Source organism: Cyprinodon tularosa, unplaced genomic scaffold (genome assembly GCF_016077235.1).
Source record: "Cyprinodon tularosa strain WSP-4 unplaced genomic scaffold, ASM1607723v1 ctg53, whole genome shotgun sequence".
In the NCBI taxonomy this organism is placed as follows: Eukaryota; Metazoa; Chordata; class Actinopteri; order Cyprinodontiformes; family Cyprinodontidae; genus Cyprinodon; species Cyprinodon tularosa.
The window spans coordinates 1,299,271-1,528,944 of NW_024039263.1; the positions used below are offsets into that span (position 1 = coordinate 1,299,271).

Sequence of the window (229,674 nt, forward strand, 5' to 3'; positions counted from 1 at the left end):
TGTTTAAAGTTTGCTGCACATCATTTTGAAAAGCCCATAAAATACTGGGAGAACATAGTCTGTTCAGACGAGAGCAAAACTGCATAACAAACATCATGTTTGCAGGTTGAAAGGCAGTGCCCGAAAACCCCACAGGGAAGTTTAGAGGAGGAACCGTCGTGGTGTGGGGCTGTTTAACTGAGATCAGGATGAATGGAAAAAAATATCCAAGAAAAAAATCTGCTGACAATCACCAGATTTATTATGAAAACACGATGGATATTTGAGCAGTTAAGACAATGATCCCAAATGTAAAGAGAAGGAAACTCTCAACTGGCTTCAGAGAAAGAAAATAAAGCCCAGCCAATCACCTAAGTAAGCATGTGTAATATAACACAAAATGTCATTTTGGTTTCTTTCTATGTACTGTATAGTAGGGCTGCAACTAACAATTATTTAGTAAATCGCTTTATCTGTGTATTTGTTTTTCAAGAAGACTTTATGAAATTAAACCATATGAAACTCAAACTTTTCCACTTGAGGAGTTCTGGATAGAACGTATTGAGAGAAGAATTACATTTTTAATCTTAAATGAAAAATGTTTTCATATCTTTTTTACAATATTGGTATAATTTCTGCTCTAATTTGGTGACTCTGTCAGCTAAAGGCACGTTTTAGAGTCTCCATTCTCCAGGAAAGATTAACGATTACTAAATTAGTTAATAATTATTTCAATAATTTATCGATCACAATTAATCCAACTAATTGTTTCATCCCTAATATAAAGATAACTTGGGTTGTTACAAACACCTGGTGAAAATGTAGTGTTTCTGGGATGTCTGTATTTTAAGGTTCAGACTTTCATTTATTTTCAAACTTTGGAATGTCCATCGCATGATCACAAGGGATCCAATGTAAATATTCTTTAAGAATACAGATGCTAATAAATCTGTAACACTTTTCAAGTCATCAAATAAAGTACTAATTCAAAAATGTCCATTATTTTAAATGTTTTGAAGTACTGTGTGAGGTATTGTTAAGATTTGTACGGCAATAAAAAAACAACACTTGATTCTTTTTTGCCTGTATGCTGCTTTGGAGTTGTGGGAAAGATTAAATGATTTTTTAAAACTGAAAAAAATATAATTTAGAATTGAACAATTTGTATGATCCTGATACAGAAACTTTGAACACTATTAGAAGTATATATATATTTTTTTAAATAACTGTATTAGAGGTTTTCACACAGCTCAACTAAACACAAAAATATAAAGCTATAGGAATTTGAAGACTTTAATTTGAGAAAAGGTTTCAGAAAAGAGGAGAAAAGCATAATATTTAATTATCTTAAAGCCAATTTCAATTAACTGTTGCAGACTCTTCTTTTACAGCATAAAGTGGTATGATATAATGATAAATGAAGCGCTAAGAAAAAAGGTGTAAAATCTGTGAAACTAGAATAGTAGATTTAGCAGAAGAAGCCTCCCTCAGGTTAAGAGCGACAAAACAATTGCTTTAAGAGTATTTCGAGAATGTTTATGGGCTGAGGAGTGTTGTCTCAAATCTAGTGAACATGTTACTCAGTTTTCACACAAAACAAGCAATTTTAAAGCTAAAACTGATCTTCATCAAAGACCTGAAGGCTGCAATAATGAATATAAGAAAGTCAGAGATGGGAAGTAACGAAGTACAAATACTTCATTACTGTACTCAAGTAGATTTTTCTGATATTTTTACTTTACTTTACTACTTATTTTTATGGCGACTTTTTACTTCTACTCCTTACATTTTTACACAAATATCTGTACTTTCTACTCCTTACATTTTTAAAAATTGGCTCGTTACTTTAGTTTTGAATCATTTCAATGGAGTTACCGTCATTATTTTTCACGTCATCATTACCAAATTCAATCTAATTGGATGGGAATCTACGTTGCATTTGACGCACCACTACAAGATGAATCGACAGATTCGGCGGTATTCATTGGCGGCAAATCATTGCAGCTTGGTGGCGGTGGCGTTAGCATAGTAGCATGGACGACGAGATGATTGAAAATGAACACAACGGAGATCTAGTCCTATTGGCAGACATCCATTTAAAATGTAGGCAACGGCATGAAAAAAGTGGTTTCTACTTTTACTTTTATACTTTAAGTAAATTTACAAGCCTGTACTTTGTTACTTTTACTTGAGTAAAGAAGTTTAATCAGTACTTCCACTTTTACCAGAGTATTTTTAAACACAAGTATCTGTACTTTTACTCAAGTACGGAAAGTGAGTACTTTTGCCATCTCTGAAGAAAGTGAGCATATGTATTCAGCAGTCCAACCCCTAAAGTCCATCTAGCAAACAGACTGCACACCTGGTTGAATCCGAAATATGAAACATATTATCATGATATTACTCCTGGCTGAGTTGCAGTATTAGGCTGAAATGAAGCCTGTGCAAAGCCGAGGCAGCACATACATCTTTATCTGTGTCCACTTACAAAAGGTTATCTTTCATATTGCTCAAATGCTACCTGATAAATGTCCTGGTAACTCTCAATATTTCCACGGCGGGTGGCACATTTGTCATCGTTGGGATGGCGGGCAAAGTAGGGCACAGATGGGAACTTCTCCCCTGACGGTGGCGTTGAAGTATGAGCTGCAGGTCGGAGCAGACGAGCACATGTGATTGATAAGCCTGCGTGTGCCTAGGTTTTAACCAGAGGCAGGCAGAGCTCACAGCCAGGGCCTGAACCTGATGAACTGCACTGAATGATGCGCAAAACAAAAAAAGTTACACAAAACTCTACTTTGTATTTTTAGTTGTGAAAAGCAATTCTTTTAATGCAAAAACAGTTGTATTTTAACCTTTAATTAGTGAAAAAACTGCATGTTTAGCAAAAACACACAATCGTCAACTTTGTGGTTTTGATAGAATAAATAAATGTGTGGTTTAAACTAGTGTTGCAGCATAAGTTAAAAAATTAGAAGTGACAATTTTCTATTTATTAACAGTTTCAGTCCCATGTATCAAAGTTTTAGAGTACCTAGCTGTTTTGATAATAACAGTGTGTTGTAGCTGTGCAGTGCAGGGCACATGGAGGGCAGTTCCATTTTACAACAATGCAACATTGAAAATATTCTGTCTGGAATAATTTTCATTATTCCAGACGGATTCATTTTCTGAATATAAACTGCGTTTTATTTTGAAAAATGACTGAATTCTCCCCGTTACATCTGCCTATAACTAATTTCTGAAGTATGTCGGCCATGTCACCATTGGTCGCATGATATCTCCCACTGTAAACTTCCAACGTCTCAGTGCAGCTAGACAAGGTTAAGGCTTCCACAGATTCACTGCTATCGTGAGTAGTTAGTAGGCTGTTTTTATGCACTGTGCATTATTTTAGAGATATGTTTAGTGTTACCATAGTAACCAGAGAGTACTACAGCTGCAGGCCGGTCCCTGAAAACATTGTCTGACTTTAAAGGTTGGGGCCACTGCTGTAGATGCTGGGATGCACCGCTTGAAAGTTACTTAGTGCTGTTAAAAGGAGCATTGCACAAATTAAATGTGTTTTTTTTTCTTCTTTTCCATGCATGCCCTTCTAATTGCCAGACATGTAAAGTGAGCTTTCATTTGTAAATACTGACACTTTTACAGACATGCATGTCTCGAAATGTACTCTATAGGCTCCATTAGTCAGTTAGTGATGGTGATTAAGGCCAAAAATCTGTGGCCATGACGCTGCACACCAGGGTAGTTTACGGCCCAGCAAATCCCAAAGATTTCCAAAAACAGGATGTGAAGATGTGTCAAAAAAAAAAAAAGACCAGAAACACACAAGAGTAGGAAAACTAAACTTTTGTCTAATGGGAGAAAAAGGAGCAAAACAGACTGATTGGAAGCTTTCAACAAGGACGGAGCTGAAATCTGCACAGAAAATGGTCCTCGTTTTGTAAAAACATGATGCTCCATCCACCCCGTGTATCCACCTGCGTAGGGAAACAGCATCGTCCATGCTTGTGCACAACAGTGGTGTCACTTCAGCTTGTTACTTGAGAGACTAAATGTCTGCAAAGACAGTTATGCAAAAGTATGTTGGTCAACTACAAAATAATCCAAATAAATTATATTGAATGTTGCGTTTATAAAGACTTAAACATATGAACCTTTCGACTTGGTTACCATTCAATTGCATTACACCCAGCACACCTTTCAGAGAGCTACACCGTTAAGACCCAGCCTGTTGTATTTCTAAGGCTTTTCTTTGTAATCAGAAAAATGATGCCAAGGACTGTAAAGGTAAGTTTACCAAATCCCAGCAATTTCCTGCAGACTGCAGGCTGTTTGTTTTGTTCGCCGTCTATTCAGTAGTGCTTCCCCAACCCCCACCCCCCTCCACACACCGTATTGACATCTACCATCTGCTGCAGAGCCCATTTAGATCTTATATACCTTCCCCGCTTTGCATTTACTCAGCTGACAAGACTTTATATTTTGGAACTAAAGATGCTCGGTTATGATGCTTCACGCAACCTGAGATGTGTGCCTGAGGCGGTAATCAGATGAAAACATGACAGACAGACACTTGGAGAAAATATTTTATTCAATAATGTAAGAGAAGAAGAAGAAGACAGCCTCTGATGAGCAGCACCTATTCAGTTAAAAAAGGAAAACAATCCGTAAGAAATAACAAAAACAACAGACAGCAGAAAAATTGGCTACAGAAAAACAACATTTTTTAGTCACTTTAGATGTTTAAATGTAAAAAGCTGGACATTTTGAAGGTCCAGCTGTATAGTACTGACTAGAATAAAACTGTCCATTTTCTACAGAGGTATTTCTCCTCCAAAGGATATGTCAGAGTAAGGATACAAATGCTTCTCCAGAGCCACATTATCAAGCCTTGGTATCTTAAATAGATAAAGTGTAAAAACAAATTTAAACATCTGATATATATGAAAAGATAAGTGTTTAATCAGGATAAATTGTCAATTTTTATTGCTTTTCTGATGATGAGTATTTAAAGGCTTTGGAGTGTTTCTCACCTGCTGGTTTCACCGTTGTTTTGGACCCTTCTTGCTGTCGGTGTTATTTGGTTTCGGTCTCGCAGATCTTGCAAATTGCTGTGAATTTATAGTTAAGGTCCATCAAAAGTTCCTTAAATGTGTATGATACTCTGTGCATCAACAGGTCTGTGACTAAAGTTAGCGAACTTCCCTTAAAAAGTGACATGCTTTCCAGTAACAGGTCTGAGGTGCTTGAAGGCAACACCCCACCAACCTGAAAAAACGTGTTAGTGCAAGTTTTTGCAGTAAAAATGATCATTTGTTTCAGAAATATGAAAGATAATTTTTTTTAGGTCATCCATAGGTCACATTTAAGAAGTTAAACACTTTAGTATATTTAAAACAATAAGTAGAAAACCTGGGGTGTCAGTTTCATGCAGCTGCAGATCTGATATGAAACAGAACCAAGAACTTGTGCTCTAGACAAGCTTGCACGATACTCCTATTAATTTTATTCGAGGAAACGGTAGCAGCTGTTTCCACAGAAGGTTAGAGGACCAGTGGCCAACACTGACCTTATGAGAGCTCGTACTTCTTGTTTTCTTAAGCTGCATTGGTTGCACTGTAACAACCTCTGACAACTGCACATATTAATAACGCTGCCACAACGCTGCTGTTGAATTAAGTTTTCAGGTAGAAAAATAGAGCGGGAGCAAAACTGAGTATGTTTGTGCTTTATTCATGTATCTATTACAAAGTATTAATCAAACCCATCAAAGTCATCATCCTCTGTTTCTGAATAAAACAGCTGCGCTAAATCAGACATGCCAATTTCCCCTTCTTCGCTGTCAGAGTCACTTTCCGTGCAGCGCGGCTCCTCAGAAATGATGCCGGCTTTTGTGAAAGCTTGAACAACAGAGCCAGCAGACACGTTAGTCCAAGCATCTACAATCCATCCGCAAACGGTGGCGTAACTTGCCTGGCGCTGCCTTCCACTTATCCTGAAACTGTGGTCTCCGTCTGTCACCCATCGCTCCCACGCCGCTCGCAGCCTTACTTTGAACGGCCGCTTCACACGTCGAGCGGTTGAAGTTCCTTTGTCAGACCCCCCGGGATAACAGCGTTCATTTGATTCACCTTTTTTTTCACATCGGCTGTGAGATGGGCACGCAGCGATGGTGATGCGTGGAAAAAAGCACCTGGTCTCCTCACATACACCTGCCTCAGCCACGCTTTCATCATCTCCTCATTCATCCAGCCCTTTTCATTTGCCTTAATATCATATGTCATCAGAGCGCTGTGTCTGTCTCGCTGTCAGCTCCCAGATCAGCTTCTCTGATTGGTTGATGTGGCGCGTCCAGCAGCAAAACTTCAATTTTTCCATCTCGAGCAGCAGCAGCGCGTTGGCAGATGCTTAAACGCTCCTGCTGCTCAAAACGCGCTGCAGGACCTTTTGCTGCGCCTATACGCGCGTCAACCATTGACTTTGCATGTAATCTCGCTGCTTCTGCTGCACCTGCTGGGTCCGGTTCACACCGATGTCGAGCGGTTGAACAGCGAGCACAGCGTTAATTTGTTTCCCTGTGTTTTTCACATCAGCTGTGAGATGGGCACACATGGAGTTACATATTAACAGCGATGGTGATGAGTGGAAAAAAAACACCTGGTCTCCTTACATTCAGCCACTCTTTCATCATCTCCTCAATGAGGTGGTCTCAAAAGTCGCAGTTACAACACACATAGGGTGCACCGCACCAAAGGGCGCACCACACATTTTGAGGGAAAAAAAAGACGTTTAAGTGCGCCTTATATTCGTGAAAATACGGTAATTTTTTATTTCTTTTGCTGCTTATTTGTTAATAAATGATATGAAGTACATTTATATATGTGCTAATTATTTTTCCTTTTTCAAACAATGTTTATTTCAAGGCTAAATCCTTAACTTACATGGCAAGATACAGCATAAGGTTCATTCATTAGACAGTTGAACCAGATCGGTATCAGATAATGGCTGATATGCTCAGCCCAGGTATCGAATAGGAAAAAACTGGATTGGTGCATCTCAAGTTTTAGTTTCACTTCCAGCCACTTTATCTTGGTAATGCATGCAGGGTCAAGTTAACTACCAATCTGTGTACTTATGAGTGTCAGTGTTTAAAAGAACGAGTGGCTAAAATTGGTGAAAGTGAAGCTCTGAGTGGTCAGTATGACTAAAGCTCAATATAAATACAAAATTTACCACTTTGATGATTCCAATTTGTATTTTCAGACTACTTCAGAGTATTTCTAATTTTATTAGCGCTATGATTTCTAGTGGAAACTGTTCACAGTAAAATCCAATTATTTTTAGCCCTTAAATTCATTTTGTTCTTATTTGGAGTCTCAGCAATGCAGAGGAGTTCAATTTAGTCTCTTCAGTGCTTTTTAAATACATTTCTATTGTCTTTGGTTCATATTGTTTCATCCTATCAGTTTTCTCTATCATGCCTTTGAAACAATTAAGTTGCAGTATAGTGATGAATTCAATTGAAGGGGCAGTTCGGAAGGTTCTGGGTCAGACTCGGTTAGAACATGTAAAGCTTGATAGGAAAGTCTTCCGTTGTTAAATTTTTTTTATCAATTTAGAATTTAAAGTTCTCCTTCGGTAAAAGATAAAGTTATCTCTGTGCCATGAAGGTGGGAGGGTGAGACCGCACTAAAAAAAGCTGCTCTATGACTTAACTCAAAACAGAGCAAATAGAGATGATTGGCTTAGATACAATAAGGAGGATTTCATTATCGCGGTTCCACTTTATATAAGTCACAAATGAGTGATTTAGATGAGAGAAAGATTTAAAAGTTTTATCTATCCATCTATTTTAATGATTTTATCTATTTCAACCAAATTTAACACTAAACGCTCTTGGTTACAGGACATGGTTTCAAGTTTAAATAAAACCCAAATGAAAGAAAATGACATTATTAGCCTATTTTTCAAATATAACATTTCAATAATCTGTTGGTTTGTACATTTTGGTTATTTATTAACTATGTTTTTTAAATTGAAATGCAGGACAGCTAAACAGAAATACGCCAACTTTGATAACGGATTCAAGTTTTATGAAGCTTTTCAAATTTTCATTACAAAAATCAAAGGAAACCTACGTGAGAGGCCAAATAATAAAGTGAAAAACTGTGAAATTGAGGGAAACACCCAAATTATGTGGCATGCATCTCTATCCATCTCCCTTTACCCTGGATAAAACCAGCCCTAGCAGTGCAGACACCTAGTAACAAATTGTGGAAAGCTTTTATCTGCAAGAACAGCCTGAAAACTGTGATTCCTTTTCTACCAATTGACAAGTAAACTAGTTTAACTCATAAAATCCAAACAAAATAAGCTGAATTATGTGGAAAACTTTCTCGATCAATGTGAGCCCTGCATTCCTTCTTAAAATAACCCAGGTTTTAGATTTAGAACGACCAACCCCTTCAACTTTGAGGAAATAACTAACATTCTGCAAATAAAGAGCATTAGAATCAGAAGCCTTGCTTCGTGCGGCAGGTTCAAAAGTTGATGCATAATTAGCTTTGAGAAAGCAGGAAGAGCAGGTGGTGGTTCAAAGCTTCCAGAATCAATCCTCACCCTCCTGAAAGCATCCAGGGTAACAGCAAAAACACATCTGTGAAGGGGAGGGCTCACTTAATAAACTAAAATACTTCACCTGTTCCCTGGGATGTTTTGATAAACACACTAACTATGATCAACTGTTTTCATTTTACCTGGGCCACATGTAAAACATGCTCTCAGTTGCTCTTTTTTTCCCCCACTGATGAAAATGGGGTGGATTTGAACTGCATCTAAACCTTTTCACATCAAACAGAATGTGTTTTTTTTTTTTTGGTGTGTCTGCGTGCCTTCACAACAAAAACTAATTAAACTTTTACCAAAACACAAAGCCTGCAGTTACACTCCTTTTAAAAAGCCCCTGTTCTCGTTTCATCCTGCGAGAGGGGGATAAAAGGATACGACGACGAGGGGTTTGTCGTGTAGAACGAAGCCGTTGGTTTCCCGCAGGGCTTTTTCTGCGCTCAGCTCGTTTGGGAGTCCTATGAAGGCCTGGCCTTTCATCCGTCCCTCCTTCATTAACACAATGTCAAACCTGGGGAACAAAGCAAAAGCGGGGACACATCATTATCGCGCCGCGTCTGTGGCCCGTCCGGCTCAGCGACATGCCGCGCCACATTCGCTGTGACACGGGGAAAATGTTATCTGCTTTTGTGAGCACATAAAACCCAATGGGTCTGCGATGCCCAACAACCTGCGGGCTTTAAATCCGAACCATTGATTTCTACCGAAGACAAGCAACTGGAGGCTTTAAAGTTTATTTAGCATTCAGTTCAGGATCTGCAGCTGATGGGCGTGTGTCCTTTCAGGCTTTTTTTCTCTGGAAGCAGTTCATAAAAACACCCTTCCACCTCAGTAAATCCTGGAAATCACAGCTGACAACAAGCTTTCGGTAAAATAAACACTCCGCCTAATATCACACCCAGTCTGCTTTAATAAACATCTCATTTTGCATTGAATGTTGTCACTTCTTTGACTTCTCAGGGTAGAAGATGACCTGTCAAATTAAAAAAAGTAGAGCTTTAATATGATCTGTGGTAGGTCAAATGTAACCCTTTGTAATAAATAAATAATTACATTATTATTTATATATCAGGATTTGCTGCATCAATGCGGCGCAGCATACAGACGACCAGCCTCTAGTTCTGCTGAGGTTTTGCCTTGAAAGCGGCCTTCAGATCTCCGTGAGGTTCAGGCCAAACTAGTCTCTTAACCCAATGACATGGAAAGTCCTCCCTCACTGTAGAATCTTCCCATTAAAGCATTTCTTTCTTCTGAAATTAGGACTTTAAAAGACTGAGCAGAAACCTAATCCTGTTTATGTGGATCCCTCACCTGAGCATAGTGGCTCTTGATGTGCATCCTTAGTCTAACCAAACCTTCCTTGCTGCTGATGCATGTGATCCAGCACCTTTTGTTCCCTCCACTCAATTTTCTAGGAACAGTCAGCAGTCTTTCTCTTGAGTGTTGGATACAGACCCAGACTAAATGACCATTTAGAGGCCAGGGAAACCTTTTCAACGGTTCTCAATTAGATAAGATTTGACGCAATAATTTTTTTGTATGCAACATTTTTTTAAACAATAATTTAATACTCTGAGATGAGCTCCAAAGCAGATCTTCAGGTGTTGCAGAAGCCTGTCAGTTATGTGCTGTGTGTGAATTCAGCAGCTACGTCCAATGAAGACCAGATTCGTGGCTGACAAATGTAGCCTTCTTTTTGCCTTTTTTTGAAGGGCAGGACCGGGGTATCCTCCATAGCTTTGGGTATCCCATGATTCATTGCAAATCCAAGCAGGCCGACGGCTCCGTGCTCAGAGGAAAAAGGGAAATGGCGCAAAACAGTGATGAATACTGGAAGTGCAGTTTAATAAAATACAAGTATGTGAATATATTGGTCTTAAATTAATGAAGATAGTTAATTGAAATGGTTATTGAGTCACATATGTGGTGTGTTGGTTTATTGAAAGGTCTTATCTGTGTAAACGGGTTTGGCTGATATTTCAGTACAGATGCCAATATCTTTGCAGTGCGGGGGCTATAGATCTGATATCTGTGATGACGGTACTGCTGCGGAAACTTCTCAGAAATAATAATTTGCACACAGAACAGTAGTTAGAAGTTTAGCAGTGACAGCCAGATAATGCTGGACCTGTTTGAATCTCCTTCCACTACCTCTGAGGGACCCAATCAAGGTGGAGCGGGTCCTTGGAAGATGCAGCCGATTAAATCGCACACAGCCTTTGATATATCAGGTGTGTGGCAGTGAGGGGAACTCTAGTGTGCCTAGCAGAGGTACCTGAGTACCAGAAGGTCTGTCGCGATAATCAATAAATCAATTAATCGCACGATAAATAAAAACTATCCACGTCATTTAATTTATCGGCTATATCGTCTCTGCCTGTGTTTTTCTCTTTCTACTGTTGACCCTGGATGAAAAGGCTTAACTCCGGTGCTATCCACTGACCCCTCCCCTTCCTCATTTTAGTTCATTTAATTGCTAAAGAGATGCTCCCATTTAATATTGTTGAAAAGCTGGCATTGAGTTTTTTATTTCCACTGTGGTTTTATCTTGTGTTTAGTTTTTATTCAAGTGTATTTTTAGTTAACAGAGACTGAGAGTCCATTTGATTTTTATTTCTCTTTTTATTTTGTTAACCAGTTCCAATGTTAAGTGTTCTGTTGAAAGTGTGTTTATCTTTGGCAGGAAAATGCATGCATTATTATGTCATTTCCATTAAATCAGTGTAAAAAGGTTGTAAAACAATATTATCGTTTATCGCAATAATTTTTGAGACAATTAATCTTTCAGCAAAATTTGTTATCGTGGCAGGTCCAAGTACCAGGATTAAGAACTTCTGCTACAGTCTAAGGTGATTGGACTGCAAAAATCTGACGAGTTCTACATTTTATCTAATCACAGTGCAAAAAACTGAAATCTAAATAAGTCATTTTAAAGTGCATTTTATCTTGAATTGAGCAGGTAAGTTAAGACACTTTAACAATATTTCATATTTCAAATCTGTAATATCTAATTATCTTACTTTAAGAGTAAAAATACTCACTCCAATGGCAAATCACCTTATTTACCGACTAATGACCGATTAAGGGTAAATACACTTATTTTAAGAAAAATTCACTTATTCTTAAATAGCTTTTGCAGTGCATAGTCAATTTATTGAGTGAAAGTTTAAGTGATGTGCACTGTCACAGAGAAACCATGAAATTATGATATAAATGATTATTAAGTATTATATAAGTGTATATTCTTAAAAATTTCAAAATTCATGTTTAAATTAAATAAACAGATTTTTTTTAGTAATAGTTTAATTTAACTTTAATACAGATATTCATATTTATTTAATTAGTTTGTTTTTTAATCGGATTGATTTACTATGTTTTTCTAATAATGTATAATAAATAATATATAAACCAAAGGTTAGTAAAAGCAAACCTGATCCTCGTCTTGTTCTCGTTTCTCACAGGAGTCTGGCCACGTCTATATGAGATAGTGCTGATGCAACAACATCAAAATGTCCCTCATGATCTTGGTATCGGTGTGGATACTTATTAAAAACGCACGCCACAGTCAGCACAAATTACAGGAAGCTCTCAGGAGGAACTGAATAATTGCCGGAGACAAAAATAGCTCAAAGAGGAGAAAAACTGGGTGCGATGGCGCATGAGAAATAAATCTTAAATGTTTACATACATGTTTCTCTCGGCCTCGGATGACGGGTTGATGTATCTCCCATAGATGTAGCGCAGGTCCTGGAAGAATCAAAGACAATCAGCACTAAAGTCATTTTGTCAAACAAAAATCAGCAGCATTTAGATTTTTTCTTGCAAGAAATGAAATTAACCAGCTTTGTTATAAAAAAAATGTATATTGGTGGATGTTTGGCCAAAAAAAACAAAACAAAAACAGATGTTCAGATTTGGAATAACTATGAAAGTGGGTCACAACACAACAGCTGGACCTACCTTCTCCTCCACTTGCTTTGCGATGTTTTTCACGTACAATCTGCAGGTCGGCTCACCAGCTTCATAATTTTTAAAAACAGACATCCTTTTAATCTCTGAGGAGAGAGGAAAAAAAAAATTGATGCAAGGTGAATGAAAAAAAAAAAAACGTGTATAAAGGATCACAGAGCTGCCCAATTCAAAGTCACTGCATCTCAAACGCTCAATGTTTTATTAAATGTGGGATGGAGGCCTGAGCTCTGCAGTGCCTGAATCTATAGGTCTGGGTGGTTTCATTTGTCTCTTCTCTGCCTGGAGGCTGGAAATGTTTTCCAGACAGGTAAAGCGTTGATGATTTGCAGCTGTTATTTAACGATGGTAATAATGAGCCGCCGCTGATCACATTCCCAGCATCTCACAACAGATACAAAGAAACTTCACCTTTTTTTCTTTTCACAGAACAAAACAAAAAAAGAGAGAAGTTCTTGCTGATATTAAACTTTCACCAGCAGCTCCTCCTTCACTGAGAGATTCAACCGTCTCTAGTTTTTACGTTTGATTCCCCCCACCCCCCGTTTTCACTTTTTTTTTTAATTAGGTGCAATGTCTCTGAGAATAACTCCCAGATTATTCTAATATGCATTTCAAACAAACTACAGCATCCTGGGTTTGTTGCGTCACCTCCAAACAGAGAGTGTGAGGAGGAAATTAGAGCGTTACAGCTGTTCTGTAATACCTACATGAAAGGAGGGATATTGTCATTGTGGGCACGTAGACATATCCCTCCAGCTTCTGCTAATGTTTATTGATTTTAAAGAATTTTGCTGCCCGTTGGTTTTATTTTTTGTCTGTCTTCAATAGCTTTAGATGAGTTCTCCTTCACATTTCAGCACGTCACCACCCAAAAATGTAATTTATTTATGTGTTTTTTACGTGAATAACCCCTTAGCGCTCACCTTTTTATAGCTTGTGCACAAACGTACTGCATACCCAAATGCCAATTGACCAGTAAATAATTATGATAACATTATCAATCTCATAAATAACATAAAATGTTGTTATAAATGTTTGTGATGTATCTCATTTGAAAGCTAAAGTCTGTTGGTTTCTGGAGCTATGAGAACAGACTCTGTAAACTTGAGATTTTTCTTTGAACATGTCCAAAAAAATAAATAAATTGCTTTCCCTTAAAATTTCATATCTATGGTATAAATCCTAGTTGACCTCCCAAACTCACTATAGATATTGTGGACAACAGCTGTGTAAACATGTCAGAGCTCTAGTCATAAGCATTGTGAACCGTGACCCTTTTTGTATGCAAAAGGACCATTCAGCACAATGGATCCAAATTGGGGCCAAAAGTGCCAAACGGGATTATTTGAATATTATGGCTACTGTATTTTCAGGACTACAAGCCCGTACTTTTTTCCAATGCTTTGAACCATGCGGCTTATAAGAAGTTGCGGCTTTTCTGTGGAATTTTCCTTACCTCCAGAGGGGGGAGTCAAAGTTGGAAATAATAGAATAAGGGCTTATTTTCATTTAGCACTAAAACATGCTAGCAGCAGGTACAACGGAGAACAAATGCCCTGAATTCACACATTTTGCCTTTTATTTGCCGCATTAAAGCTGCCGAACCAATGAAGAGACTGGGCTCAACTCCTATAGAGCTGAAATAAAGAGCTCCATCTTTTAGTAAAAGCTCTTACTTCTGCCGAGCCAACAAGCTAACGAGAGCTAGCATTCTTCTTCATTCCTACTCTAGGGGGTATATGTAGAGCTCCCCCTACAGGTTTCATGGGAGACAGTTCAGTAGATATCAGCGTCTTTTAGCCCAGTGCAACTTATATATGTACGCATTCAGTTATTTCAAAAAATTTAGTGGCCGCGGCTTATAGTGAGGTGCGCTCTATAGTGTGGATACAGTAATTTGACCATAAAACACACGTCTATGTGTAGCTTTGCATAGATTATCATTCAAACACTTTCTTTTATATTTTAAATTTTTGAGCATATCCAAATATTTCCCCTTTCCTCTCACTCCTTAAGTCCATAAATAAACACTATTTTTCAGACCTCCCCTACACTTTGCCAAAGCATTGCAAAACTCATCTTATTGGCTAACAAAATATGCCAAACTTTGGTCGGTCACTGAGTTAGCTAGTCCAGAAACACCACGATTATAGAAGTGTGCTTCCTTACATGAAGGATCATTCCAACCCATTCTGCTAGATTCGGGAGCCAACAGATTGTGGAAAAAGCCCATATAAGATATGCTGGACATATCCTTATATTTTTACTTTTTCTTGGAAAAAAATTTACTTTGGAGGATTTTTACAACACTGTAATTTATTTTATGGGAAATACAAGTGGACATTACTTTTCTGTGGCATAAATGAGCTTATTTATAACAGGACAGAATGTCTTGTAGAAATGCCAGAAGACGAAAACAAGGTAAAAAGTGAAAATTACGACTTCTAATTTGATCAAAGATTATTATTGCCATTTGTGGTGGATGGCTGGCTTACGATTAAGATAATGGTCTTTTTTTTTTTAGGACCGCCTGACCCTAAAGATGTACAACATGTTGGGTTTTGTTTAGAAACAAGCCTGTTGCTCGATGTTGTGAGGTCAAACTAGGGCTGAAACAATTAAACGGATTGTGATTAATCGATTACTGAAATAATAATCAACTAATTTAGTAATCGATTAATTGTTAACTGGAGTATAGAGACATGCCTTTAGCTGACCTAGCAACCTACCTTGAGCAGCAATTATACCAAAATTGTAAAAACGTAAACAATTTGCAATTAAGGTAAAAAAGAAAAAAAAAATTATATTTTTGTCTATCAATATGCTGCATGCTTAGAATTCCACAAGTGGAAACATTTTTGTTTTCCCTGGTTTAAATAATTAGAACATGAATAAATAATCGTTATTTACATTCCTAGAGCGTCTCGCGATGGGAGTAACGGAAACAGGAAGTAGAAATTGGAAGAAAAAAATATTTATCTTACATCTTTTCAAATAAAGCTCTGAAAAGTGTGGCATGCTTTTCTGATCAGCTCCCCACATTAACTTGTTAAACTCTGCTTTTGATACCAGTTCAGCAGGACCACCTTTGCTCATTCTTTGGAAAATAGCTCAAGCTCTGTCGTGTTAAATTAAATAAATACCAGCCACTGTTTTTACCATCTCTGGACAACCGGCCTTTCTCCAGCTCCCTCCTGGAGATGACATCCGACATGAGATCCTGTTCGTCGTCGCTGTTCTCTTCTTGCTGCTGGTTGGTTTGAGCGCTGGGGTATAGCTTCCCAAAACCCTCAGCCAATGTCACTTCCTGATTGCCGCTGCTGGGGATGCTTTCACTCTCAATCTCACCTGCTATGAAAGGAAAAGCCACAATTAGTCCCATATTTTAGATGCTGACATAAAATAAATCACTGTGCTGTTGGTATGTAAAAAAAAAAACAAAAGAGAAATTAACAAGAAACAAAAAAAAATGTTTTCCTTAAAAGTAGCGGCATGGAGAAATCTTTTTTTGCAGGGAGGGGATGCAGACGCACGTGGCAGATAGAAAAGGGCAGCGAGCCTCTACAAATCCGCAGAGGAAAAAGGTTTGTCATATCAATAAGGTGTGCGAGCGTCGAAGCACAGAACACTCTGGAGCTTTTCTGATAAACACTAGATCACTGCTGTCTAACTTATAGTCATCCTTATCAGCCCCCCCACCTCCCCTTTTCATTTGAATAGCTTGTTTATCTGTCTCCCCCCACCAACATCCTCCAAAACAAGACTAATCCGAAAAAGCCACCTGTCAGAGTTTATCTTTCCCCTGCCTCCAGGAAATCCTTTGTACACGACTTTGAGATCTATTTTATTTTTTTAGGGGGGTGAAGCTGAAGCCAAAGAGAGAGAGAGAGCAGATAAGGCAAACAGGGAACCCCACAGATGACAAAAGACACAGATTGTACCCTCAAAGGCTTTTCGCTCACACAGATAATAGTTAAAAACCCTTCTGCTGAATGTTTCTGCTTTGATGCACCGTGGTGTAACACTTGGCTCTGACAACACTTGTAGCAGGGGCTTGAACTTGTGTCAACAGGGCCAACAAATCATCTCTTGGCTTGATGTGATTAAAAAAAAGAAATAACACATAAGAAAAGAAACTGGAGACTTGCAATGTCTCTCCTCCGCAGGAGATGGTGCAGACCCTTTTTAAGCTTGTCACTGCATAGAGTGATATAATCCTTGTTAGACAATTCATCACATGATTTTTACTGGTTTAAAACCTTTTACTAATAAAAATTTACCAACTGAAACAAGGTAATCAACATAGAGTTGCTACACATTTTCAATTGAATAGAGTATGTGGATGGATGGATGGATGGATGGATGGATGGATGGATGGATGGATGGATGGATGGATGGATGGATGGATGGCTGGCTGGCTGGATGGATGGATGGATGGATGGAAGGAACAAACGAACGCAGTTGGGAAACAAGGAAGGAAAAAAGGAACAATAGGAAGGAAGGAAGGAAGGAAGGAAGGAAGGAAGGAAGGAAGGAAGGAAGGAAGGAAGGAAGGAAGGAACGCAGTTGGGAAAGAAGGAAGGAAAAAAAGAACAATAGGAAGGAAGGAAGGAAGGAAGGAAGGAAGGAAGGAAGGAAGGAAGGAAGGAAGGAAGGAAGGAAGGAAGGAAAAAATTAAGGAAAAAGAGCTTGTATGCTGCATATCCGAGTTTCTTTAGCATTAGGAGCTTTCAATGTTCACATCTGAAGCTTAGGGTATAAGCTTGGTTATAAGGAATCCAACAATCCAATATGTGACAGGTAGCAGAGGCATGCTGTCAGTGGGTATACAAATTGCTCCATTTAGACTGAGCCTTAGTCCCTACTAAGGACTTCCAAAATCTGTCTTAAAAGTCCTCAGAAGTCTCTTTAGCATCTTCTGACATTGAATGGTCTGTACTTATCTATCACCTTTTCCAAGTCAGATAAGTCCTAAACACTTTACACCACATCCAGTCCCCTTGGGCACACTGATAGATGCCACTGGGCCCTCTGACCACCATCAGTAGGCAATGCTGGTCAAGTGTTTTGCCCAATGACAAAATAACTGACAGATGGAGTTTGAACCAGCATCCTATGCTATCATATAAAAATGTTGATTTCTTTTGAAGATTTTTATGACAGCAAAATAAACCGACAGGCACAGTTAAACGAAAGGACACGTATCAGGATTCACCCAGTCAATCCTTTATAGCAGCGGTCCCCAACCACCGGGCCGTGGACCGGTACCGGGCCGCACAGAAAAAAGTATATATATATATATCATTTATCGACGATCAGAGTCTGAGTGATGTTTTATTTTGAAAAATATAAAAAATTGCGGTATTCTCTCCCAATTACATCAGTCGGTGCATCTGTGCCTCTTGACACAGGTTAATTCAGTTCAAGACTCATCCTATCTATAATATCCTATCTTTGTGAAGCGGGATTTTCTGCGGTTACAGCGACCAAAACAAAGCTACAGAGAAGACTGGACATCAGGAGCGTCTGTCATTTTCTCCGATTACGCCTAGATGAAACCGGACATATAGCAGTCCGTGGTGCAAAAAGGTTGGGGGCCGCTGCTTTATAGCATCAAATTTCCCTTAAATATTTGGGTCTAGAGCTGTGGCACAGTGAGTGGCACTACTGCCTCGCAGTAAGAAGGTTCAGGGTTTGATTCCCGGCCCTGGGGTCCTTCTGCATGGAGTTTGCATTTTCTCCTGGGGCATGTGTGGGTTCTCCCCAGGTATTCCGGCTTCCTCCCACAGTCCAAGAACATGACTTTTAGGTTAATTGGCTTCTCTAATTGCTCCTTAGGTGTGAGTGTGTGAGTGAATGGTTGTTGGTCCTGTCCGTCTCTGTGTTTCCCTGCGATAGACCGGCCCACTGACAGCTGGAGAAAGGCACTAGTAACATTTGCGTGACGGAAAATAGATGGATAGATATTTGGGTGTATGCCTTTACCTGCGTCTATTAACAGTTGCATTCAAGTCTTGCCACAAGTTCTCATTTACGTCATTTCGGTTTTCTTAAGGACTGACCTGTATTTAGCTCCAATCCTCTGATTCGTTTTCGTATTGTTACAGAGAAAGGAAAAAAAACAAAACAACAGCCAACTGCATGGTGTTGCCATCACAAGGTTCCACAATGGTGATGTGCAATTTTAGCTTGTTGCTATTCAATGTTTTGTATGCTGGCCAAAATTACTCACTTATGCAACACTGGATTTCATTAGGTGGATCAAAAAATATATTTTTTCTTTATTGAGATTTTTGTTTTTTATATATGAAAAGGCTCAAATAAACAAGAACTTCCTTTAACCTGAAGTTTGGTTGTAATCTGAAAGTTTTGAGTTTTTCAAAGACACTGTACCTTTAACCAACATCCGCCTCCTTCTGTTATGCTCTGTTTGTTCTTCGGAGCTGCACCCATTTCTACTATAAATAATTCACCAGTCTCATTTCAGGTTGAACACAAGGAATCCCAACCTGAAGCTGCAGATCTTTTAATGTAGTGAATCCCTTGATTTTATCCATGGGAGTTATTGAAGTAAACTCGATCTGTCTGGATACTGAATACAAACCTCTCCCCTGGGTCACAATCACTGTTTTTTTATTCAATTCTGACCACAATTAAGTTTTGTTTAAAACATAAGAAAAAGAGCCTTACCTTGGCCACCAGCAGTATCAGGCTGGCCCGACCCGCCTCCCTCCACAACAGCTGCCACCTCTGGCACTGAAATGTGGAACTCGATTTTTTTCGGCCCTGCAGGGTTGGGGTTCTCAAACACATCGGAGGGCTGCAGCACCGGAGCACTGAGGGCCACAGAGAAAAAAAAAAACTGAGCACGCAGCAAAGCTGGATGATGTATGGTTGCTTTGTAATTTTTTTGTTTTTGTTTTGCTTAATCTGAGATGTTCTGCAGTCAGACAAACATGTGGCCAGGAGATGTATTTATAGTCTGGAAACAAACTCTGTGCTCTGCTCTCCAGGGAAGGAATGTGCAGGTGTGTGAAAATATGGAGCAAGGAGAAGTGGCTGAGCCACACCGGGGGCCGTCTTTAGGAGAAAGACTGATTGTCTGGAGATTTTTGGCCTCGGCTTTAACCGAGCTATGAATGAAGTATCCGGATAAATCTTGTTGGAGGATTGTGACACGCCTGAGTGCTTTCTGTGTACCTCTGAGAGTCTGGTTTGGGAATGTAGAGCAGATCCTTGATCTTTGGCTTCTTTCTTTTTGAAGCCGTTTTCGCTCTCAAGGGTCTCTTGCATGCTTGGTTGACCAGCCCCATCAAACGTACAATCCTCACAAATAAAACAAGCACAAGGGAAAGAATTGACCAACCGGGAAAACAAAACAAGCCTTCTTCATCTAAGGCAAATGAAATGTCTAAACCAACGAGTCTGACTTAGTTCAAGATGATACGATCCTCACCTCTCTTTATCCTCATCATCCTCACTCTCATATTCTGACTCTTCCTCACTGGCCAGCTCCAACTGCTCCTCTGGTAAAGGTGGATAGTCGGGGGGGAAAGGGGGAGGCATGGGAAAGGGTGGGGCGGGGGGCAAGAGCTCGAACTGCAACAAAAAAAGGTGTATGGATTAGCTTCAACTCAAACAGCAGCAGGTCTGGTTTATCAGGAGGAGAAAAACAAAGAGACAGAGGATTTTTATAGGACCTGGCAGATTCAGATTTATATGTTCAAGTTCTGTGGTCCAAAATGACATTACAATGAATGAATCATGCATTAAAAATGTTTTACTATTATGCTTTTTTTGATGATATAACAGCTAACAACATTTTTTAACAATAAATATCAAACAATCTTCAGAATGTTTTTCCCAAATCTGTTGCAGAAGTTTCTCTTCATGTTTTCACTCTTCTCTCCAGTTCATCCCAAACCAGCTCGATGGGGTTTAAGTCTGGAGGCTGTGTCAGCTGCTCCATGTTTACAGGTTTACCCACTTTTTTTTTCTTTTCTTAGGTGGTTCTGACACAGCTGGCACTTATGTTGAGCGATTACCCCTCGCACTGATTTTGCACCAGGAAGGCAGAGCGGGAATTCTAATTTCAGCTATCCCGAAAAATCTAATAAAAGGCTTAATGACGTAAGAGGGGAATATGCTTAACCAAAGGGGGTGGAACACCCGGTTTTTCATCCGTACAAAGCTAACAAACAAATCTTCTGTTCGTCGTTATATATTAATACAGAGCCTGATTTTATATGTGATAAAACATGCTTGAGATTTTCGCCTCCTTCTTAATGTTCTATATTCAATCACCTGCTTTTGCATCGGACACACTTTCACTCACAGCCAAGCTGACTGTGTCCCATTATCCTATTATCCTTCTATATCCTATATTATCCTTCCTCTGTTGTTGATTTGTTCATTCCAGCTCTGAAATAACTTGACTGACTTGATGCAGGAACTTTTTTGCCTCATTTTCTTTGCCTTAATGTTTGCTGATCAGGTGAAATGGCACATTTCTGCTCAGGGGAGTGGTGGCCTAGTGGTTAGACTGCCACTCTGGGTCCCTGAGCAAAGACCCTTAGCCCCACACTGCTCCCCGGGCGCCCCAATATGGCAGCCGCTGCTCCCCAAGGGGATGGGTTAAATGCAGAGGTAAATTTCTCCAATGTGAGGTCAATAAAGTTAAATTATTAAAAATCCCAGGTAACGTTGTGCTTCTCATCCTCGTTTTGTCAGGGCTTTGTTTACACTGGCTTGCATTTCCATTATTGCAGTTGGTGTTGATTGTCATCATTTTTGCAGCAACACACAGTCTGAAGTATGATACTGTTCAACTGATGCTCACAAGGGTATGGAACCACAATCTGTTCCAGCACTGCTTTTATGTAAACAGAGGTGGTTGTAATGAATCATAAAAGGTTAAAACACTGGTAGGAATTAGTGCCACAAGCTACAGAACAAATTGTTAACTCATTTTGTATTTCCAGATAAAGGCTCTGAGTTTTTCACTGAAAGTCCCTTTCCTGAAAGGGGATTAGCAAGGAGAAACTCCTGATATCAATGCTGCACATCACCTCCCTTTTGTCCCACAGAGCTGGCCTTATTGTTGAAAGCTCACAGTTCCGAGATATGTCGAAAATCTTAGCTTGTGATTTGAGCTCAGAGGTGACCTCGTTAAAGATGGGAATCATTTGTGAAAAAAAGACTTTAAATCATCTGTTCTGGTTTTGTCATCATTCCAAAGTATTTTGGCAAAACTTTTGTACTTTTATTGTGTCAAAAATATCAATAGGATTTCAGTTATATTGAGTAAATGTCCTGTTTGGTTTTCAACAAAATGAAAGAATGAATGCAAAGAGTTTTCTTATCAATTTATTAATTATGAAGGCTAAATTTCATCTTCATAAATGCCAATTTTTGAGAAAAAAAACTGACTTTCAGTTTTTTTTATTGAATTTAAACATTATATTTTTACAATTCGACCTTCAACAAATAAAAAAGCAAAAACAACTTTATTGGCTTGCAATCAAATTGGAATTTTAGATAATTTATTGTGTTGATTCACTGTGGCATCTGTACGGAAGATGATTAGGGCCACTGGAAACAAAAAAAAAAGTTAACTGATTTTTTAAATTTTATTTCAGTATAGTATGGGAAAAAAGTCAGATTTTTTTCCCATGAGATTTAAGTCAGAATTCTGACTTTTTTTATTGTCAGAATTCTGAGATTAAAGTCAGAATTCTTTTATTAAAGTCAGAAGACTGACTTTAATCTCAGAATCCTGAGAAAAAAGTCAGAATTCTGACTTTTTTCCCATGTTAAACTGAAATAAAATTTAAAAATCAGTTAACTTTTTTTTTTTTTTTCAGTGGCCCTAATCCTCTTCAGTACATCTGGTATTTTTGTCACCTTTGGTACTGTTTTTCTTTAAACAAGATTACTTTGTCATTTCTTATTACCGGTATACTTTTGTTTTCTGTTAATGCTCCCCCTGGCAATTGGTTTTGTTTTGTGATATCTACACAATGCAGTTTTGTATTGTTCTGTATTGTAAATAATTAAGTTTATAAAAAAAAAAAAAATTATAGAAACCACTTAACTAAAATGTTTTTTTTTTTTTTTGGTTTTGGGAGGAGATTCAGAAAGTACCTAAAGAGAACTTTGAATACATGATAAGCAGAAGCTGCATTTAAGCAGAAATGTACTGGTTGGGATTTTAACCCTAAAAACAAACAAAGTTAAGACTTTAACAGCTGTCTAATACAACAGCAAGTGTCTGACATCTTAAAGATTACTGTCCATTATGAATACAACTGGACTCTTTGTGCACCTTAAGTGACAGCCTGGTCATGCATGAACCAAATAATCAAACAAGAGGTTCAGGGCAGCACTGGGGGAGCTGCAATGAGCCAAACAAACATTTTTTTGGCTGTTGTGCAGTAAACATTGCTGCACAACAGCCTGAACCAACCATCCACATAGTTGAACATAGCTATGCCAGAATCATACTGGATGGGGGGAGACAGAGGAAGGGGAGGGGGTTATTTTTTAGCAGCAGAGGCAGGGAAGCTGGTCAGAGCAGATGAATGAAGAAAAACAACAAGGAAAATCTCAGAAGGTATCCTGTTAGAAGCTGCTAAAGTCAAGGAAAGCTTTCACCTTCCTGAATACACAACCAGAGCTAAAAGCTCATGGTTTATAACAGCAGATTCATGTGTTACAGTGGCCCAAAGTCCAGACCTTGACATGAAGATGTATGGTCAAAAATATAAATCTCCACCAAATCTGATTGCCCATAATCTATTTTCTTAAACTAAAACAATCATTTTAGTTTAAGAGGCTGAATTAGTTTCTTTTTAACATCCAGTAGAAGTATCTCTAAGGTTTGTGCATTTACAAACCGAGTCCAGAATCTTACCATGGGCGGTCTTGCTGTGACGGGACCAAACGGACACGGTAAATTCATCTTGTTCATCAGATGGAGCACCTGTTTCAATACAAGGCAAATGCATTAGAACAGGAAGAGTCATGTGTGAGGAATCATAACACAGTCTTGGTTGTATAAACACGCTGCTGCTCCCAAACAGGCAGCCTGTAACGCTGGATCCGTATGTAAAACAGATTGGCCGACTTCTGCATACAAATACGGGGATCAAGGTGGGATTGAAGCCGGAGAGAGATACCTGAGGCTCAGCTGAGCAACTCGGCAGCACACTAGCACCACCTAGATGTCAAAGCAAGAAGCAGCTCTGCTCCCAGGGAAATGTTAAACCCATAACTCATGCTTCCCACTTATGGTTTATTATTAATACTCGCTCCCTCAATTGGGATATAAAAGGCAAATGTTTGCTGTTTGATCTTTAAGAGCTTGGATGGTGCTCAGAAATCTGAAGAATAGATTCCATGTTATAGTCAAATTTTTTAAACAAATCCCCCCACTCCCTAAAAAGTAAAATAAAATGAATAAAACACATGGTTGGAAGCAGACAGATGCAGGCAGCGAGCCTCTCGACATTTGCATATCAAGGTGTTGGATGAAAGATAAGAGAAAACAGGAGAAGCAGTGTTTACTCACTTGGACATAAAACTTTGGCACAGCGATGAGGGCATGTGTTATATTTGTGAGGATGCTGTTGGAGGGCGGCGGGTATAAATATTTCAGCGTGGGATTTGAATGAAATTTCATCCTGAAGGAATCAAAGAGAGAGGAGGGAATGTTAACGTCAAACATCATGAATTATCCACCAATCCGGGATCGAATAAAACTGGTGATCAGAAGGTTAAAAAAAATCTCATTCCTTTTGTGTTTTTATTGATCTGTAAACACCTTTTGGGGCCCATCAAGATCTCTACATGTGTAATCACTGAGTTAGTAATACTAAGGAACCAATGATGGGAAAGCAGCACCATCATTTTCCTTTACACTCAAAACTACTTCTCTCCAAGAACTGCAGCAATGTTTGCTACTTTTAAGAGCTGAATAAAACACGTCTTCAATAAATAAGTATAAATATTTACGTCCTTAATAAAAAATTAAAAGCAACGGGTCAGATTAAGGTGAAACAGAAATCTGCATAAATCAGTAAAACCCTGATTACTGCATCGCATCCATAAATACGACACCATACTTTAAATGAGACAGAAACTAGTTGTTTTCTTAACACATAAAAGAGAGGTCTGCTGTCTGTTGTAGGTTTGCAAACAAAAAATGAGGGTCGTTTTTAAACATCTTAAATTAAGACTTACACACACCCCAACACAACAACATATGGATCCAACACCACTTACACGTACTTCTCAACTATAGCTGTATATAATCTGTAAATCTTTTATCTGCTATTATCTGTCATTATTTATCCTTTGTTATAACCCTGCTAATACATATATAATCTATATCATAACTGCCTGTATAATCTGTATTTGGCTTCCAATATTTATTTATTTTATAGCGTCTTACAATTACTCTGTTTATATATTCCATTTATAGTCCATACATACATAGTTTCTGTGCACATGTAAATAATCCTGTATAGCACTTCTGGATAGATGCTAGTTACATTTCATTGCTTTGTATTTGTGACAGTGTAATGACAATAAAGTTGAATTCTATTCTACTCTATTCTATTCTAATTCATGAAAAACAGCATTACGTCGGCAGTAGAACCTGCCAGTCTCAGATCTGAGCCAATCTGACCTGACCTGATATCAGGTCGATTCATTTGTGCACCTCAACATGTAATCCTCTTTCTGACCTCATATTCTAGGAAAGGAAAGGCGCTATGTTCCCTCAGCAAAGACCGAATCATCGCCATTTTAGCAGCAGACGGTGCTCCTCAACACATCAGACTACCGCAGGTCAAAATCCAAGCTAAAAGAAGTGGAAGCCATGACTGAACATATGAACTCAGTAAACAACATCAAGTTTATGAGGTGGTATGCCAGAGAATAAAAGGCTGTCTTTTATGGATAGCCTGGTGTACATTAGAGAGATGGAAATGTCACCGCTGATATCTATAGAAAACAAGCTGTCAGTCACCAGATCTCTGCAACATCGAACCATATTGGTCTTCACAAGGATGGAGAATGAAGAAGAAGGAACACAAGTACAAGATGATATGCTGTGTTAAAATATCCGGAACTTCAAAGAACCAATAAGTTCAGTCCACTGAAGGAGATTTTTCAAATGTAACAGGTCGTCACAATGTCAGTTGTCAAAATGAGACATTGGTTGCAGAAATGGTGCCTGCTTATTTGCACCTGTCTGTTGAGGGACCTAGAGTTAACGCTTTGAAAAGGTGTTATTTTGACAGCCGAAGTCATACTTGTTTAGGTGTGGGTATCGAGGTACAGAGTTCTTCCCTACCAACAAAGCCCTGTGAGGCGACATCACGCTATTGAGTGATTATAGGGACGTTTTTGAAGGATTACACTGCAAAAACAATCCAGAAATAAGTAAAAAATTGCTTAAATTAAGTATATTTAGCCTTAATTTGAGCAGGTAAATAAGATGATTTGCCAATGGAATGAGTATTTTCACTCTTAAAATAAGATAGTTAGATAATATTTACTTGAAATAAGAAGATAAAATTGTTTTTTCTTATTTTAAAAGGAAATTGTCTTGTTCCATTGGCAAAGTGTCTTACTTACCTCCTCAAATCAAGGAAAAACACACTTATTTTAAGAAAAAATAACTTATTGAGATTTCTATTTTTTGCAGTGCAGAAGGTTGGTTTGACAAACCGAACTGACCAATGGGCAGAGAAGAGATACATCATCATAGGTTTTTTCCCCCTAGTGTGTTAAAGGAAAAGTGTGGTCATATTCAGAATACAAACTTCTGGAAGTACTTTAAGTATGGAATTATTGCATACTTTGTTTTCAAATTAAGAGTGATTTCATTTGGATGTTCTCTACCGGAGACATCCATGTTTGTCAAAGAACACTACTGCCACTTACCGGTTTGTGACGTCACAGTGGGGTATCGGCTGTTGAGCAAGTCCCAGTACTGTATCTGGTGTTTATCACAACGCGCTAGTATCCATGATGGTGAGGACAAGTGCACTATGCGAAGCCGAGAGTGGCGAAGCCTAAAGTTCGATAGCAAACCCTCCCTCTTCAAGTTGGCAATCCAACGATGAACCCTTCCGTAGAGAATCATGAATTTGAAGCGAAAATTCATTTTGTTTTTACTTTTACCCGATGTATTACAGCATCCAACTGCCATGCACGTGGGCATTGTTAGTTTAACTATTGTTCTCACGAATTTCAGTGGTGAAGTCCTCTCGAAATCTTAAATAATTGTTGTTGATTGCAGATGTGTCTAGTAGTTCCTATTGATTTTGCTTGTAAAGCAGGGAGAATGGTGCTAGGCTTACCGCACCATGATGTCACTGCCGGAAGATGTCAGGAGTGAGGTGTTATTATATTTAGGCAAAAATGGCCGGTACAAGACTCAGTGATCGCATCAAAAAATATTGTTTTTATTTTTTTACTGATTAACGCTAGTTTCAATAAATCATCGCGAACGCATTAGTTTTGGGTATTAATAATGACCCATTGATCATTCCTTGTTGACCGGTATTTTCCTTTAACAATAGTCCAACCAATCCCAGATATGTTCTGCTGATTTTATGGGGCTAATATCCGAAGCCAGTATTGCTTTATTCCTTCTCCATTTACAAAATAAAAATGACACATTTATATAATAAATGTTAAATAAGTCTAAATTTTCATTTCTATTTGATTGCTAATACAGAAAAGAGTGTTATTGTCAGAGCAACGCGGCAACAGTAAGGTATAGCTCACTCATCAGGAAAACAGGACTTCTTCTAATTCTAGTTGTAAAGCTTCTAATATAAGCCACTAGCAGTTTCTTTCTAAATCTCCAATGGTATATTTTAAACCCTTTATCTATCAAAGGGTTTAAACAAAGTTTACATTTTATCTGCTGTTATTTACAAATTTAAACATTCTTTCATAAAAGGTGCTTCTACTCTTTTTCTTTCTTTTTTGTGCAAAGGAAGCAGCTCTGTGAAACAACCACCAAATCACTTCAGCAAAAATTTCTTCAACACCACCAAGGTTACTAACAAGAAAAAAAAGTTATTAGGTTTAAGATAAAAGTTGCTCGAGAGGAAGAGTCTGCTGTTGCTAACATGGTGAGCCCATCAGAGAGCACCTGGCCCTGTCAACTGGCAGGACAGGCTGCCTGTCAGGAGCTCAGTGGCAGCCCGGCTATTTAATTGGACACAAGGCGCCTGACAGCTCCCAAATACACCTCTCAGATTCTCTTCCAGGTTCACTGTCAGCTCGCCTACAGGCAGGTTCTGCACAGCAAACTCACGACACCTTGACAACTGTTAAGGAACATGTGTCGTGCGTGCACATGGAAAGGTCTGAGGCTATTTTTGGGGGGGTTATGTGCTTCAGGTAAAGAGGCCTCTCCAACTAAATGATCCTTAGGTCATCCAGTCATTCTTACCCGAGGCTAGGAGAAACACCCGTCTCTATGAGAGGGATGTTTGGCTGTTTGCTCTCCTGTGTCTTCTGTTTTTCTTTGACATGACTGTGAGGGAAAGAGAAAAGTTTAAAAGCAAAACATAAGAAGTGATCATCTCCCCCTACCTGGGTGAGTTCGACATTTATTAGCTAACTAGAAAAACATACCCATCGGACACTGGGGGGTCTTTTAAAACTGTTATATTGTCTTGGCCCTTTGCAAACTCCACAACAAGGGTTCTATCCAGGATCTGTAACTGATGGAGCCGGCTGAGAGCCTATGAGAGATAAAGAGGGAGAGTGTATACCGACACCTATACAGGTTCACTGAAGACAACGTGCAGGATGGAGTCGTTTTATAAAGGTCACAAAAAAACCTCACCTTTGCTGCCATCTTTTCAGTTTTAAATGTCGCGAAGGCTGCATGTTTCTGTGAAGAGGGGAAAAAAAGGATGATTCAATCGGGCATAAAGGCTAAATTTACAACGGCCAAAATTAAAAACCTACCAAACGTCCCCGGTTTGAAAAAACTCTAACTGATTCGGCGCCAAAATATTTGAGGAGGTCCTCCTTCTCATCCTGTTGGAGCTCGGCTGGTAAGTGGCGGACCAGCAGCGTCCTGCTACAGCTCGTTTTGGCCAAGTCTTCGTTTTCCCCCATTGCTTTGTGAGCCAGAAGGCAGCTGGTAGAAAAAACAAAAACATTACTCCTCACAGACCCTTAAAACCTCACAGCTGCTTTAGTTTTTAACTAAACTCCTACTCCAATTCAAATATATTGACAGACACAAGAAGCAATGACTGATCACACACCATGAGGTCTGTTTTTGTCCATTTTGTTACATTTACCTTATTCACACCAAATGAAGACAACATAAATAAGAAAACTATGTAAACCACCCTGTCCCTCCATAAAGAGGTAACTGCCCATTAGCTGTTTACTGCCAGAGCAAGAAATAAAATAAACAGAGCTTTTCTGACTACATGAAGTACACTAAGACATCTTATAACTTAAAGCATGCTTCTTTTTAAAATTTTTGGGATTCAAGCAAATGAGAGGAGTGGTGGCCTAGTGGTTTGGGCATTGTGCTTGGATCCCCACTCCCACAGCCTGCCACTGTGGGTCCCTGAGCAAAGACCCTTAACCCCACACTGTTCCCTGAGCGTCGCACAATGGCAGCCCACTGCTCCCCAAAGGGATGGGTTAAATGTAGAGAGTTAATTTTGTTGCTTTGTAGGAAACAAGGTTACAGCATTGAGCCTTAATTGCTATAAAATTACTCTAAGAGCACATCAACAACGCCAGAAACATTGCAGTTTCCATCATTTCAGGTCAACACTCATGATTTAACTAACATAGATTAACTAAACTAGACCAATTGGACATCCGTGGCAAACATCAGATGCTAAATCTATTAATGACTAGAGGTCTATAAAATGGTTAAAATAGAGTCTGCCAAAAATAAAAACAGATTATTTCTAACCAATATTGTGATTTAATTATGGTTGTCCTGTCAGGGTTCCTGAGTGTGTGTTAGTGCGAGTTGTGCATCTCTACTATAGAGGATCTTTGTGGAGAACTTGGGTAGCCTACACAGGTGAAAGTAATCTTTATAATCATAGTGCTGGGCTTAAAAAAGCACCAGAGCCTTCATTCAGTGCTGGTTTCTTGTGTGATGCAGATGTTTTGTTGCTTCCTAGTCTCTTGCTTCCCTAAAGTATTTTTGCATGAAGTTTATTGGTTTTGTTTGGTTTTCAGTATTTTTGGATTTTGTATTTTTGCCTGTTTCCCTCGGACTTTCTTTAAACCATCCAAACTCACCCGTGCCTACTCCTCTCTGCATTTGGGTCCTCAAAACCTCAACCCAACCTGACATTTCCTTTACAATAAGCAGAAGCATCTAGATGTTTTACTCCAGGGTTTCGTTTTTTTTTTTCATGACTGTTTTTTTTTCCATGACCAAAAATTTTCTTGTCAAGAATCTCTTGTTGCTGACTTTACTGTAAGTTCTTACTTCTACTATCATGCAGGGATCTGTGGCTTTGTCTGAATGTCTACCCTAACAACTATAGAGGGCACTATATATCGGTTACACTATTTTAGATTAGTGTCCGAACGTCTAGTGGATGAACAAGTAGCAGACTTGAAATTTCCCACAGTGGACCTTCAAAAGTAGTGATCATCCATGGTCACTAGATGAGCAGATATATACCGGATTGCTTTGCGAGAGCTCTCCTTGCAAAGCAATCTGGTATATATCTGCTAATCTATGACCAGAAACAAGCATCAAGAATCACAAAATGCTTTTTGTCCCTAAATACCTAAAAACTTCATTGATAAACATAATAAGTACACAAAGTCAAACATAAACATTGAATTGATCACCTGAAACATTAGGTTTAAAAAAATGCAAGAGAGAAAAAAAGAAACCTGTAAGGAGTAAATACTTCTTTTTGTGGGACTTTAATTTTGCACAGAACGATAACAAAACAAAAAAAAAAACAGCACATAAATTGGTTTCTAAGTTGTTGCTTTCTATTTATGAACTAAGTATTTTAAAAAAGGTGATTAAATCTATATAATAATATTCAGCATATACACATACACACACATTCATATCTATTTTATATTTATTCACTTATCTTTTTTTTGTTTTTATTTCTTCCTGGAAAGTTTGTTTGGTGTGATCCAAAAGAAGCATGTAAAGATGACTGCTTAAAAGGAATGAAATGAACTTCTACAGTCATTAATGATAAAAGGCTGCATGACAAGTAAAGATGCAGTGCAGAGAGTAATCATACTCTCAGACTTTAATCCATTAATCTAAAGCATGTTCAGTGATGATGAAATCATCCATTTTTAAGAGAATCTTGCTTCTAGTCACGGACTATGGAGCGAAAAGGATTTCAAAGAATTCCAGCTGTTTTAAAAGCTAAGGAGATACCAGGTTTAAAAAGAAAAACCTTAGGGGTTTGAAAGCATAAAGGTTTTCCATCACAGCGTTTCTCTGGATTTAATCGTCTTAATGAGGTGCAAGAGAACGTGCCAGAAAGAACAACACTTTTGTTGGGTATAAGAAGGACAAAGAAAAGACTCCCTCACCTAATCCACACTATTTAGATTTTCAGGCTGTAATATTGTCAACCCCAATGTGTATGATGAAGTGATTCTGCAACTTTCAAATACAACTTCTACTTTCACTATCTGGGTGTTAATCTGTAATAATGTTTTCTTTTGAGCATTGAAACAAACATGCCGATTCCTGTCATTTATGATGTGGTAATAAGAGAGTTGTTAAGCAACTAAAAAACATCTGATTATACTTTGCTTTTTATGTCTGTTATCATGTTAAATAGAAAAATGTCACTTTAGCATGTCTTAATGTATGGACAGGACAATAATTCAATATCAATATATATCACAGTATAATTTTATCCAATAAGGGTGGTATGACATCTGAAGACATTTCCGATGTTTCGATATATGCTGCAGTCTATGGTTAAGGCATTTGTCACCAATCCGGACGCAGATGTTCCGAGCCTTCAGCACCCGATGAAGGAGAAACAGATTATAGCGTTCAGACTATGCAGGAAGCATGCTTATCAAGCAACGGCTGCACAGCTTAAAGTAAGTCACGGTAGAAAAGCTAAACGCAAGCTTTAAATAAGAGGAGAGTGGAAGCTTTTCATCACAGAAAGGAAGCCGTCCTGTGACATTATGGGATGTGTGATTTGATAAGATTGGTTTTGAATAAACCGATCCTTGCTAAGATAAATGTTTGGTTGAAATATTACTAGTGTTGTCAATGGTTGCTGCTCCCTAACCCTCTTTCAATTATCCCCTCTGGGAGGTGACTTTAATTCAGGGGCAATGAAACTTGAGGCTTGTATAATAAATGTAAATAAACAAAACGTTTGTGACATTTGCTGTTACACAGCAAGCTACTTTATCAGTTCCTAATATATATCCAAGAATGATCTTCCAAAAATGTAATCTTTAAAGAAAATGTGACTAATTTGTTTTATCAATTAATCACTAATCCCTAAACTGGGCTTTTATTTATATATTTTTAAGTGTAACAGCGATAATCAGGACAAGATCAGGGGGGTAAGACTGAGACATGGAGGGGAATCCTAATTTTTCAGGATTAATTGGGGATCTATAGATTGTGCTTTAAAAGCTAGTTAGTAGTTGTTGTTTTTTTTGCACATTTATTGTAATCATTTGTGAACATAGTCTTTCAGGTTGAGGTGTTTGTTTTCTGAACATGTGACAGTCAATCACGAAAACATAAAGTAAGCAATGACATGGAAACTGAAAGAGTGAAAAATATGAGGAGGGCGACATGATCACCCAGTAAAATTAGCATTTCGTCTGTTGGGCTTATAACTCCAAAAAAAAGTTATTTTTTTAAAACCATAGTTTCTGAAATTCTTATACTGGTGTTGAATTTTTGAGTGGGTTTTTCTGAGGCTTTTATATTAGTAGAAGAAATGATAAACTCATTGCTCCAGTTGGGGTTAAACTACTTGTTTCCAGTTTGAAGATAATCACCCATACAGTAATTATTGATAGGAGGCTCGTACCCATTTGGATAATTCAATCCCAGATGGCAGCATATATCTAAATTATATTAACAAAAACTAAATGTTAAACCATTGCCTATCAGTGCATGAAGATTAGTTTAGTTAGCCTAGTAAACTAGCCCCACCCGCCAGCGGCCTCCAGCGAGTGAGTCTAACCTCGAACAATGCCCCTGGCCCTAGAACTGGCTGGCCAATCACAACGCAGAGATGTGTTTTTAAGTTTTTGGATGCAAAGCGGGCGGGGTTTCGAGGGCACGATGACAAAGCTGCATGACGCTGAAGAAAGCACAAAAGGAAGATGGCAACAACTATTGAACAGTTCTCGTTTGACTCAGCTTTGGAATCAGTTTTGGAAGGATTAGACTAGGGGTTTTCGTTGAAACGTGAGCAGGAAGAAGCTCTACGCTCATTCATTTTTAAGAAGGACGTATTCACCGTCTTACCGTCAGGCTGTTTGTTTACACTCCCCCACCAGCTTTCTGTCGTGCTTCCTACTTCAGTCAGTTGTGCTCATTGGTCAGAGTGTTGGCCAATAGGCACAGACATGGTTTGAAAAACAATGGGTTGTTCTCATCAACAATCTTCCGATGTCTGATTCATCGGGGCCAGACTAAATTGCATCTTTCATCTCCCATTTAGTCTGGTTTATCAGGCTATAGTTTAGTAGCAATATGTTGTTGATGACAAATAAAGTTAGTTTTAGAATAGAGTATAATAGAATAGAATACAGAACCCCTTTATTGTTGACAATTGGGAAATTCTGGTGTTTAAAGTAGCAAAAAGATTATAAAAAAACAGTCACGCAAATGTAGAGCTTAGAAAAGTGTATAAGAATTACATAATAGTGAAGAGAAACAAAAATAGACAAATAAAATACTGTACTGTAAAGAGTTTTAACAATATAAAACATTGAACCTGCAGAATCAATAACCAATATACAGCTATGGACATTTTAACAGAAGTGGATATTGTAAAATAACAGCAGCATCAGAGATGTGCAAAAGCAGCAGCATGTTATTCGACTGACTAAGGTAGAAACTGTGCAAAATCAGCAGAAAGATACCAACTTATTGAGGTTGTTGGGAACAGTGGTGGTTATAAAGTCTAACACCTGCTGGGAGGAGGGATCTGTGATATCGCTCCCTGGTGCATTTAGGGTGCAGCAGTCTGTCACTGAAGGAGCTCTGCAGTTCTGCAGCGGCTTCATGCATGTGATGGGAGACATTATCCAACAAAGATGTTAATTTAGTTAGGATCCTTTTGTTTCCCATTTTAGGTCAAATTTCAAATTGCACGAATAAACAGCTGTTGAAAATAGATTTCTGTTAGCTCTGTGTGTCTTTTGGTCTGTAAGGACAACAATTTAAAGAGTCAATCTCCATCCTCCAGGAATTGCCAGTGATGTGTCCCTTAATGCTTTCTGTAGGCAACCACTACATTACAGTCCTCACTAATGGAAGCTAAAGCTCAATGGCCAGCGAGTGTGTGAGCTAGGGATGCTAAATAAAAACTTCGGTTTAGATTAGAAGAATCACCCCCTCTTCACACTTTACGTGGAGCGTAATCTTGGATACGAATCATCGAGAAAAACGGCGACGTCTCGAGGCACCACATAATAAACGAAGCCGAACAGAAAAAAAAACCCGTCCTAAGTAGCTTAGTGTTTCGGGAACCTTGAAAACGAAGCTTTAAGCTGTTAACAAACAATATAAGGTTGAAAACAGCAATTTCTCTATATTATAACTCTGATCAGGTAGAGTTAAGTTATTGCTAATGTTGCTACTTATGAATTTAAACCACATGTATAAACCGATTTTAGAAGTTTATCGAATAACAGAGCACCGTTATAACAATAACTGAAACTAGTTTAATTCTGAGCTTTAGTAATATGAAGTCATTTCATTTTGGTTGAGAAGATTTCATACTTGCCTCCAGAAGTTCTCTGTAAATAACCAGGCTTCCGGGTAAATCTTCTTCTCTTTCTTTGGGTCAGCCGATGTACTGTTCTAGAGCACCACTGCCCCCTTCAGGCTGGAAACGGTACTTGTATAACTCACGGTTCACTGGTTGAAGAAAAACAACAGGTTAAAAAATATTGTATTTTTAATGTAATTTGTGTTTCTGATATATTTAGCAAGCAGCATGTTTAACATTCAAAAATCTCCCTGGGACAACATTCAATGGTTGGTTATTTTTACAGCTTTAGGGAAATTCCTAAAACAGTTTCATCCCTGAAAAGTTAAGGACAGTGTCTGTTGGAAACCTGCTTTTCATTTCAGATATCCCTCCTTTGATTGGGTCTGCCTCAAGTCTACCCTTGCATATCTTTATGAAGATTTTATTGTGTGCATAAATCTTTTTTGCCTCTTCTACCATCTTGATTCTTCTCCTGTTGTGATGCAGTTTCTTTAGTAATTTATTTTGCATAGTGACCCATTTTTCCAACATGGAGAAAACCAGCATCAGATCCAAACCTCTTCACTTAAAACAAAAAACAAAAACAAAAAATCACTAAACCGTCCTCGCTCTGCACTATTCTCTTCGACTAGATGCCAAAAAGGCAAGTAAAGATTTAGTGCATAACAGCCCACTTCTACCCACTACAGTGCCTATAATATAACAGTTAATTCATTAGAAAGAATGATATCTGTGCCTCCAAATCCTACCACCTACCTATCAATGTTTTTTGTATGTTACCACATACTTTCCTGTAAGTGCTTGATAATTTCCTGCCTCAGCTCCCTGCTGGGGTTTATTACATAACAGAATACAGAAATAAGTGCAGTGGAGGACTGTGAAATGGATCACATCCACATGAGTCACATATTTGGATTACTTTCAAACAGTACATTTTTTATGTCCAATGTCTTGTTTCTACATGAAACTAACATGTCACATAATTTCCCCCAGCAGATGTCACCCTAACCATGTTGAAACACCAGCAGCATCTTGCAACATGTGTTGAAACATGAATTTAACTGTAATGTAAATGATAAATGTCTCAAGGTGACTAAAGTGATCTATTTCATCAATATTTCACCATTTATAGGACAAGTTACCAGTTCTGATCACTTGCATACCCCTTACAAATGGAGTCCCCCCCTTCCCTCAGTGAAGTCTAGAAGCACAAGATCTATATCCAGAGATGGCAAAAGTACTCACTTTCCGTACTTGAGTAAAAGTACAGATACTTGTGTTAAAAAATACTCTGGTAAAAGTGGAAGTACTGATTAAACTTCTTTACTCAAGTAAAAGTAACAAAGTACCGGCTTGTAAATTTACTTAAAGTATAAAAGTAAAAGTAGAAACCACTTTTTTCATGCCGTTGCCTACATTTTAAATGGATGTCTGCCAATAGGACTAGATCTCCGTTGTGTTCATTTTCAATTATCTCGTCGTCCATACTACTATGCTAACGCCACCGCCACCAAGCTGCAATGATTTGCCGCAAATGAATACCACCTAATCTGTCGATTCATCTTGTAGTGGTGCGTCAAATGCAACGTAGATTCCCATCCAATTAGATTGAATTTGGTGTTGATGACGTGAAAAATAATAACGGTAACTCCATTGAAATGATTCAAAACTAAAGTAACGAGCCAATTTTTTAAAATGTAAGGAGTAGAATGTACAGATATTTGTGTAAAAATGTAAGGAGTAGAAGTAAAAAGTCGCCATAAAAATAAGAGGTAAAGTAAAGTAAAATATCTGAAAAATCTACTTGAGTACAGTAACGAAGTATTTGTACTTCGTTACTTCCCATCTCTGTCTATATCCAGCCATTAAACAAAGATGCTGCTACATGGCTGTACATCTTATTTTGGCATTTGACCAATTAGATAAGCCCTTTGAATGATATATTAGCTACTGTAAATTAAGTTAAAAAAAAGTTAACAAGTCAAGAAAAAAAAGGTAAAAAGCTAATTGAAAAGTTTAAAAACCTAGTTAATAAGTATATATAGATTTATAAACTAAAAAATGTGCCAGGATCAGCATTAATGCCACTAAGGTTATGTTGTACCAAAAAAAAAAATGGTTTCTTTTACTCTCTGAGTGTTTTTCATGACTTTCTTATAGAAGGACTTTGTTATTTTTCCTAATATATTCGGGCAAGTTGGGATTTCTTGTTATTACATTAACATTCATTCATAAAATATCCATTTTTTTTTATGTAAGTAGGTAAAGGTAATACAGTCTTGTCCTGGATTCCAGTAACACTATTGGCTCACTGAGTGCTCTATAAAGGGTTAATAATTCCTCCCACATTTTATTCAAATTAATCTCTAAAATCTGATAGAAACTGACCACCTTTTGGCATTATATGACAGGTAATCTAATATTATAAAAAATTTAAACTAATAGTGATAGAAGAGCTGTGATTTTCTGGTCCACCCAAAAATCACGAATTTCTTCATCCTCTCCCCTCCCCCTGAGGAAAAACACCCTTACAGTTCTCAAGATGCCTCCAAATTCCAGCCCAGATGAAGCCTTTTCTTTGACGAGCAATGTGAGGGCATTCCTCGGCAGGGCGACACAAAGCCCCCTTTCACCGTAGCTTGGCTCTGAAATTTCACAGGTGATGGGAGGAACGGTGGACACACGGCCCTCCTCCTTGCTTCCAAACCATCGGTCTAATCGAGAGAGCGGTGCTCTCTGGAAAACTAGCTGGGTGCAAGAAAGTGAACTTTTTATCCGCAAATCATTAACACTTTATAATAAACATGATGTATCACAGAATGGAGAACACCTTCAACCAATTGAATGTCTTTTTGTACTTAAAACATATTTCCAATCTAATTTGTTTAAAAAAGAGTGATGAATTACTATTAACACAGACAAGCTATCCTTATCATACTTCTCAAGTAAAGCCCCAGCTTCTGTCAACATGACATTATAAAGAGTAAAGCTGCCACTAAGTGTGACATTTGCCATTAATCTCTTATCTGGAGACACTAATATTTGCTGTCAGGGGTTTAAATGAACCAATTATTGCAGTGATTTCATTCCATGTTATTTTAGGTTTTAACTGCTTATTCTACACCACCTGTTTGTCAACATAAATAAATAAATTCACCTAATTTATTCCGCTAAATAAACATTCACCTTTATCACAAATGTCAAACATAAGGACCGTGGACCAATTATGACTTTTAACAGGAAGTTATTGGGTCTTCATAGAGGCATATGTTCTTTTAAAGGGTGAAAAGGCTCTTAAAATAATTAAATAAAAGGGAGTAAAGTCATAACGCCAGAGACATGTTTTTTGTAAATAAAATCCTAGAATCAAAAGTTTTATTAGTATAGTTGTAACCAACCCTTTCAAAGACTAAAGTGGTCTATATAAAATTTATTTAACCTGTATGTTCAGACACCAATCCTATTATTAACTCCTTTGTGATCATGATTTCTTTGGTTAAAAACCCTTAGTAAGCATGTTAAGAGGAACATTCTGAATATCTTATTTTTAGCTTTTAGGATAATCCATTAAGGCGAATCTGTAAAAGGAAAAGTAGTTTCAAATTCATGTTCAGGAACAACAAGAAACATCATGAGCTAAAGCATGCCATTAACTAAAAACTATTGGCACTTTGGTGTCACTACTGTAATGCTAAACTGTGAGTTGCATCGAAGCATAGAAAAGTCAAACATCTTCCTATAGCTTTGCATAAATTTTATGGTCAACTAAGCTACATATTAGAAGAGCAACAGCCTTCTATGGGTGAAACCTAAAAACAACTGGATGTCTCTTTAGGTCATTTGATGACTACAAGGTTTTTGGCTAGAGGGGAGGTTGCTAAGGGTCATCTGAACAAACAGAAGGGGGAGTACAGACAACCAGAAATTTAACAGATTCTAAAAGAAAGCAGTAAGGAAGCAGACATTTTTTTAACTATAAAAAGGACATTTACAGCTTTTATATTTGAGGGGAAAAGGGAGAAGCTGCAGAACAAAAAATTTTAATTTATTTTTTGTAACATTTTTCTTAAAATTAATTATTTATTTTCTTTAATTAAGCAGGTAAGTGAGACAGTTTGATAACGGAACAAGACAATTTTCACTTTAAATAAGAAGAATTATCTTTTTTAAGAGTAAAAATACCCATTCTGGGGGCAAATCATCTTATTTACCTACTCAAATTAGGAGTAAATACATTTAATTTAAGAAATGTTTACTTATTTAGATAGATATAGTAGATAGAAATAGTTTTTGCAGTGTTCGGGTCAGGAGGAAAAGTAAAATATGTATATAAGTAAAAATATTTTAAGGTTTGGGAATGAACTGGTGTTTAAATGAACAACATCTGAAAGAACATTTCCAAGTCAGTTTCAAATGGACTGAAGGTAAACGGCAGTTTTGTCAGGACTTATTCTAGTAAACTAAAAAGAGAAGCTGGTGGAACATCTCAACTACCTTCTAGAGTTTATAGGGCAATTTTACTGAGTACTAAAACAGTGTTTTGCTCACTGACTGCATACCCCAATAAGACAGTAAACTCATGTCATATCCAGCTTTCCTGATCTGTAAATAGACTCTTTCATAATGCAGGGAATGAATGGGGGCTCCTCTGTGCTGGAAGGGCATGGATTTTCATTGGCCCACCTTAAAAAAACTGCTTAGAAAAACATACAGTTGGAGTAAATTGGAGCCACCATTGTGCTGGAAGAGATATGCACTGAAACATTAGGTTAGTTTATGAATGACCAAAGTTTTTCTACCAAATAACTTATTCGTACTTTGAAAGAAATACAGGTTAAGAATAAATCAGTAATTATTTATAAAGCACTTTACACACTTAAATCGTCTCAAGTGCTGAGCATGTCAATACATTTAAACAAAAAAAAACTTAAAAGTGGCATATTGGACATGAAAATGCAATTATTAGATAAAGAAAAAATGATATAAGAGTCAAAAGCTCTAAGAAGAGTGAGTACAAGAGAATAACGGAATATTAAAAAAGATGTTTATGCTGAGATGGATTTAAAGCAAATTTGAATTAAATTCAAATTGAAAATCCTCAATAACTGGCCACCTTTACAGTGAGACTGCAGTTGTCTTAAGCACGAACAGAAAAGGCTTTTTCACCCTAAGATCGAGTCCCAGGAACATCTTAAAACTGTAGAAATTCTGACCACAACCATCTGGAAATGATACATAAAGGAGATTAGATTTTTACAGTTTAATCCAATCTACATATAACCTATCATTTAAAATGCTCACACCAGTATACCACTAAGAATCTTTCCTTATTTTATGGTCGGATGCAATGCGAGGCTCGGCCCCACCAGTGGCCTTGTTAGTCTCTACAACTAGAGGCTCAAAGTGGTATAGCTCAGGGTTGCTGCCCTCTTCTGCGGCATATTCCTCTCCCCCCACCCCATTTCCCCTGTCTCTGGTAAAGATTGCAAAGAAAAACCCTCCACCTCATACATCCACTCCATTAAAAAACTATCATTACTGTGACTCTCCATGTTTGTATTGCAGTCACTGCCAGTGCTATTTCTGCTGTCAATCCTTGCTCTCCCAGAATTCCACCATCTCCTCCTCATCATCATTGACATCATCACTTATTAGTTACTTATTTTCTTGTATCCTTACCCTCTTCAGTGGTAATAAAGAATTTAAAGTTTCCTCAGTTATCAATGGTCCTACAAAACTTCAACATGGTCCCTACGGATGAAAAGTATTCAGCATGATGGTATAGTTAGACCTTCTTACTGTAGACACAAAAAAAATCTCCTGGCCATATCTTATAAATACAAGATTTTCATGACTAAAACATTTTTGTTATACAATTTTTCCTGAATTAGAAGTGTTTTATAATTGTTTTTCATTTTATTGTTAGGAATTCACATTGTTTTGGTCTTTCATTGAATTACCCTGTCTGAAAGACTTAAATCACTTAATCTGTGTTATTATTTAGCATTATCAACGAACAGGTCAAATAAACCCAGGACAAAACACAACATCTCAGCCATTTAAACCTTATCTGCTAACTTATCCATCACAGACAGGCCTACTTATCACAGTCTTAACCCTTAATAGGACACTCAGTGAAATATTTTTAAAAATCCAAATTTTATGCCAATAGTGTTATTGAAATCCAGGTCAAAAATTTATTACCTTTGTAAAATAAAAAAAATATGAATATTTTGATGAAAAAAATGAATGTCAGTGTAATAACAAAAAACGCCAACTTGCCCGAATACATTAAGACAAATAACAAATGTGCTTCTATAAGAAATTCATGAATAAACACTTCTTTTTTTTTTGGTACAACATAACCTTAGAGGCATTACTGCTTATATTGACACTTAAATTTTTTAGTTTATAAACCTAAATATAATTGTTAATTAGGCTTATTAACTTTTTAACTTTACTTTTTAACTTTTCAATTAGCTTTTTACCTTTTTTTTTCTCGACTTGTTACCTTTTTTTTTAACTAACTAACTAACCCTAACCCTTTACAGTAGGTAAAATATCATTCAAGGGCTCATCTAATTGTTCAAATGCCAAAATAAGATGTGCAGCCATGTAGCAGTATCTTTGCTTAATGGCTGGATATAGATCTTGTGCTTCTATTGTAGACGTCACTGAGGGACGGGGGGACTCCATTTATAAGGGGAATGCAAGTGATCAAAAAAGGAAACTTGCCCTCTAAAGGGTTAAAAACTTTAATCAGACACTTTCGAATGCTTGATCATTTAAAAATGAATCACTAAATCTTAACAATTAATCTGTTTGTGGATCCAAAATGTTTAAACCAGGAATCATCTTTCAGTCAACCACAGCTGACCAGACATGCTGTCTATATATTCTGATCTCAGACCTCTTACAACTAAAAAAAAAAAAAAAAAACAATACTCAAATGGATAACATATGCACCCAAAATGTTGCTTGCTTCTATAAGAAAACTCTTTTTTGGACATATTCTGTGTGGGCCCTGTCACATGTGGACACTCACTTTACATTGAACTCAAAACTTTGCTGCACTGGATTTTAATGTATGTTTTGTACCTATAGCTAAACAGTTCTTAACAAGGAGTTATAGTTGAGATGCCCGTTCTGTTTACAAGTGTTGTAATAATGGTGCTGTGTAGACTGCAGGCTCTAAACTAACCACTAACCACTCCAGGTGATCAGAAGCTACAAAGACGCAAATGACATGACTGGCAGCCATCTTTGTTTGATTAGCATTTTACAAGAAGCATTTGATAACATGTGATCTTGAGGAAATGGCAGAGTTCATCTTGTTGGTTGATAGGTAGGTTTACAATCAAACCAGACGTGCACTTTAAGTTCACGACAAAAGATCAACTTAAAAATGACACCAGGAGAGTTTTATTATCTCCTCAAACCTAATGCCGGAGCTGGTTTTAAGTCAAAGCTACATTAGTCTGTTCCTATGCTTCTTTGAAGATTTGTTTCCTTTTATCCATATAGTTAGGTTTATTTACATGACAGGTGATATTTTACAATGATCAAACGCAGCAGCAAACTATAGACGGATGTCTTTGATGGAGGTCAAATTTGAGAAATGTCACCTCGAGATAAGAGGGCAGAGAAAGAATTAAATGCAAACAGGTCCACAATAAAATATAACAAGGCAACGTTTTTGTCACCTTCTTATATATTCACGTCTAGAGTAAGGGAAGGCAGTCAGGCAGACCCACACCACAAGTTCAGGTGCATCTGGGTATGGTATTCCACCTGCCATAGAGCCATGACAGCCAGCCACAAGTGGGCAGGAGCATTGGAAGCCAAGCCCCAAAAGGCACCTCCAGTGCCCCAAATATGCCCATCCTGATGCCCTACTTCAGTATGTCTTAGAAATCTTCTACGTTTTTTTTATGTCATAAATTTCTCTATCTGTAGAGAGCAGGTGGGGGGAAGCATCAGAGATGGGGAGCAAAGAACTGGAAAAGCTCACCTATATTTTTATATATATAAAAACAAAAAAAAAACTGTTTTCTCACCCCTCGTGGGGTGGTATGTGTCATCCTCAAGCTCGGGTCCTCTACCAGAGGCCTGGGAGTTTGAGGGTTCTGCGCAGTATCTTAGCTGTTCCTAGGACTGCGCTCTTCTGGACAGAGACCTCTGATGTTTTACCTGGAATCTGCTGTAGCCACTCTCCCAGTTTGGGGGTCACAGCCCCCAGTGCTCCAATTACCACTGGCACCACTGCTGCTCTTACTTTCCACATCTTTTCTAGCTCCTCTTTCAGCCCTTGGTATTTCTCAAGCTTCTCGTGTTCTTTCTTCTTGATGTTGCTGTCGCTTGGGATTGCCACATCTATCACTACTGCCTTCTTGTGCTGTTTGTCGATCAACACGATGTCTGGTTGGTTAGCCATCACCCAGACATCGTGTTGATCGACAAACAGCACAAGAAGGCAGTAGTGATAGATGTGGCATATATATACTGTATATATATATATATATATATATATATATATATATATATATATATATATATATATATATATATATATATATATATATATATATATATATATATATATATATATATATATATATATATATATATATATATATATATATATATACAAATATACATAAAAATTAATAAATACATAAAGTAATACATTCATAACTTTGTACGCCACCTGGTCAACCCCCTAGAAACTGGCAATTAGAAGGATATGTGAATATTGGCCATGTATTTCATAGTAATATTAGATACTTATTGTTCTGTGTGTCCTGACCAGTTAATGGAAGAAGATCATCTTTATCAGCACTTTCAATTCAATTCAGTTTATTTATATAGCGCCAATTCACAACACATGTTATCTTACAGCACTTTACAGTTCACTTTCTTGTAGAAAGTCTGTTCCTGTTAGAAAAGAGATATTTCATCAAATGATTGCTCATTATTTGATAGTTAAAACAATCTTTTGAAATGGCTGCAAGAACTATCTACTACCCCCCTAATCTCTATTAAGAGGTTGAGAACCCTCAGACATAAAGCAATCAAGGTTATACAGCCATAGAAGATGAACAAGGACCCCCACTGGTTTTTCTTTTTTCAGGACAAGCCTTTACCTGAAGAAAAATCTTTGGTGTATTTTTTAAAATAAGTTCCTGCCACTCCTGGTTTGTGAAAACAGAACTGCAGACATCATAACTTAGTTTCACTTAAAAAAAAAAAAAAAAAAAAAATCTGTACATGGACTTTGATGTATTTCTGCTCAAAGGCCTCATTTAAAAGTTCTGAAAATAGTAATGCACCATATATTCTGCGTTGGCATATTCTGTCTCCCAACAGCATCCCAATCCACCGGTGCAGCTAGACTGCCCTCTCCAAACTCTTAATTATGTCCCTCATGCAGGGGCACCACCCAGAACTCACCCAGACCACATGGTGAAAGAAGACACAGCTGGATTACAGCATGCATGCCTTGACTTTTTTCTGCAGTAGAAATTATACTCCCTGGGAGAGATGTTTAGCCTTTGAAGGTTGTTTTACTTTTAGGGGACCTAAATAAAAAAAAAAAACAGTGTACTTTTTACAGTTTCTTTTCCTTTGCTCGATAAAGCAAACTGCTGCATGTGGTCTCTGTGATTATGACCCATCTAAGACAACAATATGTTACGATTCATCTGTCATGACCACAAAGGTTCCAAGAAATGCTTCACAGATGTCATGTTTATTTTTCTCATACCCATCTTCAACTTATCAGATCCTGAAGCTTAATCTTGAATCTGAAAGAAAACCAACACGGCATTGTTTTCAGAGACCGTATAATCGAAGAGCTGGATGGCACTAGAAAGAAAAGAGAGATCATATGGAGACCATTAACAGCTTTTATAGAATCCAGATTCAATCTCACAGCTTCTCAGCAGAGAGATGCAGATTCAGAGCTGAGGTCATTGTTTTCTCTTCATGTAGGGGTGCTAGACCTGTACCTTTCAGATTCAGTGCCACAGCAGGCAACTGGCAACTCTGCACTTGCGCAAAACTAGACAGTTTCCCCTCTTGTTTTACAATCTGATAGCAGACCACTGCAGACCAGCAGATTGAGAAGTCATAGAGGTAAATGTAAAGACAAGCCTAAATTCCCTCTAGAATAAATCCTACATCAGGGAAGGGATTCGAATCACATCACTTGACTCATTAATATTACAACTTTGGACTTATCTCGATAAAAAGGTCAGAGTTGTAACTTGATTTTTTCTTTTACGTCAGTGACTCAAGACTTGAATTAGACCTGGACTTAAAATACTTTATATTACCCACCCTTAAAGTTCAGAATGCCTGTTGCCTCTTACTTTACCTGTATAATCAAAAACAGGCCGTTTCTGTTTCTTTCTGTGCCCTATACACCTGTGCGAATGAGCTGTATCAAAGTAAATAATTTGAACAAGTTTAAAAAAACAACTACAATATATATATATATATATATATATATATATATATATATATATATATATATATATATATATATATATATATATATATATATATATATATATATATATATATATATATATATATATATGTGTGTGTCTGTGTGCGTGTGTTCCGAAGAGTGATTTCTTTCCGGTACGTAAACTTCAATGCAGTAAACAGCAAAAGAAATAGAATATCAAAAACATACAAGAGGACAGTCAACTCTCAAATATGTCTGACATTTGAAGTTTCTGGCTTTAGCAAACTCATCTCTTTTGCAAATGTTCAGCTGCACTAGTTTCATCATGTGTTTGTTTGTGTTTGTTTATTTACATTTAAAGTATAATTTAACTTTAATAAGTAAAAGACTGGAAAGGAATTGAAATTGGAAGTTTTACTTTATTCAGGATAAAAACTTACTAGAGACCTCATGTTCAAATTAGGAAAAGTTCGTGAAAATGCTATGAATAAGTGTTTACCATATCACTGTATTTGGAAATGCAAAAAAGGATACTGAGATATTAAATAAGCATTAGCATTAAGGACATTTCATCCGAGCACTGCATGTCTCGAGCCCTTAACATCATCAGTGACCCCTTACACACCAACCATGGACAGTTCTCCCTGTTGCCCTCTAGGAAGAGGCATCTGCAGGTCCAGCAAGAGCTTTTTCCCCACTGCCGGACTTCAACGGTTGAGACTGTAATCAAGACTGTAATCAAGACTGCATCACACTTGTAAACATATTTGCACTACCAACATGGATGCTTTTTTCATAAACCATACTACTGATTTTTATTACTACTAATTTCTATTACAGACTTTTTTTTATAATCCCTTCAACTAACTTTTGCACTATATTTATTTATTTACAAGGCACTACAGATTTCCATATCAATGCCTTTTGCACCATAACTTCAGACTGTTTTTTTTTCTCCTACACTGTTTATATTCTGATCACTGCAGCACTTTATAATTGAAATGTTCATTTCACTGTTGAAAAGCTGTATGCATCTAAATTTCATATTTATACATTGTGTATATGTATAATTTTAGAGCCTTTTATTTAGCATTTTTTCAAGAGTTAAAGAGAATGTATTACTTTCCCTTTAAAATGAAATTTAGTTGTGTAATTCATGATTCATTTTGTGTTAGTCTTAAGATTTGCAAGTAATGCAGAACTGTACAAATGAAAGACAACTCTGCAAAATTGTTAATTTGATTCAGAAACAGACACTGATCTGCTAATTCTTTTGTGAAAATATGGGTAAGTAGAGTTCAGAATGATGGATGAAAGAAAATCCCCACCACTTACACACTAAATTTAAATAAATAAAGCACTAATAAGCAGAAACATGTGGGCCTCTGACATGCAGAACTGAACAGTCACAGTGGAATCCCCTTTAGTTGAAAAGTTGTTAATCTTTTCTTATTGCTATACAAATGTGTTAAGCAGAGGTTTTACTTTTATTATCCCAGATTTGATTACTCAAGATCCTGAGATAATATGAGAATCGTCATGTTGGTAAAGCTCTGCCTTTCTGGCAAAAAAAAAAAAACAGCAGACTAAAGGAAAGGACAGCCATCTAACAGTACACCCCTTTCCCCACAAACCAAATACGTTTTTGTCCTGAGAATATAAAATATGTCTTAGTAATTTTGCGACATTAGTAACCTTAGCCATGACTTCCAAAAACTGTATTCTTTACAACTGCCATTGTGAATATTTTGTAGCCTTGGCTCTCATGATTTTGTAATTTAAGGTTAAAAAATGTATGATTTCTTTGAATATCTAAATTGCTAAAGAGAAAACACTTTAGTTCAACGGTTGACTCATGATAAAGACCACCAATAAGGTACAACACACTGATTTCGGCTTTAGACAACAGCACTTTCTAACACTGGTTTATTTTGTTCACTACATGAATTGTTTAAAACAGAAAATAAGACTTTTGTTTGTTTTTTCTTTAAAAAATTGCATTTTTTTCACCTAACTCTTCATACTGTTCACATTTCTTGTGTGTATGACTAACAATTGTTCTAATTAAAGTTTCTCTAAGATTTCCATTTGCCAGGGGCCTCTTGGGGTGGTTGTTCATTTAAGTTGACGACTATGTCCTGGATGATAGTTTAAACAGAGCTTAGAGTTTGTTCAAAGCTCGGCATGTGTTTGGTAATCTAAGCCCTCATCCACACAAGAATAACTAAGCAGTATTTGCAAAGTTATTTTGCTGTTCGGGTGATGTGTCCACATGGATCCGATGTTTCAGGAGACCTTAGACATTACTGTGTGTTAGAGTGGGAAAATAAAAAATGCTGGTTTTGTGTTCTCTGTGCTTCTCCTGTGTTCTTGTTTATTGTTTTGGGAGTGTTTCTGTGGAAATGTTGCAGCGCCACCAACTGACCTGGCAGACAATGGTCTCCTTTAGTGGTCATACATGCACTCATTTAGATGTACATTGTTTTCTAAGCTGTATGTAAAACAATAGCATGTTTGTATTTGTGTAAACAGGGTTTCATTCTGCAGTAATTTGCTCCATATGTCATGATCTTGGCACTGATGACTCGTTTAATGGTTCATTCCTTTCACCTGCCCAGCTCTGCCTTGTTTCCCATCACTGTTCATCTTATCCACCTGCTCCTGCCTCCATTTAAGCTGTGTGCTCCCAGTCATCAGAGCCAGATAAATCAAGGCTTCTGTGAGAGTTCTCTAACTTACTTGTTCTTCTGATTGTCTGATCCTGACCAGTTCTGCCATCTGACCTTTGAGCCTGCCTGTTCCTGTTTCGGATCTGTTTGCCTGACCTGTCTTTTGACTCCTGTTGGTTTCTGCTTGTGTACTGAACATGGATCTGTCTCCTGACTTCACCTTTGATTTCACCTCTGCACCTCTTCGGATCTCGGCTCTTCTGGTCTGAATCCTGTTTGCTTCTTCGACACCGGCTTGGGCTTTGTCTTCTGGAAACTCCTGCCTTCCTTCACCTGTTTGGTTCTGCTAATCAGCCAGTTTGGCACTCGCTGCATGCTGTTGTTAGCAATCCAGCTAGACTCTACTCCTTGTTCTAAGCATGGATTGAACTCTAAAAACAGAAAAATTTTCTCTAACAAACCCCTTAACAACTTCCTTTTTTTTAAATCCCCCACTGCATACTGTTTAAAGACTGCAGTCTTTCTGTGGCACCACTGAGAGTTCACGCTCCACTAAGACAGGGGACAGCTCCTACCAGTTTACTGACTCCTTGGGAGGAGAAAGTCGCATGAAAAGGCACACTATGAATAAGTCTGATAGCTCCTGCCTGTGGATCAGATCAGGAAATGTGACTGAGAAAAGATTTTAGCCGCTGCATACTGAGAAGAAGAAACCTTTGCTCTTTATTGCTAACATGTGTGCACCTAAGGCGCAAGATGAGTCTTTTAAACCAACATTTTGAAAGAATTAGGACTTTTTTTTTATTCTCTGCTAGTTGTTTTACTGTCCTGTCAGGGTTTTTTTTGGCTGGTCTCTTATTAGTCTGAGGAGGGTTAAAAAGACAAAATCAAAATGTATCATAGATGAGATAGCATATGCTTAGTGTACAGACATATGATTTCAAATGTAAGTGCACTGAGTTCTTTAACAGTTCCTTTAGTGCAGGTGTACAAATTTTTACCTGTCCTAATCAGTGGCTTCCTGCACATAAAAGGGCCTGTTATATTCACATGTACACACATAAATCCACCCACAGGCTAATAGCTGGTTAAGGCCAGGGCCACCCATCTCATGTCACTATAGGCTCTGTATCTTTCTGGTAGATTCATGTCTTTCTTCACCAGCCCTGTTCATTCTAACCTAGCCTTTTAATGAACCTGCCTGGAAAATTGCCCAGTCTTGGTTTAAAAATAGACATACTTCTACTCTTGAAGTTTGACTGCATGGTCTGTTAAAGGAAAGTGCAGCGATGTCTACTTCATTCATCCCAGAAGGCTTCTGAAGACCCTATGCCAGTGGTGAACATACAGTCCCTTGCCTTAAGCTCACAGTCATTGAAAAACATCTTTTTGTTTTAATAAATAAGGAAAATTCAGACTCAGGCTGATTACCTAAATATTCATTCTGTGGTTGACATTTTTAATGTGGCATTTTCTACTTTATGAATAAAGACATTAGCTCATCCAAATGAAGCCAAAGGGCGAAAAAGGTAATCATCTAAATCCTGAAGCATAAGAGAGTCTCATTCTGTGCTCTAGAGATAATATGGCACATAATTATAGAACCAAGACGCCTTGAATTTTAACTTTTATCAACTTAAGCCATAATTTTAGATGCCTGTGAGCAACCGTGTGTCCAGACAGGAGTACATTCCTGTCTCCTCAGACATATGCTAATGTCTGGTTGCAATATTGTTGCTTTCTGTCTCCTTCTGCCGAATGAAGCTGCTTCCTATTATAAACATCTGCTGTCCACACCAAGCTAACCTCCCTGAATAGCCTAAACCTAAACATCTGACCACAGCTGTAATAGTGGGGTTTATTCTCTATTTTTCGAACGGCCCAGTCAAAGCCCAAACCTTATCTTTCAAATAGAAATTTCTTAATTTTAATTCTACACAGATGCTGATCCTGCCATCTGATTAGGCTTAAGGAAATTTTAGCAAAATAGATATATCAAAAGATGTGCAAAATGAAACAGACATTACTCAAATACAGTGCAGTTGTATTTGTAGCTAAGATTGGGTGCAATAATACAAAGATTATTTGTAAAAGAAAAAAAAAAGATGTGTTCCTGATAGGCGAAAAAAGGGAATATGATCAAGAACTTAATAAATGCCTTGGAACAATAAAATCACATCAAACTTGACAAAAAAAGGGAGTTTATGTCGGGATTATAATCGCTGAAGTTGATGCCAGCTGCAAATGTACTCAAATTCATGCTTCTACACAATTTATATCTGATAATTTATGGTTTATGCACATGAAAACAATTTGATGATTACCTTCCTGTGCTAGATCATATAAAATTTAAGCTTTTGTTAAAAAGCAATATGTAGAAATAAAGCATAATCATAGATTTTTAGATAAGCCCTTTTAAGATTATTAAAGCAGGTTTGATCACAAAAAATGACAGGAATAAAAGGGGTTTCCCCACCATGCAAACAACATTTCTAAACTAACTTACTGAATATGAAGATTATTCACTTTCTCTAAACACAAGGGGAGCCAAAAATAATGTTGGTGAGAAGTTTGGTTGTATTAGAGGCAGGGCGAGAGAGATGGTGGAGAAAGAGCTCTTTATGCTTTCCTCTGTGCAGTGTGTGAACTGTAGCTTGCAGGAGGTGGTGTGAGCCCCTGAAAAGGCTTCATGCTAAAATGTTAGTTCAAGCAGGACTGATTACAAATATAACACCTACTTTCCTACTTCAGTAAAAGCAGTAACAAAAAGAACACCTTGAATTTTTGATGAACACAAGTCCTCTTTAGGACCCTATCTACTTTGTTTAATACTGTTATTATAATTTAAATATTTACACATATTTTTCTATACACCTATTAAATAAACAGAGCTACCTCGTTAAATAAAAGGTTGGTTTTAGCGGGAAGGCTTGTGACCCCATGTGCTAACTAGAGCATTTTGTTTGGATTGTGGTTTTATTTTAATAATCAACTTGTCAAAGAAGATAAATACAGCTGCGTGCAGAAACTGAAACACAAAAAGTAACTCAGGACGTAGTTTCAAACAAATATTGTCTTGTCAAAAAATTTGGTTTTCTTTAGCTTCTAGCTAAATCAATACCTTCCAACTCTTCATCAATGCATGATGCATCTCAGCTGCAGGTCTTTCCTTTAGGACACATTGTGTCTAATTGATTGGCAAAGCTTTGATAAGCAAATATTTAAACCACCCTAAGTGTATCTCATTAAGCATTTTCAAAGCCAATCTTTACATTAATCTTTCAAGATGGTCTGGACATGCAGTCCTTCAGGATGTGTCAATATATTTTTTTTCCCATAGAAATATGTGGGGGGAAAAAGGACTTACTCTAACGTATTGTTAGCTATTTTGACCTTGACCTGTCCTTCAGTAGCTATTAGCAGTGGTGGAAAGTAACTCAGTACATTTACTTGATTGCTTTACTTAAATACATTTTTTGATTTACTTGAGTATTTTTAGGGGGGTACTTATAACTTTCACTTCATGTCAAAGTCAAATATTGCACTTTCTACTCTTCTAGGAAGCTGCTAGTTACTTGTTCCTTTTGACTTTGGCTTAGCTTTGTAATCCGCTGTTGCTGATTCCTTTCTTGAAATGCGATTGGCCAAACTGTTTCTCACAAAGTTCAAAATTCATCCTTAAGAAGAGGTATCCTGGACTTTTTATTTATTTCACTTTTTCAAAACACCAAGGTCAAATGGCAGCTCATTAGCAGGCAAATGCAGAACATTTACATGCTGAAGAAGCATTAACTACCTCCAGAGAGAAGAACTGAAACATGTACACCACTCTTTCACATTCTACAAATGTGAACATTTTAGGGCTGGTAATATTTGTAGTTAACAAGTTGTTACCTTGTGGCCAAGTTGTTCAGTAGGATGAGTTCTCAAATCAGAGTTGCAGTTTCTTTATGGTCATAGATTATACCTTAAACCTCTATTCCATGGTGAACATATGAGAATCATGACACTGCTGATTTGCTTTTGGGAGATTTTTTTTATTTAGAAAATAGTAATCAAAATTGCAATCCTTATTTTCGTGGCATTGTTATGCTGAAGTTCGTCAAAGTTGGTGTAGAATTGGTAGCAGAGTGGTTCGAGCATCCATACATGACGTGGTTTCTAAAAGTTACAAGGTTCTTTAATATTACTCTGAAAATTATACAACAGTGTACTGATATTAGAAAATATCATTTGTACTTTTTAATACCTAAGTATTTTAAAAATTAGTTTATCCATACTTTACCTTGAGCAGATTTTTGTCCAAGCAACTTTTATTTGTAGTTAACTAAGATTTGACCATCAATATCAGTACTATTGATATTGATGTGCCTGTTTTCCAGTGTAGTCCTGTTTCTCTGCCTGTAACTGGCTGGATGTGCTCTCTTCATCCTCTGACATGGGAGTTGGCTCGAAGCTCGTCTGCCTGGCTGTGTGTTTCCTGGGGCGGGCCACCTTTTACAGCTGCTTTCTGTATGTCTGCTTCTTGACCCCTAGTCGGCCTCGGCAGATGGCCCTTCATACTCAGTCTGGTTCTACTGGAGGTTTCTTCCTATTAAAACTGAGTTTTTCCTCTCTACTGTCGCTACAAGCATGCTTAGTGTGAGGGATTGCATTCGAGTCAATGAGTCGATGCGATCAACTGGTTTTCCTTAGATAGAAATGTCATGATGGGTTCACTAAAAGCGACCCAAGAATGCAGAACACCACTGACGGACACAGGGATGAAAGTTTAACAAGTTCATTGATGCATAAGCACACAGAATATACTGGTTCAGGTTCGGGGCCTGGATACTGGTTCACCGGAGTCTGCGTGAGAGACAGTTCAGTTAGCGTTGCCAACAGAGGTTTGATTTCCTGAAGTTTACTGATTGTACCTTGAGGGTTCTTGAGGTTAGCTTTGGGAGGGTCTCTGTTGGATCTGGAGAAGAGTTCTTCAGCAGAGTCCGTTTGCTGCTTCAGCGTCTCACGTCTAATATAAACAGACCTTGGTTTAGGGTTTCCCAGCTCTAGTCCAGAGCTGCTTGGAAGTTCTCTGTGATTCTTCAGGTTTGGCTCTGAGGGTCGGCTCGGCAGGTTAGCTCTTCCTGAGCTTTCACAGAGGAGGCACAGGTTTCCTGGAAGACAGAGACAAGGTTTAGAATCCAAGCTGGATTCAAAAGTCATAGAGTAACTCTGAGGATCTAGGCTTAAGCGCTGACCAACTGGAACAACACTGCGGCGTTGAGGCAAGGTCTGAAGACAGCTTAAGTAGTGGATCCTCTGATGATCTTGATGAGCTGCAGCTGTGCAGGAGGCTCCCTCAGAGGATCCACGGCGGACTCTGCTGGAGAAAGGTGGAATTTCTCCAGCTCCCAACAAGAAAACTTTGAATCAATCAGACTGTATGATCTGGTGAACTGTTAAGAACCCCTCTTATGCTCCCCATTCCAGCCCCGTCAGTGTTGATTATTCATTCATATGTTGTAGTTAGTTGTTCATCTAATCCATAGTCAGATCAAATTACTGCTTTAATCCTTGTTCTTGCACTCTCATGTCAGTCAAACTGGCCCTGGATCTGTACCAAACATTTTAGAGAAAAATGCATCCTCCTGAAACTGTGCCTTCTTTATTTGCAATTTGATTGCCTAGATTACAAGCTACACATTACATGGGCTGCTGAATAAGACCTATTAACAAGGGGCAGGGAGTGGTGACAAAATTAATGGCTTTATTTACCTGGTCCACCATAACCTGACAATTAGTCAAAAGAAAAGGAACCCTAAAAGAAATATCTGGGCGCTTGAAGCTCAAAGACTGCACCACTATGAGCCAAAGCAGAGAAAGACCCAGAATGTCAGCCCAACAGAACAATCGGGAATGCAGTCCATTAAAGAGAAGATGCAGAATCAAAGAGAGAGGGTAGCCTAGTGAGACACTGGTGGAAGCAGCATAACCCAGGCTGAAGTTAGCAGTAAAACCTGAATGATGACCAAATCCAGAAACTGGCTGATCATAAATTGTAGCTGTTTACTTATATTTACCGTGCAAAAAAAAAAGAAAAAAGATGGCGCTAGATGGAGTTCTAATAAGCGTCCTCATGGTCATCAGAAGGAACAAAGAGCAGAGTGGCTTTTATTTTGGTTAATAGTATTCTTTGTATTTGTATGAGAAAGATTTTGCAACAGTAATTAACCATTATGCCTAAAAATCAGTTTATACTACATATTCATATCCTTTTTTTTGAAGTGTTACATTTCATTAGACCTTTAAAAACCCATGACTGTCTTTTTTACCCCCTCAAATAATTCTCAGGTTCAGCCATTAATTTATTTCGTCCATGTTAAAAAAAATACAAATAGAAACACAACTATCTGAAAGAAAACATCCATCCATCCATTTTCTTACACGCTGAATCCCAAGTGGGTTCACAAGGGGCGCTGGTGCCTATCTCCAGCTGTCTACAGGTGAAATGAAAGAAAACATTGAAATCCAAAAACACTATGTACATTTAACAGATGAAGCTTTTCTGTTTTAGGCCAGGCAGGGTTAACCAAATAATTTCCATTTATTAAGAAAGGGAGAATAGTCAGGAGCATTTACCAAAATACAGAATACAAGCACATTGATCTGTGAGAAAAGGCCTCCACACATCATAATGATTCCACCTTAACAGGTTACAATCAAGATGCTTTTTTAGGCTGAAAAACTTCCAAAACCAAACATCTTCACGTTAAATAAACTTCTAAACTCCAACTAATTCTAAACTTCAACTCCTGTACACTCTTGAAGGTCTTTTAAATTAGATTTTTTTCTTTACTGATTTCTTATTATCTGTTAACGACAGACAATGATATAATGTGTGTAAGCTGTTAATAAAAACATCAACATCTGTGACTCTGAATAATTCAAATATTGTGAATTAATTTATCAGAAGATTAGAAAACCATAACATCATTATCTAGGCTTTCTTAAATTGTGGCAGGTGTAGTGAAGGCACTCTATGAACTCTTCCTAATTCGATGAAAGGGATGAAACTGTATTCTGAAACGAGGCAAACATAAATCTTTTTGTGAACATTAAAAAACAGGCAAAAAAACAGGTTGTGCATCTTTAAATGAAGTGTCTGTAAATATCGTGTTTCCAATGTATGTAACAGCCAAACCTGACTGTATGTTTTGCAAAAAACTGAATTAAGGCAAAGCAAAACATGCTAAAAAAGTGAAACATGTTGCCATGTTGTTTGTAATGGGTCAACTCTTCAGTAAAAGTTTCCTTTATAATGTCAATGCAATTTAACTTTACCCTTAACTTCAAATAAAGATTCATTTAAGAAACAAATATCACTAAGTGACAGTTTCTAAAAGGAGATTCTATTCATGTGAAGAACCTTTTAAATCAGAGAGCTTCTCGTCAATTAAATACATATTGTCATGTTTCAGGGTGTAACACCTATGAGGTATTTCACTACTCCTGACTTCTGTATTTTTGCACCATTTCCAAACATATGTCCTGACACCATCACATCCACACAGGAATGTTACCACTGCTGACGTAACACTAATAACAGGTTGTTGGATGGATCTGACTTTCTCTACTGTGACATGCAAAAACCTGCCTCCATAAGATGAAAGCACCATCTCCCATCAAAGAAACACAAAAGCTTTAGGCTTATTTCACAGTCTAAGAACCTCAAAGTTTTAAATTCAACTACACGCTATGCTGCAGTTCATTTGGTTTGGATTTCTGAATGAAATCTGACTGTGATTCACTCATTGTCTTAATCTTATTCCAACAGGATATGAGTCCAGCAAAACTTCCAGTTATGAGCCAAGCACAGCGTTCCTGAGGCGACCATCTGCTGCAGTCAGCCTGGCATCTATCAGCTAATTCCCTTATTGCTATTTTAACATCACTTAATAAAAATAAGCTGTTTAATGCAGCATCTCATTTCTTCTGATGAATAACAGAATTGAAGTAAAAATCACAAAATGTGCTAAAACTAAGTCAGTATTTTCCTAAAAGCTTAAAATGTTATCCTAAGATTAAAATGTTTTTTAACAATTAGACTAGAAATTATTTGCAGCCAACATTTAAAAATGTATTCCCAGCTTTAGAAACTGTCGGAAAGAGAGGTTGTGGCATAAAAGACTTTAACTGGGAGAAGAGAAATAGTGCTGCTTTTAGCCGTGCAGGGCATCTAGGAGCAGCATCTGATCCTATTTGGCTGGAAATGGGCTGAGTGGCTGACTGGCTGGGAAAGATAAGATTGCAAAATAGTATAGTATCAGCAGCATCCATGCTTTGTTGGGAATGATCCAAGAGATGTTGTTTTCCTCTTTTAAAGAAGTTCAAGTAACCCTGGAATACTGTAAAACATCTGATTTATATCATAATAATAATTCTGAGAAGTGCAATATTACAAGTTATATAATTTCCCTTCTTTTGTTCAGTCATTTATCAGATCAGGTGTCTTCCTTAAGTCTTTTACACTTTTCTTAAAAAAAAAAATGCTGAATGTTGGAAACTATAAATCATATATCAGTCTTATGTTTACATTTGATCACCATGTTTACGTTTTATCACTGCTGCTGTTTAGAAATGGAAGTGTTTTGAGAGCTCTCCTGAAATAAATTTTGTTTTGTATACACTCTGTGAGGATGAGTGAAAAGCCTTATGATAGAAGAACACTCAAACCAAAATGATTTATAAAATACCCCCTTTTTAGTGTAGTACATTTATTTGTTGGGGGAAAAAGATTCTTCAATAAGACTTCCCAAATTTGGAGCCTACATGGAGAAGTATCTTTGGTCATTCCTCTCTACTGTCGAGAGATTTTGCAAAGAAGTGACTAGAGCCCTGGTTCCTCCTTTAAGTCCCTCTTTTTTTCAGCTCCATATTCATACTGGATTTTGTTCCATAGACCAGACACCCATTAGAGTTGATATGTTACATGTTTTTGCTCCGTATCCCACAGGGAGTCTCAATTTAGACAACTCTTTGGCTTTCGGACAGTGTCCAACATATTTATGCTTGAAATCTTGGTAATGCTTTACAATAAAGTACATAAATTGTAGTTAACTATTAGGGTAGGTTTTCAGAATGAATCATGTATGGATGGGTAGTTAACTAATACTTGCTAGGTAACCCACAGCCCAGCCTTATTAGAGGAATACTGGTTAATACCTGGGGGAGGAAGGGAACTAGTCAGGAATTAGGGATAGTTAGCAAGAATGTGGAATAGAGAATACAATTAAATCAGTGATCAATGGTAAGTATTTTTTTTTTTTTTTACATTTCTCCCTTTGACCCGACAGGTACAATATGTCACAATTTGTATGGAGGTTGGTTGAGGACCCAAATGCAGAGACCAGGAGGCAAAGGTGAACCTTGCTGATTTAATGAAAAACAGAGGCAGACAACCAAAAATCTAAAATACTAAGAACCAAACAATAAAACAGAAAGCATTAGGGAAAACTGACATGGGAAGCCAGAGATGAGGGAACAACAAAACAACAAGAAGTAACCAGCAGAGAGTGACTGCAGAGGTGGAGTATATAAGGGGAACAGAACAAAGGATGGTCTAATGAGCTGAATAAGGAGCAGGTGTGAGTGGAACCAAATAGAAGGAAGCCAAGAGGAAAGGAAACAATCACAAAGGGCAACATAGAGTAACTAAAGACTACTTGAATATAATGGAAAATTAACCAACGATCAACAAAACAGAATAACTAATAACTAAAAACTCAGAGTCCCAAAAGGGGAGAACCATGACATAGGGCTAGAACTGACATGGATAATTCCTCCTCTGTTTCTGTGGTAACAACACCCTTTTAAGGCTGTGTGATTCCCAATAGGTACTGGTTAACTACCCATTAGCTCGTTATTAGTTCCTTGTTGGTTGCTTTGGTAACTAACACTGGCGGTTCTAGACCAAATGTACCAGGAGGTGGGGGTACAGGGTGGGGACACTGTTTTATCATGGTTTCACAATATGTGAAGAATGAAATGAACAGTAGACAATCATTTAATATTTTAAGTGAGTCAAAAAGCAACTGGAACTGCAAATTTCAGAGCCCTGATCTGGCAAATGGGAGCTATGATCATAAGTCAATGCGACTGAAGATAAAAGTGCAGTACGCTCATTTAAAATTATTATAAAGGTTAAAAAAAATAAAAGAGAACCAAAAGGACCAATTATTTCTGTGCCAACACATATAACAATCTTTAAAGATGTAATAAACATATTACATCTTTAAAGGGGCTACCCCCAAATAGCAGATATCATTTAGACATTTTTCTTTTTTGGCTAAATCTGATCGGTCCACCATAGTCTGGGTTTAGTCCAGAAATAGTTGTTGAGAACTTGTCTGTATTTGGTCGGTCTACTTTTGACCCACTTTAGTCCAATAATAGATGTTGCAACCTGGGTTGGAACATCTTCTCAACATTTATGGCGTTTCAACAATTATGGCGTTTCAACCATATGTAGACGTTGTTTGAACATAAGTCATATTGCCTTTTCAAGGTTTTTTCAAGCAATTTTTTCTCGGCAGGCAGGATTAGTTTAACAGGGACCTGCCCACAACTGCCCCTGCTAGTTAGCAAATACCTTATTAGTTCTCTGCTTATAGATGGTTATTTTAAAAAGATGTTTTTAATCTGATCTTGAACCTCATTGGAACATCCAAGAGTTGCTATGGAGACTGTTTTACCCCAGTGTGTCTCTCTGTGCTGGCCTATTGGCCTCTGTGTTACTTGATGTTGTGTTTATACCCCAAGGGAAATAGAAATTTTGAGATCAAAAACTCAAATCAAATTAAAATTGAACTATAAAAAAAATGCTGCAATGGATTTATTTTACCAGAAATGTGTCAAAGTGTCAAGTATTTTGCCATTGTAAGCAATTATTTCTTAACAGGATATTCATCTTAACTGAATTTTTTTTTTTTTTTTATGAAATGGTAATTTTCACAAAGTAGGAAAATATTAGCTTATCTTAAAGTCTTTAAACATCTTCACCAGGTGTTATATTTATAATCTTAGGAGGCTGTGGTTTAGAAATCCTATTAGCCTGCTGTGTTGTTGGATTTCAAACTTTTCCACCTCATTGTCAGAAAAACCGGAAAGGAAAAATGGTAATAAAATGAATCATAAGAGGAATTAATGAATGTTTAATTGATTTATTAAGGTGGAAGATGACGTTCCTTATAGTTTCAATGGGATGAAGATATGAATTGAGTTTTAAAAAAGTTTAAAGATCTATAAACTGGTAGAATTCATTAAAACAATGTTGAGCAGGAACTGATCTATATGATTAATCTTTAATGAGACCCTTAACATCCCTTCACGTTATTTTTATGAACTTTGCAGATTTTAAACCTACTTTTTTTCTCCTCTCCTCACATGCGCTCGGAGCAGACTTCTGGGGGCGCATTACAGACCTAATGGGTGGACCCTGAGGAGAATTTCCAGCCCCGTGATTTGTTAATCTGTGGCTGGTTGACATGTCAGTCCCCTGTAATCTGTGCACTGGTTTGTGGAGCTTGTCCAACCCTCCTGTCCTGGGACGCACGAAGAGCGCACTTGTTTGCGTTTTTTGTTAAAGCCCTAATACCTTCACTGTGAAGGCTGGGCGCTGGGAAAGAGGATCTGGCCCTCTTTGTGGCGGAGAGAAGAGGCTGAAATCCCCCCCTCACATATGGCTCTTCGTTAGGACAGTTATTTATTCTGGATCGTGGAAGGAGCGGCAAGTAAATAAGAAGTCACCTGAAGTCTCATTCACTTTGTGGGACCAGAAATGGAGATGCAAAGGTGGTCCACAAGGTGGAAGACGAAAAGTCTGTTTATGGATTCCACTATAACTGCATTCATCACTTTAACACTGCTTCTGCAGGCTGCTAATGTCAGAGCAGGTAAGAACAAGTAAAGCAAACATTGCTGAATGTGCGGCTGAGAAGCGCCGGTGGGATAGAAACAGCGCAGTGTTTGCATCCGAGTAGAAAAAAGTTGGGAAACTTTTATTGAGCCACATAAAATGCAGTGAAAAGTGCGTTGAAGTTTACATTGTGCCCATTCTTACTGTAAATACAGCGAAACACCCTCCTGCTGGAGACATCCAGCGCGTTTTGGTGTAATGTCTCAGTGTCCAGATCGCGTATTTACGCATGAATGGAAGCGTCTGCCAAGAGGATGAAACACTTCGCTCAGTTAAATTGATCCTAAGCCGTTGGTATGTGCTTAGAAAGAGCAGGGAGCAGATTGCCTTGCTTTTCTTTTTTTTTCTTTCATTTTTTTTTGTTAAAGACTCGTTTCAGCTCAAAGATACCTCTTTGTTAGAGTGATGGTCCTCTGGGTGGAGATGTACACGGTTAGCAGGGTGGATTTCCACAAGGGATTTGTTAAAAACTTGACTTTGATGACATCTTCCAAATGTTTTAACCCAGATTATATGCAATATAGAACTCCAAAGTATTTTCGGTAGGCCATAATATCTATGAGATGCCATGCATTAAAACATTTGCTTGTAAATTGGATGTTTGGTTCATATGAACAGACTTTCTTAGACTTAGACAGATTAGGTTAGAGTCAAATTTTATTATTAATCTAATAGATTAGATTAGACTTTCATTGTCTTTTATGATCTGACCCTTTATAGGTCTTAGTGCTCAAGATGCTAAAGCTCAGGGAGAGTGGTAGGCTCATCCTGATGATGGAAAACAAAGAAAAGACTCAATAAAATTTTGGAATAGAGTTTGCAAGGTTTAACAATATTAGTAATTCTACATTTTGAAGCCCTATAATAATGTTCTTAATTTATCTCTGGGTAATTATGAGCTAAAGTGGATATAGGCCAGGCAGGATAGGTGATTAATTGAAGGTTATGATACAACCAGCCATTTTTATTGGTTCAAATGGCAATCCTTTGTGGCATGGCATTAGGAGGACTGCAAACTTCTGGATTAAAGTGCATCTTATTTGTCAGACGGATGAATGCGGTCATATGGATAAACCCTATCTCCATGCTGTCCTGGTCCTCACCAAAGCCCAGCCACTGGTCTCTGCCCCAACACCTCTACCCCCCCCTCCTTTCCAACTTCTAACTTTGCACTTAGATGTTTGGTAGGCTGCAAGACAAAGCTGGGTTGTGTGATTGGTGGGAATGCTTCCCCTCTAAGTACTGAGCACTTATTTGATGATGGTCCTTGTCACACTTCCCTATGATTTCAGAGCCTTCAAAGAGCAGGCCTGCATGTGGAGCTGGCCCACAGTTATAATAGCCACTATAGTCACATGGCTAGAGGATTATTTAAGCTTCAAACATTGGACCAAAGAGACCTATGAGGTTTAATTTAATACCAGCAACATATAAGATAAAACCATACTTTAAATGATTTAAAGAGAGGTTGCAACATTAATTAAGGTCTTGAGTTTCACTTCACATTGTATAACTGGGTTAAATAGGGAATGACATCCCATTTATGAACCCATTTATGAACCCTTGCTTTTCTTCCACTTATAATGCATCCTGCTGGATGATTGCTAGAATTGCACAGCAGGTTGGAAGTCTCACCTTTCCTTTAACTCTTCAGGTCCATCCTCTTAGCATAAATTTCAAGTATTCTGCCTCAGGGCTTTTGCTCCTCTGCCTCAGTCAGACCCTTCACAGCTCTTTATAGCAGTAAGAGAGGTTTCTGCAGGGTGCTTGCTCCTCTCCAGCAGTGTACAGACACGTTTTCTTAGCCCCAAGCTTAGATGTGCATTCCAACTGATAAAGTTAGCATTTTCAGAGACCTCTGCCTAATATGTTTTACTCAGGAAGTTCAGAGCTTTGTCTGCTTAAAATATCGAGGGATTTATAGTGTTTGACCCACTGGCCAGAGACAAACAATTTGTGCACCAGAGAAAACACATATAAGTTTCAAATCTGAGTTTAAAACAAGAATAATTAAAACCCTCTTTGTCATTCAGTGTTTCTGATTATGACAAGGGTTTACCTTTTTGCTGATTTTTGTATGGAGGCTTACATTAGAGCAAGTTGATGTGAGGAAAACCTAACCGGGAGAGAGTGGAGAGAAGGAATGCTTTGAAAAACTGGGTAGGTCTGAGTGAAGTTTCCTTGGTATGACACTAGCATAAAGCCGTCTTGTTTTAGCCGTCAGCATGATGGGAAGCTGAAGGAAGCAAAGAGGGGGAAGAGGAAGAGGGGGGATATATGAAGGGAGAAGCATTCTGAGGGAGGATGTTATTAGAGTCACAGGGAGCTGCAGGTGAAAAGGTTTCACCTGTGTTTTCTAACCAATTTACATTGCTTTAAAAGTAAAAAAAAAAAATACTGACTTCTATTTTTTCATGATTTAGTCTGATAAAATAAAAGATAAATGCTTTTTTTGGCTTCAGCTCATAAAGGCAGTGTTATTTTATCTCTAAAAAGATGTTGTTGTTTTTTTTATTGTGATCATGGCACAGGTATTACCAAATCTCAAATTAAAGTTATTTTGCTCCTCCCGTTGTTTCACACCCCTGAAGTTTATAGATTCTTGGATAAAATCAATAGTCTGATATTTAAATTCTTCCTAAAATGTCCTCTAGAGGTTTCCTTCAGCTATGTGACTGGTGTGCTTGACCCTAGGGGCAAACAAACCAACTCATCAGATGCAGGCTTTTAAAACCTGCAAACACTCATTTGGTCTGCCCTAATGGATTGGTCTGTGTTTGAGTGTTTTTCAGCACCTCTATGTGAGGTTCACAGGCTGGAAAAGGAGCCCATTTAGTTTAGGCAATTGCGAACTGTCCTTAAAAACGATAAGAATAGTGATAGGAAATTTAGCCTTGATTTGTATGATGATGATGATACTGGTGTAATCTGCTTATAGTTATCTATGAAATTGGTGATGAGTTAGGTGTCGGTTTATGCAGGCAATATCCATTTTTACATGCTGAGAGGGATATGCTTTGCAGACTATGATGTCGGTCTTTGAACAAACTGGGGATTGTAGATAGGCTTGCAGGGCTTTGCAGATTGCAGTGATGTATTGACCAAAGCAGGTCGGTTCTTGTTGCCTGCACTGTGGAAGGCAATGAGAAGGGGAACATATAGGTAAAGGAACGCAGGAAATTAAACACATACTGTACAATGCTTTGAAAATAGTGTGTGTCCTCTTTATAGGTCCCCTTTTTTGGCTTCTGCCGTTTTTGATAAAAGGGATACTTAAGAGTAAATTTAAAAAAAAAAAAGGAGTTATTCATTAAGAAAAGAAGGGGATCCAGACCATGTTGGGCTTATGTAAAAATGATTTCGCTCACATGGTAGCACCTTGGAGCAAGAAGGTCCTGGGTTTGAACCGCAGCATGGGGGATGGATGCTCTCCCCATACATGTGTGAGTACCTCGGTTTTCTCCCACAGTCCAAAATCACGACCTTCAGGTGTTTGGCTTCTCTAAATTACCCAAAAGTTTAAATTTCTGCATGCATAGCTGTCCTCTGGTTTCCTTGTCCAAGGTGTACCTTTTGCCCAAATATTACTGGAGATGGGCACCCTCCCCGTTGGCTCAGTCTGACAAGCGAGTAGAAAAAAAGCATGGATGGATTTCAAGGTTTAACGTGCTGTTTAAAGACGTGCCACAGTTTTTTAATTTGATTCAAGTCTAGACTTTTGCTAGGACTCTCCAAAGTGGAATTCCTGGTTCTGCTTAATTACCACCTTTTAACCCTGTAATGCCAAATGTATCATATTTGATACATACGGTTTCTGAAATGTTTTGCGTCTGACACCTTTTGCATAATTACAAAGAGTAAAAACTTAACTCAAAATCCTATTGTACACAATCAGATATACCTGATAACAGCCAGTAGAAGACTACACAAAAAATAATTTTGACTTATCGCATAGTAATAAATTATTAATATCAAAAATTTATTTTTGTTTTTTCTTTTTACATATTTTGTTAAAAGGCCAAATAAGGACTTCAAACCAAAAAAAAGTAATTTTCTGTTTTGTTTTATTCTTGGATCGGGCTTTAAAGGGTTGATTATTAATTACCAGCAAATCACCCAGGTTCTGTAGTATCAAAAGGAACAAACTATAGCGCTACCACCATCATGTTTAAATGTAAGTATGATGTACATCTGGATACATGCTTTACTGTATTTTTTTAGCAGTTGCTCTGGCCTTGCAGGTGCCTGAACCATGAGCTAAGATTTCTTTTTTTCTTAGGCAGGTGAGACCTGCACTGCCTGGGGTCATGTTCCTTTGTGACCTCCTGGATGAGTTGTTAATGGGATCCTAGAGTAATTTTAGGAGGCTGTCTCTACTCGTTCCATGTTTTCTTCATAATGGCTTTCACTATGATTCAGTGATGTATTATAGACATGGCTCTGTTGACCAGCCTGACAGTTATTAGTGAGTTTGTTTCTCATCACCTTAACTTCTTTACATCGAGGTATGATGCTTTGCTATTTCACATATCTTTGCCAAATTCAAGGAATTTTTTTTCCAAGTAATTTTTTGGTTTTACAGATCTGGTAATAATAGGTTCTAAAATATAAAAAAAAAATTTCCATCATGGATTATTGTCCAAAGCTTTTTATCATTACCCTGTGCGATCTCTTTAGAACCTAAAAGGCTATCCTTAAAAACAAATGATTTTGAGCTGAAAAAAGTAAATAATGCAAACCACTAACACCACCAAAGTCTTACTTTTTTTGCTTTACTCTGTTGAAGAGATTCAATGACATCCGGTGAAGTTTTAGTTTTCCTAAGTAGCAGCCTTTGAAAAGAGATGAGACTCCTTTTCCATACCATAAACTAAGCTTTTGTAAAACCGACAAAACTTCTGTCCATGCATTATAACAGTGGAATGTTAGGTATCTATTATTGTTCTTTCTTTGTTTGGTCGAAATATATCATAGGCTCTGATAAATGATGTTATAGTGAGTCAGTCTGTAGAGGTTATTCTGACAGAAGGAATAAGGGCGATGCTTCCCAAGGGTCTTTGTTGGCCTTCACAGGGGCCTCTTTATGTGAAGTTTGTTAGATTGAAGAGCCTTATCAAGGTAAACCTATCCAGGTGTGATACAACTCCAACTCTGCTGGCACATTGTTCATTATGGTGCTTGATATGATCAGACAGGCATTTAGTGTCTAAGGACTCTGTCAAGTCTTGTCTCTGCAGCTCTTCCTAACAGAAATATTTAGAACACTTGATAAGGAAAATATGCAGATTTACCTTATAACATCGGATTATTAAACCTAATGTCACTTAAATGATATGAAGGCTTTACCTTATGATTGTTTACCACTAAACAAAGATGGTCATTTTATACTTTGGACTTTTTGCTTGTTTTGTCCACCCCTTTACATTTAGTAAGGCCTGAATAATTCAAGCGTTTATAGCATATTTCAAAAGAGTCTATTTGTCCACGCACAGATTAAAACATTGTTCAAAGGAAAATGGGATGGGAACTAAACTACAAATAAAAAGTTAAAACTTTTATTCCTTTTTTGGTAAATATTTCCCCCAATAATTTGTCATGAATATTAAACTTTCATAAGAAATAAACTGCATTATTGAGTCATACTGATAGATATGGATCCTTCAGAAGCTGTGCAGTTGTATGACTGATGTTTAATTTTCTCTTTGAACAGCAGAGCCAGTGGATGTCCTAAATGTGTTAGCGTTTCATAATTACCCTGAAGGAGTATCAAAAACAACGGGATTTTGTGCAAACCGAAGGGCGTCGAAGCCGGACTCAGCCTACAGAGTTTCCAAGCAGATCCAGATCAGTGCCCCCACCACACAGTTATTCCCTGGTAAGATAAATCCTTAAAGTTTTACTTTGCCTTCCCCAGTTTCTGTTTTCCTTTTATGTAACTGAATGGTATAACCTTTATGGTTGTGTCTTCTTAATGATGCACGCAGCAGTTATGTACAATCTGAGGAAAAAGCAGTAACCCAGTTAAATTTTATTCATTGAAATGTGACTCAAGATATAAAAGTTCTAACACAAACAGTTATTAAATTTGAATTTATCATAAGCAATGTAGGTTACTCAGCCATACTCTCCTACAAGTTCACTTTTCTGTTCCATCCTTCCTTTTTTCCTCCAGGTGGTGTATTTCCTGAGGATTTCTCCATCCTGACCACAGTGCGCCCCAAGTCTGGCCTCCAGTCCTTCTTGCTGTCTATTTACAACGAACAAGGAGTTCAGCAGCTAGGTGTGGAAGTGGGACGCTCACCTGTTTTCCTGTATGAGGATCAAACCGGCAAGCCAGCCCCGGAGGACTACCCCCTGTTCAACTCTCTCAACCTCGCTAATGGAAAGTATGTGAGATCTATTCACTTTTTCTTATTATAGCTTAACGATACTCTTAACGATGGGTCTTGAATTGCAGATTAAAGTCATTTGAAGAAAATGACATACTATTAGGTTAAGATGTTGATGTCTGAAATTTAAAACAATGCAAAAATAACGTTTATATTAAACTGTTTTAACAACTGGCTCAGTATGGACCCAGTTCCAGATGTTTCACAGTTGAGCCAAAACTCTTTTCTTTTATTATCTACTACTCCTTTACACACAAATTTGTGTTCATGAAGATATTAACTATCTGTTTCTGTACTACATTCATTTTGCCATGTTAATGCCTGGTTGATGCAGCTAGATTGTAAAAGTAAAACTGGCCAATGATTTAAAAAAAAAGTAATTAATTGAATGGAGTAGTTAGACTTGCTTCAATGCTTGATAAAATGAAGCCAGCTAATCTCATGAAATTCCGTTTTTATTAACTTTCCCTATAAAACGGGGCAATTCAAGAACTACTTCCTTTTAGAATTTAGAATAAAAGCTTTCAGCTCGACTTGATTCCATCCATATTAAGGCTTTTAAAGATAATATTTAAGTGTCATATTAAAACATTTACTGGAAAGTATTTTTTATGTTCAGGGAGTAATAAAGGTATTGTGTTGTTGGGAATAGTATTACTAAAAGATCTTTTTGAGGCTTTATTTGGTCTCCAAAATTACTTTAAATTCTAACATTTTACTAGTTGAACAAATTCTTGTGAACACTCAGAAACAATCCAAATCTTCTGCTTGTTGCACCTCAGGTGCTCATGACTGGAATATCCGTCTCATCAGGGTCCTGTGAACACAAAACAAGTCAGAGACAGGAAGACTTGGATTACTGAGCCTCAGCAGAGCTGTTATGGGCAAACTGACCTCATCCATGAACTCACTGGCTCTGTTATTTTAGCATGGGGAAAGGAAGGAGGGGTCAGAAGAAAATCTAAATTTCCTTTCTGCCCCTATGGATTACCTTACCCAAACCAGAAACAGTGATTCTAACCCTGGAGAGAAAACCTGATTATCGTCTCGCGGCTGCTTTGTTGCTCAGATCTTTGCAGCTGAAATTAACCCGTTGACAGGTGGAGTTTAAAATGACTTGACACATTAGATCTTTTGGGATAAATACAGGTTATCTTTACCATATTTGTTGTTTTTTTGCATTAGTTTATCTGGCATTATGCCTAAAGTTTGAGTATTAGGTTTAGAGTGTTTAGTAAGCACTTCAAAAGAAAAAAAGAAAAGAAAGGAAAGAAAAAAAAGGACTTCTGTATTTATGGTTTTTCAGCCAGCATTTCAATAGCTTTTTTAATTTTTAATAACTACTATATATGAAATAAAGTTTTCTGCAGATGATTGTAACAACTCGTATTTTGGAGGAAGTTAAGGACAACCTGCAATAATTGCAGCCTAATTCTTTTTTTTTAGAATCATATGTTTTAAGTAAGTAGAGACACAGCATTGTTTTCAGATTGAGAGAAAAAAACACATAATTCTCACAAAGAAATGTTTGCTAAATGTGAATATGCACATTTGCACACAGAACTGTGTGGATAACTTTAACTGAAACCAATTAAGTTTGGTAGAAGATGATTTTCAAAAATGACAATTAGTATTTTAGTCTATCGCATAAAAGGTTACACATCTGATCACTTCTAAAATTGAAAAACTCTTTTGATGAAAAAAACAAACCAAACTTTAAAGGGTTAATCTGTTATTATTGTTTTTACTTTTAGTGCAATTCAGAATCAGAATCAGAAATACTTTAATAATCCCAGAGGGAAATTACTTTTGTTACAGGCTCCAGTTTTATACAATATATTTACACATCCAACTACGGTATATAATAAAATAAAGATAAAAAAATAAGAATAAAAAGGGATAAAATATATGCACATATAGCTCTTCTGTATATATATCTGTACGTATATCTATGCATATGTAAAAACTAAATCCAAATAAAATGAAAATCCAAGTAAAGTGATAAAGTGATAAAGTGATAATTACTTCTAGTGGTTAAACTTTCTCATGTTTCAGTTTCTCAACATTTCCTGTGTGCAAATGTTTAAATACTTTTACCGTATGAGCCTCTAGTTTATGATGATTCATGCCCAATATGGCCCCATTTATACAAGGTATTAGCTTTACAGTTTTAGTCCGAATAATCTGGATTTATGCTAAAATTAGATGGCAAGACAGTTATATGGTAGTTAATAACTACTTTCTAACTTTTTACACAACTTCCATTTATAAATTTAGAACTTTCCCTTTAAGTCAGCATTTGTATTCTTGCTATATAGGTGACAAGTAATCCTTTGTGCAGCAGCAATAAGCTTACAGAGTTTTGCACGTTTATTCTTCCTCTAAGCTCCATCGCCTGCATTGGAATCTGTCACTAGTTCAGCTGTTTTAAACATACTGAATGAATATTATATGAAATATAGACATTTTTAGCATAAAATTAAAAGTCTATAAGTTTTCATCCTAAAAGTTTGCTGCTGCTTGGGTCTCATCTTCAACCATAGACTAGTGTTTTGACTGCGCTTCCGGTTCTGTCAGAATAGGCCGTCCTGGATCTTGACACACACTTTCCACAATGTTCACCACGTCTGTCATGCTGAGTAACCCAGAAGGAGGATTAAGTTTGGAGTTTAATGAGTGTAATCCTGTGCTAAACAGGGCCAGAGTTTGGGGGCAAGAATGCGGCCCACTATTGCCTGGTATGCAATAGCTCAATGGCAAATGGTTAAAAAGGCAACAGAGGTGTTGGACTCACGTGTGAGCCTCAGTTAATCATCTGTTCTCATCAATATGCAAGAATAATTCCTACAAAAACTCTGAAGCATTTCTGAACCACAGTTTTTTTTCAAAATGTATTTTAAATGTAAAATCTAGTTATTCATTCACTATTATTTTATGGAAGCTCCTGCTGGGAAGCTGGAGCCTACCAGTGAGAGATGGAGAGGTGGGGTACTCCCTGGAAGGACTGCCAGTCTATCACAAGGCAAAAGGCATGTTTTTAGACTAGGAGAAAAGCAAACCTGTTTGAAAGTTTCTTTAAATGAATACTTCGTCAAAGATTTAAGAAAGCAGCTAATTACTACAGCACCATTCAGCTTGGAAAGTCAGGAAACTTCCACTTTCAAAGTGGAAATAAATGTGTTCCTGTATGCATTAAATAAATGATTGAATAATTTCCCCATTGACCTAAATTCTGGGATAGTTTGGAGGAAATATGTTCTTCAGCTCAGTACACAATGTGTGTAAACTTAGTAAAACATAAAATGGTCTGCGCTTATATGGAGCCTTTTCAAGTAAGGGGACTTCAAAGCGCTGTACGCCACATTCTGTCAATTCAATTCGGTTTATTCACCGTATAGGGCCAATTCACAACACATGTCATCTCAAGCCACTTTACAGAGACAATTCAACCAGATCCTACAGTCAGATTGGTTCAATGTTTTCATTCTAAGGAAAACCAGTTGATTGCATTGACTCATTGACTTGAATACAATCCCTCGCACCAAGCATGTCACTGTTTATCAGTTAAAATGTCACTGATGGTGGCAAGCTTGACTGTAGCCATGGCTGCCCTGGGGCACACTGACAGAGACGGGGCTACGGTACATACTGTACCGTACAGCATCACCGGGCCCTCAGAACACGATCAACAGGCAACGTGGATGAAGTGTCTTTCTCAAGAACACAGCTGAGATGAACACCAGAAACTCTCCAGTTGCAGTGCACCCTATGCCACTGTTGAGTTTGATAAAATGTTTGAAATGTGTAGGAATCTGGTTGTTTAGGTTTAAAAGGCAAGCAACAAGGGAGTGTGTTATAGTCAGAGGACTATAAGGTTGCGCCCAAATTGACATGAATAGTTATATAGACAGGATCTTTTTTTCTTACTAAATTCTAAGAAAAAGGTTAGATAAATACCATACGGTAGTGCTAATGAGAATCAGGAAAGTAGTTTTACAGTAATAAGTGTGACAGGATCAAATAACTTTATATTTGATTTGGTTTACAAAATGCTTATATTGCAATGGGTCTTTTGTTTCTGCAATTCTTTGTAAAAATGTTAAATATTGAAATGTGCAACATCCTTGTGGTGGAATCTCCTTTTGTGTAAAGCAATTAAGCATTTAATGCGGATAAGTCCTTCAGGATATTACCTATTCATATTTCCATTAAAGGAGTAGTCTAAAACAGGGGTCTTCAATTAGGGTGTCCAATTCCGATATTGATATTGGATATTGGTCTGATATTAGTCAAAGTACTTATATCCATTTCTATCAGCATACAAATATCGGAGATTTTAGATACAGACCAGTATAATTAGATTTACATTTTTGGCTAATATCAGTAAGTTACCAATGTAATATTAAAAAACTATTTTACTCATTGGTTACTATTTTATGGGTCAGTTGTTCTTCTACCTTTTGTTCACCTTTGCCATTCAATTCATGAGCAAGAGGCAGAGAGAAGTCTAAAACAGGCAGCACAGTCAGTCTTCAAGACCTAGGCTGAAGATCCCTGCTTTAAAACACTAGTCCTGAAAAATACAGCACACAAATGATAAGAACTTTATGTAAAATCAAGTTACCCACCTGACCTAATTTAAGTAGTACCAACATGTTTTCTTTCAGGAACTGAATGAAAACGGAATGATAATGATATTACTAGTTTGCTACTTATGTTTTGTCAAATCAAAAAAGACAAAAAAAAAAACAGCAACTGTCCACCTTTCCTGTTGTCTTACAAATGGGGTTTTCCTGGAGTTTTACATGTTTCTTTTTTAAGGGAAATTAACATGAGGTGCTTTTTATGGACAAAAACCATACATTGGAAAAATGTTGGGAAAAGTGTCTTATTCTGGCAGCTAAGGTCAGAGGTTTTGTGGTTAAGCTCTTAACCCTTAACATCTACTCTAGCAACCCTGATCTCTTGCTTTATCCATGGAGTCCCTCAGAGGGCCGTATGAGTTCATGTAGATGTTATCTGGGGTTGACTGTCTTAAAGCTGTTACGCAAAAGGAGCAATAAGTAAAATTGACACCTAGCATTTCAAATCAGATAAAAATTTTTTAAAGACAATTCAATTCAGTTTACTTATATAGTGCCAATTCACAAAACCTCATCTCACGGTTCTTAACAGTTCACCAGATCATACAGTCAAATTGATTCAAAGTTTTCTTTCTAAGGAAAACCAGTTGATTGCATCGACTCATTGACTCAAAGGCAATCCCTCACACTAAGCATGCTTGTAGCGACAGTGGAGAGGAAAAACTCCCTTTTAACAGGAAGAAACCTCCAGCAGAATCAGGCTCAGTGTGAGCAGCAATCTGCTGAGGCCAATTGGGGTTCAAAGAGACAGAAGCAGACATAGAAAAAGAGGCAGAGATACTAAAAGCAACTGTTAAGGCGGCCCAATCCAGGAAACACACAGCCATGCAGACGATCTATGAGCCAGCTCCAATGTCTCAGGATGACGAGAGCACATTCAGCCAGTCACTGTCAACGAAACAGGACTACTCTGAAAAACAGGCCAATCTCCAACATCTATAAACAAAGATCTTTAGGGCAGCAGCACAGCTGATGTTTGTCTCCAGGATGGAGTCACAGCCAAACAGAAACAGACGAGGCAAAGCTACTATGAGAAAAAGCAGAGAGAGCATAACGTTAGAGATTGAACTAACATATTCTGCAGAGTGGGAGAATAGAGATAGAATGAAGCAGAATGATGAAATAGGGGTCCCTATGTCCTCCAGCAGTCTAAGCCTATAGCAGCATAACTATAGAGATAGCTCAGATAACCTGAGCACCTCTAACTATAAGCTAGAACACATACTCTATAAACACAGGGCAATATGCAGAGGTTTCTTAAGAATAGTTGGGACTATTTATGGTCTTTTGTTGGTTAAGAGGTTGTCAGGTTTCTGCTCTTTTTCCAACAAGAAATATAAAATGCTTAGCTCTGTTTTGGCAACCCTGGGAACTGTTATATGACTGGTCCAGGAGCTAAGAAGCAGTAGTTCCAAGCTGTAACCCTGAGTTTGTAAGGAGAACAACTTGGATAAGACATTGTTTGTTGGGAATATTACTTCCATCCCAGGTGACATATGAGAAAGATTTTGGTGCATTTTATAGCAGATTTGTTTTACTTTTTGCTTATTTAATGCTAAAGCTAAACTACTCTGTACACCAACATAAATGAACTGTCTTCTTTCAGATATTTCCCAGGCATTTTCAGTTAATCATTGTTAGTCAGAATTGAAGACTTTTATTCTATTTAGCCTGTAATATTTTTAAATAGTAAATTACTTGGCTTTTACTGCATTTTAATTGCTTTAATTCACAGCACTTTGATTCATGGTGATCTGTACTGTAAATTTATTATTATTATTATTTCATGATTTGTATATTATGCTGTAACTATTCTGTGTTTTATGGAACCAGACTTTGATTTGAACTAATACTTGCCTGTCATTGATTGTAACCAGGTGGCACCGTGTGGCCATCAGTGTTGAGAAGAAGACTGTCACCATCATTGTAGACTGTAAGAAGAAGATCACTAAGCCTCTGCTAAGGAGTGACCAAGCCTCCATCAGCACCGATGGCATCACTGTGTTTGGCACCAGGATTCTGGAAGAGGAGGTTTTCGAGGTAAGGATTTCAGAACCAGACTGTATGTGTGGTTCAATTCTGTTGTTTCATGGGAGCTGCCTTGGAGCTCGTCTGCCTGGCTGTGTGTTTCCTGGACGGGGCCGCCTTTTACAGCTGCTTTTTGTATCTCTGCTTCTGTCTCCTTGAACCCCAGTCGGCCTCGGCAGATGGCCGCTCACACTGAGCCTGGTTCTGCTGGAGGTTTCTTCCTGTTAAAAGGGAGTTTTTCCTCTCCACTGTCGCTACAAGCATGCTTAGTGTGGGGGATTGTATTTGAGTCAATGAGTCAATGCAATCAACTGGTTTTCCTTAGATAGAAAACTTTGTATCAATTTGACTGTATGATCTGGTTGAACTGTAAAGTGCCTTGAGATGACATGTGTTGTGAATTTGGCGCTATATAAATAAACTGAATTGAATTGAATTGAATTGTTTCGACATTTGGCAAATCTGCTGTACGATTGATTCCCTAAATTTTTTCCTTTTGTTTATCACTACTCTATTACAACTATCTTTCTATACAGCTAGTCCTGATTTTGTGAAAAAAACAAAAACAAATATATAATAGAGTAGCAGTAAGATGAGGCAGAGTCAATGGCCCCATTTGTTACTTTTAATAGTTTAAAATCGGAAATTTGTCCTACTGGTGAAATCTCAAATGAACACCATTTAGTAGCTGTTGGAGTTTTTTTTCTGTTAAATAACAGCTAATAATTTTTTGTTGCTTTTTTCTATATGTTAATGTTGGTATGTATATAAATTCTTACTTTCATCACGTAGTTGGGGAATAATAATGAAAACATTAAGATAACCGAAAATCTAATTAACATTTGATTTGTTAATTAACATTAACGCCATCAGAGCCAGCGTTTCTTCACACACAACTTTGCCAAGAGAGGGCTGCTCCAGACGTTAGCCCAGGCTGCGACTAGCCTCTGAAGTCCGCTGGTTGGCACGGTCCTCTCGACATCTGAATTTTTTTTTTAATTATGCACTAAATTAGTAAATGGGCTATATAGTGACGCTTAAAAGTATAATGTTCATAAAATGTTCATGAAAATTTACTTTTATGTAGCAACAGCAACAGAAAAGAGAACTTTTAACTTAATACTCTGATCTGAGCGCTCCACTGGAAGCTGCTGCTGCTCTGGTGCATGCTGGGACAGCTGTCAATCTCAAGAATGGACAAGTCTGCCCTGATGCATACACAGTAAAGAGGGAGGGAGATCAACATCATGGGACTTTGTCCGTTTCGGTCTTGTGTTCTTCTTAATTGGAACAGTACTATGGCTGAGGCTGGTGACGTTTCACGAGCACATGAGAACGCACAATTACAGATATTGAGACATGTCCTTGGACTCAGTTATCTACAGGGAGTAAAGGGTCATTCAAACAGTTGGACATTAGGACAACCTTTGCTTTGTTTGTAAAACAATGATGGGATCTTCGATTTCACAAAAAAAACCCTAAACATCTTGTCTTGCTCGGACATGACCAGTATTTCCTGTTGTGAGCTGAATGCAATCTTACAACCTTGTTTTACTGTTGGAAAAAATATATTTTTATGGCAAATCGATGGTCTAAAGGTTTTTTTTTAATAAACTTTATATTGCCAAAACCTGACCCCGATTTAGTGTACCAAGAATGTTGGCTCACAAAGAACCAAGAACATATCGAGGCATAACCTTATCTTTCATAAGGACCTTGTAATAGAAAGTTATTCCTTAAATTAAAAATGAATGGCTATAGATGTTCATATACAATCATAACAAAATGTCACAGCTTTGAATTTATCCTTCACTGAAATGCCTTGTAAATCACCAGACTTTAGTTTTGGGTATGTTTCACCCAGATGTATAAAACTGAAATATTTCCATCAGCCATTAAGACACATACATTGATAGACTATCACTGTTCTTCTCACTGTCTCGACTTCAACATTTTTAAGGTTGTGTTTCTATGAAGTATTCTGTTTTCCTCTGTACGCACACTGAGCCACGCTGAGGTTGTTTGGACTACAACATACAGTAGATATATTACACGATATTTTAAATAACTTCAGATTAGAGCATCAGGTACATCACCGGACAATTAGATCTTGCCTTCACAAAAAATATACCTTGATTTTTCTTGTCATAACAGTATAAAGAGCAAAGGATGTAATACCTCCCAAATCCAGTCTGCAGAGACAGAATGTTAACAAAAGGGTTATAATTAGGACTTGGTATTGGTTGACCTTTTATGTTTGTATTGCCGAAATTTTTATTATTCTTTTTAGCTTAAAGATGGGAGCTAATAAACCAAATATCAAAGTGTGTTTAGTAAAAGGAAGGTCAGTGGGAGGGTTGGAGCCTCTCTTTTTGACTATAAAAAGTCTCTCTTGTCTGTTTTCTGTTTCTGCTGTTTTTAGTGATCCACATAAATTATAATAATATTATCTTTATTAAAAGCAAAGTGTTTTTTTTTTATAGAATCCAAGCTATATTTTTCATAATCCTCTATTCATGCCATACCTGCACCAGGTTGGAAGCGACCACCAAAAGGGATCTTGCTGGCATGAATGGAGGTCTTTCATTCGGCCATCAGGCCTCCCTTATTTCCTCAAACACTCCTCTCTCTGCAAGCTCAACTCCCTCCTCCCTCTGTACCCTCCCCACCTTGAGGCCTTCCCTGTGTGCCTAATGTATGAGACTGTCTATTCATGCCTAGCGGACACTGCCTATCTGAATCGGGCTCACATATATGGACATACCTGAGCCTATTCGCTGCCTTCCTGGGTTGAAATCAGTCATATGAGCTGAAGGAGCACATTGTCCTGAAGTGTTCAGCTCTGTGAAGCCTGAGCCTCCATCGTTGCCTGGAGACACATCCTAAATGCACGTAGTTTTGTGTTGGGTGCTGTCTGCTTGTTGGCAATATGTGAGCATTTTAAACCACTTTTAGCCTATTTAACAAGTAGTTTTGACCTGATATAGCAAAAGATGTAGGATTTATATTTAGTTCTGATGTCTTAATTTGTTGTGAAGTCAGATGCTTTTGAAAAAAAATCACAATAAGCATGTTAATGTAGGTGTTCTAGTTTATTTGTATACCACAATTCAGTACAAGGACAATTCAAAGAGCCTTATGTATATATATATAAAGGTAAATAGATAAAAACATGATAAAAGCAGGTACTAAAACAAATAAAACAGTTTAACCAAAACCTTGAACTAATAAGGTTGTGGTCTTAAACTAACCCAGTATTTTTATGGCAGCATCATGCTGCCAGGGAAGATGGTCAGCGTTTATGAAAAGATGCACAGATCTAAATATAGGGCACTCCTGAAACTTGCTACCGGCTGTAAATATCTTAAAACAGGGCTGAATATTCACCATCCAGTAGCACAAAACTAAAAAAACAGATGTAGATCTATAAGGGTAGAGTTAGGACAAACATAATCATCTGTTCTATTAACCCAATCAACTTTGATTTTGAATCTATGAGGTCACAAATGTTGCTGTTCCCAGGTTCTCTCAATCCAGGCGATCTGAGGTTGACCTATTTTGCAAATATAGACAGACTAAAGTTTTAGTCTCTAGTTGGTCATAACAGTTGGAGAGGATTTGCTAATGCAGTGAAAGAAAAACAGAATTGGCACAAAATGTTCACTAAAGGGTTTCTGATCAGAAATTCACACCTCTTGTTTCAGATTTTATTTTTTAAATCTTCACAATCATGTGCTACATTATGTTGCTCTTTCACATAGAATAGTAAAATGAACTAAAATACATTGAACTCTGTGACCTCATCAAGATGTTAAAGAAAACTGGAGGTATAATAATGTTACATTGAGACTGCAGCGGCCCGTTTGGCTTTTCTTGGTTTGTTACATTATAAAACCTTTTGTGCTCTCTTTTAATGTTGATTTGAATGCCGTGTGGGCTTGTCTGATAATAGATGACTGTGGTTAGACCGGAAATATGTTGCTTTTGGCAAAGGTATTGTTAAAGGACCCATGCAGATTACTGTGGGAAGCCCTGCTCTATGGTTACAACAGACAGCAGGGCTTTAGTGGAGATTTACGGATGGGTTGAATACAGAAAATGTTAGTTTATGCTGCTGCAACCTTTTACCTTTTTTTTTTATTGCGTCCTTGTATACCTTAGTAAGCTGGTGTTTGGATTAGATCAGTGGGCGTATATATAAAATAGATGCCGTAACTAATGAAGTATTTTGTTGCAGATTGTAGTTTTTTGAGTGAGCCTGTGTTTCAGTTAACCACATATAAAATTTCTCTAAAAGAGTGAGTGTCATGACCTCGGATTAAGTAAAACCTTTAGATTTTTCTTTTTATTATTATTGAATAGCAAATTGAATAGCAAATACTGTAAACTTTAACTGATGTGTTTTTTTTTTACTTTATGTCCAGTTAAATATCTGAGCTTTAACTATCAACGATGTAGCATAAAAAACAGCAGAGACACAAAGAGATTCCAGTTGTTATTATTGTAGAGTCTCCCTTGTTTTTTACTTTTAAGGTTTTTTCTTTTTTTTGTGGTATTTTTCTTTAATACTAGGACTTTCTTCCTGAGGCATATTTTTGAGTTCTAGCTCAGCTCCAAGATACCAGAGGTTTCTTTTTAAACCCCAAAATAAAAAGATCAACTTGCGGTCTCAGTGTAATGAACCCCAGGTCTCCTCCTTCACAAAACATTTTTCACCATGCCAGATGCTTGGTATTAATCTCCTGTCCGTTCTCTGAGTACCTCTTGGTGTTCTTTTCATGAATTTTCTTTTATTTTTTTGCTTAAAACTCTGTGGTATTGTGAGCTGATTCTTATTAGTTATGTGTTCTACTTAGTTGTGTCCATCTTTGCTTGTGTGCTCTGATTCTTTTCTCTTTCCTTTCTAAATAAATTCAGTGTATAAGTCTTTGTAATTACTGCTCTATTTCTATTTTAGATAAATTTTTTCTGGTGAATCAGAGAATATTTATAAATCTAATCATCTGATCACTGATTTGGACTGATCCCTGACTTCACAGACTGAGTGCAGACATGTAGCTCTTAGCTGTGTGCTAATTTGATCAGAGTTCAAGCTCTCACTGTTGTTCTTAGTGGGACACATGAAATAATGTATGTCAGACTGACTCAGAGGAAGGCTTGATCTTTGCTTTTTCGCTTGAGTTTCCCCAAAAATCCCAAAGTCACAAGCCGGCACATTTTTTACAGTAGGCCTCACAGCTCTAATACAAGTGTGTTAACTTTCTGTCTTCCCTTTTTTATGGAGAATTGCTTGGTTTAATTGACTGCCTGGTCAAATTATTTATAACTTTTTCAGATGACAACATATTTTCAAATTTAATGAAAACAGTTCATTTTGACCAGCTTACCCCTCCCTGCAGAGGAAAAGCATCCCCAGAGCATAATGCTGCTACCTCCATGGCTCACCATAGAGATGGCTCATTCAAGGCACATAAATCAATATTTTGCATGTAAGCTGAAAGTTTCAGCATCAATCTGATCAGGGTTTTTTTTTTTTTATTAGATGCTTCTTGCAAACCGCAATCCAATCCTACATTGCTTTCTTTGCATACAGACTTTGTTCTTGCAGCTCTTTAATAAAGGCCCTATATGTTACAGTAAACATGTCATAGTCAGATGTTTCTCATGCTTGAGCAGTACATTTATCTGGAGCAATATTTGCTTCTAAGCTCCTTCCAAACCATAGAAATTACAATTAATAGCATGTATTGGCGTGAAGTTGTACACTGCAAAAAACTGAAATCTAAATAAGTCATTTTTTCTTTAAAAAATTGCATTTTTTCTTGAACTGAGGAGGTAAGAGAAACATTTTGCCAATGGAATAAGAAAATTTACATTTAAAATAAGAAAAAAATGGTCTGTTGTTTCAAGTGCATATGATCTAATTATCTAATTTTAAGGGTAAAAATAGTCATTCCTTTGACAGATCCTGTTATTTACCTACTCAAATCAAGGGTAAATACACTTTGTTTAAGGCATTTTTCTCTAGTTCCTTTTTGCAGTGCATAGTCCTGTTTCTCGTAGTGGATTGTGGATAAGCTGGTGCTCAGTGAGCTTTACAAATAAAAAGCAGTGTATTCTCATTACCAGTTCGTATGAAATCGTACGAAAAGTTATGCACAGTAATTTCGTACGTTTTTGACGTTTTTTTTCGTCGTATTTTGTCGTATTTTTACGTCTTGCCTCGAGACAAGATATCCTTGCGCATGCGCATATTACGCACCATTCAATAACATAGAATTTAACATACAATTAACCCTAACCCTAAGATACAAAACAGCAAGCAACGTAGTTAGAGACATGAAGAAGTAATTATTGCACTGTTTTTCCCAGTTTTACGTCCGTCCGCGGATCTGCTTTTTTAGTCTGTCCGGCTGGGCATGCGCACTGATCTGTTTTTTCGAAGGAAAACATCAATAATGTACGAAATACTGTGTATAACTTTTCGTATGATTTCATACGACCTGATAATGAGAATATGTTGATAAAAGAGCTCTTTATTAGGTGATCAGTGGTATAGTGGTAAGAAGCAATAGAAAATCCATCAGGTTTCTGTCTGTAATTTCATGTTTCTAAACATGAAATTATGTGCTCACACTGAGACCTGAGGGCAATTTCGAGACATAATTTGAAAAGTCATGTTTATGGACTGTGTGGAAGGAACCCACAAACACATTTGGAGATAATGCAAACCTCAGACACAAAAAGACCCAAGCCCAGGTTTTTAAACTCACGACCATCTGGCTGCAAGGCATCATTGCTACAAACTGCGCTGCTGTTTAACTCAGAAATGTAAATCATACATTATTTCACTGCGCTGCAACCAGTAGTTCACCATCATTACAGAATAGCTTAAGAAAAGAGAATTCAAGTTGAGGTTTTAACGGGACAATATATTGAAAAGTTAAATTTGCAAGGCAAGGTATATAGTTATAATTGTGCAGACAGTGATTCAAGTTTCCCTTAGTGAAGTATCATGAACCTTGATGCTGACATTTCTAATATAGGAACTTGAACATTTTTGTAAAATCATGCTAGAACAAAGTGTACATTGGGAAACATTCTGGGTGGATCTGTTGGGATGTGAAAGACAAGCTGTTCATGGATGAGTTCACAGAGAAGATTTTGAGGGATACTGCTTATTTTCTCATGGAACATGCCTTAGCACATAGTTGTTACACTGAAGCACATATCAGAGAAGTGCAGGTCATTTGCATATCCATCAGTCCTATTTCCTTGCTCTGGCATGTTGCAGCTTGCTTTATTTCTTTTGGGGGGTTTATAGAGTATCTCTATTTCAGCCAGGATTTCATCTTTTTACAATGGCAGGCTGTATGTGTGCTCACATGCCAACAGCTCCAACCAAATACACAGTCAGAACTCCTCCTTCTATGATCCCTCATCAGCTGTCTGCAGAAGACACAAAGGCTCAAATACCAGCCTGCAGGATCTCAGTTCAGCCAATTAGACACTCCAAAGAACGTGTGCGTTCTTTCACCTCTGGCCTTACTGTCTTACATGGAGCTGAGTTCTTTGGCCAGACTTTTCTGGAAGGATGTAAAGCATGACTGTGTATTGCTTAAGCTAAAAAAATTTTTGATTTTTTTCTTCGCCTCTGTGGGTGCATTTTTTAAAGGGTTCTAAACAAAGTTTTTGTTTGCATTTGCTAAACAGTTTTCTTTGCACAGTCATATAAAGCTGCCATAATAAATTATTTGGCAGCTTTTAATACATCCATTAAAAAACATACTTTTAAGTAAAAAGTGAAATAAATAATAGAATAGCACCTTGCTATCTAAGAAACATTGGTACATAAAAGGTTTTTTTTGGAAGGGGGGGTGGCTGCAGCTCACTGGCAGCAGAGATAGGGACTAGCTCAGCCGTCCGTGGGTCAGAACCACTCAAAATGCAGAAGGACAGCCAGGACACGGGAGGTCTGGCCAGGATGGGAATTGGGTGTTATCCTGGTTGATTGACGGGCGGAAATTTCAAGAAAAACTCATCAGTTGTATCAGAACAGGAAGTACTAGCAAGGTTATGCTGGGCGTTATGTCCAGCTGGAATGCTGCGTCTCTTCTTGCATTAGACCAAGGTCCAGGGGGCAAAGCATGGAAAATAGTTTTTTGGTGATTTTAAAGAAGTCCCAGCTTGAAGATGTGACATCAGGGAGACAGATTGAGTCAAAACAAATCTGCAATTTCATGCTGTGATATGGGAGTTGTAGTACTGAACTGGAAAGTTGTACTTCTGATCCATCACATTTTTTATATGCTACTCTTTCATGCTCTTTAAAATCAGACATGCCATGACCAGCCTGATATTTGATAATCCTCTAGTATCATCTGTGTTTAACATGCCAAGTTAGTTTTCTTTGACGCTGATAAACGTTCTAACAACTAAAATTTATAATGTTGCTTCTAATTATTTAAACATTTATATCAATAAAGAAGATTTCACACGTCTAGCTGATTCCTTTGTTTCTGCTTTCTGCAGGGCGACATCCAGCAGCTTCTGATTGTTCCTGATCCCAAAGCAGCGTACGACTACTGTGAACATTACAGCCCAGACTGTGAAACTCCGCACAAGGATTCACTTCAGGCACAGGAACCAGAGGAAGAGGTCAGCCAATCAGGCAGCGTTAGAAGACCAATTAGTGCGCTTTAATTAACTTGAATCTTTTTGTTAATGGAAAATTCAACCTCAGAGAGTCACTTTAACCTGATGTTCATTCTAGGCTCCTAAATTCAAATCTTGTAGGACATATGGAACTTATTAAGTTCACTCACATAGATTGTAATGGCATTTAAATAGAATTGAGCAAAGATGACTGGGTTTTCAGTTCATATTCTACACATTAATCAGGAATGCAGATAATACGCTAGTATTTACCAGCTGCATTTTGCTGATTTTAAACTGCCAAAAAATTTATAACACAATTGATGTGTCATGGTAAGACATGGACCCATGCAAGAGTCCTAATATTAAGTTAAAAATGCAACTTTCTTATGTCGTTAAAATCAAAATGTTGCATAATAGGATCAAATATATTTCTTAATTCCTTTTATTATTTAGAATAGCAACAATAATTTCAAATTTGGCTACAATAACCCTGTTAATAATGCTAAAAGGTAACATTTTTTTTTCATTGTTTTGTGATAGTTATATTATGTTGAATTAATAGAGTTAAATTATGAAATAACCATATAGAAAATGTATTTGATTTGTTACTATACATACTTATTGCTCCTTATAGAGAAACACTAAAGTAAAAATTATTATCTTAACATGGCTGATGGGGGGTGTTCTATCAGTTTTTACAGCACTGATGTTTGTGTTTAGAAATTTTTCCAGCCAACATGTTGCTTCTTCTGAGCACATGAAAAACTGTAGCCATCTTTCAGTCAGCTTTCTAAAAAAATTGCAGCAACAGGTGTGGGAGGGACAGTTTTGTGTAATTCCATGTTGTATAATTCTGAGAACTCCTCTCCCTCCTCTCACTTTCATTTGCATATTATTAAAAAGATGTTAAACCACAGCAATGGAAACATTTCGAAAGGAAAACCTCTTAAAATGTTGGCACTCATTGTTATCGGTAACCGGTCCATGCCCAGTCATGACTCACTTGAGAGAAAAACACTGTAAAATAGTTTCTTCTGAAGTTCAACTCTTTTTTGCAGCTGGTTTTAAGGAAAAAAAAATCTCCATGAAGAGATGAGTGAATGCAGCTTGTAATTTTTTTTCTTTGAGGCTGTTTTTATAGGCCTTTTAAACGCTCCATCTGCTCGCATTTTGGAGGTTCAGACCAACATACAGGGTTTCAGCTATTATCTTCGCTCCAGCTTATTTAATTCAGTTACCTGGAAATTTGTTTATTTCTTCTCTGTATATCTGAACTGTAAAATGTTGTAATAACATATTAATTTTGATTTAAAATGATATCTTAACTGATATCACTTTGTATAAAAAGTGATTTTCCCCTTTTTTCTAAACATGTAACATGTTGAAGATGATATAGATTTTTATTATATTGTCTTCCTACTTAAATCGCATTCTTCATTCTTAATGCTTTTTCTAAAAACTAACACTATTTTTTTTCTGTCTTTTCTGCTGTTTTCAACCGCTCTAGTACATTACTGATGATTTAGATTACAATCAGTTGTATGATTACTCTGAAGAACCAACAGAAACCATCCCAACTGATGATGAATACCTGGGATCAAAGGTAAATGGAGAAACTGGGAAAAGAAAGCCGTGTCTGTTTGTTGTCTTTCCCATTCCTCTGTTTGTCTCAGAGTTGTGATTACATGCACACTCAGTGTTTCAAAGATCACACCATGCTTTTAAAATATGATCAAGTATCCAAAAAGAAGTCAAAGTAAGCACTTATTTCACAGAAATAAATCCTAACCATGTCTGGATTGGAGGCAGGAATCTGAGTGTACATGTCATCACATCATGTTTGTCTACTCTTCTTCTGTCTAATTTATGTGTCTGCAGCCATCTTTCTCTATTCTGCCAGCTTCAAATATGTTTTTGCATATCAGCAGGTCTTTACAAATAATGTATGCAGGAAATAATACCTGCACGATTGTACCTGGTTTAGCAAAATGCAGCTTGTCTGACATCCAAATAAATCGAACAGCTAGATTACTTGTAAGGTGCTGCTGTATGTTACAGTGTTACATGTTTGGAAGTGTTTATGTGCAACCTAATCTTTATTCACAGTATATCTAAAAGCCTCCCTTTAGACCCCCCCCCCTTAATATACTTTTTTAAAAGTAAAAAAATTTGACATGGTTTCATATTATTTCCAACCTTTAATGTGACATGTGTACAGTGCAATACATGATTCATTCCTAATCTGTGTTATATTACATAGAAGTTATATTACACATTTTATTGACTTTTTGATTCCGCTGATCTTGTGAAGCCATCTGGCTGTGTATTCTGGATAGGACTTTTAATTACTTAAATTTCTTCTGGTATAGTTAATATTTTATTGATTTGCTTGAATATCAAATTTTTTTTCCAAAAGTGACTGGTGTTTTGTATCAGTTATAGTTTTATCAATCCTAAAAGAAAAAAAAGACACAAAAAAAGAGTTACCGGTACACCGGAAAGTAAAGAAACTATCAACCTCCTCCTTTTACCACCATATTGTAATGTCATTGAGTGTTTTCTTTTTTTTTAATGTTTTCCTTTTGTCACAAATACACTTTTGGAACTGCGGTCAAAAAGTTCACATTTGGTTTCAGCAGAATATTACACATCAATTAAGATTTTAGCAATGTTTGGTTCTTTTCTTTCAAAATGTTGGTAATATCTGAGCCTGGTTAATTAGATGCAAGATGACATATTCAGAGAATATAGGGGATTGTTTTTACAGACAGCCCCCCTAGGTACCCTTTTTTATGACTGATGCCTTTGCATGATGAAACCACTCCTTTGTACCCATTTTTCAAGCCATGGATTAGTTAAAGGAGGCAAGCAAGATAAATAATGGTAAGGTAAACCTTAAAAAGTTATTTCACTTTTAATTTTTACATACCAGGTGTACCAATATTGACTGTTGAAGTTTCATCAAAATGTGAAAAACTATATTTTCTATGCAAACTTAAGTCACCAGATAAGTAAAACTGCTGCAGTTGCAAATGCTTCAGCAGTAACTCAGTAATACTACTTACCATGTAATGAAAATGGGTTACACAGCGCTGTCATTGTTTGAAACTATCAATATCAATTAGCACAGATATGCTGATTGAGCAGAACACTGTGAATTTCACAACTTTAACCCTGGTATTTGCCTTATTCTTTATGCAAGCTGATCATACAAAATTATATTAAGATGTGTTTCATACTAGTTCAATATACACTCACCGGCCACTTTATTAGGTACACCTGTCCAACTGCTCGTTAACACTTAATTCCTAAGCAGCCAATCACATGGCGGCAACTCAGTGCATTTAGGCATGTAGACATGGTCAAGACAATCTCCTGCAGTTCAAACCGAGCATCAGTATGGGGAAGAAAGGTGATTTGAGTGACTTTGAACGTTGCATGATTGTTGGTGCCAGAAGGGCTGGTCTGAGTATTTCAGAAACTGCTGATCTACTGGGATTTTCATGCACAACCATCTGTAGGGTTTACAGAGAATGGTCCGAAAAAGAAAAAACATCCAGTGAGTGGCAGTTCTGTGGGCGGAAATGCCTTGTTGATGCCAGAGGTCAGAGGAGAATGGCCAGACTGGTTCGAGCTGATAGAAGGGCAACAGTGACTCAAATAACCACCCGTTACAACCAAGGTGGGCAGAAGAGCATCTCTGAACGCACAGTACGTCGAACTTTGAGGCAGATGGGCTATGGCAGCAGAAGACCACACCGGGTGCCACTCCTTTCAGCTAAGAACAGGAAACTGAGGCTACAATTTGCACAAGCTCAACGAAATTGGACAATAGAAGATTGGAAAAACGTTGCCTGGTCTGATGAGTCTCGATTTCTGCTGCGACATTCGGATGGTAGGGTCAGAATTTGGCGTCTACAACATGAAAGCATGGATCCATCCTGCCTTGTATCAACGGTTCAGGCTGGTGGTGGTGGTGTCATGGTGTGGGGAATATTTTCTTGGCACTCTTTGGGCCCCTTGGTACCAATTGAGCATCGTTGCAACGCCACAGCCTACCTGAGTATTGTTGCTGACCATATCCATCCCTTTATGACCACAATGTACCCAACTTCTGATGGCTACTTTCAGCAGGATAATGCGCCATGTCATAAAGCTGGAATCATCTCAGACTGGTTTCTTGAACATGACAATGAGTTCACTGTACTCAAATGGCCTCCACAGTCACCAGATCTCAATCCAATAGAGCATCTTTGGGATGTGGTGGAACGGGAGATTCGCATCATGGATGTGCAGCCGACAAATCTGCGGCAACTGTGTGATGCCATCATGTCAATATGGACCGAACTCCCTGAGGAATGCTTCCAGCGCCTTGTTGAATCTATGCCACCAAGAATTGAGACAGTTCTGAAGGCAAAAGGGGGTCCAACCCGTTACTAGCATGGGGTACCTAATAAAGTGGCCGGTGAGTGTAGCAGCACACATTGCATGCAGCAGCAGCTTTATTTCATTTTTAACATTTGCTCTCTTTTTTTTAGTTGGAACTATACATGATGTCACATTAAAGTCTAAAAATGTTTCATAGGACAACAACGTGGTATTTTAAGGGGGGTGTGCAACGTTTTAATCATGATTGTATTTCTTTTAAACAACTAATTTCTTCCATTTAAATGTCCCTCCCTTGTATTTCTAATCAGATTTAATGGGCAGTTTATGTTTCAGACTGTTTATGGGCAGGAGGTGCAGCATAGATGACTCTGTACACCAGCTGAAAGGAATGTTGTTAAATGATTGTCTTGGTTTTCTTTGTCGCCGTCAGCTTTTACAGAGAAACAAACGTAGTGTCCCCATGAAAAAGAAGACAGCCAGAAAGTCTCCCAGTAAAACTAAGTACCAGCCTTCAAAGTACTCGGCTGTGAAAAAAAGTTCAGTTAAAATGTCTGTACCTAAGAAGAGGATATTTGGCTACCAGGCCACAGCTCCTGCACGACCCAGAGGCAGTACTAGGGTAATCACGGAAAAAGACCAAAATCCAATCAAGATTTACCCTGAATAACGAAGGGAGAATCTATGATGTTGGATAAACAGTTCCCTAACCTTTTCTCTGTAGCTGTAGCTTAGTGCTTAGTGAACTCCAGAGGACCCTGCCTCGGATAACCTACTTTATAAGCCTTGTTTTAACCCAGATCCTTCTTTCCTTTTCTTCCAACATGACTCAGCTAAACAATGTAGATGGAGATTACTATACATACACTGACTTCGGAAATCTAGATGATACTCAAACTCAGTCCCCTGTTGCCACGAGCGGACCAAGCCAGGTAATTTTCTCTTTCTTCTCAATCATCATCTACAAGTTATAGCCAGTGTGTGGTTCTGGGGAATGTGAGCGTGGAAGATTTTACCCTGAGGGAGTATCTGGTACGACATGATAGAAACACAACCGTTCCAATGGATTTCAGTGTCTTTGGAGTCACTGAAGCTCTGGTAAGGGACTGGACATGTGATGGACGTGGGATATGTTGCATGAGGTTGATAGTGACAGTCTGTATGTGCTGCTGCATAAACAAAGCACAAACAAAAATTGCACAAAATGTGTGAAAGGCTTTAGAATAAATGTGTCTTATTGCCGTAGAATAATTGCAAACCTTAAATAGTCTGTTTAATCGAGTACAATTAATAAGAGGAAAAATCATGTACCCGTAGAACAATGGTTTGTACCCATGCTATTAATAGTGGCCAGTCTTCAGCTAAATTCTGTACTCCTGGATACTCACTTACTCTCACTCCTCTTTAGCTTACCTTGAATATTTTCTAAATGATTCTAAATCTGTACCCTGGGGAGATTGATTTTGTGTCTTGTAAACATTTTAATTGTTAATTCTTCCATACATTTCCTATTATTATCCCATTAAAGACCAAAAAGGACCCCAACATCCTGTTTGAGTAAATAATGAATAGTTGCTTGTAATCTAATAAAGTTTTCTTCCTTCGATAGTGAAACGGGTGCAGTTCAAAATATTCTGCTGTAATAGAAGATTACTGTAGTTAACTTTAAAGGTTTTCACACATCTTTACCGGAGGCGACAACCAATCGGTCATCTGTTTAGATTTCAGCTTAAGTTTAGCAACTAGTTTTGTTTGCGATTAGCGTATATACACATTTTTGGACAATTTGTTTAAACATACTTGCAAGTAGCACCTTAACTACTCACTTAATGCCACACAAGTAATAAAGAAAAGCTACAAACAGTCAATTTTGGAAAGCTGGACTACTGCTAATGCGAGCGGCATCCATTTTTTATGTGAAAATTTTGTACAATTCTGTTTTACCAACTTTCCAGCTTTTATTTCCTATTTGACTTTCAGGGGCGTTCCAGATTAAATATATGACTTGGGCAGTTAGAAATTTCTACCTCCGAAGACAAATGAATTGAACGGATATTTGTTACACTGCTAAAAATTGAAATCTAAATAAGCCATTTTTCTTTCTTAAAATAAGTGCATTTGTTCTTGAATTGAGGAGGTAAGTGAGACACCTTACCAATGGAACAAGACCATTTACATTTAAAATAATAAAAAAAACAATTACATTGTCTTATTTAAAGTGCATATTATCTAATTATCTCATTTAAGAGTGAAAAATAAGATGATTTGCTAATTCAATTGGCAAATCATCTTATTTACCTTCTAAAATTAAGGGTAAATACACCTAATTTAAGAAAGTGTTACTTATTTGTAGCTCTTTTTTGCAGTGTATTCATTTTATACTGTTTAATACTCTGGACATTGAGAGGCACCATCCTACAAAAGAAAGTTAGGAATTCTTATCTTCTGACTATTTCTCTGAACATGAAGAGTTTTGTTGCGTGCTTATTGCTGCTGTGGCACATATTCATCCTAAGTATTACTTATTGTAAAACTGCTGTAGTTAATCTGAAAGCTTACATATTCCCTGCCGTCCATCACACCCCAAACGTTGATCAGTAATTCTGCTTATTACTTTAAATAGAACTATGATCAACAGAGTGAAAATCCTCTCACAGCCTGCTACAATTGCGCTACAGCTGCCTCATTGTTTGACAAATTAGATGTGATTATAATGAGTATTTAACATGAATTATTTGGCAGGAGGGATTACTGCCAACAAGTGTGTGGTTGAGTCTAGTTTGCTATGCTGTAAGGTTAAATCCACAGTGATCAACATTTGGAATTTGGGAAAAGGTTCCGCCAAGTCGCTGTGGTTATAGTAAGAAGCTGCCGGATACAGAAGAAGATAAGGCAGCTTTTAAGGCCCCTAGAACGTATTCATTGTGATGATTTATTACGTGACAAAATTTTGATGTCTTAATGAAACCGCTGCTGCAACAGGACGATTCCTTTGATGTGTTTGCAGACTTCAAAAGAGCGATTTCAGACATCAGGCAGCTTTTCTTTACTCTCTGCTTTGGCAGCAAAACGGCTGCATGACCAGGAAGTAAAGAAGGTTTTTCTTCTGTCAACCAAAAGGGTTTATATGCAATGATAACATTCAGTTTCTTACTAAATTTAGACCTGTTTAGTTATAAATTTGGAAATTGGTACTACCATCCAACTAAATACAATCTTTGTAATGTACCTGTAATGATATGCTTAATAATGAGTGTTATCATTGTTATGTTTATATATAAATATGCATTAAGCCTGATAACTATGCAGTTTGCTTCATAACATCCACAGTGCCTTGCAAAAATGTTCATGACCTGTGAAGATATTTAAATATTAACAGTTTATTTATATCATTGGCATTCTGTGTAATAGACCAGGACAAAGCTGTGTATAATTGTGAAATGGAAGGATTTTTGTACCCATAGCATTTCTGCCTCCATTTATAACTGCTGTTGAAAATATTCAATGGAACTAATTGATAGTGGAAGTGATCTAATTATTAATTAGACCTTCTTTAAATTTTGATGATCACACCCGTAAAGACTCAACCACAATGGAGTGAAGGGTGTTTGTCTCAGGGGCGGAATAATAATAATTTAACTTAATTGATCTCAGTTGGAGAAATCTACCTCTGCTTTTAACCCATCCCCTTGGGGAGCATTGGGCTGCCACTGCGCGGGACCCGGGGAGCAGTGTGGGGTTAAGAGTCTTTCTCTGGAACCCAGAGTGGCAGTCTGTGGGGGTCGAACTGGGTACTTGCAACCTTCTCACAGCACTAAACAAACTGCTCTAACCACCAGGCCCACACTCCCCCCACAAATGAATATCAATACAGGGCATATTTATCAGAGGTTTCTTCAAAAAAGCGAAATTATTGTTTTTGTTTGGAATTATGCACAACTTTGTTCTGTTGTATCACACAAAAAAACAATAAATATTGTGGTTGTAACATGCAGAAATGTTAATAAAATGTTCACCGGACATGAATCCCTTTTGCATGGAACTGTGAAAGGATGCATTTACCTCAGTTTCTCACCTAACATTCCCATTTCTTTAGTTGCTGATTGTTAACTCTCTTCTTTTTCGCTTGTGTAACAATCGGAAGGCTGTAAAGGAGGATTTGGTTGGTGGGTACGTCACAGAGACCCCTTCTATTGCTCCGGAGCCTGAAGCTGTAGTGGAAACAGTGGACAACCTGGACACTGGTGCAGAAGCTTATGACTCTAAGGACTATGACCTGACCGATTATGACTTGGGCAAGTTTGACAGCAAGTTGTATGATTATGGAGCATATGATGAGTATGGGGTCCTCCCATCTAAATCCCCGCCAGCCTATGATGAGGAAGTGGGGCCTGGGGTTGCTGCTGAAACAGACTTTTCTGAAAGTACAGTAAGTATCACACCCTGACCTGGTGATGGAGGGGCGTGTGCATGAACGGCATGTAAAGAAGTCTCTCTCTGTCACCCAGTGCATGAATTTCTAGCGGCTTGGTTTGGGAAATACGTCATTGTCATGTTTTATGTGGATTAAGAAAATGTTTCTGCTGTTTAGTTTGATTTGTAGAAACAGTGCATGCATCTGCATCCTGTCAAAGAATCAAAACCTTTTACAAGCTACATTTCTGTCTCAGTCTATCATATAGAAACATTCAATCACACCTCATCTGTTAACACACAACCCTCAATCAGTGGATATAGGCCCATCCTGCACCACACCCATAACATATTCAGGAAAGCCTGCTGACTGCACCTCCTCATCAACTCATCTCTCAGCACTTGGACCCAGTCCCGCCTCCTTCTCCTCTGCTATTTAACAAGCAGCTTGTGACATGTACACTCTCTTTGTTCACTGCAGACAACCATTAAATCTCTGGCACTGTCTGCAGTACAGTACCAACACAACCACTCACACACACACTATTGTAAAGCCAAAGGTAGGATTTTAATACTTTTGCTTTCTACCAAGAGTTTTAAGCTCAGCTTTCACTAGACAATAAGTACCATGTGTAATTTATCCGAATGATAAACATGTAGGAAAGCATCTCTTCTCTCTATGTTTGTTTTTATTCCTGTCGGCTGTCTTTAAGTATTTATTTTGAACATCTTCATTTTGCCAGTTTGCTTTTTCATTTCATCTGCATCTTGAGTTCACCCCACCTATTCATTAACTTCATTTACTCCTCTGCATCCTGTGAGGCAGAAGGCTTTCACACTACTGGAACACATGAAGTTCAGATGCTTCATTTAATCTGTTCTTTTCCTTATGAAACAGCCATAACTGATAAACTCTTAAATAATAACCTGGCATGTTTACATCCAATATTTACCCACAATGTTCCATGCAATGCATTGTGATCCAATGACAACTTTACCTAATCTCAAGCTGATTTCTGTTGTTTCCTTTCAGGACTAACATTTAGTTAAATTGCACTATAAAGACACGTTTCTTTGTGTTATACATTATCTATTTACTGATCTGTTTAGTAAAACTTTCCAATTATAATTACTTTTTGGGGTGTTTTAAAAGACTGTGTAAAGAATGTTGTCTTTTTTGTTTTGTTCTGAAACTGCAGGGTCCTGGTTCTGAGGCTGTCTTTGGACAGAAGGGTGAAAAGGGCGAGCCAGCTGTGATTGAACCTGTAAGGTCCAACATGTCCAAAACAATGCTATGTTCCAGGCTAAACATCTTTTTTTCATCATAAAACCAAAATATTTCTGTCATAAATTAGAGGAAATCTATGGCAACACCTTTATTTATTTATTTTTATAGCTACAGGGAATCAACTAATTTATATATTTAAACAAATATACAATACATTTTGTTATTTAATTCTGAAAAAAGCTTAAAATCATTGCTTTAAATATTGGAATACTGTGAAACTGACTGCAGTATTTATAATTATGTTGTTTATAAAAATGTGTTATTTATATTTTATACATAGATCTTAGCAAAGATATGGACCAATCATCTGAGATGTACATGTCTTCCGGCTCTGATTGAACACAATATTACACTGTTTTGTCAAATAAGCAAGTCAATCTAACAGATGCTCAGTAGCTAGCCTGAGATGGGCCGATTAAAAAAACATGCTAATAGAAATATTTCCATACACTCAGATTTGCCTTAGATGTTAGGGAGAATGTAAAAACTTTTAGCCAGCTGATCAGCAGTGGGGAGTAACAGGTAAGGGAGGGGCAGCACTGCATAAATATAACCTCTTTGCAGTCAGAGGAAACTCAGTTTACTCCAGCGATTTCTTTTATTGTTATTACACTGTCACAAGTAGGGAACATTTAACCCATTCCCTTGGGGAGTTGTGGGCTGCTATTGTGCGGCGCCCGGGGAGCAGTGTGGGTTTAAGGGTCTTTTGCTCAGGGATCCAGAGTGGCAGTCTGCTGGAGTGGGGCTTGAACTCAGAACCTCTGGATTCCAAGCCAAATGCCCTAACCACCTAGCCTGACGTAGTCCTACTCAATTCTAGTCAGAATATGAGTCTGATACTGCTCCATAGAGCTGTGATTATGGGGCGTGTTTCGAACGAACCAGGAAAAAAAATGCCTCTGCACTCAATCGGATAGACCTACAACCAATAAGAGCAACGGAGTGCGTGACGTATGTTAAGCGACGCATAGTTGTTGTCAACAAAAATCAAAGCGTGCAGTTGCACGCCTAGAATAAGAAGATGAGCCTTGATCGCGTTTCTCTGTTCCTCTTTTAAAATTAATTTGCTGTCGATATCTTCTAGAACAGACCTTATAGCAGAATCTACTCACCTCAACTCTCCAGCGGCAGCCATTGTTGTTGTCACCCAAGCGCGCTTTGGTGACGTGGTTGATTACGTTACTGTTGATCATCTGTCCATCATCGTATAAAGCCAGCCCTGACAATTTGATTGGCCCACCAGATATTGTGAAAGCATACTCGCGCTACTATTGAGCAATGCCAGACCGAACTTCCCGACCTCAAACGTCGTGGGCGGGACTAAGTTCGGAATGGCACCCGGGCTAGTAACCCCCAGGCCGCCCTTCGTAGGGGTCTTATGAAACAAACTGTAGGAACAGTATTACTCTAATTGTAGTATATTTGAAACAAAAGTACTTTAAAACCTTGGAATACTTAGGGCTGCCAATGCCTATTTCCTCACCATATACATTTTTATCCAGTGTCTGAAATGTCCTTATACATATGCAGCATAAACAAGGAAAAAGTTGTGTTTTATTACTTTACTTTTTACCTTTTTTAAGGGCATGCTGATTGAAGGACCACCAGGACCGCCTGGGCCAGCTGTAAGTATAAAAACAAACAAAGCCAGTTTAAATACATGTGGCATCTAACTAGAAATATGCATACTTACTCATATTTGACTTCCAGGGTCTACCAGGACCCTCTGGCCTTCAGGGACCACCAGGCCCTGCCGGAGATCCTGGTGACAGAGTGAGTAAACACATACTTTCTAGAACAATTCAGATTTGTTTGTGTTTGTTTAATTTAAAGTGATGTCTAACTTTCTGTTATTTGGACCCATCAGTTTTAAAAATGTCTTAAGTTTTAACTGCTCGCATGAATTCCTAAATCTACATGTTTAAAAAATTTTTCTTATCAAGGCTCTTGTATGGGGTTCAACAGACTAGTTATCAGTCTAGCTTTTAAAAACCGGAAATAGCTCAAAATTAAGCAATTGAAAGACAAGTTAGAGAAAACCTCTTTGTACACGTAAATTTTTTTTAATATATATAAATAAATAAATAAATATATATATATATATATATATATATATATATATATATATATATATATATATATATATATATATATATATATATATATATATATATATATATATATATATATATATATATATATATATATATATATATATATATTTATATAGATTAGATTAGATTAGATTAGATTAGATTAGATTAGCTTTATTGATCTTACAGCCGAGAAATTCACTGGTCACATATTGGCATAGTAATTAAAGAAGGTGCAAACAAGAAGAAGAAGGTGCATTAAGAAGGATGTTGGTTTTGGATAAAAAACGATTTGGCCGACAGAGGGAACAGGCAAAGCTCAGGACTGGTGGAGGGGGAGGAGCTTAAAATGTGCAGACTAATAAAAGGCACACATCCAGCGTTTAGAGCCCTGTGAGGCTGCTTTTGTTTTGCCTTCCATACTTTTCTCTCCAGTTAACTGTAGCAGATGTTCTCAAACACCTGTGGAGCTCTTTTTTATCGGAGCCATGCTGCAGATTATGGAAACATATGGTTATACATCCTGTCTTCATGTCCACAGCAGCACTACATGTGAAGAAATAGTTGCTGTTAGTAGGAGCAATGATGTAAAACACCTTATTTTTCAATTAACATATTGATAACAAAAGAAGACCTAACAAGACCTGCAGATTTCATGAATTTATATTTTCTTGTCTTTAATGTCAGGGTCTTCCTGGTCGTGCCGGTCTTCCTGGTGCTGATGGCTTACCAGGACCACCAGGTACCATGCTGATGCTCCCAGTAAGTCCATAACTAATAAAACCCACACAACCCCATTTACTCATAATGTTGCTTTGCTGCAAGAAAACATGTAACATAATGAGCTGTTTTTGTGTGCTGAACAGTTTCGCTTTGGTGGAGATGGTGAGAAGGGTCCGGTGGTGTCGGCGCAAGAAGCCCAAGCACAGGCCATCCTTTCCCAGGCCAGAGTAAGCAAAGCCTGCAGATCATCACCTACATCGCTTTCTGTTTAAACACAGCTGCGTGGGGGAAAGGAAAGTGGTTTGTTGGGAAGCAGAGGGGGTTGCCATGCATTTTTTTTTGGCTTTTTGAGGCTAAAAAGAGATGTGCTGTGAAGAGATGAGGAGCAAAAAAACAAACAGGCCACTGAACAGATGCACGTGTAAGACAGAGTTAAAGATACTTCATGGCTAGCTATGTTTGGGTCAGGGGAGTGTAAAAAGCAGAGGCATTAACACAAAATGACAGAAGTGAACAGCTGGAAATTCTGCTTTATCTCACATGAATGAACCATTTTGTAAAAAAAGGCATTTATAGATCATTGTAGATCCTCAATGAGGAAAAAAAAGAACATCCAACTACATTAGAAAATATAAAATGGTACAATTTTGAGGATTAATTGTTCCTTTTTTTTCCATATTTTTTAATATTATTTCACCAGAACATGACATGGGTTTGGTTTTCTTAAAATAAGCTTGGCATATGTCGCCAAGTTCAAATAATAACTGAGACCATGGATGCTTTTCAGTAATATATTTGTTCTTAAATTTACTGTATACCAAAATGAAAACAAAATTCATTCCAGAATAAAGACATTTACCTTTTGAAATAGCTAGCATTTCTCAATTTCACCCATCACTAGAAATAACCCCTATAAGATATTTTCAAAAGGTGCCCATCTGTATTTTTTTGCTGGGAGCCAAATTTGTGACATTCTTGCACCTTGAATAGGGGCCACTTTAAATCCCTCATAGGGCTACAATTGGCCCCCAGGCTGCACTTTGACACCCATGATTTAAATATTTCAGGATAATCTCCATGTCCTGCATTTATATTTTGCAAATGTATCAGAATAATCCAGTAAATTGCAGGTTTTCTAAGTTATTTAGTGTAGATAAAACATATCAAGTGGAATCTTCTACTCACTTTTCTAAAAAAAAACAAAAGGGCTTTTGTTCCACTTGCAGATAAAAGCGAAAACATATTGATTTCTAACTAATCTATCATATGTATCAAGACAAGGATATAAACATCATCAACTAATGTTGTTTCTTTTTGTTAAGTAAAAAAATGAGGCATGTCAGAACATGAGAACATTCATTTGGACATCATGTCTCTTTTTTTCAACGTACCACTTTCTATATCTACATTTGTGTATTTTCTACAGCAGCTCTGATTTTAAAATGAAAGTGTTTCCCTAAACAGATCTACTGGTTTTGTCTTTGTTTGTGACCCACAGCTGGCTATGAGGGGACCTCCGGGGCCAATGGGCTTGACAGGAAGATCTGGACCAGTGGTGAGGCTCGGATTTAAGAAAACATACATGTTTTTTCACATTTTCTTTTCACCCCTGATGTCAGCTTGGATCAATGCAGAGCAGTCAGCTTATTTCTAAGCAAATAACTTTAATTCAAAGGTTAAAAAAAATAAGAAAAAAGAAAATAAATGGATTTTAAGGTGCTTTATGTTATAATTTTAACACTTTATGTCTGTCGGTGTTCCATAAAATCTCTCATAAATTTATATTAGCGGCTCAGGGGACACCCTACTTGTCTGTTCACTTTAGCTGCCCCCTACCACATCCAGCCCCTTCATTTTTCTTAGGCCTGTTGATACATGATCCAAGAATTATTACCAGGAAAAACACCTGCGAAAAAACAGGGAGTGACTCTCTGTTCGATCTGTTCTTCTCTTCTAGGTAGAAAAACCTAAAATCTGGTCAGATCAGATGTCAATCAGTTGATCCAAAGAAATATGATAAGACAAGAACGTTATGTATTGATTTTGTATCTTTTATATAATTTTAGGGCTAAAACAATTAATCGGATTAATTGTGATTAATTGATTATTGAAATAATTGTCAGAGCAAACCACTTAGAGCAGTAATTATACCAAAATTGTAAAAAAATGTATAAAATTTTTTCATTTAAGATAAAAAAAAAAATGTTTTCAACTGTAAATATGCTCTTTTCTGGACTCAAGTGGAAAAAAGTTTCACCTGGTTTACTTTTGTAAAAAAAAAATGACTTTAAATAACCTTTTGCTATTCGATTATTGATTAATCTAAAAAATGTATGGACAGATTAATCAACTAATTAATCGATTAATAATTGCCAGTTGCAGTCCTAAGTAATTTCATATAAACTCTCAGGTGTTTAATATTTTTTTCCTACTGTTTCACCATAATCAGGGTTTAAATATTTTCTGTTATGCAGGATCTAGTAGCTGAATCAGTTTGTATATAGATGTACCTGACAGAGATGTTGAACATGATCCATTTGTTTTCACTCAGTTATTCAGTTTTAACAGTAATTTTAAAAAATCCTCCTTAAAAGCCTTGATTAATCCAACATCACTATTTATAAAATTTGCCCATAATTTATTAAATGGGAGCAAACAAACCTTTCAAATTGAGGTCATATCTTTATCTTAATGCAGGTGTTGTTGCCTAGAGTGGCATATGTTCTCTTAATAAAAAGCTAAATAATGCCATCTACTGTTTACTCAGGATTATTTAACTTTTCTTTTTTTTTCTGACTTAAATGGAGCTAAAGATTCACAAAGTGTATTTTTATTTCCAGGGTCCACCTGGACAAGGTGGGTTGAAAGGTGAAAGTGGAGACCCTGGTCCTCAGGTAAGAAAGGATAAAGAACGCAAGTGATGAATCCAAATGTCTTTCACTTTCCACTAAAAGCTACATTCATAGTCTGATGTCGGACTCTAAATGGCTCTTCTGTGTCTGTCCAGGGGCCACGTGGCATCCAAGGACCCCCAGGACAACCTGGCAAAATTGGAAAAAGGGTGAGTGAACTCAGTCACCTTTTACTTCCACACAGGACTGCAAGTGAGGCAGTGTTTTTGTTATTCGATGGGCTCAAAAGCTGAGAGGATTGTTTTCACTTCAACAAACAATTTGTTGATAAGTGCTTACAGGCCTGAGCTGCGGCCAATCCACAGATCCACAGCCTCGCAGCTTAATCTGTCTGAAAATGCCAACGCTGGGAAAGTGGCTGTGGATGAGGGACGGCAATTAGTGTCACGGAGCAGCAGCTTGACGAAGGCCAAACATTCTGACCTAATTGGATACTAATAGAAATAAACCTTGATGCAGCACTTTTAAGAATTTCTAATGTGAATCTTGAATACTTCTCATCACTCCAAATCCTAGCTTATTACATTTGCATTAACAAAAAACCTGCCTGAGTTAACGTATCAATAGCCTTGAATTTATATAAATTCTACAAAAAAAAAATTATCATAATCAGAAAGTTGGAATAACTGTCATCTTTGAATGCAACGTGATTGATATCTTTATGCTAAGGTCACACTTCATGCACACTGTAAATTTTTGTCAACCTCTGGACAGAACATGAGACTATTCTAATTGGGTATTATTAGTTAAAAAAGATTCCGTTAGAAAACTAAATTAAATTCCTGTTTGGTTTTGACTGAGACATGACAGTATTTCGGATATTATTTACACATAATGTTTACACTTCCTAACATTTCTTTTTCTAGATCTACTTCCATCTTGTTGATCTGTAAACTATTGATATGTTTTATTGATGATGTCTATTTCCCTCCTCACCACCTCTTCAAAACTCTTTAAAACTCTTTAAAAACAAATTAATAGTTTTTCCATGCTTTTGCTAAAGTAAGAGTCATATGTACCCCGTTAAAAAGGATGCTCAACACGTCATTCTCTCTTAGCAGAGATGCACTGATCCAAAATATCAGGGAGATTTCATATTTTTGATTGTTTGGAAAGATCTGCTCTGGTAATGCTTTATAGTTATTTTGATTAAAAAAAGATATAAAATAGCTTCTATAGACTTTCTGCCATGAGCAGCGCATTTATACATACAGACAAGTGTGTTTCGTATATTCTCGTTAATGAGAGTTTTACTCTAAGTTATCTGTTATGGTGTTGTTAGCATTTTATTTTATGACTAGCATGGCTCGAGCTTTTGTTATTGCTAGAACAGCAGTCATAGCTTACATCTTAATTTATGAGCTTTTTGGATGATTGACAATCCGAGTTTTAAGTTTTTAAGGATAAAACAGAACAACTTGACAACTTGCATTCTGTTCAGGCTCTGTTATCTGCTGATTGTGCTGCTTCTTCTTTATCTGAATTATAAAAAAAACTCAATGACATACAGCTTCTTTCTAAATGTATTGTTACATCTCCAAGCTTCCTGTGAGCAATGTTCATATTATAAACGTTCACCAATACAGCCAAAACGGATACTTTTAGTTTCTGCCTGCAAATTCCATTTTCAATCAGGAAATACTTCCTTAATGCATTTCTAGCTTAGACTTTTGAATTCAGTTAAATGTTTAATCCTTAAAAAACATTTGCTTGTGCTGATGTTTTATTGGGAACCCATTTTTGCTGCATGCTCTCATAACACCTGACAAATTCAGTCATTTTTATGAACAAATAAAACAAAAAATTATGAACCATCTTCAAATCGTGGCTGCTAATGGAAAAAAATGTAGCCACAAAATTTCTACCGGTGCAAAAAGTTATCCTAATAGGTGATTACATCTATTGATGATAAAGAACTCAACCTAACAGATACCAAAAATACCTCCACAGCTTAAAAAGGGTGTTTTCATGGGAAAGCATTTAAAGTGTGGACATGTTCTCTCCTTTTAAGGGTCGGGCTGGTGCAGATGGCGCTCGAGGAATGCCTGGAGAGCCAGGCTCTAAGGTAAAACACCATACAGGGGGAATTATTAACAGAATAAAGAGGAGGTCTGAGGCTGTGTGTCAGTCATGGTCATGATGTGGTTGTATTGTGTTTTCATCCCCAGGGTGACCGCGGCTTCGATGGACTCCCTGGACTGCCTGGAGAAAAGGGTCACAGGGTTAGTTCAAAAACGTTCATAACACTTTTTAAGTTTGTCAGAAACATAAAAAAATATTGTTTTTGGTTTAAATAAGTATAAAGATTAGAAGATGCTGTTCATTTAGATTAAGGATCATGTGAAAAGCTGAAGAAGAAAGAGTGCCACTGATGGATCCTATCACTCATTCGAAACTTTAGTGACATAAAAACTGTTTTCATGTGAGATCAGTCAAAGAATTGCCATTGAATAAAGTCTCCTTACTTCTGGTTTGTATTCTTAGAGGACTATGATTTAACAACGAGCTAGAGGCTGATTTTAATGTAGCTGGTTATATTTGGACTCTGCAATATAATCATGTTGAGTAACCTTAAATATAAATGTGATGAGTGAACAGCAGCAGGTATTGAATGAGAAGCAGGTCTCTGGTCCACTCACTGACCGGTGTTAATCAGCATGCGTGAAAAGATGAAATCAAAGGAGAAGGAAATACTGATAGAGGGCTTTGATATAATGCACTCTGCCTGCTAACTCCAAATCTGTTGCCATTTGATAGATTTTTTTCAACAGTTTGATGAACTGGTTTAAGGATCTTCAGCCAGTTATTCAAAGGGAAATGTCACCTTTGGATCTACACTAAATTAAAATACATAAATGGACAGTTTTATGGGTAAAATGGTGTATAAATCATGAAACAATGCCCATGTCATTTGTTAATGAATGAATGAAAAAAGCTATTAATTAAACCTGATTAATGAGACTTGTTACATACAAAAATCTTAAACTAAGTGGTATGTAGAGGTTTAGATCTGTCAGACATCAAATAATGTAGAAAATTAGCTAAAAGCAAATTAAAGATCTGATGATAACGAACCTAGAAAATACAACCATTGAGTAAATGCGAATAAATATTCAATAAACAAAAAAAAAAATAGAAATTAGAGTAAAATACTCTGAGAAAATGTTAATAAGAAAGTTTTTAAAAAATTACAGATGCATTTAATCAAAAAGTTAGATGGTTTCACTGTTAGTTATAGTCTTCTGAGAATCAATTTTAGACTGGGGACAAGCTTAGAATTTGGACTGGGAGCCTGTGAGACTTGCAGAAAATGTCCCTGCTGATTGAAGATTACCCTTAAAAAGATGAGGTTGGTAAAAAAAAAAAAAAATCAAGATTTATTCAATGTAATTAAAAGTACTTTATTAATTCCAAAAGGAATTTAAATCTAAGAAATAATAATAAAATAATTAATAGAATAAAATATGCAGTATGGGAAGATGTGGGAATTTCTTACAGAAAGCTTCTACATCTCTATCTTTATGAGGTTAAATTAATGCACAAAAAAGAGATGTTTGTGAGAATATTAAGAAAGAAATCTGCAGGAGCCTCACACCAGAGTCTCTCAGTAACATCCTCTTTCTGCTTAATATCTTAAAGTAACACAGATGCCATGCTTTCACTCAGTGCCATTTTTTTTTATATATATAATTATTGAATTATAGGCAGCGGAAATGGACGATGGTCAGAGTTTCAGCCTGATCAGTCCTGCTATTGTCTCCAGTCCTGTAAATAAAAGCAAACTCTATCAACAGGCTAGATCACTATATAACAGATAAAAAAAAAAAAAAATATATATATATATATATATATATATATATATATATATATATATATATATATATATATATATATATATATATACGAAGAAAGGTTAAAGAAAACAAGGATAACTAATTTTCAACATGAATAGTTGGACTGGTTAGGACATGTCCCCACCAATAATCTCCGCTAATTTTCTTGAGCCAAAGGTAACAGAGGTTGGGTGCAGCTATCTGTGTCCTGAGAGTTTTGAGTCATTGGCTGCTCCCATCTTCCGCCTCTCGGTTTAGCATAATCGGATCTGTCGCTTTGAGACATCTGATTTGCGGTCGCATTTCACTGTACACAGAGAGACACACAGCAGCACTCGGTGAATATTAACCAGCAGCTACTTCAATGTTTAAGTAAAAGTTAGGAGACGGGTTGGTTAAAATAATTAGAGATGTCAACGAAAAATATATTTGTTAGACAAAATTAGCTTTTTCAGCTTAAAATGGCAACAGATTGTAAGTTTATACAAGTTATTATTATACAAGTTTGTTCTTCTTTACTAGTTAAAAAAAAGCTTTGTTTCTCAGAGGAACAAGACTCCATGTAACAGGTTAAAATTAACATGTTTTCTTATTGTACAGATAGAATCAGACTGCAGAGCTGCTACATATCTTCAAATTTGGTTCTTTGCATCATTATATTAGTAAAGAGGTTCATAAATCTTTTTTAAACAGAGCACAGAGAGAAACAGGGAGAGCTGCAGATTTAAAGGGGAAACAGATTTACTGGAATATGCAACATGCAATAAAATATATCTCCAAATTTACCAGAAAGTTTACATTAAAATTATGCTATTCTATATTTAAAATGCAGCATATCCAGATTTTTCTGGATGGATGGAATTGAAATTGTACTTCTAGGGATGCATGATATATTGATTTCGGCATTGTAATCGGCTGTTATTCATTATTTTTTCACACATTAATGTTTTTGGGCCCTAAATATGTAATGCACCAAAAGGCATCTCTCTAACATATATAAATAGCAGTGTGTTATGATTTTCTTGTGTTCTCAACAACAGGAAGGCATTCAATAAATATACGTTTGAGCTCATTTTTGGAAAATACAAAAACCTAATGAAAGCGTACGGGTTGAGTAACCCTAGGTCCATCAGCCACCACCCTTAAAGTGTCCCCACCTGCTTTCATTGCAAATTTACACCCTTTTTTAGAATACTTATAGTTGTAGAATGTTAAACAAGGCTTCTAGTAATTAGTTTGCAAAAATAAACTTGTCCTCCATCTTTCTCAGGGGGAGCCGGGGCGAATGGGACCACCAGGAGCCCCAGGAGAGGACGGCCAGAGAGTGAGTACTCCATCTTTGTTCAAACACTTTAAAGTTGCCCCATAGAGGAGGGTCCCTGACAGCTTTGCTTAAATCAGCTGTGCTCCACCGCCTCAGCCCCCAGGCACAACAAATGGGAGGACACTAGGAGGAGGAGGAGAGTTGGTATTTAACCTTTCCTCCCCTTTAACTAAATACCCTAAACTGCCACACCGCATCTACCTTGAAGGTGTGAAAGCCTCCGATTCAATCTCTGTCCAATATAAAGGCAGACTGGTGTTTTTATTTTGGCTTAATTTGTCAGAAACTGCAGCAGGGTTTAACTCTGGATCAATTTGTTTTTTTGTTTTTTTCTCTTAAGGGCGAGGATGGAGAGATTGGTCCCAGAGGATTGGCTGGAGAGAGTGTAAGACGGTTTTATCCACGTCCAACATTAAACAGTGTGGCCTGCTGATTCAAATCCAAACTTCAGCCTTTGTTAGATTCAATTCTATATAAACTATTTTTGTTGTTGCTTTTGTTTTGTTTTTTCTGCTGTTTTTTAGGGTCCCAGAGGTTTGCTCGGACCTCGTGGTCCTCCAGGACCTCCCGGAGTGCCAGTGCGTATCATGACATTAACCGTCTGCCCTTGTCCAACAATTCAGCTCTTGAAATCAATATGGCATATCTTTGCTCATCTCTCCTCCTCAGGGCGTTGCCGGAGTTGATGGACCACCAGGTCCCAAAGGAAACATGGTACGCACTCAGCACCCCACTCTAATGTTCCCTTATCGGCTCCTGAGGCTGTGAATCTCTCAGGGTGCCGGCTAAGGTCTCCTGACTTTTTATTTAGATTGGACTGCCTGTGACTGGGGTTAAAAAGTGCCTGCAGGATGCACAGATGTGAGGTTAAAGGTCAAGTCCAGCACCTAGCAGTCCACAGGCAGAGCAGTTTAAGTTTAAGAGAGGAAGCAGAGGATAAGAATTTGGATTTTGGTTTTCCTCTTTTATATTAAATATACAATAAAAGTCTCAAAATCAAACGCAAGATGGAATGGTGGATTGAGTAAAATGATTGAAACTCATGTACAAAAGTCTTACCAAGCAAACTTATTTCTAACTACATATTTTCTTGCTTTAATTCATATTTTGCAAAATAGAAACCCTCCTTAGACTACAAAAAGTTAATATAAACACATATTGAGTAAATTTTCACCCTGATCTCTTTTTTTTTAAGGGCCCACAAGGGGAACCAGGCCCACCCGGCCAGCAGGGGATCCCTGGAACACAGGTAAAGAAATCAGACATACACAATCAAACATTGTAATTTTAGGGCCAGATGCTGGGATCCAGAAAAGAAGCCACAAATATGTACTGCAGCTTTTAATTGTAATTGTATTTTTTTAATGGGATTATTTAATAGAAATTAAGACCTTTTTTTTTTTTCAAAATCTCTACTTAGTCGAAACATTAAGTAGATTAATTAGATACTAAACAAATTTGCATTACATAGAGTAACAATGATGCTAAAAGCTGTTTTTAAGTGATAAAACACTTTTAAGTGATAAAAACACACATTTCTTAGCTTATATTTTAGCCAAAGGCTTATTCTCAGACAGCGACAAGCATCCTCCTCCTACACAGCCTCCCCACCTGTTAGTGCCGTCACACTGATGTGTATGCAGAAGCACCAGCATACATCAGGTCGCCCCTCTGTGCTGCACACACACAGGAGCTCATCCACAAATATTTAAATGCAACAGCTTCTACAAACTGAATTTAAATGAGCCCGCAGACAAACACAGCTACACACAGTTCTTTACCTGCTCCACTATTTAAAGCTTGAAACTCCTCAGTTTACTGAGCTTGTGTTTTTTGTTTCTTTTTGGCGGTGGTGGGGGTTAGTGTGGATTTATTGCTGCTGCAGTAATGTGCTCATTTCCACACGTGTGCGTCCTGTTTCTCTAGGGTCTTCCTGGTCCTCAAGGTCCGATCGGACCGCCTGGAGAAAAGGTATGTTGTCTTTTCTTCTTATGAATTTGCACATTTCTTTTATTTTCTTATTTAAAAAGTATAAGATACAAGTTTCTTTGCAATAAACTACTATGTGTTCAAAGTGGACATTATTACTAGAGGTTCAGCATTTGTCTGGATCGATACCATGCAAGGCAGTGATGATCTGTTCTAGCTGTAGTTGCAGAAACTCCAGTTTAATGATTTAAGCACATCTTGGTTCTGTCTGGCCCAGAGAGTTGATTTGTATATGAAATGCTACCGAACCGATTTCATTATTTTTTTCTTAGTCATCACTTATGTTTGTCTACTTCTCCTCCTCCAGGGACCTCAGGGCAGGTCAGGGCTTCCTGGATTACCTGGAGCTGATGGACCTCCTGTACGTGCTCACCTTATACCCATACCACACACAAACACATCCCCTATTTAAGGTTATGTAGTTAAGCCTCCTTCAATATATTGGTAAAGGTACATAAAAGAAAAATCACCAAAAAAAGTATATATTTGAGTAATTTTGATCCAAATATTAAAAAAAACCTTTAATTACTTTTAGCAGTTTAATGCTAAAATGAACTAACATTACCTAAAAATAAAAATGTAAAGCAGAGTGTTTCTATGGTAACATAATGACTCTCCCTCCCAACTCCAGGTTGACATTTACTGCCACACAAAGTCACAAAAACGTTTATAACTCAAGAAGCTGTTTACAGAGAGCTGTCTGCAAGCGTAATCGGTCTCCGCCAGTCACGTGACTTTTGTTGCTAAGACGCCGTCTTAGGTGGAAAAGGCGTAGTGTAAACAACCGCAGCATAGCTAAATGAAGGACTAAAGGCCCGTTTACATAGCAACCTGTCCAAGATAAGTTGTTAAATTACAGTTAACATAAGCCTGAAAACAGGGGCGGATTTAGGAAAATCGGTCTCCGCCAGTCACGTGACACTTGTTGCTAAGACGCCATTTTAGGTGAAAAAGGCGTAGTGTACTGTACCGCGCCCGAGGTAAACAATTGACGTCACTTGGTGGAGACCGATACAGGAAAAATTAAGTGAAGGAAAAAAATGTGCAATCAACAGTAATTTATTGAGATTTATCTGTAGCTTCTGTTTCCAGAGACGCTTTAGAGCGTTCCTTGACCTCCTTACTCCCTTACTTGAAAATGTTGTATTATTTAGAGATTTGAAGGGCCATTTTGGGTACAACCAAAAAGAAAAACATTCTACAGAAAATAAAAATAGAAATGTTTCTTTTTTATATGTCGTCCTATTTTGTGCTTCAGTGCTTCATGTTTTAACATGTAACCTCATGTTGAAGTTCAGGGAGTCAAGCATTTTTCTTTGTTGTTTTTTTTGGTCATATTTTTATCCCCATTTAAAAATTCAGCATGCGAAATTTAGTGATGAATACTAATAGGCTATTAATAGCATCTGTATCCCCTGTTCTGCTTTCATTTGATTGATTAAAATCCACTCATCTGTTATAGTTCTAGCGTTGTCACTCTGCAGAACAAAGGTAATGGATAAAACTATCAAAAAAAAAAAATCCATGTTTTTAAAAGCACAGATTAAATTTGCAGGAGAGCCAGGCATTTTAACATTTCTGTCTGCTAACCTGCTGCCATAAGTTTTGTCTGAGCATGGTGGACTTTGATGATGAAGTGAAACTTAGCTGGAAGATTTGAACTTAGATTTGGATTTTATAAAATGCTAGAAATATGGAGTCTGCATAAAGCTTAAAATTAGTTCAAACTTAAAAGTTGGAATTTTGTATAATTTTGGGGGGAAAAAAATATTTATTTTTACAACTGGAAGTTAGTGGACTGAGAAAACATAGCTCTGGTTTGTTACAGCTAAATTTATCGTTGTACGCAAGCTTTAACTGATTTGGTTTGACTTTGGAACCATAAATGTACACTGATGTAAATCTAAAATTGTATTTATTGCAAAGGCTAGGTACATAAAGCTTTTGTATGCTCCTAGTCAGTCTACTGACCACAGAGAGAGTATTTTATAGCTCTTGATACAAGAGCGCAACCTTTAGTTATTACAATGAGGAGCAGAGGCCGTATCCATTTATTGACATTTAACAAGCTAAAACACTCAAAACTGCCTTAGAGATTTTAAAATGGTCTCCATTAGATATCTGAGTCAATTCAAAGAAAATTATCCAAATTGCTTTCTCATATTGCAATGGCTATTCTGGCACATTAAGTGACCATTTTAATTGTAAGGACAGCCTTGCTAATGATACAGGGCTAACCACACGTATTTTGCAATAGGCAGTTGATGAAGTCACACTTATGTGTGAGAAAACCTGCAAATTTGACACTCTTACCTTTGAGACAAAGTCAATATTTACTCAGCAGCTAATTATTTTAGATGATTCTTCTAATGTAGGAATGTTTTAATTCTGGGTAAATTGAAATTAATGGTTTCAAACCAGAAATAAAAGGTTTTTCAGATGGAAAAGCATTCATTTTTAAACATTATTAAACATTTTTCATTGAGTAGCTGGCCTTCAAACAACATTAGGTGACTGTTATAAACTGCACAAATCACACAGGCCAAGGATAAATGACTGGATGACAAAGGATCTCATATATCATATATCTCTAATTTGGACACTAAAGAAATTATTAGCTATTTCGATTGTATTTAATAAAAATATTACATAACATTACATGCAGTAGACCTGGGCCTCGGGAACTTCTCAAGGATTTGTTATTATGGTCTGTTGTTGCACAGAGGGATCAGCTGAGGAGGAAAACACCCTCAGCTAACAGCTCTCCTCCTCCATGTAACACCTCCAATAAGAGGTGCCAGTCGTTTTTCACAGCTGAACATTTTCTGACGTAGAGGGAGGCTCAGAATATGACTTTCTGCTTTAAAACACCAATACTCAGCTACACACAAGTGACTGCAAATAGATCATTTAATGTTATTAAAAGTAAGAATTTAAGCATTTTTGCAAACTATTAGGAGGCATTTGGGCTTGAGAGAAATTAGCCCACCAAGATCTAAAGGCTTGTTCACAGAAAAGTGTTTGATGTTTTATTCATGGTTTCTCCAGGATTAAATTATGATTTTGAATTCAGTGCAGCTCTAACAGTTCCTACTGGTGGGAAAAGCAGATCTTAATTAACTCTGAACAGTTGCTACAAAACATCATGTTGTTCTGGGTTATGGGGGAAAAAACATTGCTTATTATTGATCATTGATTATTTAATTTCTGATTAGTTTGACATTCTTTTCAGGGTCATCCCGGTAAGGAGGGTCCCCCTGGAGAAAAAGGTTCACAGGTAAGAGACTATAAAAAGACAATTAAATTCAATTAAGTTTATTTATATAGCAACAATTCCAAACACATCATCTCAAGACACTTTACAATTCAACCAGATCATACAGTCAAATTTATTCAAAGCTGATTGTTTAGAGACATTCACTCGGAAGCAATCCCTCACACCGAGCATGCTTGTAGCGACCGTGGAGATAAAACTCCCTTTGAACAGGAAGTAACCTCCAGCAGAACCAGGCTCAGTGTGAGCGGCCATCTGCTGAGGCCGACTGGGGTTCAAGGAGACAGAAACTGTTAAATGAAACACACAGACAAGCAGATGAGCCAGCTCCCACATCAGAGGACGACGAGAGCACATGAAGTCAGTCACAGTCAGAGACAGGACTGAAAAACAGGCCGATCTCGAACATCTATAAACAAAGGTGTTGATGGCAGCAGCACAGCTGATATTTCTTTCCAGGATGGAGTCACAGCCAAACAGGAATTGACCAGATGACGCTAAGAGAAAAGGAGAGAGATCATAACATCAGAGATTGAACTAAAACATACTGCAGAATGGGAGAATTGAGATGGAATGATGAAAAAGGGTCCCTATGTCCTCCAGCAGTATAAGCCTATAGCATCACAGATGGAGAAAATATCTCAGAATAACCTGTGTATTTTGGCTGAGGTTTAAGCAAGGTAGAGCCACAGGATAAATAGATTTTTATCTGATAATTCAAGTTAAAATGATGGGTTTCCTCCTAAATATGGACCCAACATAGATCCTTGAAGTTTTACTCTGATAATTGGCACCAGTATGTCAGCTGAAGGACCTCTTAAATCTGGTAAGCTAACAGGCAGGGGCCACTGTGGAGTCGATTTGTTCATCTTCCCCACCCCAAAGATTACCTATTACAGGCAGTGTTGTGCCTGAACGCGTTCATTGAACGAAAGTTCATGAACTCGTTCATATTTTGGGCGAACGTGAACTGAACGTACTGCATTATTGCCTGATGAACGTTATTGTGAACTTGTTCATTCTGGTGTCTGTGAACGGAGCTCTCTCAGTTCAGCTCCGTTCAATAGGTTGCCAGATTTCTATAGAGTCCTCCAGGCGAAACCCCGGCTAAATCACACCGTAAACAGGCCTTAATATGTAGCGGGAAAAACACCCAATCTGGCAACACCAGCTACCAGCGTCGTGCTACAGCCGCGTGCGTCATCAAAACAAAATGCAGCGTGGAAGCCACAGCAGCATGGAGGCGACTTAAAACAGGTTTATGACCAGGTGGTCGGTGAGGATGATGGCAACAAGTTTGCCCGCCGGCTTTCAGTAAAAAAATCCGCACTTCAGTAACCTTAAATTCCTACCTCAGCCTGGTCCCTCAGTTTGTGTTAGTAAAATCTTTTTGAGCGGTCTTCAACGGGGGATCCGCGACCCCTAGGGGGTCTACGGAGGTACTGCATGAGGGTCTGCATGGTTAGTTGATATTTTTATATTCCCCCCCTGCATTTTTTTCCCCCACTAATTGAAATGTCTTTAAATACTCATTAACATGAAATCAACACACTGTAGTAAACAGATAAATGTAGGCAGAAGATGTCTTTCAGTCATCAATGCTCACATTCAGCGACACACAGGAGCTCTTTCAAGCTGGGCACCGTTTCCTTCACAACAACCAGGAATCAGAATCAGAAAAACTTTAATAATCCCAGGGAGAAATTAATTTCTTTACATTACTCCATCTGTAATAGAGTGACTATAGGACACAATTTCATACAATATATATAGTTAGGGGGTCCCCGCTCCATCTCGCCATCAGTTTGGGGGTCCTTGGTCTGGAAAACATAGAAGACCCCTGTTCTTGAGGGTTTTACTATCCATGTAACTTGTTTGTTAAACCTGCCTGGTATAATTTTCCAGGATTCCTTTTTAGTATGTATTGAAATGGAATTTCAAATGGAAAAAATTATTAAAATAAAAAAAAACATTTGCACCTTAAAGACTACTTTCCTGTTTTTCTTTTAATAATTCCTCATAAAAAAGACCATTCAAGCAGCACATTTTTCCTGATGTTTCTGAGAATATACTGTAGGGGTGAAAGCTGCAGCTGCTACTAGTGTGAAGTGAATGGACAGCAACAAAGCATTAAAGCAACAATGGGGAAATGCTGTCCCCTCAATGCTAATGTAAACCCTGGTTGGATAAGGATTCAAAACTGGATATGAAGATGAAATCTGACGCACAGTTTCAGAGTTACAACTGATAAAATAATTGCCGTCTGTGGTTCTACAGTAGGCTATGGTGTAATTGAGCAATATATGAAAAAAAAAGAACTATGAACTAGTTCGTTTTTTGGAATTGTGAACTATGAACTGAACTAGTTCATTTTAAAATGTGTGAACTGAACTTTGAACTAGTTCACGTAGAAAGAGAACTTTCCCAACACTGATTACAGGCATCCCCAAACTCGGTCCTCAAGGCCCCCTGTCCTGCAGGTTTTAGAGGCTTCTCTGCTTCAGCACAGCTGGTTATAATGATTGCAGTAGACCAAAAGCCTGTTAATCAGCTTTCAATTAAAATCAGCTTTGCTGGAGCAAGGAAACCTCTAAAAGATTGCATGTGGATGGTCGTTTGGTGCATGGCGCGTGTTTTGAAGCTGCTTATGGAGAAATGTCTTGGGCCGTGAGTAGTGAGGAAACAGGAAGCGATTCTTGTGGGATGGAAGAGGGAAATAGTGACAATGAAGGTTGGAAGATAGCAACATCAAAAAATGAGAAAAAGCGGAAAAAACAGAGATCAGTTCAAGGGGAATCTAGTTCAGAACAATCCAGTGATGATCATTCCATACATTCCACAGCACAACAAAATGAATTCAAAGTCATATTCAAAGTCGTTAATCAGGCAGACTCTTTTACAAATTGGAATCCGGTTCACTTAACAAAAACCATCAATAAACTTGTCGGAGAAGTCAGAGGTGCCAGAATTCTGTACAGTGGAGACCTGCTAATTATCTGCAGAGACAGCGCCCAGCAAGGCAAAGCAATACGGATCAACAAAATTGACGGGATAAGAGTTCAGTGCAGCTTAATGGAGAACAAAAAGTTCAGCAGGGGAGTCATTGGAGGAGTTCCTCTAAAAATTTCTGAAAAAGAGATTCTGGAAAACATAAGAGGTGCAAAAGTAAAAGAAGTAAAACGGTTAAAAACAACAAGAAACGGAGAAAGATCTGACAGTTTATCTGTGCTAATTAAATTCGAAGAAGAGCAATTACCAAGCAAAGTATTCATCGGTTACATAAGCTATAATGTCAAAATCTACAATCCTCCACCATTGAGATGTTTCAAATGCCAAAAATTCGGTCACATTGCAGCAGTTTGTAAAGGGAAACAGAGGTGTGGAAGGTGTGCAGGAGAACATGAGTACGGAAAATGTGGAAAAGAAGCTAAAATAAAATGCTGTAATTGTGGTGGAGAACATACTGCTGCCTATCGCGGCTGTGAAGCAAGCAAAAGGTCTGAGGAAATTAAAAAAATGAAATTTGAGCTCGGAATAACCTACGCTGAAGCTGCAAAAAGGATCCCATCTCAGTCAGAAAAACCCAAACCTACAGTTCAACACACAGCAAATTCCAAACCTCTAGAGAAATCTCTAAAAATTGATGAAGACTCACTTATTGTTAAAAAGACAAATTTTGTTCTTTTCATGGTAGAAGTTATTAATTGTACTGCACAGACAACAAAAAAAACGGAAAAAATCAAAATAATAGTGAAGGCTGCAGAAAAATATCTGGACATTAAAGATTTGAACTGGGAGATGGTTGGAAGTATGATGGGAGGACCGATGGGACCATCAGAAACTGGCAGAGTTAAGATGACCTAGAGTAAATTAAAATTATATGGGCAAATGTGATTTAGTATTATGTTGGTTTAAGTTACACAGGTTTTTTTTTTTTTTTTTTTTTTTTTTTTTTTTTTTTTTTTTTTTTTTTTTTTTTTTTTTTTTTTGGGGGGGTGAATCGTTTCCTGTTTTCTTGCTTTACTCCATATCAGTTGGTGGCGGTAATGCACAATTCACAAGTCTGCCAACCGCCATAAAATCCCATAAGAAGAAGAAGAAGAAGGAAACCTCTAAAACCTGCAGGACAGGGGGCCTTGAGGACCGAGTTTGGGGATGCCTCACTATTAGATTGGGATCTGAGGAGTTTGGAGGTCTTATCATCATGCTTGTTGCATGACAAGGTGCATCATTCAGTGGAGCCAACAAAGAAAATAGTTTCCATGAAAGAAAGTAGTTAGCAAAAAGACTGAAATAAGTGATGTGTTTGGCTGTACATGGGGATTACAAGTAGAACGCTGCCTAAAGCATCTGCTACTGCAGATCTGCCTTCATCTTATAGCACATTCTTGTTCCTCTTGTTCCTCCAGTAAGGTATGCAAAGGAGCCCAGTAATTTCTGTGATGTTAATGAAAACATTAATCATCTTACCTACCCATTCCTTGGATAACTTTTGCTCGATTTTGATCATCAGAGATGCAGAGAACCTAAAAACAGCTCTACTTTTACAAGATTCTCTCACTAACCAAGTCAAACTTGCTTAAATACTGAGGATGGAATATTTTTTTGGGGAATAATTTTTTGCTTTTAACACCACAGCTATTAGGGGTAAATTTTATTTTGCTGTCTAATATGTACCATTCAAGAACTACTGTGCTGAAGAACACATCATTGCTTATTTAATTTACTTTTCAGTAGTCACACTGCAAAACAAAATATTAGAAAAGTGTAAATAATTGAAATTTCCCTTTTTTTGAGATGGTATATTAGACAACTTGCTTATGGAATATGATGTTTTATGCTTATAACTCCATTATCTTATATTAAGTTCAGAATAAGTAATTATCTTAATCTAAGAGCAAACATGCTTATGGCATCGGCAGATTGTATTCTTTACCTGCTCAAATTAAGGGCAAAATAACTAAAATCTGAGATATTATACCTATTTTAGATCAGTTTTTGCAGTACATGATGTTATGCCTGATCATTGGTATAATGCCTCAGTTTCTTTAATCAACAGAAAACATACACAAATAGTTTCTGGAACCTGTTGCCTGAGTTGATTGTTGTTCATTAAAATATCAGGCACAGTAAGTCTGAATCTTGTTAAAGAAGAAAATAGTAACTATTAACAACACATGTATATTTAACAGAGATGCCGAAGCAAAGTTGTTTTGAAAAAGACAGAATTCAACTTAAGACATCGAATGTTCAAATTTTCTCTAAAATATGTATATAATTGCTGCAGGGTCCACTGGGTCCTCAAGGTCCTATTGGTTATCCTGGCCCTCGGGGTGTAAAGGTAGGATTGTTTTTGTGTTTTTAAAGAAACAGATTTTTCTTCATTTTATTATGCATTTTTTTCTGTTATTTTATAATCCTTCTCTTTCTGTCCTGTCCATTAGGGAGCTGATGGGGTTCGTGGTCTAAAGGGATCAAAAGGAGAGAAGGTACACTCTTAAGAAATAAAAATAATTGTATTGTAGGTTTTATTCTTCATCTCGGTTGTCCTTTGCTCCTTGAGTACTAAGGAGCAAAGGACAACCTTTATGGCTTTATGGTATATCCTTCCTTCCTTCCTTCCTTCCTTCCTTCCTTCCTTCCTTCCTTCCTTCCTTCCTTCCTTCCTTCCTTCCTTCCTTCCTTCCTTCCTTCCTTCCTTCCTTCCTTCCTTCCTTCCTTCCTTCCTTCCTTCCTTCCTTCTGTTATTTTGTTTTCCTTCTTTTCTTGCACAAAATTTCCCTTTTTGCTCCCCCTGTGTTCCTCCTGCTACCCTTCCTCATGCCAATTCTTCCTTCTTTGTGTTTTTTTTTTACATCCTTCACCAACTCCGTCTGCCCATCCTTTTTTCCCTGTGGTTTTTGTGGACTTAGACAACTTCTATTTCGTTTTGCACAGCTTTCAGAACATTTTCATTCCATAACGTGCGGCATGGATCAAATGTAAACAGCGAGGGAGAAAAGACATGATGCAAAAATGCATTGATATGGAAATTCAGAGCATTAAATATGTATGGAGCAAATATGCAGTATGAGTATTTTAGTAGTCACCTAATACTCTAGTTTTCACTGTATTTTAAACCTGTAAACTATTGAAATCTTAATCATAAATTCTGTATTTTTCAAATAAACTGTGGGAGAAATCAGGAAATTTGCTGCAGGAAATTTCAACATGCAGGAATCCAGATATGAGGATTGCTAAAGATGTTTTATTCTCTATGCTGTTTTTGGAAATTGCGGATTTTAAAACGACAAACACACTGGCCAGATTTCCATCAGTCTTTATGTGACAGACAGCAGAGTGAAACTCACTCTATGGTGAGAGTAAAAACAGCATAAAAGATGTGAAAAGTCTGAGAGCTGCCTGTAAATGCATTCATGTCACAGATGTTCTGTCTGACACTCTCGCTGTCTACCTGTCTGCTTTGTTTTGACTCTCCTGAGCTGAAGTGCATGTTCAGAGCAGGCTGAATGCAATGTGAGGGTCAGTCGATGAGCATCCTCAGAGGAGGGCGAGCCTTCCTTTGAAGTGACCCTCAGTCACTCACTACTGGATTTAAAGCTGTACCGCTAAAAGCTTTTTCTGTCAGAGAAAACAACCATTAGTCTCACGCTGGTCACCAGGTGGTAGAATCTATGCTGGAATTTTAAACACCTCAAACATTAAAGACTTTTACTTAATAAAAGCACCTTTATGGAGCGAGATAAAAATCTTTTATCTGACTCAAGGGTCTTTTATTTCCGCTGCTTCGGCAGGAATTAATGTGAATTTTAAACTGAATTATTAATAGTAAAAAAAAAAAGATACAGGAAACCTTTTTGAATAAAGGATATGCTTTACGTGAGATGTATCCAGTGGCTTCAGGATGCAAGTTAGTGGTGAAAACCTCTGCATTATGCAGCCGCTGCTGTTGGCATTCTAGACAAGAGGTCGGCCAGAGAAAGAAGAGGTGTCAAAGAAAAGACGGACCTGGAGTGCTCCGATTTAATATTCAAATATGTGCTATTCCATCATCTGACCTCCAGATGGCAGTGCAAGTCCTCCTTTATCAGGAGGGAGAGATGTAGTTCAATTATAGCTCTGACTTTTTGCTGTTTTAAAAACTCCTTTTTTTTATTTTATAGCCATTTTAAATAAGTGAGCAAATATTAATCTCTTCCAGGGTGAGGACGGTTTTCCAGGTTTTAAGGGAGACATGGGAATCAAAGGCGACCGGGTGAGTAGTTTGAATCAGACATCATTATTTTTACACTTTATAGGTAAAATATGACATGTAGAATTTGGAATTTCCTCTTCATGCTGAGATGTTCTTTTTCTTTCTAGGGTGAAATCGGTATGCCTGGAGCCCGTGGAGAGGATGGACCTGAGGGGCCGAAAGGCAGAGCTGGCCCAAACGGAGAATCTGGACCACTTGGTCCAGCAGGAGAGAAGGTACAGAGAGCTTAATTTCTCAAGCTTTCAATAAATTGGATTTTGCTCTTACTCATCTCATCAATGTGTCTCAGGGTAAACTTGGGGTCCCAGGATTGCCAGGTTATCCTGGACGACAAGGACCTAAGGTAAGGCAAGGAGTATCGTACCTAATAAAGCATCTTTTATTTGAGCGGGGTATAACTAATCGTATTCAGAAGGGGAGCCGGTATTACATTTAGTACATTTATGAATGCGTTTAAAGCTGAGATATTTCAGTGAATTAAATTATCTGATTTGATTAAAATATCAGTCTGTCTGAAAAAAGATATACTATTCTGTTAAAATAGGTGATTTTTAGGATCATAAACAAGCAAAAATCAAAGCACAAGCTGATATCTTCACATTTAGAGGAAGGAAAGGCTTTAATTGGTTTGATTTTACTGAACAATCCTAAAGGTCAGTCCTTAGGACTAAGTTAGCTACACATTCTGCTTTTCTGCTCAAGTATGAATGAATGAAACATTATCATGTGTTTACAGGTATTGTATTCAAAGTCCATGGGCTAGAGAAGAAACAACACCAGTTTTTATGGCCAATGTTTTAATGTATGGTTTTTGTAGAGAAGACTCACTGATACTCATTTTATCCACTACCCAAATCTCTTTGGATAGCATTAAATGAAAACATATAAAAATTTGTGTTGCACTGATGCCATTTTTGGGCCCCGATACCTGGCTGGCCAGTTTTGGCCCATACCATACCAATACCATGTGTGTGAAATCGTTCCAGAAGAAATTTTTATTACCTACCTGGAATGGATGACAATGGTTGAATACATTTTTGGCTCTCAAAATGGTATGGTGCCCTATTTGTTGGTACTCGCTGATACCAATACCACCATTTTAGTGCAGTATCGGGAACTGCAGCAAATGCACTTCTGTTTATACATAGACAAGCTTGCATTTATCAATCTGGTTGTCTTTGCATGATCTTGGAATTTTCTTGTGCATGTAAACGGTGTGTTTTAGGGGTTACATTTCCAAACTGTTTTTCAACATTTTCAAAACCAGCATTATCTAAGGGAAGGTAGAATCTCAAAAGGAAACATAAATGTTTCTCTGCTCTGATCCATCTTTCCGTTATCTGTCTTAGTTTTATTTATTTATTTATTTGTTTATTTATTTGTTCTCTTGTCTTGAATGAAACAGGAATGTTTTGACACGTCTAAACTAATTATCTTTAAACACCTTCTGAATTTTTTGTGTTTCCACTGACTCAATTTTCAGAGAGTATCTACTCTCAATAACAGCTTCCTGATTGAGGATTGCTGCTGTTAGCTTGACCTGACTGGTTGTTCTTTAAAATGGCATGTAAAATGAACAGAAAAAAATGAATGTCCAGTTTGATACCTTAAAGTTTTAGTGAGACGTTTAAAGAAAATTAGCTTTGAAAAATGAGAAAAAGCCCTCTGTTTCTGTTATAAAGGTCACTGGTTTCACATTTTGTTGCTTGAAGAATCTGACATTTAAAGAATAAATAAATGCTAACAGTTGGACACTCAGAAAGAGATCTATAATTTCAGTGAATGAATGCAACATCATTCCTGTTGTTATGTATGCACTGACCCATACAGCCTAATCCTTCTGCATGTTTCCTCCCTCTGATATTGACAGGGCTCCAGTGGATTCCCCGGATTCCCCGGAGCAAACGGCGAAAAAGGAGCAAGGGTAAGAAAAATACATCAGCTGGGTAGACTCACTGTATGTGCAGTAAAATCTGCACAACCATCCCCAACATTAAATGTGTTGCTCTACCAGAGATGGCAAAAGTACTCACTTTCTGTACTTGAGTAAAAGTACAGATACTTGTGTTAAAAAATACTCTGGTAAAAGTGGAAGTACTGATTAAACTTCTTTACTCAAGTAAAAGTAACAAAGTACAGGCTTGTAAATTTACTTAAAGTATAAAAGTAAAAGTAGAAACCACTTTTTTCATGCCGTTGCCTACATTTTAAATGGATGTCTGCCAATAGGACTAGATCCATACTACTATGCTAACGCCACCGCCACCAAGCTGCAATGATTTGCCGCGAATTAATACCGCCGAATCTGTCGATTCATCTTGTAGTGGTGCGTCAAATGCAACGTAGATTCCCATCCAATTAGATTGAATTTGGTATTGATGACGTGAAAAATAATAACGGTAACTCCATTGAAATGATTCAAAACCAAAGTAACGAGCCAATTTTTTAAAATGTAAGGAGTAGAAAGTACAGATATTTGTGTAAAAATGTAAGGAGTAGAAGTAAAAAGTCGCCATAAAAATAAGTAGTAAAGTAAAGTAAAAATATCAGAAAAATCTACTTGAGTACAGTAACGAAGTATTTGTACTTCATTACTTCCCATCTCTGTGCTCTACAAATGCACCTTTGTGAAATAAAGCTGCTGCAAGGGAACTGGAGTATACTAAACTTTAGGTCTGTTTCAAAAAAATTAATTTGATTGTTGAAAAGCAGTCCAAAGTCTTTAAGATCACTTTTAGTTCTAATATGTTATTTAAGTTCCAAAATATGTGACTGGATTTTACTGAAACATTATTATTGGTTTAAATATTATATATAGACAACTATTATCTTTAGGTTAAAGAGAGTTTTATTAATTTCCTGATTTAAATTAATATTTTAATAGAATAATCATATAATTGGCCTTAGTCTGATGATGGCTGATATATCTGTTTTAGTAGTAGCCATTACCTCCAAGATAAAGCATTCTTCTTCTTTTTTTTTTCTATCAACATTTCTGGGAATATTGCAGCTGAATTAGGATGTCCAAAAACTTTTAGTTGGTTCTGTTACAGTTAAAAAGGCTTTCATATTTCTAGAAGCAGGACATGTTGCTTGTGAGCTATATTGCCACCAGTGCAGAGCTTGCACAGCGTCGTGAGAAGATGCCAAGACATCTACATTGGCTAGAAATCTACAGAAAATACAGGGATGGATCTCCGAAGAATGGTTTAATATAATTTTCTCAAAGAGACTCTTCTTTGGCTAATAAAAAACAGAAGTAAAATAAAGCTGTACCATATCCAAAGTGTTATCCTCAGGAGCATTGTCATGAGCGGGATCAGTTTAGAGGTTGGACCCATCAGTTCACAGCTTCATGATAGCCTGCGTATTTTACAGCAGGAAGGTGTACAGGATCCATGGACTAAAGCGATAAAATGGCTGATTTTGGTCTACAAAAACTACATAGATTGTAAGCCAGTTGAAAGTGGTAAGCTGTAAACAAAATAAGACATTTTTTTGCAAAACAATTTCCATCCTGTATGCAAAAGCAATAGGCTCCCCAAATATAAACACTAAAGTGATTGATCCCTTCCTAAAGGCACTTAAAACTAATGAAAGATTTTATTCATTCTACTTAAAACTACAGAAATATGTCATAAATTTTAAAAGTCAGCAGCAAAATATTTATGTCAAAGCCAAAACCTTTGGCATCGATTGCTTATAAACTCATAATTCTGCAGCATGTCCACAGATAATTGCTTCTGCATATTTCATAAAACAACAAAGCATAGAGAAAAACATCATTAGCTCATTTTTATTCTTGGGTAAGGTATAACTTTTATTTTTCTTTGTGATGAAAAGCAGTTAAAAGTTCAAGTTGTCGCTAATCAGGAGGATGAGGCAAAATTTCCCCCACTAGATCTGAACCGTGCTTTGAATTGATTATTTTTCAAAACTTTGAAGGCTCGAAAGGTGACAGCATTGGGTTTGTTTTTTGTTTTTTCCAGTTTTGATGTAAAATCAACTTGGCATCCAAGAGCGTGCCAACGAGCAAAATAGAGGGATTTTTTTTCTTTCTTCTTTTAACACTTGGAGACTGTCTTTCTGCTTGTATTATGTCTGTGGACTAAGCAGTCACTAAGCAGTTCCACCCACCCACACACTATTCCACCTTATTGTTGGCATTTTTAAACAGCATACTAATAAAACAAACAGAAACACTTCTATTTGTTTTGCCATATGAGCTGTTTTACAACTTTCCTATTAAAATTAACTACAATCTGCTCCAGTGGGACTGAATCTAGTGCAAAATGCATGTTAGTTTAACTATATGTTACAGAACTTAATCAAGAAATCTTGTTTTAAGACAATGAAGCAAACCCGAGAGATTTCTCAACAGTATTGCAATGATATTTGTTTATTTCGGTAGGAAATGCTATAATAAATTTTATGGCAGGCAAACCTTATGGGTGAATCAACTGTTTTTTCTTTTTTAACAGGGCATTGCTGGTAAACCTGGGCCTAGAGGACAAAGAGGTCCAACGGTACGTCCTCCTCCCTCAGTGATTTATTGACTGCTTATATACTAAGCAACCATCTGAAAACAGAATAGGAGTCACTTTAATAAACTTGCTGTCTACCCTCCTCTCCTTGTTGCTTTATCTAGGGTCCTCGGGGGGCTCGAGGAGCCAGGGGTCCAACAGGCAAACCTGGTCTCAAGGTAAACATCTCATAACAAAAAAAAAGCATCTTTTTATTCAGTATTTCATCAGTAACACGACCTGTGAGTTTATCAGAAATGCTTCAGTGACCGTCTGTCGCTCCCCCTGAAGCCCATTCCAAATATGCTCATATTCAAACGAAATATCAAAACAGTATTGATGCGATGCTGTGTTTTTGCAGGGCACAGCGGGAAACGACGGCCCCCCCGGCCCGCCTGGTGAGAGAGTAAGTTTCAAACGCATGTCATTTGGTGTTTTTTATATGCAATGATAGTTCGGGTGGTTGTTTCGGTTCTCCAGACTCATTGCAGCGTCACATCAGAGGTGCAGCTGCCCAGTGGTTGGTAAACGAGCTATGCTGCTGTATCAAAGCACAGCATGAAACGGCTATAAATAGTTAAAATGCCTTTAAGCTGCTGTGTTTAGTAATCTAAGCTGAGGTTAACTAAGAAAAGGACCCATCAATCAGTCAACTGTAGGTGGGTAGAGAGCTGCTCCATACAGAGACACTTAAGACAAACAAAGCCCCCTGAGCTCAGTCACCTGTTCCACCTGCTTTTTGAGATATTTATTCTTTTGTTTTAACATTTTGTTGAACTTCGTGTTAACTTGATAACTTAGCCCTGCTCCGTAGCGGTAGCTCTGAGATTGTAATATTTACAGACCTTTGAGCTAAAGATCATGGCCGCCATCTGGCATCCCATTCCATCAGCTTGAAATCCCCTGATTACAGTGTGTAGGGTGTGTATTGTTCATTGGAAAATAAGAAATAAAGCTACAGGTCATTTATAAATGTAGACGGACCCAAATTTTTAAAGCTTTGTTTTGATTTAGATACCTTAACAGTGAAAACTACGATCGATGAGCTGCATAACATTTACAGCCTCTCCTAACTCTGATGACAAAACAGTCCTCTTAGAAAAGCACAGCCATGGTTGATGAGGGCGGCTGGACGCCATCCAAGATCAAGGACCTTCGCTGGCTTCTCCAACTGTAATACTCACAGAAAATAATAACCATTTTAATGTTTGACAGCTTCTCCACTTTCAGTCTAAGTGCATAAAGTATTACATGGGGAATCAGTCAGGGAATAGCTTAATCAAATGTAAAAAACTAAACTTTTGGCCACTTGTTGAGCTCTTGCTCAGGGTTGAATGTGCAACACAGTTTGTTTAATTCATCGTATGTTTGAAAAAAAGAAATGCTCTCTATATGCAATATTGATTTTTTTTCCGCCGCTGTCGCCGTCCCCTATCCTAATCTGCCATCCGGTGCTCTCCACATTTATAGAAACTTGGAAAGGAAAAATGAGCCTGCTGCAGTAATGTGTGTGGGTATTAGGTAGAGTCGGATTTTCAATCACAGATTGTTTCAGAGCTCTGAGCTGCTGCTTTCATCTGGATCCTTTCTGTCATTAATAACCAGAACTTACAGCAGGAAACCACTTTCCACACAAATGGATAATTTAATACCTTAAAAATAAAAATCTTTAGAGTAAAAAGGAAGCAGCTTCCAGTAAATCAGTGGAAATATAGCAAAACAATAAAATCCCCCAACTTACGGGACATTGGTATTTTTCCCTATAAATTATTCTTAAAAGAGTATAAGTATATCTTTTTATTTTTTTTGACTCCTTTATTTTTGCAACTATAAAATATTACATTATATGTTTAAAGCAGAGCAGTTGGTGTTAGCTCTGCAGGCAAACAGGTTTTCACTAATAATTTCAAACTATTTCACCACTGATATTAAGTTTGGCTCCGTTACTAGCATCCTACGTTAGCAATTAGCATCACTGGCATGTCCATGTTATAACCTGTGTGTGTACCCCACCTTACAGTAACTGTGAGATGAATTAAAAGCTCTTCTTTTTAATAAAACAGGGTTTTGTTGTATCCTGTACAACTTCCTATTCGTTGATTAGGTCTAAGGCTATATGCTCGCTGCAGTTCCTAATGCTTATAATAATATAATTTATAATTGAACTTAATTGATCTCACACTGGAGAAACTTACCTCTGTATTTAACCCATCTCCTCGTGGAGTAGTGGGCTGCCATTGTGCGGTGCCTGGGGAGTGGTTTGGGTTTAAGGGTCTTGCTCAGAGACCCAGAGAGCAGGCTGTGGGGATCGAATCGGATACTTGCAACCTTCTCAGAGCACAAGCCCACTGCTCTAACCAGTAGGCCAACACTCCCACCATGCTTAGTTTTGTCAAAAATGTAACAGAGACAAAATTCAAGCAAAAACTACCACATTTGGGCTAACCTCTTTGGAATTGCAAAGTTTCCTTTTGCAGGATTGCACATAAACTTAGCAAATCTTTACTGAAGTCACTCATCTAAACTGCTCCCATATGAGTCTCCCAACCTGCTCTGAATAGAAGTTACTCTCCATATATTGAGGTCTAAAATATCGCCGTCCGTCCATTGAGTAATGCTGCAGCTGCTGTTCATCTTGCTTTTTGCTATCACTTCCCGTCGGCGCAAAGTTGCGACAAATGTCGATTGAATGTGATAACAAAGTAGTGCTGTATCCACATTGGTTGTTTCCACTGGAGTGACATACAAAAAAATTACAACCATATATTAAAATGGTTCCAATTGGACTTGAGCAAATTGCATATGGGCCAGATCTGAGGGTTCCCACTTATTCTAAAGAGTCTGACCCAGGCACGTAATCCCATAAGATGTGTTTTCAGGGCCTACAGTGACTCTCCTTTTAGGGAAATCTAAAGTAATCACCAACATACATCAGTGAAAATTACAGATTTCTTTCAAGAAAGCTCTTTGACCATCCGTTTTTCTCTTAACCTTATTTTAAACTCTCTTTATTTTATTTAGCATCTAATCTTTAGTATTAACCTGTGAATGGTGTGTTTTTCAAATACCTTTGCACCAGTCGGGTGTAAAATTGACAAATTCATGCCATCAGACTATTTGTGGAAAAATATTATATAATTGAAATGCTCATGATGTTAGAATAGATACTTAAGGTTTACATAAAACCCAGAGACTGCACCTATATAAGAATGCTTCTAACCATAGACAGTTTGCTTTTTTCCCTAATGGGCTTTTAAGAAAACAACTCTTGGATTTTCTCTCCTTTAGTGTTGCAATAGATCTGTTTTTTATATCTATGCATTCTGTGCCATGTTTGAATCTGTTTTATGACATTTTCTGTAATCTGAATCTCAATCAGATTGATTTATTTTGTTCCCTTTGATATTTTAGATGGGCAACTAAAAAGGGATTGTTTATACCAAACAGCTTTCTTGAAATACCAAAACAAAGAAAAGATTAAACTAAATCCATGAAATTGATCTCTGCGTTCAGGTCTATGTCAGCTTTGCTATCTACATTTTAGATTTTCTCTTTCATGACATTTATTCCAAATCCCAGTAGTTGTATTCCTGGAGTTCTAATAAAGTGTATTTCTCTAAGAAAAGAAAATGCTCTGAACCTTTTAAACCTAGGTGACCGACTCAGCAGGAAAGCTAAAAAAAATTGAAGTTGCTGCACAATAAAATTCTCCCAGCAGTGGACCACTGGATTTAATAACTTACATTGAATTTTCTTGGATTTCCAGCGTCGTTCTGGTGCACTTGGACTTCTCTCTGTTTCAGAGAACTGTGACATTCCAGCACGAATCTGAAGTAAAAAGCCACATATAGCAGCTTGAACTGATAAATCAGCTACAGTAGCCCATTTTCCTGGACATTTGCATTTTTAATCAAAAGAAGGAGTCCCTCTTAGTAGCGCTACAATCTGTGATAAATTCAGCAACACAGGAGCTAATCTGCTGAAGGATCAACAGACTTTAATAAAGTCCAGTATTTTGTGCCTATGCTTCATCTTAAAGCTTGTTATTGTCAGGTTGGGTGGAGGCTTTGAGGACTCAAATGCACAGATAAGTTTTGTTTATTTAATTAAGGACTACTGGTAACTGTGGCAAAAATGCCACAAAAATGCAAAAAAAAAAAGCAACTAAAAAAAATCTAATCAACGTCAGGGAAAATACACAAGGGAAGCAAGAGACGATGAAGCAACAAAACAACAACAAGAAACCAGCAAACAGAAACTGCAGAGGTGGTGTATATACAGTAGTAGCCAATTTCCCCTCTTTCCTTGATAGGTCCTTGGCTGGTCTCCTACAATTCCCTTTTAACATCAAAAAATTCGTATTAAAATATTCTGTCATGATTTGTGGACATTAAGATCTAAAGAGAAGCATCATCTCCTGGTCAGACCCTGTAATTCAGTGAAAGGTTGGAGTCAGAGTAAAGAAATATGCAAGAGGGGGTCACTCCAGTGGCTGGAAGTGGGATGGATTCTGCTGGGAGCTGCAGGGAAGTTGGCTGCCATTCGGCTGCCGTTTGACTGGGAAGGGCCATTTTGAATGCCTGGAACAAGAAACAGAAAAGAACAAAGGATGGGCTAATGAGCTGATATGGAGCAGGTGTGAAAAGGACAAACTAGGAGGGAGCCAAGGGGAAGGAACAGGCACAAGGGGGCAATAGAGAGTAACTAAATAAATACCAAACAGACAGAAAACAACTACAGAGAGCAGAAATCTAACAGTCATAGTTTTTCATACAGTAAATTTTAATAATTATCATCTTTTGTGAAAAAAAATCTCTGTCACTACCGAAATATTTCAATTCAGAAGTTTAGGTAAAATAAAACAGATCCTTTAATCTGTTTATTGCTGAAGTGTTTGGACTAGAGGCCCTTGAAATTTCCCAAGGAGTGAACTTCTTAGCATTTCCATCTAGATGCTGATAGGCAGCTTTCAACCTTTTCAGCCCTGTGATTCTCTGTGGGCGGAGGGCAATTCTGGGATTCCAAGATGTGACATTTCAGTTGGCTAAAATGGAAGGTCATAAACTCCTCCGTCCTGACAGTTTTTACCCCTTCCACTGAGATATCTAAACTTCTTTAAAAATGTACACAATAAGACAGCTGCATGAAAGAAGATCATTTTAAATGATGATATGAGGGATAAAGATTATATTTGGACTAAAAATATATCTAAATGCTCTATCAATTGTTGTTTTTTTTACTCTATTTAAATGTAAACAATTAAAAAACACATCCCATGATAGGCACTGTAAAAGAAAGGTTAATTTTTAAGCTAGAATAATTTACTGTATTCATGTTTTGATATTAATATCTTATATGAAGAGATCTGGTGAAGCAAGGGGATAACGTGTGTTGTTAGGAAAAAAGCTTAATCTTTTTTTGCATTTTTTACATAAATCTTTTTTTTCTGGACTTTAAGTGACAGGTCAAACACAAAGGGGGGGGGATCTTTTAAATCTATACGTACCATCTTTAATAACTATACATAAAAAATAAATTGATTTTATTTAGTTGCGTCTGGGTAAAGGTTGTACTCAAATGTGTGCAACAATTCACAATTATGCATAATTCTTTTTCTGTCCATCCAGTTGAAATTCCAAAAACATATCTGTTTGTGCCGATAAAGCACTTTGACGCTGCCACAAATATTTTTTTAAGGGTTTGATGAAAAGGGAAATTACATTTTACATATTAATACATTTTATTTCGCCAAGCTTTTCTTAAAACTTGTTTTATATTTTTAAATCCAGAGTGCCACAAAATAACATAGTAGAACTCAAGCACTTGATAATATGGATATAACACAGTAACATTTCACTCAGGTGCATCTTGGTCCATGCCATTAATATTGGAAGGAGGCCAGAATTAGAGGCAGGCCTCTATTTCTATTTGATCAAAACAAAATACCAGTGGAATGAATAAAAACGAGATTTTGTGTCTCTTTGAACCTATAGAATACTAGGTTCATTTATTTAAAAAAGTACAGTTACCATAATGGTATACAGAACATTATTCAGACATCTTCCAGCAGCTGCAATTTTTCTGCAAGGCAATAAGGGGAAAAAAAGACACAGAATAGAAACTTGATCAAACTGACTGGCCAAACAAAGTTTAAAAAAAAAATTATGGAAACTGTAATGCCATCACAGCAAAATTTTATTTGAGGCAGGCTAAGTGGAAGTAGGCTAACAGTATCTTATATTTCAAGGGAAATTCAACGAAGGCCAACGAAATTCTGTAATTTTAACGCTGCCTAGTTCCACCAGACCTACCGGGAATCACATTTGTCTTTCAGATCACAACGATTGTGTAAAGCCACTACAATCTCTGTGTAAGGATGGGACTTCCCATTCTAATGGCTTGGATTCGTTAGCAAACATTGCCCCCCAGTGGTACTTGTATGTTAATATCACAAGTTGTTGACTAATTATAGCCCCAGCCTGTATACGACTCCGGCCAGTATTTACCTCGGCCGACAGCGAGACAGGCAGGGCCGTCACTAGGTTTGAGAGACATGGGTGGCTTAGCCCCTAGGTAAGATATTGCGCGCGCATAGCGCGCGCCGAAATTTTTTCAGTGCACTTTCTAAGGCGCTGTCTATAAATTCATTATTTTAAGAGCAACATACCTGGGAAACACTTCCCTCACTAATGCTACTTCACCAACTAAACTACACCAGTTAAAATGTGCTAAATTACAAAGAGTAAATGGTAGGTGCCATGCATTACTGCATAAATGGAAGAAGGCAAGTGGTTCGCCACTCATCATAATGGAAACCTTCTACAGAAGACAGTTGTCTAACCAACAGACTCCCAACATCTTCATAAACCCTTAACCTGGCCATTCATCTTTCCCCATCTCCCCTGCACCCACAACCTGTCAGGAACCCCTGTCTGCTTTGCAATAACCCTGTTTCTGTGTGTGTGCTTGGTGTGTGTGTGTGACCTGGACTTTGGCATGTCTTTCTCTACACCTGGCACAGAGAGAAACACATATGTGAGGAACTTAACAATAAATGCAGCATTATCTTTGATAGATTTCTGCTTAATCTAAAGTTTAACCACAAAATACAAGTTGCATAAATGGACAGTAGGCAATAGGCAATAGCATCATTGCAAAGAAGGATATCCTTGAGACTTTTTCACATCAGTCTGACAAAGTTTTAATGCAAATAAAGGAAGTATTTTTAAGTACAATGTATTAATGAAAACACAAAATCAACAGTATATGAAACGTACAACTTAGAACTATAGTCAACCCAAGGAAGCACTACCATATCACACAGTGTCGCCCTATCAGACTGGTGGCACATAGATATGGGAGAATTATCCTGCCACAATGCAAGAGCACATAACTTCAATTAGAGAAAAGAATTTCATCTTCTTGCACTCAAAACTTATAATGCTCACACTCAAAACATGCGCTCTCTCTCAAATATTTTCTCTTCTCTCAAAAATCTTTGTTTCTTCTCTCAGATTTAAACAGATATTTTCTATATTATCACAGATATTTTTTCCTCTCGCTTGCCTCCATCTCCGCTCTGCACGGGTCTCAGTTACGCTCTGCTTGCGGATTTGTTTTGCTCTCTCAGACTGCAGTTGGATCGTTGCCTAGCAACCTTTCCAGCCAATAGAACGACAGCCTCGGAAAAGGTGCGCTTGTTTAACCCTACGGAGTGTGCCTGTGCTACTACGCCACTTATAAAGCGTCAGCTGAAACTGCTATTTACAGTAGTTTTGTGGCTGATTGTTGTTTAGAAATAGAAAACCTGGTTTCATTTCTTAGTTTTGCCCTGGATTTTGTAGCGTTTGTGGACGCTACGTCGCTACTTGATCAAAACAATAACGTCGCTACAGGAAAGTTACTTGATAAATAAAGCAGCGACGCTACGGTCAAGCTACTTGAAAATGTAGTTAAACTAATAGCTTCGCTACATGTAGCGGCGCTACTGCCCATCACTGCTCCTGTGACAAAACTATTATAATGATGCTAGTAGGCTACAACAACATCGTGTTTTCCCACACCACTGACTTTGTTCACCATGGTAACGTAATTCCTACTGAATCAGACAAGCTATTAGGCCTATATTGTCTCTTTCCTCACTCCAGGTAAAGTGAAGAAAATGTAAACCGCTGACATCAAATGGCAAACTCACCGTATGTATCTGCACGCAACCATAACTTTCCTAATCAAGCTCGATGACTGTGTGGAGATTCAAAGGGCGCGCTGTTGCTGCACTGCACAGCTGCTATGGTCCAGTTGATGGCCGTGTACCACGTGACGTGACGCTGGACGCGGAGCCAATGAAGGAAATGAATATCCTAACGATATTAATAATTGTATAAATAATTGTGTTTGTAAATAAACTAACAGGAACTTATCTTCAGATTAACTTGCCTTCTTGGTGGCTCGTTTTCAGTGCTTTACTGCAATTGTTTGGGGTTATATGGAAAAAAAATCAATAAATAAAAAAATAACAATAAAAATCGCAAAATAATTATGGGGTGGCTAATACCAACGAAGGGATGACTTCAGCCACCCTAAAATAGGTCTAGCCACGTCCCTGGAGACAGGCCATTGTTAGAGACCCGGCTGCTAATGGAATACAGGCCAATATTAGAGGATTTACGGTAGCTCTGTATGAGTTATATTTCTCAAAAAGAAGTTGTTTGTTTTGTTACTCATAAGAATGCAGACAAAGCTCCATCTGTATTGTCATCTACTGTATACAAATTTATTCTAATAATTCTTGGGATGGCATTTATTTATTTATTTTTTTGGGAGACTTGGTTGAGCAGATTTTTTAGCATTTAAACATATTAATTTTTCTGTGATGACACAGTAAACTGACATGTTTAAACTGCAGTGTTTTTGCATAGTGTAAAAGGTTTCTGTTGTTTCTTGGCTGCAGGGACCTCAAGGACCTCAGGGTCCAGTGGGCTTTCCTGGACCAAAGGGCCCTCCTGTAAGTACCACTTGTTTGCCTTCACATGAGACGATCTCCAACAAGCCCTGTTAATTTCAGCTTTAACTTTCACAGTTTGTATCAAAACTCAGCTAAGAATAAAACCACAATGGTTGATAAGACTGTGGAGCTACTTGCAGAGCCCCGGGACTGTAAAATATGTTTTTCCATTTCAGTCTAAGCAGTAAACATGTGGTAATTTATACAGACTGCTTCTAGTTTGACTCATAGCTGTCTCTTAAACAATGAGCTTCTTTTTACATCGATATTTTCTTCATTTGTGCAGAAGAGGTCTAAGAGTTTTTTTCTTCTGAATAATAAATGCTACACTGGGAAGGATAATTAGCCCTCTGCTTATAAACAGATGAGCAGAAGAGATTTTGTGCTACAAGTATTGATTTGCAAATATCATAGTCATGACAGTAGCAGTTATTTTACTGTGTAATGCATTTCTTTCCCCAACAGGGACCACCTGGAAAGGACGGGCTTCCTGGACACCCAGGACAGCGTGGAGAGACGGTAAGGACTGAATCCATTATTATTCAGTCTCAGTCAGCAGGGGATGTTTAAAGGAAACCTCAGACTCCACAGACTAAAAACCGTGGAATCACTAAACTAGAACAGGACGAATCCTCCCAATATGTTTTCAGGGGGTTTAAGTGCAAATATTTATGTATTTTTTTCTCTTGCCACACCTTTCAGAAAAGGTCTGATTCAGTGTCGATAGTAAATATTGTTGACCAAAAATATCTCTTTTCAAATATCAAGTTAAAGAAGCTCTCTGTAAAATATCCGTTTGTCTTTAACGTCCTGCTACTACTATATATTTTGTAACCCAGGTAATAAAGCCTTACAGTGAACTCATCTTCAGTGGCAGTAGCTTTATCTTACTCTAATATATAAAACAAAAACTTCTACTTTATATGTTATGTAGTTTAATAAATTCATCATTACTTATTCATATAATTTATATATCTTTTGTCAATTCTCCAGACTAAAACCTTGATACAGTATTATCATACTAATCATTTCTTACCTCTTGGAAAGCTGTGGTTTCCCATCATTACAGAAGGATGAATAACTCTTACCTCAGGTTCAACAGATTCACTATAAATGACTCAAATCAAAATAGGATTTAACAAAGTCTGGTTGGAAAGTTGTACACTCTTATGCAATCAGTCAATGTGCAGAAACTTTTCTCTCAAAAAATATGACTTTCTTAAGCAACAGAATGAATGTTAAGTGAAAAGGGGGAAACTCTCTAAAATTATTATTTCCTTTAGTTTTGATAAAAAATGTTATTTTTACTGGTTTTGGAGATTTAATGCTGTTTTTAGATTGACAAAAAAATAATTTCTCCTATCAACTCCTCAAAATGGGATCAAGATTACACAAAATAATATTCAACTAATGTATATGTGTGTTGATGCTTATTAGCCAAGAATATTTTCTTTCCCAAACTTTTCCCAGTGGGCGGTGTGTCCTGAGCCCGTAACATTATCAATGACCCCTCACACCCCCACCATGGACTTTTCTCCCTTCTTTCCTCTGGAAAGAGGCTTTAAAGCATTCAAAGCAGGTCCAGCAGATTCCAGAACAACTTCTTCCCCAACACCATCAGACAGCTGAACTGTTGAAAAAACTCTAAATCATGTCACAGACTTCGCACCAAACCAAAACACGACATAATTGCACCATTTAAATTTAATGCTCTGAACTTCCATATCATTGCATTTTTTTGCACCTTGTTTTTTCTCAAACACTGTTTACATTTGGTCACTGCAGCATTTTAATAAATGGAAATGTCACGAGAGTTGTACAAAAATCGAAATAAAATAATAAAAGTTGTCTAAGACTAAGTCTAAGTGGTAGAAATGAATAAGGAATAACACCAATAACCTTTGTGTATATTTTCACCTAACAAAAAGATTGTTACAAGAGTAGAATAGCTCGAGTGTGATTATGTGACTAGAGCAAAAAGCATTATTTATTTTAAAGCTTTTTACCCATACCCCTTTTTATGGCTCCCATCCTTCAAAGAAAGTAACTGAGAACAACTGCAACGTTTAACATGGAATTACTTGCACCAGTCACTCCTATTGCTCCAAATGACTAATGTGTTTACTAAGTCTGAAGTAAAGATCCCAAGGACTTCTGTGTAAGAATTACCCCACAGAAGAAAAAAAAAACTTAATTCAATCACATCTTGCTGAAATCCTCTGCTCTCATCTTCGATCTCCTCACTTAGTATGCATCAGTGAGCCTTTGCTTGACGAGTCCCCGAGGACAATAAATTTCACTACAAGCTTGACAGATCATCAACTCTGTTATTAGAGCTTCCACTTCCACCTGTCCCTTTCCTGTAGATAATGTAATACACAACACACAAGCTCTTCTCTGGCTGCGCTGCATTTCGAGCCATAACGATTGACACTTATAAGGCGCTAAGGGCTGCAGATTTACGTTCTGGAGAACAGGAAGCACAAGCATCCAATATGAAAATGGATCACAGCAATAAAGATGCTTTCAGGCATCCAATCTGAGCAAAACAATCAGAATTCCAGGAAGTGCAAATCAAGCCTTGATGCCGGTGTTGATGCTGTTGCGGAGGCTGGGATGGCATGGCCTGAAGGAGTTTCATTGAATAATACATCACAGTGAACGGCGAAGTATAGTGATCAATAAGCCTGGGGACACACTGTATGTCAGCCAGGATTGGCTCCCTGGAAGCCTGGATCTAAAGCTTGCTCTGGTTTTAGGATGATAACTTTCAAATCAACTTATCCTCAGAGAATTGCTTATGGATTCAAGAAGCGAAGTGTTCAGTGATCGAATCAAACTGGAAAAGTCAAGTGAAAGTCAAAACCAAGAAGTTAGAGAGCTCAAAGCTTTACAGTTTGCTTTAGTGTCATCACTGTCTGTGATTCTGCTTAACACATCATCAAAGATTTATTCATGTCAGCCAGTTTACTGAGGTGTTCTATGTGAGAATGGCAGCCCTTATCAGCACAGATAAAGGTAGAAAATGTTTGATTAGTAAACTAGGACATTAATATTTAAGTACAACTCATGTTGCTCCAGAGCCTTGTTTCATCAACATATAATATTTGAAAATGCGCGGTGTGGCGGCTGCGCTGAGAGGACCAAGGAGAGTAAGGTGGGGTTAAGAAGTGGGCGACAGCGACATACTGGAACTTACAGCAACACAAACATGGAGAGCAGAGCAGTCCCACTGAGGATAGTTTTGCAATCGTAAATGGTGGAGGATTTCTCTCTAAAGTTTTGACAAGACACAGAGGAAATAAGGGAAAGAGAGGAAGGTTCTGTGGAGTCAAGCAACCCTGATTAGTACCATTTGGCTCCGAGGTGCCGTGTGGCGGCTCCTTCTTCCCACATGTAGTGATTCTAGTGGAGACCGTCAATAAATATGTAACCCTTAATATAAACAAAAATGTCTAGAGGCATTAACACATTTAGACTAAACGGACACTTATTTTCTCCAATTTTGATACATTTTATAATTTTTTAAATATGATTTAGAGAAAAATAATTATTTTACTAGGCTGGTGAGTGATGCAGACTTTTTTTTAATCCAATTTACTATTTTTTTTTATATTGTCTTAATTAAGAAAAATAAAAAAAATAAAATATATTTTCTTTTAATTAAGAAAACTCCTGCTACCCAGGGTAGAGCTACTGCTATCGATTTTCTATGTAACCTGGCATACCCAGTTACCCAGTAGTAACCCTGTTTAAACCTGAGGAGGCAACAGACAGATTTATACACAAAAGCCTGATTTCAATAAGTTTGCAGTAGATTGTCAAATAATACCCAGTTCAGATGATTATAAGACATCTGTATAAACGGCTCTTTGAAAAGATACAACTTTAAATTTGACAATTTTTACGGTATTACACAGACTTTATGCATTGTTAAGATAGCTCAAAACAAAAAAGTTCATGATAATAAATCTGAAAATGATACATGATTTCTATGTTTATTTGTTTATTTTTTTCCACATAATTAAAACAAAAAATGATATAAGAAAGAGAAAGTTTGTAGTAGAAACCTAAACAGGCTTACTGTTTTTATAGAGCTAGACACAAATGAACCAGTTATTCTTTCAGAGCTCAAGTTGATAAACAAAATCTTCAAAATCATATTTTTTCATTGAAAGAAATATCACTTTCTGCCAATTGATCATGTTATATATACCAATCAACCATAACAATGCAAATTAAACCACTTTTAGTTTGTAATTATCAAATATTTAAAGTTCAGTTTAAGTGCATAACAAAATAAAGTATTTCTTCAACAGATTTACTGTTGGTATTGTAATTTAGTTACACTTTACAATTTACATTTTGAAAGCAAAATAATTGTCAGTTTTATTGCAGTAATCTGCATACTCAATCCATAATTTTGCTCCATATCTAAAAAAAATTAAATCAAATGATATCTGAAAGTATTGTATTTGTATCCATCTCCTCTTATTGCTAAATATTAAATCCTGTAGCAAAGGAAGTCGCCTAATAAGTACTTAAGGGGGTATAAGTGGGTATGTACACTGTAGAAAACCTGAGACTCAAGACTCAACAGATGTAGAGAAGAGTACGCGGTTATTTTCGGAGCCCCAGATGACACTGAGCCACCATGGGAGAGCCACACTTTGATACTGTTGGATTTGAAAGGGTTTCTTTTTGATGTCACAGATTTACCAGAACATACAGTAGTAATCACCACAGCAGTGCTTCTCTCCTGCTGAAAGTGTCACATTTCTTCCATTTCACCCTCATAAGTTTGGACAGAGATATCAGAATAGTATGAAAAAAAAGTAGAGAGAGGTTTAACTAAAATTTGAGCACAGGACTGACTGTGTGTTCTTAAAAAAAATTAAATCACATGGCAACATTTTCAAGGGCATTCGAAAAGAGCAAAAAAAGAAACTGCTGGCTGTGGAGTATTTGTCCTGGCTTTTATGGTTATGCCATTAACAAGCAAACAATAAGAAAATTGGCCTTTTAGCCCAATTACTTCTAATGTTATGGTGTCCAGATTGCTTATTGTTGAGAATGGAATGCTAATGCTTCTTTTAAACAAGCCAACTTGTTTTTTTTCAATAAAAGTCCAGAGTAATTTACTTGTCTTTTATGCCATTTCTTACAATTATGCATTGTGCAGCCCTAAACCTGAGGTGCACTTTTTATTCCTCACCTTTATTTAATAAATAAGTAAGATGAGATATTTTGGTTATTTAACAGTCACATTTTTTATTATCGTCTACTTTTAAACAACACGTTGAGCATTTCCTGACCCCCCCGAAACCTAAAAAATAACATAGATCGTAAATACCCTTTAAAAAAGTTCGATCAGTTGAGCTCCTTATTTGATAAAATTAAACATGACTTTAAAAAGTTGCATGGCTACTTTAATGTACACTTTTAAAAAAATGTGCTTAGCGGAGAAAAGTATTCTGTAAATTGTGTTTAATAAATGTGTGCTGCTGTCAGCTTTGCTTTAGACATATTTTTAGGTGATCAAACCATCTACAATAATAAAAACACACTTAATCGTTTCGCAGAATATCTGGTTTTCATTATAATCTATTTGGACGTAGTTGGGAGTCAACTAGAGAAATTTTTATATATCAAACATGCATCATGCTAACATTTGAGCTCTTTTTACATATCCCAATAAACTTAGGCCAAAGTATAAACTTGTATATTCTATTTTCGTTTAGTCATTTGCAAAGTTTATACATTTGACTCAATATTCAGGTGATGTTTTATGAAAAAATATTGAAATGTTCTTCTTGATCTCAGGGTTTCCAAGGGAAAACTGGCCCACCTGGACCAGGAGGTGTTGTCGGGCCTCAGGTACGAGACTTTTCAAACATAGATTTATTTCTCATTTTTACTGTTATTATAAAAATATCACATTAGTGAAAGAGCTTTTATAAGACCAACAATTCCCACTTATAAATGTATTACTGGTTAACAACTTATTTTGAAGTTTTGATTCTAAAACCTTTTAAAATTTTCATTTAATAGTGTAGAGACAGCTATAATATAATTGACATATTAAGAGACGATCATTTAGATATTAAAAAGACAGAAATTAATTTAAATTTAAAATGCATAAACCATCTGAGCCCTGTTATGACAAGCTTTTAATTATTGCATTAGATAGAACCAATGAATGGGTCACATTGTTTGGTTGTTGTTGTTTTTGCATGTTGAACTAAAATTATTTATCTGAAAATGTAATCATCTAAGGGACCCACTGGTGAGACCGGTCCTGTTGGTGAGAGAGGACATCCCGGGCCCCCAGGCCCACCTGGAGAGCAAGGTCTTCCTGGAGCTGCTGGCAAGGAGGGAGCCAAGGTATGGTTGAAGTATAAAATGGTGAAAGAGGGCAGACAATAAAGATCCCCGTCTCTTTACATGTGAATACAAACCTTCGATTATGAAAAAAGCTAAAAGATTTTCCACCAGGAGGTGATGCCAGATGGGTGCTTTACAAGAAGATCAGACAAAAACATGTAGCCTAAAAATGTAACCACTCCTTGCCAGCTAGTCTATTACTGACTTTACATATTTTGAACGCTTTCAAAGACTTGTGCTCATTATCGTCATAAAAAGGCAAGAAGCTCCTGGATGGTTTGGATTACAGTCTAAGGATGCAGCATCCTGCAGAGATTTAATTCAGCCTAAATCAGAGCTCATCAATAGCAAGATTCTCACCTGTCCTTTCTGTTCAAGTAGCTGAGATATTCTCCCTCCCTGTCCTTCCCTGCTTGGCAATTTACAGCCCATTAGGAGCAGAGAGCTCCCATTTTGTAAAGCAGAGCGATGGCCAGCTCTAGACAAGCCCCTGATTCCTAGGACCATTCAGCATACCCCGCCCACCCCCGTCAGACCTTCTTTTTATTTTCTCCCTGTCTTCTCCAAGCGGACAGTTTAATCAAGTCAGTCGGCTAAGTCCAAACCCTCAGCTGCTCACCAGCTGCCTTTTCTCCCTCCGTTCTCAAACCTTTGCATCACTATGCTAGTGTAACTTTGAGGAGGCCTTGGCAGCCGAGAGCAAACCTTCTAATACCTCTCAAGTCCATCTGTCAACACACACAAAGACAGACCTGCATACAAACACAAAAAAGGCAATAATGGTTTTAGTGAAATAAGCCTTTATAATGTACGTTTTAATGTAAAACAGGATATCCCCTATATCCCAACTCATTTATGAATCTATAAGTACTTTACTACATCCAAATAAGCAAACCAAAGTGAATAAAAATCAAATCCTAATCATATATGACCTTTTTTCATTGGAGTAGAATATAAAAAAGCTTGTTAGAATATAAATAAAATAAATGAGAATGTATGTACACTAGAAAAAGAAACAGGTTATATCACTATTTTGCTTTAATGACAGTTCATTTCATTCATTTCAGTTTCTCCTAAATATTCATTGACTAAATGTTCACATCATGGCTGGGAAAACATTATTGGCTTCGACAGGGGCTCTTCATTGACTGTGTCGTAGCAGAGTTGATGAATAGAAAATCATACATGCTTCAGGTAAATGCGACTAATGGACCATTAGGGTTTGTTTGGGGCTTAAAAAAAAGGTGCGCTTCTATTCCTGGAGGAAAGCACAAAGCCATTAGTTGATACAAAGTCTAATGCACTGCTCTGTGTTTATACATAGACTGCCGAAATATAGAATCTGTGTAGACTTGATGATTCAGGTGAGCTCTGCTTTAGGAAAGTAGAGTTAGAAATACATCAGATATAAAAGGAAATATGGATAATATCAACAATAATTCAAAATGAAATAGAAAAATAAAGTAACATTAAACCAAAGCACGGTTGGATGAGATTCATTTGTCAGATGAAAATTACCTTTCGAAGAAAAACAGCTTTTTATATTGGGTTTTAAATCATGCTGTTGTTTTTTTTTATGAATATATAATGTATAATTGTAGTATATTCCAATGGAACTTTTAAAAGTAGAACTCATATTAATACAGGGAAAGAGCCATCTATTCTTTATATATATTTTTGTTCTTTTTCTATTTTTTTACTAGTCAAACATGTTAAGAATATATATTCTTAACATGTCTGCACTCAATTAAGCTGAAAGCTTAAATAATTTTTTTCTGAATTAAAGGAATAGTACACCCAAAACATGATTAGCCTTCATTTTCTACTCACCCCCATGCTGAACAACACTCTGGAGTACTTTTTTGATATCTCAAATGCATCTGGAGATCTGGGAGGCTTCTTGCTGTCTGCTGACATTCAAATAATGGAGGTCTATGGCGCCCGAGACAGAAAGGTCCATAAAAGTCCACAAAAAACGTGTCAATATTCCTCCATACTGCTCGTCCAATGTATTCCAAGTGTCCTGAGTGGGTAGCGTCCATAATTTACTCGAAATGAAGTCATTTAGAATGTTTTTAGAGCATAAACAGTAGTGTATAGGATTTCCTAAAAGCGCGTTCACGAGTCTACGAAACCGCGGCAGACCAAACCAGACAAAAGTGCGCATTCAGCTCGGCAAAGAACTCATGCTCTTCCTCAACACTGAAGTCCTCAGACATTTTTCTTTCGTTGTTTCTTTCTTTGCACAGGTAAACAGCACATTTCTTCTTCTACGCTTGCATTATCGGCAGAGCAGACGCTGAATGCGCACTTTCATCTGGTTTGGTCTGCCGCGGTTTCCGTAGACTCGTGAACGCGCTTTTAGGAAATCCTATACACTGCTGTTTATGCTCTAAAAACATTCTAAATGACTTCGTTTCGAGTAAATTTTGGACGCTACCCACTCAGGACACTTGGAATACATTGGACGAGCAGTATGGAGGAATATTGACACGTTTTTTGTGGACTTTTATGGACCTTTCTGTCTCGGTCACTATAGACCTCCATTATTTGAATGTCAGCAGACAGCAAGAAGCCTCCCAGATCTCCAGATGCATTTGAGATATCAAAAAAGTACTCCAGAGTGTTGTTCAGCATGGGGGTGAGTAGAAAATGAAGGCTAATCATGTTTTGGGTGTACTATTCCTTTAACAAATTGTTCAAACTTTTTATACCTTATAGTTGAGTCTACATGGATGTAGTCCTATTTACTTACCTCCTGAAACCTGTTTTCTTGAGGTTCTTGCAGTAGACATCTAAAATATTGCATAAAAACAAGAACAAGAAGATAATGTGTTTAAAAGATGAACAGTTTGTTAACATAAAAGCATCGGAAATACTCCTTTTTGTGTTTTGGGAAATTTATTTTAGGTTTCATTCATCTCATATTATATGCAGATGACCTTCAGTTATGTTACTCATTTATCTGATACGCATAAACTAAAACACTTAATTTACTACTTCTCTGTAGTGGAGCAGTGGTTTGGTGATAATAGCCTCCAGTTGAACTCAGGGAAAACCGAGACTCTTATTATTATTGGGAAGTGACGGCCTAGTGATTAGGGCATAGAGCATGGAATCCAGAGGTTCTGAATTCGAGCCCCACTCCCACAGACTGCCACTCTGGGTCTCTGAGCAAGACCCTTAACCCCACACTGCTCTGCATAATGCACAATGGCGCAGAGGTAAATTTGTCCAATGTGAGATTAATAAAGTTCAATTATTAACCCAGATACAGTAGTAGCCATTCAAAATGTCTCCACTTTCCTTGATGAGCCCTTGGCTGGTCCCCTACAATTCCCTTTTAAACATCAACATCTGTACTAAAATATGATCAGTGTCATGAGTTGTGGACATTAAGATCTGAAGAGAGGCACCATCTCCTGGCCAGACCCTGTAATTCAGTGAAAGGGTGTATTCAGATAAAAAAAAAAATATATATATATACAAGAGGGGGTCACTCCAGTGGCTGGAAGTTAGAGGGGATTTCGCTGGGATTTGGAGGGAAGTGGGCTGGCATTCGGCTGGCGTTTGACTGGGAAGGGCTACTGTAGTACCATCCCTGCGATTAAATAGCATATACACAGGAATAATGCCAACTTAAACACCAAAAAAGTGTGTGTATATATATATATATATATATATATATATATATATATATATATATATATATATATATATATATATATATATATATGGTTAATCGACTGACACCCAATTGCTGTTAAATTTACACCAGCCATTGTTAATTATCCAGTACTACTGGGTGTGGTTTTAACATTACAATAGGTTTGTGTTAAAATATACTGTTAAAATTCACACCAGTGTGGCGTCAATCCCAAAACCAAATATGTTTATTTATTTATTTTTTTTAGTTTTTTACGGCTTTAGTGGCTTGTTTTTTGTACACTGTGCTGACAGGACAGGGAGTGCGAGTGAGGGGGAGAGACAGGTGGTAAAGAACCACAGGTCAGATTTGAACCCGGGTGAAATAATACTTCCTTACTCATATAGAATTTTAGATAATCACATTTTTAAATTGAAAGATCCATTTGGGGTTTCACCTATCTCAATATCTTTACTGGACTTTATCAAAAGAAACTTTAAATGCTTTGAAACAACATAATAGCCTTTTAATTAGGAACCCAAGCATCTGATACCAACAGAATATTTGAGCCTCAAGCAAGAAATTTTTGTCCAAATAAATTTGTTCTTAAGTTGTATCTTTCTATTGGAATTATTTGAATGGTAATTGGAAATTGACATTTCTCTCACTTAGGCAGAGGTGGATCGTATCAAGTTTATGACTATCATTTAGGATCATTTGTTGAAATTAAGAACGTTTTATTGAATCCGATGTGGCGCATTAGTAAGACCCCATGGCAGGAGAAAAAATTTACAACAAGAATACCAAAATGTTGTTGCTTGAGACTCATTATGCGTTCTGTATGTGTGGGGATTTTTCTTAAGATTAGTGCACTTTAGTAGACATGCAAAATAATAATAATAAAAAAAAAAACTCTTCTTGTACACAACCGACTGATGTTTTTTCGTGTAATCACGCCCTCACAAGACGTGGCGCCTTGGCGGAAACCTTTTATTACAACCATGCAAGCAAAACAGCTTTAAATTTAAAACAATTCTATATCTTACATCACAAATCTAATCTGAAAAATTACCTCTTGTTTTTGCACCTAATTACAATACATAATTTATATCTGATCTGCATATTTAATTTCTATTCCAACATTTTATTTTTGCAAATCACAGCTGATTAGAATAAAACTGTTGACGTTGTACATCTTTGTGAACAATAACAAAAAAAATGGTTTCTATTTAGGGTGATCCTGGACCACAAGGCTCCTCTGGTAAAGACGGTCCCCCTGGCCTTCGGGGCTTCCCTGGAGAAAGAGGTCTACCTGGAGCAACGGTAAAAGCAAAATTTCACCTGAAGCTATTCATCATAGTTTCACTCTACATGCATTTGCTGGTAGAAAGCGATGGACCACAGCTACATAACAAATGAACCCACACCTATCTGGAGCTGTTCACTTCATTAGAAGCAACAGCTCTGGAATTCACTTGTAGCAATCAATCCAGTGAGAGGAAATCCAAAGTGACATCTTACAAATGAACAGGCAAGCTTCTGCACAGCTCCACTGCCACAGAATCTACGGCTCAAGCTGCTACAGTGGATAATGGGTCTTTTTCAGAAAATTTGGGGTTCGTTAGAGACTTATTTTGAAAAGTCTCCCCTGTTTAATTCAAGGACTTCTATTGTTTTCATTTGTCAGCGGCAGCATTTTGGAAGGAGTAGCATTTGTTTCTGCATTCATTATTTTGTAAATAAATTATTAAGTCAAAATGTTGGCAATTAGACTGGAGTGGCTGGGAATGGATATACTGTCAGGAAACAAAGTGTGTCCTCAAGGTCAGTAATACTCTGCAGGACAGCAGCACGCCTGATTGTTTTCTGCCATTGTAATTTAGCCCAGCACAGCGCCTCAGCTTGCAGACACTCATTACCCATACTGCCGTGTGCTGCTCTCTTGCTCAATGGCGAGCTGCACATAGAGACACACACGCATGAATGCATGTATGCAAGCGCACGTTGGACACAGAAAAAAATATAAGAAAACCCACCCATGCAGTGTTTTCTCCACAACGAAGAGAAAGGAATATGAATTGGAATTTTTTTACACCGATCTCACAAACAGTTTGATCGATCAACATTTGCATCCCTGCAGGGTTTTTTCCTTTCCCACTATAACCTCAGCATCCAGAGGCAGATATATAAAAACACGCCCTGAGAAAAAATAAGCTTTCTTAAATGAAACAAATATGGCAACATTTTCCATTGACTTCTAGCATCATTTTTTGGCTCTACTGGCCTTTATTTTGATTATTTTTTAAAGTATGCAGACAGGAAAGTGGGTGAAAAGAGCAGGCGGAGACATTTGTTAAAAGTCAGCATAGCCAGAACTCAAACCTGCAACAGCCGGTATATGGATCATGCCCTCTACCTCTACACCACAGCAGCACCCTAGTACTGTATAACATTATTAACTTAAAAAAAAAGTTATTTTATTTTTGTTTAAGTAAAACAGACACGTTTTGAAAATTACCAGTGTATTCTAGTTTTTTCAGTGTTTTTTTTATGTTACGTTGTTTAATTAATTTGTCCAAGTATTTTAATCACTTTGATGAAGTCAGCACCCTGTCTGTTTGAATCGCTTGGGAAGGTGCTAACTTCACATGAAAAACTTTCCAAAAATAAGTAAAAATTTCTTAAATTAAGTCTATTTACCCTTTAATTTCAGCAGGTAAATGAGGTAATTTGCCAAAAGAACGAGTATTTTTACTCTTAAAATAAGATAATTAGATAACAGTTACTCAAAATAAGACAATGCAATTGTGTTTTCTTATTTTAAATGTGAATTGTCTTGTTCCATTGGCAAAATGTGTCTTTTACCTCCTCAATACAAGAACAAATGCACTTATTTTAAGAAAATTAATTATCTAGATTTAGATTTTTTTTCCAGTGGTCTGAAGCCTTTGGTGCTGAAGCTGCAAAGACAGGATGACTTGCTAAAGAATCCTCTGTCTCAGTTTTATGTCTAACACAGTGCTACACAGGGTGTGTACCAGCAAGCACTGTTTCAACCAATAGGAAAATTCAACTGCATGAGCCACTGTTCAAATACTTAGGACAGCACTAGAATGACGAATTAAAAAAAAGAGAAAAAATAGCAGAAAAATGTATAAAGAAATTTAGCAAAATTAAAATGGAATTATACAGATGGATTTTATACTATTTAAAAAAGAAAATAATAGCTAATTTCATCACCTAATTGGCATAAATGGTAATGCTCTGATCCATCTTTTACAGAGAGGGATATTAAAGGGATAATGTGTTAGAATTACTTCCATCTAGTGGCAAAATGGGGTTTTCCATTCTACTGAAAACTATACCCTAGTGCGTCATTGCCTCCAAGACGTATTCCAGCAACAGTAGCCGCTGTGTGTTACAAAGCCTCGACAATGCAGATGTAATAGTACCATGCAGTAAATAAAATAATAAATAGAATAGAATAAAATATTAAAGAACCGGAACGAATGCAACAACACAGACACAGCAGTGAAAGTAATGTTTACATGTTGCAGTATCTGCGGTTGGTCCTTCCCAAAAAGTTCAAAAACGATCCACTCGACTTTGTTTCCAAGTTTGAAGGCGTTTCGCTTCCCATCCTGGAAGCTTTTCCGAAGTGCTTTTTTCAAATGACTATGACCTGGATGACTGAGAATCTTCACCAGCATATCTACGGTTGGCACAATGAAGGCAGACTGAGAGCCGATGTTATATCTGCACAAACTTTACTGTGACAAAAAGCTAGCATTTACCACCACTTTAAAAGCTACTTAACCCAAGTAAACCTACAGTTCTGAACCAACAAGATTATGTTTGCAGGATCTACTGTGACGCTTCCTGTGACAACGTGCAACACTGTATAATTAAAACAAATGGATAAGTTAGCTTTAGGCTAATTTAGGCAGTACAGTTCACTTACCTGTTAACATGGTAACTTCATCATCCCTTTTAAAATCTTAGCTCCTTCCACCTGGAGAAGGCCTTCCCTTATGATTATCCTCATATTTTAAATGTCTCTGCTTTTCTGTCTAAGTTGTCTTTTCGCTTTCATTGAGATGCTGTTGAATATGCATGGTCCTGCATCGTGCAAACGGGTGACCAGCCTTATGGATAAACTTATGAAAATGTACCTGATTATTAGTGGAGGTACTGATGCATCAATAATAACACATATTTAAATGCAGTCATCCATTTCAGGCAGTAAAAAAGAGAGATTGTTACACAATGTCACTTTAACAATAGCAAGATAGAAAGGGATTAAAAATGCTCTAAACCCGAATAAAACTAAAAATTAAGTCTATAAAATAAATTCAAGTTTTAAATAATATTTCACCTGAAGCACCGCTACATAAATCAGTCTTGGTATGTTATCAAATTCAACTTATATACAGTTAGGCACACACAGTAGATGAGGTATGTGTGGATTAAATTTAGAGAGGGATCTAATATAGTGCAACATTTTCAAAGGAAAAAACATCATGTTATGTTATATCCCACTTTTTAATCAAGGGGGAAGAGTGGAAACTTTGTGAATGTGTGACTAATTTTCCCTTCTAAATAGAAAAAGAAAAACTAGATAGCCAGGTATGTTGCTTTTTCGAAAAAAGAGTTGCTAGAGGTGTCTGAAAAGTCACAGAATATTATGTCTGCACATGCTTTAAATTTCTAGAAAAGCAACAAAAATATCAGATATATATTTTATCCATACCACTCAGATGTCATGTATTTAAAATATCCCCTAATTTAACGTGATAAAACTAATAGCTTTTAAACAAAGCCATGAAATAGAATCCTTACAAGCAATTCTCCTGGTTGCATCATATTCTCCTCGGTCTTGTTAGGTGTGGTCTGACTTCTAAATATATTTACATTTTTCTCTTTTTAAATTGTGAGTTTAACAAAATCATTGCTGAGTGAACTTTTTAAGTAGATTTCTGAAATTTCATTCAAACTTTCTTCTTAAGAAAACATGTTTTGTTGAAAAGTCTCTTTATTCAAAGCTATTGAATTCAAACCTGTTGAATGATATTTAGGGTGACAATTTTAACCTGCCTACTACTTATTTTGGACTCTTTGTTTGTGCCAGTGGTCTGCTAGAGGGGACATGTCAATAGTAATTCATGGATTTGTATGTGTGGGCTAAAAGCACTTCTTGCAGTAAACAGAGGCTGACAGTTGTAGCTCGACAGGCATTTAATGAAGCTTGTGCTGTGATGTGTGTGCAGATTGTAAACAGCGGCTGGTACAAATACATTTGTGTCTCTCTCCATTTCAGGGCCCGGCTGGTCTGAAGGGAGGAGAGGGGCCCCAGGGTCCACCTGGTCCTGTTGTAAGTACACTCATTTCCTGACAATATTGTGTTTTAATCTTTGTTGATACCTGTAAACAGTAGCTTTTTACACAAGTACAAATTGCTTCAAAGTTAAAGGTTGAGATTAAAAACTTTCTTTCGGATTAGTTTCCTGATATGGTCTCAAAGATCAAAGTGTGTTTTAATCAATCAGCTTTGATTTCTTAAGTTTTCAACCAAATCTGAACTGTATAGAGCATTTCTAGTCTTACTTAAGCCACTTTACACAAAAAAAATAATGCAACAATTTTTTGCATTTACATAATCATATTTAGTTACTTGAACATAATTGTTTTATGTCCAACCATGCTAACATGAGAAAATAATGTTAAAGTAACTAAATATGATTAGGTAGATGCCAAAATCTGCTGCATTATTTTTTTCAGTGTACGTACAGTACTTGCCATTAAAGATGTTGCTCAATGCATTGTCAACAAGTGGGTATGAGAGCCTGAACTCAAATTCACAGTCTTCTAAATGTAAATTAATCACTCTTACCACTGAGCCAGAGTCACCCTGTGAGCCGACATCCCACAGAGTGCAATAAACTATCACTCCCAAATGGAAGGAGTATGACAAGAGTGTAACAGTAGGAGAGCAATAGCCGAGGAAGCAGCCAGTCCATGCTAACTCTGGTTAAACTACAAAGATCTACAGATCAGTGTTCTGAATACCTATTGACATGCAAAATAGGTACGCTATGGTTAAATAAAGTCCATAAAGCTTGCTAAAAGTCATATGCTTTAGACCAGTGACTCCCAACCGGGGTACTTGTATCCCTAGTGGTCCGTGAGTGCATTGCAAGGGGGTACATGAAAATATTTTATTTGTTAGGTAGTAAAATAAAATGGGGATCTTCTCAACTTTCTGAGGAACCAGCTATAAAAATACAATCCTTTTTGAAACAGAAAATATGTTTTTCTTATATTTTTGACTTCACCTTTAGCTTTAACACGCATCAAAACCAAGCAGAGGAACAGACTGAATTTACAGAACAGCCTAGAATCAGCTTTTTTCCCCATATCTGACCTCATCAAAGGAGGCTCAGATGTGGCTCAGATCACCATGTAAAACAACTGGAGTGAGTGTAACTATAATTTTTGGTCAGTATTTTTCCCCAATTCCTCAAGGTTAAATGTGATTATATGGGAGTTACTCAGATAAACTCCAGTTTTATAAAGGAAGATTTATAGCGTGCCTTAATTTTGCATTGATTTTGATTCCCTACTAACATCTTGGTAACATATTTATATTGTTTTTAATTTGAGTTGGACATATAGCATGCCAAAGAATTAAATGGTCAAGTTAAAATAATAGATTTTTGTACATTACACTACATTCCATACTTTTGACTGGGGTACTTATGGTAAGAAAAAATGCCCAAAGAAACCACTGCTCTACACAACAACCATTTTGAAGAATGTGCAGAGCAACATTTAAGATTTTAGCATGGTTGGACAAAGGACATTTTGCACACCACATTGAACAACCTATACCCACTGTGCAGTATGGTGGCAGCATTGTGCTGTGGAGATGTCTATTCTCACGATAGACAGGAAATCTGTTTATTGGGAAACGAATAAAGCTCCATACAGAGCAATCCTGGTGGATAGCCTGTTAGATGCTGTTCCAGCAACATATCAATTTGAAGTTTGTGGTTGTAACTTATAAAAAGGTGAAAAGGTACAAGGGCTGTAAATACTCTGGCAAGGTACTTTGTGTAATTCTCATATAAATCACTGGTGCAGCGGTTGAGAACAGCATAAACATTTTTGAAATGCACTCAGTGATTTTTTTATGATTAACTTAAGAGGTTATTAAATGTACTGCAGTATTATTCTATGTATTCAGCAGCTCTTGCTCGAGCCATATATGCCATACATTCAAACTCATTAGCTCATATCCTCTTTAAAAGATCTAATATTTGTCTTGCAAAACCGTAGCATATTTCAGCAGGACTGTTTTCTCTCCCGACACACAAAATAACAATGCAAGCAAACAAATTTAGTCTCAGTGAAAGCAAGCAGCCATGAAGCATCCATATGCTGAGACAAAATATGGAATTAGCAAGGGAGTTCCTCAAGCACATTCATCCTGGGAAAGTATACATCCTCTTTTCTTTTTCAAATTTTCAGATGTAAATTTTTCCTTTTTTTTGTCAGGTTAGGTTGTTTTCTTTAATTCCTGGAAAATTACCCTTTTTTTGCTACGATAAATACGATATTTAATAAATGGTTGGATGGATAACACTTAATATCTATGATTTTACTTTCTATGTTTAAATGAACGCTGTATAAAACCACACAACAAGCAAAATTTTAATTTTGTGAAGTATAAAATACTAATTTTAATTATGGCCAGAGGTATTTTGCATATATAGACCCATCCTGTGAAAAATACAAAAGGTTGGTAGAACCAAGAGAAGTGTGTTAGCCATTATGTTTATGGATGAATGTGAACACTGACTTGCTGTATCTTCAGTAAATACAGCCGTCTGTTTGAGTTAAAAACAGCTTTCTCAGCTGCAGACACGCGCCCCTTAGAGCTACCAAGGCGTCCGCCCCCGGACAGCAGATAATGCCAACTGCATTATAAAAGAGCAGCAGCGTTTCATTAGAACTTAAAAGGCGCCTGTTATTGTGTGTTGCCTCTGCTGTTTTCTCACTTTCCTTTAAAGGGTTTGTTTATGTGTGCATTGATCCATTAGTGGAAGAACTCAGCGGGGTCTGCCAGGATCTTAATGGCAAAAGCTGTTGTTCAGTAAAACCAAGGCTTTATTTAATACAGTATTTTTTTTTTTGTCATGTCTTTCGTGATTGAAGGGTTCTCCTGGTGAAAGAGGTCAGGCTGGTCCAGCTGGCCCAATTGGTTTGTCTGGTAGACCTGGTCCTCAGGGTCCTCCAGGTCCTGCTGGGGAGAAAGGAGCTCCTGTGAGTATTTTCTTATTGAATTGATTTTAAACCAATGACCTTTAGCATCCGATTTTTTTAATACAAACATATTTTTTCTTCCAGGGCGAGAAAGGACCTCAAGGTCCAGCTGGCCGTGATGGTGTCCAAGGTCCTGTTGGTCTCCCTGGGCCCGCTGGACCCCAGGGCCCACCCGGAGAGGATGGTGACAAGGTTAGTATGCAACATCCACCTCTCTGACCTCATCGTCTTAGATGTTTCACATGCAGCCCCTTCCAATTAAAAGACATATCATTCAGTCTTTATAACCAAGTCAAAATCACAATGAATAGATATAAAACGGAAACACTGAGTTCCTCTTCTTGTGTTCTCTCAAGCTCCAAATCAGCTGTGACTTTACAGGTTTCATGTGCTCAAACTGAGGAATGAAAAATTAACTTCTCCTTGACTTTAACGACTATATCCAAACGTATCGGCTTTTTACGTCTGCTCTTTAGGGTTGTTTCTGATTTTGTTGACATTGAAAAAGGAGAAAAGTGGATGTGACATGGTGTTTCTGTGTGTGTTTCTCTTTTCTAGGGAGAGGCTGGAGAACCAGGACAAAAAGGAAGCAAGGGTGATAAGGGAGAGCAGGTGGGTTATGATAAGCACATGAATCCATATCTCTTTATACTATGCTGGCGGTGTGTTTCTATTGGATTCCTCCTCCTGGAACAGAATAAATCAAATTACTGTAAGAATTATGCTTTGACAGTTCAAATTTCAATCAAATCTATCTTTGTTATTATGTTGTGTAGTAAAAAGACATCTCTCATTGCAAAAAAATCATTCATCATAAAAAAAAAAACACAAATAAGATTGAGATGAAATCATCCATGAGATTTCTCAACTTTTCTCACTTTCCTCTCATAGATACTATTTGTTTTTTCTTGCTATAATAAATTGTGTTTTTTTTTACTCCCTTAATTTTTACGTTATTTTTCAGGGTCCTCCTGGACCAGCTGGAATCCAAGGTCCTATTGGGGCTCCTGGTCCTGCTGTAAGTACATATAGAATTATCATATCACACATAAAAAAATGGAAAATGAAATTTGCTTTTGACATCAGTTTAACTGATCCATGATATTTGCTGCTTTCTGGAGGTGATTTTCCTATTTTTGGTTTATTTGCATGATAAACAATGAGACAATGTTAAAAAAAAAAAGCTATGCAAGTTTCAATTGAAACAAAAAAAGAAATATTTATTTGCAAATTCAATCGAAACATTTACAACAGATATTAAATGAAGGGAACATACCTATGTGCATCATGTTAATTCAAGGAATGGATGCTGGATGCATTAATGTACAGGAAAACAAAAATATGCATGTATTGTCCAATGTTTCGATCTCTTTCTAATAAAGACTGACTGAGCAAAAGGTTGATGAAGAAATAACTATGGTAAATATCTTCAGATGGTTACAGCTTCAATCTAGGTGTTGTTTCTCAGGGATCTGATGGAGAGCCTGGTCCCAGAGGTCAACAGGGGATGTTTGGACAGAAGGGAGATGAGGGTTCAAGAGGTTTCCCTGGACCCCCTGGTCCCATTGGTCTGCAGGTTGGTGCCATACCTAGCCGTAATAACATACTGCATCAGCATTATTAATGAATCATCTTTGCATTGAGATGACTCACTGTTCAGGTTGAAACACTCACTGTTCAGGCTATAGTTGTGCAGTACAGGTTCAGAGAAGAATTTGACTTTCTTTATATTTACATAACACACAAACCCTTTTGGACGAGTCCGAATACAGCATTCAATCCCTCATTCAGTCCTCATTATTGTATTTATCTTATTTTATTTATTTGAGATGGGATAGTGCCTATTAAATGAATTCCAAAGTTCACATGTAAATATACCATAGCGACCAATTTCTATAAATTTAAATCACACTAGGGTAACAAGCTAGCAAAAGTTTTAAATATATCCTGTCTAGAGGAAAAAAAATGTTGTATCCCTTTCATCCCATTAAAGTTCATTTTTGAAGTTTTGTGCCATTATGCTGTCAGGCAGTCCTTTGCTTCAGTCAAATGGAGCCTTTTTTTGAACAATTATATTCACCATTATATTTTGTCAACTTTAGACTCTAATAAGTGGCTGTCTCTGTCCTGCAGCAGCGTTTGGTCTGAGTCACAATCTGGTGATAATGCTTCCACACATCTCTGCCCCTCCTGAAAAAGAAGAGATTCAGAGGTGGCATTTGGATCCTTTCATAGGTCATAGTCGTAACTTCAAGACATTTTCTGTTCACCTATTTAAAACTCAACAGATGTGAGTCAATGTGAAGGGATCTGAACCAACAAAACAAATTTATATTTAAGAATCAACTTGAATATGTTGGCGTTTTTATATGTTTTTCATTTCATAACTGGCTCCACCTCTTTAAGCTGCTTTAGCCACACATACTAACTTACCAACTCACCTGGGATTATGCTCACTTATGAGTTGGGGATCATCCTGTAATCAATGTCTTGCAGGCTTGCAGTTGACTCGCCTTACCTACTGTTGGTGGGATTGATAGAAGTTCATCTTGTCAGCGTGCCCTAGGCCAGCTGTGGATACCATGTAGCTTACCACCATCAGCGTGTAAATGTCAACACATGAATGAAATGGATTGTACTGTGAAGCACTTTGCACTCCTCTGGAATAATAAAGCACTATATAAGTTAAAACTAGGGAACTAAGAGGAGTCAAATTTCTGCTTCTTGTTAAGCGGATCGGTAGCTGTGTGCAGCAATAGGTAGGGTAGGGGCAGTGATATAATGTATTTGCCCACAGATAAGATGAGGTTTTTTTGTTGTTGTTAAAAACGATTTAAAAACGTGGCATCGTCTTATAATCAGGGGCTAACCAATTATAGAGGCTGACAGTTGTCTAGGGTCGCTACAGAAATGCAACAGCAGAGGGCGCCAATTATTTTGTAAAGCCATTAACCTAGCTGTGGCTGGGGTCATCTTTCTACCACAACAGAGACAAAGTGACAAGAATGCAACAAATGGAGAGTCTCTGCCCAGAGCAGAGTGGATCAAAAGTCAGACAAGTTTGCAGACATTTGAGGCAGAGTTATGATGCATATTTAAATATTTTAATTTAAAAATAATGGTGTTCAACGCAGAGGAGGCATGAAAAAAACTTTCAGGCAGCAAAGAAGTATGGAGTTACAGAGTGCGATGTCAGGAGATGGCACGTTAGAAAAAAACAGAAAAATGCAAACAGCAAAAGAAAATCTTATCAAAACACTGCAGCGCTGCAGGGTGAGGGTAGGAGTGACATAGAGTGCAGCAAGGCAGGACCTCTGTGAGTAAAAGCCCCATGCAGATTTTTGAGCAAAGTTTAGATCGCATTCGAGTTGTTGCAAGATTTCTATTTAATTTATCAATACTGTGTTTTTTGTTTTTTACTTTTTCATTGTTTAATTGCACAAATCTTTAAATGCCATAATATTTCAATTAAGTTTTTAACACTTTAATATGAAATAGTTAGTTAGTTTATCAGTCTGTTTCTTTTTGGTTTTTTGTTTTGTTCCTAAAAGTTGGTCCTGGAAAGAGGGGTTTGTCTTATAATAAAGGTCGTCCTATATTCTTGTCAGTACGGTACTACTATATGCATCAAACGTTTTGGTTAGTTTTTCACTACATCAGGAATCTATTCAAAAGGTCTTAACAACATGATGGAAATGATAAGATTTATCATGCAATGCAGTCCAATATGCAGCAACAAGAAAAAACAAGAACTGCAATTCTGAAACCATGACAGCCATAGCTGGCTAAATAAATGAGGAGAATCAGAATCAATTCATTACCTGCGCGGACTCCTTGTAGCGACATTGACTTTCATCCTCCACCATGGCCTGGCACAGTTTAATTGGATCTGTGGGGCATGATGTGGTGACCTGAGATGATTACAACCTCTCACCTCATTTCAGAGACCACCTCCAAAACCCACATTAGCAGCTGCATCACATGTGCAATGCTCTGTGAAACCAATGCAACGTTTCAATGCCATTCAAAAATACATCCTATTCTTCTGCCACATGGTTCTCATGAAGCCTCTATGAGTCTTAATTATGTTTTTTTTGGTCCTCAATAGACAGCACAAGGCAGGCAGCCTTTCCCATGGTTGCATTCAATTTATGTGTAATTATCTATTTATTAGTAATCAACTTCTAAAACCTAACACTTTAGAAGTTTACTGCAGAGATCAGGGTCATTGTCTTCATGAAATTACACACACTGCTGCTCATCATTCCTTGGTGCTATTCTTTCTCAGCAGGATCGTATTCGATGGACTTTTAATTGGAAGTAATTCACTTCCCATCACAATCCCATTAATTGCATGAACTGACCTACTCTAACAGTCTGTTCCTCATCAAGCTCATTTACCGGGCTGCATAATTAGCACCACTGCAACCGATTTTAGCATTAGGGGAGACCTTTACACAAATGATGCTTCTCAGCATGGGGTGGGGCAGACAAGCAGCAATCAGCCAGGGACAATGCTTTACAAAAAAGTATGAAGAATGAAGATACAGACAATTAGATGGAGAGCCATATTTATACCCAAACACAAAACTTGTACTGATTGGCAGTCGGTAAGTTCCTTGAGCAGAAACTTCTTTTATGCCTCCTCTTATTTAATTTTTTTTTTTACAACCTTACACCTTTTATTGATGACAAAGCGGCCCCAGATCAAGAGGAAACACACAAAAAGCAAACCGCAGCAGTTTAATCACACCAATTACCGACAGAAATGTCAGGGATCAAACACACGTAAGGTCTCCAACATGCAGCTCATTTGCTGTGCATGAGCGAGCCAGATTAATTTCTGCACCTTGGAGTCAACATATACAGGTTATTGACAGGAAAAATTAAAACCAACACAAGCTGTTTGTTTCCTTGGGTGCAGAAATGGCAGCTGAACCATAGAAGTCCTGTACTCGTTTATAGGATATCTGAGGCACCTCTTATTTTAAAACACGGTTTAATTTAGTAAACTTATTCTTAACCTTGCACTGTTGATTACTTTTTTTTGTGTTAATAATTCAATAAACATGTAATTGGGTGCAGCAGTGGGTAAAACATGAATTCTTATTCATTCGCGCTGATTAATTTATGCCTAGTCTGACACAGAGAATCAGGACAATGTATTCCTGCGGTCAAATTAAATCTCAGTAGCTGTATAGTTAATGATGCAAACAAATGAAAAGCTTCTTCATGCAACAGCTCATCAGTGTTGTTCATCAGATGCTATCAGTCATGGACTGTTCTAAATTTATGGCAAATTTTCAATGTTTTCTTCAAAACTATGATATATAATGTAAAGATTAAGGATTAAGAAAATATATATTCTGCTGACATTTATTATTTACAGTACTTAAAGTGCAGAAGACATGTCTGCAACATGTGTGGCAGAGGAACTATTTAATATAAAGAGAAAGTGGATAGAAAGTCAATAGATTGTACATTTTTTTTTGCATCTTAAGTAGACATTAGCCTTGCGAGCATGTCTAACTTCACACAAATTTAATGTAAATTCTTTCTTGAACCCTAAAATTTTAAGCTAGTTGTGTATATTTGCAAATCCAGCCTGTTTAATGACAGAAAGTTAAAAGCTTTAAAGAATAAAGTAAAACAATGTTTAGCCTTCCTGTTAGGTGCTGAAACTCTTGCCTTCTCTCTCTCAATGTGTCAAGATGTTGCAGAAAACACATTCTCCTTTTTAAACAAGTTGCTTTATATTACTTTAAAACTTAAAAATGTTTTTCATTTGTCTTAATCCTTAAGCACTATAATGGTTTCAACCTGACCTGATAGTGTTTATAAAATGGTATATGCACTGGTAGGAAGAAGTTTTGATTTTCAGTTTCAAAAACAACCAATCAGTAACAATTCAGCTTAAAATTGTCCAGTTATAATTATCCTGTTAATTCTTTTTTTTTCAAATCGTGATTATATTTTTAGTTTTCTATCATTTTTGGTATGTAAAAACATGTTTGATCATTGTTTTTCGTCTCTAGGGACTTCCTGGTCCTCCGGGCGAAAAGGGAGAAAATGGCGATGTTGGGCCCATGGTGAGCAAAATACCTGCTTTTTATCCATTAAACTTTATATCCATCACAGCAACATAACGCTTTACTGTTTTTTGCAGGGTCCTCCCGGTCCTCCTGGTCCCAGAGGTCCTCAAGGCCCCAGTGGAGCTGATGTACGTATTTCTTATGAAAATAAATCATATTGTAAGATTTGCCTTTTTAAATGATCTACTGCACTAAATATTATAACAAATACATGTTTTAGGATTTCACCAGCTTTTCTAAAATATTTAATTTGATCACCTAAAAATGTAAGCTGTTTTCCTTTTAAAATATTTTAAAGGATTCTGGTGGTGTCTTTCATCTGTTCCATCTGTTGTAGTTTGGTTGGAATAACTTGAATATTTGTACATGTATGTAAAAGAACTACAAGGATCATGGTGTAGTGCAATAAAAAAATAAGAACATCCATCAGAATTTACCTCAAACCTACATAATAAATATGCACAAGAAACCCATGTTTTCTTAACTCAAGAAAATGAAATAAGTTCTAGTTCCCCATTCCACTTCAATCTCTTTCATTATGGCAATGTGGGTTTCTAATGAGGTTGTTTTAAAGAACTGTTTTTTAATTAGATAGCTAAAACCAATGAATTTGGTGATAAACTATGTTAGAGATATTAAAGTCAATCACATTAGTTTAAAAGCAATGAACACATACGCAAGAAAAAAGCTTTGGGTGGAAAAAGTTATGTTTAACCTAAGTTAATAAGGAGTGAATTATGAGATTAGTTTCCATTGTTGATTTTTGACTACATTTATGTTATTATGAAATGATGAAGTGATTATTGAAATAATGATCAACTAATTAAATAATTTATTGAAGTTTTCAGAATCTAAAACATGACATTTGCTGAAACAATAGCATACTTAGTAGCAACTATGTATGCTATTCTTTCACCAAACTAAGTATAATATAAATGTCATCTAGTGTATTAGGTCTGTCTGTCTGTCTGTCTGTCTGTCTGTCTGTCTGTCTGTCTGTCTGTCTGTCTGTCTGTCTGTCTGTCTGTCTGTCTGTCTGTCTGTCTGTCTGTCTGTCTGTCTATCTATCTATCTATCTATCTATCTATCTATCTATCTATCTATCTATCTATCTATCTATCTATCTATCTATCTATCGTATCCCCAAGAGGCATAGTTGGAATTACCATTTTATATTTTTACTGTTTACAATTCATTGTAAATGTGCTATTATTATTCTTTCTTGTTTCAACTTGCTTTTTTATAGAGAAAAAGTAAAAACATTCCTTTAATAGCTTAGATTGTTCTGTTAATAAAAAAAAAAATTATTGATAGATACATATATCACAAAAGAAAATCAAAGGCTGCTGCACAATTAAATCCAATAAGCCTAAAAATAGTTTTAAATTGTTTTTACTGAATCTTGCATTAACTCTAGTCATAAGCTGTTCGATGGATAGGGGATATAGTGTATATAAATATATTGATAAGGATACGGGACAGGGAATGATGACTTATCTTTTTCTCTGTTCGTTCCTGTAGGGTCCACAAGGTCCTCCAGGTGGTGTGGGCCCCGTAGGATCAGTAGGAGAGAAGGTAAGACCCCCAGCAGGCTCTATAGGGTGTTTTACCAGAACAATGTCATGATTGTAAAATGGAGATGACATCTAAATATCATCTGAAAAAAGAAAAGTATTTTTATTAGTGTTTTAGAGAAAATTCCTTTATGTGTCATGCAGTTCAGCAAAACTGACATAACTCTTAAAAACATGGATATACTGAACAATATTAAATGCTCTAATGCTTATATATGTCATTCAAATCAGTAACAGAAAGAAAATGCAAACAATTTCCCTCCGAAGTTTGGAAATCTCTCCATGCGTCAGCTTGAAGGTTTACCAGTTCAGACACTGACATTTATAAATCCACAGGGTGAACAAGGTGAGGCTGGAAACCCAGGACCACCCGGGGAGCCTGGAACTGGGGTAAGAAAACATTGAAAGCATTGCTTTACATTTTCCTGCAGATTTTTGATTCAAAGTTGTCATCGCTCTGACTAGTCTAACATATACATAGCTCTGTTGTCGTTTTATTTCCCGCAGAATGAACGTGCTGGGTATCCCAGATAGTATATTCTGCATAGCTTGAGGGCAGATATGAAACAGCATCCGATCTAATGAGAGGACTGCTGCTGTGCGTCCATCACAATAGAAGTAATTGCTATTCACATTTAGACTGTTGGCTCTTCTCAGCGTGGCTTCACTGCTTTGCACGGCAGGAGGACATGTCCTGCCAAATTGAGTCTCCTTTCAGACTCTTAAGGCGGAATTACAAGGACGAGTTGTGTGATGGTTCTGATTTGAAGGTGTTTGCTGTTACGTCCCGCTAAGGACACAACATATTTGAGGACACGGGACAACAAATGAGGGTTCAAAAGTTATTTTTATTTATCACTTCTCTTCAATTAGTTCTTCTTGGTCAGCTTCTTCTGATGTTCTGTGAAGGGAAGAGTAAGATAAGGCCCTCAAATCCCGTGCCCCAAAAGTAAAAAAAAACCCAAAGTAACAACAGAAAGTTGGACCTGGCAGGCCGGCCAAACAGAACAAAACGGTACAGCAGGGGGCCAACCCTATACAGGGCCGTCGAAGCCCCTACTGGTACCGAACTAAAGACCAAAAAATATCCTAAGAAAAGAAAAATCGAAAACAGGACTACCGGTCCCGCCAGGCCAAAAACTCAAGAAAAAAGTAAGAAAAAAAACGGTTAACAAAAATACCGCATGCAAGCTGGATCGTCCGCTGCAGGCCGCAGCAGGAAGACAAGTGCGCACCGCGCACGCTGGAACCAAAAAGGAACAGGTGGAAAGCGGCGTCCCAAACGAGGTAGGAAAAAAGGAACGCGCAACGAGCGCGCAAGGAACCAAGGCACGCCAACGTGCTGAAGGCCAGCCTATTTATAGGCGGACGACAGCACCGCAAATTAACATAATTAATTGACTAAAGAATCCTAAAATATATTAACAAAAGGATCCTTCAATTAAAGGTTATAAGAAAACAAAGAAAAGAAATCATAATGTGCCTGGGGGCACATAACATTTGCTCAGAAAAAATTAATTAAAACTCCCATTTCTGAGTACACATTACTGTTCTACTGAATTCAGCCAATGTTGATTTAAAAGGATTTGTTTATTTTGGTTTGCGTTTGTTGTTTATATACAGAAGCTTCCGAAAAACATTAATCGTTAAATTAACTGTACTCCCTTATGACTAAAAAGGTTGAATGGGACTTGTAGAAAGTCAGAGCTTTAGAAAGTTAAAAGTTCAAACATTACTGTTATGTTCTTTAGAACAGAGAAATACCAAAAAAAATGAAATAATGAAGGTAACCAGAATAAGAGCAGTAACGATGTCAATATATGAATGCTACTTAGCTGATATGCAGAGTAAAATCAACAAAAAGGCTGCAAAATACCCCTTTAAACCGAGTGCATTGTTTTATTTACTGGCCTTAAAAGCTAGAGGGTTAGTTAAATTAGAAAATGTCTTTAGTTCTGGTAGAGCGCTGCTCTATAGTGGAGAATAGCTGACTGACACAAAGCTGATGCAGCAATTAATGATTCTTGGAGCGATCTCCATTAGATGTGCCATCAGATCACAAGTGAGTGAATGTGAGTGTTTTTATGGCTTTAATGAAAGGGAAAAAAGGTGCAAAACTCTGTTGGTGCTACAAAGACTTTCAGCTCATAAAAATAAAGCAGAAGATCAGGTTATGTGTTTAAATCATGTTTCTTTATATTTCCATTAGGTAGATTTATAAAAAAAAAAAAAAAAAGTGAGTTCATAACTATCCAGAGGCCCAGCTCCATCATTTCAAAGAGCACATAAAGACGTCTGGACCTTTCATCTTATTTCACATCAGCAGTGTTGACCGTCCAGGGTTGGTGCCCTTTGTTAAGCAATCCAAGATCTTCTTTAGATCCAATATGTGCCAGTAGTCTCTGGCTGCACAACTGCTTTCCCTCAACTCAGTTTGATGTAGACAGAAAAGAAAAAAAAAACCCTCAGCTTCTTTTGATGTTGATATAAGAAACGCTCCTTCATTCCACCATCACTGTAGGGACCTAAAGGTGAGAGAGGAGAAAAGGGAGAAGCAGGACCCCCTGGAGCTGCTGGACCTGCTGGCGCCAAAGGACCCCCTGGAGATGATGGTCCGAAGGGCAACCCTGTAAGTCTGACTGATATGCTGTGAAAACCTGTAAAACTCTATCTACTTATGGCTAGTCACAACCTGCTTTAAAAAAAAAAAAACTCTCGCAGAGCCCAAAGTTGGGTCATTTTACCCGATCCCATATTCAAGAGCTAAAAAGCCTTTTTATTGAGGAAGATTAGATTTTATGCCTGCACAGTAATGGGATGCAATGAGGTCTGCTCTCTTGGATTTGCAACATCATCATTAAGTTCATTACATTACCTTCACAGGTTGTATGTAACCAAGGACTAAATCACTGTCCAAATTACCTCCCACATTCCAAATTCCATTTCTAAGCTTATTATTTCTCTGCCGCTTTTTCTAAGATGTTCTTCTCACATTTTTATTTTGTGTCTAATTTGTCTCTATTACAGGGACCTGTTGGCTTCCCTGGAGACCCAGGCCCCCCTGGAGAGCCAGGTGTTGCTGTAAGTAAGAATGAATATCCCCGGCTTTGTTTTAACAGTTAAAATGATTCTTTTTTTTGTGACTCATGCTAAGATTATCTACTAATTGGAACAAATTAAGGCTTTTTTATCCTTTCCATTTAGCTTTATTTAATCTGCACATACATGTTTTACAGGGAACTGATGGAGAACCAGGAGAGAAAGGAGAGGATGGTGAGCCTGGTCAACCAGTAAGTTGTCGATGATTTATTTAATTTCGAATGCATGTATTTTAATGATCTATATTATACTTACAACCATAATAAGAATATACTAGAGTAAAATCATCTTTTCATTTGTTTCTTCTTTGTGGCTTATTCTGTAATATAGAGCTACACTATATTGCCAAAAGTATTTGCTCACCTGCCTTGACTCACATATGAGCTTAAGTGACATCCCGTTCCTAATCCATAGGGTTCAATATGACGTCGGTCCACCCTTTGCAGCTAGAACAGCTTCAACTCTTCTGGGAAGGCTGTCCACAAGGTTTAGGAGCGTGTTTATGGGAATTTTTGACCATTCTTCCAGAAGCGCATTTGTGAGGTCGCACACTGATGTTGGACGAGAAGGCCTGGCTCTCAGTCTCCGCTCTAATTCATCCCAAAGGTGTTCTATCGGGTTGAGGTCAGGACTCTGTGCAGGCCAGTCAAGTTCATCCACACCAGACTCTGTCATCCATGTCTTTATGGACCTTGCTTTGTGCACTGGTGCACAGTCATGTTGGAAGAGGAAGGGGCCAGCTCCAAACTGTTCCCACAAAGTTGGGAGCATGGAATTGTCCAAAATGTCTTGGTATGCTGAAGCATTCAGAGTTCCTTTCACTGGAACTAAGGGGCCAAGCCCAGCTCCTGAAAAACAACCCCACACCATAATCCCCCCTCCACCAAACTTTACACTTGGCACAATGCAGTCAGACAAGTACCGTTCTCCTGGCAACCGCCAAACCCAGACCCGTCCATCAGATTGCCAGATGGAGAAGCGCGATTCGTCACTCCAGAGAACGCGTCTCCACTGCTCTAGAGTCCAGTGGCGGCGTGCTTTACACCACCGCATCCGACGCTTTGCATTGCACTTGGTGATGTATGGCTTGGATGCAGCTGCTCGACCATGGAAACCCATTCCATGAAGCTCTCTGCGCACTGTTCTTGAGCTAATCTGAAGGCCACATGAAGTTTGGAGGTCTGTAGTGATTGACTCTGCAGAAAGTTGGCGACCTCTTCGCACTATGCGCGTCAGCATCCGCTGACCCCGCTCCGTCAGTTTACGTGGCCTACCACTTCGTGGCTGAGTTGCTGTCGTTCCCAAACACTTCCATTTTCTTATAATACAGCTGACAGTTGACTGTGGAATATTTAGGAGCGAGGAAATTTCACGACTGGATTTGTTGCACAGGTGGCATCCTATCACAGTTCCACGCTGGAATTCACTGAGCTCCTGAGAGCGACCCATTCTTTCACAAATGTTTGTAAAAACAGTCTGCATGCCTAGGTGCTTGAATTTATACACCTGTGGCCATGGAAGTGATTGGAACACCTGATTCCAATAATTTGGATGGGTGAGCAAATACTTTTGGCAATATAGTGTAGTTATAGTTTTACTTCCAATAAATATTTCAAAGCACACTGATTGTGCAAAAGTTTAACCTAAGATGTATAGTCAATATTCTTTAAAATAGAGTAAAAAAAATGTACTTTGAAGATTATTCATTAATAATCTTAAAAGAAAAATTAAGATTAATGTGGCTACTCAATGATAAAACAACAAATCAAAGCCCCTTGTACACAAGCTTGGAATGAAACCGACAGAATTAAAAGGAAAAAAAGAATTTCTATTGTTTTCACATATTTGTTTGTGTTTCTGAAGCTTGATTCTAGCTTAGATGTAAGGGCTTTTTGAAATTATCCTCAAATACAATGAACCTTTCTTCTTTGTAATTACAACTAATAAAAAAAGACAGGAAGAGAAATGACAGGTTTAAACAATATGGCGGGTGATTTCAGTTAGTATTTTTAAATAGAACTCATCAAGTTTAAAAACTTAAGGGTGATTCATCCCTGATTTTAAAAAGCAAAAAAATAAAAATTAAAAATTACCTGATTTGTATTTAAGGTATGAAATTCTGTTTAACTTTAAAATGGTGGTATGTAAACATTTCAACTGGCGACCAAAGGATTGTTGGCCTAAACTGCTTCCTAATCAGGAAGGTTAGCATGAACATTTGACTTTAACGTTAACTTAGCGACTAAACAAGCTAAACCTGAATATAAACTCAAAGTAAATTCAGAAAGGCGACATTTAATGCTTTACTGACGACTACAGTTAAGATACGCTGTTATATTTTGTGTTTAGTGCTTAACTATATTTCGGTCAGGAAGCTCAACTTGCTTGAAAGTGAGACTTTAGCATTACCGTATTATTTAAACGTCCTAAAGTGGGGTACAAACATGAAATCTTGCTCCAACAAAAAAAAACCTAATTACCTCTTATAACCATTCTTACAGGACTGCTGCTAAAGCATTACATATATTTATTGATGAATATTATTTTAGAATATGTCAATAATGAAATGTCGGCGATAGTGTCCTTTTATGGATGCACAGTTAATGAGATACATGAAAATTAACTGACGTAAAATCTTCAAGTAAATTCTAACTAAATTGTTAGAGTGAAATTTGTTATCTAAACAGACTGTTGGCAAACATTTAAATTAGAACAATGTAGTTGGTTGAAATAATAGTGATTCTGTTTAATTTCTCCAAATATTCCCTATATTTTGCTATGTAAAAAATAATAGTCAATTTGTGACCTAGATAAATCTAAAACAGATGCTGCAATCGGTTGCACTTCACTAGAAACGATAGCTGGAGGAAGAAGTATAGCCATTTATCAATGTATGAGTTACTCTTATTGACTGTGTCAAGGTTACTGAGCCGTTACTGTCCAGCAAGCTGTGTGATTTAATGACCCATGCCCTCCTCTCATCATTCTTGGTTCTGTTTCCAGGGACCCCCGGGTCCATCAGGAGAGGCTGGCCCACCTGGTCCACCTGGCAAGAGAGTAAGTCTTTGGCTGTTAGACCTAATTTCCCTCCAGTAGTTATTTGTATGCACTGATTGTTTTCTTCTCACAGTCCAATTTCAGGTAGATAATGCTCCTGTTGTTTAATTGTTTTTTATTTTAAAAAATTCTACTGCCCTTGTCATTTTTTATATAAAAAGAGGATTTTTATTACATGCCCGTGGGCCTTTTTATGCTTCCAGTGGTCAAATATTGCTTCACCTGGCAGCAACTCCTCCTCAACAACCCAATTTTGGCTCTAAAGCTGGAGAGATTCATTCTCATTAAAGGCAGAGAGGCAAAAACAAAGTGGGTGATTTACAGGGTCAAGGTGTTACGCTATCTGTGAAGTAAAGCCTTTTTAAAGCCTACGAAGAAATGAATGTCAGGATGTGAAAATCATGAATCATTTTTCCCCCTTGGAAAGAAATTGAAAGGCTTACTAAAAGAAAAAAAAGACAAAAAGCTGAAAAAAAAAAAAAAAAATAGAGCTCTGGGTTCCAGTTTATGTTCTTGTGTCCGTGAAAAAAAACAACAAAAGATGTGCAGCAAGTCTGACACATTATCGATCCACGGCTGCCTGACAGACAGCAGCTGCAAAACAGAAGCATAAGATGCATCTTGTAAAGTGCTTTAAAAGATTTGTAAGAAAAGAAAAAAAAAGGTGGTAGATTCAACCGCTATTAAAACAAATAACGAAAGCTGTAATCGTTGAATGTCTTCATCGTGATGCGGTTATCTTGTCATTTGACGTCTTGTTTCACTTGACACAGACACTGTCCCTTTTACTGCCTTTAATCATTTTTGACAAGCAGATCTTAAAATGTCAATAGAAACTCAGACAGATATGACTCGGCCCAATTAATACCCAAAAAAGCACAATGAAAACCAACGATTGAGGTTTTCTGACTGTTTTCTGACTGCCTACAGAAAACAGCATTAGATAAACGCCTTATAGCAGCATTTTTATATTTCATTTTTAATTCTTTGTATATTTGTTTATAGCTATAATGTTCATTTTCACATCTGTAGACGAGACATTTGTAACAAAGCATGAAAGAAAAAGTGAAGACAAGGCAACCAAGAGTTGCAGGAAAGTTATTAAATTAGAAAGCATAAATCTGGACTCAAGCCTCAACGCACAACACAATGACCACCCACACATAGAGCTTTAATAGTGAAATCAATAGTATAAGTTTAGAAACTGAGAATTTTCAATTTAATTTGTTATGTGGGAAGGATAAAGTCAGGAGAAATACTGTCTTATAGCAATAGCAGGGAGACCTAACGGACCAGCACCCTACTGAGGAAATTAAAAGCTCTTTGTTAAAATATAATTCTGGCTTTTATTGTTAGGATAAAAATAAAGTTTTTTTTACAAAGGCTAAATATTTTATTATTCACATAGATATTACAGTGTGTTCTGAATTTGAAGGGTACTGGGGTGCAACCAGAGATGGGAAGTAACGAAGTACAAATACTTCGTTACTGTACTCAAGTAGATGTTTCTGATATTTTTACTTTACTTTACTACTTATTTTTATGGCGACTTTTTACTTCTACTCCTTACATTTTTACACAAATATCTGTACTTTCTACTCCTTACATTTTAAAAAATTGGCTCGTTACTTTAGTTTTGAATCATTTCAATGGAGTTACCGTTATTATTTTTCACGTCATCAATACCAAATTCAATCTAATTGGATGGGAATCTACGTTGCATTTGACGCACCACTACAAGATGAATCGACAGATTCGGCGGTATTCATTGGCGGCAAATCATTGCAGCTTGGTGGCGGTGGCGTTAGCATAGTAGTATGGACGACGAGATGATTGAAAATGAACACAACGGAGATCTAGTCCTATTGGCAGACATCCATTTAAAATGTAGGCAACGGCATGACAAAAGTGGTTTCTACTTTTACTTTTATACTTTAAGTAAATTTACAAGCCTGTACTTTGTTACTTTTACTTGAGTAAAGAAGTTTAATCAGTACTTCCACTTTTACCAGAGTAATTTTAACACAAGTATCTGTACTTTTACTCAAGTACAGAAAGTGAGTACTTTTGCCATCTCTGGGTGCAACAATATACTTCTGCAGATAGTTTAGTCACTAGACAACTTCAAATCCCACAAAGGGATAGCCTTAAACAAAGCAATGAACATAAGTTGTTGAAATTCTCACCATTTGACACAATCAGTCAGTTTTGTCCCCAAGATATTTTCAATTGCAGTGCAATTAAAATAACTGTTGAAAAAAATTTTAACATGAAGACCCATTGTCAAACAAAATTGATCATTTCAATTATATTGATAAATATTAAAATTGTATTAATTCTTCCAAAAAAAAAAAACAAGCATCTATTAAAATTCAAAAATTTCTTTGAAACTGTAAACTTATCCCTGGTTTTCAGACATTGGGTCCATTTACATAAAAAAATGTAATGAAAAAAACATTAATCTGAACAGTGTGTTGATTTATTTTAGACATCAATCCTTTTCTATTTCCCTCCATTTAGCTTTTTTTATTTGCTTTGAAAAAAAGCTGGGAAAATAATCTGCTTTTTAGGGGAATCTGATGTGTTTATAACCCAGATGCAGAATAAAAGGTGTTTAAGCATATTGTATTAAGATCTGATATCTTTTAAATCACATCTCAGTTTATCTCACAGACCTTTACTATGTCTGTCGATCTTCATAAGGAAAGCGAATATAGAGATGCTACACCAACCAGGCAGCCTCAACAAATAAAAAACAAAATACTAAATCTGTTTTTTAGTGGTTTACTTTTCCCACGACAATAACAAAGCTGTGCTGCATTTTCAAACCACAGTCGATTGTTTTCGCAATGCTTCGGTTTATCATCATGGTATAGACATGTGCAGCACTGGAATGGCTGGAGGATTAAGGAAAGGAAAGGGCTATTTTGTAGTCAGTGAGAGGTGTTAGAAGGCTTAGGAGGGAAAGAGGGTCTAAAATGATCAGTACTCACCTCCAGGTCTGTCCTCTGAATGTGTAATTTCTTTGCAGCAGATCTTTTTAACCTTTTGAATCTTTTACTACATTCTTTATTTTGCTCATTTTAACAGGTTTTTAAGCATTTTTGTTGATTCTTGGTAAAAATACAATAGCTCTCCACATTTTTCAATTTATTGCGTTGCTTTATTTATTAGAAATGTATTTCTGTTTTAGTGTTGATTAAAAGCTGAAGAGCTTTATTGATTTAATCAGACATTAACTATTTTTACCGGGCTGTGAGACAGCACTGAACTTTTATCAGAAAAAGTGTTATCCAGTGAAAACCTAGATAATCAGCCTTTGAAGCACAAAGCAATGTAGAATTAACAAAAAGAGTGCTTGGAGAACCTTGACATAAGGAGCGCAGCCATACACCAACACCCTCTGCAGTCTAATATATCACTGCTGAAATGGTTCTTTGTGCTGATGAAGAGCCGGCCTCTTCACCACCAGTAAGAGGTACAAATCAGGAGAAGATGAAAGCTCCAAGACCAGAGGAGAGATCGCATTATAAGCTCTCAGTCAACAACACTAAGGCCAGCGTGGGGCTGATCAGAGCAGAATCACGATGGAGGGCGGTTTGAAGATGGAGACTAGAGGTGGAGTTGAAAGGGATCCTTGTGGGTTGGAGAGAATCTGACCGGAGAGAAGATATGACCGAGCAAACGTTGGCGTGATTGAAGAAGGCTGTGTGTTCCATTTGAATCTCTCAGCATGATTGTTTGTTTCTGTGGGCAGACAAAGGAGACTCACTCAAACAGATCTTGACGTAGCAGAAGCGGCGCACGTTTGATGTCATTGGATTAGTTTCTGTGTTTGAAGAATGTTTCTGCTTTGCATTTATCAAACAGGACAAATAGTCACTAAGGAATCTAATGGAAAATAAAGTATAATACCAATAGTCTTAGGAGCTTAGAAGGCACAAAAAAAAAACTCTTGAATTAAAGATCCTTATTTTTGTGGGATGGAGGGGTGCGACATTAGCATTGAATAATTGATTTTTGTTCAGTGTGCTTAACAGGCAAATCTAGTATTCAAGTAAATGTTTAATGGTATTAATGTTTTAATATCTTATTTAATCTGAAAGAGAATCTGAGGTAAAAAAGACTAAATATTAGGGAGATGGTCAGGAGGCCTTCAAGCTCATCAATTAATGGTCTACTACCATTGGAAAGGGAGAAAGCTGGTCATTTTCAACCTTTCACAATGTTTATTATTTTAAAAACATAACTGGCTTTTTCTATTAGACATAAAACTCTTCTTTTTTGATAAGCAAAAATGATGTTTTATTTCTATCCTTTAGGGGCATCGATAATTACAAGCATATTTTTAGGTTTCTTTGTTTATAACAGGTGTCATGACTCAGAACAAAGGACCCAGTATTCAGGCAAGGCCGACAGTGTGATTATTCAAAAAGCATTTATTGAAACAATAGGCTGCTGATCTGCAGTAGCAGCGGCTAGGGCGCCTAAGGCAGGAAACTCTGCAGAGAGGAAAACACGGGTTACTGAACATGTAAATCTAACGGAGGAAGATTATGGATGTGAGTCGCTAACCTGGTTTACAAGTTTAGTCCATGCCCACAGAAGGAGGTATGATCCAGCCGGTGGGTTGCCAACAAGATGTGGTTGGCGCCACCCAGAGTTTCCCGGATGCTGCAGCCCTGAGAATATGCAGGAGTCTGAAGCCAGGCCAGGCAAACAGATCAGAACAGGAGCAGGCAGGCTCAGAGGTCCAGGAGTCTGAAGCCAGGCCAGGCAAACAGATCAGAACAGGAGCAGGCAGGATCAGAGGTCCAGGAGTCTGAAGCCAGGTCAGGCAAGCAGATCAGAACAGGAGCAGGCAGGTTCAGAGGCCCAGGTGTCCGAAACCAGGCCACGCAAACAGATCAGAACAGGAGCAGGCAGGTTCAGAGGTCCAGGAGTCTGAAGCCAGGTCAGGCAAACAGATCAGAACAGGAGCAGGCAGGCTCAGAGGTCCAGGAGTCTGAAGCCAGGTCAGGCAAACAGATCAGAACAGGAGCAGGCAGGCTCAGAGGTCCAGGAGTCTGAAGCCAGGTCAGGCAAAGAGATTAGAACAGGAGCAGGCAGGCTCAGAGGTCCAGGAGTCCGAAGCCAGGACAGGCAAACAGATCAGAACAGGAGCGGGCAGGCTCAGAGGTCCAGGAGTCCGAAGCCAGGACAGGCAAACAGATCAGAACAGGAGCAGGCAGGCTCAGAGGTCCAGGAGTCCGAAGATAAATCAGCCAAACTGTTCAGACGGGAACAGGCAGGCTCAGTGGTTAAGAGGCAGAACAGGATCAGGTAATCAGAAACACTCAGGTGGGCTAAAAACACTCTCACCACTGAGATCAGACTGGAACAGTCAGGCTCAGTGGTTGAGAGACCAAACAGCTCAGAATCGAGAAATCAGAAACACCAAGGAACTCTAAAAACACTCTCACCACTGGCTAGAGAGAACAAGAATAATCTGGCCCTGATGACTAGATGCAAGCACCTTAAATAGAGGCAGGAGCAGGTGGATCAGATAAGCAGTGATGAAAAACCGGGAAGAGTTAGAGAGGTGAATGGATTTAGTAATTAAGCCAGTCATCAGCACCAAGATCATGACCCTTCGAGTCAAAGTATGCATTCGATTTAAACAATTTACCAACATTTCCATGATGCATTCACCAATTTATTGATAAATTGTTTTGTCCTAACAGAGAAATAGCCAGTTGCTTTAAATTAAAAAAAGTAATTTGTTCAGCCAAAGTGTAAGTTCTTTATTATGGATTAGGATTATTCTATTATTACAAACTGTATTGGAAATTGTTCTGCCCTGATAAACAAAAGACATTCAGGTCTAATATTTGACCAAACTTGGACCAAATAATGGATAATTAAGCCTCCTTTCCTGCATTGTATCAGTTGGATCCAGGTTTAGGTGCTTCAAACCATGATCTCACAGACCGATCTGTTGTTTTAAAGAAGATCTAATTTCTGATAGTTTTATTGTACCAAAACTACAGAATCTAGCACCAAATAAAAAGCTGTTTTTGTGTGATTTCAAACCCAGGTGTGTAATCACAAATCAAGACTTTGGAGCTACAATAGTAGCTTCAGACTTGCTCATAGTATAACCTACTGTCCTGTGTTGTAATGCACCGTCAGATTTTAGGAACGCCTTTCTTCACTTTCTTGTATATTGTTGTTTGGTGTGTGGTGCTGTAATACTGAAACTCTATCCTGTCATTCCTTAGGGACCTCCTGGAGCTCTTGGAGCAGAGGGCAGGCAAGGAGAAAAAGGCGCTAAGGTAACAATTATTCCCTGCTTTGCTCAAGAAAGTCAACTCAGATGACTTCTTTTTAAAAGATAAATTAGTTTCAATTTCAGACAACATATAAAAATCTGGATACAACTTTAAACTCTATTGTTCTGCTTCCTGAACAAGGATATGATGATACGATAGTCTTTGTTTAGTTGTCATCCTCCGTAATTTGCTTATTTCCATGAGGGTAGAAATCCATACATATGTTGTTCTCAGAATCAATTATCATCAGTTGACTCAAGCAGCACGATCCGTCCTTTTATTGCTCCTGCCATAGAATGCAATTACTTCAGGCAAAATATAGTTAAAATGTGAAGAGTTTTGTGATCCTTCAGTAAACTTATCGGTTATTTCAATATTTGCATCATGTAAAAGCCTCTCAGCATGAAAAGCATTCTGCTTCTTGAAACAATCTTACCCATCTGAAACAGAAAGCAGTGCAGCTGTTTCCAAGTGAAGCAGGAAATCCTGTGAAACTGTGTTTAGAGCTTTGCAGTAAGCCTGTAATCTCCACTTTCTTCTCAGCTCAGACTTGATTTACTGTAACTTTTCTCCATGTACCCCCATGAACTGCCTTTTTTATTCTGACGCGGTCGGTATTCAGCACTAGAACATCTATTCTTGTGTCTGTTCTAAGGTTTATTCAAAGGACCAGAGGGGAGTATTATTTCAGAACCTCGCTTACTTGTTGACATTTGAATGATATGCAAACTGCATGATTATTTTCGACTCTATAGGCCTGAGTTCTTATGAAAAACACTCTGACACTCTTAGAGGCTTCAAAGACGGCTTGACAACAAGACATCAAAGTTAATGCGTAGTACATTTTAGAGGTCATCAGACAACATGATTTTGTAAAGAGTACTCCAACAAGTTCTATCGTTTTTCTACATTTATATTTAAATAAAAAAATTTAAAAACACCGGATGTTTACTTACTTTATTGGGCACGAATTTTGGAAATAAAAACAGTGTAGTTCCTTCATAGGTTAAAAAATATTGAAAATTATTACTTGTTTTCTGTCTAATTTTGATTGTTTTTCTATATCCACACAAAGGGTGAAGCAGGTGCTGAGGGTCCTGCTGGTAAAACGGGACCTGTTGGCCCCCAAGGACCTCCTGGGAAGCCAGGTCCAGAGGGTCTGCGTGGAATCCCTGGCCCTGTTGTAAGTCATTACAACCAAAGTGATTTTTGTAGGATTACATGATTCCCAAGGCTACTTCTACCTCTTGAATTTAATTTACATGGCATCCTATTACAAATGTATAATATGAGACAGTACAAATGTATGCCCCACTTCTCCATCTGGTGAAAAATTTGGAGCAAAAGTTCCTTTTGTATGAATGCTGCTACAAAGCGCTGTAGCGGTGTTCTCAAAGAGACATGAGCCAACACCTACAGTGTACACACGTATAGAAGCACTACTAAGGCATGATGATAGACTTCATGGAATAATCAATACTCCCATTTGGCTTATACTTTAGTTTTACTTGTTTATTCCAGCACACTTTCCCTACCTGTTTGGGCTATTAATCATCGAGTTGCACACAGGAAATCAATGTTAGAGCGGTGAAAATACAGCAGCCCATAATGCTCTCTACAATTGAATGGTTTTTCACAGGGTGAACAAGGGCTGCCCGGTGCCCCAGGACAGGATGGTCCACCAGGTCCAATGGTAAGTATCCAGAGTCTGTACTGCCTTCTCTCTCTGTCTGAATTCATTTATGTAACCAGATTTCTCTCTCTTTAGCAAACTTCCTACCCACAGCCCACTGAACCAAAATGCCTGCACAGTTTTGCCCTTGTTGACCTCATATTTTATGGATTTTTCTTGTCTTATTTGATTACATTTGTTTCATTACACTCTCTCTTTCCATCTCCACCCTTTCTTCTAAGAGAGTTTTCTAATTGCTATGATTGATTTTTCTGAGGGAAATAAATGTTTCAATGCATCTGTCATGCAGGGTCCTCCAGGTCTTCCAGGCTTGAAAGGTGATCCTGGCTCGAAAGGTGAAAAGGTGAGTCCCTCCTTCCCTGTTTTCTTTTATCAAACTGCAACCTCCTTCATTTTTAATTTAAAAGAAAGCCTGACATTATTTACAGAAACATCTAAGTAGCAGAGCAGGTCAGAGCATAGCCAGAATTACATCATGCAAACAGTATTGGTGCTTTTACCTTGTTTACCTTGGTATATTTACCATGTTTTCTTTTAATGATCTTTAGAAAAGAAAGTCATTTTTTTGTCTTTGCTCCTGGAAGAGAAAATGTTTTCAAAGCTTGCATGAAGCAGCTGAATATGATGTATCACTCCAATCTGTCCAATCTTTCTATTTTGCTTGCTCCTACTGTCACATTTGCTGGTGAAGAATAACTGCTAAGGATATTCAGACAGGGCACATTACTCTATCTAAATTGCCTCCCACATCCTGACTTGATGGCTTGAGAGAAACTATTTGAAAGCACACAACAGGATCTGTGTGCATGTGTGTGGTCTACATTTTTAATGCTGTTGTATCTCAGGACCCAGCTCTAGCTTGCTTATTTCAAAAGTTGTTGCTTGTCTTTTGTGGATCGACCTCTTGCATTTGCAGAGAGATTCTTTCACATTTGCTGCAGAGGCAGCCTCCTGGTTAACCCTCTGAAAGTGGGGTAACTTTCAACAAGTTAAAGTAATCCTGACTGAAAGATCTAGATGTTTGATTTTTCTGACATATATGTTTGATTTGACAGCCTTTGGTGTGTTTGTTTTAACCTTGAAGGGTCACCCAGGTTTGATTGGTCTGATTGGACCCCCTGGAGAGCAAGGAGAGAAAGGAGATCGAGGTCTTCCCGGGCCCCAGGGTACTCCCGGTGGCAAGGGTGATGCTGTAAGTACTAGTTGGTCTTCAACTCCTACAGTGCCTATCCTGTTTGCCCTTCAACTGTAGTCAAATGTCTGGTGACAATCGCTGTAGTTTTAACTCCTAGCTAAGCCCTGCAACATGCATTCTCTCACGGAAATAGAAGCAAAACTTTCAATTGGCTTAACATTTTGTTAGGTAGAGTATAAGATATAGTCACTCCAATGCTTTATACGGTCTCTGTTACCGTTTTTGAATTATCTTCAGAACGGATATTACCTTTAAAGATCAAAATCATTTAGAGCTATGAAGCTATTAGAAAAGAAATCTTGAGAATTTCATTACATGAATTTCTCTATTTTCTGCCCTTATTGAAAACTATGCGTTTTGCATTGTATTTAAAACACAAGCATTACAATAACCCAAGCAAAATATGTAATTAATATCCCTCAATTAATATCTGACATTTGCAAGAGAGTGCACAAATTTTTCAATCTAGTACATTTCATGACAGATTTTTTTTTTCTTTCTGTAATTTGTTTAGCCTTTGTTATAGCCTGGGAAGAAGATCTTGTTCTCCCTCGCGTTCCCACAGCCAGGATGTTCTATAAAGGTTTTTGGACATATTGCAGAACACTTAATTTTTATGTAGAATTCCGCTATGTTTAGCACCTGAAAGTAACACTTCTGAAAAAATAAATAACCCTTGGTCAGTCATATCTGCAGCAAAGAGTTTTTATGTCGGCACAACATGGTACAACATATGAAGTTTCCACTCTTTTTTTCCTTCTGGTAACCAAATCAGGGTCAATTAAGCTAGTCCCAGTCTTAATGAATTTCCTTTAGACAACAACAAGCTCATTTGGAGCACATGTTCAGTTTGTGACTAATTTTCTGTTAATTTAATGATTTTTTTAAATAGTCTCACAGTGTGAAACTAGCATTAGGTTGTTAAAAAGACATAGCAATAAACCTGACATAGTTAATTCTGCCCCATCCCCTCCAAGTAGGAGTAATGTTAAAAGCAGGTAAAGCCTCTGGTTGAACAGCAGCCTTGATTCATTTTTAGCTGAACCTTGCATCACGATTGAAAATGGAGCTTTGCTGCTTAAAGTGATGCATTAGATTGAGATGTAGCTTTATGAAGCTAAAATGCTCTGTATTTTTGAAGGGATTGGGAACCGTAATATGCAATTTGCCATTTCTATTTTTGAACGGGGCAGAAGGTGCTGTTTTATAAAGGTCTCCTTGGTGAGACAATGATCTTGCCGATTAAAATAAATACACATCATGACACTTGGCTTATCATTAGAATTGCATTTGCTTTTTTTCCGTGAATACTAACATTTATTTGACATCCCGTTTCATGCTGTGTTTTTAGTATCTAGGTCTGATTTAATGCGTCAGACTAAAACATTATTTTACATCCACCTCTTACACCCTAAGGGGGTATAAATACATTTCTGCCTGACAAAAACACACAAAAGTAAATAACTTATAGCCTCAAAGCTATTAGATTTAAGAAGAAACTTTTGGTACCTCTGTAAAGGTAAGATGTCATAGAATGGTTTTCTGGTGTCAGCACCATTGTAGCTTTGACCCTGCCTGAAATATTAGGGACAAAATACAAAATATTTTGCATTTTTTGAACCTCGCCAAAATTTTCTTTGAAATAAACATTGCAAAACACTACCAAAATATTATTTATAGCACAAAAAAGTAGTACAGACTTTCAAATCTAAATGTTGTGTAAAAATATACCAAATTTGGACTCAATCAGATGAATCATATTTATTTTAGAATGGTATTAGTGAGAAATTTCTTAGGCGGAGAGGCCATTCTGACACATTTATCCATAAATGTCACCAAACTGTGCCAAATATGTTTTTTACATCAATACTGGGGGTTTGGTAAAATTACGAGGTCACGTAGCAGCTGGACCCACCGGTGGGTCCGTAGGGTTCAAGGGGTTAATGAATCTTTATTGTTGTTTTAGGGTATTAGTGGAGCTGCTGGTCCTCTAGGTCCTCCTGGTCCCCCTGGTCTACCTGTAAGTATTTTACTTCATTAAACGTTTAATGGAATTGAGGTTCCCTTATAGAAGGACTTTGCCAAATAACTGTTGTGTCCCATGTGATGCAGGGTCCTCAAGGTCCTAAGGGAGCTAAGGGTTCAAGTGTAAGTACAAACCAGGCTATTGCATGTACAGTATGTATAATAACTTAGTTTTAATCACGCCGCTGTGTGTTTTTTGCAGGGTCCTGCTGGTCCAAAGGGAGACACTGGTTCAATTGGTCCTCCTGGTCCTCCTGTACGTGTTTTTAGACCATCTTAGTGCATCTTGTGATTATGTATGTTAAAATGATCATAACTACACATGAGATAGAGTTAGTAAACCTCTCCTTCTTGTATGAAATCAGGGCCCCCCTGGTGAGGTTATCCAGCCTCTACCCATTCAGTCACCCAAGAAGACCAAGCGCTCCAGTGACACCCAGTCAGATGCTGCTGGCTTCTGGGATTATGGCCAAGGCATGGAGGACATCTTTGGCTCACTCAACAACCTCAAACAGGACATTGAACGGATGAAATACCCCATGGGAACACAAAACAACCCAGCCAGAACATGCAAAGACCTCCAACTGTGCCACCCTGAGTTCTCCGATGGTAAGCCTTAGCCCTGCATCTACCCACGTCTATGTGTATAGAAGGAGTTAAAGGTTGGAGCATCTCTTCTTATTCAATTTGATAAAACAAAACACTGGATTGGTTCTGGACTGGATTGGTTCATTTCACATCGGAGGGGGAACCTAAAACCTAGATTTCTTTTCAGTGCCTATGTAGGATTTTATCTCTACACTTTCTTTAAGTTTTCTATAAAAAATATATAAAATTGTACTTTGTAGATTTTTTGTAGTTGATGATGCAGAGACCATCAGCTGTTCTGAAAGATGATGTTATGTGTTGGATGCAAATGCAAAAATAATCAGACCCTGTGGAAACTTTCCATATTTTAAACTCTATGTTTTTTCATCTAATAATCACTTAATTTTGTTGTACCTTATTCTGATTTTATGTGTTCAAGCCAGAGATAGGGGATCAAAAGTCAACTAGTTGAACTAGATGAACCAGGTTTAACCTGTGCAGATTGGACTCACCTTTTTCAGTGGATGGGCAGATCAAATACATGACATAGAAATTACTTGACTCCAGTTCCCCCATCTCTGGTTCAAGCTGCACAAGGCAGGTCATGTTTCAGTGCTTATGAATAACCCAAGATCATCAGACTGAATAAATGGCTTCATTAAAGCCCAAAACAAACACAACCTACAACATTCCTTTACATTCATCTACAGCAACAATGACTTTCAATGTGTTCTGATAGCTTGGCAGTTTCAAAGTATTCTTTCATCTTAGATAATGAATTGATACACATTGTGCGGTGATTAAAGCTTGAAATTCAACTGATCCCTACTTAATAATCAAGTGATGTCCAAAAGCCATTGGTTGGATTTATTTAGAGGTATATGAATACAGAGGGTTGAGTACAAATGTTGCTCAAAGTTTTCATAATTTAGTTTTTACAATTTTTTTTCCTAATTCACAGTGCTGCAGTAGGTTAAGGGGTTCTAACACCTGAACTCCCCAAAATGGAACAATAAAGTTTTATGGTTGTAAAATATGAAGGGGATCGAGGGGTTTAGATGAATTCGTAATTCTGCTTTAAGTTTCATACAACAAAAGATACATATGAAAAATGTGCAAAAAAAATCATCTTTTGTCATTTGTCACACTTTGTAGTGGACTAAACCATTTTTCTGTGTTATTTGTTGACATCAGATGAACCGAATATGTCCTTGGTTCTTTTCAGGGGAGTACTGGATCGATCCAAACCAAGGCTGCTCTGGAGACTCTTTCAAAGTCTACTGTAACTTCACAGCTGGGGGTGAAACCTGCATTTATCCAGATAAAAAATCCAATGGAGTGAGTGATTTTGGCTTAACACAACTAACCTAACGACCCTCTCTCAACCTATAATAGGCTTCTTGCTGGATTCGTGGCATAGTGTAGTTATCAAAGAAGGATGTGTTCTAACCTGGGGAGATTTTTGTAAACAAATGAATGTTTCCCCTGACACTGGGAAGTTTATTTGAAAGAAAAAACAAGGAAGTCTTGTTTTTGTTACCACATAATAATCTAAGATCTTATCCCCAAGGCTTTGCTTTTATACAACAAACAGTTTTCATGTTTTCCTCTTGATTGATTGCACGTTATAATATCCATGATGATATTCACAATTCCCACGCATTTATTTGTTTTCTTTTGTTGTTTGCAGGTCAGAATATCCTCTTGGCCTAAGGAGCTTCCAGGTTCATGGTTCAGTGAATTTAAGCGCGGTAAATTAGTAAGTGTTTTTGTTTTTCATCAATTTCCTCCTGGTCTAATCATACTTCAGTCTGGGCTTCATCCTCTGTGTTGTTCTTGAATTCTCTAAGTGCCTGTGATGGTGCTCGGAGTTTTTACTGCTTTCAGTAAGTTTTCATGCAGAAATTACCAATGTATGCTTCAAAAAAGCTCAAACTTTTATATTTTAGATAAAGTCTAAAGAAGAAGGTAATTCAAGCGGACAAGAAGTTATTTGAAGACATATTATGTGCAGTCAGATGTGTCTCTTTTCATGTAGTGTCAGAATATTCCCAATTCCAGATAAAAACTCATCTGTAGATCCTAATGTTATGTTGTAGAAAGAGAGATAGAGTTTTGTCTTCTCTACCTGGTTTATATTTTTATGTCTTTCATCAGAGGGAACATTTTTCATTGTCAACCAGTTCATGCCGTCACTGAACTGAAAGAGCTTTCGAGAATAACAGCTTAAAGTTATGAAGGTCATTTATTACTAAGAATGAGATTCAATGTCAATCAATGCATTAGTTGTATTGAAGCAAATTTCACCTTTACAAAATATCTTATGGCTTCTTTATGTAAACTGTGAATTTGAATTTTATTAGAGGGTTTGAGTAAACATGAGGTCATTTTTTTCTAGAAAATGTGTGACTTTTTACCCAAAAAAGCAAGCAATATGGTAGTATTTATACAAGACTTTTAAGATAAAGAGATATACAGTAATGTAATACCTACTGTATTTACTAATCATTTTTATGTTCATTGTAAAAAAAGTAAATCAACATTTTTTTCTTCTGCTAGGAACATTGTTGCAGATACAATAATCTTAACCATTATGCTTGCTGATTATTTCAGTTCTGAGAAATAGAATCAAGCAAAAACACAGAATAAACTTGCAGCAAGTTTATTTAGAAAAAAATACAGTTGAATTTGTCTTTTTTTTTCCTGCAAATTGTATGTCCTTCTGCAAGATGAATGGTAGTGAGCAGGAGCAGCCAGTTTAAGGACAGCACTGTTTCAGTTGGCAATCCATACAGCCTTGGAAAACTCCCATCTGTTTCTGGTATCTCCTTAAACCAAAGGGATGACATCACAGTATTTTTGAGTGGCTTGGATTTTAGGAGAGTTTGAAAATTTGATATATTTTTCAATTAAGAAAAGAAAAAAACAGATAAAACATTCATAAAAAATATAACAAAGCCTGAACAAGAACATCAGGAAAGTAACTGAAGCTTTATAGGGATGTTTAAAATAATACATCTAATACAATGAAGAGGTGAAGCAGATATATACATACTAGAAGAAAAGATTAACTATAATTTAATTCAATAATACTTAATAAATCCCAAAGGGAAATTATTCTTCGATACAGCCCATCCAAAGCATGGGAAGATGAGGTGTTCATGGCCCTTCTGCCATTAAAAGCGTTGCCCTTAAAAGGATGAAAAAGGACATGCAATATGAGAGCTTTTAACCTGAAGCCATATTTTAATTGCAATGCACAACAGCTTTGCTTTGCAAGACTATAGTAATTATCTATATTTTTTCAGTAGTACTTAATTATAAAAACGTTTATTTTACATACAGTTGTTCTTAAAAGGGTGCATACAGTTCCCTTCCACTAAAGAAAATGATAAATTTACACTAGTAATTCAAATAACACCAAACTGAAAAATTTATAATAAATACTAAATGCTAAACGAAAAACTCTCCCAGACAAATTAAAGCAGATTACTCAAGAATAGCGAACCAACATACCTGTCAACAGGTGCAAAAGTGTGACTAACCATTGGAGAAATTACCTGAATTCAGTGATCACCTCAAAGTGTATATATACTATACTGTTATATTCCAAATTAGCATATTGGTACTAATCTCTTGTAGATATCCACTGATGCATGTGTTTTAAGGGAAATACCAAAACTGAATATTTCGACATCAGTCTAACCAATCTGCAATATGTACTCCTTATTATCTGGGAGCAATTTAATATCGTTTCTTGTCCATATTACTTTCTCTTTCTTCAGTCACATGATAAAAATTACGCATTGATTACAAAGGTTACACAAGTCTTAATTTAAACAAAAATGAATATTTCTTACAAAGCATGGAAGACTTTAACAATGGAGTAGGCAGCAATTCATCCACTTCAATAAATGTGCTTATGATATTAAGGTATCAGATAATATCAATGCTAGTCAAGTTAAATAATAATAATATATATAGTCCTTCTGGTTTGGACTGAATTGTTCCAGTGGGACATCCTAATGGCGCTGAAAGAATAATTCAGTCAACCTCTTAAACCCTATAATATATCATGTCCTACAAACCTTTTTCAAACCCTGTTTACGCAGGTCAATGGCACTCGGACATCAGTCAATGGGTTTATATTGATCTCCATGCGCTCACTTCATCACAACCCAACAGCTGCACATTACCCTAAAGCATCTTCTCTTTTTTTTTGCCAATGTTGTTCTGGCATCCATGTGAGCACTGATGGGAAAGTTGCTGGAGGCAGTAGTCAGTTGGGGTACCTGAATTGTTCAGCCTCTAAAACAGTCCTGATAGTTTGAGCTAGAAAAGGCGGTAATGAGCTATTTGTTTGGAACGGTTAATATTCTCAACCAACTGTTTAATCACCTCAGTGAGATTGTTCAGTGTTGATAAGCGGTCTCTGTCTTTAGATCATCATCTGTCTCTCACTGGAATACTTTTAGCTAATACTAATATTTCTGTATAAAAGAAGTAAAAATATTTATTAAATATTTTATATAGGGCGTTGTGTTTCAGCGTCAGACCACTTAGGTCCTCATGCTCGCTCATTTTGGCTGCTTTCAACTAAGAAATATTAATGTTTTGTCCAATCTGTGTGCAAAAATTGACAGAAAACATTTAGACTATATGAGCAGCGCACGATTAATAAAATCTGCTTTGATCAACCCAGAGAGAATGAATGCAAGATCTTTGATGTTTTAGTTTGATTTTCTACCTAATGTGCGCCCACCCCTGCACTTTAGAGTTTTAAGATGATATATAATTAACACTGCTTTCAAAACAAGTTGGATGTATTCATTAGGGCAGCATATACACCTCTTTTTCTGCATTAATGTTGAAGTTGCAGATAAAGAAATGAGCTTTTAGCTAAACCCCTGGATAGATGGAAACAGGTACATCTAAACGATAACACTGTATCATCAAAAGGTTCATTTGTTTCAGTGATTGAATAAAAAAATTAAAACTGAGTGCTTATTCATTATAATGGCTTTCATATCATAATACACCATTTGTTTTTTCAGGAAATAAGAATGTGGGTATATTATAAGAAAAGATGTCATTTTAGATTTGAGAAGACAATGCATTTTAAGCAGCTTAATTAAAAAGTTCTCCATTTACTTATCTTCTGTTTTCTTGTTTTCCCTGATAGTTTTCCTATGTAGACGCTGATGGAAACTCGATCAACATGGTGCAAATGACCTTCCTCAAACTACTGACAGTCTCAGCCAGGCAAAACTTCACCTACAACTGCCACCAGTCTGTGGCATGGCACGATGCGTCCAGCGACAGCTACGATAAGGCGCTGCGGTTCCTGGGCGCCAACGATGAGGAGATGTCTTACGACAACAATCCTTACATTCAGGCCATCTCAGATGGATGTTCGGTAAGCTGTGTGAATGAAGAGAAACTGAGAAGTAGTGATGAACTAGTGAGTTCATCACTAGTGAGCCATGATTGGCTGATTCGACTGTTAGTCAATTCTGATTTTTGTTAAAGAATTATCATATTGGAAGATAAAATAGCATAACATTAAGTATAGCATTGCCAGACATCTCCACTTTTCATACCTAAAAAAAATGCCTGGGGGGGAATTTTAAAATCGTGCGGGATTTTGGTCAGAACTGAGCCGTCAGCACCGCAGTAAAGTTGGTTTTAAAGTTGGATTTTGGATATTCAGGCTCCGCGGAGTCAGCGGGATCTAGCAAACGGTTGATCCATCTGAGGGACTCCGATGTCGGCCAGCGTGTCTCAGCTGCTCCCTCGTCCCACACGCGGTGGTGCAGTTAGGGACTGTCAACAAATATTTGAACCAAGCACTCTTGAGAAACAAAAATCTATAAATTCCTTATGTTATGACCAGCTAAGATGAAACTAATATAAAATCATGCCAATAGATATGGTATGTTATGCAATTTTAAAATTGCATAATATATGTTTTAAAATTTAAAAATGTTCAATTTTTAAGATATTTTTAAAGACAAAAGTTGGGACTTTTCCTCAATAGCCTCCAGGTCATGTGACCTACTGACTCAAATTCTTTGTGAAATTGTTTCACTACATTAGCCTGATGAGGCACACTCATTTTCATTCCATTTTCAGGCTTTGTATATCTTAAACATTTTTTATTACCAAAATAATTTATATTTCTTTAATAGCTTTCAGGTCATGTGACCCACTGACTCCAAATCTATGTATAATTGTTCTACTACCTAAGCCAGATGAGGCACACTCATTTTTATCCCATTTCAAGCCTTTGTATATTTTTGCCTTTGTCTGCCCTGTTGGGGGTGGGGCACGGTAAAGCAGGTGGGGGGAAGCATACCGTCACCTGGTCGGGTTCGGTTGCTCCGTCCCCAGCTGGTTCGAATGCCCGGTCCGGTCCGGTCCAGTCAGCGGACTAGCAGCTCCCCCCTAAAAAAAGGGGCCCTCCTTTTCAGAAACCCAAATTTGGTCACCATAAAAGAAGAGCAAAAAAAATTAGTCATTTTAAACTGTTTGACTTGAAATACTGCAGGAGATGGAAAACTTAAAAGGATAGAAGCTGAATTATTTAATCAGCTTTTGGTGATAGTTTTGCAACATAATGTTTTGCTACTGTTTGCTACTGTTTTGCACAAACAACAAGCTAAGATTTATAGATATTTTACCATATTTCCTGAGTTCTTACAAAAAAACCCTGCAAAAATGAACAGTTCTTTTTGTCAGTCAGATAAACATTTGCCTTTCCAAAGAACATTGCCTAATTCTTGATCAATACCCTATCACAGACCTCTGTATCTAATGGCGGGCATACTCTGTAAGATTTCTGTGGCCTTTTAGGGACGATTTTTCAGTCCTGCGAAAATGTTTGGATCGGGCCAAGATTCAGCCTTATTGTGCACCCTGCATCGCATACAGTAATATAGAGGAGCTAACGAGGGCTGATTAGCCTCTCACAATTACTTCCAGATCGGGAATCATACAGTCAGATAACAATCAAACTTCAGTCGGCCCTCCTGAAGTGACCGTGAGTTGCTGTTGAAGCAGAGTTACAAGCCGATTTACCTAAACATCGCATATTGTGTATGTGCAAAGAAGGGAACAAGTGTGAGCAGTTTGATTGGTTCAGAGCATCAGGGTTAGGGTTAGTGTAAGAACAGATATCATGAAGTGTGAACTTTTTGAGCTGTAGCTGAAAACAATGATTGAAAATGTCATACAGTGTACAGTATAACCGTCTTAATATTGTAGCTAATAAAAAGTTCTCTATCTTAAAATTTTTAACAGTTTATCCTGTTTTTAAATTACATAAAATGTGAAGAGACTGCTGTCTTATCTTGGTTTCAAGTCAAAAAATTTCTTTATCTCTGGTTATTTTTTAAATTATTTTTAGTTTTTTTTACAGATTAGTTGTTATTAATCTCTATTTGTTTTCTGTCTCTCTTGCTGCAGACACGACATGGCAATGGAAAGACTGTATTGGAGATCAATACTCCCAAAATTGATCAGGTTCCAATCGTTGATGTCATGTTGACTGATTTCGGAGACCCGAACCAGAAGTTTGGGTTTGAAGTAGGACCTGTCTGCTTTCTTGGATAAACAAAATTCAAACAAAAGACTTGATGAGGACAGCGAATAAAGTCAAGCCAGGACATCCTGGGTGCCACCAAGCCCCCATTTTAAGCCCCGCCCCCACCCTTTTCTATGCCACATGCAAGTTTTGAATGAGAGTTGACGTAGCAAACATGTCTTTCCATGTATGCTCGTGTAATCCTGGAAATGCGTGTTGCCCTCGTAGGGCCTGAACCACATGACTAAAGCACGGTAGAAAAAAGGGGGAAGGACATCAGAGCGAGTGGCTGATGAGAAGAGGTCGGAGGTGAACAACAGACGGGGTCTGGTGACATGAGGTGAAACAGATCTCTTCACTGAATTCTCCAGGTGCTGTGATGAAAATAACAACAATGGTGCTGATCAAAAAAAAAACACAAAAAGTATATAGTGGTGCTAAGAAAGAAGGTGTATTTTGATAATTATAAAAAAATGTAATTATTATTTTGTACAATACTGTTATTTCTAAATCCACTTTCAAAACTTGCATGTGTATCAGAACCTGCTTTGGGCTCAAATGTATACAGAGTAAGTTAAATCCATCATTACTTCTGGTTTTTGTCATTTTTTCTCTACATTCCGTGTATTTGTCATGAAGCAAATAAAAACAAGCATTTAAATAATGTTCTATTCCAAATTAAACTGCATGCCCCGTTGTATATACTGTCTGTCCAAAGCTTAAGGTTTCTTGCTGTTTCACTCTTGTGACTGAAGGTGAAACAATTGCATCTTACACATCAGCACAAATAGGGCAACATCTCCCACTAATGTTGTGATCCTGTGCTCCTAGAAGGCAATTACGTCCTCGTTTTTATCTTTATTTAATTATATTTGTTGTTTTTGTTTCTTTCGGTTTCACTTTTTATGACTGGCTTTTGCTTCGGTTGTATACCTCAGAGTTTCTCAATAACCTTTAAAAAAGCAAGGATTCTATTCCCTGTATATACCCTGATTTAAGAAAAATAAATTTATATATTTTGGGTGGGGATTTTTTTTTTAAAGAGAGAAAAAAAAACACCTAAACTGTTAGACGTCCACTGTTCAGATCCTTCTGTGAATGCAATGAGAAGCCTTTGCAGTAACCAACTTTTGTTACTAAAATGAGAAAATGTGTCATTGTGCTGTTTTTTTTTTAGTTCATTTAAATATTAAAAATGGATTCTAAACAATAGTGAATCAAACGTCTCAGTTTGTAAAAGATGTTGGGGGAGAAATTCATCATGAAACGCACTTTGCTACAGGTTTAATAGGAAAATGCCCACATTTTTTATTTAAATGTATTTTCATGCAAGAGAAATTAGGTCTGTACAAAACAAACAATATTTCTAAAAGAGAGAAACCTCAATGAAAGCTATTTTTTTTTATTATTCTCTCATTATATACAGAATTGTCAGGAAGTGAGTTAAACTTTTGTGAAAAAACTTTTTTTAAACAAGATTTAAGTCACCTATTTATAAGAACAAAGAAAATTTGAAACCAAAACTATATCTGAAGCGTGGGTTTGAAAAAAATAAGAGAGAATCTTCTGGGATTGCTTCGGTAGGAACAAAAACCGAGAAACAGACAGAAGGCAGATATTTCTTGTAGATGACTTATCTAAGTGTGTTTGAAGGGAAAGAGCAATGCAAACAGTTCGAAAATCTGCCTTTGATTAAATTCTTGCTCTCCTTCAGGAGGGCAAATCGTCCTACATATTGCTTAAGCATTGATTGTACAATGATTTGCAAAAAACATTCAGCTTCTTTGATCGTTTTCTCATTCTGTCATGTTACAACTCCAAAACTCTAAGATTTTATGCTATAGATACCAAGTAGGTTATAAATGTAAAGCAGAATGACACACAACGGCCTTAAGAGATTACCAGATATTTTATTAGGTAAACTTCAAGTTTTTCTTCTCACAAAAAGGAACCCAACTAATAACCAAGCACTACGGTAGTGCATTTAAGCATCTTGATGTGATGAAGACAACTTGCTAAAGTTCTAATGAATCACTGTGTTCTTTTTACAAACTTTGTAAGAAACACATTTACTGTATGTGCTTCAGTGATTGTAACTCTTCAGAAGTAGTGGTGCCGCTGTGAGATCGTGTAGGGGGAAAATAGGCAGAAGAAAATGAGAAAAGTGATAAAGGCTGGAACACACCTGACACAATTTAGCATTAGATTGTAAGAAGTGGTAGCAATTACATCGTATATACATGCATGGGACCATTCTGTTGCAGTTCAGAATGAGAAACAATGAGCTCAAAGTTCAGTTCACACAGACGAAAATGAAAAACTCACATTCATAGTTTACTTTTTCAAAAATGAACTAAGTTCACAACTCTATAATTGAACTAAGCCACAATTCTACAGAATAGAACCTCATATTTCACCCTTTAAATATGTGATATAATACATAGAAAGAAATAGAAAATATTTGATACAGTCAAGGTATGTGCAGTGCAGGTCTAGCTCAGGGATCCAGATTGGTAATCCAAGGGAGTGAGGCTTGAACTCAGAACCTCAGGATACTAAGCGCAATGCCCAATCCACTAGGCCGCCACTCCCCAAAGCAGGCATTAGCCTGAAGGGTCTTGCCTGACGACCTACACTGGGAGCTCATCACTCCCAGCTGGGATACGAACCCAGGCTTCCTGTTTGCAGAATGGATGACTTGTCAATTGAGGCAGCCAGTCGCTAGCCGAAACTTGATGTGTCGCTTTAAATTTGAAGTGGACTTGGCTGAAGTACAGACTTGATTGTTAAGTCTCTAATTGAATGCGTTCATGTACAGCACTGCATGGAATCCAGCTTATAGCCATAACTGTGATTAAATAGTTCAGGCCGAGGTAGACCCCTGGGCTGTCTTGGACAAACCTATAAGTTTCTTAGGAAGGACCAGAGGAAGAATACGGTGGCAAAGATTAACACATCCACTTTGGGAAAAATACTAAATGCAATCTCTGAATTCCAAGGTAAACAAGTCTGGAAACAGAGTTTGTATAAAGGAAGCTAGGTGACTTGGGCACAAACAACAAAACATTTTAATAAATAGTGTACTGTACCCATGGTAAGAGCACAGTATTAATAAAAACAAATCAAGCTTGTAAGAGCAGCAACTGAACCCTTTACTCCTTACCTTCTTCACGCTGAGGTTTCCCAGTACATACTCTATTGTGAATACTCGATCTGCAGCAATGGTTCATAGAAGGAGTGTGTTCTGGTCTTTAAATAGATTTATGTTGTTCTGCTAAGCCAAAAAAAGAGAATTCAAGAAATATAAAGCCTGTGTATGGTTGCCCATGCCACTTAGGCTAGTGTGTGTATATTCAGAATTTACTGATCTGCCCTGGGTTTTTAACAGTGGTCAACTTTCTGGTTTACAGTCGATGTTCGTAAAATGAAAAACTGACATCCACAGCTGTGTGGATTCAAATGCATACTGTGTGGTAGAAATGAATGCACACACTGCAAAAAAAGGAAATCTAAATGAGTATTTTTTGCTTAAATTAAGTGCATTTTTTCTTGAATTGAGGAGATAAATGTGATACTTTGCCAATGGAAATAGACAATTTACATTTAAAATAAGAAAAAAAGAATTGATTTGTCTTATTTCAAGTGCATATTATCTAATTATCTTGTTTTAGGAGTAAGAGTACTCACTCCATTGGCAAATTATCTTATTTATCTGCTAAAATTAAGGGTAAATACACTCAATTTAAGAATTTGTTTACTTAATTCTAGATGGTTTTTGCAGTGCAGATTTATTTTCAAAATCCTGATCACACAACACAGTTGGTCTGCAGCAGCAGAAGACCTAACCAGGTGCCATCCATGTCAGTTTACAACAGCATTTCAAGGCTATAGTTTAAGCAGGCTTACCAGAGTAATAACACCTCAGACTAAAAAGACCACTGGCCTGACTGATCCTGAGCAGCAATATTCATATACAGTAGGGATTTGGTGTTAAAGAAATTAAGGTCTTGGATCCATTCTTCATTTTATCAATGGTTCCTGATGGTGGTAATGGTTTGATGCTGCCTGAAATATTTCCTTGGCTCAGGTCAGCTCAACTAGAATACCATGAACACAACAGCCTACCTGAGTATCACTGCCTATTATGGTTTCTTCCAATAATTGAAAAAGCATACTGGATGAGAAGCGAAAACATCTTCAAACTTGGAATACAAAGTCCAGTGGTCCAGGGTACTACCCCGTCTGAAGAAATTGCCCCTAAGGCCAGATCTCTCCTCTTCTCACTCTAATTTGTTGGACAATATAATGAGCTAAACCTACATCACTTGAAAATAGAAACATTAAACATGCTTATGATAATGCTGGTGAAGATTCTCAGTCATCCAGGTTGTAGTCTTTCCAAAAAAGTTAAAAAACAATCCATCTTTCCCATGCAGGAACACGGTAACAGATCACCTCGTCTCATCAGCCAGGTCAACAATTCCCTTTAGCACCCCCCTTTCAGAGACATAGACAGGTATGGGGTATTGCAGGCTAAAAAAGAAGCCAAACCACCCCCATTCCTAAGGGATGGACCCGTTCGTTCGTTTAAATTTGCATGTTTTCTAAGCAAAAAACAAGGCTTTGTTGGGCTACAGTATACTGTAAAGCCTCAAACTCAACAATCGTTCTGACATTTTGAATTGATAAAGCTTCATGGATGGGAAGTGAAACATCTTCAAACTTTGAAACAAAGTCCAGTGGATTGTTTTTAACTTAAAAGTAATTGTGATTACAAGTAGCTGAAAAATCTTCCAACATTTTTGGGATTTTCTTTGACCAATCTGTGGCTTCAACGGCAATACAAAAGCAAGTGGATGAAATCCTGCAAGAACACCTGAGATGGCTTAAAAGACTTCTGGGGAGGAGGTCAGCCTTTCAGCAGGACAATGACCAACAATCATAATCACGTGTTTGAATCGATAGGTCAAATCTTAAAGATCTAACATTTCTGTCACAACCTCGCCAGCTTTCAAGGTGCATGAAAAAATAATAGATTTACTGGCAAGGATGAAAACTTAAGCAACACTTGAAGTACAGGAACAAGCTTTACAGACCAACATGTTTCGGCTTGTGACCTCGAAGAAAAACAAGCTTAAATGCATTGGCCTGTGATGAAGTTACTCTCTGTAATATATGCAAAAATCAAGCACCGCTTTATGTCACCTTTACAACAATGTGATGTGAAAGTTTATGTCAGTGCTTTGCATATGCTGTGGCATCGCATGTGCAATGCATGCATGCAAGATCTAAAATAGTGAGATTCAACTGATCAGTTTATAATTACATGAGGGGTACTTGTGCAGGTAGGATCTCTTCTTGCAGAGCTACAGAAGATGAGATAGCAACATGTCCTCCAACCCACATCATGAATTTGGCTCGAGCAATATATTGGAAAAAAATAAAGCAAAACACAAGGTTACTTGTACTTCCCTTACCATAACAGGGTTAATATTTATTTTAGTGCCAACATGCCTGTGTAATCCAATTTAGGCCTGTTGTGTGATTTCAGTTTGAAGTATCCTTTTCATAAGTTTTTGAAGTTTTTTTTTTTGAAGTTTTTTTTTCTTTATTTATTTATGTTGAATCGTTTTTTGTTTCTTTTATTTGGCTGAATACACTGAAGGTGCTTTGTCCACATGTATCTAGATAAAAATTTGTTTGGGTGACTGATTTTCAGAGGGATCAAAGCAAGCAAAAGCTGAATGCAAATCGACTCCACGCCTTTTGGGTTTTATCTTTTTTGTTTACTTCACAATCATACACTAGTCTGTGTTTGTCAATCCCATAAAATCTGTTAAACTTGTAGCTGTAAAGTTACAAAATGGAGGAACAGAATTTCTTTGCTTTCAATGAAATCCTCCAGTTTTGATCCTTCAAATTTTGTATGGGAGAAAACAACTAATAAGTATTCAGTCTGGCTAAAGAGGTCTACCGCACCTCGAAAGCACTGACCACCTCCAATCCTTTCCATTTCTTGCTGGAACATTGAGAAAAACATCCCCATAATGGCAACAGATGCCTGTATGTATGTGTGTGTGTACGAAGCCAAATAAAAAATTGAGGCTGTATTTTTCTTTTATCTCCGAGGCTCTGCAGCAAAGTGGCAAAAGAGAATGGATCACGTGGAACTGCACACACAAAGAAAACAATCAGGAAAAGACTTGGCCATAACTCCACATGAGAATCAATCAATCCGCAATCTGCATTGCTTTCAACCTGCTTTGGAGTCCTTTTACACACACCTTGTTTGTCTCAGGAGATCACTGCTGCCTTTTATCTTTGTTTTTATGCATTCAGTAAGATTGGTTTAATAAAGTGAAGCAATCAAACTTGAAGTTGTTCTAAAGGATTGCTGTATTAATTTCTTGTATTATCATATGAATGCAACTTTTTTTACATTGGCTGCTATGAACACCATTTGATAAGATACACAACCAGTATATCATTTTCTCTTAAATGGCTCATAAATGTGATTATGTCATGCATTATTTAAGATTCCATAAATACAATAACATAAAAGGACACTTACTTTTCTTTTTGTGAGCCATAATAAGGCGTTATCCTACACTTTGGCTGCACCTTAGCCTATATAGGGGGGGTTACGTGAATTATTTCCTCTGGTCTCCAGTTGAGTCTCTGTGCTACATTATACAAAGTATTTATTTTTCAGTTTCTCAAACCAACATCTTTAAGCTTGCTTTCATTTTTATGGTAGACGTATAGCTACAACTAAGCTAAAAATTATTCCGGAACCTTTCAGATTTATATTCATGCCATTCTTTTAATTTTACCAACATGTTTTCTGTGGATGGAAGTGTGTTTAACATTCCGGAGCATCCTAACTGAAGTACTGATTTGCATCTGGGGAGAAACACGAAAAAAACATGCAAAGGCAAGAAGGGTTTGAATGCTGAATGGCTGCAATAATGGTAAACAAAAAACTCTTAGTGGACTGAGAAGGACATAAAAAATTTTCAATGTAGCATATTTGAATAACATGTAAATAAAAACTATTATTTTTTCAAAACCGTTACCACTTATATAGCTGTATTGCCTTTAGAGACATCCTTCTAATTTCCTATCAGAAACAAACACTTCAAGAATTAAATTAATGTTACAATATAATTCTGTTAAGGAGAAAGAAAAAATTATGGGCTTAATACTACCCTAATTTATTTAGGAAGGTGATGCCGACCTGAGGTGCCTTTTTTTAGATGTGAATGGAAAGCTATTGTGGTTGACAGAAAACAAAACCTAAATTCCTCTGGAATAGTAGATAAATAAACATAAAACAGAATCAGAAGAAAGACAGAGATACCCAGTTTTAGGGATGGGTTTACATACATTATATGGTATGATCATCTGAGATATGACAGAACTAATACTTAAAATCTTGGGCTCTGATCTCCTAAAGGGTTATGTATCTTAAAACCAGTGCGAAAATGTCATAAGCACAAACAACTTTCAAAATGATTTATGCTTGCAGTTCAGCAGACCCTGTGTGTAACCCTTTGTGTGTGTGTGTGTGTGTGTGTGTGTGTGTGTGTGTGTGTGTGTGTGTGTGTGTGTGTGTGTGTGTGTGTGTGTGTGTGTGTGTGTTTTCCATCTATCTAAAGATAAAACTGAGCAAATTCTACAGTGGAGGATTAAAATGTAAACATTTACCAAGTGCAAAGCAATTTTCCATGTTGGAATCTAAGGCTGCAGTTGCGTTCAGTCTGTTTTTGTACTTCTGAAAGTCAGGTGTAAACTGACTTACAAAAATATCTGAATTCATTGTTGCAACAAAGGAGGTATTGATAGAAAACCAGAAGAGAAAGAGATTTTCTGTGCACATAAACTGAACTGTAAACTGCTCCTACTCTCATTCTTAGAGTATTATCTTAACATTTTGCTAAAAAGCATGTCTAATGCTCATACAGCCCGGATTATAGTTCAGTCAAACCTTGGTCGATTTTGAAGGAATTTCCTCCTTAGCCAGTACTTTCCAACTCCATGGTGAAGACAAACTCATTTGGCAGTGTTTTTAAAAGTTTTATAATTCTAGTACCTGGGTTGTCATTGATTATCAAACAATTTTATTTTCTCTTCAACATTCCTGATTGGATTAGATGGTTGATGAATACAAAGACCTCCAGCAAAGCAACATTTCAGACAATCCTGGATATACCACTATAATATACAAACTGTTAGAATCATGCACTAAGCTTTTAAGTGAGGTTAATGCAACAAAGCTAGCATGTTCTGAATGGGCTTGACTATCACTGATTGAATGTACAAATTATTAGAGGTATTTTCATTATATATATATAAAAAAAAAATCACATCTATATGCTTGTTCATTTATATCGCTCTATTTAACCAACATTTTAGAACTTGCAGTTCTACTGATGTGCAAGCTGGAAAATACTCAAATTCATGCCTTGTCCCACGAAAAAACTGCAATAGAATACGAGTATGTTCCAAAGCTATGTGAAATACATGTTGGTAATACTGAATGGGTGTTTTCATCAAGATATCATGTTTTCCAAGCTGACACTGTGGTAATGGAGAAATCACTTTACAGACACGTCTGCACACAGCTCCCTGCTTGTTTTTCTGTGAAATAATTAGCATGTCTGTATTTCAAAGTGTCATCTTTGCGTGATGTAATTTTGTCTTTTCATAATTAATCACAAGCTGAAAGAGTGTAAATGTCAGGAGCAAACAGTCTGCGGGGCTAAATGCCCGAGGTCAAAGGCTTACTGAATCACATAATGTTTGCTGCTAATTATGCTGTGAATACTTATTTTGTTTTAAGGCTTAACACGATTAATCTTTTACGTGATGAGATGCAATGAACAGAGTTAGGAAAAAGGACCTTCGTTAGAAACTTTTAGCCGACTCTTAAAGTGGCAAGGAAGGAAGGAAGGAAGGAAGGAAGGAAGGAAGGAAGGAAGGAAGGAAGGAAGGAAGGAAGGAAGGAAGGAAGGAAGGAAGGAAGGAAGGAAGGAAGGAAGGAAGGAAGGAAGGAAGGAAGGAAGGAAGGAAGGAAGGAAGGTTGAGAATTCTAACTTAAACCTTTTTGATGACCACAAGGGTTATAACTAAATAAAAATGTCCTTAAAGTATCCCTGATATCAGCCCTATTCCTAAAGCTTCTATTCAAAAAGGTAAAGAAATTTATAATGCCCCACACATATTATCTTCTCTTTCTAGTTTTCTTTTCTTTCTCCCGTTTAGAGAGGAAACTGTTTTGCCCAGCTGGGAGCCCCTCTGTTTACTGCCAGATGTATTCTTCACATTTATATTCCTGCATGATTCACAAGCCAAAGCGGAATATTAGGAATGCAGGCTCAGTCAGCAAAAACAGGAATTGAGAGGTAATCATTTTAAACACGATCCTGACTTTAAGTTCTGCGCATCCCTTAGAGAGAGACACAGCTAATCTGAACAAAAGTCCATATGCCAGGTAAGCACTAAAGAACGAACGCTTTTTATGACTCCATGGAAAACTTTGTGCATGGATGGAATCTGCTCTGAGCCCTTCTTTTTGTTCCAGGTAATTAGCAGACACTGGCCTGATGTTGCCCAACCCTCCCGAGAAGAGAAAGGGACTGATGAGCCGCTGCAGGGAGGCATAGAGCTGAAACTGCTGCCAAGAGCATCTGTGCCTCTTGCTTGTCTACTGTGGGACTGGAGCTTTCAGATGCAGTCAGGTGTTGCAGTTTATTCTCTCGTACGGGCCCTCATGGATCAGGGAAAAGCTGTGCTTCCACTGGAAAAAAAATAATAATTCAAAAAATCTCCTTCGGTAGGCACTGACAGAAAAATAGACCAAAGAAGGACAACTCAATCGTACCCTTGTTTCAAGGAATACATGTGTCAAACTCAAGCCCCGCGGGCCAACAATTCAACAATTTTACTGGCACTCATGAGCCAAAAAAGGCATAGTATCAAGAACTAGAAGCATATGTTCATTTAACGCAGCGGTTCCCAAAGTGGGGAATGCACCTCCTAGGGGGGCCCAGTGTACTTGCAGGGGGAGTGTGGTAAAAAAGTATAAAAAAACACACCTAATTTTACCCATAAATTACCCAACACCCATGTTTATTTTATGAAATTTATTATGAAAAAAGCACAGTAAATAACAATTATATTGTAGAGTTGGTAATTCCTCTATTCAAAGGGAAATGTAATTTGATTTATTAAAATATATCACTTACTTCAGTCAGCGGACTTTTATGTGTTAAATTTGGCAAAAATATTTTGTAAAGCAATAATTGGTATCTAGCAAAAAACCAAAGATTTAATGTGTGCAAAGTGCAAAAACCTGGGCGAAGGGGTGGCTAGTGGTTGGGCATTGCGCTTGGAATCCAGAGGTTCTGAGTTCAAGCCCCACTGCCATGGATTGCCACTCTGGGTCTCTGAGCAAGACCCTTAACCCCACACAGCTCCCCGGGTGCCGCACGATGGCAGCCCACTGCTCCCCAAGGGGGTGGGTCAGAGGCAGATCAAATTTCCCAAGTGTGAGATCAAAAAAGTTCAATTATTATTAAAACATGCTAGATAGATGAAAGTAATGTTTCAGACAAGAGCAGTGTACTTTTTATAAATTAAAATGCAAAATCTTAATTTTCATGTTTACAGCTGCAACAGCCAAACTAGTTTTAGCTTAGTGCACCCTTCATTGCTATTACACTTAACCAAAAATATAAATGCAACAAAACAGCACCTTTCAGAGTGGCCTTTTATTGTAGGCAGTCTAAGGCACACCTGTGCACTAATCATGGTGACTAATCAGCATCTTGATATGGCACACCTGTGAGGTGGGATGGATTATCTCAGCAAAGGAGAAGTGCTCACTGTCACAGATTTAGACTGGTATGTTAACAATGTTTGAGGGAAATGGTGATATTGTTTATGTGGAACAAGTTTTAGATCCTTCAGTTCATCTCATAAAAAAATGGTTGCAAAACCAAAAGTGCTGCACCCATCCTCTTATTTTTTATTTATTTTTCCTTTGGTCAAAAATGTCCTTTCCAAGTCTTTGTGCACCTATGGTCTTTAATGTACTTCTCTCATTCCTTGATGTGCCAGCCTCTTTTTGCAAGTTCGCTCCCCTACCAGTTTGTTACCTTTTTATCTTGACTTCAAGGTTTGGATTACTGCAGCATTCTTGCTTCTTTTTATTTCATTTTAAAAGAACATGAGAGTGACTACAAAAATATGGTAAAAAGATACTGTCTTTAATTGCTTCCTCTGATGTAGGCTCTGAGCAAAGAATGTTATCAAACTAACTGGGAATGATAATTAGGATAGGATTAGAAGGATGATTAGTGATGTCAACTAACTATCTAAAACAGTCTGATCTGCAGGATTCAAGATTACCCAGTTGCAGACGAAGTAATCTTCGTCTCCCTGAAGGACGTTCTGAAAGCTTTACCCACGGTTTTCACCTCCTACCCTTTCATGACCAATCATTGATGTTTTCCCATCAGCAGGAGCAGATGGCTGAAAGGAGGGGGATTACTTCTAAAAGCCAAAGCTCTGATGATTCTCTTGTGCAGAAACTCAGAGGTATTTTTTTTACCCAACAAAGATTATAAATAGGTGAATTAGCAAGGTAATAAGGCAATAGCAGTTGATATGTAAATGTAATTTCTTAGTTTTATAATTGTAAGAAGTTTTAAATAATCTAAAAAAAAAATCTTTTTCCACACTGTTAATAAGTTACAGTGCACACTGTAGTATACATACTATAGAAAGACTGTAACATAACTAAAAGTAGAAAAAGTGGTCATGCTATTAAGATGCACTGAATAGAAAAATATTTTTCATATTCAGTTTTCAAAATATATATGAATAGTAATTAAAAGTGATGCACAACGGGTATTAAACATCATATTTTTATACCTTTAAAAAGTCAAGTATTAAATAACCATAACATATTAAATGATAAAGTGATTTTAAAAATTATATATGGGCCTAGAGTTAAGGTATAGTGTTAGATTTTTATTTCATATGACTGTAGCACATCCTTCTTATTCATAAGTTTTGTATTTATCTATTACTGTTGTTGCAGTGTTATTCATCTTTAAAACTCATCAAAATGCAAAAATGACCCACTTTAAAGTTACAAAAGCTGAGTTCATAATTCATATGGTTTGTACAGCCAAAGAGCTGTAGCCTAAATATAAAGTATATACTTTCATTTCCTTTGGTTTAGCCAATGAGAGTTCAAAACAAAGCAGAACTGAATAACGTCGTTTTTCTATCATAGTGGTTTACATTGGACAATATTTATCAACAGTGCCCTGAGGATAAACTGTGCTGAATCAGCTACAGGAGGCCTGAAGCTCAGATAAGCATGTATAGACCAAAACCTATCCCCTGTGGTTTGATCCAGCTGAAAAGCTGATGTTGTGTAAATTCCTGAAGAACAAAATGCAGGTTGTGATAGTGATGCTGTCAGAATACGCAGTGGATTGTGCTTCTCTCTATATGATGACGGTCTGTCTGTCCATTCTGAACATGTCCACTCCCAAGTAACAATATGTATCTGAGCTGGACCAAGAAACAATGTTGTTAGGGTTTTTTTTCATGCTTGCTGGCTATGTGTGTGTGCATATACAGTATCACCAGGGGAACTGGTTATTGCAGTGGGATGCACTGCAGGAAAATGGCCTGTCATTCAAGGTAGAGTGTGGTAATCTTCTACAGGGGAACCTTGGTTCAGTGTGGATGTTTTGACAGGTTCCACTTAGGCTCTTTTGCAAACAATGTTTACACATTCATATGGGTTATTTCAGCTGCATGTTTCCTACTATGAAACAAAAATATTCCATAAATGGTTTGATGGTGGGCTGCTCAGTGAGGCAGTGGGTAGCACTGATGCCATGCAGCAAGAAAGTTCCAGGTTCGATTTCCGGCCAGGGTCTTTCTGCATGGAGTTTGCATGTTCTCCCTGAGCATGCGTGGTTTCTCTCCAGCAGAGGTGTCAAGTAACGAAGTACAAATACTTTGTTACTGTACTTAAGTACACTTTTTAGGTATCTATACTTTACTCCATTACTTATTTTTCTTCCTACTTCTGACTTCTACTCATTACATTTTCACACAAGTATCTGTACTTTCTATTCCTTACATTTTTAAAACCAACGTTACTCGCTACTCTTGGCTTCGGTTTAATGCAGAGGTCACGGATTAGCGGACTGCGGTCCAGTGTTATGAACAACATTAAATCCAAAGATTTTGTCTGAGGTACGGCCGATTTGTTTGTTGTAGTCTCTTGTTATTCACACACAACAATAAACAGTGATAGCCGATGTGAGTTTGGAAACTCGGAAAAGCGGAAAATCGAACGCGAATCTACACAGCACAGCGTTCACAGACCAGTGTGATGCATTCACGAGCAACAAGGAATACTAACAAGGAAAGAGACATAAACGGAACAGAACTTAACTCATACAATAATGTATTTATTCAGAAACAGTGTGGGCTTTCTTACAATACTGAATGCTCTATAATTGTATTTCTGTTATTTTTTGATTTTGCACATCTGCTAGCTTTTTATTCTAAAAAATCTATGACATTGAAGCAGCAAATTATCAAAGTTTTTCAAAAGCCGGTTTAAAAGCTCCAAATGAGGCTTCAGATCATACAGCGACAATTGAGCCGTCATTGTTTTACAGGCAGATATGCATTTGCTGACCCTTGTCCTTTAACTACTGATGGATATACAGGAATACAGTCATACAAGTGTCAACTCCTCTGAGGTAGCACAGGATGCAATTTTTGGCAATTGCTATTGTTTTTATTTTTATTTTTTATTTCAAAATTCTATGTATAACATGAATGCATACACCCTCATTTTATTTCAGTGTTGAATTCTGTTTAAAGTAACAGAGCATTAAAAATGTCTCCGGACCTTTACTGGTTGATGATTTTCTTTATTTGGACCCCGCTGATTTTTAATTGGTTACCCCTGGTTTAATTTTTATAAATATTTATTTCACGTCATGTCGCCATCCAATGCAGATCATTGGTGCCATCCACATCTAGTTGAAACTAGTGTAATTTGATGAGTCATATAACGCAAACACTCATTGGTTAGCTAAAGGAAATCATCAGAAGCAAGCAGGTGTTCTTTAAACTGTAAATGTGAATTGTCTATGCCATGCTACAATGTTGGATTCAGAAAAAGATGCTGAAATGTCTGAAAGGTCAGAGACAGGCGAGAGCGTATGGAGAGATGAAGGCGGAGACCCACAAGACCTCCCTCATCCTTGGCCCAATCTCAAATTTTTTTTAGAAATAGTCCAAAAATTGAGCTTTCAATTCAAATAGTGGCATCCAGCTGTTTTTTTTAAGGTTACTTTATACTTTTAAACTTTAGGTAGCTTTTGGAGCTCATACTTTTTCACTTTTTCTTGAGTAAAGAGGTCAAGTTGATACTTCACCTTTTACCAGAGTGTTTTTAATCTGCAGTATCTATACTTCTTCTTAAGTAACAAATGAGTGTTCTTTTGGCACCACTGCTCTCCAGGTACTTTGGCTTCCTTCCACAGTCCACAAACATGACTGTTAGGTTAATTGGCTTCTCCCCTCTCTCTGGCTTCTCTCCTTCTTCTGGTGAGAGTTTTGTTACGTAACTTCCTGTGTTCTCATCGTCTGATCCTGACCTGTTTCGCTTTTGGACCTTTGAGCCTGTCCCTGTCCTGATCTGTTTGCCCGACCTGTCTTCAGATATCTGTTGGCTTTTACTGTGGACTGAAACTGGAACTGGCTCTTGACTTCGCCCTGAGATGATCCTGTCTTCCTTTATCTGCTTGGATCTGATCTCCTGCAGCCTTCTAGGCTTCAGCTTCTGGAACTCTCTGGCAGCATCCACTGCGTCTTGTCAGCTGACCGGCTGGAATCATTCACGTTCTCTGGGATCAGACTTAACTGTAAAACCAGAGGTTCCTGCCTTAGCTCCTACCACAGATCCGCAGCCCGTTTTTTAAATAAAAGCTATTTAAGTTATCCCACTCTCTGTCTTTCCTGATTACTGGGTCCTTCTGTGCTAAGTCATCACAGCTTAAGCTTGTTTTGATAGCTGTACTGATAACCGTTATTATCGGTTATCAGTACATAAATGGCTCCAGGCTGCACCTCCACTACCTTTAACTTCCCCTTTTATTTACATACTTAATACTTTTTATCTAATTTACAGTGTACATTCTTAAAAACAACAATAACTGCATTTTAAAGCTTTACTTTGAGTGAATTCCACATTTCAGTCATACAGATTTTCTGTGGTCTTTAAAAACAACTCAGTTGACAGGATGTGAGATGTTTTTAGAAGGGGTTGTTTAATATGAGCAACATGTAGATCAGCTTTATTTACTACAATAGATGAAGAACTATTAAAATTATGTTCAGATTAAACATAAATAGATTCATTAGTTATGCATGTAAAAAAAGGAATTACCTTAGGGTTAGAACTGGGATTAATTCGGTGAATCTGAAGCCATTCTATGGAACTAATAACTGGTAATACAATCATGTTGCGATGTGACAGATTAGAGCCCGGGTGTTCATCGTCCTCTTTGTTTATTACTGTCCCAGTTTCACTTTTTCCTTTCCTTATAGAGTTTGGAATACTTTATCTAGCACAAATGCCTCTTCAAACTTGGACACAGTCTTGCATGTTTAAGAGCTTATTGTTGCTTCTGTATAGGTTAGGACTGTCACTGAGAAGGTTGGAACCATTTCTCTTAGATCCTGAGGTGACTAGGGGTACTAATAAGTTTCACAATACAAATTCATTGGTTGGCATAATTTCCTCAGCTTTTGACTCAAAAATATCAGATGTTCTTTTAAACTTAGATAACCAACCTCTTCTCTGTCTCCTCTTCTGTAATGTTCATATTTAAACAGAGGTCATATTTAAACAAGGAAAAGGAAAAGATCTCAACATATTATTAAACAATTAAGCTTGGCTTGCTGGTTTTGAGCCTCTGCTCTTTATCACCGAGATTTTATTCCTCTTAGACTTTCATTTGAACCCTACCTTGGTGTCTCTTCACCTAACTTACTTATGGGTGCTCTGTCTTTTACTGGTTTCCATTAATGCAATCTGATACTACAGAAATCTTCTTACTTGTTTGACTTCAACCTTCTGATTAGCCTTCTAAGAGATCTGCATGCAGAATCACACTACCACCTAAAGAGCTGCCTTGGCTGTGTGCCCTGGTTTCAGGCCAACATTGCTAATAGTTTTTATAACTATAAAAGGATAGTAATTTTTACGCTATTCAAAAATGCAAGTTTAGCCAGCTTTATCCATGAGATTTGTAAAAACCATTAATAAAATACTATTGAAATAAATGTCATACAGCTGAGCTAAGCTTAATTCAATAATAAAACACTGTTCAGAAAACAGTTATAATAGATTTAAAGTACAGTTTATCCTATTAAAGCGTATCATAATCTTCAAGCATGCTATCTTCATACCAATAGTAATAGCATGAATCAGTAAAATTGTTTATGACAGCTATATATATAGACTACGAGTAGAAACAGTTTCTGGCAGAGGCGTAAAATTAACATGATAGACTTTGGGAACTAATGTTAAATTTTCACCATAGTCATTTTAGGTTTTTCATTATTAACAATAATTTCCAATATATAAGGTTACTTCTGTACCAAGGATGTATCCTAGACTCTGAGCCTGATCCATCCGGCTAAAACTGATAGAAGGTCCCTCTTATTCTGTTATTCAGGCCCTTTTCCAGCTAGTTCAGACCTTATTTGGTCGAGAATTTGTGCTGAAAATGATCAAATCACAGCAGAATGCGATTGGTCAGATCAGCCTAGCTGTAGGCTACCATGTCATTATTAATGCAGTGCAAACTGGTGTCAGGTATTGTTGTATTCCTGCAATGCGCTGTTTTACCAGATTAACACTGTTTCTGTGTATTCTGCCATCTGCCTGTACTGTACAAAATCACTTTCTTAACATGAATAATCCCAGATTTATCTCTCAGAATCACTTCCAGTCAGCAATAAAGTCTGATGTTTTAGAAGGAAATGTGTCCATTTTGGGTCACAAATGTCTTTTATGAAATTTTTTTGCCATAATGGATTGAATAATAATGGCCATTTTTTATATTTGTTTTTCTTCAATTTTGTTCATGTGATGGAAAAGCAGAATGATTATTTTTCACCAGAGGGTTAATCACAATTGGTAACAGGTCCTCTAAAATAATGCTGTTAGTTAAAAAAAAAAAAAAGGATTTCGTACTTTAGAGGAAGTCACCTTTTAGTCCTCGCTTACCTAACTTTGTGCTTTTTCTGCAGAGGACCCTCCTATCATCTCACAGGATCATTTTGCCTCTTGATTCTTCTCTCTTTCATTTCAGCTCCTCCTCTGGATTTACCTTTAGCTGCCTGCTATTCAAAGCTCTGCTCAGTCACCTAAAGATCCAGGAAGTAAACTCATCCAAGACTTACTCAAATTCTCCAAGGACTCCTCTGGGTTGCTCTATTCCAAACTAGCCTTCGGGATCCCAATGCTCTCCTGCAGTCACTGAACTCTATCAGATCTACCTGAACATGATCTGTCATCTTCAGTTCTACGTACCAGCAAAATTTATCAAAGTTGCCCCCAGATCCTTCAAATTATAATTTCCTTCCTTTCAAACTGTAGCAGCAGAATGCCTTCCAGTAAACATGTCCTCACTTTTTAAAATAAATAACTGCATTTTTACAACTGATCCTGTATTTGAATCTGCGTGTGGCTTAAATCAGTTAACCTATTCATAACGAGCAGTCGAAAAGTCATGGTTGGTGTCCTGATGTTAACCTTGCAGATTTTTGGTGTTTAGTAATACCTTATAGTGGAAACAGAAACCTCAGTGACTGCTTTCTTCTTCTTCTGTCATTGTGTCCATTTACTTTTAAAGTTGTGAAAATGCTTAGGTTGTAATGTTAAGAACCTTCAGAGTTTTTTTAATGCACTTTGCCTTTTATGTACAAATCAATACTCACTTTAAGGAGCTAAACTTTTCTGAGCAATTCTGATAACAAGACTGTCATTTTTAAAATCTAATGAAACATTGGCTTTAACCATCCAGCTTTTTAAGGCTTCATCATATGTGAAACATACCAAACTGTTAGAAAAATTAATTTGTACTAGTTTGAAACTAATTTCAGCAACTGCATCTTTATTGCAGTAAATAAAGGATTTTGACCCTGGATAAAATTCTTATTTTTATATTGAACAACTTTAAGTGTAATTTGATTACAGTTGGGAAGAAAAGTCCAATAAACCCAATATGCAATAGTTGTTTCTGAAGAATTTCATTTAAAACCATTTCCCCAACCAGCTGAAGAACGTATTTAACTACCTTCAAAGACACATTTTACTATCCTTCAAAAAAAAAAATTAATCACTAATTATTGTTTGCATGTATATATAGATGAAAGGAGCATCTGAGGACCAGCAGTACTGATGATTTGATACGTTCAGACTACCACTGGAGAGCAATGACTGACTTCTTTGAAAGTACCATCATCTCCATTAGCAGTCGAAGAACTCCAGGTATCATTCCCTTAATTTCCTTGGAGAAAAAAAAACCCTGGCCTGTTGTTAGAGAATCCATCGACAAATTGGTCCTCCAGTGGCCGCTTTATTTGCTCTTCTTGCTTTTCTTTTAAAATCCTCGAGTGAACTTCAAGGTCACAATTAAAAGGGGAGATAAGGAAGCCGAGAGGGTGATCAGAGAAGTGCAGCAAGTGATTGTGAATAAGCCCTTAGGCACATGCCATGGCTCCCCTTGTTAGAAAACCTCAGAGACTGTCAGCAGCAGACCCACTGGGACTCATGACAACGCTCAACCCATCCAGTGCTTCAAAGGCCCTCTCTCATTTAAATAAGTTCAGATGTAGCCCGGCCCTGCACTCTCTCATCTGATTGCACTCGGCATCGGGGCGGGATCGTGGTTGTGAATCTTGAACAGGACAACACACTCCCATACCTTCCTATCAATAAATTTTAGTGCACCTCCAGGGAAGTGGGGGGAGCCGATGCGCTCTTAAATATCAGGCGAGGAGACAGGCCTGAAGACTGTGTTTATCTGCCAAGGACAAGAGAGGCAAATCTCTCAGCGACCCGAGGACATTGTGGAAAACATCCTGGCAGCACCTGTTAAAACATTTAACAGGCTGACTTTTCAAAGGCCACTGATTTACTTGAAAGGTTGAGAATAGATCTTAGAGAAAAGAGGAGGACGGAGAAGAAATACAATGAGGGGACAGGTCTCTGTGTTCATATTTAATTAATGAAGCTGGAGGAAGGATAAAGTGAGGCATCCTAATGAAGCACCATCTCATTACAATAAATGTTGGAATAAAGATTTAGGGGTATTGAGACATGTATATATGCACAGCATGAGTGCAATGAATGGCAAAAAAATATAGTTTAAATAATCTGTTGTCCATTCCTCTCATATTGGTCTAAGTTAATTAATTATTAACTGTGCTGTGATTAGCTGTGTGCTGTGCTTAGTTGATCTGACGATAACTGTAACATGTGAGTAACTGTGGCTGCTATGTGCAACGCATTTTATCTAAAATATAAGTAATAAGGTAAAAACATGTGTGGAGATGTTTTTTTTTTTTTTTTTTTTTTTTTTTTTTATTCAAACTTAATATTTTCCAATGGCTTTATCTTTGTTTAACACTTCACTTTCACACAAAAGTAGAACAGATTATGTCCAGGAGAACTAAAATTAAATAAACTCTTACCAAAGCTGCAGTTTTAACTTGTAGAAGAAATAGAGAGTTCAGATAAAAGCTGGAAGAGGTAATTACACTGGAAATGGTTAAAAATGTATCTCTGTGCTTCTAAGCATGTTCATCTGTCTTCAAAGACCCATCAACTAAAGCTGTGATGTCAAAAACTGACTTTCCCCATCATTTCAGATGAAACCCAAATTTTAGGAAAATACATTGAGGTTTATCTGGAATAGTTGGATTTTTGTAAGTGGTTTAATTGATACTTTCATAGCCTAGCTAGAATTTTCTTGGGCTCCTCTTTTTCCTTTTTAAACTTTTGAAGTTTGGAACCTTCGATTTATTGACTTAGAACATTTGAGATTGATCTTTTGAAAACATTATTGTGCTGTTCTGCTGTAAGTACATTTCTGCCTCTGCCTTTTAGATGTTTTTCAACAAATGTTTTTGTAAGATGCATGAAAGTGAAAAGAAATCGACAGAGAAGATTTTAACATTATCAAGTAATACAAAAAATAAACATGTCCTGTACTGCAAGCATTACAGTAAATGATACAATACAAATGTCTCACATATTAATCTTGAAACTTAGTTTTTCCTTAGAATTTGATAAATGTAACATGCAAGCTACCAATTAATTTGCTCAAAGCTTGCTGTATCTTCCCTCTAAAAAATTGTAACTTTTTTAAAGATGTATGTAGAAAAATATTTGATTAACTATATGGAATGCGGATTAGTGTAATCTCCAGCCGATTAAAGCACCCATTATGTCTTAAGAAACTAACATTTATAAAATTAATTTAGTCAGTGATTTGCTATAATGAAGCTAATAAGGTTCAATAAACTAGCTGGAGAAATTCAGATAACCACCAAAATTCACCCATTCAAGAAATTCACCCAACTAATGAAATGAGAAAGATAGTAATAAGCAGGTTGTGAGGAAATTGTTTGCGTAGTTCCAGTAAAGTACATGTAAGTTCCATTAAACTAAACAGTTCTGGGAACATTCCACTAAAACTGCATGATACTCTTATTTAAAGAAAGTTTTCTGGTTAAACGTTAAATGCGTAAATAAATAAAATCTTCCAGTAAAGTACATTCATCTGTGTATTCTAGAAATGGTTACTGAAACATTTTGAAGTTAGCAAATTCCATCAAAGTTTCAGACAAATAACTGGTTATTTATATAAAAGGTTATGACAGTACTAAATAGCTTAGAGGAGATTTAATAAAAAGTGTATAGAATGTTCTTAGATCATTCTGACCTCCTAGAGAGGCAAAAGCACAGTAAACAACGAGCTGCAAAAACCTGTTCGATGAAAAATCCAAAACGCACAAAAGCAAATGCAACAAAAAATGCTGCAAACAAAAAAGAAACAAGCTGCAAAAATGTGCAAATGCGCAATAAAAGGTGAAACAGGTTGCAAACACACCAATGATGACTTTTTGTTAGTGTGTGCAGCATTTTTTGTTTGCATTTATTTTATTTTATTTTTTTGCCTTTATGTGTTTTGAAGCTTACATTATTCATGTTGCTCTACCTTTCTTCCTCCAAAACAATCAGGTTAACAAGACTTATTTTCAATATTTATGCTGCTATATGTTTAGGCTGCTGGAGGACATAGGTACCACTTTCCACCATTCTGCTTCATTCTGTCACTATTCTCCCATTCACCTGTATTACTTACTTTTCACTCATAACTTAATGCTATCTTTACTTTTTCCAGTCATAATACCTTTATCTGTTCCTGTTCGGATTGAAATTTCCGCTGTTTTGCTGCCAATGACAGCTTCGTTTATACAGGTGCTGGTCATAAAATTAGAATATCATGAAAAAGTTGATTGATTTCAGTAATTCCATTTAAAAAGTGAAACTTGTATATTATATTCATACATTACATACAAACTCATATATTTCAGATGTTTATTTTGTTTAATTTTGATGATTACAAATGACAACAAATGAAAATCTCAAATTCATCATATCAGAAAATTAGAATATTGTGAAAAGGTTCAAAATTGATGGCCCCTGGTGCCACACTCTAATCAGCTAATTAACTCAAACCACCTGCAAAAGCCTTTAAATGGTCTTTCAGTCTAGTTCTATAGGCTACACAATCATGGGGAAGACTGCTGACTTGACAGTTGTCCAAAAGACGACCATCGACACCTTGCACAAGGAGGGCAAGACACAAAAGGTCATCGCTAAAGAGGCTGGCTGTTCACAGAGCTCAGTGTCCAAGCACATTAATAGAGAGGCGAAGGGAAGGAAAAGATGCGGTCGAAAAAAGTGTACAAGCAAGAGAGATAACCGCACCCTGGAGAGGATTGTGAAACAAAACCCCTTCAAAAATGTGGGGGAGATTCACAAAGAGTGGACTGCAGCTGGAGTGAGTGCTTCAAGAACCACCACACACAGACGTATGAAAGACATGGGTTTCTGCTGTCGCATTCCTTGTGTCAAGCCACTCTTGAACCACAGACAGCGTCAGAAGCGTCTAAAGAGAAACAGGACTGGACTGCTGGTGAGTGGTCCAAAGTCATGTTCTCTGATGAAAGTAAATTTTGCATTTCCTTTGGAAATCAAGGTCCCAGAGTCTGGAGGAAAAGAAGAGAGGCACTTCATCCACGTTGCTTGAAGTCCAGTGTAAAGTTTCCACAGTCAGTGATGGTTTGGGGTGCCATGTCATCTGCTGGTGTTGGTCCATTGTGTTTTCTGAGGTCCAGGGTCAACGCAGCCACATACCAGGAAGTTTTAGAGCACTTCATGCTTCCTGCAGCTGACCAACTTTTTGGAGATGCAGATTTCATTTTCCAACAGGACTTGGCACCTGCACACAGTGCCAAAGCTACCAGTACCTGGTTGAAGGACCATGGTATCCCTGTTCTTAATTGGCCAGCAAACTCTCCTGACCTTAACCCCATAGAAAATCTATGGGGTATTGTGAAGAAGAAGATGCAATACACCAGACCCAACAATTCAGAAGAGCTAAAAGCCACTATTAGAGCAACCTGGGCTATCATAACACCTGAGCAGTGCCACAGACTGATCGACTCCATGCCACGCCGCATTGCTGCAGTAATACAGGCCAAAGGAGGCCCAACTAAATACTGAGTGCTGTACATGCTCATACTTTTCATGTTCATACTTTTCAGTTGGCCAACATTTCTATAAATCCTTTGTTTTTATTGGTTTTCAGTAATATTCTAATTTTCTGATATGATGAATTTGAGATTTTCATTTGTTGTCATTTGTAATCATCAAAATTAAACAAAATAAACATCTGAAATATATGAGTTTGTATGTAATGTATGAATATAATATACAAGTTTCACTTTTTAAATGGAATTACTGAAATCAATCAACTTTTTCATGATATTCTAATTTTATGACCAGCACCTGTAGATGTTGGAGGTTGGTCTGTTGTTCAGTGTAGTCCTGTTTCTCTGACTGTGACTAGCTAAATGTGCTTAAGAACTGGCTCGCACCTCATCTGTCTGGCTGTGTTTCCTGGACAGGGCCACCTGTGGAGCTAGTTGACAGTTGGCTTTGTATCTCTGCTTCTTTCTGTACAGTATGTCTGCTTCTGTCTCCTTGAATTGCAATCGGCCTCGACAGATGGCCGCTCACACTGAGCCTTATTCTGCTGGAGGTTTCTTCCTTTTAATAAGGAGCTTTTTCCTTTCCACTGTTGCTACAAGCATACTCACTGTGAGGGATTGCTGAAGAGTCAACAAAACAATGCGAGTGAAAATCTTTGCCATAAACCCATCCAGGAGGAGCATGTCTTGCAAGTCAATAACTGGATGCAATCAGCTGGTTTTCCTCAATAAAAACTTTGAACTTGTTAATGTTGGTGCTACATATATAAACTGATTTGAATTTAGCTGACATATTTTTGCAGCTCTTTTCGTCATTTTCTGAACATTTGCACCTATTGGCCACCTTACTTAAAAGTTCTCAAGCTCTGAGAAAGTTTCAGAAAATAGACTACATATATATATATATATATATATATATATATATATATATATATATATATATATATATATATATATATATATATATATATATATATATATATATATATATATATATATATATATATATATGTCCAAGGAAGGTACCCAGTGTGATTCTTGAGGGGGGAAAAAACAGGCTCTACTACAGGTTCATTCTACTGAAAAAGTTTTCCATCATAAATAATCTGAGAATACACATTGTTCACCAAGCTTGTTTTTAATTATTGAAATAGTGTTTCTGTGTTTCTCCTAAGGAGGAAACCAAATTCTAATTTGAAACAGCAATCAGCTTAAAAGGTTGTCTAGACACACTTTTTTTTTTGTCAAACAATAAAACCTAAACCATTATATTTATGCAAAAACCTGATGACAACGGAGATCTTAACACTTTGCTTTGCATTTCAACTTGACTAGCCAATAGATTTTGGGCCAAATCCCTTATTTGAGCTGAAGATTGATAATGTCACACATCGACGCTTTTATCCTTTGAGCTGAAAAATCCCTCTGAGGCAGACACTGGACATTATTCATTGCTGCCTGGTTGTATGGTTCTCACTGATGCATTTTTGCTTGAAGACTCATGGAAGTCAGCAGTGTTATCACAAAACAATTCCTCTTTCTCTTTCCAGAGGTCAGAGGTAAACACCGTGATCTGATCTAATCTTATACTTCATTCCTTTTCAGCTCCTTGATCAGGACTCTCAGTTTAACATACGTCTCAATGAGTCATGGAAAAAAAACTGTGGATGTTATATGGCTTTAGACACCTTTTCAGGATTATCTTTGTATTTTACTTAACTGAATCAGTCTGGCTTATATTGATAACAAATGCTTAGCAGATTAAGCAGGGCCTGGTTTTATTGAGACTAAATTCCAGCAAATGAAGACAGCAGAAAGTAGTTATTTGCGCATTTGTTTCAAAAATAAAGACAGATTGCCAGAGAGGGAGGAAAACCTAAAACAACATGTTACCTGAAAGCTTCGACAGCAGAGAGATGAATTAACTATTATTGAGCGGCTGACGCAGAAGAAACCAAGATGACACTTTAATAACACACTTCTGGGGTAATTTTATATCTGTGTGGCTCGGTCAAACACAGAGTCAGGGCACGTGTGTCTGCAGAATGTTTCAGAGAAATAACTTTATTTATACACGTACTTACAGGAAAGAAATCTGCATTTTAACGTAGCCAGAGAAATTAAAAGATAATATCCAACTATGGATAAGAACCTCTAAAAATATATTTCACATTTTTCACAGTAAACCAGATTTTACTTTTTTTAAACAAGATAAATTGACAACAATAATACATGAAGCATGAATTGTCTAGATGGATTTTATTAGAAATTCAGGCTGTTTTACGTCATTCAGCGGGCAAAAAAAGTATTGAACGCGCCACCATTTTTCTCAGGAAACATTTTTCTAGAGGTCCAATTGACATGAAATTTTCCCCAGATGACATGTGAATACTGGAGGACTATGATTACTGGATACTGCAAGTGAGAAAATGAGCAGAAGGGAAAAAGCTGTTGAAGAAGAAGAAACTTGAAGCAAATAGAACCTACAAAGGTGTTGGGATCCTCAGGCTTGCCCACCAGAGGGCGCCGAGGATCCTCTTCTGTCTCTTGTTATTTTCTCTTAGGGCTGGAGTTACTGTTGGGATCTGGAGATTACCCTCTGTCTCCAGCAGAGTGCGCCGTGGGTCTCCTAGGGCTGGAGTCTTCCAGCACACCTGTTATGCATCTACTCATCAGGAGACCTCCCCTTTAGAAGCTCCTGCCAGACCTTGCTTCCACGTCGCAGTGTTGATCTTAGTTTGGAAACCTGTCGCTAGTCTGAAGCTCTGGATGAGCTGCCTCACTGGAAACCTGTCTCTGGCCTGAAGCTCTAGATGAGCCTAACCTGCTAATCTGCCCTGGTGAGCCAACCTGAAGATTCCTATGTGGATTTAACCTGAAGACTTCTATGTGGAGTTTACCTGAAGATTCCTATGTGGAATCAGCCTGAAGAATCCTATGTGGATATTCCCTGTTGTTCTCTGCAATGAGCTGGAAGCTCAGCCTGAAGAATCCTATGTGGATATTCCCTGTTGTTCTCTGCAGTGAGCTGGAAGCTCAGATCAAGGTCTGCCATGCTAAGCCTGAAGCTAGACGCTTAGCTTCTCATGAACTCTGCTAATCCACTGTCTCCGGTCCCAGTCAAGACTTCAGTGAACCAGTCTCAGAACTTATTTATGATCTCGTGTTCAGAACTTTTAATAAACATTTGAGCTTTTTCCCTGCCTCCTCCGTGTGTGTTCTGCATATGGGCTTGCTCCTTTGATCCATCATGACAAAAGGTAAAACAATTAAATTTAAAGTCAAACAAGTTATGGCATATACAGTGCCAATTCAAAACAAATTTGACACGAAGGCACTGTCCAAAAACATTGTGTAGAACACACATGCAAATCAGACAGATTTGACCAGTTAAATACCTTTTAAGTCAGTCCTACTTACAATGCATTTGGGTGACCAGCAGTTTTCACTTACTTTTACTTAACTAATGACCATAGCTTGGTTTTACCCTTAATTTGAGTGACATGTTAATTAACTATAACTTCCAGCTCTAGTTAATAATATACTGTATATCATAATCTGCTGGTAAAATTGCACAACACGTATGTAAGATGCTTCTGATTATTATTTCTACAACTGAAGATTTTTAGATCCCGCTTTTAACCTGCCACTATTTTTTTCCCTCCTTTTTCTTTACACGAATGTGCCTTCTATTAATAAAGAAAACATTTTTTTTTCCTTTTCACAGAAGTGTCTTATTTTTTCCTTTTACTGTAGAGCTAACTTTTAATATATTCTACTTCTGTTTCCTTCTTGTAATACTCTGTAAGTTTTTCATGTCTTCAGTCTGCTTCCTTTTTTCACTGTCACACGCGCAATTCATATTTGTGGGTAATTAAAGGCATTTATTGTCTTACCTTGCCACACTTCACTCATCATGAAACTTACTTAATCTCCTCAATGTCTTGTTTAGATCAGCACAAGACTCACGTTATCCTCACTGCTAGTCTATATTTCTTTTTTATTTGACCCACTTTTTCCTTTCACTCAACTTTCCAATGATAAGCTCTGACACAGCTCTCTGTAAAACCAACTTCCTTCCATCTATCATTTTCTTTACACGCTTAATCCCAAGTGGGGTCGCGAGGGGTGCTGGTGCCTATCTCCAGCTGTCAATGGGCGAGAGGCGGGTACAGCAAGGACAGGTTGCCAGTCCATCGCAGGGCAACAGATGGACAAACTGGACAAACAACCATTCATGGCACACACTCACACCTAAAGACAATTTAGAGAAACCAATTAGAGAAACTGTGGGAGGAAGCCGGAGTACCCAGCGAGAACCCTCGCATGCTCAGGGAGAACATGCAAACTCCATACAGAAAGACCCTGGGCTGGGAATCGAACCCAAAACCTTCTTGCTGCCACTGAGCGGCCCAAAACCAACTTCCATGTATATTATTTTTTGTGTATTACCCTGCACTTTCAATAATATTCTTATGAAGTTGCTTCTCTACAGCCCAATTCCCTATCCATCAAAAGATGGAATATTTTCTTTGATGTCAACAACTTTACCCTAAAATCAGTGATGAGAGGTCTTATGTTGCAACAGGACAGTGATCTTTAATACACATCAGTGGTTTTGAAACAGACCAAGCAGGTTTACAAAAAACATCTGAGGAGATTCTTTCTAAGCACAGATCCCAACCCTATTCAGGCAACTACTGAATCGGACTCACAAAACTGAAGTTTTGATGTTTGGAAGAACAGTAAGGGCCGGATTTATCAAGATCCAATTTTGCGTGCAGTAATTTGCGCTCGCAAACTGGAATTTTGCGCGAGGGGCTGAACCATGGTTTGCAGGTGATTTAACAAGAGCGATTGCGTAACTGGTGGCAGGTGCAAAACTGTTGGAGACGCCCTATTTAAATGATGGTTTTGCGCGTTTTGTGGTTTGCGGCAAAGTAGTTTGTAGTTTGTGCAAACTAGTGCATTAAGACATTTTAATCTTACAGTGACACCCCCACCCCCTCCAAAAAAATAAATAAATCATATATATATATATATATATAAACTTTGGCAACCTTTATTCCCTAAGGTGGTATGTGGCTGAATTTCTACTTCACTGCAGTAAAAAAAAAAAAAAAAAAACAAAAAAAAAAAACAGGTGTTTTGTATTGGCCTGTAAAAAAATGCACATACCAAATGGCTCACAATGGGACTGTGGATGAGATGACTACGCATCCCCGCAGCATTGGCATGTTGTTCCACAGGCGCAGAGGTCGGGGTTCTCCGGTAGGGCGTCAAGGCGACATGGCATTTAGAACGTCGGACAGCACTTCTGAAAAACGAGATTGGGAGATCCCAGATGCAAAAAGTGCAATGTTGCAAGGAGTTTTGTGATATCCGGGGTATTGCATGGGTCCTCCTTGTGGCTGGCTCCAAATCCATTCGGAGTTCCCCCAACAGCTCCAAAATGGCAATGCTGGATAAACGATATGTTTTGATGATCGTTTCCTCCTTCATTCCAAAAATATTCACACGGAGTGAAAAAATGCGTTCTCTGCATCTCCTTGCTTCATTTCCATGTCTCCTTCTTGCAACAATAACCGCTGCCATGTGTGCGCAATTACGCATACAGACCATTTGCACCTTCTTTTGAAACGTGTTAAATATAGAGTCAGATACCGTTAGCAAAATTGCTTTCAGGTTTGATAAATCACTTTGCGAGTGCTAAATTAATATATTTACATGTTCTCCTCCCACAAGACGCACTTTTGCGTGTAAACGCCCCATATTGCATATTCATTGCAGAAAAAGTACTAAATGGATAAGAGGCGCTATTTAGCACGTTTTAAAGACCAAATCCTTTTAGCACGCTGTTGATAGATCAGTTTGTACATTTTTTAGCGTACGCAGTGAAATAGCTCACGTTTTTATACACGCAAACCTTTGATAGATCCGGCCCTAAGTGTTTGGTAAAGATGCAACCCCTTTCAAGGACTTTATACTGCATGTAAGCAGGGGTGTCTTTATGTTTCAAAATGTGCAGTTTGGGGTCAAATGAAAGCTGTGCCTTGTAGCGGGACCTGAATTCTAATAGTAATATGGTTAAATTATAAGTTCAGAAAATTAAGATAAGCAGAAGGCATTCCAGAAAGAGAAAATTTAATTTAGATTTTAAATTCTAAGGAGCTTTAAAAACAGATTCAGCAACAATTATCTAATTTAATTCAATAGTAAGAGCCTAATCTCTATTCAGGAGTCGACAAATACCAGTATAATCCCTGAAAATTGGTTTGAGCCTCTGTTGTACCATTCAAACCTGAACAGTTTTAGCTTCAAACTCCAATTAGGTTGAAGTTAACCAAGCAGTCCCCATCAGGCCTGTGTTTACCTCTATTCTTCTGATTTCTCCTCTCTTTATGTCCACTTATAACAGCTTCCTTCAAACTAGTGTTAACTTGTGTATCCTGCTGCAAATTGAAGCCTTTTGAATTTTCAGTACTCACCTTTGTATGGAAAGAAGTGATGCTGTCTGTGCTAACACACTCAAATGTAGCTGAGATTACCCTTGCCAAGTCTGCAGGAAATGTGAGATCGAAAAGATAATGGCGAAATCTCCCCTGTTTTTAAAAATCAGCTCCTGCTGCTCAGCAAGAGCACGCTGGCATTTTTAAATGTCTTCTCAGTCATTCAAAAAGGCAGTAAAATGTCCTTTTCTCCCCGATCTAAAGTGTTTCATGCAGTTTCACCTGGAAACGGGAAAACTTTCTTAGAGCTAGTGGAGTCTATTGAGGGAAAAGAAGATGAGAGGAAAGACAAGCCTCTAATTTACGGTGAGCTGCTGGAGTCTTGTGAATCATGCAGACTCGAGCCTCGGCCACTCATTGGGAAAATTGGTGTAAAACACTGTTGTTATTACATGTGTCATTTGGAGTAGGGTTTTTCATGAACACACACAAGTCAGCTGTGGTGTTCTAAAATGTTAACTTTGCTAAGCACCTCAATCGGTATTGCTTTTGAATTCTTAAATGTTGGTTTATATCTTAAACAATATTGAGCTAGGCTCTTTAGATAAAGTAAAGTTCATGTTAACCAAGATGCTCTCCTTGTCTTGTAGGTCTTTATGACACGTATTGAAATGAAGCCAACTAAGGTGAAAGAGTAACTGACACCCCAATCAACAGAAAAAAATCTTGCTTTACTTTCAGTGATGTTACAAAACAGCTTAAAAACAAAACAAAAAAAAATTATTGCAGACCGTTAATGTGACCACACTGGTTAGGAAAAGGAATGGCACAGTTAGGATAGTGAAGAAAACTTCAAGTGAAATATAGCTAGTGATGCTGATGTCCATTTTAAGACAAAGAAAATAAATCTATTGAAAATAAATGACAAAGAGGGATGATGACAGGGATATTTGTTTTCTGTTTTTCTATTTCCACCTGAGAAGAAACTCCTGTGCCCTAACACCAGTAAGACCAAGGAGATGGTGATCGACTTCAGGAGAAAACACCTAACCTCACTCCACCATGAACATCAGGACACAGGACATAGAAACTATATACAGTTTCAAATATCTGGGTGTTCATGTCAATAATAAACTGGACTGGACTCCAAACCCTGACACCCTGTATAAGAATGGCCAGAGCCGCCTTCACCACCAGTTCCTGTTGAAATCCTTCTATGACTCTGTGGTGGCATTGCGCTGTTGTCTGCTTGGCCCCTGGCAGCGCAGAGCAGCACAGAAAGAGACTGAACAAACTAGTGAGAAAGGCCGTTTCTGTCCTAGTCTGCACTTTGGACTTGGTGGAGGAAGTAGCTGAAAGGAGGGTGCTGTCCAAGCTTACATTCATCATGGACAACACCTTCCACCCTCTGCACCAGACTGTAGAGGAGCTGAGCAGCTCCTTTGGTGACTTGTGCAGTAACCAGTTTTTTATATATGATACCCAGTGCAATAGCTATATATAAATACCAATTTCTATAAATACACATGTTTTATATATATATATATATATATATATATATATATATATAACTGTTTTCTCACCCCTCGTGGGGTGGTATGTGTCCTCCTCAAGCTCGGGTCCTCTACCAGAGGCCTGGGAGTTTGAGGGTTCTGCGCAGTATCTTAGCTGTTCCTAGGACTGCGCTCTTCTGGACAGAGACCTCTGATGTTTTACCTGGAATCTGCTGTAGCCACTCTCCCAGTTTGGGGGTCACAGCCCCCAGTGCTCCAATTACCACTGGCACCACTGCTGCTCTCACTTTCCACATCTTTTCTAGCTCCTCCTTCAGTCCTTGGTATTTCTCAAGCTTCTCGTGTTCTTTCTTCTTGATGTTGCTGTCGCTTGGGATTGCCACATCTATCACTACTGCCTTCTTCTGCTGTTTGTCCATCAACACAATGTCTGGTTGGTTAGCCATCACCTGTTTGTCAGTCTGGATCTTGAAGTCCCATAGGATCTTAGCTCGGTCATTCTCAACTACCTTAGGAGGTGTGTTCCATTTTGACCTTGGGACTTCCAGCCCATACTCATGGCAGATGTTCCTGTACACTATGACAACTACCTGGTTGTGGTGTTCCATGTATGCACTTCCTGCCTGCATTTTACACCCTGCTGTTATGTGCTGTATTGTTTCAGAGGCATCTTTGCACAGTCTGCATCGGGGGTCCTGCCTGGTGTGGTAGACCCTGGCCTCTATTGATCTTGTACTGAGTACTCAGTACAAGAGATATATATATATATATATATATATATATATATATATATATATATATATATATATATATATATATATATATATATATATATATATATATATATATATATATATATATATATATATATATATGGTTAATAACATTACTTCCTAGGGATATCATATGTTATTCATGAACACAATTTTGGGCAGCCAACTTTTGATTCTTTGAAATTTGAAATCAGAAGTTCTTCACTGTTATTCAAAGTTGGAGAGCTAAACCATATCTTCTATTCAAGCCTATTTCCAGTTACCGGTAATTGTAATAATAATTTGTTTGGTTTGCATAAACTTATAACTGCAATGTGTGAAGTCGGCAGCACGGGTTTACACTCCCCATCAGATCTTTACCTATTATAATATCTCACAGAAACTAATAAGCACAGACACATTTTATTGTGCAGGCTAATAAAGAAATCCATATTTGGTTCAATCTAAAGACGAGTCATACTCAAGAGGCTATTCAGCACTAAAGAACCAATTATTTGGGCTTAAGCTAATTGGTGCACTGTACAATCTAATTAGCTGTGCACGCTGGGATCCATATATTGTTGTTAGAAGTTCTGAGGCTTCCTTTGAGAAAATCTTACCATAACAAAGAGGAAATGAACTGTCATACATTATCAGCTGTTTTGGAAACCAAGATCCCCAGTTAGAGATTGTGTCAAGTAACAGTCATGTGGTTTAAAGGTATTATTTATAATGATATGATTGAAGCTGTCAGTTTTACATAGATACATGTACATGTTAGCTCTTAATAAATTAATTAGTGAGTTTTACCTGGGTAAATGAAAGCAAAAAAATAGAAATAAAATGCAGTTGTGGGAGAGAAAAAAACCCTTCCATATAACTTAAGCCAAAAAGTAGAAGTCAAATTCATGTTAATTATTATCCGAAAAGCAGTTATTTTGACATGCTTGTGTCTTTAAGGTGTTAGCACATTTCCAAACTGGAATTACATCTTCAATGAAAAACAATTTATAAAGCCAGTTAAACCTATAAATTCATACCTTTTGATGAAAAACATAATTTAAAGGTTAAAATTAAAGAGGACATCTTAAATCCTTAATATGAAGTTTTGTAAAAAAAAAAAAAAAAAAAAAAAAAACTGGACAACGAGTAGCAAACAAGTAACTGATAAGCAATCCTTGCCTGGCTGTTGGTAGATAGATAATAAACATGTTGCATATACATCATAAACATATAAAAACAGTTTAACAACGGGGAATCTTCATCACATGCAACCATTACAATCCCCAAACCAAATCATTCTCACAGACCAAATGAATCTAAGGAATTAGAAGCAGTTGTAATAAATTAGGTTTTCAGAATCATTTTGATTTTTAGAGACAAATTAATTTAAAAATGGTGTTCTAGATCATAATCAAACATGCTACAGATCTAAATGTTTAAAATTTTATTGTTTTCCTCAAAAGATGGTGTGACTGAAAGTGAAATATATGAAAGAAAACCAAAATGAAATCAACAAAGCCTCATCCTTATAAAGGGATGCTTTTGCTTTACCTGATTATGCCAATTAAATATTGATAATTTTATAGGATAAACATTTTTTCTTCCTTTAAATGTTCATTATAAGCTTACAGGCTATTCAAAACATGTTCATTACACTGTTTGCACAAATCACTTTCAGGTAATGAGATTTCCTCTCCTTAGTTCCACCTATTAACAGCTTTTTTAAGGCTCTGTCACTTTTGTGTAAATTAGCTACAGCCAGTCCTTGATATCACATTTTATCCACCTGAAAATGGTTTCAACAAATGCATGATGGTAGCACCATACATCTCTGACCCTGATGCAGACCCAGAAACAGAGGTGCACAACCAGCAATTACAGAACATGTTGTTCACTGCAGCCAGCAACAAAACTGCATTTTTCAGCAGTAATTGCACATGACATACAACACTAAAACAAGATGTGGGTGGACCTTCTTTTAGGAGTGACCGTCAATTGTAACATAATCATTTGGAGGGTATTGAAGTGACTTGTTTCCTTAACACCAACAAAACATTAAGTTGTTGCCCAAATAACAAAACAAAAACAGCTCATGGGTTTATTTCAGTGCCTGAATTGTTTCTATAAGCATCAGAGGCCGACATGGAAGAACAAAAGTATGCAAATATTTATTTTGCAGAAAATGTTTAAAAGCAATCATTCTATGATGTAATTTCTTCAGCAGCATCTTCGGATCAAATGACTGGGCATTCATTTTAACATGTCACGCAACTCGTAAATCAGAAGCAAGGGTTGGAACTTTCAAGCTGGAATTACAATTTGGACAGATAATACTGACCTTTTAGTTCCCACAAGACTTTTAAATTCAGCCACTTCTTTCCTTTCATTATTTTTTTTTTTTTGGATACATCATCCTAAAGCTTTTATTTTCAAAATGAATCAATTTAAAACATTTGCATAGATGCCTTAATAGATATTGCCGCCTGAATACTTTCTGTATACTGAATACCTGCAAAAACTTCATATAATATGAGCCATCTTCCCAGCTTTCTGCACAATTCCTCCAGAACCGAACAAAAGCAGGGAGCTGGCTATAAAAAAAAAAATCAGCTCCATTAGACCCTCATTTGTTTTTCTAATATTATGTTATTGGTGACACAATAGAAACCCCACAGAAGAGAGACTGAAGTGAAGTTGTTGCAAGCTTTTCATACCCACATGACTAAAGACTTCACACACTAGAGGTCTGTTCTTGCTTGTAGTTTTTATTTTAGTTTTTGCAGCAATACCGTTTGATGCGGCCGAGAAAATAATGCTAGAAAAGTGCAGGGAGGGAAATAAAAGATAAATAACACAGGCCGTGAAGGGAGTGAAAGGACCACGCAAAGAGGACTTTGAACAAGTGGAAATGCAATTCTGGGCATTCAGAGAAAGTCAGAGAATGGCAATAAATTAAGAGGCATATTGGAAAAGATTATGTAAAATCAACAGACAACTCAACGCCTGAGAAAAGTTATGGATATATTTTAGGGCATTTATTATTTACTACATTATGGCATGCTCTATCTTTGTTAGTAAAGAATTAAGAAGGAGGGATTTAATTTTTTTATGTGTTGAACAACAGCAGACATTTTAGATTCAGATTTCAAAAAAAAAAAAAAAAGTTATCTTTCCACTTCAGAACTCTGCAATACTTTCAACATTTGTTTTGTAAATAAATGTGTTCTTTGGGTTTATGTGATGAAACTCTAATAAAAGATTCCATTTTCACCAAACGTAAAAAAGTTCAAGCGATATATATCCTTTTCCAAAGCAACACTGGCTCTGCATTTTGCAAGAAAACATTCCTCGCTGGACAGAAAATTGTCGCCTTGGGATTGAAGATGTGCTTACCGTTGCGAGGGTATCTTTTATACATGGGTGTATGTCTGAGTTATTGCTATGCTTCATGTCACACAGGGGCACTTAAAGGGCTCTCGAGTGCAAACCTCATTTTAGGCCTTCCTCAAAGTCCAAGAGCCCCTCAGGGTGTTTCTCTCCTTGCCCCTCTAGCTCGTGGCTTCTCAATGCTATAGACACCTCTTATATACCAGCCTTTAGTTTCTCATCAAGAGGCTCTCTGCTGAGGTATACATATTTAACTTTTCCCTGCTGCAGGTCTAACGAAAGTGGCAGCAGGATTTTACCACAAATGGTTATATCAGTATGCCCTGTCACCCCAGACTCATTTAATCATGGTTTATATTTTAGGTGTTTTCCTCTGCTTGCAGAGGCGTCAGTGTATGAACATGCCCTAATATTCTTTTATTCCTGTTCATATCCTGGCAGACTAGCATCTCATCTGCACACCCTTCGAACCCTTTTTTCATTTTAAAAATATGCTCCTGTGATTTATTTATTTATTTTCTCCTCCTAGATGCATTTCCTGGTGAATCTGTTTTGGGGGTTTTACGGGATACGCGGATCCCTTGAGGCTCAGTGCTTGGATAATATTAGTTGGAGCTGAGGTAAACAAGTTTTTTTTCCCTTTCTATTTAGAAAAGTTAGCTTTGTTAGATTGAATTCTATCTCACTGTATCTTTTGGTTAGTTGTTGGACTTTTTTTGGATTTTTGCTTCTTATCAGACCCTCATTATTGTCTTGCCTGATCTGGTCTCTCTTACAGAATGCTGACTTTTGCACTAAACCTTCACTAAGGTGCAAACCACAGCACTAGAGTACCATCAATAACATGTACCCATAGAAATTTTAGATTGCATCTATGAACTAGAACTAATAATCTATTTGGGCATGTCAGAGACTACAGTAAAAGCTGGTAGTCATCCCTCTGATATGCTCATGATGAAGTTCCAGCTCTACTACTGTGCCACAACTTAACATTTAGGTCCCAAAAGTGTTGAAGCAGCAAACAGAGCCATAAACACACCGACCTGCTGCTTCTCCACTGTTATCCACCCATTACGCCATACAGACAGTGTCTTTCCCATGGCCCAAATCAAATAAATTAGAAAACAATGCTAAATATAAATAAAACTAAATATTATTGATTAATCCTCTAATTAAAACCATTACATGTAGTTTATTGATCATAACATCTCTCCAAAGGCCGTCTTAGTTAAAGACATTTACTAAAATAATTTGGCTACAACAAGAGGATTATAATAGCAGAAATCAGGCAACTAGCTGCAGCTATTTTACTTTTTACATGCCCAGAAATTTTTTGGGGAAAGGTGTTAAATATATCTTTCAGTCTGATATAATTATCAGTCCAAAACCAGTTTACAGGTATGTTTCTTACATTTAACTCTTAATTTCTCCCAATCGAATTGTAAAGCATCAAAACCTCTTCTGCTTATAACATTCTATCTTTGACCAGATCTTTCCTCTCAATTTTTAAAACAGCTGTAAGTCTTCCTATCTGGTTTAATATTAAACAACTACAATGCCAATATAAGGGGGGGGGGGATGTTGACATGCATACATGCTGTAAATGCAGCCTTTAATGATATCTTAGACTTGATTGGCTTTGCTCAAAATTTGCATACCCCCATTCATTCTCATCCTCATACTTTGGACTTGTGCTGAAATATGGCATTGACTGTGAAGAAATAACAGTATTTCTTAACAGTCTTGTCCTACCTGATCAAGTTTTAGTAAGATTCAAATTTGCTTTAACAGAGTACTCCACCCCCAGAAGAAGGTTTCATCTAAGTAGATAATTATCAGATAATGAAATACAAATGTTAAAGAACATATTCCACTTTTCGTCTCCTGCGTATTTTTGGATGGTTTCCTTTTTGTGCTTTGCATGTTTATTTTTGTTGTTTGGGTTTTATTTGTCATTATTTTGTATATATATAATTTTTTGGCAAGAGTTTTAAAATATTTTGAGTAGAGTAATATTTAGGCTTACCCCGATTCACCAAGAGACCCTCTACATTAGTAAAACGCACCTGCACCTAATTATATGACGGTGAATAATTGGTTTGATAGGGCTAAGCTGAGAGCAGTGGACTAGATGATGGGGAGTGTGCAGGACCAAGACGCGGAGGTGTAGAATTGACCAGCAACCATGTGATGAGACAACCAACCAGTGACTCGGTGGATTGAAACTTACAACCTGTGAAGCGGGGACATGGCAGAGGGGACAAGAGGTGAGCCAGAGCATCACTTTGTGGGGCATCAGAGGCTTGCTAAGTACCCCTGTGGGAATTTTGTTCACACAAGCAATCATTGGTTCGTTGATTTGCCCACTTCAATACTTATATTTTGTCCATTCTATCTTCCTCATTCTCAGCAGTAGTTTGTGCAAAACAAGCAAAACAAAGACAATGTATTGTATAATTTGTTGCAAAAGTTGTATTTCCTTTTTTAAATGGTGTTACAGAGTATCATTGAAAAAAATCCAAATAAAGAAACATATTTTAAACATAAGCGAAGAGAATTTCAAAGTCCTGTAGACAGTTTTGCCAACAAATACCTATTTAAACTGAATCGTAGGTCATGTAAAAAAAATGGCATAAATTACTAGCTCAAGGAATTGGCCAAATGCAAATTCGATTTTAAAGGCACACTGAAACTTTTGGCCACTAGGGGTGCTAGACCTGTAACTGCCTGTATTTTGCTTCTACTGAACATTGAATATTATAATAAAGATATATGACTGTATACAGTAGTATACCATTCAACATTTCCCCACTGTTCTTGATGGGTCATTGGCTGATCCTTGGCTTGTCCCCTACAGTCCCTTTTTAAACATCAATCTTTGTACTAAAATATTCTTTTGGTCATGATTTGTTGACATTAAGATCTAAAGAGAAGCATTATCTCTTGGTTAGACCCTGTAATTAAGTGATAGGGTTGATGTATGCTTACTCAGAAGAAGGAGGGGGTCATTCACTGGCTGCACGTTGGAGGGGGATTTTGCTGGGAGTTGCAGGGAAGTCTACTGCCATTCGGCAGGGGTTCTACTGGCAACGGTCATTTTGAATGGCTGCTGCTGTATTAGGAGCAGTGTTAACTTACCAGTCTAATAAAAAAGTTGGTTTCAGCCTGTGCCAAAGAACAAACTCCTTTGCATGATCGATTCTTGTTTTTCCTCTGGCACAATCCCTTTCGTATTTTCTCTTTTTAGCCTCCTCAGAAGGTTTGAACTTTTTCCTTCCCTCAGCCATGACCGGTAGTCAAACAGGTGAAAAAATAGAGCAAAAGACTTGGCTCCATGAATATATAAGAGTCACATGACCTGGTCAACGACGGTGCAACTTCTCCCAACTTACAAAGGTGGTATTTCAAGAGGGGAGTCCTGTGGTAGCATTGATAGTGTCGACGTTGTATATTGGCCTGAGGAATCATTTGAAATAACTCATATGTGTCATCTGTTTAGGTCACCAATAATATACAGCCCAAAAACTAAAAATTGATGTGGAAATTATAAACAGTGCAATATAGTTTTCCTTTTTTTAGATCAACAATAGATTACAAATCAATTCCCTAAATAAATTAAACTATCTTTTTTAGTTTAATAAAATACTGCATGTGCAGTATATTATTAGCCAATTTGCAAATGAGAGCCTCAGGATTTAAAGTCCACTATTTGTTTAACCCATGTAATAGGAATCCTGAGAATGTTTAACCCTGCTGTTCCAATCCCTCTGAAAGTCCTCAGGAAATTAATTTAAGTCAGTCTGAGAAAAACTGTAGTACATCTTTAGTGCAGCGGGTGTGATAAAAGATATACACAACTGATTTTACCCTTTATTCTCTGTGTGATTAATATTATTCCTCTGTTTACCCTCTTTAAAATATGCTTTTTTCTGTTGTTTTGTTTGCAGCTTAAAGAATTGTGAAGGATCAGCTTTAAAGTTATGTAGTTGATTATTTACTCCATTAATAAGCTTAAGTAATCCATTAAGAGGAAGAGTTCAAAGAATTATTTAACATTTAGTTATTTGACATTATTTGACAAAGTTATAAAAATAACCAGGTAAATCTCAAATATCTACAGCACAAACAAAGAAAGTGCTTTAACCAACATTTTATATACTAGAATCAGTGCACCGGTCCAGAAAACTGATACCTTGACTGTCTAATTATAAGCAAATATTTAGATCAAACAAAAGCTGTAGACAGTGGAGCCAGCAATGGCAAGTCTCCAAAAAAGGATGGAGAGCTGGCTGAGATACAGTCACTACATTAAAGCTATGGTCTTTCCTCCTGCATATCTGGAAACAAAGCCATAAAAAAATAAATTATCAAATGTATATAAAGGGTTATACTTCAATAGGTTATGTTTACAAAAAAAAAAAAAAAGCAAGTTTAAGGAGACTGTCTTACATACAAGAAAATGTGGGAGTGCTTTGTTTGACCATAAGTACTCTATTTAAATGTTTTTTCTTACTGAGCTTCAGTGAAACAGTATATAATTAACTTAAAATTGCAAAACATTTCTGATATATTAGAATATTACATTTCTGGTACTAACAGGCTTTACATCATAGCCTAAAAACTGCTTTATATTCATTTTTAAGGCATGACAAATGTGTAGAAAGCAGCAGGAAATCCTGGATTGTCTGGGTGGTTTCGAAGAAACTGTAGCCAGTTTGCTCTGTCTGTTGTGTTTCCCGGCTAGTTTGTTGTCCAGGTGAACAGCAAGGTATTTATACTCATTTATACTCATCAACTACCTCCACTTTTTCTCCTATGATGTTAACAGGATTCTACTTGTTCCCATTTCTTCTGAGATCTGCAGTCATCTCCTTTGTTTTGTTGACATTCAGGATCAGATTATTGTTTCCACACCATGCCACAAAGCAGTTCACAAACTCTCTGTACTAACCTTCTTGTCCACCTTTGATGAACCCACTGACTGCAGATGACAGTACTCTGGTAAAAAAAAGTTAATTTCTTCTGTATTTTTTACTGTCCCATGAGGTACAATGAAAGAGCTCAATAATACATAAATGGTCTTGAGATTAGATTTAAGATTTGCTTTAAAGATTAAAAGCACAGAGGGACGATAGATCTTTTAAATGAGCAAAGCCAACTGAACTGTCCATTTAATTGGATCGCATGGAGTCCTGAATAATGCAGAAGCATCTACTGTATACGGAACTGTGTTAATAGGTTTACACGTGGCACAAAGCTAAGCCTGCAAATCACAAGAACAATTTTCTGGAAGAATATAGAAATAGGCCGATTGGTCTCCTAGCAGTAGGGGTCTGTTTAATTTTAATTACCTGAAACTCCAACATCTAAACTGGCTCTATCAAATTAGACTCTATTGAGACTCTATTATACCACTTTGAATAGGCCTTGCATTATCCTTGGGTTGCTTTTCTCTTTTAATAATATACTTCACAGATAGGGGTTAGCTCTTTTAATTGTTTCCCTTCTAGATCTACAGGTTTCTTTTGCCTTATTAAGATACTGACATGGATCTTTTTCTTTAGTTTTATTTTTTTATTTTTTTGTTCAAAACTGTTACATCTTATAGGTTTAATCTTATTTACTGAGATGTATTCTCTCATGGGAACAATCTGATATGAAGGGAATAATGGGTTTCTATGGGAACAATACCTGTGCAGTGCAGCTCTAGGAATTAAGAAACATATCCTCATCATCCTCTCCATCATCCAAAACTATGAGAGTTGTGTATAAAATAGCATGCTTTAATTTATTCTAGGTACTCAAGAGTAATGTCTCCCCCCTTCACTAAGTATAGGTTGCTTAAAAATATATGTAATATGTATATGTGTCAAAGTTTGGTTGAGGTTTTGAGGACTTAGATGCAGAGGGGGGTGGGGGTTTGGGGCAGAGGAGGGTTCTTGTAGATTTAATTAATAAACTGAGGCAAAAAACCTAAAACCAAAGTGGACTATACATGCAACCAAAAAAAAACAGACTACTTCAGGGGAAAAATCATGTGGAGAGCCAGGAAAAGATGAGGAACCAGCACTGAGGAACTGCACAAGGAGCAGGTGTGAACAGAGGATTCTAAAAAGCAGCTAGGGAAAAGGAAACCAACACAAGAGGGCAACAGAGGGCAAACAAGAAATACCTAATAACTCAAATATATCCAGAAAACAACACAAAATAAAACCAATTAAACCAATACAATTATAAAATAAAGAAGAACATGAAAAAAAAGTGAAACTGAAAACTTAAATGAAAACTTAAACAGAACCAAGACCGTGACAAGATATATCTATATCTATATATATATAGATATATATATATATATATATCTATATATATATATATTTTTTTTTTATCTTAGTACAATGTTTCATTTGTTTATTTTTTAACCATTCAACCATTATGTTATTCTTATACACTTTTCTAAGGTCCACATCTAACGTGACAATTTTTTCAATAATCTTTTTGCTGCTGTAAACATCTGAATTTCCACTTTGTGGGACAATAAAAATAGATTTTTTTTTCTATTCTATGTATGGAAAACTAGTTTCACACCCAGTTTGGGGCAAAAGGAAAATCATAAAACTGTACGCAATCCAGGCTGCCATTCTGATTTAAGATGTTTATGAATAAATCAATAAACAGTCAAAGCTGCAGTTCCCAGGTGGAAACTGTATGTAAACATTTCATAAATTGACATTTTTAATGCAAAATACAAAGAGGCCCTGCAAAAAACATTTTAACCTATGATGGTACTATGGACTTTAACAGCCATATATATTAGCAGTTTCTGTGTGCTAGATATACATTTATTAAGAAAACATGGGGAAATGAAATGACTATTTGAAAACAATGGAACGAAACTTGCCTCGCACAGCTTGCCAGTGGGGGGTTAGACCCAGCTTTTATTGCTTTTGGGAAGAGGGCCAAATGCCAATTATTGGCAGGTCGACCCATGATTGAAAGATCCTACCAAATTCAGTGGGAAAGATACTGGTCTATGCCTCAGTAGACTAGTATCAAGTATTGCAGGCTAACAATGAACCCAAACGGCTGCCCATTCCTAAGGGGCGGACCTGTTTTTTCTGTTCAATTTGCATGTTTTCTAAAGAATAATAAGGCTTTGTTTTGGTCCACTCTATAAAGCTTCAAATTCAATGCTAATTCTGACATTTTGAATCGAAAAAGCTTCCTGGATGGGAAGCAAAACGTCTTCAAACTTGGAAACAAAGTCTAGTGGATTGTTTTCTATCTTTTTTTAAATGATTATGACCTGGATGACTGAGAATCTTTACCAGTACCTGAATGTTTTCGGCATGATTTCTTAACAGGGCAAGATTTAACCCCAATTAACCAATGGCACAACTATTAAAAGATAAACTGTAATTTAAAACCAATATTTAAACTTCATTATCATTGTTGGCCAAATTACCTAAAAAGGGGAAGCTACCAGAGATGGCAAAAGTACTCACTTTCCGTACTTGAGTAAAAGTACAGATACTTGTGTTAAAAAATACTCTGGTAAAAGTGGAAGTACTGATTAAACTTCTTTACTCAAGTAAAAGTAACAAAGTACAGGTTTGTAAATTTACTTAAAGTATAAAAGTAAAAGTAGAAACCACTTTTTTCATGCCGTTGCCTACATTTTAAATGGATGCCTGCCAATAGGACTAGATCTCCGTTGTGTTCATTTTCAATCATCTCGTCGTCCATACTACTATGCTAACGCCACCGCCACCAAGCTGCAATGATTTGCCGTGAATGAATACCGCCGAATCTGTCGATTCATCTTGTAGTGGTGCGTCAAATGCAACGTAGATTCCCATCCAATTAGATTGAATTTGGTATTGATGACGTGAAAAATAATAACGGTAACTCCATTGAAATGATTCAAACTAAAGTAACGAGCCAATTATTTAAAATGTAAGGAGTAGAAAGTACAGATATTTGTGTAAAAATGTAAGGAGTAGAAGTAAAAAGTCGCCATAAAAATAAGTAGTAAAGTAAAGTAAAAATATCAGAAAAATCTACTTGAGTACAGTAACGAAGTATTTGTACTTCGTTACTTCCCATCTCTGGAAGCTACCTGTTACTTTTCTTGTAAGGCCACTAATTTGGTTGCTTGGTGACAACAGATAGATTAAAAGTAACTAGTTACTAAGCTAAGTAATGCAGTTACGCAGTAATAACGCAGTTATTTTTGTATGACATAAAATGAAAATGAAAAAAAAAATATTCCATCAACAGTTCGTTTACCTGTCAAACTAGAAATGTTAGAAATTAATTAATAATGTATATAATTCATAAATTGAATTATTTATATATAATTTATATTTATATAATTTATATATAATTCAAAAACGTTTAAGGTTATTACCAACAAAATGGTACCAGTCAATTCATTAGCTATATATATATATATATATATATATATATATATATATATATATATATATATATATATATATATATATATATATATATATATATATATATATATATATATATATATGTATATATATATATATACTATTGGTTGAGGGTTTTTTGTTTTTTCCCCGAGTGATAATAATGAATTTTTGAGTACTTCAATATAGCTGCTTATTTTTTTAGTTCAGTAAGGGATGGTTCATGTTTTGTGAAATTACATTTGAAATCTAGTCATGTTTTTTAAATATTAGAGAGTCTTGTGAGTTGTGCTTGAAGTTTTAAGGATTTTTAATATTTACTTTTAAGCAGCTGTCCTTTGTAAGCACCTTTAAAGGGTCGTGACTTTTACTACCCCTTACAGGAAAACAGTAGGACTATCATTACTTTGACTGAGAAATTGTGGGTTTTACAAAATGATGTAGATAAAAAATAAATACAAACATCATAACTTATTGAAAGATAATAAATTTAAGCTAATACAATGAAAAAACAAGTGATTACATTTCATGTAAAACAACTTTGCAAACCTATTAAAGAAACAGTCCTTGTTTTATAGCAAGAGGAAGTAAAAATTTGTTTATTTATGATCCAAAGATGGAAAGAACAATAGAAAGAGACAGATTTTAGATTCATACGACATATTCAAATCCATAATGATGTATGGTAAACCTTTGTATTAGATAATAGATAACCAAATCAGAAGGACTTTGGTTAATATGCAGCTTTGTGACAGCATCTCTATTTCCATCAGGTTTTGTTTCATAGAAGCCTATGCCAACATCTCATCCCCCTTGTTACTGCTCCACTGATGACTAGTTTCATGAATATGTCACACCTGAGATATTCATGAAACTATAAGGATGTAACCACAGAGCTGCAGAGAAACCAAGCGTGAACCTTGTAAATAAAAGCCCCTCAGCCCCAGCGCAGAGCGAGCGCAATGAAGAAGCAGGTGTTCTTGACTGCCTTCCCCTCCTGCAGAGCAGAAAGAAATGTAAAGTAACATATTCTTTTATGTTTGAAGGGTTTTTATTGTTGCCAAGCCTGTTTCACATCTGTTTCACAATTTTATGGGTTTACGATTGAGTTAACTTTCACAGGGCATGAGTCTTTCAATTTCTGCAGCAATATGTCCAGCAGGTTTTAAGTTACGGAAGACACTTCTGGCCAAAAAAAACACAAATATTTTAGAGCCAAAAATATGACCATCCATTGTACCTGTGTATATTCAAATATGCCCAAAAACATGCACACATAGATCAATACAAAATATATATTAAAAAAACTCATTTGATTATGAATTTTAAATGAATGGATACAATGTGAACATGTGGGGAGATCTGAGACTGTGGTACTATAAAGGCAATCTCAGTTTAAGTAATTTATTTTATCAGTTTCAGTCAGATTGTATTTGGAAAATATTACATTTTTTTCAGCCAAAAAACTGATGTTTTGTTACTAATTAAGAGGTTTGTGTTATAATTTTTTGCAATTATCATGATCATTATAGAAATTTGTTCATTCAACATGAAGGGATACAAAAGCAATATATAAAACGGCTTGGGAAAGCAAGAAATAGAGAGCACAGATACTTTTGTTTAAATGTAGTGAGTAAACGTAAAAAAGCCTCCGAAAAATAACTATTTATATGAAGTACAGATACTAGAAAAGCTACATTAAACTCGTTTGTTATAGTTAGTTACATGACAACTCATATGTAAAAAAGAAGGGAAGTGGTCCGGGGCTAATTTGTGGTTGAACAATTATATCTAATTTGAATTGATCTCATTTGTAAAAGTTTTATATTTTCAAAATGTATGTTTAAAATTTTGTAGCACTAAATTATGGTATTTGCTTATAAAATCTTTAATATTCAACCGCATGATTTATAGATTTTTGCAGTGTCCTTAAGAAAATCAAGGATTTGAATCCCATCTTAGGGTTTTGCTGTACAGAATCTGCGGGTTCTCCCTGTGCAAGCGTGGATTACCTCTGGGTACTCCTTCCTACCCCTAAGAAAACATAAATGTTAGGTTTAATGTCGATGCATGTTGTTTTTTTCATCCTGTGTCACTGTGTTGCTCAATGTTAAATTTGCAACCTGTCCAAGGGATAATCTGCCTCTCTCCGAGTGACAACTGTTGATTGACACCAGCTGCCTCATTACCCCGAAGTTGTTACAATTCATGGATGGATGATTATTATTAGATCCAGTGTAAATCTAGACAGCAGAATGCAAATAAATTCTTGACATGAACAGACAAAAGATTAGGATTTGACAGGGAGAAGCTCAAACCCCGAGACCCTTTTTATTGCAGTAGCCGAACAGCTGACAGCGTGAAAGTGAAAAATTCAAAGAAAATGATTTGGTGCTCAGAAAGAGGAGGAAAAGAGATAAATACTATGAGAAATAAGACAAACGATGCCTCCTTTCATGCCGCTATATATCTGGTGACTTCCATGCTCTGCCCTGGACAGAGCCTGTAAAAGAGACAAATTCCTCTGTAAAGATTATAATGTTAGGACTGCAAGTTCTGCTGCTGGTCAGAACTTATTGTTTGCTCAGATAATGTCGGCCTGCGTTTGACAAAGATGTATCACATTCTTCATTATCTTGTTTCCCATCTATTATTGGACAATATTCAAAAATATCAATTAAGTACACTGCAAAAACGATCTTGAAATAAGTAAAAAATTTCTTAAATTGAGTGTATTCACCCTTAATTTGAGCAGGTAAATGAGACAGTTTGCCAATGGAATGAGTAATTTTACTCTTAAAATAAGATAATTAGATAAAATGCACTTGAAATAAGACAATGCAATTGTGTTTTCTTATTTTAAGTGTAAATTGTCTTGTTCCACTGGCAAAATGTCTCTTTTACCTCCTCAATCCAAGAACAAATGCACTTATTTTGATAAAAAATGACTTATCTAGATTCAGATTTTTTGCAGTGTATATTTATTACCTACATACTAAATATGATTCCTACTGTATAAAATGACAGTTTGGATCCTTGCTTAATGTTCTGCAACGGAGTGAGTTTGGCTCTACTGTAAAGTTCTCTGAGGGGTCACTATGACTGGGAATGTGCCGTAAGGATTCAATCTTTTTATTGCTGAAATATATAGATGGATATGGACGCCTTAAAATCCTCATGCCCTGAGATTTGTTAACAAACACAATGACAGAAGAAATTTCTCTCTTATCATTCCTGAGAGCAGTCAATGGAAAATATATCTGCTGCTTTCTCAGGTGAATTCCAATAGGGAGGATTCATTCATTCGGCTTATTTCATATTTCCGCACACAGATAGCCCCTTTATTTCAGTGTCAAAGAACATCCCCAATATAGATGTTAGTATCCCTGGTTTTATGAAAAAAAAATCTCACATGAATACCTTAAACCTGACAAAAGTAATAAAAATGAAAGATTCTTTAAAAATGAAAAAATTAAAGTCAGACATTTATTTTCAACCATTAGAATCACAGGTATCCACAATTTTGTAATCATTCAATGAGCCTACAGTATATATACAGAGGGCTACCAAACTCAACATAGACTTGAATCTCAGCCTATTAAAAAGAAAATTATTGACAAGTGTGTTGAAGGTAAAGGCCATAAAGCCAACTCCAAGTTCCATGTTATTCAGAAATTTAAGATCCATGGGACCCCAGCAAACCTACCAAGACATACCCACAGGAGGAAAATGGGTTACAAATCAAAGAGAGATAATATGAACGGTAACTAAAGAACCTGGAGAAAAAAAAATAAACAAAAAAAAATGGCTCTGGCAACTCTATTGTTGTTTGAGCCAAAGTGGACTTGATAGGAGACGACCAAGGAGGATACGATGATGAAAAAAAAAAACATACAAAAGCCAGGCTGGAATTTGCTACTGTACACATTGAGAAGCTACAAAGCAGCTGGGAGAAGGTCCAGATGAAACGCACATGAAACTTTTGCCAAGGCAGATCAGCCCTGGTTTCACAGGTGGAAAACTGAAATATCAGGACAAGAACAGTGTCCCTACTACTAAACATGGAGGAGGCTGTGTCATGCTCTGGGGCTCCTTTGCTTCTTCTGCTACTGGGTGTCTTCAGTCTATGCAGGGTACAGTGAAATCTCAAGACTATGAAGGGATTCTAGAGAGAAATCTGCTGTGAAATCTGTGTCAGAAAGCTTGGTCTCAGTTGCAGGTCTTTGGTCTGTAAAGAGATAATGACTCAAAACACAGCTACACAGAATACAGAATAAAAAGAAGAGGCCCCGACCTAATTCAATAGGTGCTGGAACTTCAAAGGGTAGCCTTCAAACCTGTCACAGCAACAATAATTTGCTCATCATTTTAGTCGTGGCCAGGACAGGGCTATGATTTAATTAAATTCAATTAAATTCAGTTTATTTCTATAGCTCCAATTCACAACACATGTCATCTCAAGGCACTTTACAGTTCACTAGATTATACATCTAAATTGATTCAAAGTTTTCTATCTAAGGAAAACCAGTTGATTGCACTGACTCATTGACTCGAATGCAATCCCGCAGACTAAGCATGCTTGTAGCGACAGTGGAGAGGAAAAACCCAACATTTAACAGGAAGAATCCTCCAGCAGAATCAGGCTCAGTGTGAGCGGCCATCTGCCAAGGCTGACTGGGGTTCAAGGAGACAGAAGCAGAGATACAAAAAGCAGCTGTAAAAGGCGGCCCCGTCCAGGAAAAACACACAGCCAGGCAGACGAGCTCCGAGCCAGCTCCCATATCAGATGATGAAGAGAGCACATCCAGCCAGTCACAGTCAGAGAAACAGGACTACACTGGAAAACAGACTAATCTTGAACATCTATGATCAAAGGTGTTGATTGCAGCAGCACAGCTGATATTTCTCTCCAGGATGGAGTCACAGCCAAACAGGAACAGACAAGGCAAAGCTACTATGAGAAAAAGCAGAGAGAGCAGAACGTTACAGATTTAACTTACATATTCTGTAGAGTGGGAGAATAGAGATAGAATGAAGCAGAATGATGGAATAGGGTTCCCTATGTCCTCCAGAAGTCTAAGCCTATAGCAGCATAACTATAGAGATAGCTCAAGATAACCTGAGCCACTCTAACTATAAGCTATCAAAAAGGAAAGTTTTAAGCCTAGCCTTAAAAGTAGACAGGGTGTCTGCCTCACGGACTAAAACTGGTAGTTGGTTCCACAAGAGTAGAGCCTGATAACTAAAAGATCTGCCTCCCATTCTGTTTTAGAAATTCTATGAACCACTAGTAAACCTGCAGATTGAGAGCGAAGTACTCTGTTAGGAACATAAGGAACAATCAGATCTCTGATATCAGATGGAGCTTGGCCATTTAAAGGAATAGTACACCCAAAACATGATTAGCCTTCATTTTCTACTCACCTCCATGCTGAACAACACTCTGGAGTACTTTTTTGATATCTCAAATGCATCTGGAGATCTGGGAGGCTTCTTGCTGTCTGCTGACATTCAAATAATGGAGGTCCATGGCGCCCGAGACAGAAAGGTCCATAAAAGTCCACAAAAACGTGTCAATATTCCTCCATACTGCTCGTCCAATGTAATCCAAGTGTCCTGAGTGGGTAGCATCCAGAATTTACTCGAAACGAAGTCATTTAGAATGTTTTTAGAGCATAAACAGTAGTGTATAGGATTTCCTAATAGCGCCCCCATGCGCGCTCACGATTCTACGGAAGCCGGCAGACCAAACCGGAAGAAAGTGCGCATTCAGCGTCTGGTCTGCCGATAATGCAAGCGTAGAAGAAGAAATGTGCTGTTTACCTGTGCAAAGAAAGAAACAACGAAAGAAAAATGTCTGAGGACTTCAGTGTTGAGGAAGAGCATGAGTTCTTTGCCGAGCTGAATGCGCTGGTTTGGTCTGCCGGCTTCCGTAGAATCGTGAGCGCGCATGGGGGCGCTATTAGGAAATCCTATACACTACTGTTTATGCTCTAAAAACATTCTAAATGACTTCGTTTCGAGTAAATTCTGGATGCTACCCACTCAGGACACTTGGATTACATTGGACGAGCAGTATGGAGGAATATTGACACGTTTTTGTGGACTTTTATGGACCTTTCTGTCTCGGGCGCCATGGACCTCCATTATTTGAATGTCAGCAGACAGCAAGAAGCCTCCCAGATCTCCAGATGCATTTGAGATATCAAAAAAGTACTCCAGAGTGTTGTTCAGCATGGAGGTGAGTAGA

The 229,674-nt window shown here is 37.3% G+C and overlaps 2 protein-coding genes across 11 annotated transcripts; one reads left to right on the plus strand and one right to left on the minus strand.

Moving 5' to 3' along the window:
* Positions 1-4,558: 4,558 nt before the first annotated feature.
* On the minus strand, positions 4,559-34,691 carry rnpc3 (RNA-binding region (RNP1, RRM) containing 3). 3 transcript variants are annotated; one of them, XM_038304238.1, is made up of 16 exons: positions 34,590-34,691; positions 28,582-28,756; positions 28,457-28,504; positions 28,243-28,352; positions 28,058-28,141; positions 24,152-24,263; positions 23,495-23,563; positions 20,039-20,181; positions 19,783-19,908; positions 19,273-19,418; positions 15,742-15,930; positions 12,571-12,665; positions 12,299-12,357; positions 8,989-9,121; positions 5,019-5,096; positions 4,559-4,624 (listed from the first exon to the last, which is right to left on the minus strand). In XM_038304238.1, exons 2-15 carry the CDS (start codon positions 28,732-28,734, stop codon positions 5,028-5,030), a joined length of 1,536 nt encoding a protein of 511 aa, XP_038160166.1. In that variant the 5' UTR covers positions 28,735-28,756; positions 34,590-34,691; the 3' UTR covers positions 4,559-4,624; positions 5,019-5,027. The 3 variants fall into 3 exon arrangements, with proteins under 3 accessions (XP_038160166.1, XP_038160164.1, XP_038160165.1); XM_038304236.1 differs by having other exon boundaries at positions 15,742-15,933; XM_038304237.1 differs by lacking the exon at positions 4,559-4,624 and adding an exon at positions 4,655-4,883 and having other exon boundaries at positions 15,742-15,933.
* Positions 34,692-59,265: 24,574 nt separating this feature from the next.
* col11a1a (collagen, type XI, alpha 1a) lies at positions 59,266-181,186 on the plus strand. 8 transcript variants are annotated; one of them, XM_038304255.1, is made up of 67 exons: positions 59,266-59,650; positions 65,387-65,548; positions 65,846-66,059; positions 72,583-72,745; positions 81,266-81,391; positions 82,899-82,994; positions 86,611-86,709; positions 89,922-90,206; positions 91,390-91,455; positions 93,062-93,103; positions 93,189-93,251; positions 94,259-94,333; positions 94,438-94,521; positions 95,793-95,849; positions 97,135-97,188; positions 97,302-97,355; positions 99,218-99,271; positions 99,375-99,428; positions 102,310-102,363; positions 102,704-102,748; positions 102,888-102,941; positions 103,033-103,077; positions 103,559-103,612; positions 104,290-104,334; positions 104,660-104,713; positions 107,585-107,629; positions 112,914-112,967; positions 113,071-113,115; positions 114,828-114,881; positions 114,989-115,096; positions 115,171-115,224; positions 116,752-116,805; positions 119,363-119,407; positions 119,530-119,583; positions 119,766-119,810; positions 128,355-128,408; positions 128,874-128,927; positions 134,232-134,285; positions 134,685-134,792; positions 139,672-139,761; positions 143,756-143,809; positions 146,653-146,760; positions 146,845-146,952; positions 147,319-147,372; positions 147,725-147,778; positions 148,229-148,336; positions 152,796-152,849; positions 152,927-152,980; positions 154,374-154,427; positions 154,763-154,816; positions 156,948-157,055; positions 157,454-157,507; positions 157,663-157,716; positions 160,529-160,582; positions 166,843-166,896; positions 167,969-168,076; positions 168,533-168,586; positions 168,876-168,929; positions 169,671-169,778; positions 171,748-171,801; positions 171,894-171,929; positions 172,009-172,062; positions 172,172-172,415; positions 173,620-173,732; positions 174,085-174,153; positions 177,577-177,810; positions 179,859-181,186. In XM_038304255.1, exons 1-67 carry the CDS (start codon positions 59,536-59,538, stop codon positions 180,003-180,005), a joined length of 5,433 nt encoding a protein of 1,810 aa, XP_038160183.1. In that variant the 5' UTR covers positions 59,266-59,535; the 3' UTR covers positions 180,006-181,186. The 8 variants fall into 8 exon arrangements, with proteins under 8 accessions (XP_038160183.1, XP_038160182.1, XP_038160185.1 ...); XM_038304254.1 differs by having other exon boundaries at positions 59,267-59,650; positions 65,384-65,548; positions 179,859-181,130; XM_038304257.1 differs by lacking the exons at positions 86,611-86,709; positions 89,922-90,206 and adding an exon at positions 86,211-86,399 and having other exon boundaries at positions 59,267-59,650; positions 65,384-65,548; positions 179,859-181,130.
* Positions 181,187-229,674: the final 48,488 nt, after the last annotated feature.

Bases quoted from the DNA above. Each gene is read 5' to 3' on its own strand.
- rnpc3 (XM_038304236.1), bottom strand. From the start codon at position 28,734: ATGGGGGAAAACGAAGACTTGGCCAAAACGAGCTGTAGCAGGACGCTG. The intron at 20,182-23,494 runs GTAAGATTCTGG...TTTTTGTTGCAG, and splicing joins TCACAGCAAGACCGCCCATG to TTCGAGCTCTTGCCCCCCGC. The intron at 12,358-12,570 runs GTAGGTCCAGCT...TGATTCTTCCAG, and splicing joins CAAAGCAAGTGGAGGAGAAG to GACCTGCGCTACATCTATGG.
- col11a1a (XM_038304254.1), top strand. From the start codon at position 59,536: ATGGAGATGCAAAGGTGGTCCACAAGGTGGAAGACGAAAAGTCTGTTT. The intron at 93,104-93,188 runs GTAAGTATAAAA...TTTGACTTCCAG, and splicing joins CAGGACCGCCTGGGCCAGCT to GGTCTACCAGGACCCTCTGG. The intron at 102,364-102,703 runs GTGAGTACTCCA...TTTTCTCTTAAG, and splicing joins CAGGAGAGGACGGCCAGAGA to GGCGAGGATGGAGAGATTGG.